Here is a 216,033-nt window from a genome sequence, read left to right on the forward strand (position 1 = left end):
CACGGGACTAATTGGCACGGGTGTTAGGCCCGAGAGAGGAAGTCAAGAGCCAACAAACCAATATGTGGGGTGCCAATATATCCGCCAAACACGGGCTTCGAGGGCATTACTTTTATACAACGGGTTACCAACATATTCAAATAATGATTGACATATTTTCATTAATGTTATTTTGATGAATTTATTCCATCCCATTTCATCCTTCCACAAGATGTAGTCCCGAAACAAATCTATGGTTGCTACCCAAGCCGGCTGGTTATTCGTTCTATTGGTTCCGTTCCGTTGCCAGAGACGCGACCCAGTCGTTCAGTCTTTTTTTATTCTGTATCTATGGACGCAACCCAGTCGTTCGTTCTAAGTATTCCATTGCGGTACTGGAAGGAGACGTTATTACCCCTTGCTCGCTAGCTAGCCAACGACGGCTAATTTGCAGCCAGAATAACAGTAGATGCATTTGTTTGAGTTGACACCTACACGTGAATTACTACAGGACTGTTGGAGATTGTTTCAATATTCAAATTCAATGTTGCAAATGTCTGAGGCCATACGGTTTATGCAAATTTCCGCTGTTGAAAACGAAATTTTAGTCTAAAATAAATGAGATGTCTAGATGCTTTTTATTGTGGAGATCAAGTTGATTTTCCCTGCCTGGGCTGATGAGACAGTGGATCGCGCAGGCAAATGGAACAGGGGAAATATTTTAACCTCCAAAGAATTAGCCGGTGGTGATTTGTGGAATAGACGCAGGCTGGTGATGCGCTTTTAACCAATCCGCATTCAGGATTAGACCCACCCGTTGTTTAAAGCCAGACATGCAGTACAGTACTCCTAATTATTTACTTGTGTGATTTTAAACCATACGTGTATTTTTCACTTTTGACATGCCAGATGGTACATAAAGATGGTTAAACATGCCATATGGTACATAAAGATGGTTAAACATGCCAGATGGTACAGAAAGATGGTAAAACATGCCAGATTGTACATAAAGATGGTTAAACATGCCAGATGATACATAAATGACAAACCTCCTGGCATTGACAACTTAGATGGAAAGCTACTGAGGATGGTAGCTGACTCTATAGCCACTCCTATCAGTCATATTTTTAATCTGAGCTTAGAGGAAAGTCTTTGTCCTCAGGCCTGGAGGGAAGCCGAAGTAATTCCTCTACCCAAGAGTGGTAAAGTGGCCTTTATTGGTTCTAACAGCAGACCAAGATCAGCTTGCTGTCAGCTCTTAGCAAATGGTTGGAAGAAATTGTGTTTGACCAAATACAATGCTATTTCTCTGTAAACAAATTAACAACAGACTTTCAGCTTGCTTATAGAGAAGGGCACTCAACATGTACTGCACTGACACAAATGACTGATGATTGGTTGAAAGAAGTTGGTAATAAGAAGATTGTGGGAGCTGTACTGTTAGATTACAGTGCAGCCTTGGATATTATTGACCATAACCTGTTGAAAAAAACGTATGTGTTATGGCTTTTCATCCTCTGACATATCGTGGATTCAGAGCTATCTATCTAATAGAACTCAAAGGGTTTTCTGTAATGGAAGCTTCTCTGTCAAACATGTAAAGTGTGGTGTACCACAGGGCAGCTCTCTAGGCCCTTTTCTCTTGTCTATTTTTACCAATGACCTGCCACTGGAATTAAACAAAGCATGTATGTCCATGTAAGCTGATGATTCAAACATATACGCATCAGCAACCACAGCTAATGAAGTCACTGAAACCCTTAAAAAAAGAGTTGCAGTCTGTTTTGGAATGGGTGGCCAGTAATAAACTAGTCCTGAACATCTAAATAAAAACAAGCATTTTTTTTGTGTACAAATCATTACTTAAGCTCTAGACCTCAGTTGAATCTGGTTATGAATGGTGTGGCTGTTGACCAAGTTGAGGAGACTAAATTACTTGGCATTTCTTTAGATTGTAAACTGTCACAGTGAAAACATATAGACTCAATGGTTGTAAAGACGGGGAAAGTTCTGGGCCGTAATAAAGAGATGCTCTGCTTTTTTGACACCACACTCCAAAAAAGCAAGTCCTGCAGGCTCTAGTTTTGTCTAATCTTGATTATTGTCCTGTCGTGCGGTCGAGTGCTGCAAGGAAATACCTAGTTAAGCTGCAGCTGGCCCAGAACAGAGCGGCACGTTTTGCTCTTAATTGTAAACGGAGGGCTGATATAAATACCATGCATGCCAGTCTCTCTTGGCTAAGAGTTGAGGAGAGACTGACTGCATCACTGTTTCTTTTTATAAGAAACATTGTGTTGAAAATCCCAAATTGTTTGCATAGTCAACTTAAACACAGCTCTGACACACGTATGCCACCAGGGGTCTTTTCACAGTCCCCAAATCCAGAACAAATTCCAGAAACCGTACAGTATTATATAGAGCCCTTATTGCATGGAACTTCCTGCCATCTCATATTGCTCAGACAAACATCAAACCTGTTTCAAAAAACAGATAAAGCAACACCTCGCGGCACAACGCCTCTCCCCTATTTGACCTGGATAGTTTGTGTGTATGTGTTGATATGTAGGCTACGTGTGCCTTAAAAAAAATATATATATATTATATAGTTCTGTCTTTGAGCTGTTCTTGTCTATTGATGTTCTGTATCATGTCAATCTTTCATGTTTTATATGAACCCCAGGAAGAGTAGCTGCTGCTTTTGCAACAGCTAATGGGGATCCTAATAAACTACCAAATGCCAAAGGTGGTTAAACATGCCAGATGATACATAAAGATGGTAAAACATGCCAGATGATACATAAAGATGGTAAAACATGCCAGATGATACATAAAGATGGTTAAACATGCCAGATGGTACATACAGATGGTTAAACATCTGTATACCTCTTCTCCATCACCAGGATGAGAGGGCGATGATGATAATGATGAAGATGGAGGAACGTATGAGGGAGATTGAACTATCGCTGCATAACGTCAAGCTGCTTCTCAAAGAGAAGGTCTCCCAACTGAAAGATCAGGTACACTTTAATCTATAGGCAAAATTATATGATTTACTATTTACATTATAGTCATTTAGCAGGATTTTATCCGAAACAACTTAAAGGCGCAATTAAGGTTAAGTGCCTTGCTCAAGGGCACGTCAACATATTTTTCACCTAGTCTGCTCTGAACCAGCAACCGTTCTGTTACTGGCCCACAACCTTTCTGTTACTGGTCAGGCACTCTTAACCACTAGGCTACCTGCTGCCCCTGTTAAAGCCCTCAGTCAGTGGTGTCTTTACTATGTTATCTCAGGATCTGTTATCACTTTTTCTATATTGGTTTTTACTGAGTGAGGTTGCCCAGCAATTATTGGAACTTGGATAATATCACATGAGAGTTGTTTATTGAGCCCTCTTACAAGTTGTTATAAAATAAATGTATGGAATCGATGCAGTGTAAATGTATGATGACACAGTATCAAGGTTAGACACTTAGTGACAGTTGCTGTTGTAAAAAGGGCTTTAAAAAGTAAATGCGGTTGGTTGGTTGATGGGTCATGTTCTCACTCCGTTCTGTCTCTAGCACCACAAGAACGGTAAAGCTGATTCGTTGATCAAGGACCTGTACGTGGAGAACGCTCAGCTGCTGAAGGCCTTGGAGATGACCGAGCGGAAACAGAAAGTAGCAGAGAAGAAGAACTACCTCCTGGATGAGAAGATCTCCAGCCTCAACAAGATAGTCAGAGACCTGAGCCCCTCACCCCTACCCACAATGCCCTACCATTTTACCTGTTCCTCACACTCCACCTGAGCCCCTCACCCCTACCCACAATGCCCTACCATTTTACCTGTTCCTCACACTCCACCTGAGCCCCTCACCCCTACCCACAATGCCCTACCATTTTACCTGTTCCTCACACTCCACCTGAGCCCCTCACCCCTACCCACAATGCCCTACCATTTTACCTGTTCCTCACACTCCACCTGAGCCCCTCACCCCTACCCACAATGCCCTACCATTTTACCTGTTCCTCACACTCCACCTGAGCCCCTCACCCCTACCCACAATGCCCTACCATTTTACCTGTTCCTCACACTCCACCTGAACCCCTCACCCCTACCCACAATGCCCTACCATTTTACCTGTTCCTCACACTCCACCTGAGCCCCTCACCCCTACCTCCCGTACCCTACCACTTGACCGGTTCCTAAGACTATACCTCACTCCTACACCCAGTCCCCTCACCCCTACACCCAGTCCCCTCACCCCTACACCTAGTCCCCTACCACTTGACTCTTTCCTATAATAATACATTACATTTTGTAGAGCGCTTTTCATTTCCAGACGTAAATCCCAATGCTCTTTACAGAGAAACCATTCAAAGAAAAAAGCTTTAGTGAAAGAACTAAAGACATTAGGTGAGGTTTGAAGATACTTTACTTTATTAATTCAACCATTAAAAAAAAAAAAACACAAGCACACACAAAACTTGGAAAAAGCCATACATGCACGTGAGATAAATCATGGAGGATAACACACAATAAAGTCTGGGACTTATTTCCATTGTGGTCCTCTTGAAACAAGAGGGTTAGTCAAGATCCAACACGGTTGAACACAGTATTACAGCGAGATATAAAAACAAAGAAGAACAACATCTCATCATACACAAGACACACAGAATAATAAAGGAGGAAGGACGGAACAGTAAAACTTGAAACGTAACACCAACAGACAACACAACATAGATGACAGAAAGTGAAACACAGTTTGAAGAAGTGTTTTTCTGCGTTTCTTTGGGGACTGCAAGGAGTCTTTGATCATTTGACCGGAGTGAACCTGAAGTCTGTTTGGGGCTGAGGAGGACACTGAGTTATTGGGGACCAGAGGCATTGAGGGTTTTTGAAGACTAACAGGAGGGTTTTGAAGTTGGTTTTGAATTAGGTGGGTAGCCAGTGGAGGCTAGAATGGGGGTGATGTGGGCAGATCTCCGGGTTCCTGTGTGGCGCTGTTCTGCACAATCTGCATCCTGTGGGTGCTTTTTGAGGGGGAGACCATCAAGGAGGACATTGCAGTCATCGAGTCGGGAGGTGACGAGGGAGGTAACCAGCAGGTTTGGAGAGAACAGGTGATGTTTCTCAGGTGAAATAATACTTTTTTTTGCAGATCTATTTTTTTTTTTTTGTCCGAGAAAGTGAGGTGTCCAGTAACACCCCAAGGTTGGAGACTGAGGAGGACAGAGTGGCCGCAAAAGACTACACTCTACCTGAGCCTATGCCCTACCTGAGCCCACCTGAGCCCTAGCATTTCGCTACAATCGCAATAACATCTGCTAACCATGTGTATGTAACCAATAACATTTGATTTGATTTATTACCTATCAACTGGTCCTAATGTAGCAGCTAGGTGTGTGCTAAACAAGGATGGAACACGAGCGTTACACTACCATTCCACCTGAGCCCCTACCCCCAGTCCTTTACCACTTTACCTGTTCTTTATGTAGCAGGTGTGTGCTAAACAGGGATGGAACCATGTATGTCTTTGGACAGAACTACAGTGTTACACTACCATTCCATCTACTGGCATACCCAAGCCCCAATACTTGTACATTACAGCATTATCATCTACCCTGAGCGATATACTACAAAGCAGAATCAATGAGTTAGCCATGTAACTTTGATAAGCAACCAGAAATAACTGTTTTACTTTATTGTTGATTAAAAAAGCTGAACCTAGAAATGTATTTTTGGTTTTGTTAAATGAGACCATGCCCATTTCAAGCTCATCTTTATTACAAAATAAAACGTTATATCAGAATATTTAGGCAACTTAGCTATCTAATGCTTTGATCCTGCTTTGTAGTGTACCCCTCTGGTTCTGTTCTCTCCAGTCCAACACCAGCACTTGCTTTACCACTGTCAGTAAAGTATTACACCGGCATCTTCTTATTCATTTAAAGTATGAAAACATTGCAGATGTTTTTATTTTAATTATGACATTTACAAAAGTTTCAAAGTGTTTATTTTTATAGAGGAAAACTAGTGCTTACATAGCAGAAGACATTCCATGCCTATCAAATGAACTTTTAATTGAATCTCCAGTTTTGGAGCATTTGTATTAATTCTCATCATACTAGCTACAGGACAGCTCTGAGGGTTATTCAGACGTTCACTTATTGTCAGTTATTTACACATTGTACTGTATGTCCCACATGTCACATACCTACTTTTAGAATACAGTACCTTTTTTAGTTTTAAGGTTTTTCATTCATCTTTTAATATAATATTAGGAAAAAATGTTGCATATAAGTTATTTGTATCCAATAATAAATGTTTGTTTCAGTTTGTCCAGTTTGTCTCAAAGAATGTTAAATTGATCACAAAAGTTGTCACTGACGATGAGCAAAGTTTTTTTTTTTTTACCATGATACTAAACAACTGTACCAGAAAACATTCCTGATAATGAATGACAGCCCATTCTCATATGGTATGTGAGGATGTTTGTTGGTATTTATTCAGTTGGGCCATCCCTTCAAAACAGACTTTGACAAGAGGCTACTTGGGATGGTGCAGAGGTCTATTTGGCTACAAGCAAGTGATATCCTTCAAACCACAAAAAAAAATAAAAGTTAATAAAAGATACAAAAATAAACGTATTTTAAAAAAAAAATAAAAAAATAATAATAATAATAATAAAAAAATATATATATATAGTTTTAAAAAACTTTTTACCCCCCTTTTCTCCCTGTTGTATTTTAAACTGTGAGCAAATGTAGCTACGGTATGACTTCACTGTGGTATTCCCATCCCACAACCCTCCGCGGGCTGGCTGGAATGAATTGTGGAGGCGTTGAGCAGTTTGTGTGGAGTGGGGTGATGACATGGGCTGGGTGCTGGATAAGTCCACTGAATGGAAAAGCAACTTCGACTTCAACTGGCTTGGAGAAGAAAAACAGTGATTTAACTGGGCGAAAATACTTTACTTAAGCAAAACTGGCTAGAATTAGTTGATACAAGCAATCGTTCTGTTTTGGCTTTTGTCTAGATTGTCAGAAAATTAGCAACAGGTATGCGTAAGTTAACTAACGTTAGCTAGCCAGCTAACGTTAATAATCAAGTCTGTAGTTAATTAGCCTTGCTAGCTAGCTATCTAACGTTAGCTAAAATGTACACACTGCAGATTGGAAGGGACGCTCGTAGTTTTTGGGGAACTTTCCACGAGTTTATTACATTGCATTGATGTCTCCTTTTTGAGTTATGCTTTCAAGAAAGAAAAGTAAAAGTGAGGCGTCGAAACCAGCGGAGGTACACGGGAAATATGTCAAGAAGGAGACCTCACCAGTCCTTAGAAGTAAGTTGGCTGGCTAACTAGCTACCTAGGTTAGCAATGTCTCTTCGTTCACTTTTTACAAGTCGTGAGTTTTTGGTCATATGATGATACCCAAGCATAAGAAGCTTGGTAAACGTAATATTTAATAGTTACTGTGTCTTCTGCATGTCTAACTAGCAGCTAGCTTGCTAGCGTTTGCCAAAGTTGATATATATGCGGCTAACTTGTTAGCTGGCTCTGGTCCCAAGCGCGATTCGGCTAACTAGTTAGCTAGCTCTGGTCCCGAACGTTACATTAATACATCCATTGTTGATTTCCTAACATTATTTTGTTGAGTGAATGGCTTTAGTTACTAACCAAAGACTAAAGATGTTGGTAGAGCGCGGACGAGTCCGAACTCTAATCTGTATGCCCAGAATGTAGAGACGGATTCCCGGGATCTTTGTGTCAATGATAAGATTCTGTGGATTGGTAAATGATTGTAGAATACCTAACTTTTTCACGCTTGTAGTCCGTCCCCCCCCCCCCACATGTTCTTGACACATACACCTGTTGGTGTGTTTCAGATCTCATGCCCTCATTCATCCGACATGGACCCACTATTCCCAGACGCACAGAGGTCCCTCTGCCGGAGCCAGGACCCTCAGCTTACCCAGTGGGACCCAGCCCTGAGCCTGTGGTGGCCCGCAACAAGAGCTTCCTGCGCGCCCCTGTGCAGAGACCACCCCACGAGGTGGCTCGGAGGGAAAGCCATAGGATGTCAGCCCCTCCGTACTTACCACGTAGCCTGGGAGATATAACCCACGAGTACGGAGGCTCCTCACAGTCCTTCCTCACGGACGTGAGCCCCGTGGCTGAGAACGGGGACGCTGGACGCTACTACTACCCTCCGCCTCCGGAGCCTTACTACGACAGCCAGCAGCAGCAGAGACGGCCTCAGCCCAGGCCACAGCAGCCCAGAGCACCTGAACGCTTCCATGAGGACTATAGATACTATGAACACAACGAACATCCAAACTTCCAAAGACTACCACCACAACAACACACCTCCCCGACCCCCAACAGACCGCCAACAGGTAAGCATAAAGTGGTGGTTACCCCGGACATAAATTAGTCTTAGTCCTGGATTAAAAAGGAAAATAAAAAATTCGAAACTATCCCAGAAATCACCCCAAATAAGTCTTTACTTAATACTTTTTTTAATTTTTATCAGTTGAACCCATTTCAATTGGATACAATATGATGAGGGTAAAGAATATGAAACCCGCACACTGCTCTTGCTAGTATCACTGCTCATTATTAAGCTTTACGTATCGGCCTCAAGGACTTCGTCAGAGCTTCTTCTTCTTTTTTTTGTTTTTGAAAAGCTCTGACGAAGTCCTTGAGGATGATACGTAAAGCTTAATAAAGAGCAGTGATACTATCCAGGAGCAGTGTGCGGGTTTCTTTTTATCTTTTTCTCTCAACTTATTCAACTGTTACCATGCACCTTTTTGAAATTTGATACATATTTAATAAAGGAGCATAACAAATCTATCACTCAGTAATAAGGAAACGTTGTAATTTATTGTAAACAAGAAGAAAATTATGACTGAGGCCTTAAATACCCACATCAGTAAAAAGCCACGTTTTCCCAGCTGAAAGACAATGGCCAGAGCTTAGCCATGATGTTGCACAACGATTTAAGTCAAGTCATCATTTTTAGTCAATGTATAATGTATTTGGGCTTGAAGTGACAAATCTGAACTGCCCACTACAAATCTGAACTGCCCACTACAAATCTGAACTGCCCACTACAAATCTGTGTGATTCCTATGATATGACATACAAATTATTTTAGGTCTACATTTTCGTTTTAGGACTGGGTTTTATTTTAATGTTACCAACCTCCAGCACGGCATTGTTTATTATTCAGAAACAGCTGCAAAGTTATTTTTCTTCATGACTGAGATGAGCCAAACAGCCTTGTGTCCGCTAGGATATGGGGAATAATAGGTTGACATTGCTTTGCTCATTGGATGTGGTGAGTAGGCAGGCAGCTCATTGGATGTGGTGAGTAGGCAGGCAGCTCATTGGATGTGGTGAGTAGGCAGGCAGCTCATTGGATGTGGTGAGTAGGCAGGCAACTCATTGGATGTGGTGAGTAGGCAGGCAGCTCATTGGATGTGGTGAGTAGGCAGGCAGCTCATTGGATGTGGTGAGTAGGCAGGCAGCTCATTGGATGTGGTGAGTAGGCAGGCAGCTCATTGGATGTGGTGAGTAGGCAGGCAGCTCATTGGATGTGGTGAGTAGGCAGGCAGCTCATTGGATGTGGTGAGTAGGCAGGCAGCTCATTGGATGTGGTGAGTAGGCAGGCAGCTCATTGGATGTGGTGAGTAGGCAGGCAGCTCATTGGATGTGGTGAGTAGGCAGGCAGCTCATTGGATGTGGTGAGTAGGCAGGCAGCTCATTGGATGTGGTGAGTAGGCAGGCAGCTCATTGGATGTGGTGAGTAGGCAGGCAGCTCATTGGATGTGGTGAGTAGGCAGGCAGCTCATTGGATGTGGTGAGTAGGCAGGCAGCTCATTGGATGTGGTGAGTAGGCAGGCAGCTCATTGGATGTGGTGAGTAGGCAGGCAGCTCATTGGATGTGGTGAGTAGGCAGGCAGCTCATTGGATGTGGTGAGTAGGCAGGCAGCTCATTGGATGTGGTGAGTAGGCAGGCAGCTCATTGGATGTGGTGAGTAGGCAGGCAGCTCATTGGATGTGGTGAGTAGGCAGGCAGCTCATTGGATGTGGTGAGTAGGCAGGCAGCTCATTGGCTGTGGTGAGTAGGCAGGCAGCTCATTGGATGTGGTGAGTAGGCAGGCAGCTCATTGGATGTGGTGACTAGACTACATATTCAATGGTTAATTCCTGGACTGCCACTCTTCAGTATGAGCATGAATGCATTGGCCGTGGAGCTATATTGTAACTAGTCAGCACAGCTTATAAACAGGTGTAGAAATGAGTATTTCTTTGCTGCTACCATTCTTCCGGGTACTCAGCTAGCAGATCCTTGTTTTTGTTTGTTTGGATAAAGCCTTAAGAGAAAGGGGTGGTGCCGGTTCAGTTAAACCTCACTGTTTGGATCTTCAAAATGTAGTCTGGCTGCAAACTAGTAATTTGCAGACTGAGTGGGACCGCCCTTCCCCAAGTCAAATACCTCAATCCCAGACTGCTTCATTTCAAATGTTGACTTCCAAAAGTCTTTCTCTGTATGTACAGTAATCCTGAAGAGTCGATTTGACGCACCGTTTGGCATTTCAATACACCGCATCTGCCTATGTCGGTCTTCCCATCCGCAGTGTAAAATGGCAGAGCTACAGCTCTGTTTGTCAGACCCAGGAGACGTCCTGAAAATCTGTCTTCTCACAAACATGTGTAGCGTATACGACCCCCCACGAGCGCCATAGGACCTGTGAAGTCGCTACCGTCGACGTGTCAACTTCTGTCTGTAGCGTCCAAAACTGTTCGGGCTACAAACTAATATGACCCTACTATGGGATGGGGAGACTCTCAAACACAATGGTGTTCTGTTTTTAAGGTAACCCGGTACCAGTTTTAAAAATTGATTGGGATTATGTTAGTAGTTTTGTGACAACAACAACAAAAAGTGGTAAAATAGTTGATGTAGTACCAGTCAAAAGTTTGGACAAACCTACTCATTCCAGGGTTTTTCTTTTCATTTTTACTATTTTCTACATTGTAGAATAATAGTGAAGACATCAAAACTATGAAATAACACATATGGAATCATGTAGTAACCATAAAAGTGTTAAACAAATCAAAATATATTTTAGATATGAGATTTTTTTTTTAAAGTAACCACCCTTTTGCCTTGATGACAGCTTTGCACACTCTTGGCATTCTCTCAAACAGCTTCATGAAGGAGTCACCTGGAATACATTTTAATTAACAGGTGTGCCTTGTTAATTTGTGGAATTTTTTTCCTCCTTAATGCGTTTGAGCCAATCAGTTGTGACAAGACACATTTTATGTTATTCTAAAATATATATATTTTTAAATTAAAACATCTAGACACAATACCCCATAATGACAAAGCGAAAACAGGTATTTGGAAATTTTAGCAAATTTATTAAAAAAATAAACAGATGCATTATTTACGTAAGTATTCAGACCCTTTGCCATGAGACTTGAAATTGAGCTCAGGTTCATCCTGTTTCCATTGATCATCCTTGAGATGTTTCTACAACTTGGAGTCCACCTGTGATACATTTCAATTGATTGGACATGATTTGGAAAGGCTCACACCTGTCTATATTAGGTCCCACAGTTGACAGTGCATGTCAGAGCAAAAACCAAGCCATGAGGGAATTGTCCGTAGAGCTCAGAGACAGGATTGTGTCGAGGCACAGATCTGAGGAAGGGTACCTAAAATTGTCTGCAGCATTGAAGGTCCCCAAGAACACAGTGGCCTTCATCCTTTTTAAATGGAATATGTTTTGAACCACCAAGACTCTTCCTAGAGCTGGCTGCCCGGCCAAACTGAGCAATCAGGGGAGAAGGGCCTTGGTCAGGGAGGTGACCAAGAACCCGATGGTCACTCTGACAGAGCTGTGGAGTTCCTCTGTGGAGATGGGAGAACCTTCCAGAAGGACAACCATCTCTGCAGCCCTCCACCAATCAGGCCTTTATGATAGAGTGGCCAGACGGAAGCCGCTCCTCAGTAAAAGGCACATGATAGCCCGCTTGGAGTTTGCCAAAAGGCACCTAAAGGACTCTCAGACCATGAGAAACAAGATTCATCAGGTCTGATGAAACCAAGATTAAACTCTTTAGCACGAATGCCAAGCGTCATGTTTGGAGGAAACCTGGCACCATCCCTACGGTGAAGCGTGGTGGCAGCATCATGCTGTGGGGAAGTCTTGAATGTCCTTGAGTGGCCCAGCCAGAGCCCGGACTTGAACCCGATCGAACATCTCTGAAGAGACTTGAAAATAGCTGTGCAACAACACTCCCCGTCCAACCTGACAGAGCTTGAGAGAATATGCAGAGAAGAATGGGAGGAACTCCCCAAATACAGGTGTGCCAAGCTTGTAGCTTCATACCCAAGAAGACTCTAGGCTGTAATCGCTGACAAAGGTGCTTCAACAAAGTACTGAGTAGAGGCACGGTACTTATGTAAAAGTAGATAATTCATTTTTTTTTGTAAATTAGCTATTTCTAAAACAATTTATTCCATTTTAGAATAAGGCTGTAACCTACCAAAATTTTGAAATAGTATGAATACTTTCCGGGGTATGAATACTTTCCGGGGTATGAATACTTTCCGGGGTATGAATACTTTTTGCCTCCAGAAAATATTCATACCCCTTAACTTATTCCGCGTTGTGTTACAGCCTGAATTAAACATTTCTCACCCATCTACACACAGTACCACATAATGACAGTGAATCTTGGTGTTCTCTGGCAAATGCCAAACGTCCTGCACGGTGTTAGGCTGTAAGCACAACCCCCACCTGTGGACGTCGGGCCCTCATACCACCCTCATGGAGTCTGTTTCTGACCGTTTGAGCAGACACATGCACATTTGTGGCCTGCTGGAGGTCATTTTGCAGGGCTCTGGCAGTGCTCCTCCTTGCACAAAGGCGGAGATAGCGGTCCTGCTGCTGGGTTGTTGCCCTCCTACGGCCTCCTCCACGCCTCCTGATGTACTGGCCTGTCTCCTGGTAGCGCCTCCATGCTCTGGACACTACGCTGACAGACACAGCAAACCTTCTTGCCACAGCTCGCATTGATGTGCCATCCTGGATGAGCTGCACTACCTGAGCCACTTGTGTGGGTTGTAGACTCCGTCTCATGCTACCACTAGAGTGAAAGCACCGCCAGCATTCAAAAGTGACCAAAGCATCAGCCAGGAAGCATAGGAACTGAGAAGTGGTCTGTGGTCACCACCTGCAGAACCACTCCTTTATTGGGGGTGTCTTGCTAATTGGCTATAATTTCCACCTTTTGTCTATTCCATTTGCACAACAGCATGTGAAATTTATTGTCAATCAGTGTTGCTTCCTAAGTGGACAGTTTGATTTCACAGAAGTGTGATTGACTTGGAGTTACATTGTGTTGTTTAAGTGTTCCCTTTATTTTTTTGAGTAGTGTATATACCTCAATTTGGATGACATCCTCCTTCTCTCTAAACATTACATATTTATTGCTAGGCAAGAAATTAAGTGACGCGGGCAATAAACTGTTCCTTCTCCCTTAATGTGACCTGACCGGACCTCTATTCCTCACTAACCCACATCTCTCCACCCTTATCAGTGCCTGCAACCATGTGATTATCTTTCCTTCACTCAGTACATTCCAGCTTAATTGCCTCCACCATATACATTCCTCTCACACATACCCATTAACTTCTGGTGTAGAAACTAGACTACGGCCCTCAATATTTCAATAGGATACATGATCATTTAACTTGCCTAGTTAAATCAAATAACAATAATAATAATTAACACTATTCCAAGGTTAGGAGTCAGAACCCAGAATCCATCAAAACTCAACATGTAAAGAAAGTCTTGGTCCAATATTTCATGAGCTAAAATAAAACATCCCGGAAATGTTCCATACGCACAAAAAGCTTTTCTCTCCAATGTTGTGCACACATTTGTTTACATCCCTGTTAGTGAGCATTTTTACTTTACGGAGATAATCCATCCAACTGACAGGTGTGGCATATCAAGAAGCTGATTTAAACAGCATGATCATTACGTAGGTGCACCTTGCGCTGGGGGACAATAAGGCCACATCACAATGCCACAGATGTTTTGAGGGAGCGTGCAATTGGCATTCTGACTGCAGGAATGTCCACCAGAGCTGTAGCCGGAGAATTTAATGTTCATTTCTCTACCAAGCCGCCTCAAGTCGTTTTTAGAGAATTTGTCAGTATGTCCAACCAACCGCAAACCACGTGTATGGCGTCGTGTGGGCAAGCGGTTTGCTGATGTCAACGTTGTGAACAGAGTGCCCCATGGTGGCGGTTGGGTTATGGTATGGGCAGGCATAAGCTACGAACAACGAACACAATGACATTTTATCAATGTCATTTTGAATGCACAGAGATACCGTGATGAGATCCTGAGGTCCATTGTTGTGTCATTCATCTGCCGCCATCACCTCATGTTTCAGCATGATAATGCACGGCCCCATATCGCAAGAATCTGTACACGATTCCTGGAAGCTGAAAATGTCCCAGTTCTTCCATGGCCTGCATACTCACCATATCAATCAACTTTACCCCCAGGCAGGATATAACCCCACCCACTTTTCCAAAGCACAGCCCCCAACCCACTAGAGGGATATCTTCAAACCACCAACTTACTACCCTGAGACAAGGCCGAGTATAGCCCACGAAGATCTCCCCCACGGCACGAACCCGAGGGGGGCGCCAACCCGGACAGGAAGATCACGTCAGTGACTCAACCCACTCAAGTGACGCACCCCTCCTAGGGACGGCATGGAAGAGCACCAGTAAGCCAGTGACTCAGCCCCCGTAATAGGGTTAGAGGGAGAGAATCCCGTAGAGCATGTTTGGGATGCTCTGGATCGACGTGTACGACAGCATGTTCCAGTTCCCGCCCATATCCAGTAACTTTCCACAGCCATTGAAGAGGAGTGGGACCAGATTCCACAGGCCACAATCAACAGCCTGATCAACTCTATGTAAAGGAGATGTGTCGCGCTGCATGAGGCAAATGATGGTCACACCAGAATACTGACTGTTTTTCTGAAACACTCCCCTACCTTTTTTGTTTTAAATTGACAGAATTCATACATTTTCAGTCATTTTAAAATGTAAAGTCCGTTACCACCTCTTTCTAATCTGGGATGTCAATTTTGATAAAATATTCAATAGTTTTCGCTGTGTATTTTGGATGGAATCAAGGCATTAGAATGTGCCAGAGGCCACCCAAAATATTGATCGTTCGTAAAAATGTTTTGAAGGCTTGGCTGTCTACTTTTTCTAGGTGGCTGGCTACTCCCAGTACTGTTACTAGTATAGATTGAAACTTTTGGGGGGATTTACTAGTTATCCCAGTTAATTTCTCCTCTCGGACAATGCTCTGGAACAGACTGAACCAATGTTTCCCTTTCTGTGGACGGAGGAGGGTATTTCTGTGGACGGAGGAGGGTATTTCTGTGGACGGAGGAGTGTATCTCTGTGGACGGAGGAGTGTATCTCTGTGGACGGAGGAGTGTATCTCTGTGGACGGAGGAGTGCATCTCTGTGGACGGAGGAGTGCATCTCTGTGGACGGAGGAGTGCATCTCTGTGGACGGAGGAGGGCATCTCTGTGGACGGAGGAGGGCATCTCTGTGGACGGAGGAGGGCATCTCTGTGGACGGAGGAGGGTATTTCTGTGGAATGCCCTCCAGTCCTTCACTCACTCGCTGGCTAAGAGCACTAATCGTGTTGTCGTCCATCACTCACAAGCAGAATTAATCAGATTCCAGCTGACAAATGTGCTGAAAAAATATCTACTCTCTATTTTTGATGCTACAGTTCTCATTTGAGCCTGTAAAATGTAATTTGATATAATTTCCATGTTAACGGACCCATGAGCACCAACCAATGACGTGTGTGTGTGTATAAACCCCTGGATTGCTGATGTTATGTATTGGCCAGGCTTTGGAGGAGCAGTCCTCCATAGAAATGAATGGAATTCTACAGTATTTCAATTAAATGTTAAAGGACAAAATAAAATGTATTTTTTGTTGTAGTGGGAACAGTAACATTTCAAAAAAAAATTTAAACCTCACAATTCATTTTTTGATTTTTAGCCTCACAATTTTAAAGTATGCATTTAAAGCTGCAATATGTACTCTTTTTGGGGGGGTGGGGGTAACCTGACAATTCCCATAGAAATATGTGGTATAGTAATTCTCATTGAAACATGCTTCCCGTTGTTAAGTTTAGTTTTTTTTTGCATCTTTTTAGTTTTGTACACCAGCTGAAAAATACAATGGGTTTTGATTATGTAAAATATATATTTCTCAGCGGTGTAGATGGTACAATGATTCTCTACACTATAATACTTTGCTTGTTTTGTCACAAACTGAAATTAGGCGAACTATTAGCACTACACAGCTGATTTAAATAATTAAAAGCTTGATGATGATGATGATGATGAGTTGGTTATTTGAATCGACTGTGTAGTGATAGGGGCAAAAACCCTTAACGTGCACCCAGTGGGCCCCAGGACTGAGTTTGGGAAACCCTGCTCTAGGTAATAGGGTGTCATTTGGGAGTGGGACACAGCCTAACTGTTCTCCTCTGCTCTCCTCCTCTCTGGGTCCCCAGGTATCGGTCGGATGCAGGCTAAGTCTCTGGGGAACCTGTCCAGTCCGAGCGGCGAGGACCTCCCCCTGCCCCGTGGTTGGACGGTAGACTGGACCATCCGAGGCAGGAAGTACTACATCGACCACAACACCAACACCACCCACTGGTCCCACCCCCTGGAGAGGGAGGGTCTGCCCCCTGGCTGGGAGAAGGTGGAGTCGGCTGAGTTTGGAACCTACTACGTGGACCACGTCAACAAGAGGGCCCAGTATAGACACCCCTGTGCTCCTAGGTAGGCTGTAGAGACAGAGATACTCCACCCCTGTGCTCCTAGGTAGGCTGTAGAGACAGACAGACTCCACCCCTGTGCTCCTAGTTAGACTGTAGAGACAGACTGTGCTCCTAGGTAGACTGTAGAGACAGACGGACTGTGCTCCTAGGTAGACTGTAGAGACGGACGGACTGTGCTCCTAGGTAGACTGTAGAGACGGACGGACTGTGCTCCTAGGTAGACTGTAGAGACGGACGGACTGTGCTCCTAGGTAGACTGTAGAGACGGACGGACTGTGCTCCTAGGTAGACTGTAGAGACGGACGGACTGTGCTCCTAGGTAGACTGTAGAGACAGACGGACTGTGCTCCTAGGTAGACTGTAGAGACAGACGGACTGTGCTCCTAGGTAGACTGTAGAGACGGACGGACTGTGCTCCTAGGTAGACTGTAGAGACGGACGGACTGTGCTCCTAGGTAGACTGTAGAGACGGACGGACTGTGCTCCTAGGTAGACTGTAGAGACGGACGGACTGTGCTCCTAGGTAGACTGTAGAGACGGACGGACTGTGCTCCTAGGTAGACTGTAGAGACGGACGGACTGTGCTCCTAGGTAGACTGTAGAGACGGACGGACTGTGCTCCTAGGTAGACTGTAGAGACGGACGGACTGTGCTCCTAGGTAGACTGTAGAGACGGACGGACTGTGCTCCTAGGTAGACTGTAGAGACGGACGGACTGTGCTCCTAGGTAGACTGTAGAGACGGACGGACTGTGCTCCTAGGTAGACTGTAGAGACGGACGGACTGTGCTCCTAGGTAGACTGTAGAGACGGACGGACTGTGCTCCTAGGTAGACTGTAGAGACGGACGGACTGTGCTCCTAGGTAGACTGTAGAGACGGACGGACTGTGCTCCTAGGTAGACTGTAGAGACGGACGGACTGTGCTCCTAGGTAGACTGTAGAGACGGACGGACTGTGCTCCTAGGTAGACTGTAGAGACGGACGGACTGTGCTCCTAGGTAGACTGTAGAGACGGACGGACTGTGCTCCTAGGTAGACTGTAGAGACGGACGGACTGTGCTCCTAGGTAGACTGTAGAGACGGACGGACTGTGCTCCTAGGTAGACTGTAGAGACGGACGGACTGTGCTCCTAGGTAGACTGTAGAGACGGACGGACTGTGCTCCTAGGTAGACTGTAGAGACGGACGGACTGTGCTCCTAGGTAGACTGTAGAGACGGACGGACTGTGCTCCTAGGTAGACTGTAGAGACGGACGGACTGTGCTCCTAGGTAGACTGTAGAGACGGACGGACTGTGCTCCTAGGTAGACTGTAGAGACGGACGGACTGTGCTCCTAGGTAGACTGTAGAGACGGACGGACTGTGCTCCTAGGTAGACTGTAGAGACGGACGGACTGTGCTCCTAGGTAGACTGTAGAGACGGACGGACTGTGCTCCTAGGTAGACTGTAGAGACGGACGGACTGTGCTCCTAGGTAGACTGTAGAGACGGACGGACTGTGCTCCTAGGTAGACTGTAGAGACGGACGGACTGTGCTCCTAGGTAGACTGTAGAGACGGACGGACTGTGCTCCTAGGTAGACTGTAGAGACGGACGGACTGTGCTCCTAGGTAGACTGTAGAGACGGACGGACTGTGCTCCTAGGTAGACTGTAGAGACGGACGGACTGTGCTCCTAGGTAGACTGTAGAGACGGACGGACTGTGCTCCTAGGTAGACTGTAGAGACGGACGGACTGTGCTCCTAGGTAGACTGTAGAGACGGACGGACTGTGCTCCTAGGTAGACTGTAGAGACGGACGGACTGTGCTCCTAGGTAGACTGTAGAGACGGACGGACTGTGCTCCTAGGTAGACTGTAGAGACGGACGGACTGTGCTCCTAGGTAGACTGTAGAGACGGACGGACTGTGCTCCTAGGTAGACTGTAGAGACGGACGGACTGTGCTCCTGTGCTCCTAGGTCAGGGAGGAAATGTTGACCTCTTCTTTGTTCTTTTTTTTTAACCATTTTGTTTTTGGCATGATGAACTCGACTCCTAACCTCGACCCCTGGCCTCTGTCCATACTTACTGTCCAACCCCCCCCTCCTCCTCCTTCTGCTCCAGCGTGCCTCGTTATGACCAGCCCCCTCCCCTGCCCCCTCCGGTAGTGTACCAGCCTCGCCCCTCAGAGAGGAACCATCCAGTGATGGTCCCAGCCAACCCGTACCACACGGCAGAGATCCCTGACTGGCTGCAGGTGTATGCCCGCGCCCCGCTCAAGTGAGTAACGTCCACCTGGCTTTCCTCCATATATCTGTGGGGATTTACCCCCATACTTGTTTCCATGGCTGAGGCAGTGGGGAAAGCCTGGGGCTCGATACTCTACTCCTTCTCATAACTTAACAACTTGCATAGGTTAAATATCCTGGAAAAGGTTATTGTGTTTATTGATGTAGTGATGGCTATATTAGAGGTTCTTGTCACCTCTTACTGTTGCTGCGTTACTGTAAAGGGATTTTACTGTTGCTGTAAAGGGATTTTACTGTTGCTGTAAAGGGATTTTACTGTTGCTGCGTTACTGTAAAGGGATTTTACTGTTGCTGCGTTACTGTAAAGGGATTTTACCGTTGCTGCGTTACTGTAAAGCGTCTTTGGATTTTAAACGAGCATTATTCAAGTCCTATGTATTATGATTACACTTCCCTGTGATGTGGACAGACAGGAGGCAGACAGGATGTTCAGGTATAAGGATGTGGACAGTGAGGAGGCATACAGGATGTTCAGGTATAAGGAGGAGCCAGACAGGATGTTCAGGTATAAGGATCTGGACAGTCAGGAGCCAGACAGGATGTTCAGGTATAAGGAGGAGCCAGACAGGATGTTCAGGTATAAGGATCTGGACAGTGAGGAGCCAGACAGGATGTTCAGGTATAAGGATATGGACAGTCAGGAGGCAGACAGGATGTTCCGGTATAAGGATGTGGACAGTCAGGAGCCAGACAGGATGTTCAGGTATAAGGATGTAGACAGTCAGGAGCCAGACAGGATGTTCAGGTATAAGGATGTAGACAGTGAGGAGCCAGACAGGATGTTCAGGTATAAGGAGGAGCCAGACAGGATGTTCCGGTATAAGGATCTGGACAGTGAGGAGCCAGACAGGATGTTCAGGTATAAGGATGTGGACAGTGAGGAGCCAGACAGGATGTTCAGGTATAAGGATGTGGACAGTCAGGAGCCAGACAGGATGTTCAGGTATAAGGATGTGGACAGTGAGGAGCCAGACAGGATGTTCAGGTATAAGGATGTAGACAGTCAGGAGCCAGACAGGATGTTCAGGTATAAGGATGTAGACAGACAGGATGTTCAGGTATAAGGATATGGACAGTGAGGAGCCAGACAGGATGTTCAGGTATAAGGATATGGACAGTCAGGAGACAGACAGGATGTTCAGGTATAAGGATGTGGACAGTCAGGAGGCAGACAGGATGTTCAGGTATAAGGATATGGACAGTCAGGAGCCAGACAGGATGTTCAGGTATAAGGAGGAGCCAGACAGGATGTTCAGGTATAAGGATGTGGACAGTCAGGAGGCAGACAGGATGTTCAGGTATAAGGATCTGGACAGTCAGGAGCCAGACAGGATGTTCAGGTATAAGGATACGGACAGTCAGGAGCCAGACAGGATGTTCAGGTATAAGGATATGGACAGTCAGGAGCCAGACAGGATGTTCAGGTATAAGGATATGGACAGTCAGGAGGCAGACAGGAAGTTCAGGTATAAGGATATGGACAGTCAGGAGCCAGACAGGATGTTCAGGTATAAGGATCTGGACAGTCAGGAGCCAGACAGGATGTTCAGGTATAAGGATATGGACAGTCAGGAGGCAGACAGGAAGTTCAGGTATAAGGATATGGACAGTCAGGAGCCAGACAGGATGTTCAGGTATAAGGAGGAGCCAGACAGGATGTTCAGGTATAAGGATGTGGACAGTCAGGAGGCAGACAGGATGTTCAGGTATAAGGATCTGGACAGTCAGGAGCCAGACAGGATGTTCAGGTATAAGGATATGGACAGTCAGGAGCCAGACAGGATGTTCAGGTATAAGGATATGGACAGTCAGGAGCCAGACAGGATGTTCAGGTATAAGGAGGAGGCAGACAGGATGTTCAGGTATAAGGAGGAGGCAGACAGGATGTTCAGGTATAAGGAGGAGGCAGACAGGATGTTCAGGTATAAGGATGTGGACAGTCAGGAGGCAGACAGGATGTTCAGGTATAAGGAGGAGGCAGACAGGATGTTCAGGTATAAGGATGTGGACAGTCAGGAGGCAGACAGGATGTTCAGGTATAAGGATGTGGACAGTCAGGAGGCAGACAGGATGTTCAGGTATAAGGATCTGGACAGTCAGGAGCCAGACAGGATGTTCAGGTATAAGGATATGGACAGTCAGGAGCCAGACAGGATGTTCAGGTATAAGGATATGGACAGTCAGGAGCCAGACAGGATGTTCAGGTATAAGGAGGAGGCAGACAGGATGTTCAGGTATAAGGAGGAGGCAGACAGGATGTTCAGGTATAAGGAGGAGGCAGACAGGATGTTCAGGTATAAGGATGTGGACAGTCAGGAGGCAGACAGGATGTTCAGGTATAAGGAGGAGGCAGACAGGATGTTCAGGTATAAGGATGTGGACAGTCAGGAGGCAGACAGGATGTTCAGGTATAAGGATATGGACAGTCAGGAGGCAGACAGGATGTTCAGGTATAAGGATCTGGACAGTGAGGAGCCAGACAGGATGTTCAGGTATAAGGATCTGGACAGTGAGGAGACAGACAGGATGTTCAGGTATAAGGATGTGGACAGTCAGGAGGCAGACAGGATGTTCAGGTATAAGGATGTAGACAGTCAGGAGCCAGACAGGATGTTCAGGTATAAGGATCTGGACCGTGAGGAGCCAGACAGGATGTTCCGGTATAAGGATGTGGACAGTCAGGAGCCAGACAGGATGTTCCGGTATAAGGATGTGGACAGTCAGGAGGCAGACAGGATGTTCAGGTATAAGGATGTGGACAGTCAGGAGCCAGACAGGATGTTCAGGTATAAGGATATGGACAGTCAGGAGGCAGACAGGATGTGGACAGTCAGGAGGCAGACAGGATGTTCAGGTATAAGGATGTAGACAGTCAGGAGCCAGACAGGATGTTCCTGTATAAGGATCTGGACAGTGAGGAGCCAGACAGGATGTTCCGGTATAAGGATGTGGACAGTCAGGAGGCAGACAGGATGTTCAGGTATAAGGATGTGGACAGTCAGGAGCCAGACAGGATGTTCCGGTATAAGGATGTGGACAGTGAGGAGCCAGACAGGATGTTCCGGTGCTCACCTCTCTCTTCCACCAGGTATGACCACATCCTGAAGTGGGAGCTGTTCCAGCTGGTGGATCTGGACACGTACCAGGGCATGTTGAAGCTGCTCTTCATGAAGGAACTGGAGCGCATCGTCAAGTCCTACGAGGCCTACCGTCAGGCCCTGCTGTCTGAGGTGGACCAAAGGAAACCCAGGCAGCAGTGGTACACTCAGGCCCAGCAGCAGTCAGGCAAGAACTTCACAGGGAACATGTGAACTGGGTCGTAATTCACTAGGAAGCAAACGGGGGGACAAAACAAGGAAGGACCTACCTGAATTTGTCCAATAATAAACCAGTTGGTTGTTGCTAAACAGTTTGCTACGATGTGCACTAATGAATACAACCCTGAACTGACTGGAAGGAGGTAATGGACTCTGTGGCTAGCTCGACATGGGACTTCAAGGACTCTCATTCTACACTGTTCATATGAAGTTTAGCCCTGGGGAACCGTTGTCCCACCCCTCTGAGGTTACTACAGTAGGGAAGCTCCTCCTCTGAGATTACTACAGTAGGGAAGCTCTCCTCCCCTGAGGTTACTACAGTAGGGAAGCTCTCCTCCTCCTGAGGTTACTACAGTAGGGAAGCTCCTCCTCCTGAGGTTACTACAGTAGGGAAGCTCTACAGTAGGGAAGCTCCTCCTCCTGAGGTTACTACAGTAGGGAAGCTCCTCCTCTGAGATTACTACAGTAGGGAAGCTCTCCTCCCCTGAGGTTACTACAGTAGGGAAGCTCTCCTCCTCCTGAGGTTACTACAGTAGGGAAGCTCCTCCTCCTGAGGTTACTACAGTAGGGAAGCTCTACAGTAGGGAAGCTCCTCCTCCTGAGGTTACTACAGTAGGGAAGCTCCTCTAAGATTACTACAGTAGGGAAGCTCTCCTCCCCTGAGGTTACTACAGTAGGGAAGCTCTCCTCCTCCTGAGGTTACTACAGTAGGGAAGCTCCTCCTCCTGAGGTTACTACAGTAGGGAAGCTCTCCTCCTCCTGAGGTTACTACAGTAGGGAAGCTCTCCTCCTCCTGAGGTTACTACAGTAGGGAAGCTCTCCTCCTCCTGAGGTTACTACAGTAGGGAAGCTCTCCTCCTCCTGAGGTTACTACAGTAGGGAAGCTCTCCTCCTCCTGAGGTTACTACAGTAGGGAAGCTCTCCTCCTCCTGAGGTTACTACAGTAGGGAAGCTCTCCTCCTCCTGAGGTTACTACAGTAGGGAAGCTCTCCTCCTCCTGAGGTTACTACAGTAGGGAAGCTCTCCTCCTCCTGAGGTTACTACAGTAGGGAAGCTCTCCTCCTCCTGAGGTTACTACAGTAGGGAAGCTCTCCTCCTCCTGAGGTTACTACAGTAGGGAAGCTCTCCTCCTCCTGAGGTTACTACAGTAGGGAAGCTCCTCCCTCAGGTTACTACAGTAGGGAAGCTCTTCCCTCAGGTTACTACAGTAGGGAAGCTCCTCCTCCTGAGGTTACTACAGTAGGGAAGCTCCTCCTCCTGAGGTTACTACAGTAGGGAAGCTCCTCCTCCTGAGGTTACTACAGTAGGGAAGCTCCTCCTCCTGAGGTTACTACAGTAGGGAAGCTCCTCCTCCTGAGGTTACTACAGTAGGGAAGCTCCTCCTCCTGAGGTTACTACAGTAGGGAAGCTCCTCCTCCTCTGTTTTGTAGAGACAGGAAGATTACAGGCTGACAGATCTGCTTGTTTGAATGTCCATAAAAGACTATAATAAGACGACGGGTTGAGATTGTGCCTTTTCATCAGAGGCAGCACTTGCCTGTTATTTTTTTGCTTTGTTAAAATTATATTTAAAACATTTCCATTTAAAGGACCAGCAGTGTTGCCTTAGGAACTCGTTTCCATATGAATTCTGTTTCATAAATGTTTTTGTAATTGTAGCCCGCCCCATAAAACAGAAAGGATATTATTGAACTTTTCAACAATTTTAATGTGATATATTGTAATTGTCATCAATACTTCCTTTTTTATAAGACAATCCTCTAAAACGTATGTAATTGTCTTACAGGAGATTTTGAAGTTCTGATATGGAACAGGTCTTCATGAAGACCTGGCGCTTTGTAGGATACAGTACAGCGTTCCATGTCAGGAACTTGGCTCTGTGCATCACTATACGTCATAATTAATGATTTAAAACACATAAGCTACTGGAAACATATCTTCAGCCCAAATTACACCCTATTCCCTATTAGCCCTGGTCAAAAGTAGTGCACTACATAGGGCAGTGTTTTCCTGGTCCTCCTGTACCCCCAAAAGTACCCCAACCCTGGTTCTCCAGTACCCCCAACCCTGGTCCTCCAGTACCCCCAACAGTACCCCAACCCTGGTCCTCCTGTACCCCCAACCCTGGTCCTCCTGTACCCCCAACAGTACACCAACCCTGGTTCTCCAGTACCCCCAACCCTGGTCCTCCAGTACCCCCAACAGTACCCCAACCCTGGTCCTCCTGTACCCCCAACCCTGGTCCTCCTGTACCCCCAACAGTACACGTTGTTGTTGTAGCCCTGGACAAACACACCTCATCGAGGGCTTGATGATTCATTGACAAGTTACAGGCGTTACAATATGTGTATTGTTGGGGGTACAAGAGGACCGGGGTTGGTGTACTGTTGGGGGTACAGGAGGACCGGGGTTGGTCTACTGTTGCGGGTACAGAGGACCAGGGTTGGGGGTACAGGAGGACCTGGGTTGGTGTACTGTTGGGGGTACAGGAGGACCGGGGTTGGGGGTACAGGAGGACCGGGGTTGGTCTACTGTTGGGTGTACAGAGGACCAGGGTTGGGGGTGCAGGAGGACCGGGGTTGGTCTACTGTTGGGGGTGCAGGAGGACCGGGGTTGGTCTACTGTTGGGGGTGCAGGAGGACCGGGGTTGGTCTACTGTTGGGGGTGCAGGAGGACCGGGGTTGGTCTACTGTTGGGGGTACAGGAGGACCGGGGTTGTGGGGGTACAGGAGGACCGGGGTTGTGGGGGTACAGGAGGACCGGGGTTGTGGGGGTACAGGAGGACCGGGGTTGTGGGGGTACAGGAGGACCGGGGTTGTGGGGGTACAGGAGGACCGGGGTTGTGGGGGTACAGGAGGACCGGGGTTGTGGGGGTACAGGAGGACCGGGGTTGTGGGGGTACAGGAGGACCGGGGTTGTGGGGGTACAGGAGGACCGGGGTTGTGGGGGTACAGGAGGACCGGGGTTGGTGTACTGTTGGGGGTACAGGAGGACCGGGGTTTGGGTTACAGGAGGACCAGGGTTGTGGGGGTACAGGAGGACCGGGGTTTGGGTTACAGGAGGACCAGGGTTGGGGGTACAGGAGGACCGGGGTTGGGGGTACAGGAGGACTGGGGTTTGGGTTACAGGAGGACCGGGGTTGTGGGGGTACAGGAGGACCGGGGTTGGTGTACTGTTGGGGGTACAGGAGGACCGGGGTTGTGGGGGTACAGGAGGACCGGGGTTGTGGGGGTACAGGAGGACCGGGGTTGGTGTACTGTTGGGGGTACAGGAGGACCGGGGTTGGGGGGGTACAGGAGGACCGGGGTTGTGGGGGTACAGGAGGACCGGGGTTGGGAGTACAGGAGGACCGGGGTTTGTGTACTGTTGGGAGTACAGGAGGACCGGGGTTTGGGGTACAGGAGGACCAGGGTTGGGGGTACAGGAGGACCGGGGTTGTGGGGGTACAGGAGGACCGGGGTTGATGTACTGTTGGGAGTACAGGAGGACCGGGGTTGTGGGGGTACAGGAGGACCGGGGTTGGTGTACTGTTGGGGGTACAGGAGGACCGGGGTTGGGGGGGTACAGGAGGACCGGGTTTGGGAAACACCGATATAGGGAATCGGATGCCATTTGGGTTACTGCCTAATATAACACTAATGATTCAGATGTCCCAAGATGCCGTAGCTTTGCCAAAACAAACACCTGAAGTGCATTTCCTGATGATCTTCTGTTTGTGAATGTACTCTGGCTGGACCCCAAATGGAACCCTATTCCCTATATAGTGCACTACTTTAGACCAGAGCCCTATGGCAACCTATTCCCTATATAGTGCACTACTTTAGACTACGGGCTCTGGTCAAACATATTGCACTATGGGAATAAGATGCCGTTTGGGAAGTTGCCTCTGATAATTGGTTATTTTCTGGATGTGGGTTTTGTAATGCCTTTTATTATGTTGTGATGGTGACCGTCTCCGCTCTGAGCTTAGTAAACCACAGTTACTAAGCTATGCAATAACAACTAGTTATGATGTCACCATACAGCTAGTTACGACCCGTCTGTTCCTGATGTCACCATACGGCTAGTTACGACCCGTCTGTTCTTAATGATGTCACCATACAGCTAGTTACGACCTGTCTGTTCTTAATGATGTCACCATACAGCTAGTTACGACCCGTCTGTTCTTAATGGTGTCACCATACAGCTAGTTACGACCCGTCTGTTCTTAATGATGTCACCATACAGCTAGTTACGACCTGTCTGTTCTTAATGATGTCACCATACAGCTAGTTACGACCCGTCTGTTCTTAATGTCACCATACAGCTAGTTACGACCCGTCTGTTCTTAATGGTGTCACCATACAGCTAGTTACGACCCGTCTGTTCTTAATGTCACCATACAGCTAGTTACGACCCGTCTGTTCTTAATGTCACCATACAGCTAGTTACGACCCGTCTGTTCTTAATGTCACCATACAGCTAGTTACGACCCGTCTGTTCTTAATGGTGTCACCATACGGCTAGTTACGACCCGTCTGTTCTTAATGGTGTCACCATACGGCTAGTTACGACCCGTCTGTTCGTAATGGTGTCACCATACGGCTAGTTACGACCCGTCTGTTCTTAATGGTGTCACCATACGGCTAGTTACGACCCGTCTGTTCGTAATGGTGTCACCATACAGCTAGTTACGACCCGTCTGTTCTTAATGGTGTCACCATACGGCTAGTTACGACCTGTCTGTTCTTAATGGTGTCACCATACAGCTAGTTACGACCCGTCTGTTCTTAATGGTGTCACCATACAGCTAGTTACGACCCGTCTGTTCTTAATGTCACCATACAGCTAGTTACGACCCGTCTGTTCTTAATGTCACCATACGGCTAGTTACGACCCGTCTGTTCTTAATGGTGTCACCATACGGCTAGTTACGACCCGTCTGTTCTTAATGGTGTCACCATACGGCTAGTTACGACCCGTCTGTTCTTAATGGTGTCACCATACGGCTAGTTACGACCCGTCTGTTCTTAATGATGTCACCATACAGCTAGTTACGACCCGTCTGTTCTTAATGGTGTCACCATACGGCTAGTTACGACCCGTCTGTTCTTAATGGTGTCACCATACGGCTAGTTACGACCCGTCTGTTCTTAATGTCACCATACAGCTAGTTACGACCCGTCTGTTCTTAATGGTGTCACCATACAGCTAGTTACGACCCGTCTGTTCTTAATGGTGTCACCATACGGCTAGTTACGACCCGTCTGTTCTTAATGGTGTCACCATACGGCTAGTTACGACCCGTCTGTTCTTAATGGTGTCACCATACGGCTAGTTACGACCCGTCTGTTCTTAATGGTGTCACCATACAGCTAGTTACGACCCGTCTGTTCTTAATGGTGTCACCATACAGCTAGTTACGACCCGTCTGTTCTTAATGGTGTCACCATACGGCTAGTTACGACCCGTCTGTTCTTAATGGTGTCACCATACGGCTAGTTACGACCCGTCTGTTCTTAATGGTGTCACCATACGGCTAGTTACGACCCGTCTGTTCTTAATGGTGTCACCATACGGCTAGTTACGACCCGTCTGTTCTTAATGGTGTCACCATACAGCTAGTTACGACCCGTCTGTTCTTAATGGTGTCACCATACGGCTAGTTACGACCCGTCTGTTCTTAATGGTGTCACCATACGGCTAGTTACGACCCGTCTGTTCTTAATGTCACCATACAGCTAGTTACGACCCGTCTGTTCTTAATGGTGTCACCATACAGCTAGTTACGACCCGTCTGTTCTTAATGGTGTCACCATACGGCTAGTTACGACCCGTCTGTTCTTAATGGTGTCACCATACGGCTAGTTACGACCCGTCTGTTCTTAATGGTGTCACCATACGGCTAGTTACGACCCGTCTGTTCTTAATGGTGTCACCATACAGCTAGTTACGACCCGTCTGTTCTTAATGGTGTCACCATACAGCTAGTTACGACCCGTCTGTTCTTAATGTCACCATACAGCTAGTTACGACCCGTCTGTTCTTAATGGTGTCACCATACAGCTAGTTACGACCCGTCTGTTCTTAATGGTGTCACCATACGGCTAGTTACGACCCGTCTGTTCTTAATGGTGTCACCATACAGCTAGTTACGACCCGTCTGTTCTTAATGGTGTCACCATACGGCTAGTTACGACCCGTCTGTTCTTAATGGTGTCACCATACAGCTAGTTACGACCCGTCTGTTCTTAATGGTGTCACCATACGGCTAGTTACGACCCGTCTGTTCTTAATGGTGTCACCATACGGCTAGTTACGACCCGTCTGTTCTTAATGTCACCATACAGCTAGTTACGACCCGTCTGTTCTTAATGTCACCATACAGCTAGTTACGACCCGTCTGTTCTTAATGTCACCATATAGCTAGTTACGACCCGTCTGTTCTTAACCTCATGAAGTGCAGATGCAGGACAAAAGCAATAGCTTGCTGCGAAAACAACTCTTTTTTTTCTCAAGCCTGTGGAAGAGGGACCAAACAGCTAGTCTGTCTTTTTCCTCCAACCGATGCCTGTTTTTCATTCAAAACCCCAAACTATGCACTCAAGTAATACACAATCCTCTTGTGTACAGTCAATTTCTTTAATCTGTAATTGTAACTATTGTCTTTTGAAAAAGCAACTATCAATAAATTATTTAAACCTATTGATTTTTTTTTTTTGTTGAAATTCTGGTTTCATATTTGTAACACCATTCTGGCAGAAACGTACAAAACCTGACCAACGGCGTTTTTTTTAAACGAGTCAACACCGGGGTGGTGTTCGAGGGGAAAAACAAAGTGAGCGCTTCGTATTGGAGTGCAGCCTACTGGTAGCCTCCCGTTTCAATCCGTTTCAATCCGTTTGGTTCCTAATGAACACGACGTGACGTTCTCCTTTTTAGATAATTAAATCACTGTATGTTGAAGATCAGACAGAGATATTTTCTCCCATTTAATTAAAAAACGCTGATGTCTTGTAGTGAATGTTACATTATACGAAGATGAACAAATCACCGTGCCTCATGTATTTGTCTGTGGGCTCCCAAATGGCTTCCTAATCCCTATATGGTGCACTATTTCTGACCAGAGAAGTAGTGCACTGTATAGGGGAAGGGGTTCCATTCGGGACTCGGAACTCTGTTACAGTACAAACCTCTTTGGTCAGACCTTTATAACCATGACAACAACCTGACATGTAAATTAACATTGAAAAACAAAATGGCCCCCCCAAAAAAGCTGGTTAATTTTTGGGATGCAAGAAAAGGTTAAATGGCTTTGATCCATGGTCTTTAAAATGTATTACTATACAGTACCAGTGGACACACCTACTCCATGGTTTTTAAAATGTATTACTATACAGTACCAGTGGACACACCTACTCCATGGTCTTTAAAATGTATTACTATACAGTACCAGTGGACACACCTACTCATTCAAGGGTTTTAATTTATTTTTTACTATTTTCTACATTGTAGAATAATAGTGACGACAAACTATGAAATAATGTAGTAACCAAAAAAGTGTTAAACAAATCAACATATTTTAGATTTTTAAAGTAGCCACCCTTTGCCTTGACGGCTTGTCATTCTCTCAAGGGTGGCTACTTTGAAGAATCTAAAATATATGTTGATTTGTTAACACTTTTTTTTGGTTACTACATGATTCCATATGTGTTATTTCATAGTTTTGATGTCTTCACTATTATTCTACAATGTAGAAAATAGTAAAAAATAAAAACCCTTGAATGAGTAGGTGTCCAAACTTTTGACTAGTACTGTACATATTGTTTTCTCATTAAAATTCTATGCAATACAATCTACAAATGTAACAGTCCTCTGACATATATTGTTTCCGACAATAACACAACCACTGGTTAACAGGCCCAAGCCGTTTGGGAGACAGAAGTTTAGCTCATCAGAAAGGTACACAACAGGATCAGAGTTATTAGCCCGCTAAATTGCCAAAACATTTTGAAATAACTTTTTTTAATTTTTTTGAAAGATAAGCTTTAAATGAGCATGATCTAATGGACTAAACCAAAACAGGTTTAGCTTTCTTAAAGACGTGCTCCGGTACTTTGGAGACTAAGTATTTTTTAAACTTCCCGCTGGATAAGTCAATGTATAATTTATACATGCAGAATAACTTACCTCAATTAGCCACAAAATCCCTAGTTTGAAAGCAACTTTTCTTGAAGCTGTGCGGTTACATTTTCCCCCACGAAGGGCCAGCCCCAGCCAATGAGCCCCTCGTATTTGAGTGACCGCTAGCAAGAGGCCTGCCCAGAGTTATCCAATGAGGTTGCAGGGCGGGCCCAACCGCTCAGTGGACGCAGCGAGAAAGAGAGGGCAATGACGTTGTGCACATACTGTGCGTGACATAGTATTCCACTTTCAGAACTACTGGAGAATCTCTAATGAATCAGAAAATCAACAGTTATTTCGGGTTTATTAAAGTTAGCTGGTTAACTCAACGATCCCGTGTTGTGGTTTACCCCTCTAGGGCATCCTCCTTTTATCTTTACCATGCAGTAGTCCAGACAGACAGCCTAAAGAAGTATAGAGGGGAGATGTATGAACATCGCTCCCAGATCTGTTTGTGCCGTCTTGCCAACTACTATGGTCACAGCTGCATGACAAGGACTACAGGAGTTGGCAAGACCGTACAAACCAGGCTAGTAGGAGGGATCTATGAAGATATTTCATGAGCAGTAAACTCATTCTAGAACTGATTCTGTGTGTTCCAGTGCTTTGCTAGAACATTCAATTTGTACCAACAACAATGGTCGCTCTCTCTCCTCTTCTGTACAATGGACTATTTTCCCCAGCCATCCCTCCACCCACAAAAAGGCCACACACCAGTTCAAAGGATCATACAATTTTCTGTTTTGTAAGTTCATTTATTTACCAAAACTGAGCAGGAAGCAGACCAATATGAAGTGATAGATACATGTAATAGATAGTGTGACCTTTGAACTGTTTAGAATCATTCTCTACCCAGCCCTGTGCTATTAGTTAAAGGCTCTTTGATCCCATCACAAATTACACTGTGGTCAAATTATACATGTCTACTGAACTATCCCGTAACTAACTCAGTGTTGGGGAGTATTTCCACTACTTGAATTACAACTATCGTGTCCCCACCAGTGAATTCTGTTCCAGTCTAAATTTGTGACCATTTTGAGATACAATAAGATATATTTAAATTCTGTGTGCACATCATGTAAACTAGTTGCAGCCACATACGAAGGAAGACAATGCTGCATGAAACTTGTAGATGCACGATATTGGCACACAGTACCCATAGATTGAATAACTAAAAAACAAACTAAATCATCCCAGTATGATGTGTTTTTCATCATATGATACAAAATGCATCATACAGGGATAATTTCTGTATTTTGAAAGTTACATATCTTTAAGATGCGATCGCCAACAAGCAAAACATTTTAGGACCCATGTCAACAATGGACTAATGAAACAAATACCAAAAGATAGTCTTTGGGTGGAGTTTTTAAAGTGCCAGAATAAGTACAAGCCCTAAACAAGTCAAAAAAAAAAAATATATATATCAGACTCAAGATAAGACTGGAGAGCCTAAAATGGTAGACAATAACGATTTACCATGCTGATGAAAATATGTATATTTTAAGCAAAGATACTGTCTGCAACCAAAAGGGACCCTATTCCCTTTTATTAGGGTGTGATTTAGGATGCATCCATCGTACACGTTTCTTAGATAAAAAGCACTAAACTTGATCAAACATCAATATACATGGGACCCGCCAGTCAGTTACAGGTCAGAGGTCAACTTCAATTAAACCTCTCTCCTCAAAATGGCATAATCAGGTGAACTATTTGTGAAAATCAGCAGCATTGTCTTCAGACAGATGGCTTTGTTTTTTTCTAAAGGGGAACGAATGCCAAACTACCAGTGCAGACGGTCGTTCGTCACGCTATCTGACGTAAGACAATCAAATATGCCGTAAACTATAAATGACTACTGCACCTATGTTCTCCAAATGAAGGACAATGATAAGTGAAAATCCACATTTGTTGACAGGGCAGCGCCCCCAGTTCAAAGGGAGATTGTGCCACTGCCTCTGGGACATTACATTGTCCACATTTGGATTTAAAATAGTGAACACGTCACTGGACTATTCCAGCCAATACCATAGTAAAAGAGTGCCCTTCGGATGAGGATGCTTCCCCCTGCTTCCCTCCTCTCTGTCCATCATGCTACTTAAGAGGTACCCAGCAGTCCCTGCTGTGCTCTAGCCAATCAGGTCACCCAGTCAGTTCCTCTTCCTGGTGGGTTTATCGGGGGCCTCCCCCTCTTCTTCGGGGGCCTGGGGACCAGAGAACGCATGGTGGTACAGGTGCCCGTGATTGGCTGCAGCGTTATACAGCTTATACAGCGCCTGGGGAAAAAAGGAGGAGGAAATGAGAAGAGGGATCGTAACTATCTGGCCAAGAAGAGAGGGCATTTTAAATAAATAATTGTCAGAATCCTCAAGATCATTGGTTCCAAATGTGTCTAGATACAGAAACGGCACTTCCTAGACAACATTTAGCCTTCTACAGAACCTGTGAACAACAGGAGAGGAAGAGGGTGCATTTCAGACTAACCAATATTGGAATGCATCCAGTAGGACCTATACCATAGAGATGGATTGAAACATCCAGTAGGGACCTATACCATAGAGATGGATTGAAACATCCAGTAGGGACCTATACCATAGAGATGGATTGAAACATCCAGTAGGGACCTATACCATAGAGATGGATTGAAACATCCAGTAGGGACCTATACCATAGAGATGGATTGAAACATCCAGTAGGGACCTATACCATAGAGATGGATTGAAACATCCAGTAGGGACCTATACCATAGAGATGTATTGAAACATCCAGTAGGGACCTATACCATAGAGATGGATTGAAACATCCAGTAGGGACCTATACCATAGAGATGGATTGAAACATCCAGTAGGGACCTATACCATAGAGATGGATTGAAACATCCAGTAGGGACCTATACCATAGAGATGGATTGAAACATCCAGTAGGACCTATACCATCTGTGGTATAGGTAGTTTTATCCATCTGGAGTTCTCTTTTTATCTCTATGGCCTAACACTGACTGACAGAGCACAACTCCCCACTCACCTCATTTGTGCTTCCCTGTTGCAAAACATAGAGGAAAAACATAAACACAGGTCTTAGACAAATCATTTAAAATAAATCAAATGTAATTGAAATATTTACATGTTTGAAATGTTTTCTTCAGCTCCAACTCTAAAGACAACATGTTGCGATTATTTCTAGATTGTTCAACACAGTAAAATGTGTTGTATGTCGCCACCTAGTGGTTTAAATGCTCTATAGCTTACTTATACACAACATCTCTAGTTAAAACTGAGGATCCTTCTGGTTTAAGAGTCCATAAACTTTTAATCCCTTTATGGTACACACATTGATATGATAACGCACATTGTCATAGAGCGTATGTACGGTGTCCATTTTAGGACATCCTCAGCCTCAATCCTTCCTTGAGTCATTCCTTTTCCTTCTTTGACTCAATCCCTTCAAGAAGGAGTGAGATTTAACACAATGGACGGGGTGAGGTATGAGACTGAGGATATCCTAAAAATGGACACCGTACCTCTGGCTATACACTAAAATATAGAATAAAATACAATTTGGGCATAGCCCAGGTCTGGGGACCTACCTGGTCCCAGAGTGCTCCAGCCACCTGGTCGATGACCTGGCCCAGCTCTCGGTACTCCCCGGAGTAACGTATATAGGCCCAGGTACACAGGGTGATCAGCGTCAGGCCCAGAATCATGTTACACACGCTGGCGATGATGTCCACCCCCACGAAGCCCGTGATCCCCGCCGCCACGTACATGATGAAGATGACCACGAACAGCGTGGCCGGGGTGCGGGCGGCGTGGAATATGTTCTTGGAGTCGTTGTGCTTGATGTACTGGTTGAACACCTCGTCCACCTGGAACAGAGTTGGTTATAGGGGAATTACCACAGTGGTGGTGGGGGGGGGGGGTCCATTCAATCTGCTCTGAAGATCCGCGCTACGGCAGAATTTTAATTTAAAAAGGTCATTTCCGATTGACCCGTAGTCTTTATGTTATATACATTTTGGACCTTTTATTTGAACAGGAAGTCAACATTGAGACAGAGGGTCTCATTTCCAGGTGAGTCCTGTGAACACAATACACAGAGACATACAATATACACATTTAAAACGACACGTTCAAATACACAAAAATACGCAAAAAAAAAACACAATCATAAAGGAAAGTTAAATTCATCAGTTCCTGTAGGTTCCCTCTATTAGTGGGGAAGTTCTAATGGGTAACAGGGTTAGAATATTTTGTTTGCTTGCTGACCGCCATAATACCAAAGAAGAAGAAGGTTCCCTCTGCTGGGTAGTGAATTGCAAAGCAGACACTTCAAACCATGAGCACCAAGGAGCGTTCAAAAGAATCCCAGGACAAAGTTGTGTTAAGGCCGAAATCGGATGTGTATAAAATGATTTCAAAGGCCTTGAATATCCCTTGGTAAAGACGATTATTAAGAAACGGAAGGTGTATGGCACTACCAAGACCCTGCCTAGGTCAGGTTGTCAGGTCGTCGCTCCGACCTGCATGTGTAACAGTATAACTTTAGTCCGTCCCCTCGCCCCGACCCAGGGACCCTCTGCACACAACAACAGTCACCCACGAAGCATCGTTACCCATCGCTCCACAAAAGCCGCGGGGGAAGTAGGGGAACCACTACTTCAAGGTCTCAAAGCGAGTGACGTCACCGATTGAAACGCTATTAGCGCGCACCACCGCTAACTAGCTAGCCATTTCACATCAGTTACACATTGTTGAGCCAGTAGGAGACTGATCAGAGAGAGGCTACTAAGAGTTCAATGGCAACTTGGAAAGAGCTACAGGCTTTTATTTCCACGACTGGTCACAGTGTGCACGTGACAACAATGTCTGCCATGTATAGTAGCGTGGCCCCGAAGGAAGCCATTACTCCAGAAAGCACACCTTGAATCCTGTTTGAAGGATGAAACAACATTTTTTAAATAAAAAATAAAACACTAAGGAGATTCTTTAGCTTTATGGCAAAAAGTTTAGTGGTCTGAAGAAACAAGAACTGAACCTTTTGGCCTAAATGCAAAGCGTTACGTCTGGCGCAAATCCAACACGGCACATCCCCCAATGAACACCATCCCTACTGTGAAGCATGGTGGTGGCAGCACCATGTTATGGAGAAGTTTCTGATCAAGATAGAACAGGAAACTATAATGTAGCAATGTACAGAAAAAGTCCTTGAGGAAATGCTGCTGCCCTCTGCGAGAAAGCTGAAACTGGGACGGAAGTTCACCTTTCAACATGACAACGAAGCACACAGTCAAAGCTACAGTGGAGTGGCTAAGGAATAAATTACTTAGAGATTGCGTGACTTGAAGATTGCTGTCCATCAACGCTCCGCCAGGAACTTGAACGAGCTTGTTAAAGAACAATGATCAAAGGTGTGCAAAGTAGGTCGAGAGCCAACAACCCCAACGAGAGACAGGGGTTCAGATCCCACCTGTAACATACCACCAAAGAGGGAATTTCCTATTGGGTTAATGGTTATAAGAAAGATGTTTGTTTCCCGAGCGAGAGACAGGGGGTTCAGATCCCACCTGTGCTTCCTGTGACATACCTCTCCCTCCAGCTGTAACAGGTAGCGTCGGCTGAACTCCTCCCCTCCCATCTTCTTGACCCCCCGGAACACCTGGAGGGCTTCCTCTCTGATGTCACTGTGTCTGGCCTGGAGCTCTGCTGGGGCCAGGAAGGGCCGGTCCCCACCACACACCTGGGGAGAGAGGAGGAATGGAGGAGAGAGAAAGGGGGAGGAGAGAGAGGGGGGAGAGGTTGAGGAGGGGTGAAATTGAGTATTCACTCTTCAGGAGAATGACTATTGGTTGGGGGGGAGGGGCGGACAACAGTAGGTCTCAGGACAACAGTAGGTCTCTGGACAACAGCAGGTCTCTGGACAACAGCAGGTCTCTGGACAACAGCAGGTCTCTGGACAACAGCAGGTCTCTGGACAACAGCAGGTCTCTGGACAACAGCAGGTCTCTGGGCAACAGCAGGTCTCTGGGCAACAGCAGGTCTCTGGGCAACAGCAGGTCTCTGGGCAACAGTAGGTCTCTGGACAACAGTTAGTCTCAGGACAACAGTTAGTCTCTGGACAACAGTTAGTCTCAGGACAACAGTTAGTCTCAGGACAACAGTTAGTCTCAGGACAACAGTAGGCCTCTGGACAACAGTAGGCCTCTGGACAACAGTAGGCCTCTGGACAACAGTAGGCCTCTGGACAACAGTAGGCCTCTGGACAACAGTAGGCCTCTGGACAACAGTAGGCCTCTGGACAACAGTAGGCCTCTGGACAACAGTAGGCCTCTGGACAACAGTAGGCCTCTGGACAACAGTAGGCCTCTGGACAACAGTAGGCCTCTGGACAACAGTAGGCCTCTGGACAACAGTAGGCCTCTGGACAACAGTAGGTCTCTGGACAACAGTAGGTCTCTGGACAACAGTAGGTCTCTGGACAACAGTAGGTCTCTGGACAACAGTAGGTCTCTGGACAACAGTAGGTCTCTGGACAACAGTAGGTCTCTGGACAACAGTAGGTCTCAGGACAACAGTAGGTCTCAGATAGGCAGCAGCATTAGAATTGGAGATAAGCCCGGATAAAACCGTAACAGAATACAGCCCTGCCTTGTCACCTGCTCCATCTTCTTGTTGTACAGGTCCCTGGCTGCTGCCACTGCTGCCAGGTTGTTGGCCTCTGCTGTGGCCTGAGGAACACCACACGGTTATTTTCATCAGGTAATAATGGATTATAATGATGGAAGAAAGTATACAACACAAGACATTGGTACCTGCAGCATGGATTTTGGGTGTGGCAGCTCCTCCCCCTGGTAGATTTTGATGTATGCCTGGGTGGGGGGGGGTCGTCATCAACAAACACCGACATTACTCAACATTTCAATATCATTATATTCACTGGTTGGTTGAAGCATTCACTCCATTGTGAACATCTGTTGATGCACATTGTTTAACCTAACCTAAACCTAACCTAAACCTAACCTAAACCTAACAAAAGTTGAGTAGCCTGGTCCCAGATCTATTTGTGCTGTCTTGTTAACTTCTGACAACAACCATAGGACTTGGCAAGACAGCACAAACAGATCTGGAACCGGGCTAAAAATCGATAGACCCCCGGACCTTGAAGTACTCCAGCAGGCCTCTGCAGGTGATGTTGCTGCCGTTGATCTCCTTGACATCCAGGTTCTTGGGACTCAGAAGCCACGGGACCAGGATCTGCAGGTTGTTGATGAACTCACGGTCGATCTCTAAACACAGGTCAGGGAGAAATGAGATTAGGAGAGTGGTAGGGTTGCCTATCCTGCCTCGAGCTGGGCTTGAACCAGCGACCATTTGCACACAAGTTAAGGAGAGGCAACATTAACTAAATAAGAAAATAAGAGTTTGTTCTTAGCTGACTTGCCTAGTTAAATAAAGGTAAAAAATAATTTAAAGTTAGATGTTCATTTGATACGATTTCATTTTACAGGAACATGACCAATCACCCCAAAGTATGTTTAAATTCATAAATGGGATTAGTCTGTGTTTTGTGTTTAAATTAATCAACGTTCTGTGGTGTTTAAATTCATCAATGGGATTAGTCTGTTGTTTAATTTCATCAATGGGATTAGTCTGTTGTGTTTAAATTCATCAATGGGATTAGTCTGTTGTGTTTAATTTCATCAATGGGATTAGTCTGTTGTGTTGTCATCACAAAGTGTGTTGTGTTTGTTTTAAAACCACCAAGATGACAAAATATGTATTGTACCTTTGAGTCTGCCGTCGAAGTTAGGGTTGGTGGCCACTTTGAGTCCGGGGTGGGGCATCAGGAAGCAGGAGATGTTGGTGAAGCAGGAGTGGATGTGTTTACGAACGTTCTGCAGCTCCTCGTGTTGATTCTCTGAGATCTACAACACGCAACCACAGACACACAACCACATAACCACAGACACACAACACGCAACCACAGACACACAACACGCAACCACAGACACACAACAGCACAACCACAGACACACAACAGCACAACCACAGACACACAACACGCAACCACAGACACACAACACGCAACCACAGACACACAACCGCACAACCACAGACACACAACCGCACAACCACAGACACACAACCGCACAACCACAGACACACAACCGCACAACCACATACACACAACCGCACAACCACATACACACAACCGCACAACCACAGACACACAACCGCACAACCACAGACACACAACCGCACAACCACAGACACACAACACGCAACCACAGACACACAACACGCAACCACAGACACACAACCGCACAACCACAGACACACAACCACAGACGCACAACCGCACAACCACAGACACACAACCGCACAACCAGACACACAACACGCAACCACAGACACACAAACGCACAAGCACAGACACACAACACGCAACCACAGACACACAACCGCACAACCACAGACACACAACACGCAACCACAGACACACAACCGCACAACCACGGACACACAACACGCAACCACAGACACACAACCGCACAACCACGGACACAAACACGCAACCGAACAACCACAGACAAACAACACGCAACCACAGACACACAACCGCACAACCACGGACACACAACACGCAACCACAGACACACAACCGCACAACCACGGACACAAACACACAACCGCACAACCACGGACACACAACACGCAACCACAGACACACAACCGCACAACCACGGACACAAACACGCAACCGCATAACCACAGACACACAACCGCACAACCACGGACACAAACACGCAACCACAGGCACACAACCGCATCACCACGGACACAAACACGCAACCACAGGCACACAACCGCATAACCACGGACACAAACACACAACCACAGACACACAACCGCATAACCACAGACACACAACCGCACAACCAGACACACAACACGCATCCACAGACACACAACCGCACAACCACAGACACAAACACAAGCTCAGTTGGTAACAGGGTACTGCTACCAAATCCAAGGTCATGGGTTCAATTCCTGCAGAGGATTAGGGGGATCTGTATGTTTGTTTGGATTAAAGTGTCTTCTTATATTACTATTTACATCATTATAATCATTATCGTTATAATCATTATTATCATTATCATTATAACCATTATCGTTATTATTATCCTTATAATCATTATCGTTATTATTATTATCTTTATAATCATTATCGATATAATCATTGTCGTTATTATTATTCTCCTTATAATCATTATCTTTATATTCATTATAATCGTTATTAATTGTATTATAATCAGTATTATTATTATCATCAGTACTATTATTATTATTATTATCATTATTTTAACTAACATGATCATGTCGCATAAATAGCAGCCTTTTAGTTTCAAGTAACACCACTGTGTTAATATAACTCTTGTTGTTGTTATCTTTATATGAACCACTATAATCATTGTTCATCTGTGACCTCTGACCTTGAGTCTTTTCTCCAGGAACTTCATGCCTCCTTCCTGCCCATAGCCAAACTCGTAGGGAAAACTCCAATCCCGGACCAGGAATATCATGGACTGGAACAATACACAATACAGACATAGCTTCACTAAGTTACGGTGCAGTGTGGCAAAGCATTAGCAAGGAAAGTCTCTGAGCTACCAAAGTAAATAGGACCTAAATAATTCCTGCTCTGGTGAATCAGCCTCGTTAAACCAGCCTTCTGGTAAACTGAATCATACTTGTTAAACCAGCCTTGTTAAACCAGTCTTCTGGTAAACTGAATTACCCTCGTTAAACCAGTCTTCTGGTAAACTGAATTAGCCTCGTTAAACCAGCCTTCTGGTAAACTGAATCAGCCTCGTTAAACCACCCTGATCTCTCGGTCAGTCTGGTTGCACAAGCCTACAACTGAATAACAGAAAGGAGAGAACGTCCTACCTGGAATGGTTTAAGGAAAGTTTCCTCCATAGCCAGTCTGCCATACTCAGTGAAGAGCTACGAAACAACACAAAGAGAGAGGAGAAGAAAAAAAATTCAATCAAATTGATCACAATCAGGCGTTTAAAAAGTGTTTAGAAAAAAACGGCTCATTTTTAGAGTCATTATCTATCTGAATGTCTCCACAGGGAAAGACCTCAGTGATATTGTAGGTGATGGAATCAATCCGTCTACTGTACCTGCAAGTGTTGTAGATCATCCTCCTGGACATTCTGGGAGATGTTGTACACCTGGGAAATGAGATTCAACTTTTCTACTTCAACATGTTTTTGGCACAGAAGATCTACCGTTGTCAAGGTCTCTAAGCAGTGTCATTATTTATGTTCAAAGACAGTGTGGTCGCTAGGGGCCAAAGCCACTATCTGTTAAGACAGTGGAGTCGTTAGGACCAAACCCACTGTATCTGTTAAGACAGTGGGGTCGTTAGGGGCCAAAGCCACTGTATCTGATCAAACAGTGGGGTCGTTAGGGCCAAAGCCACTGTACCTGTTAAGACAGTGGGGTCGTTAGGGGCCAAAGCCACTGTACCTGTTAAGACAGTGTGGTCGTTAGGGGCCAAAGCCACTGTACCTGTTAAGACAGTGGGGTCGTTAGGGCCAAAGCCACTGTACCTGTTAAGACAGTGGGGTCGTTAGGGCCAAAGCCACTGTACCTGTTAAGACAGTGGGGTCGTTAGGGCCAAAGCCACTGTATCTGATCAAACAGTGGGGTCGTTAGGGCCAAAGCCACTGTACCTGTTAAGACAGTGGGGTAGTTAGGGCCAAAGCCATAGTACCTGTTAAGACAGTGGGGTCGTTAGGGCCAAAGCACTGTATCTCTTAAGACAGTGGGGTCGTTAGGGCCAAAGCCATTGTACCTGTTAAGACAGTGGGGTCGTTAGGGCCAAAGCCACTGTACCTGTTAAGACAGTGGGGTCGTTAGGGCCAAAGCCACTGTACCTGTTAAGACAGTGGGGTCGTTAGGGCCAAAGCCACTGTACCTGTTAAGACAGTGGGGTCGTTAGGGCCAAAGCCACTGTACCTGTTAAGACAGTGGGGTCGTTAGGGCCAAAGCACTGTATCTCTTAAGACAGTGGGGTCGTTAGGGCCAAAGCCATTGTACCTGTTAAGACAGTGGGGTCGTTAGGGCCAAAGCCACTGTACCTGTTAAGACAGTGGGGTCGTTAGGGCCAAAGCCACTGTACCTGTTAAGACAGTGGGGTCGTTAGGGCCAAAGCCACTGTACCTGTTAAGACAGTGGGGTCGTTAGGGGCCAAAGCCACTGTATCTGATCAAACAGTGGGGTCGTTAGGGGCCAAAGCCACTGTATCTGTTAAGACAGTGGGGTCGTTAGGGGCCAAAGCCACTGTATCTGATCAAACAGTGGGGTCGTTAGGGGCCAAAGCCACTGTATCTGATCAAACAGTGGGGTCGTTAGGGCCAAAGCCACTGTACCTGTTAAGACAGTGTGGTCGTTAGGGGCCAAAGCCACTGTACCTGTTAAGACAGTGTGGTCGTTAGGGGCCAAAGCCACTGTACCTGTTAAGACAGTGGGGTCGTTAGGGCCAAAGCCACTGTACCTGTTAAGACAGTGGGGTCGTTAGGGCCAAAGCCACTGTACCTGTTAAGACAGTGGGGTCGTTAGGGCCAAAGCCACTGTATCTGATCAAACAGTGGGGTCGTTAGGGCCAAAGCCACTGTACCTGTTAAGACAGTGGGGTCGTTAGGGCCAAAGCCACTGTACCTGTTAAGACAGTGGGGTAGTTAGGGCCAAAGCCATAGTACCTGTTAAGACAGTGGGGTCGTTAGGGCCAAAGCACTGTATCTCTTAAGACAGTGGGGTCGTTAGGGCCAAAGCCATTGTACCTGTTAAGACAGTGGGGTCGTTAGGGCCAAAGCCACTGTACCTGTTAAGACAGTGGGGTCGTTAGGGCCAAAGCCACTGTACCTGTTAAGACAGTGGGGTCGTTAGGGCCAAAGCCACTGTACCTGTTAAGACAGTGGGGTCGTTAGGGCCAAAGCCACTGTACCTGTTAAGACAGTGGGGTCGTTAGGGCCAAAGCACTGTATCTCTTAAGACAGTGGGGTCGTTAGGGCCAAAGCCATTGTACCTGTTAAGACAGTGGGGTCGTTAGGGCCAAAGCCACTGTACCTGTTAAGACAGTGGGGTCGTTAGGGCCAAAGCCACTGTACCTGTTAAGACAGTGGGGTCGTTAGGGCCAAAGCCACTGTACCTGTTAAGACAGTGGGGTCGTTAGGGGCCAAAGCCACTGTATCTGATCAAACAGTGGGGTCGTTAGGGGCCAAAGCCACTGTATCTGTTAAGACAGTGGGGTCGTTAGGGGCCAAAGCCACTGTATCTGTTAAGACAGTGGGGTCGTTAGGGGCCAAAGCCACTGTATCTGTTAAGACAGTGGGGTCGTTAGGGCCAAAGCCACTGTATCTGTTAAGACAGTGGGGTCGTTAGGGCCAAAGCCACTGTATCTGTTAAGACAGTGGGGTCGTTAGGGCCAAAGCCACTGTACCTGTTAAGACAGTGGGGTCGTTAGGGCCAAAGCCACTGTATCTGATCAAACAGTGGGGTCGTTAGGGCCAAAGCCACTGTATTGTACCTGCATGGAGCTGATCATGGTGCTTAGTGCGAACACAGTGGCTGAATCCCTCAACGTCGACTGGCTGTCAAACGTTCCCTGGGTATCCATCAGTAGAACGGCCACCTGAGGGACGAGACAGGAGAACAGAACTCTTCATTCATCAGTGTTAATGGTATTACAGTTTAACTGGAGAGACAAAACTGAAGATTTACAAGTTCATTTACCTGCAATTCTACACATTTTGCCATGTGGCGGAGTGAAGATTTAGCAATTTTATAACTAATTTCCTGCAATTCTACACCTTTTTGCAACAGGGTGGAGAGAAATATTTGCATAATTACTACAGGTTTAGATAGCTGGCTGCTAGACTAACTTACCAATCAAAAACACGTTGGCTGACATGTTAGCTAATTAAGTGACTGACAACAAGAGAACAACTGATGATGCACAACCACGTTTACAAATTGTACCTTGTTGTATTCTACTAACTCACAACAGTAAGTTGAGACCCTGGCTGAGTTCTGCTGAGCGGGCCCATCCCTGATTAATAAGATGGACCAAAAAACGTCTGTAAATATCACAGATTGGGCCTCTAACTGGAGTCGTTATACAGAATCTACCCATGGGTCTCCGAGTCAAAAGTAGTGCACTATGTAGGGATTAGGGTCTAAAGTAGTGTAGTATGAAGGGAATAGGGTCTAAAGTTGTGCACTATGTAGGGATTAGGGTCTAAAGTAGTGTAGTATGAAGGGAATAGGGTCTAAAGTTGTGCACTATGTAGGGATTAGGGTCTAATTTAGTGCACTATGTAGGAAATAGGGTGCCATTTGAGACGTGGCCCCTTGAATACAGGTCAAAGGTGAGGATCTGATACCTTGCGTCCATCTGGCTTGTCCACCAGGAAGACTTCGCTCCAGATCTGAATGCCGGTGGTCTCCCTCTCAGATCCACCCCTCCAGGAGAACCCTGTCAGAGGCTCCTCTGACTCCCCCAGCCACTCCTCAGACGCCTGGGGACATTAGATTAGATACAGACTGATTCAGGCGAGAAATACAACACAGATCGAAGCTTCTTGGACCCAATCCTGATGCTACCATATTAGTCACAAACCTTAAAACAGTAAGACACATCATAACCTTAATCATCACATTATGTCAATGCAGCAACAGTGATGCAAAGTTGATTTACAGAGGGTCTCTTACATGCTGAGGGATGGGTCATAGCCGGGTCAAGAGATATGAACACAAGACAATCCCAAAAGCCAGGTGTGACAGGCGTCATTTAACAGTGTTGCTTCCTTCCTCACCAGCTCACACAGAGACTGGATCTCTGGACCTCTCTCACACAAACACAAGTGACCTTCCTAATGTCTTAGCCAACTAAGCCATTAAAAAGCTAGCATTTCGGCAACATGGATGGAGACATTTCAAGCTGAGGAGGGAGGTTACCGATCCCCACCATTTACACAAGCATGACCTTTGAACTCACCTGGCTGTACATGTAACGCAGCATGAAGTCCATGAGGAAGGACTTGCCCTTGCGGAACGCCCCGGCCACAGATATGGCCACCACTTCCCTGTTGTGGACCTCTTCGGCCAATAGGATCCGGCTCAGCGCCGCCTCGTCCAACTCAAAGGTGTGGTCGTCCTTGACAACAAGCACCTGGATGGGCCGCGCCCTTCCATCAGGCTCCTCCTCCTCTGAGCTCCAGTCGTAGGTGGCTTTGTCTGTGAAGGACCCTGTCACATGACACGGGAGGTACAAATTAAAGAATGTTGCACATCCTATAATGCTCTGAAGTGCGTCTGAAATGGCTCCATATTTCCTATGTAGTGTACGTTTGACCAGAGATCTAAGAGCCCTATATAGTGCACTACCCTATGGGTCCTGTTCAAAAGTAGTGCACTAAATAGGGAGCCGTTTGGACCACATACTCACACTATAATACTCCCCAATGATTTATTGAGGAACCAATGTTTCAGCACCCAGTACCTTCCTCAGGGTTAAAGGGAAAATGGAGACAGACTTAACGCCAATATCCAGAGGGAGGAGGAATAAACTGAAAAAGATGATGCCATCAAAGCGCACAAAAAATGTTTTTGTGAATTGAATTAAAATCCGGATATGTCAATAACTTTTTCATAATGACAAGTAGTGTTAAAGGCTTGTTAATACCATAACAGCTATCTACCCCGGTGGTTAACAGACCAGTATCATCTCATCACAAAATAACTGCATCCCAAGTGGCATCCTATTCCCTATATAGAGTGGGCCCTGGTCAAAAGTAGTGCACTATGTAGGGAATAGGGTGCCGTTTGGGACGCCAACATACTGTAGCTGAGCGAGATGTTAAATCCAGTAATGATTCAAGTTAAGCATTGGTTCAGAACAGAGGATGTGGGTTGAGAAAGAGAGAGAGACAGTGAGAGAGACAGTGAGAGAGACAGAGCGAGAGACAGTGAGAGAGAGACAGAGAGACAGAGGGAGGGAGAGAGACAGAGAGACAGAGAGAGAGAGAGACAGAGAGAGACATAGACAGAGAGAGAGACAGAGAGAGAGACAGAGAGACAGAGAGACAGAGAGACAGAGAGACAGAGAGAGAGAGAGAGAGAGAGAGAGAGAGAGAGACAGAGAGAGAGAGAGAGATAGAGAGACAGACAGAGAGAGAGAGAGCGAGAGAGAGAGAGACAGAGAGAGAGAGAGAGAGAGACAGAGAGAGAGAGAGACAGAGAGAGAGACAGAGAGAGAGACAGAGGGAGAGAGCGAGACAGAGAGCTTTCCTTTCCAGGAAGGCAGTGACTCAGTCTGCCTCTTCACAGTCTCCAGAGGCCTAATGGCTGTGTAGGCCGCAAAATCCTAGCTACTCTGCTAACAGGGAGAAGACTGAGGAGCACACAGTCACGATATGGTGGCTGTCTATCTTTCGGTGTGTGTGTGGTTAACAATAGACAACATTGAATCATTTTCTCCCCTTGAAGTAATGTGTTGTGTTAGCAGGCTGTTAACACAGAGAAGAGTTGATAAATGGAACAGCCTACTGTCTAAGAATATATCTTATCACCCACAACACTCCAAGCTCTATTTCTGCATTTGTATAAGATGACATAAAAAATAAACATAGCACGTCTCATTAATACAAAACGGACTAATATTGTAGGTGATAAAGGAAGAGACCATTTTGGGGCATTCAAAAACAAAATGAACGCAGAATACAGAACAGAGTTAATCACATAAACAGTCCTGTCATCCTCAGGTCTGGACTGGGGCATTTATTTATTCTCTCACTAAAAAAAAGGCCAAAAGCAAAGCCTGTCCTAAAATAACAGGTATCTCCACATCAACGCCTCATCCCAAATGGCTCACTATTATGTAGCGCACTATATAGGGAATAGGGTGCCATTTGAGACATAGGCTCCTGGTCAAAAGTAGTGAACTATATAGGGTGCCATTTGAGACATGGGCCCCTGGTCAAACGTAGTGCACTATATAGGGAAAAGGGTGTCATTTGGGACACAATCCCAACTTCCAAACTAGCTGTTCCTTGACTCCTGCTCCAGAGCAGCTTCAGACATCAGCAGAGTCTCGGTCTACTCTGTACATGTACTGGGTCAATGCTCATTGCTGCTCAACTCTCGTTGATAATAGAAAAACAACATTCTATGTCACTCTATAGCTTCCAACCCAGTCATTCTAGCAATCACAATAGGCTACATTATGTTGAATGTCTGGCAGCTCTTAGCATAGACGATATAGCAGGGTTCTGGTGACGTCTATGGCTCTTAGTATGTTTAATGATGACGGTTGTAAACAAGCTCATTTTAACTATGTGATAACAGACCCAAACGGTATGGCACAATTGGTGTTTGATAAACAGATATGAGATGAACACCAATCAGAAACCAGCGACATACATACAGTAGCTGAGTGAAATGTAATGCTGAGGATGATGCCATCTGTTTGCCTCAGGTCCACCCATACCCCCTATAGCTAACCCATACCCCCTATAGCCGCACCGCCTTGACAGGTTTTTGTGTAAGGGCCTGTAAATCAAATCTCTCTAACACTGGTTAATTCTAGCGTTGTGTTTTTATTGCTGTCGTTCGTTATTGTGTGCCGTAATCATTCTAAAGGGTGTGGGGATGAGGATGCTCAGACAGACGATCCACTGGCCTGTAGACTAGAGTGAATAGAATAGACGCTTGGCCTTGGTTTATATGAGTTGATCAGCTGAACGGGGCTTGGTTGGGTCTGGTCCAGGCCAGCGTTTTTGCGATTGTTGAACATTCAATAGATGTAACGGTTTGTTCTGACAACAACATGCAAATTACAACGACTGTCCCATCATTATTCATGCACAAACATCTGATCAGCTGCATTGCTGAGACTCTCCCTAGCCTAGGCTACATTAAATAGGCTAAATAGCGCACCTCTTTTTTTTATATGTGCGTCTACAGAGGACCAATTTAGTCATCTTCATAATGATTAACCACTCACCCCAGCTGTCTCTGTCTTTACGGTTTCTCGCCATGGTGTTGTTCCTTTCTGTTGACTGTACGTGAGAACCTACGCGGCTGTCATGTAGACACGGGAGCTAAAGGGAGGACCTCTTCAAAACCGACACCGAGGAGGATGCTCATAAAAGAGAGGACGCTGAAGCCGACGGGGAGTTGGGTGTGCAGTATTTGTATAAATTGCAAGGGGGTGCTGTTTTGATGTTTTGTTTTTCTGGACGTTTGTGGTTACAGTTGCTTGCTTGTTTACATCGCTAGGTGGCGGTAGTTGCACATCATTTAACAGACAAGAGATTAATTACGTCTTGATAAAAAAAAAAAAAGATTTCAATAGCATTTTAATCGATTAAATTATGTTAGTTGTTATTGTTTTCTTGTGAAGTCGGTAGGTACCCTTTACAGTTGAATGCATGGGGTGACATAAAGTACGTTTTCACTAGTTAGTAGCATGTCGTGTTGTCAACAGGAGGATATGAGACCGTCAGGTTGGTGTTGGAGCACAAGCTGTGCTTGCGGTTGTTTGAGGGAGAGTGACCTGCCAGCAGAAGTTTACACTTTCTCTGAATAGGAACATTTAATTTATGTTTTGGAAGAAAGGGAATTTTCACACCATAATATTGCCAAATTTAACATATGCCTTTCGTATGTGTAATTTATATGGAGTAAATGGTAAGTTCGCCAACCTAGCTACTGTTTTGGATTAACGTTCGCTAGCCAGCTAACCACTTAACGTTAGCTAGATGGCTACTGTAATGTTAGCTTTGGATAATTTAATTATGTCAATTTAACTACGTTTGAAAAACATTGCCCTGGTAGTTATCTAGCTACAGTGTAAGTAGCTAACTTGACTTACTCTCTAACGTTACAGAGGGTTAATCATTGTATTTATATAGCTGGATTCAATTATCAATCCATAGTTTCTGCACATTTTTTCGTAGCTAACTAGTTAGCTTGCAAGTTAGTTAGCTAGCCTCAAACTAACGTTAGCCGGCCAGACATCAAATATGTTGATTCTTAAATGACTTCTGAAATCATGTCTGTGGTTGTTTGTAGCTACCTATTAGCTAGAGGTTTACTAACTATTATTTTCTACTCTGTCTCAACGGCAGGAAATGGACCAGAAGCCAGACTTGGAAGCAACACTTCTGCAGCTTTTGAGAATAAGCAAATGATCACCACTTGAAGTAACAGTAACGTTACTCCTCATTGAATGATACTGACGTGTATTTGCACAAGCTAACTTGCTAAATGTAAAGTGGAGTAGCTAGGTGTTAATAAAATATCCAGCCAGTTAGCTAGCTGCCATGGATAACTTTTCTAGACCTAGTGGAGAAATTCAAAGAAAAAACCCACAGCAGGATTTCGAGCTTATTCAACGAGTTGGGAGCGGCACATATGGAGACGTATACAAGGTATTTTTTTTCTTCCTTTCTACCTTCAAACTGAATGAACAGCAGTAGCAGATTTCGGTGTTTCCGAATTTAGATCCGTGTCTTACCAAAACAACCACCCCCCCCCACCTGTTGGAAGACACGAGATCCCTATACCATAGCTAAGTCCTATTGAAACCGGTTGAGAGGACTCGCATTAAGTTGTAAAGGTGTGTCTCCTCCAGGCCCATAGTTCAATTCTCTCTCAATGTGTTTTGCTTTTATGTCCAAGATGTGAGTAAAGTTATGCATAGTGGTATGTATGCTCTAGTGTCTACTAACACCTTGATTCAATTACATTTACATTTAAGTCATTTAGCAGACGCTCTTATCCAGAGCGACTTACAAATTGGTGCATTCACCTTATGATATTCAATGCGCAGAACCTTTGTTGTTGTCAGTTTGCCAATAGTAGTTTGTGTTACAGGGGCATTTGCGTTTTAGAATGGAGTTGAATGGGAACCACAGGTAATGCTCATCTTTATGACAAAGTATTTTAGCTGTTTAAACTCTTTGTGCATCTTAAGGTCAATGGGAAATGTATACCTCTGGCCTAGTTATCAAGCACTTTTTTTTTGTATGTGGTCAGGTTATCATCCTCTCTCCACCTGTCGCTTTTGCCTGTTTTCTTTTAGAGAACTGACTTGTGACATTTTGAAAAGGCTTTATTTAGAGCGGTGAGTCACCTACCAATCAAGGCTTTCATTTACTGAGTCAACCTTCTGCCCACCACATTATCACTTTAGTGTCTTGGGTTCCAAATACAGGAGCTGGGAGATATAACCTCCTTTATGGGCCAGCTTCAGTCATGTAGGATATATAGCCTCCTTTATGGGCCAGCTTCAGTCATGTAGGATATATAGCCTCCTTTATGGGCCAGCTTCAGTCATGTAGGATATATAGCATCCTTTATGGGCCAGCTTCAGTCATGTAGGATATATAGCCTCCTTTATGGGCCAGCTTCAGTCATGTAGGATATATAGCCTCCTTTATGGGCCAGCTTCAGTCATGTAGGATCTATAGCCTCCTTTATGGGCCAGCTTCAGTCATGTAGGATCTATGGCCTCCTTTATGGGCCAGCTTCAGTCATGTAGGATCTATGGCCTCCTTTATGGGCCAGCTTCAGTCATGTAGGATCTATGGCCTCCTTTATGGGCCAGCTTCAGTCATGTAGGATCTATGGCCTCCTTTATGGGCCAGCTTCAGTCATGTAGGATCTATGGCCTCCTTTATGGGCCAGCTTCAGTCATGTAGGATATATAGCCTCCTTTATGGGCCAGCTTCAGTCATGTATGACATAGCCTAAGGGCAATTCCACGGTAAGAGTGCTGCTGAGACTCAGAAGTTTGTATGCCAAACAAAAAACAACGATTGCGAAGTCAAACCAACCAAACAACTCTATTCACAAGGACGACTTTTACCACTGAAGTTTGGTAACAGAATGGTCAGCACAAACTGTCATTCTGTTACCAAACTTTGCCGTTCTTTTCAAGTACATTTGTTTTTAGAAGTGTTTTTTTGTGAGAGAGAATATCCTTTTGCATAGAGTTGTATGGCTTTTGCTTAAAAGTGCTACACAGGAATTAAAACAAATCATTTATTGTACTTGTAATTTCAGAAAATGTCCATAATATATTTGCAATAATAGTGTAATGATAGTGTTTCACAGTATTACTTACCCGCCAGTGTTGTGATTGCCTGTGATATTCACCAATTTATTTCTCCCTGCCGGAGCGGCATCAAAATGGGACAGCTATTCTGACTTTGTTGCTGAGTTATCTAGTGGAAATCGCTCTGTCATTAACTGGTTGCTAAAATTCTACACTGTTTGCTCAATTTCAGTTTGTGAGAAAACAAGCACTGAATAGATAAGGAAATCATTGTACCATCTAAATCGCTGTGAAATATATTTTCTCTAGAATTGTCTAGAATGTCATTGTATGCTGTAGTGTTAAGATTTCCCTTCACTGGAAGTAAGGGGCCCGAACCATGAAAAACAGCCCCAGACCATTATTCCTCCTCCACCAAACTTTACAGTTGGCACTATGCAGTTGGGCAGGTAGCGTTCTCCTGGCATCCGCCAAACCCAGATTTGTCCATCGGATTAACAGATGGTGAAATGTGATTCATCACTCCAGAGAACGCATTTCCACTGCTCCAGCGTCCAATGGTGGCGAGCTTTACACCACACCAGCCGATGCTTGGTATTGCGCATGGTGATTTTAGGCTTGTGTGAGGCTGCTCTGTCATGGAAATCCATTACATGAAGCTCCTGATGAACAGTTATTGTGCTGAAGTTGCTTCCAGAGGCAGTTTGGTACTTGGTAGTGAGGGTTGCAACCGAGGACAGATTTTTACCCGCTTCAGGACTCGGCGGTCCCGTTCTGTGTGCTTGTGTGGCCAACTACTTCCCGGCTGAGCCGTTATTTTGCTCCTAGACGTTTCCACTTCACAATAACAGCACTTACAGCTCTAGCAGGGCAGACGTTTGACAAACTGACCTGTAGGAAAGGTGGCATCCTGTGACGGTGCCATGTCAAGTCCCTGAGCTCTCTATTGTAAGGCAATTTTATTGCAAATGTTTGTCTATGTAGATTGAATAGCTGTGTGCGCGATTTTATATACCTGTCAGCAACGGTGTGGCTGAAATAGCCACATTCGCTAATTTGAATGGGTGTCCACATACTATTGTGTTTACATACACTGAGGTTGGAGTCATTAAAACTCGTTTTTCAACCACTCCACACATTTCTTGTTAACAAACTATAGTTTTGGCAAGTCGGTTAGGACATCTACTTTGTGCATGACACAAGTAATTTTTCCAACAATTGTTTACAGAAATTATTTCACTTATAATTCAATGTATCACAATTCCAGTGGGTCAGAAGTTTACATACACTAAGTTGACTGTGCCTTTAAACAGCTTGGAAAATTCCAGAAAATGGTGTCATGGCTTTAGAAGCTTCTCATAGGCTAATTGACATAATTTTATTCAATTGGAGGTGTACCTGTGGATGTATTTCAAGGCCTACCTTCAAACTCATTGCCTCTTTGCTTGACATCATGGGAAAATCAGTGACATCAAAATAAATCAGTGAAGACCTCAAAAAAAATATTGTAGACCTCCACAAGTCTGGTTCATCCTTGGGAGCAATTTCCAAACGCCTGAAGGTACCACGTTCATCTGTACAAACAATAGTACGCAAGTATAAACACCATGGGACCACGCAGCCATCATACCGCTCAGGAAGGAGACTCATTCTGTCTCCTAGAGATTAACGTACTTTGGTGCGAAAAGTGCAAATCAATCCCGGAACAACAGCAAAGGACTTTGTGGAGGATGCTGGAGGAAACAGGTACAAAAGTATCTATATCCACAGTAAAACGAGTCCTATATCGACATAACCTGAAAGGCCGCTCAGCAAGGAAGAAGCCACTGCTCCAAAACCGCCATAAAAAAGCCAGACTACGGTTTGCAACTTCACATGGGGACAAAGATGGTACTTTTTGGAGAAATATCCTCTGGTCTGATGAAACAAAAATAGAACTGTTTGGCCATAATGACCATCGTTATGTTTGGAGGAAAAAGGGGGAGATTTGCAAGCCGAAGAGCACCATCTCAGCCGTGAAGCACGGGGGTGGCAGCATCATGTTGTGGGGGTGCTTTGCTGCAGGAGGGACTGGTGCACTTCACAAAATAGATGGCATCATGAGGATGGAAAATTGTGGATATATTGAAGCAACATGTCAAGACATCAGTCGGGAAGTTAAAAGCTCGGTCGCAATGGGTCTTCCAAATGGACAATGACCCCAAGCATACTTCCAAAGTTGTGGCAAAATGGCTTAAGGACAACAAAGTCAAGGTATTGGAGTGGCCATCACAAAGCCCTGACCTCGATCCTATAGAAAATTTGTGGGCAGAACTGAAAAGGCGTGTGCGAGCAAGGAGGCCTACAAACCTGACTCGGTTACACCAGCTCTGTCAGGAGGAATGGGCCAAAATTCACCCAACTTATTGTGGGAAGCTTGTGGAAGGCTACCCGAAACGTTTAATCCAAGTTAAACAATTTAAAGGCAATGCTACCAAATACTAATTGAGTGTATGTAAACTTCTGACCAAATGGGAATGTGATGAAAGAAATAAAAGCTGAAATGCATCATTCTCTCTACTATTATTCAGACATTTCACATTCTTAAAATAAAGTGGTGTTCCTAACTGACCTAAAACAGGGAATCTTTACTAGGATTAAATGTCAGGAATTGTGAAATACTGAGTTTGAAATCTGTTTGGCTAAGGTGTATGTAAACTTCTGAATTCAACTGTATGTATACACACACACTACCATTCAAAAGTTTGGGGTCACTTAGAAATGTCCTTGTGTTTTTTGTCCTTTAAAATAACATTAAATTGATCAGAAATACAGTGTAGATGTTGTGAATGTTGTTGTGAACATTTTTCAGCTGTGCTAACATAATTGCAAAAAGGTTTTTCTAATGATCAGTTAGGCTTTTTAAAATGATAAACTTGGATTAACTAACACAACGTGCCATTGGAACCCAGGAGTGATGGTTGCTGATAATGGGCCTCTGTACGCCTATGTCGATATTCCATTTAAAAATCAGCCGTTTCCAGCTACAATAGTCCTTTCCAACATTAACCATGTCTACACTGTATTTCTGATCAATTTGATGTTTTTTTAATGGACCAAAAATGTTGCTTTTCTTTCAAACACAAGGACATTTCTAAGTGACCCCAAACTTTTGAACAGTAGTGTATATATTGGTGTAATTGCGTAACAAGTGATAAGTTGCATGGACTCACTGTGCAATAATAGTGTTTTAACATGATTTTTGAATGACTACCTCATCTCTGTACCCCACATATAATTATCTGTAATGTCCCTCGGTCGGTGCACTGAATTTCAAACAAAGATTCAACCGCAAAGACCAGGGAGGTTTTCTAATGCCTCACAAAGAAGGGAACCTACTGGTAGATGGGTAAAAAATAAAAAAGCTGACATTGAATTTTGCTTTGAGCATTAAGTTATTTACTTCACTTTGGATGGTGTATCAATACACCCAGTCACTACAAAGATACAGGCGTCCTTCCTAACTCAGTTGCCAGAGAGGAAGGAAATAGCTCAGGGATTTCACCATGAGGCCAATGGTGACTTTAAAACAAGTACTTTAATGGCTGTAATAGGAGAGAACTGAGGATGGATAAAACATTGTAGCTACAATACAAACTTTAAATGAGTGGGAAAAAATGAAGCCTGGTACAGAATAAAAAATATTCCAAAACATACATGATGTTTGCGATAAGGCACTAAAGTAAAACTGCAAAAAAAATGTGGCAAAGAAATTAACTTTATATCCTGAATACAATTATGTTTGGGGAAAATTCAACACAACACTGAGTACCACTCTTCATATGTACAAGCATGGTGGTGGCTGCATCATGTTATGGGTATGCTTGTCATCGGCAAGAACTAGGGAGTTTGTTGTTGATAAAAAATAAACGGTATAGAGCTAAGCAATGGGTCAAACTCCTGGAGGAAAACCTGGTTCAGTTTGCTTTCCAACAGACACTGGGAGATGCATTCACCTTTCAGCAGGACAATAACCTACACGGGAGATGCTTACCAAGAAGACATTGAATGATTCTGAGTGGCCTAGTTACAGTTTTTGACATAAATCTCCTTGAAAATCTATGGCAAGACTTGGAAAATGTCTTTCTAGCATTTATCAACAACCAACTTGACAGAGCTATAAGAATTTTAATGAATAATATGCAAATATTGTACCATTCAGATGTGCAATGCTCTTTGACTTACCCAGAAAGACTCACAGCTGTAATTGCCTCAAGTTGTATTGACTCAGGGGTGTGAATACTTATGTAAATTAGAGGTTTCTGTATTTCTTTTTTAATAAATGTGCAAATAAATGTCATTATAGGCTATAGTGTGTAGATGGTTGAATTGTTTTATATTTAATACATTTTGAATTCAGACTGTAACACAACAAAATGTGGAATAAGTCGAGGGGTATGAATACTTTCTGAAGGCCACTGTATATAATGGACATTTTCTGAAATTACCTTGTGAAAAGGAATCATGTGTAGCAGCTTTGCAAGTAATCTTTTTTTGACATACGTTTTCCAAGAGTCTTGGCATCATTCTGTAATCGTGGAATTGCCCCTAATCAGCAACATTGTAGCCAGAAGTCTTAAGCCTGTTTTATTTCTTGCTACACAGACAGACTGAGATTCAATGTCTTTTTTTTACTGAAGGTTTTTCATGTGTTCTGATAAAGTTGTTAGAACATTGCCAAGTTGTTCTGTAGAATCATTCAATGATAGCGATGAAACGGTAGCCTGCTTTTACTGTGAAGGAGGAATCTGATGAAACAGGACCCTGCTTTTAACTGTGAAGGAGGAATCTGATGAAACAGTACCCTGCTTTTAACTGTGAAGGAGGAATCTGATGAAACAGTACCCTGCTTTAACTGTGGTGGAGGAATCCGATTGGCTTTCTGACTGGTCAGTTGAAGGCGTTACCTGCCTCTACATTGGCTCTCTGAATAGCAGACTATCTTCACATATTTGAACGCACTGCACTCACTGTCAAAAGAAACTTAACTCCTCTCATTTTTCATGAGGTTGTGTTTAGTTTCCCCCCACTGTGGACTTCATCTGTAACCCCTGTAGTAACCATGTGATAAAGCATCGCACTGTTACAGCCTACCTCTCTTAGTCTCTGATGTAACATGTGGTGAAAGTAAGATGGATTGGTAGGGGAAAGGGGAGAGCTACAAACGATCCAGCTTCAATTTCCCCATTGTCCTGGCAGAGTTCTGGGGCATGTCTCAGTCCCTGTGTGTGTGTGTGTTCACATAAAGCAACAACACATTTTGAATGGATTGGATTTCACTACACCCGCAATAACATCTGCTAAATATGTGTGTGACCAATAAAATGTGATTTGATTGGAGAATAACAAAGTAGACACTTCCCCCGTCTGTTCCCGAGGTTCAAATCAGGATCACAAAGACAGTTGTGTTCACGTTTTTAATATATATATATATTTTTTTATCCATTTGCTATGGATGACTAGGCTACCAATTTGATCCAGTCGAAGCAGCCAGTCTGTCGAACCCTTGCCTCACAAAGCAATCTTTGGCAGGCCAGTCCCACCACAGGCACAGGCAGCCGAGGCAGGCCACTGGTGGAATGCAATGCCTGGTATTCTCCCAGAGAGCCATGAACATGCAATCCCTGGGCTGAGTCCTAAATGACACTCTATTTCTAATCTCTGGCAGTCCCCGCCCCAGACACAGTCCCAGACACAGTCCCACCCCAGACACAAGCAGGACTGTGGCATAGTGAAATATGTTCAGGTCCTTGTCTAAACATGAGCCCAGAATGGGAGTGTTCTTTGCTGTACTGACAGTGGAAATATTTCAGATTTTGAAAGATCCTCCCCTAACCATGTTTTTTTTTTTTGGTCTGCTGCAGTGCAGAGAAAGGTTTTTACAAATCGTCTCAAACCCGAGTGAGGTATCAACGAGGAAAGTAAGCTCATGGAGCTCGAGTTTAATTGGTTGTTTTATTAGCTCTTGTCTCTCTCTCTTTTTAGTAACAGTTTTATAATGTTTCATCCAGGGATGGAAATGTAAGAATAGCTCGCTAGCCCGAGGCTAGTACTTTTCAGACCAGGCTAGTACTTTTCAGACCAGGCTAGTACTTTTCAGACCAGGCTAGTAGAAAATGTGCTCATCTAGCCTGCCAGATAGTGACATTTTTGTGTTTTCTAATAGTACAAATTTTGGAGCCGGGCTAGTAACATTGGTCTGCTCTAGACTTTCATCTACATTATCTCTGTCTGTTGTCCTGAGACTATAAATGGTATTTAGTAATCTGTCCATCCAGGATTTTAGTGTTTTAAAAACCGGTAGTTGCGGGCCAAAACGCTTGATTTTTATTTATTTTGCACGGCGAATTGTGATGATTTTTTCAAATTTGACATAAATGCACTGACGAGAGAAAGTTTTTTTTGTTTGATTGAATACTTTTATGCAATAAAAGTGTGGTGATTGGATAAAATTGCAAGCCATATTTTTGTAGTGCGGTGATTAGACAGTTTATGGTGGTAACGTTGCAATGATTTGACTGGTTTATGCAATAATAGTGCAGTGATTGGTCAGATGTTGCATAATATGTGGAGTTGTTGATTTTGCTAAATATTTTGCAATTGCAAAATCCTGGAAGGACTGAGTAATGAAGATGAAACCAACAATACTGATTGTTGTAATTTGCAAACTTTAGAGGGAGATTTATTCATTGTGTGGCAGTGAAGTGTGTGGCAGACAGGACCATGGCGCGGTGTGTGGCGGTCACTGGACAGGACATGGCTCAGTTGGTAGAGCACGGTCCTCTGTAGCTCAGTTGGTAGAGCACGGTGCTCTGAAGCTCAGTTGGTAGAGCACGGTGCTCTGTAGCTCAGTTGGTAGAGCACGGTCCTCTGTAGCTCAGTTGGTAGAGCACGGTGCTCTGTAGCTCAGTTGGTAGAGCACGGTGCTCTGTAGCTCAGTTGGTAGAGCACGGTGCTCTGAAGCTCAGTTGGTAGAGCACGGTGCTCTGTAGCTCAGTTGGTAGAGCACGGTCCTCTGTAGCTCAGTTGGTAGAGCACGGTTCTCTGTAGCTCAGTTGGTAGAGCACGGTGCTCTGTAGCTCAGTTGGTAGAGCACGGTGCTCTGTGGCTCAGTTGGTAGAGCACGGTGCTCTGTGGCTCAGTTGGTAGAGCACGGTGCTCTGTGGCTCAGTTGGTAGAGCACGGTGCTCTGTGGCTCTGTTGGTAGAGCACGGTGCTCTGTGGCTCTGTTGGTAGAGCACGGTGCTCTGTGGCTCTGTTGGTAGAGCACGGTGCTCTGTTGGTAGAGCACGGTGCTCTGTGGCTCTGTTGGTAGAGCACGGTGCTCTGTGGCTCTGTTGGTAGAGCACGGTGCTCTGTTGGTAGAGCTCTGTGGCTCCGATGGTAGAGCACGGTGCTTGCAATACCAGGATAGTGACTGGCTCCCCAATCCCCAACAATGACTGGTTCCCCAATCCCCAAGCAGTGTTCTAAAATGTTTTATTCTCTCTTTCAGGCTCGAAACATCCAAACGGGAGAGCTTGCTGCTGTGAAGATTATTAAACTGGAGCCAGGTGAGTTGGCTCTACCTACAATTCCTCTTTCTATTTATGAATGAAACATACTCACTCATTAAAGAGTAACTAAAGAGGACGTTAGCATGTAATGTTGCAACCCAGATTGAAGGGAGAACAATGTTTTCATAAGACTTGAGTGTAGGTGAGCAGCCATTTTGACATAAATTCATCATCAAGAATTCTCTGTTTTTAAAACCCATTTAAGCCCTGATGTGTTGGAAGTGATTTAAGCCTGTTGTACAACTGGTCTGAAGAAGCCATGGATTTATGTCGTTTTGTAAGATGGGAGGACAATAAATGTTTGGTGTCTCCATGGGTCTTGGACTGGGCGTTTCACTGTGACCCAGATTAGTGGGATTACCACCAAGAGGACCTGTTGTGCCGCCAGTCTGCCACCCAGATAAACACCAGCTGATTAACTTAACCCGAATGTCATTGATGTAAAGAAGGGACCCTACAGGGTGGCTCCTCCAAGCCTGGCCCCACATCTGTTAGTGCTGTCTTCTTCATTGGTGTGACAGTGACCATAGGAGTTGGCTAGACAGCACAAACAGGTGTGGGACCAAGCAAGGTGTTTCCCTATCCTCATACTAATGTTGATGACAGGTCTCTCTCTCTTCGAGAGTTTGTTTGAGACTAACCTTTTAATGGTTGAATGGAAATGAAGGATGTGTGTTGTGGGCTGTGTTTTGTGGGGCTTTTTTTTTGCATCTTTATAACATGTTAAATACATGTTAACTCGCGCTTAGTGGTTCAACTCCATAGTAAGCCAAGGGAACAATTCTCTCCTTGATTCTGATCCCCTTTTTTTTTTTTTTTTTCGATCTTTCACCAGCAGAGATCCATAGATAGAATGCTTCCCAAATGGAACCCTATTCCCTACATAGTGCACTACTTTTGACCAGGGCCCAAGTAATGCACTATGTCGGGAATAGGGTGTGTTAAGAAGCAACCATAGCAGGGCTTGATAGTCAGGTAAATTTGCAAGTCGCACACCGGGCTAGTGCCAACTGAAATTTGGAGAGGGTGTAGTTGCCCTTTTTTTTAAATTAAATTGTGCAACTAGCAAGAGTGTTTGGATAGCGTTGTTTCTGGCGTATACAGTGTAGCCTACATGTGATGGCAGAGTTGGCAACACGAATGCCAAGCCCTTTTGATAAAAATCATCATGTTGTCATTCTACCAGGTAGGTCTACTTTGCGGTGAATATTTAATTGGGAAGGTTTTTGTGTAAATGTTTATTCAAATGGCGTATGATGACTGAATTGCGCATTTCTTTTTAAATACCTGGTTTGCGTACCCATTGTTGCCTTAGTTTGCATTTACTGGTAGATATCATCAGTTGAAATGTCTTTCCTGCCATACCTGCTGTCGATGTCATTTTTTCTGTAAGCTGCTCCATGCAACAACCAGTTGAGAGCTGCTCGCTGCCCAAAGATGATATTCCACTTAAACTAGGGCTGTGTGCGGCACACGTGCAGTAAATCATATACTTAACCTGTTTGGCGTGCAAGCCCGACGTCGGTACACTTATGACAACAGCCAGCTCAAGTGCAGGGCGCGAAATTCAAAAGATATTTTTTTAAAATATTTAACTTTCACACATTAACAAGTCCAAGACACCAGATGAAAGGTACACATCTTGTGAATCAAGCCAACATGTCCGATTTTTAAAATGTTTTACAGGGAAGACACAATATGTAAATCTATTAGCTAACCACATTAGCAAAAGACACCATTTTTCATTACTCCACCAGTTATTTACTCCATCAGTAGCTATCACAAATTCGACCAAATAAAGATATAAATAGCCACTAACCAAGAAACAAATTCATCAGATGACAGTCTGATAACATATTTATTGTATAGCATATGTTTTGTTAGAAAAATGTGCATATTTCAGGTATAAATCATAGTTTACATTGCAGCTACAGTCAGAAATTGCACCGAAAGCAGACAGAAAAATTACAGACACCAACGCCAAATAACTAAATACTCATCATAAAACATTTCTGAAAAATACATAGTGTACAGCAATTGAAAGACAGGCATCTTGTGATTCCAGACAATATTTCCGATTTATCAAGTGTTTTACAGCGAAAACAAAATGTAGCGTTATATTAGCTTAGCACAATAGCCAGAAACACTTGGGCGCCGGCGACTACGGCAGATATATGAAATAACATCATAAAATGGGTCTTACTTTTGCTGATCTTTCATCAGAATGTTGGACAAGGTGTCCTTTGTCCAGAACAGTCGTTGTTTGGATTCAGAACGGACACTTTCCCTCTTCATTTAGCAAGCGCGCTAGCCGGGTGCCACGACACTCTCCATGTCAACAAACGGAAGAGAACGGAACACAGCAAAACTCCCGAAAAAATTTCAATAATCTGATGAAACCATATTGAAAAACATACTTTACGATGATATGGTGACATGTATCAAATAAAATCAAAGCCGGAGATTGTAGTCGCCTATAACGGAAGCTAAACAAAAGGCAATCACACTGTCCAGCTCGCGCTATTCAGAGTACCGAAAATGGTGGACACGAGATTCCAAGATGATGTGTTCCAACTCAGATCGAGATAATCACCTCATTTCTTCTCTCACAGCCTCTTGACAACCAGAGGAAGGTGTATGACGTGTATGTATACTAATAGGTCTTGTGCCCATGTATAGGCATGAAGAAGAACAGAGCATCGATTTCAGACGTTCCACTTCCTGGTCAGGAAAAGTGCTGCAGAATGAGTTCTGTTTCACTCAGAGAAATAATTCAAACGGTTTTAGAAACTAGAGAGTGTTTTCTATCCAATAGTAATAATAATATGCATATTGTACGAGCAAGAATTGAGTACGAGGCCGTTTGAAATGGGCACGATTTAACTGGCTACTCAATACTGCCCCTTGCAGCCATAAGAAGTTAACAGCTTCGGGAATTCGGCTTTTACATTTTTATTGCTTGTCTAGCCCCGGGTGTGTCTAGCCCCGTAGCCCTGGGAGAGAAGTACCTTACCGGACTGTGGTCATCCGTTATGAGGAGGAGGAGCGGACCGTGGGCATCTGTTATGAGGAGGAGCGGACCGTGGTCATCTGTTATGAGGAGGAGCGGACCGTGGTCATCCGTTATGAGGAGGACCGGACCGTGGTCATCCGTTATGCGGAGGAGAGGAGGACCGGACCGTGGTCATCCGTTATGCGGAGGAGAGGAGGACCGGACCGTGGTCATCCGTTATGCGGAGGAGAGGAGGACCGGACCGTGGTCATCCGTTATGCGGAGGAGAGGAGGACCGGACCGTGGTCATCTGTTATGCGGAGGAGGAGGAGGAGGACCGGACCGTGGTCATGTGTTATGAGGAGGAGGACCGGACCGGGGTCATGTGTTATGAGGAGGAGGACCGGACCGGGGTCATGTGTTATGAGGAGGAGGACCGGACCGGGGTCATCTGTTATGAGGAGGAGGACCGGACCGGGGTCATCTGTTATGAGGAGGAGGACCGGACCGTGGTCATGTGTTATGAGGAGGAGGACCGGACCGTGGTCATGTGTTATGAGGAGGAGGAGGAGGACCGGACCGTGGTCATGTGTTATGAGGAGGAGGAGGAGGACCGGACCGTGGTCATGTGTTATGAGGAGGAGGAGGAGGACCGGACCGTGGTCATGTGTTAGGAGGAGGAGGAGGAGGAGGACCGGACCGTGGTCATGTGTTAGGAGGAGGAGGAGGAGGAGGAGGACCGGACCGTGGTCATCTGTTATGAGGAGGAGGACCGGACCGTGGTCATCTGTTATGAGGAGGAGGACCGGACCGTGGTCATGTGTTATGAGGAGGAGGAGGAGGACCGGACCGTGGTCATGTGTTATGAGGAGGAGGAGGAGGACCGGACCGTGGTCATGTGTTATGAGGAGGAGGAGGAGGACCGGACCATGGTCATGTGTTAGGAGGAGGAGGAGGAGGAGGACCGGACCGTGGTCATGTGTTAGGAGGAGGAGGAGGAGGACCGGACCGTGGTCATGTGTTAGGAGGAGGAGGAGGAGGAGGAGGACCGGACCGTGGTCATGTGTTAGGAGGAGGAGGAGGAGGAGGAGGACCGGACCGTGGTCATGTGTTAGGAGGAGGAGGAGGACCGGACCGTGGTCATGTGTTAGGAGGAGGAGGAGGACCGGACCGTGGTCATGTGTTAGGAGGAGGAGGAGGACCGGACCGTGGTCATGTGTTAGGAGGAGGAGGAGGAGGAGGACCGGACCGTGGTCATGTGTTAGGAGGAGGAGGAGGAGGAGGACCGGACCGTGGTCATGTGTTAGGAGGAGGAGGAGGAGGAGGACCGGACCGTGGTCATGTGTTAGGAGGAGGAGGAGGACCGGACCGTGGTCATGTGTTAGGAGGAGGAGGACCGGACCGTGGTCATGTGTTATGAGGAGGAGGAGGAGGACCGGACCGTGGTCATCTGTTATGAGGAGGAGGAGGACCGGACCGTGGTCATGTGTTAGGAGGAGGACCGGACCGTGGTCATGTGTTATGAGGAGGAGGACCGGACCGTGGTCATGTGTTATGAGGAGGAGGACCGTGGTCATGTGTTAGGAGGAGGAGGACCGTGGTCATGTGTTATGAGGAGGAGGAGGAGGAGGACCGGACCGTGGTCATCTGTTATGAGGAGGAGGAGGACCGGACCGTGGTCATGTGTTAGGAGGAGGAGGACCGGACCGTGGTCATCTGTTATGAGGAGGACCGGACCGTGGTCATGTGTTATGAGGAGGAGGACCGGACCGTGGTCATCTGTTATGAGGAGGAGGAGGACCGGACTGTGGTCATCTGTTATGAGGAGGAGGAGGACCGGACCGTGGTCATCTGTTATGAGGAGGACCGGACCGTGGTCATCTGTTATGAGGAGGACCGGACCGTGGTCATCTGTTATGAGGAGGACCGGACCGTGGTCATCTGTTATGAGGAGGAGGAGGACCGGACCGTGGTCATGTGTTATGAGGAGGAGGAGGAGGACCGTGGTCATGTGTTAGGAGGAGGACCGGACCGTGGTCATGTGTTATGAGGAGGAGGACCGGACCGTGGTCATGTGTTAGGAGGAGGAGGAGGAGGACCGGACCGTGGTCATGTGTTAGGAGGAGGAGGAGGAGGACCGGACCGTGGTCATGTGTTATGAGGAGGAGGAGGACCGGACCGTGGTCATCTGTTATGAGGAGGAGGAGGACCGGACCGTGGTCATCTGTTATGAGGAGGACCGGACCGTGGTCATCTGTTATGAGGAGGAGGACCGGACCGTGGTCATGTGTTATGAGGAGGAGGACCGGACCGTGGTCATGTGTTATGAGGAGGAGGACCGGACCGTGGTCATCCGTTATGAGGAGGAGGACCGGACCGTGGTCATCCGTTATGAGGAGGAGGACCGGACCGTGGTCATCCGTTATGAGGAGGAGGACCGGACCGTGGTCATCCGTTATGAGGAGGAGGACCGGACCGTGGTCATGTGTTATGAGGAGGAGGACCGGACCGTGGTCATCCGTTATGCGGAGGAGAGGAGGACCGGACCGTGGTCATCCGTTATGCGGAGGAGAGGAGGACCGGACCGTGGTCATCCGTTATGCGGAGGAGAGGAGGACCGGACCGTGGTCATTCGTTATGCGGAGGAGAGGAGGACCGGACAGTGGTCATCCGTTATGAGGAGGAGGACCAGACCGTGGTCATCCGTTATGAGGAGGAGGAGGACCGGACCGTGGTCATGTGTTATGAGGAGGAGGACCGGACCGTGGTCATGTGTTATGAGGAGGAGGACCGGACCGTGGTCATCTGTTATGCGGAGGAGAGGAGGACCGGACCGTGGTCATCTGTTATGCGGAGGAGGAGGAGGAGGACCGGACCGTGGTCATCTGTTATGAGGAGGAGGACCGGACCGTGGTCATCTGTTATGAGGAGGAGGACCGGACCGTGGTCATCTGTTATGAGGAGGAGGACCGGACCGTGGTCATGTGTTATGAGGAGGAGGAGGAGGACCGGACCGTGGTCATGTGTTAGGAGGAGGAGGAGGAGGACCGGACCGTGGTCATGTGTTAGGAGGAGGAGGAGGAGGACCGGACCGTGGTCATGTGTTAGGAGGAGGAGGAGGAGGACCGGACCGTGGTCATGTGTTAGGAGGAGGAGGAGGAGGACCGGACCGTGGTCATGTGTTAGGAGGAGGAGGAGGAGGACCGGACCGTGGTCATCTGTTATGAGGAGGAGGAGGAGGACCGGACCGTGGTCATGTGTTATGAGGAGGAGGACCGGACCGTGGTCATGTGTTATGAGGAGGAGGACCGGACCGTGGTCATGTGTTAGGAGGAGGAGGACCGGACCGTGGTCATGTGTTAGGAGGAGGAGGACCGGACCGTGGTCATCTGTTATGAGGAGGAGGAGGACCGGACCGTGGTCATCTGTTATGCGGAGGAGAGGAGGACCGGACCGTGGTCATCTGTTATGCGGAGGAGGAGGAGGAGGACCGGACCGTGGTCATCTGTTATGAGGAGGAGGACCGGACCGTGGTCATCTGTTATGAGGAGGAGGACCGGACCGTGGTCATCTGTTATGAGGAGGAGGACCGGACCGTGGTCATGTGTTATGAGGAGGAGGAGGAGGACCGGACCGTGGTCATGTGTTAGGAGGAGGAGGAGGAGGACCGGACCGTGGTCATGTGTTAGGAGGAGGAGGAGGAGGACCGGACCGTGGTCATGTGTTAGGAGGAGGAGGAGGAGGACCGGACCGTGGTCATGTGTTAGGAGGAGGAGGAGGAGGACCGGACCGTGGTCATGTGTTAGGAGGAGGAGGAGGAGGACCGGACCGTGGTCATCTGTTATGAGGAGGAGGAGGAGGACCGGACCGTGGTCATGTGTTATGAGGAGGAGGACCGGACCGTGGTCATGTGTTATGAGGAGGAGGACCGGACCGTGGTCATGTGTTAGGAGGAGGAGGACCGGACCGTGGTCATGTGTTAGGAGGAGGAGGACCGGACCGTGGTCATCTGTTATGAGGAGGAGGAGGACCGGACCGTGGTCATCTGTTATGAGGAGGAGGAGGACCGGACCGTGGTCATGTGTTAGGAGGAGGACCGGACCGTGGTCATGTGTTATGAGGAGGAGGACCGTGGTCATGTGTTAGGAGGAGGAGGAGGAGGACCGTGGTCATGTGTTAGGAGGAGGACCGGACCGTGGTCATGTGTTATGAGGAGGAGGAGGAGGAGGACCGGACCGTGGTCATCTGTTATGAGGAGGAGGAGGACCAGACCGTGGTCATGTGTTAGGAGGAGGAGGACCGGACCGTGGTCATCTGTTATGAGGAGGACCGGACCGTGGTCATGTGTTATGAGGAGGAGGACCGGACCGTGGTCATCTGTTATGAGGAGGAGGAGGACCGGACCGTGGTCATCTGTTATGAGGAGGACCGGACCGTGGTCATCTGTTATGAGGAGGACCGGACCGTGGTCATCTGTTATGAGGAGGACCGGACCGTGGTCATCTGTTATGAGGAGGAGGAGGACCGGACCGTGGTCATGTGTTATGAGGAGGAGGAGGAGGACCGGACCGTGGTCATGTGTTAGGAGGAGGACCGGACCGTGGTCATGTGTTAGGAGGAGGACCGGACCGTGGTCATGTGTTATGAGGAGGAGGACCGGACCGTGGTCATGTGTTATGAGGAGGAGGACCGGACCGTGGTCATGTGTTAGGAGGAGGAGGACCGGACCGTGGTCATGTGTTAGGAGGAGGAGGAGGAGGACCGGACCGTGGTCATGTGTTAGGAGGAGGAGGACCGGACCGTGGTCATGTGTTAGGAGGAGGAGGAGGAGGACCGGACCGTGGTCATGTGTTAGGAGGAGGAGGAGGAGGACCGGACCGTGGTCATGTGTTAGGAGGAGGAGGAGGAGGACCGGACCGTGGTCATGTGTTATGAGGAGGAGGAGGACCGGACCGTGGTCATGTGTTATGAGGAGGAGGAGGACCGGACCGTGGTCATCCGTTATGAGGAGGAGGACCGGACCGTGGTCATCCGTTATGAGGAGGAGGACCGGACCGTGGTCATCCGTTATGAGGAGGAGGACCGGACCGTGGTCATCCGTTATGAGGAGGAGGACCGGACCGTGGTCATCCGTTATGAGGAGGAGGACCGGACCGTGGTCATCCGTTATGAGGAGGAGGACCGGACCGTGGTCATCCGTTATGAGGAGGAGGAGGAGGACCGGACCGTGGTCATGTGTTATGAGGAGGAGGACCGGACCGTGGTCATCTGTTATGCGTAGGAGGACCGGACCGTGGTCATCTGTTATGCGGAGGAGGACCGGACCGTGGTCATCTGTTATGAGGAGGAGGACCGGACCGTGGTCATCTGTTATGAGGAGGAGGAGGAGGACCGGACCGTGGTCATGTGTTATGAGGAGGAGGACCGGACCGTGGTCATGTGTTATGAGGAGGAGGACCGGACCGTGGTCATCTGTTATGAGGAGGAGGACCGGACCGTGGTCATCCGTTATGAGGAGGAGGAGGAGGACCGGACCGTGGTCATGTGTTATGAGGAGGAGGACCGGACCGTGGTCATCTGTTATGCGTAGGAGGACCGGACCGTGGTCATCTGTTATGCGGAGGAGGACCGGACCGTGGTCATCTGTTATGAGGAGGAGGACCGGACCGTGGTCATCTGTTATGAGGAGGAGGAGGAGGACCGGACCGTGGTCATGTGTTATGAGGAGGAGGAGGACCGTGGTCATGTGTTATGAGGAGGAGGACCGGACCGTGGTCATCTGTTATGCGGAGGAGGACCGGACCGTGGTCATCTGTTATGAGGAGGAGGAGGAGGACCGGACCGTGGTCATGTGTTATGAGGAGGAGGAGGACCGTGGTCAACTGTTATGAGGAGGAGGACCGGACCGTGGTCAACTGTTATGCGGAGGAGAGGAGGACCGGGGTCATCTGTTATGCGGAGGAGAGGAGGACCGGACCGTGGTCATCTGTTATGCGGAGGAGAGGAGGACCGGGGTCATCTGTTATGCGGAGGAGAGGAGGACTGGACCGTGGTCAACTGTTATGCGGAGGAGAGGAGGACCGGGGTCATCTGTTATGCGGAGGAGGACCGTGGTCATCTGTTATGCGGAGGAGGACCGGACCGTGGTCATCTATTATGCGGAAGTACAATAGCTTTGGGACAGTTTTTCTCAAGTACTCTTAAACTGTTGCTAGTACTAAATGATCCTCTAATTACTCATGTTGTTTTTGTTTACATTGTGAACATAGTCAATGTAGCTCGCTAGAGTTTGTGCTAGCTAGTAGCTTCTTGACTTTTTAAAATCTTTTATTTAACTAGGCAAGTCAGTTAAGAACAAATTCTTATTTTCAATGACGGCCTAGGAACAGTGGGTTAACTGCCTTGTTTAGGGGCAGAACGACAGATTTTTACCTTGTCTGCTCAGGGGATTCGATCTTGCAACCTTTCGGTTACAAGTCCAACGCTCTATCCACTAGGCTACGCTGCTGCCCCAAACACTGTTTGACTTGATAAATCTTTGTACAATAACCAGTGGATATGCAACAAATCTACTTTGACATTTTACCTCTGCGATTTTTGAGCTTGGATGCTACCGTTGGACTTGATTTCAAAGGACGCATTCCCTCAACACCTGATGTCTGCCGGCAACGTCAGAAGCCCCGGTGGCTGTAGTGTAGCAGGGCCATTACTGTTGTTTTAAAAAAATCTCTCTCTATATATATATATATAATATGATTTAGTAAATATTTTCTTAACTGCATTGTTGGTGAAGTGCTTGTAAGTAAGCATTTCACGGTAAGGTTGTATTTATCATGTGACAAATACAATTTGATTTGGAGCAGCAGCAGCGGGCCACCGCCACTCACAAGGCCGTGGCCAACGTAAGTAAGAAGACCATTAAAGCGGTTGACCTTCGCAAGCCGGCAGCCCTAGCCGCGTCTTAAGAGCATGTGCAGACCAGCTGGCTGGAATGTTAATGGACATATTCAGTGTCCCCCTATCCCAGTCTGTTGTCCTCACTTGCTTCAAGATGTCCACCCCTGTTCCTGTTCCCAAGAAAGCAAAGGTAACTGAACTAAATGACTACCGCCCCGTAGCACTCACTTCCGTCATCACGAAGTGCTTTGAGAGACTAGTCAAGGATCATGTTACCTCCACCTTACCCGACACCCTAGACAAGGGGTATTCAACTCTTACCCTTCGAGGTCCAGAGCCTGCTGGTTTTCTGTTCTACCTGATAATTAATTGCACCCACCTGTAGTGCCAGGTCTAAATCTGTCCCTGACAATTTGCATCCTGCCTCAATAGATCCACGGATGACTCAATCGCCATCGCACTGCCCTATCCCACCTGGACAAGAGGAACACCTATGTAAGAACACTGTTCATTGTCTACAGCTCAGCATTCAACACCATAGTACCCTCCAAGCTCATCACTAAGTTCGGGGCCCTGGGTCTGAACCCCGCCCTGTGCAACTGGCTCTAGGACTTCCTGACAGGACGTCCCCAGATGGTGACGGTAGGCAACAACACAGGGGACTGTCTCCAACTCGATCATTAACACACGCATGTCTCCAACTCGATCATTAACACACGCATGTCTCCAACTCGATCATTAAGTTTGTACACGACACAACAGTGCTAGGCCTGATTTACCAACGACAACAAGACAGCCTACAGGGAGGAGGTGAGGGAGCTGGCAGAGTGGTGCCAGGAAAATATCCTCAACGCCAATAAAACGCAGGAACTGATCGTGGACTTCAGGAGACTGCACAAGGGGGCACGCCAACATCGATGGATGCAGTAGAGAAGGTGAAATGCTTCAAGTTCCTTGGCGTACACATCACTGGCAATCTGAAATGGTCCACCCAGACAGACAAAGTGGAGCAGGTGCAACTGCGTTTACTCAACTCCCGCTAATGTATTAAACTGAAATCACATTTACATACAGTACCAGTCAAAAGTTTGAACACACCTACTCATTCCAGGGAACTAAATTCCACTAATTAACTTTTAACAATGCACACCTGTTAACTGAAATGCATTCCAGCTGACTGCCTCATGAAGCTGGTTGAGAGAATGCCAACCAGTGTGCAAAGCTGTCATCAAGGCAAAGGGTGGCTACTTTGAAGAATCTAAAATATATTTTGATTTTTTTAACACTTTTTTTTTGGTTAATACATGATTCCATGTGTTATTTCATGGTTTTGATGTCTTCACTATTATTCTACAATGTAGAAAACAGTAAAAATAAAGAAAAACCCTTGAATGTGTAGGTGTGTCCACACGTTTGACTGGTACTGTATGTATTCAGACCCTTTATTCAGTACTTTGCTAGAGCGCCTTTGGCAGCGATTACAGAAGTGAGTCTTCTTGGGTATGACGCTACAAGCTTGGCACACCTGTATTTGGGGAGTTTCTCCCATTCTTCTCTGCAGATCCTCTCAAGCTCTGTTAGGTTGGATGGGGAGCGTCGCTGCACAGCTATTTTAGGTCTCTCCAGAGATGTTCAAATCAGGGCTCAGGGACATTCAGAGACTTGTCCCGAAGCCAGTCCTGCGTTGTCTAGGCTGTGTCCTTAGGGTCGTTGTCCTGTTAGAAGGTGAACCTTCACCCCAGTCTGAGGTCTTGAGCAGGTTTTCATCAAGAATCTCTATGTACTTTGCTCCGTTCGTCTTTCCCCTTGATCCTGATTAGTCTCCCAGTCCCTGCTGCTGAAAAATATTCCCACAGCATGAAGCTTCCACCACCATGCGGTGCCAAGTTTCATCCAGACGTGAAGTTTGGCATTCAGGATAAAGAGCTACATCTTGGTTTCATCAGACCAGAGATTTTCTCATGGTCTTGAGAGTCTAGGTGCCTTTCAACAAACTCCAAGCGGGCTGTCATGTGCCTTTTACTGACAAGTGGTTCTCTGGCTACTCTACCATAAAGATCTAATTGGTGGCATGCTGCAGAGATGGTTGTCCTTCTGGAAGGTTCTCCCATCTCCGCAGGGGAACTCTGGAGCTCTGTCAGAATGACCAAGGCCCTTTCCCCCCCCAGTTTGGCCATTGCTCAGATCCCCCCCCCCCCCCCCAGTTTGGCCATGCGGCCAACTCGAGGAAGAGTCTTGGTGGTTCCAAACTTCTTCCATTAAGGAATGATGGAGGCCACTGTTTTCTTGTGGACCTTCAGTGCTGCACACATTTTTTGGTGCCCTTCCCCAGATCTGTGACTCGACACAGTCCTGTCTCGGAGCTCTACAGACAATTCCTTTGACCTCATGGCTTGGTTTTTGCTCTGACATGCACTGTCAACTGGGGGACCTTATATAGACAGGTGTGTGCCTTTCCAAATCATATCCAATCAATTGATTTTACCACAGGTGGACTCCAATCAAGTTGTAGAAACATCTCAAGGTTGATAAATGGCAACAGGATGCACCTGAGCTCAATTTCGAGTCTGGGTCTGAATATGTAAATTAGGTATTCGTTTTTATTTTTTATAAATGTGCAAAAAAAACATTTTTCGCTTTTGTCGTTATGGGGTATTGTCTGTAAATCGATCATGTAAATTTGATTTAATCCATTTTAGAATAAGGCTGTAACTTAACAAAATGTGGAAAAAGTCAAGGGGTCTGAATACTTTCTGAATACACTTTGTACTGTATATTCTCTCCATATTCTGTCCATAAAGTCTATACATCCCATCATATACATATATATTTATACTGAACAAAAATATAAACGCAACATGTATAGTGTTGGTCCCATGTTTCATGAGCTGAATTAAAAGATCCCAGAAATGTTCATATGCACAAGAAGCTTATTTCTCTCCAATATTTAGCAAATATTTGTTTACTTCCTGGTAGTGAGCATTTCTCCTTTGCCAAGATATGCCACACCTGTCAGGTGGATGGATTATCAAGAAGCTGATTTTAAACAGCATGATCATTACACAGGAGCACCTTGTGCTGGGGGACAATAAAAGGCCACTCTAAAATGTGCAGTGTTGTCATATAACACAATGCCACAAATGTCTCAAGTTTTGAGGGAGCCTGCAATTGGCATGCTGACTGAATTGAATGTTCATTTCTCTACCTTAAGCCGCCTCCAACATCATTTTAGAGAATTTGGCAGTACCTCCAACCGGCCTCGCAACCGCAGACCACGTGTAATTCTAGCATCTGGACCTGAGAAATAGGCAGCTTACAATGGGAACGTTATTTTTCCAAACATCAAAATTCTGCCCCCTAGCTTCAAGAGGTTAAAGTTTTGTCCCAAATGGCACTCTATTCATCGGGTGTCTTCATCTCTGAGGGAAGTGTTCATTCTGAGGGAAGTGGCCTGGCTTTGAGGGGCCCAGCAACATGAGAACATTGTGGATCGCTCTTTTTATTCTCGTCTTTTCACTTCGCTGCAGCTAGCGACCGGAACGAGCTGCAAAAAAAAACACTCAAACTGCACCGTCTACGTTGAAAGACTCATTTATGAACACTCTTACTGACACTTGCTTCGCGTGATGTATTGTTGTCTATCTTTTTTTTTTGCCCTTCGTGCTTTTGTCTGTGCCTAACTATGTTTTTACCATGTTGTCTTAGGTCTCTCTTTATGTAGTGTTGTCTCTCTTGTCTTGGTGTATTTTTAATCCCAGCCCCCGTCCGCGCAGGAGTCCTTTTGCCTCTTGATAGACCGTTATTGTAAATAATAATTTGTTCTTAATTGACTTGCCAAATGATAATTTTTTAATATAAACAATTCTCACCACGTCTGTGGCTGTATCTCAAATGACACCCTATTCCCTATATAGTGCATTACGTTTGACCAGGGTCCATAGGAGTAGCATTTGGGACTCAGTCCTTGTTATACTTTTATGCACATCTCAATAATGCATACTGAAAATTGTCCCACATTTAAAAAATAAAAATAAATCTGTGTCCCTGGGCTCTTATTTGCTGCATATCTAAGATGGCAGAGAGGTCAACAGCTCATCTCTGCACTGTAGGAACAATACATTTACAGTCAGTCAGTGGTTGTCAAGGAAGGAATGGGCTTATACCATGTCTATTAGCTAGGCCCCTTTTCTGTCCTGGGCAATCAGGAAGGCTGTCGTATTGACATCTGCGTCCTCCATAGTGCTTTCTTTAACTGCTACGGTAGTAGACTAATTCTAGCAGTTCCCTTATGTGTCGAGGTGACTGTTTTCTAGCCTCAGTGCCAGTCTGTTTGTGCCATTGTTCCAACTCTTTGACACTCCGTTATCATGTTACATTTTGGCTTGATAGGGACAGCAATGGAGTAGGCAAGAGCACAAACAGATCTGGGACCAGGCTACTAAAACACTGAACCGTGACGTGCCTCATGTCTTGAGGATGGAGTAGGAAGAGACTGGTCTGTCTAGTAGCAGCAGAGAGACTGGGGAAGTGCCGGAGGAAGAGACTGGTCTGTCAAGTAGCAGAGAGACTAGAGAAGTACAGGAGGAAGAGACTGGTCTGTCAAGTAGCAGAGAGACTAGAGAAGTACAGGAGGAAAGAGACTGGTCTGCCTAGTAGCAGAGAGACTAGGGAAGTACAGGAGGAAAGAGACTGGTCCGTCTAGTAGCAGCAGAGAGACTAGAGAAGTACCGGAGGAAGAGACTGGTCCGTCTAGTAGCAGAGAGACTAGAGAAGTACCGGAGGAAGAGACTGGTCCGTCTAGTAGCAGAGAGACTAGAGAAGTACCGGAGGAAGAGACTGGTCCGTCTAGTAGCAGAGAGACTAGAGAAGTACCGGAGGAAGAGACTGGTCCGTCTAGTAGCAGAGAGACTAGAGAAGTACAGGAGGAAAGAGACTGGTCTGTCTAGTAGCAGCAGAGAGACTAGAGAAGTACCGGAGGAAGAGACTGGTCCGTCTAGTAGCAGAGAGACTAGGGAAGTACCGGAGGAAGAGACTGGTCTGTCTAGTAGCATCAGAGACTAGGGAAGTACAGGAGGAGAGAGACTGGTCTGTCTAGTAGCAGCAGAGAGACTAGAGAAGTACCGGAGGAAGAGACTGGTCCGTCTAGTAGCAGAGAGACTAGGGAAGTACCGGAGGAAGAGACTGGTCTGTCTAGTAGCATCAGAGACTAGGGAAGTACAGGAGGAGAGAGACTGGTCTGTCTAGTAGCAGCAGAGAGACTAGAGAAGTACCGGAGGAAGAGACTGGTCCGTCTAGTAGCAGAGAGACTAGGGAAGTACCGGAGGAAGAGACTGGTCTGTCTAGTAGCATCAGAGACTAGGGAAGTACAGGAGGAGAGAGACTGGTCTGTCTAGTAGCATCAGAGACTAGGGAAGTACAGGAGGAGAGAGACTGGTCTGTCTAGTAGCAGAGAGACTAGAGAAGTACAGGAGGAAGAGACTGGTCTATCTAGTAGCAGAGAGACTAGAGAAGTACAGGAGGAAGAGACTGGTCTGTCTAGTAGCAGAGAGACTAGGGAAGTACAGGAGGAAGAGACTGGTCTGTCTAGTAGCAGAGAGACTAGGGAAGTACAGGAGGAAGAGACTGGTTTGTCTAGTAGCAGAGAGACTAGAGAGGTACAGGAGGAAGAGACTGGTCTGTCTAGTAGCAGAGAGACTAGAGAGGTACAGGATGAAGAGACTGGTCTGTCTAGTAGCAGAGAGACTAGAGACGTACAGGAGGAAGAGACTGGTCTGCCTAGTAGCAGAGAGACTAGGGAAGTACAGGAGGAAGAGACTGGTCTGCCTAGTAGCAGCAGAGACTAGAGAAGTACAGGAGGAAGAGACTGGTTTGTCTAGTAGCAGAGAGACTAGAGAGGTACAGGAGGAAGAGACTGGTCTGTCTAGTAGCAGCAGAGAGACTAGGGAAGTACAGGAGGAAAGAGACTGGTCTGTCTAGTAGCAGAGAGACTAGAGAAGTACAGGAGGAAGAGACTGGTCTGCCTAGTAGCAGCAGAGACTAGAGAAGTACAGGAGGAGAGAGACTGGTCCGTCTAGTAGCAGCAGAGACTAGAGAAGTACAGGAGGAGAGAGACTGGTCCGTCTAGTAGCAGCAGAGACTAGAGAAGTACAGGAGGAGAGAGACTGGTCCGTCTAGTAGCAGCAGAGACTAGAGAAGTACAGGAGGAGAGAGACTGGTCCGTCTAGTAGCAGCAGAGACTAGAGAAGTACAGGAGGAGAGAGACTGGTCCGTCTAGTAGCAGCAGAGACTAGAGAAGTACAGGAGGAGAGAGACTGGTCCGTCTAGTAGCAGCAGAGACTAGAGAAGTACAGGAGGAGAGAGACTGGTCCGTCTAGTAGCAGCAGAGACTAGAGAAGTACAGGAGGAGAGAGACTGGTCCGTCTAGTAGCAGCAGAGACTAGAGAAGTACAGGAGGAGAGAGACTGGTCCGTCTAGTAGCAGCAGAGACTAGAGAAGTACAGGAGGAGAGAGACTGGTCCGTCTAGTAGCAGCAGAGACTAGAGAAGTACAGGAGGAGAGAGACTGGTCCGTCTAGTAGCAGCAGAGACTAGAGAAGTACAGGAGGAGAGAGACTGGTCCGTCTAGTAGCAGCAGAGACTAGAGAAGTACAGTACCGCTGAAAGGATTTAAAGCTGGAGTTAAATTGAGCTTCGCCAAGCCAGGTGATTCTCAGAGAGAGAGAGAGAGCTATTTTAAAACGTGTTTGTTTCCCTAGCTAGCTAATTCTGATGGTGCACGGCACACACAGCTTTACATTTCTCTCACAGCTCTGTGAACGATACTTTCATTTAAATGGTTTGTATTATTGCTGCTAAGGAACACTAATATTGCTTGTGGTTGGTTATGTCGCCAGGCCAGTGCCACTTGCCTCCTTTTTGCTGTGGTCATGTGCTCTGGTCTGTGGGCTATATGAGAAGTATCAGTGGTTGGTCGATTTGGCTCTGTGTAGACATGTCTGTTGCGACAGACAGTCCTCAGGTCTGGCCCAAGAGGCACCCTATTCCCTTTATAGGGCACTACTTTTTGACCAGGGCTCTGGTCCAAGGTAAGGATTAGGATTCCGTTTTGGGTCACAGCCTCTTGCTACAGACAAATCCCTGTCTGCATGTCTGTCTTAAAGTCCAGAGGAGGATGTCCTGTCCTCACCTCCGTAGACTGGGCTGCCGCCTCTCTCTCTCTCTCTCTCTCTCTCTCTCTCTCTCTCTCTCTCTCTCTCTCTCTCTCTCTCTCTCTCTCTCTCTCTCTCTCTCTCTCTCTCTCTCACAGTAAGGGAGTATTTTATTTAGCATGATAGATTTGTGTTATGTCTGATCAAAATAACACAGCAGTAGCCATGGTATAATGCAGAGAATTGCAGGGACTTGGGCCTCCCGAGTGGTGCAGCGGTCTAAGGCACTACAGACCCGGGTTCGATCCCAGGCTGTGTCACAACCAGCCGTGACCGGGAGTTGTATAGGGCTTTGCACAATTGGCCCACCGTCGTCCGGGTTAGGGGGGGAGTTTGGTGGGGGGGGATTGGCTCATTGCTCTTTAGCGACTCCTTGTGGTGGGTCGGCCGCCTGCAGGCTTACTTCGTTCGTCAGTTGAACAGTGTTTCTCTCCGACACATTAGTGTGGCTGGCTTCCGGGTTCAGCGGGCGGGTGTTAAGAAGCGCGGTTTGGCCGGTCAACCTTCGCCTCTAACCGAGCCTGTTGCAGCGACGAGACAAGATTTGTAATTGGATATCATGAAATTGGGGAGAAAAGGCAGGTTAAAAAATATAAATAATTTCAGGGACTTAGCTTTAAAAATGCAAACATTTATCTACACAGCCAATACGGGCCCACCTCTTTACCTGTGTTGTGAATACGGGCCCACCTCTTTACCTGTGTGTTGTGAATACGGGCCCACCTCTTTACCTGTGTGTTGTGAATACGGGCCCAGCTCTTTACCTGTGTTGTGAATACGGGCCCACCTCTCCCTGTGTGTTGTGAATACGGGCCCACCTCTTTACCTGAGTGTTGTGAATACGGGCCCAGCTCTTTACCTGAGTGTTGTGAATACGGGCCCAGCTCTTTACCTGAGTGTTGTGAATACGGGCCCACCTCTTTACCTGTGTGTTGTGAATACGGGCCCAGCTCTTTACCTGTGTGTTGTGAATACGGGCCCACCTCTTTACCTGAGTGTTGTGAATACGGGCCCACCTCTTTACCTGAGTGTTGTGAATACGGGCCCACCTCTTTACCTGTGTGTTGTGAATACGGGCCCACCTCTTTACCTGAGTGTTGTGAATACGGGCCCACCTCTTTACCTGAGTGTTGTGAATACGGGCCCAGCTCTTTACCTGAGTGTTGTGAATACGGGCCCAGCTCTTTACCTGTGTGTTGTGAATACGGGCCCAGCTCTTTACCTGAGTGTTGTGAATACGGGCCCACCTCTTTACCTGAGTGTTGTGAATACGGGCCCACCTCTTTACCTGTGTGTTGTGAATACGGGCCCACCTCTTTACCTGTGTGTTGTGAATACGGGCCCACCTCTTTACCTGTGTGTTGTGAATACGGGCCCACCTCTTTACCTGAGTGTTGTGAATACGGGCCCAGCTCTTTACCTGAGTGTTGTGAATACGGGCCCACCTCTTTACCTGAGTGTTGTGAATACGGGCCCACCTCTTTACCTGAGTGTTGTGAATACGGGCCCACCTCTTTACCTGAGTGTTGTGAATACGGGCCCACCTCTTTACCTGTGTGTTGTGAATACGGGCCCAGCTCTTTACCTGTGTGTTGTGAATACGGGCCCACCTCTTTACCTGAGTGTTGTGAATACGGGCCCACCTCTTTACCTGTGTGTTGTGAATACGGGCCCACCTCTTTACCTGTGTGTTGTGAATACGGGCCCAGCTCTTTACCTGAGTGTTGTGAATACGGGCCCACCTCTTTACCTGTGTGTTGTGAATACGGGCCCACCTCTTTACCTGTGTGTTGTGAATACGGGCCCACCTCTTTACCTGTGTGTTGTGAATACGGGCCCACCTCTTTACCTGTGTGTTGTGAATACGGGCCCAGCTCTTTACCTGTGTGTTGTGAATACGGGCCCACCTCTTTACCTGAGTGTTGTGAATACGGGCCCACCTCTTTACCTGAGTGTTGTGAATACGGGCCCAGCTCTTTACCTGTGTGTTGTGAATACGGGCCCACCTCTTTACCTGTGTGTTGTGAATACGGGCCCACCTCTTTACCTGTGTGTTGTGAATACGGGCCCACCTCTTTACCTGTGTGTTGTGAATACGGGCCCACCTCTTTACCTGAGTGTTGTGAATACGGGCCCACCTCTTTACCTGTGTGTTGTGAATACGGGCCCACCTCTTTACCTGAGTGTTGTGAATACGGGCCCACCTCTTTACCTGTGTGTTGTGAATACGGGCCCACCTCTTTACCTGTGTGTTGTGAATACGGGCCCACCTCTTTACCTGTGTGTTGTGAATACGGGCCCAGCTCTTTACCTGTGTGTTGTGAATACGGGCCCACCTCTTTACCTGAGTGTTGTGAATACGGGCCCAGCTCTTTACCTGTGTGTTGTGAATACGGGCCCACCTCTTTACCTGTGTGTTGTGAATACGGGCCCAGCTCTTTACCTGAGTGTTGTGAATACGGGCCCACCTCTTTACCTGAGTGTTGTGAATACGGGCCCACCTCTTTACCTGTGTGTTGTGAATACGGGCCCACCTCTTTACCTGTGTGTTGTGAATACGGGCCCACCTCTTTACCTGTGTGTTGTGAATACGGGCCCAGCTCTTTACCTGTGTGTTGTGAATACGGGCCCACCTCTTTACCTGAGTGTTGTGAATACGGGCCCACCTCTTTACCTGAGTGTTGTGAATACGGGCCCACCTCTTTACCTGAGTGTTGTGAATACGGGCCCACCTCTTTACCTGAGTGTTGTGAATACGGGCCCACCTCTTTACCTGAGTGTTGTGAATACGGGCCCACCTCTTTACCTGTGTGTTGTGAATACGGGCCCAGCTCTTTACCTGAGTGTTGTGAATACGGGCCCACCTCTTTACCTGAGTGTTGTGAATACGGGCCCACCTCTTTACCTGTGTGTTGTGAATACGGGCCCACCTCTTTACCTGTGTGTTGTGAATACGGGCCCACCTCTTTACCTGAGTGTTGTGAATACGGGCCCACCTCTTTACCTGAGTGTTGTGAATACGGGCCCACCTCTTTACCTGAGTGTTGTGAATACGGGCCCACCTCTTTACCTGAGTGTTGTGAATACGGGCCCACCTCTTTACCTGAGTGTTGTGAATACGGGCCCACCTCTTTACCTGAGTGTTGTGAATACGGGCCCACCTCTTTACCTGAGTGTTGTGAATACGGGCCCAGCTCTTTACCTGAGTGTTGTGAATACGGGCCCACCTCTTTACCTGAGTGTCGTGAATACGGGCCCACCTCTTTACCTGTGTGTCGTGAATACGGGCCCACCTCTTTACCTGAGTGTTGTGAATACGGGCCCAGCTCTTTACCTGAGTGTTGTGAATACGGGCCCAGCTCTTTACCTGTGTGTTGTGAATACGGGCCCAGCTCTTTACCTGAGTGTTGTGAATACGGGCCCAGCTCTTTACCTGAGTGTTGTGAATACGGGCCCAGCTCTTTACCTGAGTGTTGTGAATACGGGCCCAGCTCTTTACCTGAGTGTTGTGAATACGGGCCCACCTCTTTACCTGAGTGTTGTGAATACGGGCCCACCTCTTTACCTGAGTGTTGTGAATACGGGCCCACCTCTTTACCTGAGTGTTGTGAATACGGGCCCAGCTCTTTACCTGAGTGTTGTGAATACGGGCCCACCTCTTTACCTGAGTGTTGTGAATACGGGCCCACCTCTTTACCTGAGTGTTGTGAATACGGGCCCAGCTCTTTACCTGAGTGTTGTGAATACGGGCCCACCTCTTTACCTGAGTGTTGTGAATACGGGCCCACCTCTTTACCTGAGTGTTGTGAATACGGGCCCAGCTCTTTACCTGAGTGTTGTGAATACGGGCCCACCTCTTTACCTGTGTTGTGAATACGGGCCCAGCTCTTTACCTGAGTGTTGTGAATACGGGCCCAGCTCTTTACCTGAGTGTTGTGAATACGGGCCCACCTCTTTACCTGTGTGTTGTGAATACGGGCCCACCTCTTTACCTGAGTGTTGTGAATACGGGCCCAGCTCTTTACCTGAGTGTTGTGAATACGGGCCCACCTCTTTACCTGAGTGTTGTGAATACGGGCCCACCTCTTTACCTGTGTTGTGAATACGGGCCCAGCTCTTTACCTGAGTGTTGTGAATACGGGCCCACCTCTTTACCTGAGTGTTGTGAATACGGGCCCACCTCTTTACCTGAGTGTTGTGAATACGGGCCCAGCTCTTTACCTGAGTGTTGTGAATACGGGCCCACCTCTTTACCTGAGTGTTGTGAATACGGGCCCACCTCTTTACCTGAGTGTTGTGAATACGGGCCCACCTCTTTACCTGAGTGTTGTGAATACGGGCCCAGCTCTTCACCTGAGTGTTGTGAATACGGGCCCACCTCTTTACCTGAGTGTTGTGAATACGGGCCCACCTCTTTACCTGAGTGTTGTGAATACGGGCCCACCTCTTTACCTGAGTGTTGTGAATACGGGCCCACCTCTTTACCTGAGTGTTGTGAATACGGGCCCACCTCTTTACCTGAGTGTTGTGAATACGGGCCCACCTCTTTACCTGAGTGTTGTGAATACGGGCCCACCTCTTTACCTGAGTGTTGTGAATACGGGCCCACCTCTTTACCTGAGTGTTGTGAATACGGGCCCAGCTCTTCACCTGAGTGTTGTGAATACGGGCCCACCTCTTTACCTGAGTGTTGTGAATACGGGCCCACCTCTTTACCTGAGTGTTGTGAATACGGGCCCACCTCTTTACCTGAGTGTTGTGAATACGGGCCCACCTCTTTACCTGAGTGTTGTGAATACGGGCCCACCTCTTTACCTGAGTGTTGTGAATACGGGCCCACCTCTTTACCTGAGTGTTGTGAATACGGGCCCACCTCTTTACCTGAGTGTTGTGAATACGGGCCCAGCTCTTTACCTGTGTGTTGTGAATACGGGCCCACCTCTTTACCTGTGTGTTGTGAATACGGGCCCACCTCTTTACCTGAGTGTTGTGAATACGGGCCCACCTCTTTACCTGAGTGTTGTGAATACGGGCCCACCTCTTCACCTGGGTGTTGTGAATACGGGCCCAGCTCTTTACCTGTGTGTTGTGAATACGGGCCCACCTCTTTACCTGAGTGTTGTGAATACGGGCCCACCTCTTTACCTGAGTGTTGTGAATACGGGCCCACCTCTTTACCTGTGTGTTGTGAATACGGGCCCACCTCTTTACCTGTGTGTTGTGAATACGGGCCCACCTCTTTACCTGTGTGTTGTGAATACGGGCCCACCTCTTTACCTGAGTGTTGTGAATACGGGCCCACCTCTTTACCTGAGTGTTGTGAATACGGGCCCACCTCTTTACCTGAGTGTTGTGAATACGGGCCCACCTCTTTACCTGAGTGTTGTGAATACGGGCCCACCTCTTTACCTGTGTGTTGTGAATACGGGCCCACCTCTTTACCTGTGTGTTGTGAATACGGGCCCAGCTCTTTACCTGAGTGTTGTGAATACGGGCCCAGCTCTTTACCTGTGTGTTGTGAATACGGGCCCACCTCTTTACCTGAGTGTTGTGAATACGGGCCCACCTCTTTACCTGAGTGTTGTGAATACGGGCCCACCTCTTTACCTGAGTGTTGTGAATACGGGCCCACCTCTTTACCTGTGTGTTGTGAATACGGGCCCACCTCTTTACCTGAGTGTTGTGAATACGGGCCCACCTCTTTACCTGAGTGTTGTAAATAGTGATTACCTATTGAGGGATTTACCTATTGAGGGATTTACCTATTGAGGGATTTACCAGCTAGGGCTGGGTGATATGGCCAAAATATCATATGGTATTTTTCAAATTTTGGACCGTATTTGATGTTTTTGATTAATAAAAGTTGTACATTTGCTTTATGAGTAGTGCGTGACCCCAGGGTGGCAACACATATATTCCAAATTACTTCAATGGGTCTTTCTCCATTCTGATTGGTTTATTCTGTTCAATTCAAGTTCTACCTAAAGTAATTTCCTGCATTTCCTGCACTCATTTGAGATTATTTCCACACTGCCACGATATGGGCAAAAATACTAGGCCTTATTTTTAACCAAATGTTGCAATTGCGATTTAGATCAAAACACTTGGGTGAACTTTTGGAATCATGGAAAGAGAATGTTTATTATAATTCTATATTTAGAATATAAATAATAGTGGGCACTTTGAATACAGTGGTGTTTGACATGGCAACGAATGAAGATGTAAGGGACGAGTTATTGTGACGGGTAGGAACCAAAGTGATGTCCCCTATAATTTTTGGCTACATTAAATCTTTATTCATATAGCCAACATATTCATGCTTCGCCTATTCCTCTTTGATTTAGAAGATACTGTTGCACAAACAACGTGCTGATATAGGCCTCCACCATCACTGGTATCAGGCTGCATTAGCTAGCTACGTTTGCTCTGACTCGCTAGTTAGCCAGCTAACTAGCGATTAGCATTAGTGGCTAACACGATTTAGCTTAACTTGCTAAGAAAAGACAAACTAGCTGTTTGCTGATGTAAGAAACACAAACTAATAGTGTAATTATAGATTCCTAGTGGATTTATATTAAGAAGCAAAGTGAAAATAACATCGTTGTCATCAACATTGTTGCATGTGCTGCATTGACCAGCAGACTGAACGCAAGTGTCTCGTCGTCAAGCAACAACTAATGCGCTCCTTGAGTGACTGGGTGGGACTAGGTCTGTGTGGAGAGGGAATGCTCAAGTTTATTTTATTTATTTGTATTTCACCATTATTTAACCAGGTAGGCTAGTTGAGAACAAGTTCTCATTTGCAACTGCGACCTGGCCAAGATAAAGCAAAGCAGTTCGACAATATAGCAATTAAACAGTGGAATGGAAGAATGTGCAAAAGATGAATGTGCAAGTTGCAGAGTAAACTTTAAAAATGGACGTTACACACGGCGTTATACAATTAACAAACCAAAACATTCAAATACCCTTATAGAAGGTAAAGTAAAAACCACAAATCGATCCGTGCATCAATACCGGTGTGTGTATATAGTAAAATACGGTATACCGCCCAGCCCTACATAGAGCCCCTCAAATATTCCTTAAGGTGAGGGCATGCTTGCTTGCTCTTCGCTAATGAGGCCAGTGTGTGTTAAGTCTTCGGTCTGTTGAGTGTAGAATATGATGGGCTCTGCTTTACTGAAGTTGTGAGACATTGCAAGCCAAGAAATTGCAAGATACAGCGTTCCATTGTGAGATACTGCTAATGATTGCCGATTTTTAGATAGGCCTAGTCCATGGTTCTGACTGTCTGCCTGGTGGCCGACCTGCCTATACTGTGCCCCTCGCTCTTCGTCCCTCGCTAGCTCGCTATGAAAGATGCAAGTGTTTGATTAGTTGCTGTACTTCCGAGAACACCGTCTCATCTGTTCCAAAAATATTGAGTCTTAGGTGTCGATTCCTGGCGGGGGGGGTGGTAGTAGTAGTAGTAGTAGTGGTGGTAGTAGTAGTGGTGGTGGTGGTGGTGGTGGTGGTAGTAGTAGTGGTGGCGGTGGTAGTAGTGGTGGCGGTGGTAGTAGTGGTGGTGGTGGTAGTAGTGGTGGTGGTAGTGGTGGTATTGGTAGTAGTAGTGGTGGTAGTGGTAGTAGTGGTGGCGGTGGTAGTAGTGGTGGCGGTGGTAGTAGTGGTGGTGGCGGCGGTAGTAGTGGTGGCGGTAGTAGTAGTGGTGGTAGTAGTGGTGGTATTGGTAGTAGTAGCGGGGGTATTGGTAGTAGTAGTAGTAGTAGTAGCAGTAGCAGCGGCGGTGGTAGTATTAGTAGTGGTGGTGTTAGTATTAGTATTGGCGGTAGTATTGGTGGTAGTATTAGTAGTGGTGGTGGTAGTATTGGTGGTAGTATTAGTAGTGGTGGCGGTAGTATTAGTAGTGATGGTGGTGGCGGTAGTATTGGTGGTAGTTTTAGTAGTGGTGGCGGTATTGGTGGTGGTAGTATTAGTAGTGGTGGTGGTAGTATTAGTAGTATCGGCGGTGGTAATATTGGTAGTATTGGTGGTAGTATTAGTAGTGGTGGTGGTGGTAGTATTAGTAGTGGTGGTGGTAGTGGTGGTGGTAGTATTAGTAGTAGTGGTGGTGGTAGTATTAGTAGTGGTGGTGGTAGTAGTGGTGGTGGTAGTATTAGTAGTAGTGGTGGTGGTAGTATTAGTAGTAGTGGTGGTGGTAGTATTAGTAGTAGTGGTGGTAGTAGTGGTGGTAGTGGTATTAGTAGTGGTGGTGGTAGTATTGGTGGTGGTGGCGGTAGTATTGGTGGTAGTTTTAGTAGTGGTGGTGGTAGTATTAGTAGTGGTGGCGGTGGTGGTAGTATTAGTAGTGGTGGCGGTATTGGTGGTGGTAGTATTAGTAGTGGTGGTGGTAGTATTAGTAGTGGTGGTGGTAGTATTAGTAGTGGTGGCGGTGGTGGTGGTAGTATTAGTAGAATCGGTGGTGGTAGTATTAGTAGTGGTGGCGGTAGTATTAGTAGTGATGGTGGTGGCGGTAGTATTGGTGGTAGTTTTAGTAGTGGTGGCGGTATTGGTGGTGGTAGTATTAGTAGTGGTGGTGGTAGTATTAGTAGTATCGGCGGTGGTAATATTGGTAGTATTGGTGGTAGTATTAGTAGTGGTAGTATTAGTAGTGGTGGTGGTGGTAGTATTAGTAGTGGTGGCGGTAGTGGTGGTGGTAGTATTAGTAGTGGTGGTGGTAGTATTGGTGGTGGTAGTATTAGTAGTATCGGTGGTGGTAGTATTAGTAGTATTGGTGGTGGTAGTGTTAGTAGTATTGGTGGTAATATTGTTGGTAGTAGTGGTGGTGGTAGTATTAGTAGTATTGGTGGTAGTAGTGGTGGTAGTGGTATTAGTAGTGGTGGTGGTAGTATTGGTGGTGGTGGCGGTAGTATTGGTGGTAGTTTTAGTAGTGGTGGTGGTAGTATTAGTAGTGGTGGCGGTGGTGGTAGTATTAGTAGTGGTGGTGGTAGTATTAGTAGTGGTGGTGGTAGTATTAGTAGTGGTGGTGGTAGTATTAGTAGTGGTGGCGGTGGTGGTGGTAGTATTAGTAGAATCGGTGGTGGTAGTATTAGTAGTGGTGGCGGTAGTATTAGTAGTATCGGCGGTGGTAATATTGGTAGTGGTGGTGGTAGTGGTGGTGGTAGTATTAGTAGTAGTGGTGGTGGTAGTATTAGTAGTAGTGGTGGTGGTAGTATTAGTAGTAGTGGTGGTGGTAGTATTAGTAGTAGTGGTGGTGGTAGTATTAGTAGTGGTGGTGGTAGTATTAGTAGTGGTGGTGGTAGTGGTGGTGGTAGTATTAGTAGTGGTGGTGGTGGTAGTATTAGTAGTGGTGGTGGTAGTATTAGTAGTGGTTGTGGTAGTATTAGTAGTGGTGGTGGTAGTATTAGTAGTGGTAGTGGTGGTGGTAGTATTAGTAGTGGTAGTATTAGTAGTGGTGGCGGTAGTATTGGGGGTAGTATTAGTAGTGGTAGTATTAGTAGTGGTGGCGGTGGTGGTAGTATTAGTAGTGGTGGTGGTAGTATTAGTAGTGGTGGTGGTAGTATTAGTAGTATCGGTGGTGGTAGTATTGGTGGTGGTAGTGTTAGTAATATTGGTGGTAATATTGGTAGTGGTGGCGGTAGTATTGGTGGTAGTATTAGTAGTGGTAGTATTAGTAGTGGTGGCAGTAGTGGTGGTGGTAGTATTAGTAGTGGTAGTATTAGTAGTGGTGGCGGTAGTGGTGGTGGTAGTATTAGTGGTGGTGGTGGTAGTATTAGTAGTGGTGGTGGTAGTATTGCTGGTGGTAGTATTAGTAGTATTGGTGGTGGTAGTGTTAGTAGTATTGGTGGTGGTAGTGTTAGTAGTATTGGTGGTAATATTGTTGGTAGTAGTGTTGGTGGTGGTGGTAGTATTGGTGGTAGTAGTGGTAGTATTAGTAGTGGTGGTGGTGGTGGTGGTAGTAGTGGTGGTGGTAGTATTAGTATTATTGGTGGTGGTAGTAGTAGTGGTGGTGGTAGTAGTGGTAGTATTAGTAGTGGTGGTGGTAGTAGTGGTGGTGGTAGTATTAGTATTATTGGTGGTAGTAGTGGTGGTGGTGGTGGTAACAGCAGTAGTAGTGCTTTATTCATTAGTAGCTACATACATACATTTATAGGACACCATTTTGTTAATTTTGTCTATATGCACAATGCAGTGTTATGCTACACTGTGGAAGTATTTTATCCATCCGGGCACATTGAAATGGAGTAAAATGTTCTGTGGTTTGGCAACGGAAGGGGAAAGATTTAGTGACTCATTCTGTCCAACGTGCTTTAACCTTTCCTCCGTTAATTAATATTAATATGGAGAGGAGGTTTATGCAGAATACCATCAGTCAAAGGAGAATGTGTGTCTGTCTCTCTGTCTCTGTCTCTCTCTCTCTCGTGTGTGTCTGTGTGTGTTGCGTGTCTCTCTCTCGTGTGTGTCTGTGTGTGTTGCGTGTCTCCCTCTCTCGTGTGTGTGTGTGTGTGTTGTCTGTGTGTGTCTCTTAACAAGGAACTTTGGTCCCAAATGAGGACCCAGCCGAGAAGAGATCAACATCGGACGAGCTTCTCCTTCACGTCTCTATGGATTAAAATGACCCCACGGGTGTGTTTTTCTGCGTCTGAGTTCTCTCATTCTCTGCTTCCAGGGGATGACTTCTCCATCATCCAGCAGGAGATCTTCATGGTGAAGGAATGCATGCACCACAACATAGTGGCCTACTTCGGGAGCTACCTCTGGTAAGAGCCTAGACCACACTGAATACCAGGGGCCCAGAGCTACCTCTGGTAAGAGCCAATACCACCCTCAATACCAGGGGCCCAGAGCTACCTCTGGTAAGAGCCTAGACCACACTCCAATACCAGGGGCCCAGAGCTACCTCTGGTAAGAGCCTAGACCACACTCAATACCAGGGGCCCAGAGCTACCTCTGGTAAGAGCCTAGACCACACTCCAATACCAGGGATATGTTACAAATGGCACTCTATTCCCTGTGTAGTGCACTACGTTTGACCCCTAGGGCCCAGAGCTCCCTCTGGTAAGGAGCAAGCCAACACTATATATACCATTGTAGCAGTCTGTGGCTGAGTGACTTGAGGAAGTGATAGTCTGTGGCTGAGTGACTTGAGGAAGTGATACTTGATATTTCCAGACCAGAGGTATTTTTAGAATGTAAAGGTAAGCTATAAGAAATGGTTTACTGTGCTACGCTTTAATAATGTAGTCTTCAGTACAGTCAGATCGGACATGTTTACTGTACAGGGAAAGGAGGGATACCTAGTCAGTTGTAAAGGGAAAGGAGGGATACCTAGTCAGTTGTAAAGGGAAAGGAGGGATACCTAGTCAGTTGTAAAGGGGGATACCTAGTCAGTTGTAAAGGGAAAGGAGGGATACCTAGTCAGTTGTAAAGGGAAAGGAGGGATACCTAGTCAGTTGTAAAGGGAAATGAGGGATACCTAGTCAGCTGTACAGGGAAAGGAGGGATACCTAGTCAGTTGTAAAGGGAAAGGAGGGATACCTAGTCAGTTGTAAAGGGAAAGGAGGGATACCTAGTCAGTTGTAAAGAGAAAGGAGGGATACCTAGTCAGTTGTAAAGGGAAATGAGGGATACCTAGTCAGTTGTAAAGGGAAAGGGGGATACCTAGTCAGTTGTAAAGGGAAAGGGGGATACCTAGTCAGTTGTAAAGGGGGGGATACCTAGTCAGTTGTAAAGGGAAAGGAGGGATACCTAGTCAGTTGTAAAGGGAAAGGAGGGATACCTAGGCAGTTGTAAAGGGAAAGGGGGATACCTAGTCAGTTGTAAAGGGAAAGGGGGATACCTAGTCAGTTGTACAGGGAAAGGAGGGATACCTAGTCAGTATAACTGAATGCCTTCAACTGAAATGTGTCTTTTGCATTTAACCCAACCCCTCTGAATCAGAGAGGGGGGTTGAGGGGCTGCCTTAATCGACATCTGTACTTCTCCGTCCTACATCACATCTAACAATAATCTTTGGGATGACTTGCGGATTGAATCGCTCTAGCAGCAATGTTGCCCTGCCAGTTATCTATTTCTCATAGTTGGCATCATCAGAGAAAATCTGATCTATTGTAGGGCCCTGTAAAATTCACGTTGATGAGAACGCGGACGGAATTAAGAAATCCAGACATTTAAAATGGAATTCAACAATGCATAAATATGTCCAAGATTATTATAAGACATGAACCAAATGCATCAGCGATTCTTCTTTTCCTTCAACTTTCTGAAGAGGCAACGTCACAGGAATGTCTGTCTGTCTGTGTGTGTTTTGTCTACTGCTTTGTGTAGCTGTTAGCGATGATGCTAATGTAATGAAAACAGTCTTATGGAAAAAGTTTCCCTGAACCTTCTCAATGAAATGTTAACTACAAAATAGACTTTGCCTACCTAGCAGAATGATATCATGTTTTTTTTTTTTGCTTCAATCCGGTGGCCATTTTGTTTTACATACTCTGCATTCATATGAGCACTACAGAAACATTGTTAACCAATCAATGGTCTCTGGCAGGTGTGCAGTTGAATACACCCAAAAATAAATACAAACGATTTTTCGGTATCCTGATGTGATTTTAAGCATTGTTGTGGACTTGGAACATTCAATTTTGTTTTTGTTTTTCAAAAAATGTGATTTTTGAGAGCGAAAACCTGGAAAAACTAAACGGAGAAAACAGAATTTAGGAGAAGAAAAAATTATATATTTATTATACGGCCCTAATATTGTTCTTGGTCATTTGTGTCTACGTTAGGCCATTCATGTTCTGCCAACTATTTAGCTGTGTATATTGTAAACCCTGGGGTTATTCGCTAGGAACCAAACAGTCTGAAACGGGGAAGGACCTACCTGAACTTGTCAAATAAGACACGCTAGTTTTCATTGCAACACGTTTTGCACTAATGAATACACCCTCTGTTTTACTGCTCCTAACTGCCTCCTGTGCTCCTAACTGCCCCCTAACTGCCCCCTAACTGCCCCCTAACTGCCCCCTAACTGCCCCCTAACTGCCCCCTAACTGCCCCCTAACTGCCCCCTAACTGCCTCGTGTGCTCCTAACTGTCTCCTCTCCCTCCCTGTATCAGCCGTGACAAGCTGTGGATCTGTATGGAGTACTGTGGGGGAGGATCTCTACAGGACATATATCATGGTGTGTTATCTGTCTCCTCTCTCTCTGTCTCCTCTCTCTCTTCGTGTCTTCTCTCTCTCGCATATCATCACAGTTATATTGTCAAATTATTGTCTGATTTATTACTTATAAATGATGGTTTATTTATTTCTTAAATGTTTCATCTCTCCCCCTATGGTATGATCACACTGTTTGCATAGATTACAGTTTACAGACAGAATCCTATCTGACAATTATAATAAACTATACAAATGGCCTTTTAGGGCAGCATAACCATCATGTTTGTCTGTTTTTAATTTCTCAGTGACGGGTCCCCTATCCGAGCTGCAGATAGCCTACGTCTGCAGAGAGACCATACAGGTGATTACACTTGGGGACAGTTTCCTTGACACAGATTTTGCCTACTCCTGGGGCCAGTCTCAGAGCAGGAGTACTGATTTTAAAGATCAGAGTTTTGCCTTTTCACGTCACAGTGAATGAGGTTACATGCATAGGGAGGCCCTGATCCTAGATCAGCACTCCTACTCAGAGACGATTGATACGTACAACCTCAGGACCTACAAACGAGGCTCAAACGGTATCTCTGTGTAAAGTGCTTTTTAAAGGAAAACTCCACCCCTAAAAACAATTTTTTGCTATTTGGTTTCATTAGTCCATTGTTGATATAATCCCAAAATGTTTTGCATGTCAGCAATATATATAACTTTCAAAATACAATAAAATACAGCTGGTATGATGCATTTTGCATCATATGATACATTTCTGTATTTTCAAAGTTATATATCTTGAAAACATGATTGCTGATATGCAAAACATTTTGGGATTAAATCAACAATGGACTAATGAATCAAATGGAAATGTCCTTAAAGTCCATAGCTGTGTTGGAATACCCATACTAACATACTGTATACTACATACTTAATGAGTATATACTATTAGTTAATTTTAGTATACTTTAAATGGAAAGTATCCTTTTAGTTGAGCGTACTAGCACTTCGCCTGTCTAACCCGGAAGTTGATGCTGTTGCTATGCAACTTCTTGCTAGCTTGTTAGCGTAGCTAACAAATTACTAGCTAGACATCTTACGGCTTCATCGACAATGTCTATTGAGAACGCACAACGACTTTACCAAATAGATAACTAAGAATGATATGAATGATCACGTTAATACACGTTGGGTAGTTAAATAGCATATAGTTAATATACTGCCAAGGTCAATGTATTACTAGTCAACTAACGCTAGTTAGCTAGCTAGCTAACGTACCGGGTGCATACAAGCAACTGCTCTAATGATATGCTATGCGGTTTGTAAGGCTAGCGTAGCTAACAAATTGTCAGCAAACAACGTGTCGCCTAACTTATTTGAAAAGTCGTTTACTTTATTACATTGCTCAATATTTTCTTAACATTTGTGAGCAATGAATTTGTTTCCGCTCTCGTCGGACTTTGGCTACATATTTTCATCAAATCTGAAAATGTTGTGAAGCCACGCCCATTTTCTGAAGAATTGCATTATGGGCCCTAAAACCACGTAAATAGTGTCCATTGCTTGTATACTTCATATTTTGGCGAATGTAGTACGACATCTGGGAACTTTTGGCATACTAACCATATCCATACTATGACCAATAAGCTTACTACATACTCAATTTACATCACAAATTGTGCAGTTAGTATGAGTATTTGAACACAGTTCAGGGCAGATCTAGGTTTAATCTGGGTCCATGAAACCGGCCCTTAAGGAAATTTAAACTTCTGGTTTGACTCCCAAGTTTGGCATTTCAACCAAGTCTCTAACATAGCTCTTTCTTTGTGTTCACAGGGTTTGGGATATCTACACTCCAGGGAAAAAATGCACCGTGACATCAAGGTATAGAGCCCCTATGTGGAGGTGTCATAATACCCATAAAACCTAGCACTCAAACAGTGAAATGATTCCAATCGTTTTTCCACCATTCATTTTTTCCGTAGGGGATTTTAGAAAGACTTCATATGAGGGTTTGTGTTTAGTGTAGGCTTACTCTGGCGTGACGTTTTGATAAATCTCCTACGGAAAAAATGAATGGTGGAAAAAAACGATTGGAACCATTTCCCTGTTTGACCGCTAGGTTTTATGGGTATTATGACTCACACTGTGGTACTCTATTGTACCATACACACACACTCTCGCTCTCTCCTTTTACAACTGTCTCACTGAATGAACCCTTGCAACAAATAAACATTGTGTTTGGGGGGTGTATACCACATTATTGAAAGATCATGTCATCACACCTTTTTTTTCATTTGTACTTGCTATTTTTTATTTTTTTCATACTTTTCATAAGGATTTATGAAGTCTATCCATTTTCTTTCTTTTTTACCTGCACCTATATGGTTCTTCATCTATATGATTCATAGGCTAAATGCCGACGGGGCTGTCAGAGAGGCTAAATGCCGACGGGGCTGTCAGAGAGGCTAAATGCCGACGGGGCTGTCGGAGAGGCTAAATGCCGACGGGGCTGTCGGAGAGGCTAAATGCCGACGGGGCTGTCGGAGAGGCTAAATGCCGACGGGGCTGTCGGAGAGGCTAAATGTTGACGGGGCTGTCAGAGAGGCTAAATGCTGACGGGGCTGTCAGAGAGGCTAAATGTCGACGGGGCTGTCAGAGAGGCTAAATGCCGACGGGGCTGTCAGAGAGGCTAAATGTTGACGGGGCTGTCAGAGAGGCTAAATGCCGACGGGGCTGTCAGAGAGGCTAAATGCTGACGGGGCTGTCAGAGAGGCTAAATGCCGACGGGGCTGTCAGAGAGGCTAAATGTCGACGGGGCTGTCAGAGAGGCTAAATGTCGACGGGGCTGTCAGAGAGGCTAAATGTCGACGGGGCTGTCAGAGAGGCTAAATGTAAAAACACAGCCTACAATATTACCCCTGCACGTTGTTTGTGTTGACGCAGGAAGAGAGGCTGGCTGGCTTTCTGGGGGTGTGTAGTGTACCGTGGATGCATGTGACTGATGGCGTCACTGCCAGTGGTTTCAGCTTGAACCCAGTTCATGCCTAGTATCAGACTGCCTGTGTTATCACAGTGGGTCACGGTTAGGTCCATAGAATATCTCTACTTCTACAGAGAGAGAGAGAGTTTCCTGTTTCCTCTGCCCTCTCTCTCTTATCTCTCTCTGTGGTGCCCACTCTCTCTTTCTTCTCTCTCTCCTTCTCTCTGTCATCTCCCCTCTATCTCTGTTCTCACCCTTTCTATCTCTCTGTTGCTCTCTCCTCGCTCTCGTCTCGCTGTCTGTCTCTGTCTGTCTCTGTCTGTATGTCTGTCTCTCTGTCTGTATGTCTCTCTGTCTGTATGTCTGTCTCACTGTCTGTATGTCTGTCTCTGTCTCTTTCTCTCTCTGTCTCTTTCTCTCTCTGTTTCTGTCCGTCTCTCTGTCCGTCTCTCTGTCCGTCTCTCTGTCCGTCTCTCTGTCCGTCTCTCTGTCCGTCTCTCTGTCCGTCTCTCTGTCCGTCTCTCTGTCCGTCTCTCTGTCCGTCTCTCTGTCCGTCTCTCTCTCCGTCTCTCTCTCCGTCTCTCCCTCTCTGCAGGATGCTGACAGACACCTGTCAATCATAGACCAGCCTAGCTACAATACTGACTTACTCACTATAGTATTGCCTGCTAGCTACACAATTGCAATCACTTCATAACAACCAGTGAAAGATGATTTAACACACGTGATAGTTTGTGGTTTTATGCGAAGAGGAAGTGTTTGAAAAAGCTATTGTTGTTCAGTTCCTCAGCGTGATGGAACAGCCTATTACCCCTGCATATATATATATATACACCCTCCTATGCAGTGCAGGTTGGCAGTATTTGTCTCTATTAGTACATTGGTGTGCTAATAACGGTCTGATGTTTGGGTTCTTTTCTTCAGGGTGCTAATATCCTCCTAACAGACAACGGGCATGTGAAACTAGGTGAGATATTCAACCTCTGTGAACACCTATAAAGGCTACCTCATGGCCCTCAGCCGTGTGTGTCTTTCTGTATGTAGTCTGTGTATTTCCCTGTATATAGTCTCACTATTGTTATTTTTACTGCTGCTCTTTAGTTACTTGTTACTTTTATTTCTTATTCTTAAACGTTTTTTTTGTAAACTGCATTGTTGATTAGGGGCTTGTAAGGAAGCATTTCACTGTAAGGTCTACCTACACCTGTTGTATTCGGGGGCATGTGACTAATTTGATTTGATTTGTTTGTGTGATATATCCTTAATGCATCTTGTCACTTGTTATTCCAGCTGATTTTGGAGTAGCAGCCAAAATAACAGCCACCATTGCCAAGAGGAAGTCCTTCATCGGGACTCCTTACTGGTGAGTCTTTCTCTGAGACGGTCCTCCGTCGGGACTCCTTACTGGTGAGTCTTTCTGAGACGGTCCTCCGTCGGGACTCCTTACTGGTGAGTCTTTCTCTGAGACGGTCCTCCGTCGGGACTCCTTACTGGTGAGTCTTTCTCTGAGACGGTCCTCTGTCGGGACTCCTTACTGGTGAGTCTTTCTCTGAGACGGTCCTCCGTCGGGACTCCTTACTGGTGAGTCTTTCTCTGAGACGGTCCTCCGTCGGGACTCCTTACTGGTGAGTCTTTCTCTGAGACGGTCCTCCGTCGGGACTCCTTACTGGTGAGTCTTTCTCTGAGACGGTCCTCTGTCGGGACTCCTTACTGGTGAGTCTTTCTCTGAGACGGTCCTCTGTCGGGACTCCTTACTGGTGAGTCTTTCTCTGAGACGGTCCTCCGTCGGGACTCCTTACTGGTGAGTCTTTCTCTGAGACGGTCCTCCGTCGGGACTCCTTACTGGTGAGTCTTTCTGAGACGGTCCTCCGTCGGGACTCCTTACTGGTGAGTCTTTCTGAGACGGCCCTCCGTCGGGACTCCTTACTGGTGAGTCTTTCTCTGAGACGGTCCTCCGTCGGGACTCTTTACTAGTGAGTCCCAAATGGCACCCTGTTCCTTTTATAGTGCACTACTTTTGACCAGGCCCCCTAGGACTGATAGGGCCCATAGGGCTCGGGTCAAAAGTAGTGCACTATATAGGGAGTAGTGGAATAGTGTTCCATTTGGGACGTAGGCTTTCTTTCTCTCCATAGAGTCGGGCCGAACAACACCATTTAGATGTGACTGTATTAATTCAGCACTGCCTCTTATGTCTTATTGCTTAACTAGACATACTGTATGTACCTTGACTTTTAACACAAAATTGATATCAAATGTATTTTTCCCTCATCAATCTTCACACATTACCCCATAATGACAAAGCAAAAACATGTTATTAAAAATAAACTGAAATATTACATTTACATAAGTATTCAGACTCTTCACTCAGCACTTTGTTGAAGCACCTTTGGCAGCGATTACAGCCTCAAGTCTTTTTGGGTATGACGCGACAAGCTTGGCACACCTGTATTTGGGGAGTTTCTCCCATTCTTCTCTGCAGATCCTCTCAAGCTCTGTCAGGTTGGATGGGGAGCGTTGCTGCACAGCTATATTCAGGTCTCTCCAGAGATGTTTGATCGGGTTCAAGCCCGGTCTCTGGCTGGGCCACTCAAGGACATTGAGACTTGTCTCGAAGCCACTTCTGTGTTGTCTTGGTTGTGTGTTTAGGGTCGTTGTCCTGTTGGAAGGTGAACCTTCGCCCCAGTCTGAAGACCTGAGCACTCTGAAGCAGGTTGTCATCAAGGATCTCTCTGTACTTTGCTCCGTTCATCTTTCCCCTCGATCCTGACTCGTCTCCCAGTTCCTGCCACTGAAAAACATCCCCACAGCATGATGCTGCCACCACCATGCTTCACCGTCAGGGTGGTGCCAGGATTCCTCCAGACGTGACTCTTGGTAATCAGGCCAAAAAGTTCAATCTTGGTTTCATCAGACCAGAGGATCTTGTTTCTCATGGTCTGAGAGTCTACTGGTGCCTTTTGGCAAACTCCGAGCGGGCTGTCATGTGCCTTTTACTGGGGAGTGGCTTCCATCTGGCCACTCTACTATAAAGGCCTGATTGGTGGAGTGCTGCAGAGAGAGAACATCTGGAAGGTTCTCCCATCTCCACAGAGGAACTCTGGAGGTCTGTCAGAGTGACCATCAGGTTGTTGGTCACCTCCCTAACCAAGGCTCTTCTCCCCCGATTGGTCAGTTTGGCCGGGCGGCCAGCTCTAGGAAGAGTCTTGGTGGTTCCAAATTTCCTCCATTTAAGAATGATGGAGGCCACTGTGTTCTTGGGGACCTTTAATGCTTCAGAAATGTTTTGGTACCCTTCCTCAGATCTGTGCCTCAACACAATCTTGTCTCGGCGCTCTACAGACAATTCTTTCGACCTCATGATTGGTTTTTGCTCTGACATGTACTGTCAATTGTGGGACTTAATATAGACAGGTGTGTGCCTTTCCAAATCATGTCCAATCAATTGAATTTACCACAGGTGGACTCCAAGTTGTAGAAACATCTCAAGGATGATCAATGGAAACAGGATGCACCTGAGCTCAATTTCGAGTCTCATAGCAAACGGTCTGAATACTTATGTAAATAATTTATGTTTTCTACATCAACAAGTTTGCAAAATAAAATACTTTTGGCTTTGTCATTATGGGGTATTGTGATGTCATTATGGGGTATTGTGATGTCATTATGGGGTATTGTGATGTCATTATGGGGTATTGTGATGTCATTATGGGGTATTGTGATGCCGTTATGGGGTATGTATTTAATACATTTCAGAATAAGACTCTAACGTAACAAAATGTAGAACATTTGAAGGTCTGAATACTTTCCCGAATCACTGTACATTCTGTATAAAACACCAGTAGTGAAATGGTCAAGCTGATATACGTGCTTGTGTTAGGCGTACAGTACGTGCTGCGTGATTACTGTCCTAATTTCTAGGAGATGATGTAAAACGTGTACATATGTAGACAAGACTGCAATATGTCTGTTATCTGTGCAGGATGGCCCCAGAGGTAGCAGTGAGATGTATAATATGTCTATTATCTGTCCAGGATGGCCCCAGAGGTAGCAGTGAGATGTATAATATGTCTGTTATCTGTCTAGGATGGCCCCAGAGGTAGCAGTGAGATGTGTAATATGTCTGTTATCTGTCCAGGATGGCCCCAGAGGTAGCAGTGAGATGTATAATATGTCTGTTATCTGTCTAGGATGGCCCCAGAGGTAGCAGTGAGATGTGTAATATGTCTGTTATCTGTCCAGGATGGCCCCAGAGGTAGCAGTGAGATGTATAATATGTCTGTTATCTGTGCAGGATGGCCCCAGAGGTAGCAGTGAGATGTGTAATATGTCTGTTATCTGTGCAGGATGGCCCCAGAGGTAGCAGTGAGATGTATAATATGTCTGTTATCTGTGCAGGATGGCCCCAGAGGTAGCAGTGAGATGTGTAATATGTCTGTTATCTGTGCAGGATGGCCCCAGAGGTAGCAGTGAGATGTGTAATATGTCTGTTATCTGTCCAGGATGGCCCCAGAGGTAGCAGTGAGATGTATAATATGTCTGTTATCTGTGCAGGATGGCCCCAGAGGTAGCAGTGAGATGTGTAATATGTCTGTTATCTGTGCAGGATGGCCCCAGAGGTAGCAGTGAGATGTATAATATGTCTGTTATCTGTCTAGGATGGCCCCAGAGGTAGCAGTGAGATGTGTAATATGTCTGTTATCTGTCTAGGATGGCCCCAGAGGTAGCAGTGAGATGTGTAATATGTCTGTTATCTGTCCAGGATGGCCCCAGAGGTAGCAGTGAGATGTGTAATATGTCTTATCTGTGCAGGATGGCCCCAGAGGTAGCAGTGAGATGTATAATATGTCTGTTATCTGTCCAGGATGGCCCCAGAGGTAGCAGTGAGATGTATAATATGTCTGTTATCTGTCCAGGATGGCCCCAGAGGTAGCAGTGAGATGTATAATATGTCTGTTATCTGTCCAGGATGGCACCAGAGGTAGCAGTGATGTATAATATGTCTGTTATCTGTGCAGGATGGCCCCAGAGGTAGCAGTGAGATGTGTAATATGTCTTATCTGTGCAGGATGGCCCCAGAGGTAGCAGTGAGATGTATAATATGTCTGTTATCTGTCCAGGATGGCCCCAGAGGTAGCAGTGAGATGTGTAATATGTCTGTTATCTGTCCAGGATGGCCCCAGAGGTAGCAGTGAGATGTATAATATGTCTGTTATCTGTCCAGGATGGCACCAGAGGTAGCAGTGATGTATAATATGTCTGTTATCTGTGCAGGATGGCCCCAGAGGTAGCAGTGAGATGTATAATATGTCTGTTATCTGTCCAGGATGGCCCCAGAGGTAGCAGTGAGATGTATAATATGTCTGTTATCTGTCCAGGATGGCCCCAGAGGTAGCAGTGAGATGTATAATATGTCTGTTATCTGTCCAGGATGGCACCAGAGGTAGCAGCGGTGGAGAAGAACGGAGGTTACAACCAGCTGTGTGACATCTGGGCCGTGGGCATCACCTCCATAGAACTGGCCGAGCTGCAGCCCCCTATGTTTGACCTGCACCCAATGAGGTACAGCTTCTGCCCTAAACTTCTGTACTTATCAACCAATCAATGCTGTTTCTGCTCTCCACTTCCTCACTCATCAACCAATCAATGCTGTTTCTGCTCTCCACTTCCTCACTCATCAACCAATCAATGCTGTTTCTGCTCTCCACTTCCTCACTCATCTACCAATCAATGCTGTTTCTGCTCTCCACTTCCTCACTCATCTACCAATCAATGCTGTTTCTGCTCTCCACTTCCTCACTCATCAACCAGTCAATGCTGTTTCTGCTCTCCACTTCCTCACTCATCTACCAATCAATGCTGTTTCTGCTCTCCACTTCCTCACTCATCAACCAATCAATGCTGTTTCTGCTCTCCACTTCCTCACTCATCTACCAATCAATGCTGTTTCTGCTCTCCACTTCCTCACTCATCAACCAATCAATGCTGTTTCTGCTCTCCACTTACTCACTCATCTACCAATCAATGCTGTTTCTGCTCTCCACTTACTCACTCATCTACCAATCAATGCTGTTTCTGCTCTCCACTTCCTCACTCATCAACCAATCAATGCTGTTTCTGCTCTCCACTTCCTCACTCATCTACCAATCAATGCTGTTTCTGCTCTCCACTTCCTCACTCATCAACCAATCAATGCTGTTTCTGCTCTCCACTTACTCACTCATCTACCAATCAATGCTGTTTCTGCTCTCCACTCCCTCACTCATCTACCAATCAATGCTTTCTCCTCTTCACTTGTTCACATATCAAACGATAAATGTTGCTCCTGCCCCCTTAAGCCCAAATCAAACGAAAAGCGTTTTTTTAACGTACTTGAACACGCGTGTACACGCTGGAATTAGCATGCACGGTAGTGAATGACAGTAAACATGCTCTTCAAATCAGAAATCAAGGATATTTTTCCTTGCGTCTATTTAGTGTTGATGATGAGTTTAGCTGCCAGTGACAATAATGCATATTTGAAAACAATAACTTCATGCCTACCTTTTTGTTGATTTCGATCAGAGCCATATAGCCTAGACAGGCTATGGCTGTGAAACTCATGGAACTGTGTTGAAGAGAGAATACTGTTATGTAGAAAGAAAGAGACTAGCTGAAATCTTTATAAAGCTGCTAGGGTGTATTAGCTACAAATCTCCTCATGTTAATGAGCCAACTTAACAGGAGGCAGGTACGGTGGCTCCCGTAGGACATAAGGGGGAGTCAAAAGGAACACTACAATGATTCACAAGGGCTACGTAGTGAACGTAACAAATACAACTGTTTTTATAATGGATTCTCGTATCAGTCGGCATGCGCTACGCAGTGTATGTGAATTCATGCTCTCTTCCGTCTCTCTACTCTCTACTCTCTTCCGTCTCTCTACTCTCTTCCGTCTCTCTCTACTCTCTCCCGTCTCTCTCTACTCTCTTCCGTCTCTCTCTACTCTCTTCTCTACTCTCTTCCGTCTCTCTACTCTCTTCTCTACTCTCTCCCGTCTCTCTCTACTCTCTCCCGTCTCTCTCTACTCTCTTCCGTCTCTCTACTCTCTTCCGTCTCTCTACTCTCTTCCGTCTCTCTCTACTCTCTTCTCTACTCTCTTCCGTCTCTCTCTACTCTCTTCTCTACTCTCTTCCGTCTCTCTACTCTCTTCTCTACTCTCTTCCATCTCTCTACTCTCTCCCGTCTCTCTACTCTCTCCCGTCTCTCTCCCGTCTCTCTCTACTCTCTCCCGTCTCTCTCCCGTCTCTCTCTCGTCTCTCTCTACTCTCTGCCGTCTCTCTCTACTCTCTGCCGTCTCTCTCTACTCTCTCCCGTCTCTCTCTACTCTCTTCCGTCTCTCTCTACTCTCTCCCGTCTCTCTCTACTCTCTTCCGTCTCTCTCTACTCTCTCCCGTCTCTCTCTACTCTCTCCCGTCTCTCTCTACTCTCTCCCGTCTCTCTCTACTCTCTCCCGTCTCTCTCTACTCTCTCCCGTCTCTCTCTACTCTCTCCCGCCTCTCTCTACTCTCTCCCGCCTCTCTCCCGTCTCTCTCTACTCTCTCCCGTCTCTCTCTACTCTCTCCCGTCTCTCTCTACTCTCTCCCGTCTCTCTCTACTCTCTCCCGTCTTTCTCTACTCTCTTCCGTCTCTCTCCCGTCTCTCTGCCGTCTCTCTCTACTCTCTGCCGTCTCTCTCTACTCTCTCCCGTCTCTCTCTACTCTCTCCCGTCTCTCTCTACTCTCTGCCGTCTCTCTCTACTCTCTCTGCCGTCTCTCTCTACTCTCTCTACTCTCTCCCGTCTCCCTCTACTCTCTCCCGTCTCCCTCTACTCTCTCCCGTCTCCCTCTACTCTCTCCCGTCTCCCTCTACTCTCTCCCGTCTCTCTCTACTCTCTCCCGTCTCTCTCTACTCTCTTCCGTCTCTCTCTACTCTCTTCCGTCTCTCTACTCTCTCCCGTCTCTCTCTACTCTCTCCCGTCTCTCTCTACTCTCTCCCGCCTCTCTCTACTCTCTCCCGCCTCTCTCTACTCTCTCCCGTCTTTCTCTACTCTCTTCCGTCTCTCTCCCGTCTCTCTGCCGTCTCTCTCTACTCTCTGCCGTCTCTCTCTACTCTCTCCCGTCTCTCTCTACTCTCTGCCGTCTCTCTCTACTCTCTGCCGTCTCTCTCTACTCTCTGCCGTCTCTCTCTACTCTCTCCCGTCTCTCTCTACTCTCTCCCGTCTCTCTCTACTCTCTCCCGTCTCTCTCTACTCTCTCCCGTCTCTCTCTACTCTCTCCCGTCTCTCTCTACTCTCTCCCGTCTCTCTCTACTCTCTTCCGTCTCTCTCCCGTCTCTCTCTACTCTCTCCCGTCTCTCTCCCGTCTCTCTCCCGTCTCTCTCTCGTCTCTCTCTACTCTCTGCCGTCTCTCTCTACTCTCTCCCGTCTCTCTCTACTCTCTTCCGTCTCTCTCTACTCTCTTCCGTCTCTCTCTACTCTCTCCCGTCTCTCTCTACTCTCTTCCGTCTCTCTCTACTCTCTCCCGTCTCTCTCTACTCTCTCCCGTCTCTCTCTACTCTCTCCCGTCTCTCTCTACTCTCTGCCGTCTCTCTCTACTCTCTCTGCCGTCTCTCTCTACTCTCTCTACTCTCTCCCGTCTCCCTCTACTCTCTCCCGTCTCCCTCTACTCTCTCCCGTCTCCCTCTACTCTCTCCCGTCTCTCTCTACTCTCTCCCGTCTCTCTCTACTCTCTTCCGTCTCTCTCTACTCTCTTCCGTCTCTCTACTCTCTCCCGTCTCTCTCTACTCTCTTCCGTCTCTCTCTACTCTCTCCCGCCTCTCTCTACTCTCTCCCGCCTCTCTCTACTCTCTCCCGTCTTTCTCTACTCTCTTCCGTCTCTCTCCCGTCTCTCTGCCGTCTCTCTCTACTCTCTGCCGTCTCTCTCTACTCTCTCCCGTCTCTCTCTACTCTCTGCCGTCTCTCTCTACTCTCTGCCGTCTCTCTCTACTCTCTGCCGTCTCTCTCTACTCTCTCCCGTCTCTCTCTACTCTCTCCCGTCTCTCTCTACTCTCTCCCGTCTCTCTCTACTCTCTCCCGTCTCTCTCTACTCTCTCCCGTCTCTCTCTACTCTCTCCCGTCTCTCTCTACTCTCTTCCGTCTCTCTCCCGTCTCTCTCTACTCTCTCCCGTCTATCTCCCGTCTCTCTCCCGTCTCTCTCTCGTCTCTCTCTACTCTCTGCCGTCTCTCTCTACTCTCTCCCGTCTCTCTCTACTCTCTTCCGTCTCTCTCTACTCTCTTCCGTCTCTCTCTACTCTCTCCCGTCTCTCTCTACTCTCTTCCGTCTCTCTCTACTCTCTCCCGTCTCTCTCTACTCTCTCCCGTCTCTCTCTACTCTCTCCCGTCTCTCTCTACTCTCTCCCGTCTCTCTCTACTCTCTCCCGTCTCTCTCTACTCTCTCCCGTCTCTCTCTACTCTCTCCCGCCTCTCTCTACTCTCTCCCGCCTCTCTCTACTCTCTCCCGCCTCTCTCTACTCTCTCCCGCCTCTCTCTACTCTCTCCCGTCTCTCTCTACTCTCTCCCGTCTCTCTCTACTCTCTCCCGCCTCTCTCTACTCTCTCCCGTCTTTCTCTACTCTCTCCCGTCTTTCTCTACTCTCTCCCGTCTTTCTCTACTCTCTTCCGTCTTTCTCTACTCTCTCCCGTCTCTCTGCCGTCTCTCTCTACTCTCTCCCGTCTCTCTCTACTCTCTCCCGTCTCTCTCTACTCTCTTCCGTCTCTCTCTACTCTCTCCCGTCTCTCTGCCGTCTCTCTCTACTCTCTCCCGTCTCTCTCTACTCTCTTCCGTCTCTCTACTCTCTCTACTCTCTTCCGTCTCTCTACTCTCTTCTCTACTCTCTTCCGTCTCTCTCTACTCTCTTCCGTCTCTCTCTACTCTCTTCCGTCTCTCTCTACTCTCTTCCGTCTCTCTACTCTCTTCCGTCTCTCTCTACTCTCTTCTCTACTCTCTTCCGTCTCTCTCTACTCTCTTCTCTACTCTCTTCCGTCTCTCTACTCTCTTCTCTACTCTCTCCCGTCTCTCTCTACTCTCTCCCGTCTCTCTCTACTCTCTCCCGTCTCTCTACTCTCTCCCGTCTCTCTCCCGTCTCTCTCTACTCTCTCCCGTCTCTCTCCCGTCTCTCTCTCGTCTCTCTCTACTCTCTGCCGTCTCTCTCTACTCTCTGCCGTCTCTCTCTACTCTCTCCCGTCTCTCTCTACTCTCTCCCGTCTCTCTCTACTCTCTTCCGTCTCTCTCTACTCTCTCCCGTCTCTCTCTACTCTCTCCCGTCTCTCTCTACTCTCTCCCGTCTCTCTCTACTCTCTCCCGTCTCTCTCTACTCTCTCCCGCCTCTCTCTACTCTCTCCCGCCTCTCTCCCGTCTCTCTCTACTCTCTCCCGTCTCTCTCTACTCTCTCCCGTCTCTCTCTACTCTCTCCCGTCTCTCTCTACTCTCTCCCGTCTTTCTCTACTCTCTTCCGTCTCTCTCCCGTCTCTCTGCCGTCTCTCTCTACTCTCTGCCGTCTCTCTCTACTCTCTCCCGTCTCTCTCTACTCTCTCCCGTCTCTCTCTACTCTCTGCCGTCTCTCTCTACTCTCTCTGCCGTCTCTCTCTTCTCTCTCTACTCTCTCCCGTCTCCCTCTACTCTCTCCCGTCTCCCTCTACTCTCTCCCGTCTCCCTCTACTCTCTCCCGTCTCCCTCTACTCTCTCCCGTCTCTCTCTACTCTCTCCCGTCTCTCTCTACTCTCTTCCGTCTCTCTACTCTCTCCCGTCTCTCTACTCTCTCCCGTCTCTCTCTACTCTCTTCCGTCTCTCTCTACTCTCTCCCGCCTCTCTCTACTCTCTCCCGCCTCTCTCTACTCTCTCCCGTCTTTCTCTACTCTCTTCCGTCTCTCTCCCGTCTCTCTCCCGTCTCTCTCTACTCTCTGCCGTCTCTCTCTACTCTCTGCCGTCTCTCTCTACTCTCTCCCGTCTCTCTCTACTCTCTCCCGTCTCTCTCTACTCTCTTCCGTCTCTCTCCCGTCTCTCTCTACTCTCTCCCGTCTCTCTCCCGTCTCTCTCCCGTCTCTCTCTCGTCTCTCTCTACTCTCTGCCGTCTCTCTCTACTCTCTCCCGTCTCTCTCTACTCTCTTCCGTCTCTCTCTACTCTCTTCCGTCTCTCTCTACTCTCTCCCGTCTCTCTCTACTCTCTTCCGTCTCTCTCTACTCTCTCCCGTCTCTCTCTACTCTCTCCCGTCTCTCTCTACTCTCTCCCGTCTCTCTCTACTCTCTCCCGTCTCTCTCTACTCTCTCCCGTCTCTCTCTACTCTCTCCCGTCTCTCTCTACTCTCTCCCGCCTCTCTCTACTCTCTCCCGCCTCTCTCTACTCTCTCCCGTCTCTCTCTACTCTCTCCCGTCTCTCTCTACTCTCTCCCGCCTCTCTCTACTCTCTCCCGTCTTTCTCTACTCTCTCCCGTCTTTCTCTACTCTCTCCCGTCTTTCTCTACTCTCTCCCGTCTTTCTCTACTCTCTTCCGTCTTTCTCTACTCTCTCCCGTCTCTCTGCCGTCTCTCTCTACTCTCTCCCGTCTCTCTCTACTCTCTGCCGTCTCTCTCTACTCTCTGCCGTCTCTCTCTACTCTCTGCCGTCTCTCTCTACTCTCTCTACTCTCTCCCGTCTCTCTCTACTCTCTCCCGTCTCTCTCTACTCTCTCCCGTCTCTCTCTACTCTCTTCCGTCTCTCTCTACTCTCTCCCGTCTCTCTCTACTCTCTCCCGTCTCTCTCTACTCTCTACTCTCTTCCGTCTCTCTCTACTCTCTACTCTCTTCCGTCTCTCTCTACTCTCTACTCTCTCCCGTCTCTCTCTACTCTCTCCCGTCTCTCTCTACTCTCTCCCGTCTCTCTCTACTCTCTCCCGTCTCTCTAAGTACAGGGGCATGTTTCCCAAAATGTTTTGTAGCACTAAGATCACTGTCAGTCGTTGCCTAATGCCTACAAAACAGACTTAAGATGATCGTAGTGCTAGGAAGGTTTTGTGAACCTCGCCCCACTACAGTGTAGATGAAAGTCTCTCACCACCGGTGGTAAAACAAGATAATATTGTGTTATAACATGATCTAATCTCAATTGATGTGTTGTATTCCAGGGCCTTGTTTCTCATGTCAAAGAGCAGCTTTCAGCCTCCCAAGCTAAAAGACAAAACAAAATGGTAAGTACAGTACACCTGTCATGTGGCCTGGAGCATTTCTGTTATACTACTACAGTCAGTAACAGTAGGTTCCCTCCCCCTGCAGGACCACAGCCTTCCATAACTTTGTTAAAGTCTCGCTGACCAAGAACCCGAAGAAGAGACCGACAGCTGAGAAGCTGTTAACGGTAACTGACACGTCCTCATGAAAACAGGAACTGCCTTGTTTATGTTGTTGTCTTTAGGTCTCTCTTTATGTTGTTGTCTCTCTTTATGTTGTTGTCTCTCTTTATGTTGTTGTCTCTCTTTATGTTGTTGTCTCTCTTTATGTTGTTGTCTCTCTTTATGTTGTTGTCTCTCTTTATGTTGTTATCTTAGGTCTTTCTTTATGTTGTTGTCTCTCTTTATGTTGTTGTCTTAGGTCTCTATTTTGTTGTCTTAGGTCTCTGTTGTTGTCTCTCTTTATGTTGTTGTCTTAGGTCTCTCTTTATGTTGTCTCTCTTTATGTTGTTGTTGTCTCTCTTTATGTTGTTGTCTTAGGTCTCTCTTTATGTTGTTGTCTTAGGTCTCTATGTTGTTGTCTCTTTATGTTGTTGTCTTAGGTCTCTATGTTGTTGTCTCTCTTTATGTTGTTGTCTTAGGTCTCTATGTTGTTGTCTCTCTTTATGTTGTTGTCTTAGGTCTCTATGTTGTTGTCTCTCTTTATGTTGTTGTCTCTCTTTATGTTGTTGTCTTAGGTCTCTCTCTTGTTGTGATGTGTGTTTTGTCCTATATTTATATTGTATTTATTTATTTTAATCCCAGGCCCCCGTCCCCGCTCGAGGCCTTTTGGTAGGCCGTCATTGTAAATAAGAATTTGTTCTTAATTGACTTGCCTAGTTAAATAAAGGTTACATTTTTTTTAAATGAACTGGGGGACGAAACCATTCAGTATAACTCTTAAGGCCGTTTCCGTACCCAGATGGAAACTGGCCCTGGGCTAAAAAGCATGCTCGACGTAAAATCTCAGTTTTGAAAGTGCTTTAGGGATAGGGTAAACCAGCCCTTAGAGAGTCTAATTCATCTAGAGTTGTTAATTAGAATGTTCTGGAGCATTAGGTTGACGTGATTCATCCTCTGAGATGTACCAGGTCTTAATGATGGTGAACCAGTCTTCATCTCAGTGGTGAAATATGTCAGAGGTCCTAGTTAATAATTGTCACTTTCTTTTAAAGCTTGGTATTAGGAGCATTAGTGGCCATCTTGTGTTCTTGATGTGTCACTAGATCAACAATAAAGTCTGTCTGGCTCCCTCTGTCTGTCTGGCTCCCTCTGTCTGTCTGGCTCCCTCTGTCTGTCTGGCTCCCTCTGTCTGTCTGGCTCCCTCTGTCTGTCTGGCTCCCTCCCTCTGTCTGTCTGGCTCCCTCCCTCTGTCTGTCTGGCTCCCTCTGTCTGTCTGGCTCCCTCCCTCTGTCTGTCTGGCTCCCTCCCTCTGTCTGTCTGGCTCCCTCCCTCTGTCTGTCTGGCTCCCTCCGTCTGTCTGTCTGGCTCCCTCCGTCTGTCTGTCTGGCTCCCTCCGTCTGTCTGTCTGGCTCCCTCCCTCTGTCTGTCTGGCTCCCTCCCTCTGTCTGTCTGGCTCCCTCCCTCTGTCTGTCTGGCTCCCTCCCTCTGTCTGTCTGGCTCCCTCCCTCTGTCTGTCTGGCTCCCTCCCTCTGTCTGTCTGGCTCCCTCCCTCTGTCTGTCTGGCTCCCTCCCTCTGTCTGTCTGGCTCCCTCTGTCTGTCTGTCTGGCTCCCTCCCTCTGTCTGTCTGACTCCCTCCCTCTGTCTGTCTGGCTCCCTCCCTCTGTCTGTCTGGCTCCCTCCCTCTGTCTGTCTGGCTCCCTCCCTCTGTCTGTCTGGCTCCCTCCCTCTGTCTGTCTGGCTCCCTCCCTCTGTCTGTCTGGCTCCCTCCCTCTGTCTGTCTGGCTCCCTCCCTCTGTCTGTCTGGCTCCCTCCCTCTGTCTGTCTGGCTCCCTCCCTCTGTCTGTCTGGCTCCCTCCCTCTGTCTGTCTGGCTCCCTCCCTCTGTCTGTCTGGCTCCCTCTGTCTGTCTGGCTCCCTCCCTCTGTCTGTCCATCTGTCTGACTCCCTCCCTCTGTCTGTCTGGCTCCCTCTGTCTGTCTGACTCCCTCTGTCTGTCTGGCTCCCTCCCTCTGTCTGACTCCCTCCCTCTGTCTGACTCCCTCCCTCTGTCTGTCTGGCTCCCTCCCTCTGTCTGTCTGGCTCCCTCCCTCTGTCTGTCTGGCTCCCTCCCTCTGTCTGTCTGGCTCCCTCCCTCTGTCTGTCTGACTCCCTCCCTCTGTCTGTCTGGCTCCCTCCCTCTGTCTGACTCCCTCCCTCCCTCTGTCTGTCTGACTCCCTCCCTCTGTCTGTCTGACTCCCTCCCTCTGTCTGTCTGACTCCCTCCCTCTGTCTGTCTGACTCCCTCCCTCTGTCTGTCTGACTCCCTCCCTCTGTCTGTCTGGCTCCCTCCCTCTGTCTGTCTGGCTCCCTCCCTCTGTCTGTCTGGCTCCCTCTGTCTGTCTGGCTCCCTCCCTCTGTCTGTCTGGCTCCCTCCCTCTGTCTGTCTGGCTCCCTCCCTCTGTCTGTCTGGCTCCCTCCCTCTGTCTGTCTGGCTCCCTCCCTCTGTCTGTCTGGCTCCCTCCCTCTGTCTGTCTGGCTCCCTCCCTCTGTCTGTCTGGCTCCCTCCCTCTGTCTGTCTGGCTCCCTCCCTCTGTCTGTCTGACTCCCTCCCTCTGTCTGTCTGACTCCCTCCCTCTGTCTGTCTGACTCCCTCCCTCTGTCTGTCTGACTCCCTCCCTCTGTCTGTCTGACTCCCTCCCTCTGTCTGTCTGACTCCCTCCCTCTGTCTGTCTGGCTCCCTCCCTCTGTCTGTCTGGCTCCCTCCCTCTGTCTGTCTGACTCCCTCCCTCTGTCTGTCTGACTCCCTCCCTCTATCTGTCCATCTGTCTGGCTCCCTCTCTCCGTCTGTCTGTGTTGGTCGGTCGCTCGTCTCTGTCTCGCTCTCCCTCCGCCTGTCTCTCTTTTTCCATCTGTCCGTCTGTGTCTCTCACTCGGTGTCTGTCTGTCTGTCTCTCTTTTCCATCTGTCCGTCTGTGTCTCTCACTCTGTGTCTGTCTGTCTGTCTGTTTGTTGCAGCATGTGTTTGTAGGTCAGACAGGGCTGACCAGGAAAGTAGCTGTGGAGCTGTTGGACAAGATGAACAACCCAGATAACCACCAACACTTCTCTGAGGTGGACGACGATGACCTGGAGGTAAATAACTAACCACAGCCCAGTCTAAAATTGCTCCCTATTACCTAATCAACTACATTTTTATTAGAAAATTTAAAAAATGTGTCCCAAGATTATCTTAAGACATGAACAAAATGCATCAGCGATTCATCTTTTCCTTCAACTTTCTGAAGAGGCAACGTCACAGGAATGTCTGTCTGTCTGTATGTGTTTGTCTACCGCTTTGTGTAGCTGTTAGCGATGATGCTAATGTAATGAAAACAGTCTTATGGAAAAAGTTTCCCTGAACCTTCTCAATGAAATGTTAACTACAAAATAGACTTTGCCTACCTGGCAGAATGATATCATGTTTTTTTTTTTTGCTTCAATCCGGTGGCCATTTTGTTTAGCAAACTCTGCAATCACATGAGCACTACAGAAACATTGCTAACCAAACAACGGTCTCTGGCTGGTGCACAGTTGAATTAAAGGGTAACTACAACCGAAAATCTACATTTTCATAGATTTTACCCAGACTTCAAAAGTGGTCAACGAATGTATTTTATAGGACCCCTACGGTTGCCATCTCAGACCCAATTCCCCCATTTTCAAACACTGGCGAAATCCCCTCGCAATGATCTCAAACTATGTTTCTAACACACAATGAAATTAAACAGACGACTCCTCGCTAATCAGAGAAACTGTGTTGTGATGGACTGTGATTACAATTGATTCAGGGGAACCTGGTAAAATGTGTGTTTTTGTAGTGTTTCTAGCCACTGAATGGCTTTGAATTCACTATCGGCCGTCAAATCTACAACCACTTTTTGGCGCTAACTTGTGCTCTCAAATCGTATCCTGTCGTCGACCGCCGATGGGAGTTGTTTTCATAATGTTTCTAATGCTGCTGCTACTGTTTATTATCCTGTTGCCTCGTCACTTTATTTCCTAGTTATCTGTACGTATCTACCTTCATTTGGGGCGGCAGGGTAGCCTAGTGGTTGGACTAGTAACTGAAAGGTTGCAAGATCAAATCCCCGAGCTGACAAGGTACAAATCTGTCGTTCTGCCCCTGAACAGGCAGTTAACTTCTTCTGGCTGCAAGCCCGAGGCCGGCCACAATATGACAACAGACACTTCAAGTGCAGGGCGCGAAATTCAAAATATATATTTTTTAAATATTTAACTTTCACACATTAACAAGTCCAATACAGCATTTGAAAGATAAACATCTTGTGAATCCAGCCAACATGTCCGATTTTCAAAATGTTTTACAGCGAAAACAGCACGTATATTTATGTTAGCTCACCACCAAATACAAAAAAGGACAGACATTTTTCACAGCACAGGTAGCATGCACAAAGCCAACCTAACTAACCAAGAACCAACCAAACTAACCAAGAAACAACTTCATCAGATGACAGTCTTATAACATGTTATACAATAAATCTATGTTTTGTTCGAAAATGTGCATATTTAGAGCTGAAATCAGTGGTTACACATTGTGCTAATGTAGCATCTTTTTCCCAGAACATCCGGATATTTTTCTGACTCTCACATATTCTGACCAAATAACTATTCATAAACATTACTAAAAAATACATGTTGTATAGGAAATGAAAGATACACTAGTTCTTAATGCAATCGCAGTGTTAGAATTCTAAAAATAACTTCATTACGACAAAAGGCTTTACGATGAAAGCACACCATCGGATTATGTTAGGTCAGTACCTAGTCACAGAAAAACACAGACATTTTTCCAGCCAAACAGAGGAGTCACAAAAAGCAGAAATAGAGATAAAATTAATCACTAACCTTTGATGATCTTCATCAGATGACACTCATAGGACTTCATGTTACACAATACATGTATGTTTTGTTTGGTAAAGTTCATATTTATATCCAAAAATCTTAGTTTACATTGGCGCGTTATGTACATTCATGTTTTGCCTCCAAAACATCCGGTGATTTTGCAGAGAGCCACATCAATTTACAGAAATACTCATAATAAACATTGCTAAAAGATACAAGTGTTTTACATGGAACTTTAGATAAACTTCTCCTTAATGCAACCGCTGTGTCAGATTTTTTTTAAACTTTTTGGAAAAAGCACACCATGCAATAATCTGAGTACGGCGCTCAGACACAAAAACAAGCCATACAGGTACCCGCCATGTTGTGGAGTCAACAGAAGTCAGAAATAGCGTTATAAATATTCACTTACCTTTGATGATCTTCATCAGAATGCACTCCCAGGAATCCCAGTTCCACAATAAATGTTTGTTTTGTTCGATAAAGTCCATCATTTATGTCCAAATACCTCCTTTTTGTTCGCGCGTTTAGTTCAGAAATCCAAATTCATGATGCGCAGACCAGACAAAGTAAAAAAAAATCCATTACAGTTCATAGAAACATGTCAAACGATGTATAGAATCAATCTTTAGGATGTTTTTAACATAAATCTTCAATAATGTTTCAACCGGAGAATTCCTTTGTCTGTAGAAATGCGATGGAACGCAGCTAACTCTCACGGGGGCGGGCCTGAGTGAGCTCGTGGCACTATGCCAGACCCCTGACTCAATCAGCTCTCATTCCCTCATCCTTCACAGTAGAAGCATCAAACAAGGTTCTAAAGACTGTTGACATCTAGTGGAAGCCTTAGGGAAGTGCAATATGACCCCATAGACACTGTATATTGGATAGGCAAACCTACAAACCTCAGATTTCCCACTTCCTGGTTGGATTTTTTCTCAGGTTCTTGCCTGCCATATGAGTTATGTTATACTCACAGACATCATTCAAACAGTTTTAGAAACTTCAGAGTGTTTTCTATCCAAAATATACTAATAATATGCATATCTTAGCATCTGGGCCTGAGTAGCAGGCAGTTTACTCTGGGCACCTTATTCATCCAAGCTACTCAATACTGCCCCCGGCCATAAGAAGTTATCATTACTCATTGACTCAGTACTGGTACCCTGTGTATATAACCTAGTTATCATTACTCAGTACTGGTACCCTGTGTATATAACCTAGTTATCATTACTCATTGACTCAGTACTGGTACCCTGTGTATATAGCCTAGTTATCATTACTCAGTACTGGTACCCTGTGTATATAACCTAGTTATCATTACTCAGTACTGGTACCCTGTGTATATAACCTAGTTATCATTACTCGTTGACTCAGTACTGGTACCCTGTGTATATAACCTAGTTATCATTACTCAGTACTGGTACCCTGTGTATATAACCTAGTTATCATTACTCAGTACTGGTACCCTGTGTATATGACCTAGTTATCATTACTCAGTACTGGTACCCTGTGTATATAACCTAGTTATCATTACTCATTGACTCAGTACTGGTACCCTGTGTATATAACCTAGTTATCATTACTCATTGACTCAGTACTGGTACCCTGTGTATATAGCCTAGTTATCATTACTCATTGACTCAGTACTGGTACCCTGTGTATATAACCTAGTTATCATTACTCAGTACTGGTACCCTGTGTATATAGTCTAGTTATCATTGACTCAGTACTGGTACCCTGTGTATATAGTCTAGTTATCATTACTCAGTACTGGTACCCTGTGTATATAGTCATCATTACTCAGTACTGGTACCCTGTGTATATAACCTAGTTATCATTACTCAGTACTGGTACCCTGTGTATATAACCTAGTTATCAGTACTGGTACCCTGTGTATATAACCTAGTTATCAGTACTGGTACCCTGTGTATATAGCCTAGTTATCATTACTCAGTACTGGTACCCTGTGTATATAACCTAGTTATCATTACTCAGTACTGGTACCCTGTGTATATAACCTAGTTATCATTACTCATTGACTCAGTACTGGTACCCTGTGTATATAACCTAGTTATCATTACTCAGTACTGGTACCCTGTGTATATAACCTAGTTATCAGTACTGGTACCCTGTGTATATAACCTAGTTATCAGTACTGGTACCCTGTGTATATAGCCTAGTTATCATTACTCAGTACTGGTACCCTGTGTATATAACCTAGTTATCATTACTCAGTACTGGTACCCTGTGTATATAACCTAGTTATCATTACTCATTGTTTCAGTACTGGTACCCTGTGTATATAACCTAGTTATCATTACTCAGTACTGGTACCCTGTGTATATAACCTAGTTATCATTACTCAGTACTGGTACCCTGTGTATATAACCTAGTTAGCATTACTCAGTACTGGTACCCTGTGTATATAACCTAGTTATCAGTACTCATTGTGTATTTATTATTTCGTGTTTTATTTCTCTATTCTTTCTCTATATTCTTTCTCTCTGTATTGTTGGGATGGTCCCGTCTGGAAGCATTTCACTGTTAGTCCATACATGTTTACGAAGCATGTGACAAATAACATTTTATTTTATTTAACTAACATACATTCTGAGAAAACAACTTTATATTAAGTGGCTAGCTAGCGTTAGCAACATTTAGTGGTCAATGAGACTGATGGCTAGCTAACCTGCTGAGCTAGCAAAGAATGTAACAAAGTATCATTTTGGGTTTTGAAAAATGCTCCAACAGGCTCTGCATTTCAGGAATCACAGTAGCAAGTACTCCTGGTCCATGCACTGTTAAATTATTTAGCAATTTAAACATACATTTTTTTAAAGAAAACTACATTTTTTGCCATAGCCCTCGCTAGCTTTCATGCGATTTTATACGTGAGCTTGTCTGAGGTGTCAGACTCGATGACAGTTGCTATCCGTTGGAGCACTGCGATTGGTTGCCTAAAATTATGGGGCGGGGCTTAGCGAAGGGTCAATTTGCAACACTTCTGTAGAATGATCCCATACAGTTGAAGTCGGGAAGTTTACATACACTTAGGTTGGAATCATTAAAACTCGTTTTTCAACCACTCCACAAATTTCTTGTTAACAAACTTTAGTTTTGGCAAGTCGGTTAGGACATCTACTTTGTGCAAGACACAAGTCATTTTTCCAACAATTGTTTACAGACCGATTATTTCACTATCACAATTCCAGTGGGTCAGAAGTTTACATACACTAAGTTGACTGTGCCTTTAAACGCTTGGACAATTCCAGAAAAAGTCATGGCTTTATATGCTTCTGATAGGCTAATTGACATAATTTGTGTCAATTGGAGGTGTACCTTTGGATGTATTTCAAGACCTACCTTCAATCTCAGCGCCTCTTTGCTTGACATCATGGGAAAATCAAAAGACATCAGCTAAGACCTCGGGGGAAAAAATGGTAGAACTCCACAAGTCTGGTTCATCCTTGGGAGCAATTTCCAAATGCCTGAAGGTACCACGTTCATCTGTACAAACAATAGTACGCAAGTATAAACACCATGGGACCACGCAGCCATCATACCGCTCAGGAAGGAGACGCGTTCTGTCTCCTAGAGATGAAAGTACATTGGTGCGAAAGTATCTATATCCACAGTAAAACAACTCCTATGTCGACATAACCTGAAAGGCCGCTCAGCAAGGAAGAAGCCACTGCTCCAAAACCAACATAAAAAAGCCAGACTACGGTTTGCAACTGCACATGGGGACAAAGATGGTACTTTTTGGAGAAATGTCCTCTGGTCTGATGGGGGAAAAAATAGAACTGTTTGGCCATAATGACCATCGGTATGTTTGGAGGAAAAAGGGGGAGGCTTGCAAGCCAAAGAACACCATCCCATCCGTGAAGCACGGAGGTGGCAGCATCATGTTGTGGGAGTGCTTTGCTACAGGAGGGACTGGTGCACTTCACAAAATAGATGGCATCATGAGGATGGAAAATTGTGGATATATTGAAGCAACATCTCAAAACATCAGTCAGGAAGTTAAAGCTTGGTTGCAAATGGGTCTTCCAAATGGACAATGACCCCAAGCATACTTCCAAAGTTGTGGCAAAATGGCTTAAGGACAACAAAGTCAAGGTATTGGGGTGGCAATCACAAAGCCCTGACCTCAATCCCATAGAAAATTTGTGGGCAGAACTGAAAAAGCGTCTGCGAGCAAGGAGGCCTACAAACCTGACTCAGTTACACCAGCTCTGTCAGGAGGAATGGGCCAAAATTCACCCAACTTATTGTGGGAAGCTTGTGGAAGGCACCCGAAACGTTTGACCCAAGTTAAACAATTTAAAGTCAATGCTACCAAATACTAATTGAGTGTATGTATACTTCTGACCCACTGGGAATGTGATGAAAGAAATAAAAGCTGAAAGAAATCATTCTCTACTATTATTCTGACATTTCACTTTTTTTAAATAAAGTGGTGATCCAAAGATTTTTACTAGGATTAAATGTCAGGAATTGTGAAAAATGTATGTATTTGGCTACGGTGTATGTAAACTTCCGACTTCAACTGTATATAATGTGATAACAGCGTTATGACATGGTTTACTCTTGTGTAGTGTCATGTGTTTATATTGCTTTGTGAAGCTTATCTAATATTGATGTCTCTCTTTCTCCCTCTCCCTCCCTCTTCCTCTCTCTTTCTCCTGCTACCCCCTTATGTCACCTCTGTCTCCTCTCTTTCTCTCTTTGTCTCTCCCTCTTCCTCTCTCTTTCTCCTGCTACCCCCTTATGTCACCTCTGTCTTCTCTCTTTGTCTCCCCGTCTCTCCCTTCCCCTCCCCGTCTCTCCCTTCCCCTCCCCGTCTCTCCCTTCCCCTCCCCGTCTCTCCCTCCCCCTCCCCGTCCCCGCCCCGCCCCGTCTCTCCCTCCCCTCCCCGTCTCTCCCTTCCCCTCCCTGTCTCTCCCTCCCCCTCCCCCTCCCCGTCTCCCCCTCCCCGTCTCCCCCTCCCCGTCTCTCCCTCCCCCTCCCCGTCTCTCCCTCCCCCTCCCCGTCTCTCCCTCCCCCTCCCCGTCTCTCCCTCCCCCTCCCCGTCTCTCCCTCCCCCTCCCCGTCTCTCCCTCTCCCTCCCCGTCTCCCCCTCCCCGTCTCTCCCTCCCCCTCCCCGTCTCTCCCTCCCCCTCCCTCTTCCTCTCTCTTTCTCCTGCTACCCCCTTATGTCTCCCCGTCTCTCCCTTCCCCTCCCCGTCTCCCCCTCCCCGTCTCTCCCTCCCCCTCCCCGTCTCTCCCTCCAGCCTCTTTCAGCAGTGAGACACACCATTCGATCAACCAACAAACACTCCAGAGCAGAGAGAACTCGCTCAGAGATCAACTGTAAGTGAACAGCGGCCCTCCACTCCTCTCCTATCCCCTCCCCCCTTCTATCAATCAATCAAATGTATTTATAAAGCCCTTCTTACGTCAGCTGATGTCACAAAGTGCTGTACAGAAACCCAGCCTAAAACCCCAAACGGCAAGCAATGCAGATGTAGAAGCTCTTCTCCACTCCCCTCCTTTCTTCTTCTCTCCTCTCCCACTGTAGCTAGACACCTTCCACTAACATCTGCCCCCCCCCCTTGTCCCTAGCCGACCAGTGGGATTAGTCAAAATGTTGTCTCTTCCCTCCCATTGGCTGGTCTGTCTGTCTGTGTGTGGCTGTCATAGGTTGTGTGCTCCAATAGCAGGTCAGTGTCTCCTGCAGGGCTGGCTCAGAGGCAGGATCCAGTGAGAGCAGCAGACCTGCCTGAGTTCAAATAGTATTTGGAGATCTTTCAAATACTGTCAAGCATTTGCCTGGCTTGGAGTGTCAGATGGACGGGGGGGGGGGTCACTTTTGGGGGCTAATTGCACTGGTTCCATAGCATCAGACAAGCACAGCTACAGTCAAATGGTGTTTGAACCCAGGTTTAAAGAGCAGCAGGGGTATAAATAGCTCAGGGATGCACCGAGCAGAGGAGAAAGTGGCGTCCCACAGGTTATATTTTGCACTACTTTTTAAGCAGGGTCCATAGGGGGCTGATCAGAAGTAGGGCACTATATACAGTGCTATTTGGGACGCAGCCTAGATCTGTCCTGGCTACGATGCCGGCGACGGTATGTACATATGTAACACCATCTCTTGTCCTGAAAGAAATCCCCGTCGTGGCATGTTGTCATGTCTCATTTCGTCACTTTTCCATTTTTAACGAACTCACGTCAATATCCCCTATGTAAGCAATATATAATTTATTTTTATTTAACTAGGCAAGTCAGTTAAGAACAAATTCTTATTTACAATGACGGCCTTATGGGCAACAGTGTGTTAACTGCCTTGTTCAGGGGCAGAACGACAGATTTTTACCTTGTCAGCTCTGGGATTCAATCTAGCAACCTTTCGATTACTGGCCCAACGCTCTAACCACTAGGCTACCTGCCGCCCTGATGTAAATAATGTAGGTCATGATAGCAATATGTAATGTAAGCAATATGTAATGTAAGCAATAGGTAATGTAAGCAATAGGTCGTGTAGGTCATGTAAGCAATAGGTCGTGTAGGTCATGTAAGCAATAGGTAATGTAAGCAATAGGTCGTGTAGGTCATGTAAGCAATAGGTCGTGTAGGTCATGTAAGCAATAGGTCGTGTAGGTCATGTAAGCAATAGGTCCTGTAGGTCATGTAAGCAATAGGTCCTGTAGGTCATGTAAGCAATAGGTCGTGTAGGTCATGTAAGCAATAGGTCGTGTAGGTCATGTAAGCAATAGGTCGTGTAGGTCATGTAAGCAATAGGTCGTGTAGGTCATGTAAGCAATAGGTCGTGTAGGTCATGTAAGCAATAGGTCGTGTAGGTCGTGTAAGCAATAGGTCGTGTAGGTCGTGTAAGCAATAGGTCGTGTAGGTCGTGTAAGCAATAGGTCGTGTAGGTCGTGTAAGCAATAGGTCGTGTAGGTCGTGTAAGCAATAGGTCGTGTAGGTCGTGTAAGCAATAGGTCGTGTAGGTCGTGTAAGCAATAGGTCGTGTAGGTCGTGTAAGCAATAGGTCGTGTAGGTCGTGTAAGCAATAGGTCGTGTAGGTCGTGTAAGCAATAGGTCGTGTAGGTCGTGTAAGCAATAGGTCGTGTAGGTCGTGTAAGCAATAGGTCGTGTAGGTCGTGTAAGCTATAGGTCGTGTAGGTCGTGTAAGCAATAGGTCGTGTAGGTCGTGTAAGCTATAGGTCGTGTAGGTCGTGTAAGCAATAGGTCGTGTAGGTCGTGTAAGCAATAGGTCGTGTAGGTCGTGTAAGCAATAGGTCGTGTAGGTCGTGTAAGCAATAGGTCGTGTAGGTCGTGTAAGCAATAGGTCGTGTAGGTCGTGTAAGCAATAGGTCGTGTAGGTCGTGTAAGCAATAGGTCGTGTAGGTCGTGTAAGCAATAGGTCGTGTAGGTCGTGTAAGCTATAGGTCGTGTAGGTCGTGTAAGCTATAGGTCGTGTAGGTCGTGTAAGCTATAGGTCGTGTAGGTCGTGTAAGCTATAGGTCGTGTAGGTCGTGTAAGCTATAGGTCGTGTAGGTCGTGTAAGCTATAGGTCGTGTAGGTCGTGTAAGCTATAGGTCGTGTAGGTCGTGTAAGCTATAGGTCGTGTAGGTCGTGTAAGCTATAGGTCGTGTAGGTCGTGTAAGCTATAGGTCGTGTAAGCTATAGGTCGTGTAGGTCGTGTAAGCTATAGGTCGTGTAGGTCGTGTAAGCTATAGGTCGTGTAGGTCGTGTAAGCAATAGGTCGTGTAGGTCGTGTAAGCAATAGGTCGTGTAAGCAATAGGTCGTGTAAGCAATAGGTCGTGTAGGTCGTGTAAGCAATAGGTCGTGTAAGCAATAGGTCGTGTAAGCAATAGGTCTTGTAGGTCGTGTAAGCAATAGGTCGTGTAGGTCGTGTAAGCAATAGGTCGTGTAGGTCGTGTAAGCAATAGGTCGTGTAGGTCGTGTAAGCAATAGGTCGTGTAGGTCGTGTAAGCAATAGGTCGTGTAGGTCATGTAAGCAATAGGTCGTGTAGGTCGTGTAAGCAATAGGTAATGTAAGCAATAGGTCGTGTAAGCAATAGGTCGTGTAGGTCGTGTAAGCAATAGGTCGTGTAGGTCGTGTAAGCAATAGGTCGTGTAGGTCATGTAAGCAATAGGTCGTGTAGGTCGTGTAAGCAATAGGTAATGTAAGCAATATGTCGTGTAGGTCATGTAAGCAATATGTCGTGTAGGTCGTGTAAGCAATAGGTAATGTAAGCAATAGGTCGTGTAAGCAATAGGTCGTGTAGGTCATGTAAGCAATAGGTCGTGTAGGTCATGTAAGCAATAGGTCGTGTAGGTCATGTAAGCAATAGGTCGTGTAGGTCGTGTAAGCAATAGGTAATGTAAGCAATAGGTCGTGTAAGCAATAGGTCGTGTAGGTCGTGTAAGCAATAGGTCGTGTAGGTCATGTAAGCAATAGGTCGTGTAGGTCGTGTAAGCAATAGGTAATGTAAGCAATATGTCGTGTAGGTCATGTAAGCAATATGTCGTGTAGGTCGTGTAAGCAATATGTCGTGTAGGTCATGTAAGCAATATGTAATGTAAGCAATAGGTCGTGTAAGCAATAGGTCGTGTAGGTCATGTAAGCAATAGGTCGTGTAGGTCATGTAAGCAATATGTAATGTAAGCAATAGGTCATGTAAGCAATATGTCGTGTAGGTCATGTAAGCAATAGGTCGTGTAGGTCATGTAAGTAATGCCAGAGTGTGTTTTTATTAGTAACACATAAGGTAAAGTGCGTTTTACTGTCAAAAAACAATCAGTTGGTCGGGTGTTTTTCTGCATATAGTTTTAATGTCATATAAAGCGCTGGGAATAGCCAGGGACCTCATGATACGATATGTATTGAATAGCCAGGGACCTCATGATACGATATGTATTGAATAGTCAGGGACCTCATGATACGATATGTATTGAATAGTCAGGGACCTCATGATACGATACGTATTGAATAGTCAGGGACCTCAAAAGTCAGGGACCTCATGATACGATATGTATTGAATAGTCAGGGACCTCATGATACGATATGTATTGAATAACCAGGGACCTCATGATACGATATGTATTGAATAGCCAGGGACCTCATGATACGATATGTATTGAATAGTCAGGGACCTCATGATACGATATGTATTGAATAGTCTGGGACCTCATGATACGATATGTATTGAATAGCCAGGGACCTCATGATACGATATGTATTGAATAGTCAGGGACCTCACAATACGATATGTATTGAATAGCCAGGGACCTCATGATACGATATGTATTGAATAGTCAGGGACCTCATGATACGATATGTATTGAATAGTCAGGGACCTCATGATACGATATGTATTGAATAGCCAGGGACCTCATGATACGATATGTATTGAATAGCCAGGGACCTCATGATACGATATGTATTGAAAAGTCAGGGACCTCATGATACGATATGTATCGAATAGTCAGGGACCTCATGATACGATATGTATTGAATAGTCAGGGACCTCATGATACGATATGTATTGAATAGTCAGGGACCTCATGATACGATATGTATTGAATAACCAGGGACCTCATGATACGATATGTATTGAATAGTCAGGGACCTCACAATACGATATGTATTGAATAGCCAGGGACCTCATGATACGATATGTATTGAATAGTCAGGGACCTCATGATACGATATGTATCGAATAGCCAGGGACCTCATGATACGATATGTATCGAATAGTCAGGGACCTCATGATACGATATGTATCGAATAGTCAGGGACCTCATGATACGATATGTATCGAATAGTCAGGGACCTCATGATACGATATGTATTGAATAGCCAGGGACCTCATGATACGATATGTATTGAATAGTCAGGGACCTCATGATACGATATGTATTGAATAGTCAGGGACCTCATGATACGATATGTATTGAATAGTCAGGGACCTCATGATACGATATGTATTGAATAGTCAGGGACCTCATGATACGATACGTATTGAATAGTCAGGGACCTCAAAAGTCAGGGACCTCATGATACGATATGTATTGAATAGTCAGGGACCTCATGATACGATACGTATTGAATAGTCAGGGACCTCAAAAGTCAGGGACCTCATGATACGATACGTATTGAATAGCCAGGGACCGCGTGGTGCGATATTCTCACGATTCTATATGTTTTGCGATTCAATACGGTGATTTTATTGCGTTTCGATGTTCCAAGCATATTGCTCACCATGTGCCTGCTGCAGAGGGACAAGAGAGCTATGAGAAAACAAGTTTTGATCAGCCATGGAAATAAAGATCCTGAAAACAAATTGTCTCCCTATTTAAAAAGACCATTGGAAAACAAGCTATCTAGAGTTTTTTTTTTTTTTTTTTTTTCTGTTTTTTTTCAGAAGTTTAGGTGTAAGTATATCCAACCAGCGCAAAAAAGAATATTGTGGTACTGTCAAAGCGATACGATATATCGTCGAAAATAATATATAACTATCTATTTCCCCCTAGGGCTGGCCGATATGGCCAAAATATCATATCACCGTATTTTCAAAATTTTTGACGGTATTTTATGTTTTAATAAAAGTTATAAATGTTCTTTATGAGTAAGTAGTGAGTGACCCTAGGGTGGCAACACACACACACACACACATATATATATAATATATTCAAAATGATTTAAATGCGTCTTTCTCCATTCTGATTGTTTTTGGTTGAATTGAACCGTATAAAACATTTTTCTGCATTTCCTGTTCTCATTTTCCATCAATTCCACACGGCCACGTTTCCACACGGCCACGTTTCCACACGGCCACGTTTCCACACGGCCACGTTTCCACACGGCCACGTTTCCACACGGCCACGTTTCCACACGGCCACGTTTCCACACGGCCACGTTTCCACACGGCCACGTTTCCACACGGCCACGTTTCCACACGGCCACGTTTCCACACGGCCACGTTTCCACACGGCCACGTAGGGCTATGTGATATGGACAAACTATCAAGGCTTTATTTTGAACCACTTGTTGCAATTTGCAATTTGACTTGTGATTTTAGATCAAAACACTTGGTTGAAATCATGGAAATAGAAGGATTATTCTAATTCTATAGTTAGTATATAATAGTGGACACTTTGACATGTTGTTTAACATGACAACAAATGAAAATGCCAGGGAGGAGTTATTGTAACAGGGTAGGAACCTAAGTGTTTACTAGGGGACCCTTCAATTTTTGGCTACGTTGAACGTTTTCTCTCAGCTACTTCATGTAGCCAACATATTCATACTTCGCCTATTCCTCTTTTGATTTAGAAGATATTGTTGCACAAACAACATGCTGATTTAGGTCTACACCAGCACTGGTATTATCAGACTGTTTAGCTAGTTCCGTTTGCTCTGACTCAGTACATTTATTAGCTAGCTAACTAGCGATTAGCATTAGCAGCTGACACGATTTAGACCCAACTTGCTAAGAAAATACACACTAGCTGTTTGCTGATGTAAGAAACACAAACTAATAGTGTAATTATAGAACGCTAGTGGATTTATATTAAGAAGCAAAGTGAAAACAGCATCGTTGCCATCAACAGTGTTGCATGTGCTGCATTGACCAGCAGACTGAACGCAAGTGTCTCGTCGTCAAGCAACAACTAATGCGCTCCTTGAGTGACAGGAGGCGGGGCTAGGTCTGTTTGGAGAGAGGTGTAGAGAGAAAGTGAGAGCAGAGATGGATGACTCAAGTAGCGGAGTAAACTATAAAAATGGACGTTGCACACGGCGTATCACATTTAACAAACCAAAACATTCAAATACCGTTATAGAAGGTAAAGTAAAAACCCAAAATCGGTCCGTGCATCAATACCGGTATATAGTAAAATACGGTATTCCGCCCAGCCCTATTTTCCCCCCCATCACTAGACATGTAGTAGTAATAATGTGTGTATACTTTTTTTTGATGTGTTGTAGTATTACTTAGGGCTGTTGCAGTGGTCATATTACCGCCACACCGGCGGTCACGAGTCATGAAGGCAGTCAAATTCCACGTTACCGTTTAGTCACGGTAATTATTCTTCTCCAAGCTCTGATGCTGCTGTAGGTCATTAGTAGCCTACCAGACTTGCTTAACTGCCTGTTACTCAGCAATCTATTGTCCCTATAATCAGTCTGACATCAATGCAAATGTAATGGAACATCCAATCAAACACTTCATGAGAGCTCATGTTGCACAACATTTCTATAGGCTATGCAATCGTACTAGAAAACAGACTGATGGCCTCTATTAAAAAGAGGAGGATCAGCTTTCTATAGGCTAGGCCTACTATATTTATTTGTCAACTTTCCTAATATTAAGCACAATGCTTATATTTACAACAGGAGTATAGCCTACTTGGTTGGCATGAAAATAAACCACGGGGAAAAGCGTCCTCCATTCACTATTTTATCGCATAGATGACATGTATTTTTGGTCCCGCTGCCCCTGTTTCTGGCCAGGTGCATGATAATAGTCCATATCTAAATCAAAACAAATTTCACACATAAACTAAGTAATATATGTAAAGACAAGATTAAATCAAGAATAGTCTGATGGGTGACATTAGCATATCACTTGTGAATTGTATATTTTCACTTGTGAATGATGCCCAGTATAAAAAACAATGCCTTTTTTCTTTCGACTTTTTCGAATCATAGTCGCACACCTCATGTAGCCGAGCCCATAAGCCTGTATGTTTTAATAAGGTTTGTATCAAAACTAATGTGTCCAAATAACTTCTTAAAATTCAGCACATTAATCCACTTTACAAGGGAGTTTCAAGTTTGGGGAAGATCATTTTCACCATAATTCACTTGTAGCCTGTGAGAAAGACCCGATCACGTGATGGAGCGGGCAGCACCCCCACTGGCCGCAAAAGGCATGGATTTTTTTTACGGTGCGTTATGGCCACACAAAGGGAATGCCGCCGGGAAATTCAAGGCATTATCAAGTGCTTGTCAAATTGTGAATGAGAGACTGGTGTACAGCCTGCACAAAAAACAAAGCAGAGCTCATGCCTTTCAAGCGACTTTTTTCAAATCCTCATTAGTCGCATCATGCAGCCTTACAATGTATTACAAATCAAAACAGATAGTCTAATGTTTGTAGAACAACTAAAGTTACATTAATAACTTTAAATGCAATGCTCAACACAGAATAGCCGCATGTGCGCACTCCCTCATCATTTGGAGAAAATCTCCTTTCTATTTTATTCAGCTTTGTTCAGGTGTGTTCTTCATACTATATAATAATACCATGGAATTCTAAGCAAATCTTGTCTGCTAAATGAACTAGTGTAGCCCACAGCCATATGGCCTAGCCAGATCAGGGCCTAACATAAGGACAACTCAGAGTATGCTATTCTGTTCTTTTGAAATAGACCACATTTTCTTCATTATAGACCTGTCTAAAATAAACAATAGATTCATTGTGAAGGTGTAGGCTATATTACATGGGATTTATTAGACTTTTTAAAATGTAGATGTTCCAGAGGTCTGCATCAGTGGCTTGTAGGATATGTGGAAGCCAGGAGATGCTACATGTGTTTATGTTAATTAACGGTCAATTACCGTGAGACCAACCGTTACTTGCTTGACAATCACCGGCTGACGAAATTTGTGCCCGTCACAGCCCTAGTAGTACTCACTTTAGCTGTGGTCTGTCTGTCTGTGCGCGTGTGTGCAGTTCAGTCCCTGTTTGAGCTCACTTTAGCTGTGGTCTGTCTGTCTGTGTGCGTGTGTGCAGTTCAGTCCCTGTTTGAGCTGTTTTATGTTGTTGTTGACCTGTCATCTGTTGTTGTTGACGAACTTGTTGATTGTTGTTTGACGGTTGTATCTGACCTTTCCTCTACTCACCATGAAGCAGCAGAAAACGGGAACGATGCATCTCCAGGAAGGCCTGGCCCCCCTAACTATCCTGCTAGTTTCCATAGCTACCCTATCTACGCTACAGAGGAGACGCACAGGGCTGAGGACAGGGGGGACCCAGGTCAGTCAGAGACAGTAGTGAGATATTAGTGTAGTGTGAGATAGTAGTGGGACTTCTCCCACTCGTGTGTGTGCCCGTTCCTGTCAGCAACACGTAGAAGTGGTGTAGAGTGCAGTGTTCGAACTGATACGATTCTGAATTTCATTGTTTCAAATAGGAAAAGTAATCGCTCGTCTGAAGATACTGGTTTCAGGTGCGTGAGACATTTTCAACTATGACTTGAAAGAAAAAGCCTGCGCAAAAAAAAATAGTTGCATCGTGCACCCTTACAATGCATTACGGCCACACAAAGGGAAAGCCGCTGTCAAATTCAAGGCATTATCAAGTGAATGAGTGACTGAAGTAGTGTGTGTACAGCCTGTGCAAAAAAAAAAACTATGCTGAGCCTTTTCAAGCTACTTTTTTCAAAATCATCATCCGTCGCATCATTCGACTAATGGTGAGCGGTTTAATTTCAACTTTACTGCTTGAATTGTGTGTGTTGGCCTGACTCATTCCAGTTTGCATCAGAACCTCAGAGAGACTGAGGGCAGTTCCTCATAGCTGTCATACTTTGGTTGTCTCTCAAATGGTAACCTATTCCCTAAAATATAGTGCTCTATTTTTGACCAGATCCCTATGATAGTGGTAGGGGGGGGGTGTAACGGTACACGTATTCGAAATTCAAATCTTAACTGGCACATTTCAAACTGTCCTTTTGTGAGGCGCAACCGGGGAGCTAGTTCTGTACGATGGCGAGTGGTAGGGTCGATGAAACAGAATTGAAGGATCTTTCGTCATCATTTTACATCTGATGTTCGGGAACATTTCAGCGGCTATTGACACGGTTGTGGATAAAACGTTAACAGGATGTGGCAACTGCTCAACGAGAGTAACCTATGCAATGGCGTGTGTAGCTTGTTGTCATCAAAGCGGAACAACAGTCATAGAGCCTCCGAGTTTGTGGCAAAACGAGTTGGGAGATTAAAAGTTCAAGGAGAAGGATATGCTACAACGACCAAGAGCCAACAACCAGGCTGCTACTTAATAATCTGAAAGGAGGTGGTGTCGATTGTAACTATGACGGGGAGGAAGCGTATGCTGCCTCAATTAGCCTGGCTAGCTAATTTAGCTAGCTATCTTAGCCTGGACTAGCTAATTTAGCTAGCTATCTTAGCCTGGACTAGCTAATTTAGCTAGCTATCTTAGCCTGGACTAGCTTCTCGCGGTTTGATAGAGTCAAGACGGGTACTACGTAATCATATTGGATGATGAATAACACAGCTATGACAAGCAAGAAGTTAGTCTACTAGCGTGAGTCGGGCATGGTTGGTTGCTGTCTCTGACTATCCCTCCCATCTTGCTCCCCGTGTCAGTCCCTCAAAGTACACGCACCGAAAGGCCCCTCCCCCGGCTGCTTGAACAGCACCTCTCTGTCGTGCTTTTATCAGCTCTGGTTAATGAAGTAGCTTACAAAATGACTTTTTCTGCTGCTTCCCTCATTCGTACTGGACTGGGTCTGGATCCGACCAGGTCTGTACGGAACTGGTCTAGTTGTCCTTAAGGCCCATTCAGAACAGGTCTCTATTTTTATTTTTCTAAGTACATTTCTGCATATCTATTTCGGAACGGTGACCTCTACTCGAGAGGTTCAACATAGCAGTTCCTGTCACAGCATTGTGAATGCTGTCACTGAAGTTAAACTTGGGCCACATAAGGTGCTTTTTAGTTTTTAGTTCTTTGCCAAATAAACAAAAATGATCTACAGTAACTGTTAGCATTCTCGTTTACCGTAACCCAAAACCACAATACGTACCGAACCGTAACTGTACCGTAATCACAATACGTACCGAACCGTAACTGTACCGTAACCCAAAACCACAATACGTACCGAACCGTAACTGTACCGTAATCACAATACGTACCGAACCGTAACTCTACCGTAACCCAAAACCACAATACGTACCGAACCGTAACTGTACCGTAACCCAAAACCACAATACGTTCCGAACCGTAACTGTACCGTAACCCAAAACCACAATACGTTCCGAACCGTAACTGTACCGTAACCCAAAACCACAATACGTACCGAACCGTAACTGTACCGTAACCCAAAACCACAATACGTTCCGAACCGTAACTCTACCGTAACCCAAAACCACAATACGTACCGAACCGTAACTCTACCGTAACCCAAAACCACAATACGTTCCGAACCGTAACTGTACCGTAACCCAAAACCACAATACGTACCGAACCGTAACTGTACCGTAACCCAAAACCACAATACGTTCCGAACCGTAACTGTACCGTAACCCAAAACCACAATACGTACCGAACCGTAACTCTACCGTAACCCAAAACCACAATACGTACCGAACCGTAACTCTACCGTAACCCAAAACCACAATACGTTCCGAACCGTAACTCTACCGTAACCCAAAACCACAATACGTTCCGAACCGTAACTGTACCGTAACCCAAAACCACAATACGTTCCGAACCGTAACTCTACCGTAACCCAAAACCACAATACGTACCGAACCGTAACTGTACCGTAATCACAATACGTTCCGAACCGTAACTGTACCGTAACCCAAAACCACAATACGTTCCGAACCGTAACTGTACCGTAACCCAAAACCACAATACGTACCGAACCGTGGGTTTGGTGAACTGTTACACCCCTACTATATAGGGAATAGGACACCATTTTAGATGCGGCTTTGACTCAACATGTAGACAATACAGCAGAGTTTTGCTCTTTCTCTGTCAGGTGTCTTCGTAGTAGTCATTGTACAAGTATGTTACCTACCTTACTGGTTCACGCACTCTACACAGTAGCTCAATATACTGCTGTTTGTTTGTCTGTCTGTGTATCAGCAATGCAACAAAAGAGATGATGATTAGCTTCATGGCAGGTTTCTGTCGCCCTTGACAGTGTCACAGCAAGAAGCATGTTGCCCTGAGACATGTTGAATCCTGTCGTGTCTGGTTTGTTTCTCCTCACATCCCAAATGGCCCGTTATTCCCTATATAGTGAGGAGTGCACTACGTCCCTATATAGTGAGGAGTGCACTACGTCCCTATATAGTGAGGAGTGCACTACGTCCCCATATAGTGAGGAGTGCACTACGTCCCCATATAGTGAGGAGTGCACTACGTCCCCATATAGCGAGGAGTGCACTACGTCCCCATACAGCGAGGAGTGCACTACGTCCCCATACAGCGAGGAGTGCACTACGTCCCCATACAGCGAGGAGTGCACTACGTCCCCATACAGCGAGGAGTGCACTACGTCCCCATACAGCGAGGAGTGCACTACGTCCCCATACAGCGAGGAGTGCACTACGTCCCCATACAGCGAGGAGTGCACTACGTCCCCATACAGCGAGGAGTGCACTACGTCCCCATACAGCGAGGAGTGCACTACGTCCCCATACAGCGAGGAGTGCACTACGTCCCCATACAGCGAGGAGTGCACTACGTCCCCATACAGCGAGGAGTGCACTACGTCCCCATACAGCGAGGAGTGCACTACGTCCCCATACAGCGAGGAGTGCACTACGTCCCCATACAGCGAGGAGTGCACTACGTCCCCATACAGCGAGGAGTGCACTACGTCCCCATACAGCGAGGAGTGCACTACGTCCCCATATAGTGAGGAGTGCCCCATGTAGTGAGGAGTGCACTACGTCCCCATGTAGTGAGGAGTGCCCCATGTAGTGAGGAGTGCCCCATGTAGTGAGGAGTGCCCCATGTAGTGAGGAGTGCCCCATGTAGTGAGGAGTGCCCCATGTAGTGAGGAGTGCCCCATGTAGTGAGGAGTGCCCCATGTAGTGAGGAGTGCCCCATGTAGTGAGGAGTGCCCCATGTAGTGAGGAGTGCCCCATGTAGTGAGGAGTGCCCCATGTAGTGAGGAGTGCCCCATGTAGTGAGGAGTGCCCCATGTAGTGAGGAGTGCCCCATGTAGTGAGGAGTGCCCCATGTAGTGAGGAGTGCCCCATGTAGTGAGGAGTGCCCCATGTAGTGAGGAGTGCCCCATGTAGTGAGGAGTGCCCCATGTAGTGAGGAGTGCCCCATGTAGTGAGGAGTGCCCCATGTAGTGAGGAGTGCCCCATGTAGTGAGGAGTGCCCCATGTAGTGAGGAGTGCCCCATGTCGTGAGGAGTGCCCCATGTCGTGAGGAGTGCCCCATGTCGTGAGGAGTGCCCCATGTCGTGAGGAGTGCCCCATGTCGTGAGGCGTGCCCCATGTCGTGAGGCGTGCCCCATGTCGTGAGGCGTGCCCCATGTCGTGAGGCGTGCCCCATGTCGTGAGGCGTGCCCCATGTCGCGAGGCGTGCCCCATGTAGCGAGGCGTGCCCCATGTAGCGAGGCGTGCCCCATGTAGCGAGGCGTGCCCCATGTAGCGAGGCGTGCCCCATGTAGCGAGGCGTGCCCCATGTAGCGAGGCGTGCCCCATGTAGTGAGGAGTGCCCTACGTCCCTATATAGTGAGGAGTGCCCTACGTCCCTATATAGTGAGGAGTGCCCCATGTAGCGAGGCGTGCCCTACGTCGTGAGGAGTGCCCTACGTCCCCATATAGCGAGGAGTGCCCTACGTCCCCATATAGCGAGGAGTGCCCTACGTCCCCATATAGCGAGGAGTGCCCTACGTCCCCATATAGCGAGGAGTGCCCTACGTCCCCATATAGCGAGGAGTGCCCTACGTCCCCATATAGCGAGGAGTGCCCTACGTCCCCATATAGCGAGGAGTGCCCTACGTCCCCATATAGCGAGGAGTGCCCTACGTCCCCATATAGCGAGGAGTGCCCTACGTCCCCATATAGCGAGGAGTGCCCTACGTCCCCATATAGCGAGGAGTGCCCTACGTCCCCATATAGCGAGGAGTGCACTACGTCCCCATATAGCGAGGAGTGCACTACGTCCCCATATAGCGAGGAGTGCACTACGTCCCTATATAGCGAGGAGGGCACTACAAGGGGAATAGGTTGCCATTTGGGATGCAGACGTAATCTCGTCCACCAATCCGCTGTCTCTCGCTCTCGCATTTAGCCTGTGGGCGGGTTTAGGGTAGACGCCATGTCTCAGGCCTAGTGACGAGAGGAGTGGTTATAATACTGAACCACCTATTGGTGCTCTGACTGCGCGTGTGTGTGTGTGTGTGTGTGTGTGTGTGTTACCATTTACTGCTAACCTTACTACCATCATATTGTATGATGAATCAACATCTACAGCTTGATTTGTTCACAATGTCATCATCATCATCAGAACTAAGGCCCTGTTCAAAATACTGGTAAAAAAAAAGCATCTTTCCTTTAAATACTTTTTATCACTGACTTTGCAGGACTAGGTAGGGGAAAGCTTTGTCAAGGAAGGAAGGAAGCATTAGAAAAGGGTCTGTGTAATAAATGGCACCCTATTCCTTAAACCCCCCCCCCTCCCCGAGGTTGATGTCCGTTCCCCTGCTGAAATCGAATTAGCAGCATCAGAACAATCCCAACACAAATCTGTCTGGAGATTGTGTTTTGCATTGGATGCATCTCAATCCGACCGAGTGGTGAAAGGTGACAGAGCTTGGCCTCAAAGTACTTATCTGAAGGTCCCCCGGTAACAGTTGAGAAAAGTGTATATATGGAGACTGTTTAGTGCCAAACTAACGGGTTATAAATACATGTAAAAAAATATATATATAAAAAATAAAAAAAACACCTGATCATTCAGATCTGGAACAGACACTTCAGAACAAACCTCCTTTGTGTTTTTTTTTGGGGGGGGGGACTATCTGTTAAATTTTATTTAACCTTTATTTAACTTGGCAAGTCAGTTAAGAACAAATTATTATTTACAATGACGGCCTACCGGGGGAACAGTGTTCAGGGGCAGAACGACAGATTATTTTTTTACCTTGTCAGCTCGGGGATTTGATCTAGCAACCTTTTGGTGGTTACTGGCCCAACGGTCTAACCACTAGGCTACCTGCCGCCCCACTACATGTAGTGAATCTGTTATTCAGTGCGTTTGTATGGGCTAATAGCAGTAAGGCCGAAATATAATATTTTATAAATGTTTGGTATATTTTTGGGGGGATACTTCAAGGGGTCTTAAAATTCCAAAATTGGCAAAATTATCCTTGGTATGGCCTTCTTAAACCAATTCCATATACAGTTGAAGTCGATCGTTTACATACACTTAGGTTGGAGTCATTAAAACTTGTTTTTCAACCACTCCACAAATTTCTTGTTAACAAACTATAGTTTTGGCAAGTCGGTTAGGACATCTACTTTGTGCATGACACAAGTCATTTTTCCAACAATTGTTTACAGACAGATTATTTAACTTATAATTTTGTGTATCACAATTCCAGTGGGTCAGAAATTTACATACGCTAAGTTGACTGTGCCTTTAAACAGCTTGGAAAATTCCAGAAAATGTCATGGCTTTAGAAGCTTCTGATAGGCTAATTGACATCATTTTTGTCAATTGGAGGTGTACCTGTGGATGTATTTCAAGGTCTACCTTCAATCTCAGTGCCTTTTTGCTTGACATCATGGGAAAATCAAAAGAAATCAGCCAAGACCTCAGAAAAAAAATTGTAGACCTCCACATGTCTGGTTCATCCTTGGGAGCAATTTCCAAATGCCTGAAGGTACCACGTTCATCTGTACAAACAATAGTACGCAAGTATAAACATCATGGGACCACGCAGCCGTCATACCGCAAAGGACCTTATAAAGATGCTGGAGGAAACAGGTACAAGAGTATCTATATCCACAGCAAAACGAGTCCTATATCGACATAACCTGAAAGGCCGCTCAGCAATGAAGAAGCCACTGCGACAAAACCTCCATAGAAAAGCCAGACTACGGTTTGCAACTGCACATGGGGACAAAGATCGGGGGTGGCAGCATCATGTTGTGGGGGTGCTTTGCTGCAGGAGGGACTGGTGCACTTCACAAAATAGATGGCATTATGAGGAAGGGAAATTGTGGATATATTGAAGCAACATGTCAAGACATCAGTCGGGAAGTTAAAAGCTCGGTCGCAATGGGTCTTCCAAATGGACAATGACCCCAAGCATACTTCCAAAGTTGTGGCAAAATGGCTCAAGGACAACAAAGTCAAGGTATTGGAGTGGCCATCACAAAGCCCTGACCTCGATCCTATAGAAAATTTGTGGGCAGAACTGAAAAGGCTTGTGCGAGCAAGAAGGCCTACAAACCTGACTCAGTTACACCAGCTGTGTCAGGAGGATTGGGCCAAAATTCACCCAACTTATTGTGGGAAGCTTGTGGAAGGCTACCCAAAACGTTTGACCCAAGTTAAACAATTTAAAGGCAATGCTACCAAATACTAATTGAGTGTATGTAAACTTCTGACCCACTGGGAATGTGATGAAAGAAATAAAAGCTGAAATAAATCATTCTCTCTACTATTATTCTGACATTTCACATTCTTAAAATAAAGTAGTGATCCTAACTGACCTAAGACAGGGAATTTTTACTAGGATTAAATGTCAGGAATTGTGAAACTGAGTTTAAATGTATTATGCTAAGCCACTGCTTCCGCCGATTTCATCTGTAGCTTAGTAGAACACCCCCCCCCCCCCCAGCGGGGCTTAGACTCTTATGGGTTTTAAATAGTGCACTACTTTGGATCAATGCCCTATGGGCCCTGGTCAAATGTAGTGCACTATATAGGGAATAGGGTGGGGTAACTTCACCCTACTCTGATGCATGAGGATATGGTTTGTTGTGATGGTTGAAGTGTTTGGTTCTGGCTCCCCCTACTGACTGGAGTGTGTAATGTCTCAATGCCACTTCAAGTCCTCTTCTCTCCTCCACAGTTGATAAAGTGAAGTTTGAACCTCCGCTGAGGAAGGAAACGGAGGCTCACACTGAAATGGTGAATATATTTTTAAAAATTATGTATTTGCAGTACTGTTTATCAGCAATTTTTCTCTTATTTGAATTTATGTATCATCTAGTGTGAAGTATGTTGGTCAGGAAGTGATTGTAAATATCCCCAAGTAAAAGTTTGCTTCCCAAATCGCACTCTATTCCCTATATAGTACACCACTTTTGACTAGGGCAGTGTTTCCCAAACTCGGTCCCTGGGACTCCAAGGGTGTGCACGTTTTTTTGTCTTAACACTACACAGCTGATTCAAATCATTGAAGCTTGATGAATCAGCCGTGTAGCGCTAGGTGGGTCGGCTGTGTAGTGCTATGTGGGTCGGCTGTGTAGTGCCAGGCGGGTCGGCCGTGTAGTGCCAGGCGGGTCGGCCGTGTAGTGCCAGGCGGGTCGGCCGTGTAGTGCCAGGCGGGTCGGCCGTGTAGTGCCAGGCGGGTCGGCCGTGTAGTGCCAGGCGGGTCGGCCGTGTAGTGCCAGGCGGGTCGGCCGTGTAGTGCCAGGCGGGTCGGCCGTGTAGTGCCAGGCGGGTCGGCCGTGTAGTGCCAGGCGGGTCGGCCGTGTAGTGCCAGGCGGGTCGGCCGTGCAGTGCCAGGCGGGTCGGCCGTGCAGTGCCAGGCGGGTCGGCCGTGTAGTGCGCGCGGGTCGGCCGTGTAGTGCCAGGCGGGTCGGCCGTGTAGCGCCAGGCGGGTCGGCCGTGTAGCGCCAGGCGGGTCGGCCGTGTAGCGCCAGGCGGGTCGGCCGTGTAGCGCCAGGCGGGTCGGCCGTGTAGTGCTAGGGCTAAAAACAAAACGGTGTACGCCCTTGGAGTCCCCAGGACTAGGGCATACATACATGTGTTTGCCATTTCAGACACAGCCTGCAGTTGAAATACCTCTGTATCCCAAATGACACCCTATTCCCTGTATAGTGCACTACTTTTGACCAGAGCACTGCAGTCGTGCACTATATAGGTAATAGTGCCATTTGAGACACAGGTGGTAGTAACTAACATGTCTTGTTTGTTATTGCTGTGGTCTCTCCAGGACGTGACTAAACAGAGCGACTTCCCCTCTCCCTGGAGCCCTTTCGCAGAGGGAGGCATCTCTACCAGGTAAGAACCGTGGTAACCATCGTCACGGGAACGACACTGTTCCGTTCCAGGCTTCTGTTTTAGCTGGTTGTCTGGGCTGTCTCCTTGTCTTGTTATGGTCTAGTGGGATTCTGGGACATCTGAAATACCTTGTATACACCGTGGTTAAACAAAAGTTAAAGGGTCTCTCCGCACTCAAAAATATGTCGCATAGAGCATACTTGATTTTTTTCCCGAAGCAAGCTTTATTTGTCAGGACCCATTTTAAATGTTTTCTTATCTAGACTCACTGACTGGTTTTACGCACCAGTCAACCTTTTTTGGGGAGAGCGCAATAGTCCTCTATTGATTACAGCGTGGTTACACAGGGTACAATGTCAGTAGTAACTCCTCCTGAAATAATCTGCTCAAGTTTTCTATTTTTCAGGCATATTTCTGCCACCTAAGCGTTTTTTCGAGCCACCTTGGTCCAAACAATGTACTTTTTAAAAAAAAATCAGTTTAAACTTAAACAACTTAAACCGTATATAAATTACACTATACAGTGCATTCGGAAAGTATTCAGGCCCTTTGACTTTTTCCACATTTTATTACGTTACAGCTTTATTTGAAAATGGATTAAATTGTTTTTTTCCCCTCATCAATCTACACACAATACCCCATAATGACATCACAATACACCATAATGACATCACAATACCCCATAATGACAAAGCAAAACAGGTTTTTTGAAATGTTTGGAAGTTTATTACAATCAGATAACTGAAATATCAAATTTACATAAATATTCAGACCCTTTACTCAGTACTTTTGTTAAAACACCTTTGGCAGCGATTACAGCCTCTAGTCTTCTTGGGTATGACGCTACAAGCTTGGCACACCTGTATTTGGGGAGTTTCTCCCATTCTTCTCTGCAGATCCCCTCAAGCTCTGTCAGGTTGGATTTTCAGGTCTCTCCAGAGATGTTCGATCAGGTTGAAGTCCGGGCTCTGGCTGGGCCACCCAAGGGCATTCAGAGACTTGTCTCGAAGCCACTCCTGCGTTGTCTTGGCTGTGTGCTTAGGGTCGTTGTCCCAGTCTGAGGTCCTGAATGCTCTGGAGCAGGTTTTCATCAAGGATCTCTCTGTACTTTGCTCCGTTCATCTTTCCCTCGATCCTGACTAGTCTCGCAATGCCAAGTGTCGGCTGGTGTGGTGTAAAGCTCGCCGCCATTGGACGCTGGAGCAGTGGAAACGCGTTCTCTGGAGCGATGAATCACGGTTCACCATCTGGCAGTCCGACGTATTAATATGCGTTTGGCGGATACCAGGAGAACGCTACCTGCCCCAATGCATAGTACCAACTGTAAAGTTTGGTGGAGGAGGAATAAACGTCTGGGGATGTTTTTCATGGTTCGTGCTCGGTCCCTTAATTCCAGTGAAGGGAAATCTTAATGCTACAGCATACAATGACATTCTAGAAAATTCTGTGCTACATTTTCTCTCGGGTCCATGGCTAAATGTGTAGAATTGCATAAATTTGCTGAAACATTCAAACAGATAGGGGGTCTCTAAAATGTTCTCTAAAATGTTCTCTAAAATTCAGCTGCACTGACTAGCCCAACCATCTAAGCCCCTGTTTATGTGTGTTTATTGTCTTTTGTATGGGTTGTCGAATAGCTTTGTTTTGTGAATATTTTTTTGTTTGTTGTCACTTTATCAATACAATCAATGAGAAGAACAATACACATTTTGAACAATTTCCTCTATAGCACGGGTCGACAACAGGCAGTGATTTTTTTGTGGTTAGTTATGGTGAATTTGCATTGTAGATTATTATGTAACCGCCCCTGTCCCGCGGCTAAATCTAGTTACCTAACCCTGACACATAGCTTCCTAACTTTGTGGAGTTTTGTTGTTTAAATTGTTTTGCTCACTTCCCCTTGTTGTGAGACTAGCCTGTTCCATTCACCTCACTGTGAGGAGGTGCCACCCCAGTTCTGTTCTCAAAGCATAACCCATCATGCTTACCTACCCTACCTACCTACCCCTCCCTCCCCTGTAGTCTGGTTGGTTGATCAGGTAGTATCTAGGTCTTGACTGTGTCCTTTTCTTTATTTTTGTTTCTTCTTCTGTCTTTCCTTCTGCCTCCTTTCTGTTGCTGTCTTCTGTCTGTCTTTCCTTCTGCCTCCTTTCTGTTGCTGTCTTCTTCTGTCTGTCTTTCCTTCTGCCTCCTTTCTGTTGCTGTCTTTCCTTCTGCCTCCTTTCTGTTGCTGTCTTTCCTTCTGCCTCCTTTCTGTTGCTGTCTTTCCTTCTGCCTCCTTTCTGTTGCTGTCTTCTTCTTCTGTCTTTCCTTCTGCCTCCTTTCTGTTGCTGTCTTCTTCTTCTGTCTTTCCTTCTGCCTCCTTTCTGTTGCTGTCTTCTTCTTCTGTCTTTCCAAAGGAGCCTTCTGAAAAGTGTTGAAGATGCGTTGTTTCAACGGTAACACTAAACACCCTGTGGTAAAACCATGCCCGTGACGCACTCTACCCCTCCGCTAACTGTTGTGTGGCAGCCCGGGCCGATGGGTAGAGGCTGTGGTCTGGCTGTGTGCAGTGATGTGTGCCACCCCGCCGTGCTTCGTTCATACCCCATCCTCATACCCTCCCATGTGGGCTGTGTTATAGCTGTTGACCCTGCCAGCCTCAGAGGAGGTGATGGATGTGTGCTCCTAATTGAGGTGCAGGTAGATAGACAGTGGGGAAAATCAGAAGGACAGACTGACGGACAGACATAGATGCTGTGAATTTAACTGCTATTCATGCTGTAAGCTTTTAAAGCAGACACAAACAGGAAGTGATGTTAATAGCTAGGATTTAACAAGCTCAGACAGGGCTCTTAAATGAGTTGTAACCTCCAGCACCATTTCACCATGGCGACCGACAGCTACATTGTAAATAACTTAAACATAAACCTGGGAACCCTGCAGGGTTTTTGTTTGAAATAGACTGGTTTCCCCATGCACTAGAGTTTAGTTCAATATTTACTGATAATTGTACGGATACGTCTTGCTTGAGAACCAGTAGTTTGCTGTTGCATATTCCCATATTGCTCTGCGTTGTGTTTTCTTGTATTACTATTGATTTACGAAACAAACAAATGAGCTAATCATTGTGTGTTTCTTTCCGCCACAGGCTACTGCTTTTGTGGTACATTTTCAGATGACTCATTGACCCCTGCCCTTTACCCCTGAATCATACAGTGCAGACTCCTGTTCTCTCTGACCCCTGCCCTTTACCCCTGAATCATACAGTCCTGACTCCTGTTCTCTCTGACCCCTGCCCTTTACCCCTGACTCATACATTCCAGACTCCTGTTCTCTCTGACCCCTGCCCTTTACCCCTGAATCATACAGTCCAGACTCCTGTTCTCTCTGACCCTTGCCCTTTACCCCTGAATCATACATTCCAGACCCTGCCCTTTACCCCTGAATCATACAGTCCAGACTCCTGTTCTCTCTGACCCCTGCCCTTTACCCCTGAATCATACAGTCCAGACTCCTGTTCTCTCTGACCCCTGCCCTTTACCCCTGAATCATACAGTCCAGACTCCTGTTCTCTCTGACCCTTGCCCTTTACCCCTGAATCATACATTCCAGACCCTGCCCTTTACCCCTGAATCATACAGAGTCCTGACTCCTGTTCTCTCTGACCCCTGTTAGTGAGCATTTCTCCTTTGCCAAGATAATTCATCCACCTGACCGGTGTGGCATATCAAGAAGCTGATTAAACAGCATGCCCATTACAAATGTGCACCTTGTGCTGGGGACAATAAAAGGCCTCTTTAAACTGTGCAGTTTTGTCACACAACACAATGCAACAGATGTCTCAAGTGTTGAGGGAGCGTGCAATTGGCATGCTGACTGCAGGAATGTCCACCAGAGCTGTTGCCAGAGAATTGAATGTTAATTTCTCTACCATAAGCCGCCTCCAGTACATCTAATCTACCTCACAACTGCAGACCACGTGTTTGGCGTTGTGTGGGCGAGCGGGTTTCCTGACGTCAACGTTGTGAACAGAGTGCCCCATGGTGGTGGTGGGGTTGTGGAATGGGCAGGCATAAGCTACGGACAACGAACACAATTGCATTTTATCGATGGAAATGTATTTGAATGCACAAAAATACCGTGACGAGATCCTGATGCCCTTTTAAAAAATATATATATATAAAAAAAATGTTTTAAGGTATCTGTGACCAATAGATGCATATCTGTATTCCCAGTTATGTGAAATCCATAGATTTGAAATTAATTAAGCTCTAATGTACTGATTTCCTCATAGGAACTTTAACTCAGGAAAATCAATGACATTTTTTGCATGTTGTGTTTCTATTCTTGTTCAGTGCAGTTGACCCCGACCCCTGATGGTAACATTACGTCCTCCACTTCAACCCAGCCCTGAAGACTCTGTACCTGTCCTCTCTGATCCCTCTCTTCTCTCTGATCTGTTTATTCTCTCTCTTCCCCCCCAGGGGACATATGGCCCATCTGGAGGATGCCTTTGAAGACGTGGAGCTGTAAGTGCTGCTCACACACACACACACACACACACACACACACACACACACACACACACACACACACACACAGACGCACAAATATCCCCTGCCAGCTGCCTGACTGTTTGGTCTCTTCCCATTCTAGGTCGACCCTCAAGCAAGGAATCCCACCTCCTCTACCTCCAAAGGTAAAGCCCAATGTACCTCCTCTACTTCCAGAGGTAAAGCCTAATTCACTGCATATGCTTGGGTTTTCTGCATCAGTGTTTCCGCTGCAGTCATTTAGCTGTGGCGCTGCGCCACGGCAAAATCGTTGCCCGCCACGGCCCAAAAATATGTAACATGAAAAAAAATCGTGTTTTTGCCGAGGCGCACTTAGAAGATGTTTACTTTTCCTCTGCAAACAAAAACGAGTAACGAATAGAACAATCTGACAAGCACATAGTAGAATAGTTTATCTATTTACCTAGTCGGCTTGTTGTTCTGTGTGAGAGATATTCCTCTCGAGGTGCGTTGAAGTTACGAACGAGTGCCATTGAGAGTGAAACATAAATTGTGACGAGCAGTCAATGCACAACAATTCTTGCAATCGTGGGGAAAACAGCAAAATGGCCTTTGTTAAAAAGAGGAGGATCCCAGCTTTCCATTCCTACTTGATTTATTTCTCTACTCCGGGTAACCTGGGGTAACACACCACCTTACCTCAATTATTTGGAGGGAGTGACTTTAAAAAATGGGATCAGACAAGTTATATTTTGGGGTTGCGCAAGAGTAGTGGTAACCAGGGAAAATATTGTGACATGAAGTGGTTTCTGTGAGAAGTACAGAATGTTTTACCCCAGGTGGCAGGTTACTCCAGGTTTACTAACAGGTAGGTACGTTATATTCACTGTGTTTATGCAAGTTTTTTGTGACATCAAATTCATCAATATGATGCGAACTAGTTTAAAGATGAAATTTGAGATCTGATTATCCCAATAGGGTAAATGGCCTATTGGGCACCTGAGTGGCACAGCGCTCTAAGGCACTGCATCTCAGTGCTAGAGGCGTCACTACAGACACTCTGGTTCGATTCCAGGCGGTGTCACAACCGGCCGTGATTGGGAGTCCCGTAGGGCGGCGCACAATTGGCCCCAGTGTCGTCCCGGGTTTGGCCGGTGTAGGCCGTCATTGTAAATAAGAATTTGTTCTTAACAGACTTGCTTAGTTAAATAAATTTTGAATAAATCAAATAAAATGCTGACAGGCGACTCCATATTTCAGCCCGTTTATAGCAGTTGGGCTACAGGTGATAATGCTTATTGCTAATAGCATACCTGATCACTTATTTAAATAAAAGGTTAACTAGGCAAGTCAATAATAATAATAATAATAATATGGACCATGCATAGGCTAAATAGATGGTCCAATATGTTAAAACAATTTATCAATATGTTATTGGGCTCATTTCTGGAGGTGGAAATTATATTTTAGATGGCGTCAGCAACATTTTATTTTCATTATTTTAAGAGTAGAATGTCCTCTAAAGTCACCAGAACTGAGCTTCTCAGTCCTCCTACATGAACATGATCCAAGGGGGACCCTGGACCCCCCCCCCCCCCAAAACAGGGGTGTTTGCCCCCACTGCTACACATTATTCTAGGGGAAACACTGACTGCGGTCCAAACTCCTAAAAGACACACCCTCATCCACTTCCCCTCTGCGGTCCAAACACTTAAAAGACACACCCTCATCCACTTCCCCTCGCCTTATGCCCTTGGGGGAATCCCCGTCGCCATCTTGGAGGGCGGTCCAATGATTAGCCAATCAAGTTTGTAACGTAAGCCCCTCAGCCCTCGTTATTAGTCGAGTTTGTGAGTGTATAATTATGTTCACTTCGGGGCCTGAACCTCCCCATAATTCAATTCACCACGATTGTACATCCGCTAAGAAAAGTGCCAAAACTTAAAAACAACATCAATGGAGAAGTCAACATACAAGTAAAAACAAATACAAATAAGTTAGAAATTGTGCTACTACACTTCTCATAAAAAGTAAATATTTTGGAAGTTCTAGCTAGGCAGGCTAACGTTAGTTAGCTAATTCATTTGCTAGCTACCATACAGTAGGCAGGCTAACGTTAGTTAGCTAATTAATTTGCTAGTTATCATACAGTAGGCAGGCTAACGTTAGCTAATTAATTTGCTAGCTACCATACAGTAGGCAGGCTAACGTTAGTTAGCTAATTAATTTGCTAGTTATCATACAGTAGGCGTGCAATTATAATTGACTGTAGCACATATAAAGCACCCACAAGCCACCAGTGGCTGAAAACAGAATCATCGCGGGATGAACGAGTGACAAATTTCCGGGCAAGGGCAATCCCATTTTTAAAAATCATTCCTTCCTCCCTCGCCCCTTGCCCTGCAAGTGTATACTCGTCAGACGTAATGACACGTCATCAGAAGTGTGCACTTCATTTGAGGGGATAGGGTGTGTCCTTTTAAGTGTTTGGACTGCGGCCACTGTTCTGCATATACCTGACCAACAGGTGTGTACATAACCCCTTGTTTTCCTCCTCCCTCCTCTCCTCTGTTCTCTTCTTCATCTCCCTCCTCTCCTCTGTTCTCTTCTTCATCTCCTCCTCTCCTCTGTTCTCTTCATCTCCTCCTATGTTCACTTCATCTCCTTCTCCTATATTCTCCTCCTCTCCTCTCTTCCTCTGCCTCTGCCTCTCCTTCCCTCTTCCTCTCTGCCTCTCCTTCCTCTCTTCCTCTGCCTCTCCTCCTCCTCTCCTTCCCTCTTCCCCTCCTCTCTTCCTCTGCCTCTCCTCTCCTTCCCTCTTCCTCTCCTCTGTTCTGTTCTTCCTCTCCTTCTCCTATATTCTCTCCTTCTCCTCCTTTCCTTTCCTCTTCTCTCTTCCTCTGCCTCTCCTCCTCCTCTCTTTCCCATCTTCCTCTCCTCTCTTCCTCTGCCTCTCCTCCTCCTCTCTTTCCCATCTTCCTCTCCTCTCTTCCTCTGCCTCTCCTCCTGCTCTCCTTCCCTCTTCCTCTCCTCTGTTCTCTTCTTTCTCTCCTTCTCCTCCTTTCACTCTTTTAGCCTCATCTGAGCAGTTTGTCAGATGAGCCAGATTTGAGTGATGAGAGGTGTCTGACAGTGAGGAGATTTCCAGGCTCAGAGGACAGCCTGTTCCCCCGGAGACTCAGCACCCCAGAGCATGGCAACAAGGTATGTGTTTATGTATATCTTATTCTATTACAATGTTTGAATATTCATGATATTCTGTGTGTTTTAAATGACACTGTGAAGCTTAACATGCTAAAGGAATTTCCCAAGTTTGAGGTAATAAAGGTATTTTAATTGTAAGGTGGACCACTCTGGTCCGGACTACCTGTCAGCCAGCGGCAGTAGCCCCAATCTGCTATCTACGTCCACAGCCTCAGACCCTGGTAAGGACACACAGACTGTCGCACGCACGCGCACGCACACACACACAGACATGTGCGCGCGCATCTCACCATGTCCTCTTACAGTATGTCTGGGTCACACCTCACCATGTCCTCTTACAGTATGTCTGGGTCACACCTCACCATGTCCTCTTACAGTATGTCTGGGTCACACCTCACCATGTCCTCTTACAGTATGTCTGGGTCACACCTCACCATGTCCTCTTACAGTATGTCTGGGTCACACCTCACCATGTCCTCTTACAGTATGTCTGGGTCACACCTCACCATATCCTCTTACAGTATGTCTGGGTCACACCTCACCATATCCTCTTACAGTATGTCTGGGTCACACCTCACCATGTCCTCTTACAGTATGTCTGGGTCACACCTCACCATGTCCTCTTACAGTATGTCTGGGTCACACCTCACCATATCCTCTTACAGTATGTCTGGGTCACACCTCACCATGTCCTCTTACAGTATGTCTGGGTCACACCTCACCATGTCCTCTTACAGTATGTCTGGGTCACACCTCACCATGTCCTCTTACAGTATGTCTGGGTCACACCTCACCATGTCCTCTTACAGTATGTCTGGGTCACACCTCACCATGTCCTCTTACAGTATGTCTGGGTCACACCTCACCATGTCCTCTTACAGTATGTCTGGGTCACACCTCACCATGTCCGCTTACAGTATGTCTGGGTCACACCTCACCATGTCCGCTTACAGTATGTCTGGGTCACACCTCACCATGTCCTCTTACAGTATGTCTGGGTCACACCTCACCATATCCTCTTACAGTATGTCTGGGTCACACCTCACCATGTCCTCTTACAGTATGTCTGGGTCACACCTCACCATATCCTCTTACAGTATGTCTGGGTCACACCTCACCATGTCCTCTTACAGTATGTCTGGGTCACACCTCACCATGTCCTCTTACAGTATGTCTGGGTCACACCTCACCATGTCCTCTTACAGTATGTCTGGGTCACACCTCACCATGTCCTCTTACAGTATGTCTGGGTCACACCTCACCATGTCCTCTTACAGTATGTCTGGGTCACACCTCACCATGTCCTCTTACAGTATGTCTGGGTCACACCTCACCATGTCCTCTTACAGTATGTCTGGGTCACACCTCACCATGTCCTCTTACAGTATGTCTGGGTCACACCTCACCATGTCCTCTTACAGTATGTCTGGGTCACACCTCCCCATGTCCTCTTACAGTATGTCTGGGTCACACCTCCCCATGTCCTCTTACAGTATGTCTGGGTCACACCTCACCATATCCTCTTACAGTATGTCTGGGTCACACCTCACCATATCCTCTTACAGTATGTCTGGGTCACACCTCACCATGTCCTCTTACAGTATGTCTGGGTCACACCTCACCATGTCCTCTTACAGTATGTCTGGGTCACACCTCACCATGTCCTCTTACAGTATGTCTGGGTCACACCTCACCATGTCCTCTTACAGTATGTCTGGGTCACACCTCACCATGTCCTCTTACAGTATGTCTGGGTCACACCTCACCATATCCTCTTACAGTATGTCTGGGTCACACCTCACCATGTCCTCTTACAGTATGTCTGGGTCACACCTCACCATGTCCTCTTACAGTATGTCTGGGTCACACCTCACCATATCCTCTTACAGTATGTCTGGGTCACACCTCACCATGTCCTCTTACAGTATGTCTGGGTCACACCTCACCATGTCCTCTTACAGTATGTCTGGGTCACACCTCACCATGTCCTCTTACAGTATGTCTGGGTCACACCTCACCATGTCCTCTTACAGTATGTCTGGGTCACACCTCACCATGTCCTCTTACAGTATGTCTGGGTCACACCTCCCCATGTCCTCTTACAGTATGTCTGGGTCACACCTCACCATGTCCTCTTACAGTATGTCTGGGTCACACCTCACCATGTCCTCTTACAGTATGTCTGGGTCACACCTCACCATGTCCTCTTACAGTATGTCTGGGTCACACCTCCCCATGTCCTCTTACAGTATGTCTGGGTCACACCTCCCCATGTCCTCTTACAGTATGTCTGGGTCACACCTCCCCATGTCCTCTTACAGTATGTCTGGGTCACACCTCCCCATATCCTCTTACAGTATGTCTGGGTCACACCTCACCATGTCCTCTTACAGTATGTCTGGGTCACACCTCACCATGTCCTCTTACAGTATGTCTGGGTCACACCTCACCATGTCCTCTTACAGTATGTCTGGGTCACACCTCACCATGTCCTCTTACAGTATGTCTGGGTCACACCTCACCATGTCCTCTTACAGTATGTCTGGGTCACACCTCACCATGTCCTCTTACAGTATGTCTGGGTCACACCTCACCATGTCCTCTTACAGTATGTCTGGGTCACACCTCACCATATCCTCTTACAGTATGTCTGGGTCACACCTCACCATGTCCTCTTACAGTATGTCTGGGTCACACCTCACCATGTCCTCTTACAGTATGTCTGGGTCACACCTCACCATATCCTCTTACAGTATGTCTGGGTCACACCTCACCATGTCCTCTTACAGTATGTCTGGGTCACACCTCACCATGTCCTCTTACAGTATGTCTGGGTCACACCTCACCATGTCCTCTTACAGTATGTCTGGGTCACACCTCACCATGTCCTCTTACAGTATGTCTGGGTCACACCTCACCATGTCCTCTTACAGTATGTCTGGGTCACACCTCACCATGTCCTCTTACAGTATGTCTGGGTCACACCTCACCATATCCTCTTACAGTATGTCTGGGTCACACCTCCCCATGTCCTCTTACAGTATGTCTGGGTCACACCTCCCCATATCCTCTTACAGTATGTCTGGGTCACACCTCCCCATGTCCTCTTACAGTATGTCTGGGTCACACCTCACCATGTCCTCTTACAGTATGTCTGGGTCACACCTCACCATGTCCTCTTACAGTATGTCTGGGTCACACCTCACCATGTCCTCTTACAGTATGTCTGGGTCACACCTCCCCATGTCCTCTTACAGTATGTCTGGGTCACACCTCACCATGTCCTCTTACAGTATGTCTGGGTCACACCTCACCATGTCCTCTTACAGTATGTCTGGGTCACACCTCACCATGTCCTCTTACAGTATGTCTGGGTCACACCTCCCCATGTCCTCTTACAGTATGTCTGGGTCACACCTCCCCATGTCCTCTTACAGTATGTCTGTGTCACACCTCACCATGTCCTCTTACAGTATGTCTGGGTCACACCTCACCATGTCCTCTTACAGTATGTCTGGGTCACACCTCACCATGTCCTCTTACAGTATGTCTGGGTCACTCTCACCATATCCTCTTACAGTATGTCTGGGTCACACCTCACCATGTCCTCTTACAGTATGTCTGGGTCACACCTCACCATGTCCTCTTACAGTATGTCTGGGTCACACCTCACCATGTCCTCTTACAGTATGTCTGGGTCACACCTCACCATGTCCTCTTACAGTATGTCTGGGTCACACCTCACCATGTCCGCTTACAGTATGTCTGGGTCACACCTCACCATGTCCTCTTACAGTATGTCTGGGTCACACCTCACCATGTCCGCTTACAGTATGTCTGGGTCACACCTCACCATGTCCTCTTACAGTATGTCTGGGTCACACCTCACCATATCCTCTTACAGTATGTCTGGGTCACACCTCACCATATCCTCTTACAGTATGTCTGGGTCACACCTCACCATGTCCTCTTACAGTATGTCTGGGTCACACCTCCCCATGTCCTCTTACAGTATGTCTGGGTCACACCTCACCATGTCCTCTTACAGTATGTCTGGGTCACACCTCACCATGTCCTCTTACAGTATGTCTGGGTCACACCTCACCATGTCCTCTTACAGTATGTCTGGGTCACACCTCACCATGTCCTCTTACAGTATGTCTGGGTCACTTGTTGTCTTCTATTCCAAGATATCAGTTATTCAAACGATGTATTTGTCAGTAATTCAAACGTATTGAAAGGAAAGAAGGGGTATCGAACTGTGCTTGTGGTGTAGATATATTGTAGTATTCACATGTAGTGGTTCAATACCCTCAGATAGAATCCTGTACGCTAGTGATATGACCCTCAGATAGAATCCCGTACGCTAGAGATATGACCCTCAGATAGAATCCCGTACGCTAGAGATATGACCCTCAGATAGAATCCCGTACGCTAGAGATATGACCCTCAGATAGAATCCTGTACGCTAGAGATAGAACCCTCAGATAGAATCCTGTACGCTAGAGATAGAACCCTCAGATAGAATCCTGTACGCTAGAGAGATGACCCTCAGATAGAATCCTGTACGCTAGAGATATGACCCTCAGATAGAATCCCGTACGCTAGAGATATGACCCTCAGATAGAATCCCGTACGCTAGAGATATGACCCTCAGATAGAATCCCGTACGCTAGAGATATGACCCTCAGATAGAATCCTGTACGTTAGAGATATGACCCTCAGATAGAATCCGGTACGCTAGTGATATGACCCTCAGATAGAATCCTGTACGCTAGAGATAGAACCCTCAGATAGAATCCTGTACGCTAGAGATATGACCCTCAGATAGAATCCGGTACGCTAGTGATATGACCCTCAGATAGAATCCGGTACGCTAGTGATATGACCCTCAGATAGAATCCCGTACGCTAGAGATATGACCCTCAGATAGAATCCCGTACGCTAGAGATATGACCCTCAGATAGAATCCTGTACGCTAGTGATATGACCCTCAGATAGAATCTCGTACGCTAGAGATATGACCCTCAGATAGAATCTCGTACGCTAGTGATATGACCCTCAGATAGAATCTCGTACGCTAGTGATATGACCCTCAGATAGAATCCCGTACGTTAGAGATAGGACCCTCAGATAGAATCCCGTACGCTAGAGATATGACCCTCAGATAGAATCCCGTACGCTAGAGATATGACCCTCAGATAGAATCCCGTACGCTAGAGATATGACCCTCAGATAGAATCCTGTACGCTAGAGATATGACCCTCAGATAGAATCCCGTACGTTAGAGATATGACCCTCAGATAGAATCCGGTACGTTAGAGATATGACCCTCGGAATCCCGTACTTTAGAGATATGACCCTCAGAATACTGTACGTTAGAGATATGACCCTCAGATAGAATCCCGTACGCTAGAGATATGACCCTCAGATAGAATCCTGTACGTTAGAGATATGACCCTCAGAATCCCGTACGTTAGAGATATGACCCTCAGAATACTGTACGTTAGAGATATGACCCTCAGATAGAATCCCGTACGCTAGAGATATGACCCTCAGATAGAATCCTGTACGTTAGAGATATGACCCTCAGATAGAATCCTGTACGTTAGAGATATGACCCTCAGAATCCCGTACGTTAGAGATATGACCCTCAGAATACTGTACGTTAGAGATATGACCCTCAGAATCCTGTACGCTAGAGATATGACCCTCAGAATCCCGTACGCTAGAGATATGACCCTCAGAATCCCGTACGCTAGAGATATGACCCTCAGAATCCCGTACGTTAGAGATATGACCCTCAGAATCCCGTACGCTAGAGATATGACCCTCAGAATCCCGTACGTTAGAGATATGACCCTCAGAATCCCGTACGCTAGAGATATGACCCTCAGAATCCCGTACGTTAGAGATATGACCCTCAGAATCCCGTACGCTAGAGATATGACCCTCAGAATCCTGTACGTTAGAGATATGACCCTCAGAATCCCGTACGTTAGAGATATGACCCTCAGAATCCCGTACGCTAGAGATATGACCCTCAGAATCCTGTACGCTAGAGATATGACCCTCAGAATCCCGTACGCTAGAGATATGACCCTCAGAATCCTGTACGCTAGAGATATGACCCTCAGAATCCTGTACGTTAGAGACATGACCCTCAGAATCTTGTACGTTAGAGATATGACCCTCAGAATCCCGTACGCTAGAGATATGACCCTCAGATAGAATCCTGTACGCTAGAGATATGACCCTCAGATAGAATCCTGTACGTTAGAGATATGACCCTCAGAATCCTGTACGTTAGAGATATGACCCTCAGAATGCCGTACGTTAGAGATATGACCCTCAGAATCCTGTACGTTAGAGATATGACCCTCAGAATGCCGTACGTTAGAGATATGACCCTCAGAATCCCGTACGCTAGAGATATGACCCTCAGAATCCTGTACGCTAGAGATATGACCCTCAGAATCCTGTACGTTAGAGATATGACCCTCAGAATCCCTAACGTTAGAGATATGACCCTCAGAATCCCGTACGTTAGAGATATGACCCTCAGAATCCCTTACGTTAGAGATATGACCCTCAGAATTCCGTACGCTAGAGATATGACCCTCAGAATCCCGTACGCTAGAGATATGACCCTCAGAATCCCGTACGCTAGAGATATGACCCTCAGAATCCCGTACGCTAGAGATATGACCCTCAGAATCCCGTACGCTAGAGATATGACCCTCAGAATCCCGTACGTTAGAGATATGACCCTCAGAATCCCGTACGCTAGAGATATGACCCTCAGAATCCTGTACGTTAGAGATATGACCCTCAGAATACCGTACGTTAGAGATATGACTCTCAGAATCCCGTACACTAGAGATATGACCCTCAGAATCCTGTACGTTAGAGATATGACCCTCAGAATCCTGTACGCTAGAGATATGACCCTCAGAATCCCGTACGCTAGAGATATGACCCTCAGATAGAATCCCGTACGCTAGAGATTTGACCCTCAGAGTTTTATGCTATAATATAGTCCTAGTCGGTATTAGATAGATAGAAGGTCCCAGCCCTGCCTGTCTGTGAGGAAAGCAACCTGTGGTTACCTAGGTTACCCCATTGGCTCACATCAAAAACGTTACCTTTTTCAAACACAATTTTCTTCTATCGAGCGTTCTCACTACTTAGAAAAATGTAATGTTTGTTTACCCCAATTTGTGGGCGTGGTGTAAAAATACTTGAAAGTACTACTTGATTTGTTTTTTGGGGGTATCTGTACTTTATCTTACTATTTATTTTTTGGCACCTCTACATTCCTAAAGAAAACAATGTACTTTTTACTCCATACATTTTCACCTGACACCCAAAAAGTACTCGTTACATTTTGAATACTAACTTAGCAGGGCAGGAAAATGGTCCAATTCACACAGTTATAAAGAGAACATCCCTGGTCATCCCTACTGCCTCTGATCTGGTGGACTCACTAAACAGAGAACGTCCCTGGTCATCCCTACTACCTGATCTGGTAGACTCACTAAACAGAGAACGTCCCTGGTCATCCCTACTGCCTCTGATCTGGTAGACTCACTAAACAGAGAACATCCCTGGTCAACCCTACTGCCTCTGATCTGGTAGACTCACTAAACAGAGAACATCCCTGGTCATCCCTACTGCCTCTGATCTGGCGGACTCACTAAACAGAGAACATCCCTGGTCATCCCTACTGCCTCTGATCTGGAGGACTCACTAAACAGAGAACATCCCTGGTCATCCCTACTGCCTCTGATCTGGTAGACTCACTAAACAGAGAACGTCCCTGGTCATCCCTGCTGCCTCTGATCTGGTAGACTCACTAAACAGAGAACATCCCTGGTCATCCCTACTGCCTGATCTGGTAGACTCACTAAACAGAGAACGTCCCTGGTCATCCCTGCTGCCTCTGATCTGGAGGACTCACTAAACAGAGAACATCCCTGGTCATCCCTACTAGCCTCTGATCTGGAGGACTCACTGGCGTGTTGTAGTGTGCCCCCGGCTATCCATAAATAAATAAAAAACAAGGAAATGTTTCCGTCTGGTTTGCTTAATATAAGGAATTTGAAATTATTTATACTTTTACTTTTGATACTTATGTATTTTTAAAACCAAATACTTTTTGACTTTTTCTCAAGTAGTATTTTAACGGGTGACTTTCACTTTTACAGGAAATTACTCAAGTATCTTTACTTTTACTCAAGTAGTATTTTAATGGGTGACTTTTACAGGAAATGACTCAAGTATCTTTACTTTTACTCAAGTGTGACAGTTGGGTACTTTTACCACCACTGGCGTGGTCGAGGGGAATTCCTTGAATATCGACCCGGGACTATAACCCTCAGAGTTCTATGCTAGATTATTAACTGGGTGGTTCAAGCCACGAATGTTGATTGTCTGACAGCTGCGCTATATCCGACCGTATACCAATGGGTATGACAAATCATTTATTTTTACTGCTCTAATTACATTGGTAACCAGTTTCTAATAGCAATAAGGCACTTTGTGGATTGTGGTATATGGCCAATATACCTTGGCTAAGGGCTGTATCCCTAAGAACAGCACTTGACCGTGGTATATTGGTCATATACCATACCGCCTCGGGCCTAACTGCTTAAATTTAACCCTCAGAGAGTTCTATGCTAGAATATAACCGCTTGCGATTTGATGATGATATGTGGTTGTTTTACCTACTTTAGTTCAACGCACTGATTGTGACTCTGGATAAGGGCGTCTGCCGAAGGACTAAAATGTAACTTGTATCTTTCACCAGATCCTGATGACGGTGTGAACGGAGACAATCCCAGTACTCGTCCCAGCCGACCACAGAGGACGGAGAAGAAAGACTACCTTGTGAGTACATCTATCTACGTGTTGAACGTCTTTCAAAAAGTATTCAGACGCCTTGACTTTTTCCACATTTTGTTACGTTACTTTGAAATGTTGTTGCCTTATTCTATAATGGATTAGATTTAAAAAATGTTCCTCATTAATCTACACACATCCCATAAGGACACAGCAAAAAACGTCTTTATAGAAATTGTTTGTAAATGTATTAAAAAATAAAAACAGATACCTTACGTAAATAAGTATTCAGACCCTTTGCTATAATACTCAAAATTGAGCTCAGGTGCATCCTGTTTCCATTGATCATCCTTGAGAAATTTCTACAACTTGATTGGAGTCCACCTGTGGTAATTTCAATTGATTGGACATGATTTGGAAAGGCACACACCTGTCTATATAAGGTCTCACAGTTGACAGTGCATGTCAGAGCAAAAACCAAGCCATGAGGTCGAAGGAATTGTCCGTAGAGCTCAGAGACAGGATTTTGTCAAGACACATATCTGGGGAAGGGTACCAAAACATTTCTGCAGCATTGAAGGTCCCCAAGAACACAGTGGCCTCCATCATTCAAGTTTGGAACTACCAAGACTCTTCCTAGAGCTGGCCGTCCGGCCAAACTGAGCAATTGGGGGAGAAGGGCCTTGGTCAGGGAGGTGACCAAGTCATTCTGACAGAGCTCTAGAGTTCCTCTGTGGCGATGGGAGAACCTTCCAGAAGGACAACCATCTCTGCAGCACTCCACCTATCAGGTATTTAAGGTAGAGTGGCCAGAGGGAAGCCACTCCTCAGTAAAAAGCACATGACAGCCTGCTTGGAGTTTTGCCAAAAGGTACCTAAAGGACTCTCAGACCATGAGAAACAAGATCCTCTGGTCTGATGATACCAAAATGTAACTCTTTGGCCTGAATGCCAAGGGTCACGTCTGGAGGAAGCCTGGCACCATTCCTACGGTGAAGCATGGTGGTGGCAGCATCATGCTGTGGGGATGTTTTTCAGCGTCAGGGACTGGGAGACTAGTCAGGATCGAGGGAAAGATAAAAGGAGCAGAGTACAGAGAGATCCTTGATGAAAACCTGCTCCAGAGTGCTCAGGACCTCAGACTGGGGAGAAGGTTCACCTTCCGACAGGACAACGACCCTAAGCACACAGCCAAGACAACGCAGGAGTGCCTTCAGGACAAGTCTCTGAATAAAAGGCCACTTTTAAAATGTCCAGTTTTGTCACAATGCCACAGATGTCTCAAGTTTTGACGGAGCGTGGAATTGAAATGCTGACAGTAGGAATGTCCACTCTTTGTCTGTAATATAACCCTTTTTGTGGGGAAAAACTCATTCTGATTGGCTGGGCCTGGCTCCCCAGTGGGTGGTCCCTCCCAGTTCTACCCTTGACTGCACCCCAGCCCAGTCATGTGAAATCCATAGATCAGGGCCTAATTAATTTATTTCAATTGACTGATTTCCTTATGTGAAATTGTTGGGTGTATTTTTTTTTGTTCAATATAATACAATTGCTCAAATAAATATATTTAGTTTAACAAGTAATACTTTTCTCAACTGTTTTTAATACCTCACCTTGCAAGGATAACAGGGGTGAGACTTTTTCTGTTTTATGAGTTGGAAAACACATTAGGAGGGATCTTACACCCTTCCTCTATACAGAATCTTTCCAGATCTTTGATATCCTTCGTCTGCGTTTATGGACTACCCTCTACAATTAAACCACATGTTTCCAATGGGGTTCAAGTCTGGAGACTGAGATGGTCATTAGAAAATCCAGATTTAGTGGTAAATTAACCATTTCTTTGTTGATTTTGATGTGTGTTTGGGGTTATTGTCTTGCTGGAAGTGTTTTTTGGTTAGAATGTCCTGGAACTGGGTAAAGTTCATGATACCGTTGACCTTAACAAGGGCCCCAGGACCAGTGGTCGGAAAATAGCCCCATAACATCAAAGATCCACCACCATATTTTACAGTAGGAATCAGATTATTTTCTGCTTATGCATTCTCATTTCGACACCGAATCTACCCCTGGTGGGCGTGGTCAAAGAGGTCTATTTTTATGTCTTTTGACCAAAGCACCAGTTCCAATCCAAGTGTCAATGCCTTTTTAGTCAACTCCTGTCGTTTACATCTTGTTGGATGACATGGAAAATTAAGCTCTTTGGCGTCGAAATGAGAACGCATAAGCAGAAGGGAAAAAAACACATACCTACTGTAAAATATGATGGTGGATCTTGTTGAAAACGTTGACTAAGAAGACTATGATAACATAATGACACTGAGTCTGCATCACAAATGCTAACCTATTCACTATAAAGGGGATAACCGTATAGGAACGGTGTGTAATTTGAGACGCAGAAAATGAAAGGTGTGCTTGAAGTAAACAGTCAAATCATATGGAAACGCAAAGTGGACCAGCACTAGGCTTGGCAAGCCTTCTCACATCAACATAGTATGGGCTCATGAGTGGCGCAGTGGTCTAACGCATTGCATCTCAGTGCAAGAGCCGTCACTACAGTCCCTGGTTCGAATCCAGGCTGTATCACATCCGGCCGTGATTGGGAGTCCCATAGGACAGCGCACAATTGGCCCAGCGTCGTCCGGTTTTGTACGGGGTCGGCCGTCATTGTAAATAACAATTTGTTCTTACCTGACTTGCGTAAGTTAAATAAAGGTTAATATGTTTTTATTTTTTGTAAGTATGTCCTCCTCTCCTCATCCAGTCTGATGTGTGGCTATTTGTTTCTCCTCAGAAACCAGCCATCAACGGCCTGCCGCCCACTCCTAAAGTCCTGGTGAGAGACCCGTCTCCACGAGTCTGAGGCCCTATTCCCTTCATACTTTAGACCCTATTCCCTTCATACTTAATAGTGATCTGTCATAACTGTCTGTGGGCTGTGGTCACTGTCTGTGAGCTGTCATAACTGTCTGTGAGCTGTCGTAACTGTCTGTGAGCTGTCGTTACTGTCTGTGGGCTGTCGTAACTGTGGGCTGTCGTAACTGTCTGTGGGCTGTCGTAACTGTCTGTGGGCTGTCGTAACTGTCTGTGGGCTGTCGTAACTGTCTGTGGGCTGTCGTAACTGTCTGTGGGCTGTCGTAACTGTCTGTGGGCTGTCGTAACTGTCTGTGGGCTGTCGTAACTGTCTGTGGGCTGTCGTAACTGTCTGTGGGCTGTCGTAACTGTCTGTGGGCTGTCGTAACTGTCTGTGGGCTGTCGTAACTGTCTGTGGGCTGTCGTTACTGTCTGTGGGCTGTCGTTACTGTCTGTGGGCTGTCGTTACTGTCTGTGGGCTGTCGTTACTGTCTGTGGGCTGTCGTTACTGTCTGTGGGCTGTCGTTACTGTCTGTGGGCTGTCGTCACTGTCTGTGAGCTGTCGTAACTGTCTGTGGGCTGTCGTAATAACAGTGGACTCTAGTTTTTGTGGTCATGTGTGTATTGTGGTTATCCATCTCTCAAATTCCCTTTTAAAATACCCTGGCTGACATTTTAAACATGATCCATCTAAAGACCAACTAAATGGATAGTTCACACATGTTGTTTCCTTACCCTGGGAGCAGTCTTTGGACAAGGAGACATTTGGGTTTGTTTACGTTCTGATTTGGTCCTCTATGTCACTACTCTAGATGGGGGCCTGTTTCTCCAAGGTGTTTGATGGCTGCCCACTGAAAATCAACTGTGCCACGTCATGGATACACCCTGATACCAAAGGTTACACACACACACACACACACACACACACACACACACACACACACACAACGTTTCATTGAGTGAGTGTGTCACACACTATTCAATATATTTCTACTGTTTTATTTTAGACCAGTACCTTATATTTGGGACAGAGGATGGGATCTATACCCTTAACCTGAATGAGCTGCATGAAGCCACCATGGAACAGGTAGGAACACATGGGGCTCCCTTGGGATAACCAAGCCATGACTCAGTGATTTTGACCTGCAGTACTGGGGCTCTCTGGGGATAACCAAGCCATGACTCAGTGATTTTGACCTGCAGTACTGGGGCTCTCTGGGATAACCAAGCCATGACTCAGTGATTTTTGACCTGCAGTACTGGGGCTGTCTGGGATAACCAAGCCATGACTCAGTGATTTTGACCTGCAGTACTGGGGCTCTCTGGGGATAACCAAGCCATGACTCAGTGATTTTTGACCTGCAGTACTGGGGCTGTCTGGGATAACCAAGCCATGACTCAGTGATTTTGACCTGCAGTACTGGGGCTCTCTGGGGATAACCAAGTCATGACTCAGTGATTTTGACCTGCAGTACTGGGGCTCTCTGGGGATAACCAAGCCATGACTCAGTGATTTTGACCTGCAGTACTGGGGCTCTCTGGGGATAACCAAGCCATGACTCAGTGATTTTGACCTGCAGTACTGGGGCTCTCTGGGGATAACCAAGCCATGACTCAGTGATTTTGACCTGCAGTACTGGGGCTCTCTGGGGATAACCAAGCCATGACTCAGTGATTTTGACCTGCAGTACTGGGGCTCTCTGGGGATAACCAAGCCATGACTCAGTGATTTTTGACCTGCAGTACTGGGGCTGTCTGGGATAACCAAGCCATGACTCAGTGATTTTGACCTGCAGTACTGGGGCTCTCTGGGATAACCAAGCCATGACTCAGTGATTTTGACCTGCAGTACTGGGGCTGTCTGGGATAACCAAGCCATGACTCAGTGATTTTGACCTGCAGTACTGGGGCTCTCTGGGGATAACCAAGCCATGACTCAGTGATTTTGACCTGCAGTACTGGGGCTCTCTGGGATAACCAAGCCATGACTCAGTGATTTTGACCTGCAGTACTGGGGCTGTCTGGGATAACCAAGCCATGACTCAGTGATTTTGACCTGCAGTACTGGGGTTCCCTGGGGATAACCAAGTCGTGACTCAGTGATTTTGACCTGCAGTGCTGGGGCTCTCTGGGATAACCAAGCCATGACTCAGTGATTTTGACCTGCAGTACTGGGGCTCTCTGGGATAACCAAGCCATGACTCAGTGATTTTGACCTGCAGTACTGGGGCTCTCTGGGATAACCAAGCCATGACTCAGTGATTTTGACCTGCAGTGCTGGGGCTCTCTGGGATAACCAAGCCATGACTCAGTGATTTTGACCTGCAGTACTGGGGCTCTCTGGGATAACCAAGCCATGACTCAGTGATTTTTGACCTGCAGTACTGGGGCTGTCTGGGATAACCAAGCCATGACTCAGTGATTTTGACCTGCAGTACTGGGGCTCTCTGGGATAACCAAGTCGTGACTCAGTGATTTTGACCTGCAGTACTGGGGCTCTCTGGGGATAACCAAGCCATGACTCAGTGATTTTGACCTGCAGTACTGGGGTTCCCTGGGGATAACCAAGTCGTGACTCAGTGATTTTGACCTGCAGTACTGGGGCTCTCTGGGATAACCAAGCCGTGACTCAGTGATTTTGACCTGCAGTACTGGGGCTCTCTGGGGATAACCAAGCCATGACTCAGTGATTTTGACCTGCAGTACTGGGGTTCCCTGGGGATAACCAAGCCATGACTCAGTGATTTTGACCTGCAGTACTGGGGTTCCCTGGGGATAACCAAGTCGTGACTCAGTGATTTTTACCTGCAGTACTGGGGCTCTCCAGGAGGAGGACTTAGGATCACTGCTTTCAAGCACTAATATTATGAGATCTGTTGTCCTCTGTATCCGTAAAGTAATGAGTTATTCAATGTCTTCATTGTCTCATGTTCCCCCTCTAGCTGTTCCCCAGGAAGTGTACCTGGCTCTACATCATCAACAACAACCTGATGTCTCTGTCAGGTGAGTCAGTAAGCAGGGCATAACATTTAACTTTTTAGTCCACCAGCCACTGTGGCAGGTAGATTTTAAAAATCTACCAGCCACTCATATTTTTTTACCAGACAAAAACTGATGAGCGTGCTTTGTAATGTTTGTCTAAAACAATACATGTATTAATATTAAGAAGTAATGTGGTATATTATTTATTTATTTAATAATTTTGCTCCCTGAGTCTATTAACCTAAATATCACAGATGAGAGAGAAATGTTCACGTGCCCCTTTAAGGGTGGAAGGTTACTATGGTAACGTGACTTGAGTCACTGCCTGTGACAGTGAGTCTGACTAGTAGCCGTGTGTGGTCTTCTCTTCTTCCCTAGCAGTTGAAAACTCAAACATTTGAAAAACAACCTAGCTTGTGAACAAAACAAAGTAAAATTGCCAAGATGTTGCAGCGGGAGGTGAAATAGGCTATATAGGATTCGTAGTTATTTGACTTTGTGCGATTTTAATTTACCAGCTATGAAACAAAATGGTAGAAATACTTTGAAAACAGTGACTGCAGCATTTATTTAACTATTAAATGTGATCATACTTGACTATTTTTATTCACAAATGCGAGTGCAATGTTCTCACTGTGGAGCCACCTGCCAATGTGGCTGGTGAAATGGACATCTTACACGCCAATGTCAAAATCTACCTTTTGGCAGATGTTAATTTTAGGCCCTGTCAGTAAGACAGATACAGGTATCACATCATGTATATATCCTACAGCAGCCAGAAAGCTCTGGTAATCACATCATATATATATCCTACAGCAGCCAGAAAGCTCTAGTAATCACATCATATATATATCCTACAGCAGCCAGAAAGCTCTGGTAATCACATCATATATATATCCTACAGCAGCCAGAAAGCTCTAGTAATCACATCATATATATCCTACAGCAGCCAGAAAGCTCTGGTAATCACATCATATATATCCTACAGCAGCCAGAAAGCTCTGGTAATCACATCATATATATATCCAACAGCAGCCAGAAAGCTCTAGTAATCACATCATATATATATATATCCTACAGCAGCCAGAAAGCTCTGGTAATCACATCATATATATATATATCCTACAGCAGCCAGAAAGCTCTAGTAATCACATCATATATATATATATCCTACAGCAGCCAGAAAGCTCTAGTAATCACATCATATATATATCCTACAGCAGCCAGAAAGCTCTAGTAATCACATCATATATATCCTACAGCAGCCAGAAAGCTCTGGTAATCACATCATATATATCCTACAGCAGCCAGAAAGCTCTGGTAATCACATCATATATATATATCCTACAGCAGCCAGAAAGCTCTGGTAATCACATCATATATATCCTACAGCAGCCAGAAAGCTATGGTAATCACATCATATATATATCCTACAGCAGCCAGAAAGCTCTGGTAATCACATCATATATATATCCAACAGCAGCCAGAAAGCTCTGGTAATCACATCATATATATATATATATATATATATATATATATATATATATATATATATATATATATATATATATATATATATATCCTACAGCAGCCAGAAAGCTCTGGTAATCACATCATATATATCCTACAGCAGCCAGAAAGCTCTGGTAATCACATCATATATATATATCCTACAGCAGCCAGAAAGCTCTGGTAATCACATCATATATATATATATATATCCTACAGCAGCCAGAAAGCTCTGGTAATCACATCATATATATATCCTACAGCAGCCAGAAAGCTCTGGTAATCACATCATATATATCCTACAGCAGCCAGAAAGCTCTGGTAATCACATCATATATATATCCTACAGCAGCCAGAAAGCTCTGGTAATCACATCATATATATCCTACAGCAGCCAGAAAGCTCTGGTAATCACATCATATATATATATATATATCCTACAGCAGCCAGAAAGCTCTGGTAATCACATCATATATATATATATATATCCTACAGCAGCCAGAAAGCTCTGGTAATCACATCATATATATATCCTACAGCAGCCAGAAAGCTCTGGTAATCACATCATATATATCCTACAGCAGCCAGAAAGCTCTGGTAATCACATCATATATATATCCTACAGCAGCCAGAAAGCTCTGGTAATCACATCATATATATCCTACAGCAGCCAGAAAGCTCTGGTAATCACATCATATATATCCTACAGCAGCCAGAAAGCTCTGGTAATCACATCATATATATATATATCCTACAGCAGCCAGAAAGCTCTGGTAATCACATCATATATATCCTACAGCAGCCAGAAAGCTCTGGTAATCACATCATATATATATCCTACAGCAGCCAGAAAGCTCTGGTAATCACATCATATATATCCTACAGCAGCCAGAAAGCTCTGGTAATCACATCATATATATATCCTACAGCAGCCAGAAAGCTCTGGTAATCACATCATATATATATATATATATCCTACAGCAGCCAGAAAGCTCTGGTAATCACATCATATATATATCCTACAGCAGCCAGAAAGCTCTGGTAATCACATCATATATATCCTACAGCAGCCAGAAAGCTCTGGTAATCACATCATATATATATCCTACAGCAGCCAGAAAGCTCTGGTAATCACATCATATATATCCTACAGCAGCCAGAAAGCTCTGGTAATCACATCATATATATATATATCCTACAGCAGCCAGAAAGCTCTGGTAATCACATCATATATATCCTACAGCAGCCAGAAAGCTCTGGTAATCACATCATATATATATCCTACAGCAGCCAGAAAGCTCTGGTAATCACATCATATATATATCCTACAGCAGCCAGAAAGCTCTGGTAATCACATCATATATATATCCAACAGCAGCCAGAAAGCTCTGGTAATCACATCATATATATATATATATATATCCTACAGCAGCCAGAAAGCTCTGGTAATCACATCATATATATCCTACAGCAGCCAGAAAGCTCTGGTAATCACATCATATATATATATATATATATATATCCTACAGCAGCCAGAAAGCTCTGGTAATCACATCATATATATATATATATATATATATCCTACAGCAGCCAGAAAGCTCTGGTAATCACATCATTTATATATATCCTACAGCAGCCAGAAAGCTCTGGTAATCACATCATATATATATCCTACAGCAGCCAGAAAGCTCTGGTAATCACATCATATATATATATATATATATATATATATCCTACAGCAGCCAGAAAGCTCTGGTAATCACATCATATATATATCCTACAGCAGCCAGAAAGCTCTGGTAATCACATCATATATATCCTACAGCAGCCAGAAAGCTCTGGTAATCACATCATATATATCCTACAGCAGCCAGAAAGCTCTGGTAATCACATCATATATATTCTACAGCAGCCAGAAAGCTCTGGTAATCACATCATATATATATATATATCCTACAGCAGACAGAAAGCTCTGGTAATCACATCATATATATCCTACAGGAGCCAGAAAGCTCTGGTAATCACATCATATATATATATCCTACAGCAGACAGAAAGCTCTTGTAATCACATCATATATATCCTACAGGAGCCAGAAAGCTCTGGTAATCACATCATATATATATATATCCTACAGCAGCCAGAAAGCTCTGGTAATCACATCATATATATATATATATATCCTACAGCAGACAGAAAGCTCTGGTAATCACATCATATATATATCCTACAGCAGCCAGAAAGCTCTGGTAATCACATCATATATATCCTACAGCAGACAGAAAGCTCTGGTAATCACATCATATATATCCTACAGCAGCCAGAAAGCTCTGGTAATCACATCATATATATCCTACAGCAGCCAGAAAGCTCTGGTAATCACATCATATATATATCCTACAGCAGCCAGAAAGCTCTGGTAATCACATCATATATATATCCAACAGCAGCCAGAAAGCTCTGGTAATCACATCATACACTGCTCAAAAAAATAAAGGGAACACTTAAACAACACAATGTAACTCCAAGTCAATCACACTTCTGTGAAATCAAACTGTCCACTTAGGAAGCAACACTGATTGACAATAAATTTCACATGCTGTTGTGCAAATGGAATAGACAAAAGGTGGAAATTATAGGCAATTAGCAAGACACCCCCAATAAAGGAATGGTTCTGCAGGTGGTGACCACAGACCACTTCTCAGTTCCTATGCTTCCTGGCTGATGTTTTGGTCACTTTTGAATGCTGGCGGTGCTTTCACTCTAGTGGTAGCATGAGACGGAGTCTACAACCCACACAAGTGGCTCAGGTAGTGCAGTTCATCCAGGATGGCACATCAATGCGAGCTGTGGCAAAAAGGTTTGCTGTGTCTGTCAGCGTAGTGTCCAGAGCATGGAGGCGCTACCAGGAGACAGGCCAGTACATCAGGAGACGTGGAGGAGGCCGTAGGAGGGCAACAACCCAGCAGCAGGACCGCTACCTCTGCCTTTGTGCAAGGAGGTGCACTGCCAGAGCCCTGCAAAATGACCTCCAGCAGGCCACAAATGTGCATGTGTCTGCTCAAACGGTCAGAAACAGACTCCATGAGGGTGGTATGAGGGCCCGACGTCCACAGGTGGGGGTTGTGCTTACAGCCCAACACCGTGCAGGACGTTTGGCATTTGCCAGAGAACACCAAGATTGGCAAATTCGCCACTGGCGCCCTGTGCTCTTCACAGATGAAAGCAGGTTCACACTGAGCACATGAGCACATGTGACAGACGTGACAGAGTCTGGAGACGCCGTGGAGAACGTTCTGCTGCCTGCAACATCCTCCAGCATGACAGGTTTGGCGGTGGGTCAGTCATGGTGTGGGGTGGCATTTCTTTGTGGGGCCGCACAGGCCTCCATGTGTTCGCCAGAGGTAGCCTGACTGCCATTAGGTACCGAGATGAGATCCTCAGACCCCTTGTGAGACCATATGCTGACACATGCACATTTGTGGCCTGCTGGAGGTCATTTTGCAGGGCTCTGGCAGTGCACCTCCTTGCACAAAGGAGGAGGTAGCGGTCCTGCTGCTGGGTTGTTGCCCTCCTACGGCCTCCTCCACATCTCCTGATGTACTGGCCTGTCTCCTGGTAGCGCCTCCATGCTCTGGACACTACGCTGACAGACACAGCAAACCTTTTTGCCACAGCTCGCATTGATGTGCCATCCTGGATGAACTGCACTACCTGAGCCACTTGTGTGGGTTGTAGACTCCGTCTCATGCTACCACTAGAGTGAAAGCACCGCCAGCATTCAAAAGTGACCAAAACATCAGCCAGGAAGCATAGGAACTGAGAAGTGGTCTGTGGTCACCACCTGCAGAACCATTCCTTTATTGGGGGTGTCTTGCTAATTGCCTATAATTTCCACCTTTTGTCTATTCCATTTGCACAACAGCATGTGAAATTTATTGTCAATCAGTGTTGCTTCCTAAGTGGACAGTTTGATTTCACAGAAGTGTGATTGACTTGGAGTTACATTGTGTTGTTTAAGTGTTCCCTTTATTTTTTTGAGCAGTGTATATATATCCAACAGCAGCCAGAAAGCTCTGGTAATCACATCATATATATTCTACAGCAGCCAGAAAGCTCTGGTAATCACATCATATATATATATATCCTACAGCAGCCAGAAAGCTCTGGTAATCACATCATATATATATCCAACAGGAGCCAGAAAGCTCTGGTAATCACATCATATATATATATATATCCTACAGCAGACAGAAAGCTCTGGTAATCACATCATATATATCCTACAGGAGCCAGAAAGCTCTGGTAATCACATCATATATATATATATCCTACAGCAGACAGAAAGCTCTGGTAATCACATCATATATATATATATATCCTACAGCAGACAGAAAGCTCTGGTAATCACATCATATATATATCCTACAGCAGCCAGAAAGCTCTGGTAATCACATCATATATATCCTACAGCAGACAGAAAGCTCTGGTAATCACATCATATATATCCTACAGCAGCCAGAAAGCTCTGGTAATCACATCATATATATCCTACAGCAGCCAGAAAGCTCTGGTAATCACATCATATATATCCTACAGCAGCCAGAAAGCTCTGGTAATCACATCATATATATCCTACAGCAGCCAGAAAGCTCTGGTAATCACATCATATATATATATATCCTACAGCAGCCAGAAAGCTCTGGTAATCACATCATATATATATCCAACAGCAGCCAGAAAGCTCTGGTAATCACATCATATATATATATATATCCTACAGCAGCCAGAAAGCTCTGGTAATCACATCATATATATATATATATCCTACAGCAGCCAGAAAGCTCTGGTAATCACATCATATATATCCTACAGCAGCCAGAAAGCTCTGGTAATCACATCATATATATATCCAACAGCAGACAGAAAGCTCTGGTAATCACATCATATATATCCTACAGCAGCCAGAAAGCTCTGGTAATCACATCATATATATATCCAACAGCAGACAGAAAGCTCTGGTAATCACATCATATATATATCCTACAGCAGCCAGAAAGCTCTAGTAATCACATCATATATATATATATATATCCTACAGCAGCCAGAAAGCTCTAGTAATCACATCATATATATATATATCCTACAGCAGACAGAAAGCTCTGGTAATCACATCATATATATCCTACAGGAGCCAGAAAGCTCTGGTAATCACATCATATATATATATATCCTACAGCAGACAGAAAGCTCTGGTAATCACATCATATATATCCTACAGGAGCCAGAAAGCTCTGGTAATCACATCATATATATATCCTACAGCAGCCAGAAATATGTTGTTCAAAAGCTATTGGAGACAACTTCTATAAAGTGTATTGATAGTTTTGTAGTCTTGAATGTCTTTATGGCGTGAAATTGTATGTAAAAGATACCCAGATGATGTGAACGGCCCCGGTGGAATAGATACCGGTCTGTCTAAAATCCATTAGGAGGACAACCTCAACACGACACACAGTGAGTCATGAATAACACGTCTGTCTTCATGGCCTGCTGTACGGCGTAGAGAAAGAGATCATGGACCAGACCAGTGGTTGTAAAACTCCTGGATACAGTAGCAATGTAGATCGTTTTATGTGAGAGAAGAAGAACTCTTAATTGTAGCTTTATGATGCATGTCCCAATGTGTAGCTTATCAGCACAACGAGCTTTTCCTGGTTAAATAAAGGTAAAAACCTCCCGGGTGGCACAGTGGTCTAAGGCTCTGCATCGCAGTGCTAGAGGCATCACTACAGACCCTGGTTCAGTGGTCTAAGGCTCTGCATCGCAGCGCTAGAGGCATCACTACAGACCCTGGTTCAGTGGTCTAAGGCTCTGCATCGCAGCGCTAGAGGCATCACTACAGACCCTGGTTCAGTGGTCTAAGGCTCTGCATCGCAGTGCTAGCTGTGCCACCAGAGACTCTGGGTTCGAGCCCAGGCTCTGTCGCAGCCGGCCGCGACCGGGAGGTCCGTGGGGCGGCGCACAATTGGCCCAGCGTCGTCCGGGTTAGGGAGGGTTTGGCCTAGCGTCGTCCGGGTTAGGGAGGGTTTGGCCTAGCGTCGTCCGGGTTAGGGAGGGTTTGGCCTAGCGTCGTCCGGGTTAGGGGAGGGTTTGGCCGGCAGGGATATCCTTGTCACATCGCGTACTAGCGACTCCTGTGGCGGGCCGGGAGCAGTGCACGCTGACCAGGTCGCCAGGTATACGGTGTTTCCTCCGACACATTGGTGCGGCTAGCTTCCGGGTTGGATGGGCATTGTGTCAAGAAGTAGTGTGGTTGGGTCGTGTTTCGGAGGACGCACGGCTCTCGACCTTCACCTCTCCCGAGTCTGTACGGGAGTTGCAGCGATGAGACAAGACTGTAACTACTACCAATTGGATACCATGAAATTGGGGAGACAAAAGGGGTAAAAAAAAACAAAAAACATTAAAGGTTAAAAAAATCTAAATACTGTATATCTGGGTTTTAACCACTTGGTTGCTGAATTTATCTGTTGTAAGAAAGTGAAAGTAAACATTTCTTACTTATTGGAAATTAATACTTGGGGTAAGTCCCCAATACTATCCTTTCTCCTGAAGTGTACACTTGTTTGCTACTCCCTCCAAAAATCTAAAAGTGTTGGGTTGGTGGAGTCATGGGCTAATGGGAGTTTCTACCATATTTCTCCGTCAAAAGGCACTCGCACATCTGAGCTATCTTTGTTGCAGGTGCATGGTAACAGTTGAATAAAATCAGGGGGGGGGGGAATAGTAACACTGCTCTTTATTAAGCTTTACGTATTGGCCTCACGACTTTCATCAGAGCTTTAACATATTTCTTATACCAGTTATTTCATCTGAAATCGGTGAAGGGAAGTGAACAAGTGTACACTTTAGGAGACAGGAGAGAGAGTTGGGATATAGCCTAGGTAAAGTTCAGTGTGATGTATAGTGCCATCCTACTGAAGAGTAGACTCTATGCCCCGGCTCAGAGAATATCTAATCTCTGGTTTCTTTTTCTTCTTCTCTTCCTCTTGGGCTCTGTCCCTCTTCCTCCTCCTCTTCCTCTGGTCTGGCTTGATTTGGTATTCTACTAACCGGCTTCATCAGAAGGTAATCATCACATTCACAAATCATCATCATCATCGCAGTCGCACCCCTCATCGTCATACCTCTGTATTTTATCCCACCCCTTGTTCACCCCTAACCAGGGATGTAACATTTTGGTTACTGTCCCAAAATTCCAGTTTTTTTCCAAGAAATCCTAGTTAGAATATTCCTGGAATCAGTATGGAATAAGAAGGAAATCCAGGAATCCTCCAAACGGGATTTCTCGAAACCCGAGGGAATTTGGGTAAAATAACCAGGATTTTGCATCCTTACCCCTCCCCTTTTCAACATCAAGCTAACTCCAGCCACATGCCTGTATGTTCACATACAAGTTAATATGATATCATATAGCTCCTTAAAACTAAATTGCTGTTGATGGTGAATACGTCTACACTAATAATAATACTAAGTGTTTCTGCCATGTCTCCTCTTTTGATCTCGTTTGCCCTAGTCCTTCAATCTGTCTCTGTGTTGTCGTCTGTTCAACTATACATGAATGTTTTGGGGAGATGTCATGACCACTGTAAGAGATGTGACCCCCCCCCCAGAAACAACAACATGTCTATGTCCCAAATGACTTTCTATTCCCTATATAGTGCACCCCCCCCCCATGGTCAACAGTCGTGCCCTATATAGGGAATAGGGTGCAACACATCCCTGTTTTTCCTATAATGTGATTGTTTATGTGATCACAGGGAAGACCTTCCAGCTCCACTCGCACAACCTGATTGGTCTGTTTGAGCAGCTGAAGAAGCCTGGCCTCGCCTCTCAGTTCCACACACACCGCTTCCCAGACAAGATGTTACCAAGGTGACACACACACACCGCTTCCCAGACAAGATGTTACCAAGGTGACACACACACCGCTTCCCAGACAAGATGTTACCAAGGTGACACACACACACACACACACACCGCTTCCCAGACAAGATGTTACCAAGGTGACACACACACCGCTTCCCAGACAAGATGTTACCAAGGTGACACACACACACACACCGCTTCCCAGACAAGATGTTACCAAGGTGACACACACACACCGCTTCCCAGACAAGATGTTACCAAGGTGACACACACACACACACCGCTTCCCAGACAAGATGTTACCAAGGTGACACACACACACCGCTTCCCAGACAAGATGTTACCAAGGTGACACACACACACCGCTTCCCAGACAAGATGTTACCAAGGTGACACACACACACCGCTTCCCAGACAAGATGTTACCAAGGTGACACACACACACACACACCGCTTCCCAGACAAGATGTTACCAAGGTGACACACACACACACACACCGCTTCCCAGACAAGATGTTACCAAGGTGACACACACACCGCTTCCCAGACAAGATGTTACCAAGGTGACACACACACACACACCGCTTCCCAGACAAGATGTTACCAAGGTGACACACACACACACCGCTTCCCAGACAAGATGTTACCAAGGTGACACACACACACACCGCTTCCCAGACAAGATGTTACCAAGGTGACACACACACACACCGCTTCCCAGACAAGATGTTACCAAGGTGACACACACACCGCTTCCCAGACAAGATGTTACCAAGGTGACACACACACACACACCGCTTCCCAGACAAGATGTTACCAAGGTGACACACACACACCGCTTCCCAGACAAGATGTTACCAAGGTGACACACACACACACCGCTTCCCAGACAAGATGTTACCAAGGTGACACACACACACACACCGCTTCCCAGACAAGATGTTACCAAGGTGACACACACACACACCGCTTCCCAGACAAGATGTTACCAAGGTGACACACACACACACACACCGCTTCCCAGACAAGATGTTACCAAGGTGACACACAACACACACACACCGCTTCCCAGACAAGATGTTACCAAGGTGACACACACACACACCGCTTCCCAGACAAGATGTTACCAAGGTGACACACACACACACACCGCTTCCCAGACAAGATGTTACCAAGGTGACACACACACACACACCGCTTCCCAGACAAGATGTTACCAAGGTGACACACACACACACACCGCTTCCCAGACAAGATGTTACCAAGGTGACACACACACACCGCTTCCCAGACAAGATGTTACCAAGGTGACACACACACACACACCGCTTCCCAGACAAGATGTTACCAAGGTGACACACACACACACCGCTTCCAAGACAAGATGTTACCAAGGTGACACACACCGCTTCCCAGACAAGATGTCACCCAAGTGAGAAACACGGGGGTCTATTCTATTGTCCTCAACAGAGGCTGTGTTGACTGTATATGACTGTATATGACTGTGTCGTGTTCAGTAGGCATGAAACGGAGAGAAATGGGGAGATACACTGGCTTGTGAAAGTACTCACCTCCATTGGAGTTTTTCCTATTGTGTTGCCTTACAACCTGGAATTAAAATAGTTTTTTGGGGGGGTTTGGGGGGGTAATTACAGCTGCAAGTCTTTTGCGGTGTCTCTCTAAGCTTGGCACATCTAGCCACTGGGATTTTTGCCCGTTCTTCAAGGCAAAACTGCTCCAACTCCTGCAAGTTGGATGGGTTCCTGCTGGTGTACAGCAATCTTTAAGTCATACCACAGATTCTCAGTTGGATTGAGGTCTGAGCTTTGACTAGGCCATTCCAAGACATTTAAATGTTTTGTCGTGGTAATTTCCTGTATTACTCAATGATGAGAGAGCCACCCACATACAAGTCAGAGTTATATTATAACGTCCATCTTTATGAGCTTCACCATAGCCCTTTTTGACTCTCAGATCAATTCAGTGTCTATAAATGAATTCTCTGAGTTCCTACAAAACAATTCTTAGTATCATTTATAGCCAAGACACACCCCTCTCAACTCACATGACGAACAACAGATCTTAGGAACATTACAAAGAACCTTTTACTTGAAAGAGGAGTATCCCATAGCTAGATAGCATTAGCTATAAATTATCGTTCAGTTTGGTCTCCTAAGACGAGGTTCCAATCTCGTGCTTGGTACCAAAATATTACCTCATCCAATGGCATATATCAATTGTCAATTCTAGATACTCCCATCTCAAATACACCCCCTCCTGGACAAGATCAGAAAAGACAGTGAGCCTCTTAGGTCATATACTAGGTCAAGATAAGGGCAACCTCAGAGGGGACATACAATAGTTACAGACACATTCCCATAAGAAGACAAGCCTCCATTCTGTCCTCCTCCCCTTCTGATATTCTTCATAGCATCACATGGTTTAACAGATACATTGACATATGAAGACAAGCCTGACCTCTCCCCTATCTGGGCCCCAAGTGACTAAGCCCTAGCTGAGAAAGGAAAATGCAACTGCCGACAGTATAGTTCAAAAAGAGACATTCTAACTGACAAGTATCCCACATAAGCATATTATGAAAGTAAATAAAACATCTTATTTATCTATGTTACTTAACTAATTCTGATTCAGCCACGACAGTTTCCCCTTAAACCATTCGAGTGTTGCTTTAGCTGTATGCTTAGGGTCATTGTCCTGCTGGAAGGTGAACCTCCGTCCCAGTCTCAAATCTCTGGAAGACTGAAACAGGTTTCCCTCAAGAATTTTCCTGTATTTAGAGCCATCCATCATTCCTTCAATTCTGACCAGTTTCCCAGTCCCTGCCGATGAAAAAACATCCCCACAGCATGATGCTGCCCCCACCATGCTTCACTGTGGGGATGACTGTGTGTTGACCCAGCCTGACACTACGCTGTATGACTGTGTGTTGACCAGGCTGTATGACTGTTGACCCCAGGCTGTATGACTGTGTGTTGGTCCAGGCTGTATAACTGTTAACCCCAGGCTGTATGACTGTGTGTTGGTCCAGGCTGTATGACTGTTAACCCCGGGCTGTATGACTGTGTGTTGACCCCGGGCTGTATGACTGTGTGTTGGCCCAGGCTGTATGACTGTGTGTTGACCCCAGGCTGTATGACTGTGTGTGTTGACCCCAGGCTGTATGACTGTGTGTGTTGACCCCAGGCTGTATGACTGTGTGTTGACCCCAGGCTGTATGACTGTGTATTGGCCCAGGCTGTATGACTGTGTGTTGACCCCAGGCTGTATGACTGTGTGTTGACCCCAGGCTGTGTGACTGTGTGTTGATCCCAGGCTGTGTGACTGTGTGTTGATCCCAGGTTGTGTGACTGTGTGTTGATCCCAGGCTGTGTGACTGTGTGTTGACTCCAGGCTGTGTGACTGTGTGTGTTGGTCCAGGCTGTGTGACTGTGTGTTGATCCCAGGCTGTATGACTGTGTGTGTTGGTCCCAGGCTGTATGACTGTGTGTGTTGGTCCCAGGCTGTATGACTGTGTGTGTTGGTCCAGGCTGTATGACTGTGTGTTGACCCCAGGCTGTATGACTGTGTGTGTTGACCCCAGGCTGTATGACTGTGTGTGTTGATCCCAGGCTGTATGACTGTGTGTGTTGATCCCAGGCTGTATGACTGTGTGTGTTGATCCCAGGCTGTATGACTGTGTGTGTTGACCCCAGGCTGTGTGACTGTGTGTGTTGATCCCAGGCTGTATGACTGTGTGTTGGTCCAGCCTGACTGTTTTCTCTCTGCAGGAGGTTTGCCTTGACAACGAAGATCTCTGACACAAAGGGCTGTCACAAGTGTTGCATTGGTGAGTTCCACATCCCCCCCATGGTCCTGGACAGAGCAAATATCAAGTCCTATACTTTGACTTACCTCGACCTCCTCTCTCTGGGTTACTCTCTTCCCCTCACAGTGAGGAACCCCTATACAGGCCATAAGTACCTGTGTGGAGCGCTGCAGTCTGGGATAGTCCTGCTACAGTGGTATGAACCCATGCAGAGGTTCATGCTTATCAAGGTCAGTCCTTTATCTATAACATAAATGCAACATGTAAAGTTGTTGGTTTCATGAGCTGAAGCGGCACAAAAAAAGCTTATTTCTCTGAATCTCACTAATGTGTTTTATATCCCTGTTAGTGAGTATTTCTCCTTTGCCAAGATAATCCATCCACCTGACAGGTGTGGCATATCAAGAAGCTGATGAAACAGCATGATCATTACACAGATGCACCTTGTGCTGGGGGACAATAAAAGGCCACTCTAAAATGTGCAGTTTTGTCACACAACACAATGCCACAGATGTCTCAAGTTTTGAGGGAGCGTGCAAATGGAATGTTAATTTCTCTACCATAAGCCGCCTCCAACGTCGTTTTAGAGAATTTGACAGTACATCCAATCAGCCTCACAACCGCAGACCGCGTGTAACCACGCCAGCCCAGGACCTCCACATCTGGCTCCTTCACCTGTGGGATCGTCTGAGACCAGCCACCCGGACAGCTGATGAAACTGTGGGTTTGCATAACTGAAGAATCTCTGCACAAACTCTCAGAAACCGTCTCAGGGAAGCTCATCTGCGTGTTCGTCGTCCTCCCCAGGGTCTTGACCTGACTGTAGTTCAGCGTTGTAACCGACTTCAGTGTGTAAATGCTCACCTCTGATGGCCACTGGCACTCTGAAGTGCGGTCTTCATGGATGAATCCTGGTTTGAACTGTACCGGGCAGATGGCAGACAGCGTGTATGGAGTTGTTTATGCGAGAGGTTTGCTGACGTCAACGTTGTGAACAGAGTGCTCCATGGTGGCGGTGGGGTTATGGGATAGGCAGACATACGCTACAACACAATTGCATTTTATCGATGGCAATATGAATTCGCAGAAATACCATGATGAGATCACCTCATGTTTCAGCATGATAATGCACAGCCCCCATGTCGCAAGGATCTGTACACAATTCCTGGAAGCTGAAAATGTCCCAGTTCGTCCATGGCCTGCATACTCACCAGACATGTCACCCAATGAGCATGTTTGGGATGCTCTGGATCGACGTGTATGACTGAGTGTTCCAGTTCCCGCCAATATCCAGCAACTTGGCACAGCCATTGAAGAGGAGTGGGACAACATTCCACAGGCCACAATCAACAGCCTGATCAACTCTATGCGAAGGAGATGTGTTGAGCTGCATGAGGCAAATGGTCACACCAGATACTGACTGGTTTTCTGATCCACGACCCTACCTTTGTTTTAAGGTATCTGTGACCAACAAGAAGCACATCTGTATTCCCAGTCATGTGAAATCCATAGATTAGGACCTAATGATTTTCAATTGACTGATTTCCTCATATGAAATGTAAAATCTTAGATTGTTTCATGTTGCGTTTATATTTTTGTTCAGTGTTTGTCCCACTGGGTACAACATGTTCTGTTCGATGGTCTGTGAGGATTCGCACGACAAATCAAGAAGCATATAAAAAAAATGTTGAAATGTTATATTTTCTGCATCCAACAGCATGCTTCGTTTACTTGCTTACCATGTTAAAACAGACATTTTTCTGTACCTGTTTTTTGTGATAATGGACCATTGTGATGCAAGGCACATTTCTGTGCAAACAGACAAAGAATCATCTCATCCTTTAGTAGGACCCACTTTACCTCCTCAGCATTACTTCCAGAGCCTCATCCCTATCTCTCCTATCTCTCCTCTCCATCCTCTCTCTCGTTCTCTCCTATCTCTTCTCTCATCCTCTCTCTCTCTCTCCTATCTCTCTCTCCTCTCTCTCCTATCTCTTCTCTCTCTCCTCTCTCTCCTATCTCTTCTCTCCATCCTCTCTCTCTCCTATCTCTTCTCTCCATCCTCTCTCTCTCCTATCTCTTCTCTCCATCCTCTCTCTCTCCTATCTCTCTCTCCATCCTCTCTCTCTCCTATCTCTTCTCTCCATCCTCTCTCTCTCCTATCTCTGTCTCCTCTCTCCTATCTCTCTCCATCCTCTCTCTCTCCTATCTCCTATCTCTGTCTCCTCTCTCTCTCTCTCCTATCTCTCCTCTCCCTCTCCTTTCTCCCTCCTTGCTTTCTCACACCTCTCTCTCTCTCCTCTGATGATCTGTCCCTCAGCACTTTGACTTCCCCCTGCCCAGCCCTTTGAAGGTGTTTGAGATGTTGGTGGTTCCAGAGCAGGAGTACCCCATGGTGTGCATAGCGGTCAGCCAGGCCACGGAGCCAGGCCAGGTGGTCCGCTTTGAGACCATCAACCTCAACTCCTGCTCTTCCTGGTTCACTGAGATGGGATCAAGTAAGGAATTCACACACACAGTAACACAACATTCATATCTATAGGCTACATTGAATTATTTTCTTCATTCATTTTATATGGCATTAGTGCCATATAAATACAATACACGCCAAATGCTTTTGGGAAAAAATTATAGTTGATCCACTGAGGCAAAAAGGACAACGTTGGAGTTTAATTCAAGAGAAAAGCTACGAAATGTAAAGTTGAAAATAAAGAGAAGGGAGGCGGGGCCAGAACAGTCTAATGTTTGGGAGAGAGACGTGGTAAAAGAGGATACTAGCAGTGTCGACTATGTGTTTACGACTTGATGATTGTGAGGCGCTATACGAATTCTTCAGTCACAAGACAGGGATTTTTCATAAATGCAAACGTCAAGGGAGAACTGTACTGTTTGAGATGGGTTTAAATGGAATAGTAGCCTGACTAAACTTTGGACACTGACTGTAGGTCTGTAACCTCTCACATAGCCCTAATATTATCTAATGGTGAATTAAGCATTTCATGTAGTGAAATTATGCATCAAAATGTTAGTTTTTACTCTGGAACAGGAGAGGAGAAATGTGATTCTTTCAGAATCATGACAGAATGAATCTGTAGTTAGGGATCGTTTGTAATACAATCTTTATCAGCATTATAAAAGCTGATTTTAGTATTTCAACCACATAAAATATGCATCCAAGTCAAACTGAAATCTTATCAAAAGCACGTTGGTTCGTTTTAACAGCTTTTAATTTCCTTATAACCCGGTCGAACTGATGTCATTTGTAATAATTTTGCATTTTCTCCCCGGTCCCTAAATGTCTTTGCTGCTTGAGAGAAGCAGAGATGAAAGAGGAACCTTTACCAATGTCAACTATATTGAAGCCTTTATTCTATTGATTTATGACGTTATAAGCAGAAACATAGACCTATCTAAAAAAGACTTGTCAAACAAATCACTCAACCATCTGACTGGACAGCATATCTTCTATATTTGTGGGTTAGGGACGGGTGAGGGCCTCAGCTTTTCACCATCATGTAGTCAGGGGGCTTTTCACTATCATGTAGTTGGGGGGCTTTTCACTATCATGTAGTCAGGGGGCTTTTCACTATCATGTAGTTGGGGAGCTTTTCACCGTCATGTAGTTGGGGAGCTTTTCACCGTCATGTAGTCGGGGGGGCTTTTCACCGTCATGTAGTCGGGGGGGCTTTTCACCGTCGTGTAGTCGGGGGGGCTTTTCACCGTCGTGTAGTCGGGGGGGCTTTTCACCGTCATGTAGTCGGGGGGGCTTTTCACCGTCATGTAGTCGGGGGGGCTTTTCACCGTCATGTAGTCGGGGGGCTTTTCACCGTCATGTAGTCGGGGGGCTTTTCACCGTCATGTAGTCGGGGGGCTTTTCACCGTCATGTAGTCGGGGGGCTTTTCACCGTCATGTAGTCGGGGGGCTTTTCACCGTCATGTAGTCGGGGGGCTTTTCACCGTCATGTAGTCGGGGGCTTTTCACCGTCATGTAGTCGGGGGCTTTTCACCGTCATGTAGTCGGGGGGCTTTTCACCGTCATGTAGTCGGGGGGGCTTTTCACCGTCATGTAGTCGGGGGGGGGCTTTTCACCGTCATGTAGTCGGGGGGGCTTTTCACCGTCATGTAGTCGGGGGGGGCTTTTCACCGTCATGTAGTCGGGGGGGCTTTTCACCGTCATGTAGTCGGGGGGGCTTTTCACCGTCATGTAGTCGGGGGGGCTTTTCACCGTCATGTAGTCGGGGGGGCTTTTCACCGTCATGTAGTCGGGGGGGCTTTTCACCGTCATGTAGTCGGGGGGGCTTTTCACCGTCATGTAGTCGGGGGGGCTTTTCACCGTCATGTAGTCGGGGGCTTTTCACCGTCATGTAGTCGGGGCTTTTCACCGTCATGTAGTCGGGGCTTTTCACCGTCATGTAGTCGGGGCTTTTCACCGTCATGTAGTCGGGGCTTTTCGCCGTCATGTAGTCGGGGCTTTTCGCCGTCATGTAGTCGGGGGGGCTTTTCGCCGTCATGTAGTCGGGGGGGCTTTTCGCCGTCATGTAGTCGGGGGGGCTTTTCGCCATCATGTAGTCGGGGGGGCTTTTCACCGTCATGTAGTCGGGGGGGGCTTTTCACCGTCATGCAGTCGGGGGGCTTTTCGCCGTCATGCAGTCGGGGGCTTTTCGCCGTCATGCAGTCGGGGGGGCTTTTCGCCGTCATGTAGTCGGGGGGGCTTTACACCGTCGTGTAGTCGGGGGCTTTTCGCCGTCGGGCGGTTGCGGATGGATTATTAGCAATTGCAGGCGTGTGCGGGTGGACAAACATCTGACCCACACAACACTACAACCCTGTTCCTGGAGTGTCACAGGTACTGCAGGATTTTGTCCCAACGAGGCACCACACCTGACCAACTGAGCTAATTGACCAGGTCAGAGATTGATTCAATTCAACACACCTGGTCTTTAAGGTCGGTAAAATCAAAAACTTGTAAGTGCCCGCAGCACTCCAGGACTAGGGTTGCCTAATCCACTTCTAGTCTAGACGATTCTACGTTCTCCACTCCAGGACCAGGGTTGCCTAATCCACTTCTAGTCTAGACGATTCTACGTTCTCCACTCCAGGACCAGGGTTGCCTAATCCACTTCTAGTCTAGGCGATTCTACGTTCTCCACTCCAGGACTAGGGTTGCCTAATCCACTTCTAGTCTAGACGATTCTACGTTCTCCACTCCAGGACTAGGGTTGCCTAATCCACTTCTAGTCTAGACGATTCTACGTTCTCCACTCCAGGACTAGGGTTGCCTAATCCACTTCTAGTCTAGACGATTCTACGTTCTCCACTCCAGGATTAGGGTTGCCTAATCCACTTCTAGTCTAGACGATTCTACGTTCTCCACTCCAGGACTAGGGTTTCCTAATCCACTTCTAGTCTAGACGATTCTACGTTCTCCACTCCAGGACTAGGGTTGCCTAATCCACTTCTAGTCTAGACGATTCTACGTTCTCCACTCCAGGACTAGGGTTGCCTAATCCACTTCTAGTCTAGACGATTCTACGTTCTCCACTCCAGGACTAGGGTTGCCTAATCCACTTCTAGTCTAGACGATTCTACGTTCTCCACTCCAGGACTAGGGTTGCCTAATCCACTTCTAGTCTAGACGATTCTACGTTCTCCACTCCAGGACTAGGGTTGCCTAATCCACTTCTAGTCTAGACGATTCTACGTTCTCCACTCCAGGACCAGCCTTAACCTACTACACTACTACCTTACCTGCACTGCACAGAGAAACAATCAGCCTCAACTAGGGCTGTGGCTGTCATGACATTTTGTCAGCCGGTGATAGTCAAGCAAATAACTGTTGTCATGGTAATTGACCGTTAATTAACAAACACATGTAGCGTCTCCTGGCTTCCACACAGCCTACAAGCCACTGATGCAGACCTTTGGAACATCTACATTTTAAAAAGTCTAATAAATCCCATGTAATATAGCCTACACCTTCACAATGAATCCATTGTTTATTTTAGACAGGTCTATAATGAAGAAAATGTGGTCTATTTCAGAAGAACAGAATAGCATACTCTGAGTTGTCCTTTGTGTTAGGTCCTGATCTGACTATGCTAAATGACTGTGGGCTACACGAGTCTAAACCTATCCATGTTAACATTGAACTGGGTGAATGGAATACGAATAACAAGTCATCCAATATGCTGTAATAGCAACAAGGCCATGCTCATTAAGAAAATAATCGTCCTCCCTCCCTCTTAAAAGGCACCGACCGTCACTGGTATGTGCATATTGAAACAAACCGTTTCTATTGGTTACCTATTATTGGATGCCAGAAGGGATATCTCCATGGTGACCGTTCTATATGTCTTCCCCCTAGCTGGTCAAGCAGTGGACGCCATCCATGTGACCCAGCTGGAGAGGGACACGGTGCTAGTGTGCCTGGACAGTAAGTATGACCTCTGACCCCATAGAGATGATGACCTCTTGACCTGCACTCAGGATGTGTTCCAAATGGCACCTGATTCCCTGTGTAGTGCACTACTTTTGACCAGAGCTCATAGGTTTCTGGTCAACGTAGGGCTCTGGTCTAAAGTAGTGCACTGCCCTGAGAAAAGTTTTCCCTGCTCATATAAATGTCTGTTTTTAATCCGGCCCACTTTTCTAAAAGATTCTCTTCCTCTTCTAGAAAACCTCAAGATTGTTAACCTCCAGGGAAGACTGAAGTCCAACAAGAAGCTAGCCTCAGAGCTCAGCTTTGACTTCACCATTGGATCCGTTGGTAAGATGTGCTCTCTTATTCACCTTCTACTGTACATCCTTCAGTGTTATAATGTGTGTAGGAAGTGTAATGACGTGTGTAGGAAGTGTAATGACGTGTGTAGGAAGTGTAATGACGTGTGTAGGAAGTGTAATGACGTGTTATAACGTGTGTAGGAAGGGTAATGACGTGTTATAACGTGTGTAGGAAGTGTAATGACGTGTGTAGGAAGGGTAATGACGTGTGTAGGAAGTGTAATGACGTGTTATAACGTGTGTAGGAAGGGTAATGACGTGTTATAACGTGTGTAGGAAGTGTAATGACGTGTGTAGGAAGGGTAATGACGTGTTATAACGTGTGTAGGAAGGGTAATGACGTGTTATAACGTGTGTAGGAAGTGTAATGACGTGTGTAGGAAGGGTAATGACGTGTGTAGGAAGTGTAATGACGTGTGTAGGAAGTCTAATGACGTGTTATAACGTGTGTAGGAAGTGTATTGACGTGTGTAGGAAGTGTAATGACGTGTGTAGGAAGTGTAATGACGTGTTATAACGTGTGTAGGAAGGGTAATGACGTGTATAGGAAGGGTAATGACGTGTATAGGAAGTGTAATGACGTGTGTAGGAAGTGTAATGACGTGTATAGGAAGTGTAATGACGTGTATAGGAAGTGTAATGACGTGTATAGGAAGTGTAATGACGTGTGTAGGAAGTGTAATGACGTGTGTAGGAAGTGTAATGACGTGTGTAGGAAGTGTAATGACGTGTATAGGAAGTGTAATGACGTGTGTAGGAAGTGTAATGACGTGTGTAGGAAGTGTAATGACGTGTGTAGGAAGTGTAATGACGTGTGTAGGAAGTTTGTAGGAAGTGTAATGACGTGTGTAAGAAGTGTAATGACGTGTGTAGGAAGTGTAATGACGTGTGTAGGAAGTGTAATGACGTGTGTAGGAAGTGTAATGACGTGTATAGGAAGTGTGTAGGAAGTGTAATGACGTGTGTAGGAAGTGTAATGACGTGTGTAGGAAGTGTAATGACGTGTGTAGGAAGTGTAATGACGTGTGTAGGAAGTGTAATGACGTGTGTAGGAAGGGTAATGACGTGTGTAGGAAGTGTAATGGCGTGTTATAACGTGTATAGGAAGTGTAATGACGTGTATAAGAAGTGTAATGACGTGTGTAGGAAGTGTAATGACGTGTGTAGGAAGTGTAATGACGTGTGTAGGAAGTGTAATGACGTGTGTAGGAAGTGTAATGACGTGTGTAGGAAGTGTAATGACGTGTGTAAGAAGTGTAATGACGTGTGTAGGAAGTGTAATGACGTGTGTAGGAAGTGTAATGACGTGTGTAGGAAGTTTGTAGGAAGTGTAATGACGTGTGTAGGAAGGGTAATGACGTGTGTAGGAAGTGTAATGACGTGTGTAGGAAGTGTAATGACGTGTGTAGGAAGTGTAATGACGTGTGTAGGAAGTGTAATGACGTGTGTAGGAAGTTTGTAGGAAGTGTAATGACGTGTGTAGGAAGTGTAATGACGTGTGTAAGAAGTGTAATGACGTGTGTAGGAAGTGTAATGACGTGTGTAGGAAGTGTAATGACGTGTGTAGGAAGTGTAATGACGTGTGTAGGAAGTGTAATGACGTGTGTAGGAAGTGTAATGACGTGTGTAGGAAGTGTAATGGCGTGTTATAACGTGTGTAGGAAGTGTAATGACGTGTGTAGGAAGGGTAATGACGTGTGTAGGAAGTGTAATGACGTGTGTAGGAAGGGTAATGACGTGTATAGGAAGTGTAATGACGTGTGTAGGAAGTGTAATGACGTGTGTAGGAAGTGTAATGACGTGTGTAGGAAGTTTGTAGGAAGTGTAATGACGTGTGTAGGAAGTGTAATGACGTGTGTAGGAAGTGTAATGACGTGTGTAGGAAGTGTAATGACGTGTGTAGGAAGTGTAATGACGTGTATAGGAAGTGTAATGACGTGTGTAGGAAGTGTAATGACATGTATAGGAAGTGTGTAGGAAGTGTAATGACGTGTGTAGGAAGTGTAATGACGTGTTATAACGTGTGTAGGAAGTGTAATGACGTGTGTAGGAAGGGTAATGACGTGTTATAACGTGTGTAGGAAGTGTAAGTGTGTGTGTAGGAAGTGTGTAGGAAGTGTAATGACGTGTGTAGGAAGTGTAATGACGTGTGTAGGAAGTGTAATGACGTGTGTTGGAAGGGTAATGACGTGTGTAGGAAGTGTGTAGGAAGTGTAATGACGTGTGTAGGAAGTGTAATGACGTGTGTAGGAAGTGTAATGACGTGTGTAGGAAGTGTAATGACGTGTGTAGGAAGTGTAATGACGTGTGTTGGAAGGGTAATGACGTGTGTAGGAAGTGTGTAGGAAGTGTAATGACGTGTGTAGGAAGTGTAATGACGTGTGTAGGAAGTGTAATGACGTGTGTAGGAAGTGTAATGACGTGTATAGGAAGTGTAATGACGTGTGTAGGAAGTGTAATGACGTGTGTAGGAAGTGTAATGACGTGTGTAGGAAGTGTAATGACGTGTGTAGGAAGTGTAATGACGTGTGTAGGAAGTTTGTAGGAAGTGTAATGACGTGTGTAGGAAGTGTAATGACGTGTGTAAGAAGTGTAATGACGTGTGTAGGAAGTGTAATGACGTGTGTTGGAAGGGTAATGACGTGTGTAGGAAGTGTGTAGGAAGTGTAATGACGTGTGTAGGAAGTGTAATGACGTGTGTAGGAAGTGTAATGACGTGTGTAGGAAGTGTAATGACGTGTGTAGGAAGTGTAATGACGTGTGTTGGAAGGGTAATGACGTGTGTAGGAAGTGTGTAGGAAGTGTAATGACGTGTGTAGGAAGTGTAATGACGTGTGTAGGAAGTGTAATGACGTGTGTAGGAAGTGTAATGACGTGTATAGGAAGTGTAATGACGTGTGTAGGAAGTGTAATGACGTGTGTAGGAAGTGTAATGACGTGTGTAGGAAGTGTAATGACGTGTGTAGGAAGTGTAATGACGTGTGTAGGAAGTGTAATGACGTGTGTAGGAAGTTTGTAGGAAGTGTAATGACGTGTGTAGGAAGTGTAATGACGTGTGTAAGAAGTGTAATGACGTGTATAGGAAGTGTAATGACGTGTGTAGGAAGTGTAATGACGTGTGTAGGAAGTTTGTAGGAAGTGTAATGACGTGTGTAGGAAGTGTAATGACGTGTGTAGGAAGTGTAATGACGTGTGTAGGAAGTGTAATGACGTGTATAGGAAGTGTAATGACGTGTGTAGGAAGTGTAATGACATGTATAGGAAGTGTGTAGGAAGTGTAATGACGTGTGTAGGAAGTGTAATGACGTGTTATAACGTGTGTAGGAAGTGTAATGACGTGTGTAGGAAGGGTAATGACGTGTTATAACGTGTGTAGGAAGTGTAAGTGTGTGTGTAGGAAGTGTGTAGGAAGTGTAATGACGTGTGTAGGAAGTGTAATGACGTGTGTAGGAAGTGTAATGACGTGTGTTGGAAGGGTAATGACGTGTGTAGGAAGTGTGTAGGAAGTGTAATGACGTGTGTAGGAAGTGTAATGACGTGTGTAGGAAGTGTAATGACGTGTGTAGGAAGTGTAATGACGTGTGTAGGAAGTGTAATGACGTGTGTTGGAAGGGTAATGACGTGTGTAGGAAGTGTGTAGGAAGTGTAATGACGTGTGTAGGAAGTGTAATGACGTGTGTAGGAAGTGTAATGACGTGTATAGGAAGTGTAATGACGTGTGTAGGAAGTGTAATGACGTGTGTAGGAAGTGTAATGACGTGTGTAGGAAGTGTAATGACGTGTGTAGGAAGTGTAATGACGTGTGTAGGAAGTTTGTAGGAAGTGTAATGACGTGTGTAGGAAGTGTAATGACGTGTGTAAGAAGTGTAATGACGTGTATAGGAAGTGTAATGACGTGTGTAGGAAGTGTAATGACGTGTGTAGGAAGTGTAATGACGTGTGTAGGAAGTGTAATGACGTGTGTAGGAAGTGTAATGACGTGTGTAGGAAGTTTGTAGGAAGTGTAATGACGTGTGTAGGAAGTGTAATGACGTGTGTTGGAAGGGTAATGACGTGTGTAGGAAGTGTGTAGGAAGTGTAATGACGTGTGTAGGAAGTGTAATGACGTGTGTAGGAAGTGTAATGACGTGTATAGGAAGTGTAATGACGTGTGTAGGAAGTGTAATGACGTGTGTAGGAAGTGTAATGACGTGTGTAGGAAGTGTAATGACGTGTGTAGGAAGTGTAATGACGTGTGTAGGAAGTTTGTAGGAAGTGTAATGACGTGTGTAGGAAGTGTAATGACGTGTGTAAGAAGTGTAATGACGTGTATAGGAAGTGTAATGACGTGTATAGGAAGTGTAATGACGTGTGTAGGAAGTGTAATGACGTGTGTAGGAAGTGTAATGACGTGTGTAGGAAGTGTAATGACGTGTGTAGGAAGTGTAATGACGTGTGTAGGAAGTTTGTAGGAAGTGTAATGACGTGTGTAGGAAGTGTAATGACGTGTGTAAGAAGTGTAATGACGTGTGTAGGAAGTGTAATGACGTGTGTAGGAAGTGTAATGACGTGTGTAGGAAGTTTGTAGGAAGTGTAATGACGTGTGTAGGAAGTGTAATGACGTGTGTAGGAAGTGTAATGACGTGTGTAGGAAGTGTAATGACGTGTGTAGGAAGTGTAATGACGTGTGTAGGAAGGGTAATGACGTGTGTAGGAAGTGTAATGGCGTGTTATAACGTGTATAGGAAGTGTAATGACGTGTGTAGGAAGGGTAATGACGTGTGTAGGAAGTGTAATGACGTGTGTAGGAAGGGTAATGACGTGTATAGGAAGGGTAATGACGTGTGTAGGAAGGGTAATGACGTGTGTAGGAAGTGTAATGACGTGTGTAGGAAGTGTAATGACGTGTGTAGGAAGTGTAATGACGTGTGTAGGAAGTGTAATGACGTGTGTAGGAAGTGTAATGACGTGTGTAGGAAGTGTAATGACGTGTGTAGGAAGTGTAATGACGTGTGTAGGAAGTTTGTAGGAAGTGTAATGACGTGTGTAGGAAGTGTAATGACGTGTGTAGGAAGTGTGTAGGAAGTGTAATGACGTGTGTAGGAAGTGTAATGACATGTGTAGGAAGTGTAATGACGTGTGTAGGAAGTGTAATGACGTGTGTAGGAAGTGTAATGACGTGTGTAGGAAGGGTAATGACGTGTGTAGGAAGTGTGTAGGAAGTGTAATGACGTGTGTAGGAAGTGTAATGACGTGTGTAGGAAGTGTAATGACGTGTGTAGGAAGTGTAATGACGTGTGTAGCAGGGTTCCCCAACTGGTTTTATTTGGTCCCCCAACACCAGGAAATCAGCTCCCAAGTTATTTGAAATTAAGAAATCTGTTCCTGAATAATCCCAGTATGATAGAGAGACACGTGATTAGAGTTGCAAAGAGTCTGAAACCTTCCGGGAAATTCCCGGACATTTTCCATTGGAAGTTGAGCCCGGGAATGTTGCTTAGATTCATAAAAAAAGTTAGCTTATAACAGCGAACTTTTTTTGTGGGATACACATAAGGCAATTCTTGGTCTTGTGGCATATTTTGGTTAAACTTCCCCAATTCAATGGAATTGCAACCCCTCTGCATCCCACAGTGCATTCTTGCAGAATCATCTGGCCAAGTGCATAAAGTTCCCTCAGCGCGCTCACAACAAGCAACCTCTGACAAAAGTCCCTCTACTTCTATACGGAGGTGAAAATGATGAATCAGACACCTTATCGATAGCAACAGCTCACGGTCCTCCTGGAATCAGAAGTTTTTTTTGACTCAATGGAGGAATGTATTCAGAGAAATGCTGATGGATGTCTTGCTCGAGCTGTGTATGCAACTGGTTCACCTCTGATGCTCACAGGCAATGTGTATTGGAAGAGATTTCTGAATGTTCTTCGCCCAGCATACACCCCTCCAACCAGACATGCTTTATCTACTCATTTGCTGGATGCAGAGTTCAAGTGAAGGTCAAGCAAATCATAGAGAAAGCAGACTGTATTGCAATCATCTCTGATGGGTGGTTGAATGTTCGTGGGCTAGGAATAATTAACTACATCATCTCCACCCCTCAACCAGTATTCTACAAGTGCACAGACACAAGGGACAACAGACACACCGGTCTCTACATTGCAGATGAGCTGAAGGCAGTCATCAATGACCTTGGACCACTGAAGGTATTTGCGCTTGTGACAGACAATGCTGCGAACATGAAGGCTGCTTGGTCTAAAGTGGAGGAGTCCTAACCTCACATCACACCCATTGGCTGTGCTGCTCATGCATTTAATCTGCTCCTCAAGGACATCATGGCACTGAAAACAATGGATACACTCTACAATAGAGCCAAGGAAATGGTTAGGTATGTGAAGGGTCATCAAGTTATAGCAGCAATCTACCTCACCAAGCAGTGTGAGAAGAATAAGAGTACCACATTGAAGCTGCCCACCAACACCCGTTGAGGTGGTGTTGTCATCATGTTTGACAGTCTCCTGGAGGGGAAGGAGTCTCTCCGAGAAATGGCCATATCACAGTCTGCCGATATGGACAGCCCCATCAAGAGGATCCTCCTGGATGATGTATTTTGGGAGAGAGTGGTAAGCAGTCTGAAACTCCTGAAACCTATAGCAGTAGCCATTGCACGGATTGAGGGAGACAATGCCATCCTGTCTGATGTTCACTCTGCTTGCAGATGTAAGAGAAGAAATCAATACTGCCCTGCCCACCACTGTTGCTCCAAGCAGAGGAAACTGCAGTTCTGAAATACATTTAAAAAAGCTTGACGACTTCTGCCTGAAACCCATACAGGCTGCAGTGTACATGTTGGACCCCAAGTATGCTGGCAAAAGCATCCTGTCTGGTGCAGAGATCAACAAGGCCTATGGTGTCATCACTACCGTGTCTCGCCACCTTGGCCTGGATGAGGGCAAGGTTCTTGGCAGTCTGGCGAGGTACACTTCCAAGCAAGGGCTTTGGGATAGAGATGCAATATGGCAGTCATGCCAACATATCTCATTAGCCACCTGGTGGAAGGGACTTTGTGGATCTGAGGCTCTTTCCCCTGTTGCCTCCATCATCCTCCAAATCCCACCAACATCAGCCGCCTCAGAGCGCAACTGGTCCTTGTTTGGGAACACACACACCAAAGCACGCAACAGGCTGACCAATACAAGGGTTGAAAAATTGGTGGCCATCCGGGCAAATTTGAGTCTGTTTGAGTTGGACATTGAGGAGGTCCAGAGAGAAGACATGGAAGTCTAAGAGGAAGACAACCAAAGCTTTAGTTTCTAGACTATCATTTTACAGATGTATGTTGAAAACGTTTTTGGGAGATTATTTTGTTGTTCAGTGAATCCATCTCCTGAAGAGTCAACTCATTTAATTAAAGTTAAATTCGTAACTAAATAGTTTTTAAAATTTCTGTTCGGGAAGGATTTAATCATTTGCAATTATGTCTACTTAAAATAAGGTAAAAGGTTTATGTTTCTGTCTCCATATGATATGGTAAATATATCCAATGCAAAAGAACATCTACATTTAAATGGTATTAATATTCATTTGCATATATTTCCGTTAATTCCCATATATTCCCGTTAATTCCCACGGAAAGTTTCCACCTCTGAATATTCCCCAAAATGTGCAACACGTGATCATATACAAATGGAAGCAAGGTTTGAAATTATTTATTGTTTTTAAATCAAACACATCTGTTTGGGATTCTTGCGGAGGAATTTTCTGTCCACAAATGATTTGTAATTATGTTCCGGCCCCTTGACCATCCGCTCCAGAAGAAATCGACCCACCGCTGAATCTAGTGGACGATCCCTGGTGTATAGTAACAGTGTTATAATATGCATAGTAAATGTGTAAAGTAACTGTATAATAATGTATTTAAGATATCTGCTTTATTAAGGATAGGTTTACTTGTAAAGACTGTGATATATGGTTGTTTTACTACCTGGTTGAATACACTGACTGATACTATTGATACGAGTGTCTGCTAAATGATCCAAATGTAAATGAAAAGACCAATGCTGATATCCTTCCTGTCTTGACGTCCCTCTACCCGTCTCTCCTCGTGCTCCAGTGTGCCTTCAGGACAGTGTTCTAGCTTTCTGGAAGCACGGCATGCAGGGAAAGAGCTTCAAGTCCAACGAGGTATGTGTTACCGTGGTAACAAAACCATTCGGTCATTTCGGTAACTATACAACCAGACTCTGAATATGTTTGCAATATCTTGACTAAATGTAAATATGATTATGACATGGTGGGGGAAGGCTAGACAATACAGTTAAAGGTGATACACAGGATTGTTTTGTATTTTTGCGTTGTCATTTCAGAAAATGTCCATAGTGTACAGCAGTGGTGGAAAAAGTACCCTGTCGTCATACTTGAGTAAAAGTAAACATACCTTAATAGAAAATGACTCAAGTCAAATTGAAAGTCACCCAGTGAAATACTATTTGAGTAAAAGTCAAAGTATTTGGTTTTAAATGTACATAATTATCAAAAGTAAATGGGAATTGATCAAATGTACTAAAAGTTCAAATATAAACCATTTAAATGTCCTTATTTTAAGCAAACCAGATGGCGTCATTTTTTTCATTATTATTTATTGACGGAGCGCAGGGGCACACTCCAACACTCAGATATCATTTACAAACGAAGCGTTTGTGTTTTAGTGAGTCCGCCAGATCAGAGGCAGTAGGGATGACGAGGGATGTTCCCTTGATAAGTGTGTGAATTGGCCCATTTTACTGTCCAAATGTAACGAGTACTTTTGGGTGTCGGGGAAAATGTAACGGCGTAAAAAGTACATCATTTTCTTTAGCAATGTAGTGAAGTAAAGGTTGGCAAAAATATAAATCGTAAAGTACAGACACCCCAGAAAACGACTTAAGTAGTTATTTAAAGTATTTTTACTAAAGTACTTTACACCACTGATATACAGTACCAGTACCGGGGTTTTTCATTATTTTTTACTATTTTCTACATTGTAGAATAATAGTGAAGACATCAAAACTATGAAAAACACATATGGAATCATTCAGGATCCAATAAAAAAAGTGTTAAAACTATTCAAAATATATTTGAGATTATTCAAAGTAGACAGACACCCTTTGCCTTGATCACAACTTTGGTCTACTGTGGTGACGGTGCGGGTCTGCTGGGGTGACGGTGCGGGTCTGCTGGGTGGACGGTGCGGGCCTGCTGGGGTGACGGTGCGGGTCTGCTGGGGTGACGGTGCGGGTCTGCTGGGTGGACGGTGCGGGCCTGCTGGGGTGACGGTGCGGGTCTGCTGGGGTGACGGTGCGGGTCTGCCGGGGTGACGGTGCGGATCTGCCGGGGTGACGGTGCGGGTCTGCCGGGGTGACGGTGCGGGTCTGCTGGGGTGACGGTGCGGGTCTGCTGGGGTGACGGTGCGGGTCTGCTGGGGTGACGGTGCGGGTCTGCTGGGTGGACGGTGCGGGCCTGCCGGGGTGACGGTGCGGGTCTGCCGGGGTGACGGTGCGGGTCTGCCGGGGTGACGGTGCGGATCTGCCGGGGTGACGGTGCGGGTCTGCCGGGGTGACGGTGCGGGTCTGCCGGGGTGACGGTGCGGGTCTGCCGGGGTGACGGTGCGGGTCTGCCGGGGTGACGGTGCGGGTCTGCCGGGGTGACGGTGCGGGTCTGCCGGGGTGACGGTGCGGGTCTGCCGGGGTGACGGTGCGGGTCTGCCGGGGTGACGGTGCGGGTCTGCCGGGGTGACGGTGCGGGTCTGCCGGGGTGACGGTGCGGGTCTGCCGGGGTGACGGTGCGGGTCTGCCGGGGTGACGGTGCGGATCTGCCGGGGTGACGGTGCGGGTCTGCAGGGGTGACGGTGCGGGTCTGCCGGGGTGACGGTGCGGATCTGCCGGGGTGACGGTGCGGGTCTGCCGGGGTGACGGTGCGGGTCTGCTGGGGTGACGGTGCGGGTCTGCTGGGGTGACGGTGCGGGTCTGCTGGGGTGACGGTGCGGGTCTGCTAGGGTGACGGTGCAGGTCTGCTGGGGTGACGGTGCAGGTCTGCTGGGGTGACGGTGCTGGTCTGCTGGGGTGACGGTGCGGGTCTGCTGGGGTGACGGTGCGGGTCTGCTGGGGTGACGGTGCGGGTCTGCTGGGGTGACGGTGCGGGGTCTGCTGGGGTGACGGTGCGGGTCTGCTGGGGTGACGGTGCGGGTCTGCTGGGGTGACGGTGCGGGTCTGCTGGGGTGACGGTGCGGGTCTGCTGGGGTGACGGTGCGGGTCTGCTGGGGTGACGGTGCGGGTCTGCTGGGGTGACGGTGCGGGTCTGCTAGGGTGACGGTGCGGGTCTGCTGGGGTGACGGTGCGGGTCTGCTGGGGTGACGGTGCGGATCTGCTGGGGTGACGGTGCGGATCTGCCGGGGTGACGGTGCGGGTCTGCCGGGGTGACGGTGCGGGTCTGCCGGGGTGACGGTGCGGGTCTGCCGGGGTGACGGTGCGGATCTGCCGGGGTGACGGTGCGGGTCTGCCGGGGTGACGGTGCGGATCTGCCGGGGTGACGGTGCGGGTCTGCCGGGGTGACGGTGCGGGTCTGCCGGGGTGACGGTGCGGGTCTGCCGGGGTGACGGTGCGGGTCTGCCGGGGTGACGGTGTGCATTGTAAGAACACATCTCTAATATTAATGGAAAGGAAAAGGGTCTTTCTCCTGTGTAAAGTGTATCAGGCTGTAACTTTGGGTACAGATGGGTTTTTCAATGTAGTTCCTCAACAATTCCCTGTATGGAATACTGTGTATGTTACCATGTTCATTAGTGTTCCATGCCTTCATTAATGTGCAGGTCACCCAGGAGATTTCTGATCCCAGCAGAGTCTTCCGCCTCCTAGGATCTGACAGGTGGGTGGTGCTGGAAGTGATTCTCTCTGTCTTAAACTCGTCACTCTTCTTCCTGTCCTCTCTTACCCGTCGTCTCTTACGTTTCCTCCCCCCCTCGTTTTCTCTCCTTTTCTCTCATATCCATCTCCCTCTCTCTCCCCCCTTTCTCTCATATCCATCTCCCTCTTATCTCCCTCTCTCTCCCCCCTTTCTCTCATATCCATCTCTTTTTATCTCTCTCTCTCTCCCCCTTTCTCTCATATCCATCTCTTTTTATCTCTCTCTCTCTCCCCCTTTCTCTCATATCCATCTCTTTTATCTCTCTCTCTCTCCCCCTTTCTCTCATATCCATCTCTTTTTATCTCCCTCTCTCTCCCCCCCCCTGTCTCTCATATCCATCTCTTTTTATCTCCCTCTCTCTCCCCCCCTGTCTCTCATATCCATCTCTTTTTATCTCCCTCTCTCCCCCCTTTCTCTCATATCCATCTCTTTTTATCTCTCTTTCTCTCTCCCCCTTTCTCTCATATCCATCTCTTTTTATCTCTCTTTCTCTCTCCCCCTTTCTCTCATATCCATCTATTTGTATCTCTCTTTCTCTCTCCCCCTTTCTCTCATATCCATCGCTTTTTATCTCCCCCTCTCCCCCCTTTCTCTCATATCCATCTCTTTTTGTCTCCCTCATTTTCTCATCTCTATATTCTCTCTCTACATAGTTTTTCCTCTCCACCTCTCTAGTTAGATGAGGTAGTGTCCTTTTGACCTCTAAGCCGTAGAGGTCAGGGCTGGTAGCTAGATGCTATCTCCAGTGTCCTTCCAAAGGATCCCATTGTTCACGGCCTGGAAACCACCAAACATCCAACTCCTCTCTTTTGGTCACAGGTCCAGGAATGGCTGAAGAATTGCAACATTTGCCTAGAACTAACGCTACAGATAGCAATACTGGGGGATTTGAAAAGCCATAGTCAATCAATCAATAATATAATAATTATTTTAGCAAAAAAATTTATTTTTAATTTACAATCTGTAGAAGCTATGAGAATAGGAAGGTTCAAATCTTTTGTGAAGCATCACAGCACAGTTGAAAAATATATGGCAAATAAAAATCCGAAATGGATGATGTTGGAAGATAGATGGGAAGGGTTGAGTGGAACTGAAGGGTGGGACTAATAACAAGATAAACAATGTAGGGCATACGGGATCTGTGAAATGTGTATAGGTGCGGAGCTTTTGTGAAATAGCACAGTTACAAGTGGAAATAAAATTGGATGGACAACAGAAATAGAGGAAGGACTAAGAACAAACAAGAGAGAACTATTATAAAGTAGTCTGTGTCTGTAAAATAGGTATAAGATGTATAAATTGAAGGTAAAAGCAGAAGTGTTTATTAGTTTACTCCAATTGGGGGAGCGGTGGTAGGGTTGCGGGGAATAATAATAAAGGTATATTCTTTAAAAAAGTATGTATGTCTATATAGGTATGTGTATGTATATATGTATATATGTATGCATGCGTGTATGGATATATATATTTACCCAAAAAAATATGGGGGATTGGAAATGATGCAGACAATTACATTGGAAGCAACATTCTTTCCGCAATATTAAGCTGATCCACCCAAAAAAAAAAAAAAAAAAAAAAACTCCTCTCTCTCTCCTTCAGACCTCTCTACAGAGAGATGAGGTCCCCCGGTGGCTCTATTTCCATCTCTTTCTCCCGGTTTGCTTCCATTCCTATGACAAGGCAGGTGCCTCAGATCAAATCAACAGTATTTGATTATTCAGTATGATAAGATCCTGAGTCATTGTAATCTCAATGTTATCAGAAGAGGCTCACACATTACAGCTTCAATGATCCACCCACTGGTTGGTTACTATCCCATTCAGTACCCAGGAATGCAGCAGAGTGGGCACTGTGGTGAGTGCAGCAACCAGTTCTCCTCAACTATAGAAACCACTAAATCTGCCTCAGACACAGGGCAGGAGGCCCCCTGGAGCCTGGAGGGCAAGAGGCCCCCTGGAGCCTGGAGGGCAAGAGGCCCCCTGGAGCCTGGAGGGCAAGAGGCCCCCTGGAGCCTGGAGGGCAAGAGGCCCCCTGGAGCCTGGAGGGCAAGAGGCCCCCTGGAGGGCAGGAGGGCAAGAGGCCCCCTGGAGGGCAGGAGGCCCCCTGGAGGGCAGGATGGAGGGCAGGAGGCCCCCTGGAGGGTAGGAGGCCCCCTGGAGGGCATGCGGCCACCTGGAGGGCCCCCTGGAGGGCAGGAGGCCCCCTGGAGGGTAGGAGGCCACCTGGAGGGCAGGATGGAGGGCAGGAGGCCACCTGGAGGGCAGGAGGCCCAGCAACATTCCTATTCCCCTGCAACAGCCTCTACCAACCTGCATGTTTTATTCAGACTGGCACCTGGGCACTGCCATGCCAGCCTGGTTTGAGTGTCTCTCTCTGATCCTCTGTAATTCCATCTGATGGATCAGGCGCTATGGTCTTGGACTGTACCCTCTGTGGGCAGAGACACCTACCTCATCTCATCTGTCACGCTGCTGGAAGGATGGCACCTACCTCATCTGTCACGCTGCTGGAAGGATGGCACCTACCTCTACATCTCATGATCTGTAGTGTCATATTAACTTAATGCCATTTTAAAATGTAGCCAGTCCTCTTATCTCTCTGCCTGCTACTCTCTCTGACTCATTATATTCTATTAATTCTATTGTATGAATTGTACCTGGCTGGCAGCTGTAACCTGCAGTGTTAATATGTGTTACTGATGTACTGCTTCTGACTGACCTCTCTCTCTAACAGGGTGGTGGTTCTGGAGAGCCGGCCCACTGACAACCCCACAGCCCTCAGCAACCTCTACATCCTGGCCGGACATGAGAACAGTTACTAGCCCTGACCCCAGCCCGGTTACTGAGAACAGTTATTAGCCCTGACCCCAGCCCTGTTACTGAGAACAGTTACTAGCCCTGACCCCAGCCCGGTTACTGAGAACAGTTACTAGCCCTGACCCCAGCCCTGTTACTGAGAACAGTTACTAGCCCTGACCCCAGCCCTGTTACTGAGAACAGTTACTAGCCCTGACCCCAGCCCTGTTACTGAGAACAGTTACTAGCCCTGACCCCAGCCCTGTTACTGAGAACAGTTACTAGCCCTGACCCCAGCCCTGTCCCTGTTACTGAGAACAGTTACTAGCCCTGACCCCAGCCCTGTCCCTGTTACTGAGAACAGTTACTAGCCCTGACCCCAGCCCTGTCCCTGTTACTGAGAACAGTTACTAGACCTGACCCCAGCCCTGTTGCTGAGAACAGTTACTAGCCCTGACCCCGTTACTGAGAACAGTTACTAGCCCTGACCTCAGCCCTGTCCCTGTTACTGAGAACAGTTACTAGCCCACAGTTGCTAAAGCTGTCTGGCCCAAAGACAGGTCCCCTGTTACTAGCCCTCTCTGGCTCAGCCTCTCTGATCACCGGTAACCCTTCACTCAGCCTCTCTGATCACCGGTAACCCTTCACTCAGCCTCTCTGATCACCAGTAACCCTTCACTCAGCCTCTCTGATCACCGGTAACCCTTCACTCAGCCTCTCTGATCACCAGTAACCCTTCACTCAGCCTCTCTGATCACCAGTAACCCTTCACTCAGCCTCTCTGATCACCGGTAACCCTTCACTCAGCCTCTCTGATCACCGGTAACCCTTCACTCAGCCTCTCTGATCACCTCCTCTCATCCAGCCCCGTTCACCACCACCTCTCCTCCAGCCCCGTTCACCACCACCTCTCCTCCAGCCCCGTTCACCACCACCTCTCCTCCAGCCCCGTTCACCACCTCCTCTCCTCCAGCCCCGTTCACCACCTCCTCTCCTCCAGCCCCGTTCACCACCTCCTCTCCTCCAGCCCCGTTCACCACCTCCTCTCCTCCAGCCCCGTTCACCACCTCTCCAGCCCCGTTCACCACCTCTCCAGCCCCGTTCACCACCTCTCCAGCCCCGTTCACCACCTCTCCAGCCCCGTTCACCACCTCTCCAGCCCCGTTCACCACCTCTCCAGCCCCGTTCACCACCTCTCTCCTCCAGCCCCGTTCACCACCTCTCTCCTCCAGCCCCGTTCACCACCTCTCCAGCCCCGTTCACCACCTCTCCAGCCCCGTTCACCACCTCTCCAGCCCCGTTCACCACCTCTCCAGCCCCGTTCACCACCTCTCCAGCCCTGAGTCCTCTGCTCACAATGGGCTAAAAACCGATCGACTGGTAGAGCAGAATGTAGGCAGGAAAGGTTCAGACCAATGGACAGTCTTACTCTGGAGCTTCCACTTCCTCTCTCACTTCCTCTCTGTCGCAAGCAGCGGACTGTCGCAAGCAGCGGACTGTCGCAAGCAGCGGACTGTCGCAAGCAGCGGACTGTCGCAAGCAGCGGACTGTCGCAAGCAGCGGACTGTCGCAAGCAGCGGACTGTCGCAAGCAGCGGACTGTCGCAAGCAGCGGACTGTCGCAAGCAGCTGACTGTCACAGGTCTGGTTGCCGACTAGCTCTGGTCTAAGACGATAGTGCGGCTTGCTAACCCTGAGCCTTAACTAGCGGTTGATTTCCAGCTCTAGTTTGAACTAATATAGAATGGTTCACAAAGAAAATAATTTCAACTTTTATTTATTCATCTCGAAGCAATATTCGGGTATGTTGGATTTACTAGCCGTGAGGGATAGTTCAGTTTTGATGTTATTTTCAATACACTTGAGGTCGTTGTCGTTTCATCCAGAGGTTTTGACAGTTGGTCAATCTGCCTTGCATCGTTGAGTTCTTTTACTTCATTAGACATCTGATGTCATCTACGTCCCAAATGGAACACTTCCCTGGGGCTCTGGTCAAATCCTATCTAGGGTTCGGAGGTCATCACAACTAATGTTTTGGTTACAGTCAAGTGATTCAATGTCAGGAATGGCTACGGTTTCATCAACCATGAAACCAACCAGGTTATAGAGGAAATTAACCCAAGGATTCTTGCCAGATTTAAAGGGGTTTTTCATGGCATGATGTCACTGTCAGACTGATGTTAATAGCAGACACATTTTAAAAACTTTTAAGATGACACAAGATAAAGGTTGACATTTGAAGTTGAAAATAAGAGAACTTTGAAAGCGTGAACTGTCCCCTTTAAGCAGAGAGAGACAGGGTGAACTGTCCCCTTTAAGCAGAGAGAGACGGGGTGAACTGTCCCCTTTAAGCAGAGAGAGACAGGGTGAACTGTCCCCTTTAAGCAGAGAGAGACAGGGTGAACTGTCCCCTTTAAGCAGAGAGAGACGGGGTGAACTGTCCCCTTTAAGCAGAGAGAGACGGGGTGAACTGTCCCCTTTAAGCAGAGAGAGACGGGGTGAACTGTCCCCTTTAAGCAGAGAGAGACAGGGTGAACTGTCCCCTTTAAGCAGAGAGAGACAGGGTGAACTGTCCCCTTTAAGCAGAGAGAGACAGGGTGGACTGTCCCCTTTAAGCAGAGAGAGACACTGTTGCTGTAGTCATGCTGACAGTGGGATCCAGCTCAGCCAGGCCAGGGATGACCTTAGCCTGGGTGCCGGTCGGGTTTTTGCTCTCTTGCCAACTCTTTATGGGATTGTCATGCTTGGAGTTGGCAAGAGAGCAGAAACAGACTGGCATCCAGGCTAGGCTGAACTACCTTCCCTATCCAGAGGTTGCTATGCAGCTTTGGGTTACTGATATGCAAGGAAGTTTGTGTCTGAAATGGCACCCTATTCCCTATATAGTGCACGGCCCCTGGTCAAAAGTAGTGCACTAAATAGGGAATAGGGTGCCATTTGGTCACACTCTCATAGTCCTCTCTCTCTCCCGCTTGGTTGCATTTTAGAAAGTAGACTATAGTGTAAAATGTAGGGGGGGTTTTCCTTCATTTTTTTTTTTTAACTACTTGTATTCAATATTTGCACCATGTAAGCACTTTTGTACATTTTCTGTTTTTTATTTAAATGACAAAAAAGGGAAATGCTTTAGTTTTCGTAACATTATTGGCATTCCCTTTGCAAAACTTTTAATGTATGTAGTTTTTGTAATAAAGAAAGCTATTGTTAACAATACACACTTGCTGTCATTCTACTTATTTTTATTTTTTATTTATTTTGTATTAATTTAACTTTTCATTCAACTAGGCAAGTCGGTTAAGAACAAATTCTTATTTACAATGACGGCCAAACCCGGATGACACTGGGGCCAATTGTGCGCCGCCCTATGGGACTCCCAATCACAGCCAGATGTTGACACACTACCAGTATATGTAGGCTATACCCTGCTGTGTACTAGCCTGGTCCCAGATCTGTTTGGCATGAATGATAATGACCAAGGAAGTTAGCAAAAACAGATCTGGGACCAGGGCAGACTAGTTGATTGATTAGGTCATGCCAGTTACATTTTACATTTTAAGTCATTTAGCAGACGCTCTTATCCAGAGCGACTTACAAGTACATACATTCATACTTTTTTTTGTACTTTTTCAAAGTTATTAGGTGAGAGAAGAGATATTATACGGAACACAAATATCACCTATAGAAGCGACGTGTAAAGTGAAAAGCTGATTAAACAGCATGATCATTACACAGGTGCACCTTGTGCTGAGGAAAATTTAAAAGGCCACTCTCAAATGGGAAGTTTCTCGTCACACAGATGTCTCAAGTTTTGAGGGAGTGTGTAATTGGCATGCTGACTGCAGGAATGTCCACCAGAGCTGTTGCCAGAGAATTGAATGTTCATTTCTCTACCATAAACCATAACCTGCCTCCAACGTCGTTTTAGAGAATTTGGCAGGACGTCCAACCGGCCTCGACCACCTATGACCACGCCAGCCCCCAGGACCTCTGCTTCCGGCTTCTTCACCTGCGGCATCGTCAGAGGGTGGATGGGTGTGGTGCTGAGGACTATTTCTGTCAGTAATAAAGCCCTTTTTTGTGGGGGAAAAACTCATTCTGATTGGCTGGGCCTGGCTCCACCCTTGACTGCAGCCCAGTCATGTGAAATCAAATAGACTAGGGCCTAATGAATTTATTTAAATTGATTGATTTTCCTAATATGAACTGTAACTCAATAAAATCTTTGAAATTGTGGCATGTTGCTTTTATATTTGTATTCAGTATAAATCTGTTTAAACGTGTTTTAATATGATTATTTTTGGCTTGTTGAATTTGTACGCAAGGTAACTTTATGTCCACATGGGGGCAGGATCTTACAGTATAGTACCCAAACTGCGCAATGATAGAAGTGAAATCATGTAGGCCTATGATATTATTAGTCATTGTTCAAACATGGTCATAACATTCGCTTGAATTCCTGGAGTGCCTTGTTAATGTGAGGGAGACTGAGTTGGCAAGAAGTGTCCAGCGTGTCTCCTATGTGGAGGCGGTGAGAAGTTTGGAAAGAACGAGTGGCGGGTTCAGAAACAATACTAGTAGAGCCACACAGTGAAGGTTTCTCATCAAACCGAGGGATAGTGACATGCTACATGTTAAAAAAGATGGACCATGTATTGCAATGGTCATAAACTGTACAGTAGAAGCGGTGAACGCCTCGATCAAACCGACAGTGTCTTTGCGCAAAATGAAACACCGCATCATCTGGATGTGTGCAACAACAGTTCAACATTCCCCTTCTGCTACCATTTCTGTCAAGCCGCCTTAATTAAGCATTCAGTTTGACGCATACGTTCCATAAGTCCAATATACGCACCACCAGGGTTGGGGAGTAACGGATAACAAACAAAAAAACGGTAACTAATCCGTTACCAGCAAAAATATATATTGTAATCAGATTACAGACACTTTTGAAAAACTAGATTACTTTGTAATTTAGAAAGGATGTTTGCGAAAAACATCTGATACTTCTCTGTTTTCTAAATGACATTCAAATCAGCATTGAAAAAAAGGCGCAAGTTTGTTCCACCTGAGCGAGTTGGACCACTATGATGTGTTTGATGGATCGCGGGAAAATAGCAGGGATTTGCTTTTGTAGGCTATAGTCCAAGCTATGTCTTTTCCTGACATTTTTTCCTCGTTTTAGATCAGTCAGGATCATCACTTTATTTTAAGAATGTGAAATGTCAGAATAATAGAGAGAATGATTTATTTAAGCTTTTATTTCTTTCATCACATTCCCAGTGGGTCAGATGTTACCATACACTCAATTAGTATTTGGTAGCGTTGCCTTTAAATTGTTTAACTTAGGTCAAACGTTCCGGGTAGCCTTCCACAAGCTTCCCATAATAAGTTGGGTGAATTTTGGCCCATTCCTCCTGACAGAGCTGGTGTAACTGAGTCAGGTTTGTAGGCCTCCTTGCTCTCACACGCTGTTTCAGTTCTGCCCACAAATGTTCTATAGGATTGAAGTCAGGGCTTTGTGATGGCCACTCCAGTACCTTGACTTTGTTGTCCTTAAGCCATTTTGCCACAACTTTGGAAGTATGCTTGGGGTCATTGTCCATTTGGAAGACCCATTTGCGACCAAGCTTTAACTTCCTGACTGATGTCTTGAGATGTTGCTTCAATATATCCACATTATTTTCCTCCCTCATGATGCCATCTATTTTGTGAAGTGCACCAGTCCCTCCTGCAGCAAAGCACCCCCACAACATGATGCTGCCACCCCCGTGCTTCACGGTTGGGATGGTGTTCTTCAGCTTGCAAGCTTCCCCTTTTTTCCTCCTAGCATAACAATGGTCATTATGGCCAAACAGTTCTATTTTTGTTTCATCAGACCAGAGGATATTTCTCAAAAAAAGTACAATCTTAGTCCCCATGTGCAGTTGCAAACCGTAGTCTGGCTTTTTTATGGCGGTTTTGGAGCAGTGGTTTCTTCATTGCTGAGCGGCCTTTCAGGTTATGTCGACATAGGAGTTGTTTTACTGTGGATATAGATACTTTCGCACCAATGTACTTTCATCTCTAGGAGACAGAACGCGTCTCCTTCCTGAGCGGTATGACGGCTGCGTGGTCCCATTGTGTTTATACTTGCGTACTATTGTTTGTACAGATGAACGTGGTACCTTCAGGCATTTGGAAATTGCTCCCAAGGATGAACCAGACTTGTGGAGGTCCACAATTTTTTTCTGAGGTCTTGGCTGATTTCTTTTGATTTTCCCATGATGTCAAGCAAAGAGGCACTGAGTTTGAAGGTAGGCCTTGAAATACATCCACAGGTACACCTCCAATTGACTCAAATTATGTCAATTAGCCTATCAGAAGCTTCTAAAGCCAATACATAATTTTATGAATTTTTCCAAGCTGTTGAAAGGCACAGTCAACTTAGTGTATGTAAACTTCTGACCCACTGGAATTGTGATACAGTGAATTATATGTGAAATAATCTGTTTGTAAACAATTGTAGGAAAAAGTACCTGTGTCATGCACAAAGTAGATGTCCTAACCGACTTGCCAAAACTATAGTTTGTTAACAAGAAATTTGTGGAGTGTTTGAAAAACGAGTTTAATGACTCCAACCTAAGTGTATGTAAACTTCCGACTTCAACTGCATATATAGTGTATTTTATACCATATATTGCATCTTGTCTATGCAGCCCGGCCATCGCTCATCCATATATTCATATGTACATATTCTCATTCCATCCCCTTACATTGTGTGTGTATAAGGTAGTGAATTTGTTAGATTACTCGTTAGATATTACTAGAAGCATTTCGCTACACTCGCATTAACATCTGCTAACCATGTGTACGTGACCAATAAAATTTGATTTGAGTTTTGGAGTTATGCTCGGGTAAAACTATTTGGCTAATCTATACTTCCATATTTCCTATTCTTGAAGATCAAAGGGTGTAACATTTATTGGAATGACTGTAATTCTGATATATTTAAGTTTTTAATTTAAAGTTATAATTTAGCTGTATTATTATATGTAGTAGAAAGTGATGGGTTAGAAGAAGCCTACATAACCGACCCATAGAGTAAAAATTAACATCCATATATGACCAGCTATGTAAACTTTAACACTGATTTTTTTTCCTGCAATTGAATGTCATTCAATTGGACATGTTTGTCTTCTTCTAATGCCTCTTTTAAGGTGAAAGTAACCTAAAAGTAAATGAATGTAATCAGATTATGTTACGTTACTCATTACAAATTTGGACATTTAACTAGTAACAGATTACATTTAGAAAGTAACCTACCCAACCCAGCGCACCACATAGAACACTCTGCAACGCAAACGCAGCGTTCCATTGTAACTGAATGTATTTCTGGTGTACCTAAATGCAAAAACACTGTCGGTGTGATCGAGGGGTAAGATAAATGCAATCATTATGAACACAGCGGAACGTTTTTGGGGGTCTTCGTGATTTCACAGCCGAGGCCGTGCAAGAAATCCTGTCAGTGAATGTTCCGCCATCACAGGCCCCTGAGCCTGTGTACGGATGTATTTTGGAGTGGACAGTGATTGGTTTTGTTAGTTGATGTGTTTAAGTTTGAATTATGTCGATTTAGCCCTTTCCCGCAATGTATTTTTATTTTTTAATTTCTATACCCCGTCCAACTGATGGCGATAATGCACCATTAACATTCGATGCCAACCGCTGTTAAACCCCATCGAAGAAGAAGACATTTGAATATGTTCCCAATGATGTGGAACAAATGTTGATTTAGTTGCAGAGTGATTTAGGAATGCAAAAATCTGAGACGGTCTTTGATTTTATAAGCTATTCAAACTGTAATTTTACTTTAATAACCTAGATATCCCTTTTCTTTTGTTCGAAACCCATAAGATGAGGTGCAAACTTGTGGTCCCACACTTTCACTGGACAAAAGAGGCGATCCCTCCCTGTGCTTACGCAAACGCACTAGCTGTCTACGCAGACGCCAAGTGAGCAAGTGAAGGGCCGAGATTCAGCAGACACGCACGGAGCTTGAGTTGGGACAAACATCTCCAACGATTACAACAACACATCAACAAGCGTTTCTTGTGTCGCTGGACACTGGCTAAACATGCATCGGGCTATTCTAGTGGGATTGTTCTGTGACTGCGAGAATAACCAACGCGGAAAAAATGATGGGTTATGAACTAACTAGAAGTCTCTCTTCTTTGGAATTGAATGAAGAGTCTTGTGCCACACGCAACTCGAAGTGCACCACCAAGGCCATGACAGAGGCAGCCTTTACATACATATGTGTTCTCAGTCTCTAGCTACCGGTTAATAGCTATCAAACCTAAGTTACAATAGGCATACTAGCTATACGTTTAGTCATGACATCTAACTGAAATAGGTAGCTAGCTGGCTAGCTATATGTTTATTTTGGTAGCTAGCTATCTCAGATAGCATAGAGCTAGCCAGTTAGCTAGCTGACGAACTTGTTTATTAGCTAGTTAACTACGTTCGAGGAGCACTTGAGTTAGCTAATTAGCTAGCGCATCAGGCGAACTAGCATTCTAGCTAGTAAATGAGACCATTAACGTTTGAGTTGCTAGCCAGTTAGCTAACTACAGTAACACTTCTGTCAATTCTGACAATCACGTTCTAGCTAACTAATGTTAGCGTATAGGCTTTTCACTTTTTAAATGTGCTAACTTACCAGTAACGTTAACTAACGGTAATATTTACATTTTCTTTCTTCTAAATAGTTAGCATTACCTTACTCGACTAGGTGTATGGTTTAGCTAGCTAGTATTCTATTAGCTTAGCTAGTACAAGCTGACTTTTCCACCGTGCCTGGACTGACCAACCCACAAGGACCAGCCGGGGCTGATGCTTACAGTCCAGTCCGGATCACGGCAACGTAAGGAGCCATGCAGCCGCAGCAAATATACGACTTTTCAAGTGACGAGAACAGTCACAAATGGCGAGGCCTCTTCGTGCAAGCGTTGCGAAAGGTAACTACATTTATCAACTTAACTATGAACACATCTCAAACGTGGTTGTTAATTGGCGAGGTGATTGAGTAGCTACTGACTTAACTTTATGTTGATTTATGTTCCCAAAATGCCCACTGTAAAATATACTGCAGGCCAACCATATATGCAACTTGGCTCAGTCAGAACGTCAAATGGCTACATGTTGCAGGCAGAATCCGGTGTGTGTTCATTACTCCTATTCTGTTGCAAAACTTTTTGCAACAAACCGTTTACTCCAAACGGAAAAACATTTAACAACGAAAACGAGGGTTTCTATTGGACAAATTCGGGTAGTTTCTCCCCGTTTCGTTTGCTCTGTTTGCTTTCGTTTGTTTTAAAGGTAAACGTTCATTTACAAAACGTAATGAACCTAGCCCTGATATTGGTACACCTTTGTTATCAACATGATCATGTGTTCCGCTCTTGTTTTGGAACACATCCCCCTCAAAACAGATGCCTAAAAGTGAAAACGAGAGCGTCATTGACCTTATAGCCTTAGTTGAGATCAGAGCCAAACAGAAATGAGTGATGGCTCCTTGACAGTCAGTTACTACCACGCATTTGCCTTGTGGAAAATGTTGTCACAAACCATATCTATTCCGTAGCCCATAACAATATGCATTAGCTACAATATGCATTACTAGGCAAAAGCATCTCGACCACAAGTTTTGTGTCTTGTGTTTCTGAAGTCACAGGTTTGGCTCAAATTGATTCTTTCCCCGGTGTTGTTGTGAGGTAGTATCTCTCTACATGACTAGCAGCTTCGCAGCATAGTACTGTCAACATATTGATTAGCGATTGACATGACAGTTTTAATCACTGATGTGACTAGGCTATTGGTTTGCCAAACCTCCTACAGTAGTAACCAGCCAGGTCCACTGTAGAGAGCAAGCCAAAGCAGCTGATGCAGTTTCAGGTTTAGCCATAGCTCAAATGCCCCCCCCCCCCCCCCTCCTTCATATTTTTGGTGGCCATTTTTATTAATGTCTTCATCATATTTTAGTCCAGGGTATCTCAGATCAAGCCAAAGGAAGGTCCAGGTCAAATGCACCCAATCCTTGCTCATCCCAACACAGCCATACTCTCACTACTCCACTTCATATTTTGGCAGCCATTTTTTTATTTATCTTCATCATATTTGTTCTGGGCAGTACTCTCCACACCTGTAGGTTTTCGTTCCAACCCCAGGAGTAACTAACCTGGTTCAGCTTATTAATCAGGTGTGCTATATTAGGGTTGGCGTAAACCCACAGGAGGGTAGCTCTCCAGGAACAGGGTTAACGAGCCCTGGTGTAAACCTACAGGAGGGTAGCTCTCCAGGAACAGGGTTAAAGAGCCCTGGTTTAAACCTACAGGAGGTAGCTCTCCGAGAACAGGGTTGGAGAGTCCTGGTTTAAACCTACAGGAGGGTAGTTCTCCAGGAACAGGGTTGGAGAGCCCTGGTTTAAACCTACAGGAGGGTAGCTCTTCAGGAACAGGTTTGGAGAGCCCTGGTTTAAACCTACAGGGGGGTAGCTCTCCAGGAACAGGGTTGGAGAGCCCTGGTTTAAACCTACAGGAGGGTAGTTCTCCAGGAACAGGGTTGGAGAGCCCTGGTTTAAACCTACAGGAGGGTAGCTCTCCAGGAACAGGGTTGGAGAGCCCTGGTGTAAATCTACAGGAGGGTAGCTCTCCAGGAACAGGGTTGGAGAGCCCTGGTTTAAACCTACAGGAGGGTAGCTCTCCAGGAACAGGGTTGGAGAGCCCTGGTTTAAACCTACAGGAGGGTAGCTCTCCAGGAACAGGGTTGGAGAGCCCTGGTTTAAACCTACAGGAGGGTAGCTCTCCAGGAACAGGGTTGGAGAGACCTGGTGTAAACCTACAGGAGGGTAGCTCTCCAGGAACAGGGTTGGAGAGCCCTGGTTGAAACCTACAGGAGGGTAGCTCTCCAGGAACAGGGTTGGAGAGCCCTGGTTTAAACCTACAGGAGGGTAGCTCTCCAGGAACAGGGTTGGAGAGCCCTGGTTTAAACCTACAGGAGGGTAGCTCTCCAGGAACAGGGTTGGAGAGCCCTGGTTTAAACCTACAGGAGGGTAGCTCTCCAGGAACAGGGTTGGAGAGCCCTGGTTTAAACCTACAGGGGGGTAGCTCTCCAGGAACAGGGTTGGAGAGCCCTGGTTTAAACCTACAGGAGGGTAGCTCTTCAGGAACGGGGTTGGAGAGCCCTGGTTTTAACCTACAGGGGGGTAGCTCTTCAGGAACAGGGTTGGAGAGCCCTGGTTTAAACCTACAGGAGGGTAGCTCTTCAGGAACAGGGTTGGAGAGCCCTGGTTTAAACCTACAGGGGGTAGCTCTCCAGGAACAGGGTTGGAGAGCCCTGGTTTAAACCTACAGGAGGGTAGCTCTTCAGGAACAGGGTTGGAGAGCCCTGGTTTAAACCTACAGGGGGTAGCTCTCCAGGAACAGGGTTGGAGAGCCCTGGTTTAAACCTACAGGAGGGTAGCTCTTCAGGAACGGGGTTGGAGAGCCCTGGTTTTAACCTACAGGGGGGTAGCTCTTCAGGAACAGGGTTGGAGAGCCCTGGTTTAAACCTACAGGAGGGTAGCTCTTCAGGAACAGGGTTGGAGAGCCCTGGTTTAAACCTACAGGGGGTAGCTCTCCAGGAACAGGGTTGGAGAGCCCTGGTTTAAACCTACAGGAGGGTAGCTCTTCAGGAACAGGGTTGGAGAGCCCTGGTTTAAACCTACAGGGGGTAGCTCTCCAGGAACAGGGTTGGAGAGCCCTGGTTTAAACCTACAGGGGGTAGCTCTCCAGGAACAGGGTTGGAGAGCCCTGGTCCAGGGTATTTATCTGGTCCTGATCGAGCAGTGAGCTGCAGCTGTCGCAGAGTGGAGTAGTGATGTCGGGTTTACCCTTCTCTAAATAGACAACTTGATTTTCACAAACCTAATTGAAGCTTACGAGGCAAACATTTTTAGCCAAGAGGACGTGTGCAGTCTGTATCCCTGTGGCCGATGCATCTCTTTCACGATATCGCTCGCACTTGTTTTCGGGTCTCTGTTCCCAGGTCTCTGTCTGTCACTGGCTTGAGCTGTTTTCTCTCTCGTTTGAACCTGTGACCTATACGGACTTGTATCCCAGCTGAGTAAACCACATGCTCTCTGTCGTGTTTTAAATGTATATCTCACTTGCCAATTTATTAGGCCTGTGTGTGTGGCTGCCTGCCTGTGTGTGCCTCTAAAACACAGCTACATATCTGACCATGTATAAAGGCTCATGGCCCTGATATGACTTTTGTGTTTACGAGTCACTTCTGAGTTGAGAGGGGCATGGAGGCATTTGGGGGGTGCGTGAGGGACATGGCGGACATGTCTAGACTGAAGTGGTACCGCTTTTTCCTTGTCAGCAGCGCACATTAGATTCCTGTAACAGTTTTGTAACGGTTGCTGTCGATACTAATCATCAGATTGGTTAACCAACTGCTTCTGGTTGTAAAGCTGATACGTTCGACACGGAAATGAGCCAATACAACTGCACCGTCCTTTTTCCACACAGCTGTGTGTGAATGATCCTGGGGAGGGTGTGAATCTGTCTGGTGTTTAAGACACCAAACAGAAGAAAATTAATTCTAACAGGAAAGGACAACTTAAAAGCTCTTATTGGTTGCAAAATGTTTAAAATAATCGATTTTTGTTGCATGCCCTAATGAACAGGACCCTCCCAGGTGAAGAGATGTGTTGGGTGAAGTTTTGGTGTTTCTTTCACTGCCCTGCGTGGAGTACGGCCTGTCACACACACACAGAGAGAGAGAGACTGACTGACATAGTCAAAACCATAACAAACCTCTCCTAACTGTGACTCTATCTTTAACAGCTGTCCTGAGGGGCTTCACTGACTGGGCAGGAAGAGGAAGTAGCTTTAAGGCACCTGCATGCTTCCTGTTGGAAACATTTGGTCCATATATTATGACAAATGTTTTGGTCATCGACAAGGGTTTTTTCGGCTGTTTGTGCACATGGTTTTTTCTCGAGGGAAGCCAAAGTTCGTTACCAGTAAAACATAATCAAAACCTGTCTTTCACTTACTCGCTGTGCTGTGTCCTTGTTCAGTCGTTTCATTCTCAACCCGGATTTCATCATACATGTCAAGCAGTGAAGTTTCAGCTCTGTCTGTCCGTGGCCTCTCTTCCTCGCTGCGCACTGTCACTATGTCCATTTCCATCTTGTCCAGCTGTGGCTGTAACGTTTCACGTAAACCCTGTTTCTTGTCTGCATCGAAGTAGCGGTCCTTGTACCTAGCATCGAGCACGGTGGCGACACGGTAAAGAGAGAATTCCACCGGATCGCTTGTTCAAAGCCTGTGTGGGCAGTTGTGTTGAGCAGGCGTTTCAATGCCATGACAGAGGGGTATCACGTCTGCTGCAGGCGCATTTGAGGAGCTTATTTCTCCAGTTAGCTGTTCGAATGGAGCGACTTAGTGTGTCCATGTTTCAAACATGTTCTCAAATGCTATTGAGATGGCAGCAGCAGCGCTATGACAACCAGCACATTCATGAGCATGCAATACGACTTTCCTCAGTACGGAATCCTCGACGACCCACTGTGCTGTCAGACTCAGCATGCTCATGGGGCTGACATCGCTGGTCAGAATGTCAGTCGTGAAACTAATAGCAGTGACGCTATTACTGTGTAACTCCGGTAGGGCAACATCTGGAAAAATTGGCAGTGTGTACCGGTGCTCGACCAGTCGGCAAAAGCCAACATCATCCACGACAGAGAACGGTTGATTGTCAAGGGCAATGACTTCCATTATCTTGGCTTAATTGGATTTCGCCTTTTGAGTTGTCTCGCTTAAATGTTCTTACTATTTCAAATGACTGCTCGACTTGTTGACTGCTCGATCCACACAGCAGACATTGTGGGCTAGGTTAGGAATGCTGTGTTGCACGTGTAGTGCAAAATTGTACGTGTTGTCATGTACCTACGTTTATATAGGTATGCACATCAGTTTTGCACATCGTACCTACGTTTATACAGGTATGCACATCAGTTTTGCACATCGGCGTTAAACTAGATATTGGGCCGATAACGATGTTGGCATTTTTAGCTAATATCGTCTGATTCCGATATATCGTGCATCCCTAGATTATTGTCCAGTTGTGTCGTCCCAAGGAAAGACCTAGTTAAGCTGCAGCTGGCCCAGAACCGAGTGGCCCGTTTTGCTCTTCATTGTAATCAGGGGGCTGATGTAAATATGCATGCCAGTCTCTCTTGGCTAAGAGTTGAGGAGAGACTGACTGCATCACGTCTTCTTTTTATAGAAACATTAATGTGTTAATATAAAAGCTTTAATCAAATTGTTTGCATAGTCAACTTACACACACACACACTTATCCCACCAGACTTGCCACCAGGGGTCTTTTCACAGTCCCCAAATCCAGAACAAATTCAAGAAAACGTACAGTATTATATAGAGCCCTTTATTGCATGGAACTTCCGTCCATCTCATATTGCTGAAATGAACAGCAAACCTGGTTTCAAAAAACACCTCGTGGGACACAACGCCTCTCCCCTATTTGACCTAGATAGTTTGTGTGTATGTGATGATATGAAGGCTACGTGTGCCTTTTTAAACATGTATGTAGTTCTGTCCTTGAGCTGTTCTTGTCTAATGATGTTCTGTATTATGTCATTCTGTATTACGTTTCATGTTTTGTGCAGAAGCAGAAGGCTTCGCGCTAATGTACGTTTTTATAATGCAATTAGCAGGAGAACATCATTGTCAAAAGCGCACCGCACATGCAAGCGGTTTCATGTGACAGAGATGGTAATACCTGTTAGAAATGTAGAAAGCGGGGAGATGTAAAGACGCTAGGACTAGCATGGGACGCTAGAACCAGCATGGGACGCTAGAACCAGCATGGGACGCTAGGACCAGCATGGGACGCTAGGACCAGCATGGGACGCTAGGACCAGCATGGGACGCTAGGACCAGCATGGGACGCTAGTATGACAAGGATCGTGGCTACTGCACAATGAATGAAAGTGTATTTGAAAACCAATAGAACCTGAGAGAAATATACTACTGGTTTCAAAGGCATATGGAAGTTTGTATTAAATAATCGCCTGCATGTTTGGTTGGATTTTGGCCTAGACTAGTTTTGAAGCAAGGTAAGACATGCCTCCATAATATATAGTAAATCTTTCGGGTTTCAAACAACTATGTATGTGTTTTCAGAATGCATACTGCCTCCAGCTCATTGAAAAGTGGTGTGATGCGCTGAAGCCTGCCCAGTTGCCTATATACTTCAATGGTGTATAGGCCTTTTTTATTTAACTAGGCAAGTCAGTTAAGAACACATTCTTATTTTCAATGATGGCCTAGGAACAGTGGGTTAACTGCCTTGTTCAGGGGCAGAACAACAGATTTTTTTACCTTGTATGCTCTGGGATTCTGTCTTGCAACCTTCCGGGTTACTAGTCCAACGCTCTAAGCATTAGGCTACCTGCCGTTCCTGCCGCCCCATTCAATTAGTAGATATTTTTAATTGTGGCCATCGAAACTGTTTTTAACTTGCGATTGCATTCATAATTGTTTTGCAATGATTGGACTTCTAAAAGCACATTTCACTCCAGCAGCAACGATCAACAAGCTGTTTGACCTGTAGCAGCAGCTCTCACACGGTCTGCCAAAAGTCTCTGTCGTCCTCATCCACAGCCCGTGTCTCCTCTGCTGATTACCCAGCCTGCCTGTAGCAGCAGCTCTCACGCGGTCTGCCAGAAGTCTCTGTCGTCCTCATCCACAGCCCGTGTCTCCTCTGCTGATTACCCAGCCTGCCTGTAGCAGCAGCTCTCACACGGTCTGCCAGAAGTCTCTGTCGTCCTCATCCACAGCCCGTGTCTCCTCCGCTGATTACCCAGCCTGCCTGTAGCAGCAGCTCTCACACGGTCTGCCAGAAGTCTCTGTCGTCCTCATCCACAGCCCGTGTCTCCTCTGCTGATTACCCAGCCTGCCTGTAGCAGCAGCTCTCACACGGTCTGCCAGAAGTCTCTGTCGTCCTCATCCACAGCCCGTGTCTCCTCCGCTGATTACCCAGCCTGCCTGTAGCAGCAGCTCTCACACGGTCTGCCAGAAGTCTCTGTCGTCCTCATCCACAGCCCGTGTCTCCTCCGCTGATTACCCAGCCTGCCTGTAGCAGCAGCTCTCACACGGTCTGCCAGAAGTCTCTGTCGTCCTCATCCACAGCCCGTGTCTCCTCCGCTGATTACCCAGCCTGCCTGTAGCAGCAGCTCTCACACGGTCTACCAGAAGTCTCTGTCGTCCTCATCCACAGCCCGTGTCTCCTCCGCTGATTACCCAGCCTGCCTGTAGCAGCAGCTCTCACACGGTCTGCCAGAAGTCTCTGTCGTCCTCATCCACAGCCCGTGTCTCCTCCGCTGATTACCCAGCCTGCCTGTAGCAGCAGCTCTCACGCGGTCTGCCAGAAGTCTCTGTCGTCCTCATCCACAGCCCGTGTCTCCTCCGCTGATTACCCAGCCTGCCTGTAGCAGCAGCTCTCACACGGTCTGCCAGAAGTCTCTGTCGTCCTCATCCACAGCCCGTGTCTCCTCCGCTGATTACCCAGCCTGCCTGTAGCAGCAGCTCTCACGCGGTCTGCCAGAAGTCTCTGTCGTCCTCATCCACAGCCCGTGTCTCCTCCGCTGATTACCCAGCCTGCCTGTAGCAGCAGCTCTCACACGGTCTGCCAGAAGTCTCTGTCGTCCTCATCCACAGCCCGTGTCTCCTCCGCTGATTACCCAGCCTGCCTGTAGCAGCAGCTCTCACACGGTCTGCCAGAAGTCTCTGTCGTCCTCATCCACAGCCCGTGTCTCCTCCGCTGATTACCCAGCCTGCCTGTAGCAGCAGCTCTCACACGGTCTGCCAGAAGTCTCTGTCGTCCTCATCCACAGCCCGTGTCTCCTCCGCTGATTACCCAGCCTGCCTGTAGCAGCAGCTCTCACATGGTCTGCCAGAAGTCTCTGTCGTCCTCATCCACAGCCCGTGTCTCCTCCGCTGATTACCCAGCCTGCCTGTAGCAGCAGCTCTCACACGGTCTGCCAGAAGTCTGTCGTCCTCATCCACAGCCCGTGTCTCCTCCGCTGATTACCCAGCCTGCCTGTAGCAGCAGCTCTCACACGGTCTGCCAGAAGTCTGTCGTCCTCATCCACAGCCCGTGTCTCCTCCGCTGATTACCCAGCCTGCCTGTAGCAGCAGCTCTCACACGGTCTGCCAGAAGTCTCTGTCGTCCTCATCCACAGCCCGTGTCTCCTCCGCTGATTACCCAGCCTGCCTGTAGCAGCAGCTCTCACACGGTCTGCCAGAAGTCTCTGTCGTCCTCATCCACAGCCCGTGTCTCCTCCGCTGATTACCCAGCCTGCCTGTAGCAGCAGCTCTCACATGGTCTGCCAGAAGTCTCTGTCGTCCTCATCCACAGCCCGTGTCTCCTCCGCTGATTACCCAGCCTGCCTGTAGCAGCAGCTCTCACACGGTCTGCCAGAAGTCTGTCGTCCTCATCCACAGCCCGTGTCTCCTCCGCTGATTACCCAGCCTGCCTGTAGCAGCAGCTCTCACACGGTCTGCCAGAAGTCTGTCGTCCTCATCCACAGCCCGTGTCTCCTCCGCTGATTACCCAGCCTGCCTGTAGCAGCAGCTCTCACACGGTCTCTGTCGTCCTCATCCACAGCCCGTGTCTCCTCCGCTGATTACCCAGCCTGCCTGTAGCAGCAGCTCTCACACGGTCTACCAGAAGTCTCTGTCGTCCTCATCCACAGCCCGTGTCTCCTCCGCTGATTACCCAGCCTGCCTGTAGCAGCAGCTCTCACACGGTCTCTGTCGTCCTCATCCACAGCCCGTGTCTCCTCCGCTGATTACCCAGCCTGCCTGTAGCGGCAGCTCTCACGCGGTCTGCCAGAAGTCTCTGTCGTCCTCATCCACAGCCCGTGTCTCCTCCGCTGATTACCCAGCCTGCCTGTAGCAGCAGCTTTTGCGCTACTCAACTGGTATTTCAATCACTGAATAGGCAAAAATTGGCCGGCGCTAATTTTATTTATCGGCTTTTCATTTTTTGGGAGGGTCCAAAAGCCGGCTATTATCAGCTAACGGAAGCTCTGTCCCAGAGCAGACTGGTTAAGGTTAGTCTTCTCCGAGCAGACGGGTTAGTCGTCCCCGAGCAGACGGGTTAGTCTTCTCCGAGCAGACGGGGTTAGTCGTCCCCGAGCAGACGGGGCTAGTCGTCCCCGAGCAGACGGGGCTAGTCGTCCCCGAGCAGACGGGGCTAGTCGTCCCCGAGCAGACGGGGCTAGTCGTCCCCGAGCAGACGGGGCTAGTCGTCCCCGAGCAGACGGGGCTAGTCGTCCCCGAGCAGACGGGGCTAGTCGTCCCCGAGCAGACGGGGCTAGTCGTCCCCGAGCAGACGGGGCTAGTCGTCCCCGAGCAGACGGGGCTAGTCGTCCCCGAGCAGACGGGGCTAGTCGTCCCCGAGCAGACGGGGCTAGTCGTCCCCGAACAGACGGGGCTAGTACACAACAACCCTGTACTGTCATGGCCAGGAAAATAATAACTAGAATGAAATGTGTTAATCCTGGCTGTATCATTTGAATCTTCCATTTCCACAGCACTACACAAACGCACGCCATGCAAAGATTGCTGCTACTGCTAGTACTGCTGCTACTACTAGTACTGCTGCTACTACTAGTACTGCTGCTACTACTAGTATTACTGCTACTACTAGTATTACTGCTACTACTAGTATTACTGCTACTAGTACTGCTACTGCTACTAGTACTGCTACTACTACTAGTACTGCTACTACTAGTACTGCTACTACTAGTACTAGTACTGCTACTGCTACTACTAGTACTGCTACTGCTACTAGTACTGCTGCTACTAGTACTAGTACTGCTGCTGCTACTAGTACTGCTGCTGCAGCGAGTGCCGCTGCTACTACTGCTGATGCTACTTCTGTTAATAATACCACCACTACTGCTGATGCTACTGCTACTTCTGCTGCCACTACTACTATTACTACTACTACTTTCACTACTGCTAACCATGCTACTACTGCTACTACTGCCACTACTACTATTACTACTGCTACTTTCACTACTACTAACCATGCTACTGCTGCTACTACTACTACTGCTGACCATGCTTCTGCTACTACTACTGATGCTGCTACTGGTAATGCTCTACTACTGCTGCTACTACTACTACTACTGGTAATACTACTGATGCTACTGCTGATACCACTGCTGCTACCGCTGCTACCACTACTACTACTGATGCTGCTACTACCACTACTACCACCACCACTGCTACTACCACCACCACTGCTACCATTACTACTGGCGATGCTACTACTACTGCTACTGGTGATGCTACTGCTACTGGTGATGCTACTACTACTGCTACTGGTGATGCTACTGCTGGAAATAATATACTACTGATGCTGCCGCTACTACTGATGCTGCCGCTACTACTACTACTGATGCTGCCGCTACTACTGATGCTACCTCTGCTACTACTACTGATGCTACCGCTGCTACTACTACTGATGCTACCGCTGCTACTGATGCTGCCGCTACTACTACTGATGCTGCCGCCACTACTGATGCTAACGCTGATACTACTACTGATGTTACTGCTGCCGCTACTACTGATGCTGCCGCTACTACTACTACTACTACTACTGATGCTACCTCTGCTACTACTACTGATGCTACCTCTGCTACTACTACTGATGCTACCGCTGCTACTACTACTGATGCTACCGCTGCTACTACTACTGATGCTACCGCTGCTACTACTACTGATGCTGCTGCTACTACTACTACTGATGCTACCTCTGCTACTACTACTACTGCTACCGCTGCTACTACTACTGATGCTACTACTACTACTACTGATGCTACCTCTGCTACTACTACTACTGCTACCGCTGCTACTACTACTGATACTACTACTACTACTACTACTACTGATGCTACTTCTGCTTCTACTGCTACCGCTGCTACTACTACTGATGCTACCGCTACTCTACTACTGCTACTACCCCTACCACATCCGCTGCTACCACCACCACTACTACCACTACTACCACTACCACTACTACTACCACTACTACTACTACTACCACTACTACTACCACTACTACTACCACTACTACCACTACCACTACTACTACTACTACCACCACTACTACTACCACTACTACCACTACTACTACTACTACTACCACTACCACTACCACTACTACTACTACTACTACTACCACTACTACTACCACTACTACTACTACTACCACTACTACCACTACTACCACCACTACTACCACTACTACCACTACTACTACCACTACTACCACTACTACTACTACTACTACTACTACTACCACTACTACTACTACTACTACCACTACTACCACTACTACTACCACTACTACCACTACTACTACCACTACTACCACTACTACTACTACTACTACTACTACCACTACTACTACCACTACTACCACTACCACTACTACCACTACTACCACTACTACCACTACTACTACTACTACTACTACTACCACTACTACTGTATGTGGCTTTAAGAGTCTGCTGCCTGCTTGTTATACACCAGCATCAATACCTCTGTCTGCTGTGATTATCCCCTCTCTTTGGAGACCTCTGCTTTCTGTATGATGGAGGTAGGTGGCTGGATGGCGAGTGAAAGGGAAGAGAGGGGTGGAAGCGTGGAGGGAGGGAGAGTAACAGGAAAGAGAGAAATATGGGAGGATGGTGGAGAGAGGAAAAAGATCATGTGAGCTAGAGAGTGCTGGGACTCCCAGTACGCCAGCCAGCCCTCCCTGCCTAATGGAGATGACACAATGTAACACTACACCTTCCATTAGCATCAAGGCCTCCTGCATCTCATCTACTATCTCTTACGGTACGGCACTGCTGACTACGGCACTAGTAACGCTAGTAACTGTAATATGTTTTACCGAGATGTGGCTGAATGACGACATGGGTATTATCCGTGCATCGGCAAGACAGAGCAGCTGCATCCGGTAAGACAAGGGGTGATGGTCTGTGTCTATTTGTTAATAACAGTTGGTGTGCAATGTCAATTATTAAGGAAGTCTCAAGGTTTTTCTTACTGAGGTAGAGTATCTCATGATAAGCTGTAGACCACACTTTTTTACCAAGAGTTTATCTATATTTTTCGTAACTGTCTATTGACCACCACAGACCGATGCTGGCACCAAGACCGCATTCAACGAGCTGTATATATGGCCTTAAGCAAACAGGAAAATGCTCATCCAGAGGTAGCGCTCCTAGTGGCCAGGGACTTCATTTCTACCAGCATGTTACATGTGCAACAAGAGGGGAAAGAACTCTAGACCACCTTTACTTCACACAGAGAGATGAGTACAAAGCTCTCCCTCAACCTCCATTTGGCAAATCTGACCATAATTCGACTTTTTTAAACAGGTCAACATTCACAAGGCCGCAGGGCCAGACGGATTACCAGGACGTGTACTCCAAGCATGCGCTGACCAACTGACAAGTGTCTTCACTGACATTTCCAAACTGTCTCTGGCAGAGTCTGTAATACCTACATGTTTCAAGTAGAGGTCGACCGATTATGATTTTTAGGTTGTAGTTATTATAGGAATTAAGACTATCGACTATTTCTCTCTATACCATTTGTATTTCATATACCTTTGACTATTGGATGTTCTTATAGGCACTTTAGTATTGCCAGCCTAATCTCGCGAGTTGATAGGCTTGAAGTCATAAACAGCGCTGTGCTTGAAGCATTGCTAAGAGCTGCTGGCAAACGCAGTAAAGTGCTGTTTGAGTGAATGCCTGCTGCTGCCTACCACCGCTCAGACTGCTCTATCAAATATCAAATCATAGACTTAATTATAATATAATAAACACACAGAAATGCGAGCCTTTGGTCATTAATTTGGTAAAATCCGGAAACTATCATTTCAAAAACAAAACGTTTATTCTTTCAGTGAAATACAGAACCGTTCCGTATTTTATCAAAAGGTAGCACGCACTCACGTCTGTAGCCATGAAGTGCTTTGAAAGGCTGGTCATGGCTCACATCAACACCACCCCAGAAACCCTAGGCCCACTCCAATTTGCATACCGAACCAACAGATCCACAGATGACGCAATCTCTATTGCACTCCACACTGCCCTTTCACACCTGGACAAAAGGAACACCTACGTGAGAATGCTGTTCATTGACTACAGCTCAGCGTTCAACATCATAGTGCCCTCAAAGCTCATCACTAAGCTGAGGACCCTGGGACTAAACACCTCCCTCTGCAACTGGATCCTGGACTTCCTGACGGGCCTATCGAGAGAGACCTGGAAGTGTGGTGCCAGGACAACAACCTCTCCCTCAACGTGATCAGGACAAAGGAGATGATTGTGGACTACAGGAAACGGAGGGCTGAGCACGCCCCCATTCTCATCAACGGGGCTGTAGTGGAGCAGGTTGAGCGCTTCAAGTTCCTTGATGTCCACATCACCAACAAACTAACATGGTCCAAACACACCAAGACAGTCATGAAAAGGGCACGACAACACCTATTCTCCCTCGAGACAGAAAAGATTTGCCATGGGTCCCCAGATCCTCAAAGTTCTACAGCTGCACCATCGAGAGCATCCTGATTGGTTGCATCTTCGCCTGGTATGGCAACTGCTCGGCCTCCGACCGCAAGGCGCTACAGAGGGTAGTGCGTATGACCCAGTACATCACTGGGGCCAAGCTTCCTGTCATCCAGGACCTCTATACCAGGTGGTGTCAGAGGAAGACCCTAAAACTTGCCAAAGACTCCAGCCACCCAAGTCAATAGACTGTTCTCTCTTCTACCGCACGGCAAGTGGTACCGGAGCGCCAAGTCTAGGTCCAAGAGGCTTCTAAACAGCTTCTACCCCCAAGCCATGAGACTCCTGAACTTCTAATCAAATGGCCACCGGACTATTTGCATTTTCTTTTAACACTGCTGCTACTTACTGTTTTATCTATGTATAGTCACTTCACCCCAACCTACATGTCCATATTACCTCGACTAACCTGCACCCCCTGCACATTGATCCAGTACCCACTGTATATAGCCTAGTTATTCTTCTTTTATTGTTGATCTTTTTTTTTTTTTTACCTTTTAGTTGATTTAGTAAATATATTTTCTTAACTGCATTGCATTGTTGGTTAGGGGTTTGTAAAGTCAGCATTTCACTGTAAGGTCTACACTTGTATTTGGCGCATGTGACAGTACAGTCGTCAAAATCAAATCAAATGTTATGACTATACATTACCATTACCTATTACACTATATAGTTACTCCAGTTTCTATTTTATTGTCTGTCTAATTTTTCACCTTCGTAAAGCCACCCAACTGGACACAGATGTCAATTCAACGTCTATTCCATGTTGGTTCAACGTCATTTCAATGTAATCTCCCTGACATTTTTTTTAGCTCTTTGTTTTAGGGGCTTGACTTTTCCACTTAGTTGCTTTATGATCAGGTCAAAGTGTCCACAGATGTTCTACATTTGGATCAGATTACATGGGCACAGTGGTAAGGTGTTGTAGACCCAGGGATGGGCACAGTGGTAAGGTGTTTCAGACCCAGGGATGGGCACAGTGGTAAGGTGTTTCAGACCCGGGGATGGGCACAGTGGTAAGGTGTTTCAGACCCAGAGATGGGCACAGTGGTAAGGTGTTGCAGACCCAGGGACCCGGGGATGGGCACAGTGGTAAGGTGTTTCAGACCCAGAGATGGGCACAGTGGTAAGGTGTTTCAGACCCAGGGATGGCCACAGTGGTAAGGTGTTTCAGACCCGGGGATGGGCACAGTGGTAAGGTGTTTCAGACCCAGAGATGGGCACAGTGGTAAGGTGTTGCAGACCCAGGGATGGGCACAGTGGTAAGGTGTTGTAGACCCAGGGACCCGGGGATGGGCACAGTGGTAAGGTGTTGTAGACCCAGGGATGGGCACAGTGGTAAGGTGTTGCAGACCCAGGGACCCGGGGATGGGCACAGTGGTAAGGTGTTGCAGACCCAGGGATGGGCACAGTGGTAAGGTGTTGCAGACCCAGGGATGTCTCTTGCTGATAGAAGTAAATAAAGGTGGTAGCCTTTTATGGTAGTATAGTACACAGTGCGTTCGGAAAGTATTCACACCCCTTTTGACTTCTTCCACATTTTGTTACACTACAGCCTTATTCTAAAATTAATTTAAAAAATAAAATCCTCATCAATCTACACACAATACTCCATAATGACAAAGCGAAAACATGTTGTTTTTTTTTATGTTGGCAAATGTATAAAAAACAAATACCTTAAGTATCAGACTTGAAATTGAGCTCAGGTGCATCCTGTTTCCATTGATCATCCTTGAGATGTTTCTACAACTTGATTGGAGTCCACCTGTGGTAAATTCAATTGATTGGACATGATTTGGAAAGGCACATGCCTGTCAGTAAAAGGCACATGACAGCCCGCTTAGTTTGCCAAAAGGCACCTAAAGAGACTCAGACCATGAGAAACAAGATTCTCTGGTCTGATGAAACCAAAATTGAATTCTGGCCTGAATGCTAAGCGTCACGTATAGAGGAAACCTGGCACCATCCCTACGGTGAAGCATGGTGGTGGCGGCAGCATGCTGTGGGGATGTTTTTCGGTGGCAGGGACTGGGAGACTAGTCAGGATCGAGGGAAAGATGAACGGAGAAAAGTACAGAGATGCTTGATGGAGAGAGCTCAGGACCTCAGACTGGCGGTGAAGGTTCACCTTCCAACAGGTCAATGACCTTAAGCACATAGCCAAGACAACACAGGAGTGGCATCGGGACAAGTCTCTGAATGTCCTTGAGTGGCCCAGCCAGAGACCGGACTTGAACCCGATCAAACATCTCTGCAGAGATCTGAAAATAGCTGTGCAGCAACGCTCCCCATCCAACCTGACAGAGCTTGAGAGGATCTGCAGAGAAGAATGGGAGAAACTCCCCAAATACAGGTGTGCCAAGCTTGTAGCGTCATACCCAAGAAGACTCGAGGCTGTAATCGCTGCCAAAGGTGCTTCAACAAAGTACTGAGTAAAAGGTCTGAATACTTATGTAAATGTGATATTTCAGTTTTATTTTTAATACATTTGCAAACATTTCTTAACCTGCTTTTGCTTGGTCATTATGGGGTACTGTGTGTAGGTTAAGGAAAAATAATTTAATACATTTTATAATAAGGCTGTAACATAACAATGTGGGAAAAGTGAAGGGGTCTGAATACTTTATGAATGCACTGTATAAACGCTATCGAATGCACCGTAGATTTAAATGAGCCTCTTCCTGTCTGTGGGATAGCGAGCACTTGTTGGCTGATTTTAAATGAGCCTCTTCCTGTCTGTGGGATAGCGAGCACTTGTTGGCTGATGAAACTCACGGCCCAGTAGTGTTTTGTGAATGGAGCCAGGCTTAGGAAGGGAAACCCCCGTACATTCTGTCTCTCTGTGTGTGTGGTGACTCAGAATCCTAACAATGCATGGTGTCGTGTGGAATCTGAGGCAAAGATGATTTGTCTTCTACTGTTTTTCTATTTTGATATTCCAGTTTAAAGTTAGGCTATAGTTTCCATTTAGTCTCTCTGGATTAATGTTAAACAGATGAGCACAATGTGACCGTGGTGCTAGCGAGAGTATTGTTTTGTATTTCAAGTAGAAACAGTACGAGAGTAGTGTATGGAGCAATGAGACGTTTCTGTTCACTTTAAATTAGATTTAAGGCGTTAATTTGTCTGTAAAGATCTATGGTTCAGTAAAAGTTGAGACCCATGTGTGTCACTGTCACCCAGACCAGCAGAATCTATGGTGCCGTGTTGGTCAGTCAGCCACACATTCCTCATGCTGGGCCTGGGGGCCATGTTTCGTCATCAGAGCTGGATTTATTATTTACCAGCCAGGGTAATTCCATCACTACCATGTGAACACCACAGCTTTGTGTCTCTCTCTCTCTCTCGTTGTCTCTCTGTCTCTCTCTCTGTCTCTGTCTCTCTCTCTGTCTCTCTCAGCGGTTTAGCAGACTGTCAGTCCCATAATAGTATCTGTACAGAGTAGACAGCATTCCAGTGATAGGCCAGACTGAGATGGAGTCTGTTTCCACCCATAGATACACATACCACGCCCCTCTTCTCCTCCTCTTTCTAAACCACTTCTCTACATCTCAAGGTTGTAGTTTCATTAGTTGTATCTGAGTTGTAGCCTAGTGACTTGACTATGTTTATTCACTGACATGCTGTGTATCTATGTAACAGGAACTGATGGGGGGGGGGGGGGGGGGCTTCACATCTCTGTCCTGGACATTTTCCTTAAACTCATGAGGTGTCCTAACTATTTCCTTTCCTACTGTAGGTTTCTGGCCTCTGTGTGTCTGACGTTTGTCCCGTTGACTCTCTCTGGGTCTCTGACGTTTGTCCCGTTGACTCTCTCTGGGTCTCTGACGTTTGTCCCGTTGACTCTCTGTGGGTCTCTGACGTTTGTCCCGTTGACTCTCTGCGTCTCTGACGTTTGTCCCGTTGTCTCTCTCTGCGTCTCTGACGTTGGTCCCGTTGTCTCTCTCTGGGTCTCTGACGTTTGTCCCGTTGACTCTCTCTGGGTCTCTGACGTTTGTCCCGTTGTCTCTCTCTGCGTCTCTGACGTTGGTCCCGTTGTCTCTCTCTGCGTCTCTGACGTTTGTCCCGTTGTCTCTCTCTGCGTCTCTGACGTTGGTCCCGTTGTCTCTCTCTGGGTCTCTGACGTTTGTCCCGTTGACTCTCTCTGGGTCTCTGACGTTTGTCCCGTTGACTCTCTCTGGGTCTCTGACGTTTGTCCCGTTGTCTCTCTCTGTGTCTCTGACGTTTGTCCCGTTGACTCTCTCTGGGTCTCTGACGTTTGTCCCGTTGACTCTCTCTGGGTCTCTGAGTTTGTCCCGTTGACTCTCTCTGGGTCTCTGACGTTTGTCCCGTTGTCTCTCCTCGGCGTCTCTGACGTTGGTCCCGTTGTCTCTCTCTGGGTCCCTGACGTTTGTCCCGTTGACTCTCTCTGGGTCTCTGACGTTTGTCCCGTTGACTCTCTCTGGGTCTCTGACGTTTGTCCCGTTGTCTCTCTCTGTGTCTCTGACGTTTGTCCCGTTGACTCTCTCTGGGTCTCTGACGTTTGTCCCGTTGACTCTCTCTGGGTCTCTGACGTTTGTCCCGTTGACTCTCTCTGGGTCTCTGACGTTTGTCCCGTTGTCTCTCTCTGCGTCTCTGACGTTGGTCCCGTTGTCTCTCTCTGGGTCTCTGACGTTTGTCCCGTTGACTCTCTCTGGGTCTCTGACGTTTGTCCCGTTGACTCTCTCTGGGTCTCTGACGTTTGTCCCGTTGTCTCTCTCTGTGTCTCTGACGTTTGTCCCGTTGACTCTCTCTGGGTCTCTGACGTTTGTCCCGTTGACTCTCTCTGGGTCTCTGACGTTTGTCCCGTTGACTCTCTCTGGGTCTCTGACGTTTGTCCCGTTGTCTCTCTCTGGGTCTCTGACGTTTGTCCCCATCGTCCCTCTATCTCTCTTCCAGGTGCAGCTGCAGGTGCACCCCAACCTGTCAGCCAAGGAGGGAGCTCTGCAGCACATTGAAGAGCTGATCCTGCAGCTGCTCAACATGCTGTGTGTGGCCCAGCCGCGGTCTGTACAGGATGTGGAGGAGCGTGTCCAGAAGACCTTCCCCCACCCCATAGATAAATGGGCCATAGCTGACGCCCAGTCGGCCATCGAGAAGAGGAAGAGGAGGAACCCTCTACTGCTCCCCGTGGATAAGATACACCCTCTACTCAAGGTACATATCCCCCTTACCAGGCCTCAAATGAGAAACAAATCACTGGCACCACAAGACATTTAGAAGCTCCAGAAAATCTCCCTAACTCTAAACCCCCCTCTCCCCCCATAACACTAAACCCCCCTCCTCCTACATAACCCCA

At 46.2% G+C, this 216,033-nt stretch overlaps 3 protein-coding genes across 4 annotated transcripts; 2 read left to right on the forward strand and 1 right to left on the reverse strand.

The window, feature by feature from the left end:
• Positions 1-6,831: 6,831 nt before the first annotated feature.
• On the forward strand, positions 6,832-24,523 carry LOC120023781 (protein salvador homolog 1-like). Of its 2 annotated transcripts, XR_005472751.1 has the most exons (6): positions 6,832-7,308; positions 7,854-8,363; positions 16,627-16,897; positions 19,001-19,156; positions 22,274-22,749; positions 22,928-24,523. XR_005472751.1 is itself a non-coding variant. In XM_038967882.1 (5 exons), the coding sequence occupies exons 1-5, from the start codon at positions 7,215-7,217 to the stop codon at positions 22,494-22,496; spliced, it is 1,254 nt and encodes a 417-aa protein (XP_038823810.1). In that variant the 5' UTR covers positions 6,832-7,214; the 3' UTR covers positions 22,497-24,523. The 2 variants fall into 2 exon arrangements, 1 of the variants encoding a protein (XP_038823810.1); XM_038967882.1 differs by having other exon boundaries at positions 22,274-24,523.
• An 8,292-nt stretch (positions 24,524-32,815) lies between these two features.
• On the reverse strand, positions 32,816-47,772 carry LOC120022993 (atlastin-1-like). The gene is made up of 15 exons (XM_038966944.1): positions 47,739-47,772; positions 44,733-44,983; positions 44,119-44,253; positions 43,263-43,367; positions 40,852-40,902; positions 40,613-40,669; positions 40,156-40,248; positions 38,448-38,586; positions 37,820-37,947; positions 37,474-37,530; positions 37,318-37,389; positions 36,249-36,401; positions 34,252-34,530; positions 33,690-33,704; positions 32,816-32,941 (listed from the first exon to the last, which is right to left on the reverse strand). Exons 1-15 carry the CDS (start codon positions 47,770-47,772, stop codon positions 32,816-32,818), a joined length of 1,695 nt encoding a protein of 564 aa, XP_038822872.1.
• Positions 47,773-48,258: 486 nt separating this feature from the next.
• On the forward strand, positions 48,259-191,221 carry LOC120023222 (mitogen-activated protein kinase kinase kinase kinase 5-like). Its single transcript, XM_038967263.1, has 35 exons — positions 48,259-48,424; positions 48,865-49,167; positions 58,330-58,387; positions 86,153-86,243; positions 88,600-88,664; positions 88,948-89,003; positions 90,467-90,514; positions 92,538-92,580; positions 92,904-92,976; positions 97,044-97,175; positions 103,769-103,831; positions 103,917-103,998; positions 106,967-107,083; positions 114,130-114,208; positions 130,716-130,774; positions 131,805-131,872; positions 136,339-136,383; positions 136,511-136,553; positions 139,444-139,572; positions 139,712-139,793; positions 148,382-148,461; positions 151,208-151,249; positions 152,079-152,163; positions 152,274-152,353; positions 154,209-154,269; positions 162,886-162,888; positions 163,581-163,695; positions 167,478-167,536; positions 167,642-167,745; positions 169,836-170,013; positions 173,880-173,948; positions 174,189-174,281; positions 182,387-182,457; positions 185,120-185,175; positions 187,948-191,221. Exons 2-35 carry the CDS (start codon positions 49,060-49,062, stop codon positions 188,033-188,035), a joined length of 2,625 nt encoding a protein of 874 aa, XP_038823191.1. The 5' UTR covers positions 48,259-48,424; positions 48,865-49,059; the 3' UTR covers positions 188,036-191,221.
• Positions 191,222-216,033: the final 24,812 nt, after the last annotated feature.

The sequence above is a fragment of the Salvelinus namaycush genome, chromosome 28, assembly GCF_016432855.1.
Source record: "Salvelinus namaycush isolate Seneca chromosome 28, SaNama_1.0, whole genome shotgun sequence".
Classification (NCBI taxonomy): domain Eukaryota; kingdom Metazoa; phylum Chordata; class Actinopteri; order Salmoniformes; family Salmonidae; genus Salvelinus; species Salvelinus namaycush.

Excerpts from the sequence above, each read along its gene's own strand:
- LOC120022993 (XM_038966944.1), bottom strand. The coding sequence starts at position 47,772 with ATGGCGAGAAACCGTAAAGACAGAGACAGCTGGG. Across the intron at positions 43,368-44,118 it reads ACAAGCCAGATGGACGCAAG|GTGGCCGTTCTACTGATGGA; the intron begins GTATCAGATCCT and ends CTCGTCCCTCAG. Across the intron at positions 38,587-40,155 it reads TCCTGGAGAAAAGACTCAAG|ATCTCAGAGAATCAACACGA; the intron begins GTCAGAGGTCAC and ends TGCGTGTTGTAG.
- LOC120023222 (XM_038967263.1), top strand. The coding sequence starts at position 49,060 with ATGGATAACTTTTCTAGACCTAGTGGAGAAATTCAAAGAAAAAACCCA. Across the intron at positions 90,515-92,537 it reads AAATGCACCGTGACATCAAG|GGTGCTAATATCCTCCTAAC; the intron begins GTATAGAGCCCC and ends TCTTTTCTTCAG. Across the intron at positions 151,250-152,078 it reads CGCCCACTCCTAAAGTCCTG|ATGGGGGCCTGTTTCTCCAA; the intron begins GTGAGAGACCCG and ends TCACTACTCTAG.
- LOC120023781 (XM_038967882.1), top strand. The coding sequence starts at position 7,215 with ATGCTTTCAAGAAAGAAAAGTAAAAGTGAGGCGTCGAAACCAGCGGAG. Across the intron at positions 7,309-7,853 it reads GACCTCACCAGTCCTTAGAA|ATCTCATGCCCTCATTCATC; the intron begins GTAAGTTGGCTG and ends GGTGTGTTTCAG. Across the intron at positions 19,157-22,273 it reads TATGCCCGCGCCCCGCTCAA|GTATGACCACATCCTGAAGT; the intron begins GTGAGTAACGTC and ends CTCTTCCACCAG.